This window comes from Pteronotus mesoamericanus, unplaced genomic scaffold (assembly GCF_021234165.1).
Source record: "Pteronotus mesoamericanus isolate MK-2021 breed Mesoamerican mustached bat unplaced genomic scaffold, CSHL_Meso_final scaffold_85, whole genome shotgun sequence".
Taxonomy (NCBI): Eukaryota; Metazoa; Chordata; class Mammalia; order Chiroptera; family Mormoopidae; genus Pteronotus; species Pteronotus mesoamericanus.
The window spans coordinates 65434210-65666893 of NW_026555329.1; the positions used below are offsets into that span (position 1 = coordinate 65434210).

The window sequence follows — 232684 nt, forward strand, 5'->3', positions numbered from 1 at the left end:
CCAAGAGCCAGGGAGAAATTAGTCCTAATACTCAGGATCAGAGCTCCCTGAGGAGAGCTTGGACCCCTGGACATTACAGTTGACAGCGTCCTCCCTGTCCTTCCCTCCATCAGCCAAGAGGCCGGCAGTGAAGATCAACTGCTCGCTGACCCTGCTGGCTGAGCCAGAACCAGAAGGAGCTGTGCTCCGGCAGAACAAATAGTCACTGGGCTTCCAGCATTAGGCTGTCAGTGAGCAGAGCCCTATGCGCCCCACGCTCCCAATGCCAGCCCCTCTCCACCATCCCTGACAACTGCTCTTCTCTCTTGAGGTGGGCCGTGCTCCCCAGGTCTGGACAGGCCTGATATCTGCAGCAGACCCTCTGGAGAGGGTTCGGGTGGCCTCATTCAACCACCTTTCCCTGCGACAGGATCACCTTGACCACAGGATTTGGAATGGAATCCTGACCTCTGGGGAACATATGAAACTTCTGTCATCTCTTGGGACACAAGGCTAGGGGAACGAGTGGGAGAAGAGAAGAGAAGACAAGAGGAGAGAAGAGGAGAGGAGGGGACTCTTATACAGCAACATTATTATTATTGGGCAACATTTAACTTGGGAAGTGTGAAATCATATTTTAAATGGTAAGAAGGAGCATTAACCGCATCATTGGAAGATTCATTTTTACTTTTTTGTCAGGTATTTTGTCAGATGCTGGAGATTTTTTTTTTTTTTAAATGACTAAGATACTTCCCAACCTTCCATAAATAGGGAAGACAGAAGAGTAAACACCTGACCTTGAACAACCCAGAGTGACTGGTGTAACCCCAGAGGGAAGGAGAATAGGGTGAAGCACAGCAGGAGCAGGGGCCTCTGGTAGGGATGGGGTAAGGTGCCAGGGAAGGCTGCCTGCAGGTGACTCCCACCTAGGGATGGAGGGTAAGTAGGGGATAGAGAGGCAGAGGACTTCTCTCTTGAGGTGGGCCGTGAACTTCGCAGCCTGTGGGAGTGAACAAAAACAATATACTCTTGACCTTGTGAGTGAGTATGCAAGAGACGGTATGTGTCCCTGGCTTAGGAATCTCCTAGTACTTTTCTGGGTGTGCTGGGACGCCCCAGTTCCAAAGTGTTTATCCACTCTCCCTGCTGAGAGACCTGCAGAGAGGTGAGAACAACTGCCTTGGGCACTTGGTAAAAAGACTCGAACGAATGACTGATAAGTGTTGTAAGTCCTTCAGGCTTCCACATCTCCCTTCCACAAGAGTGAAGATCAGCAGCTCCCACTCTGAGCCGGCTACACGGGCGGGGTGCGTGGAGCGGAGGGGCGGGGGGTGTCCACGACTCGCAGAGCGTGGGATTTGGGGCCAAGTGGGAAGGCTGGGCAGTGGAGAGACTAAGTCGTCGGACAGCTAAGGCTGCCTGGGGCCACGGAGCGGGCCCTCCTGAGTGTCCCTGGTTTGATTCGGCGGGGGCTCCGGGAAAGCAGACAACGCCAGGCATTGCGCGTGTGCTGGCCTTGGCTTCCTTCCTCCAGCCCTCACGCAACGCTGGGGCGCCAAAGGGCACCGCGCGGAACTGGGCCGGACAGCCCGGAGTCCGCGCCGAGAGCAGCGGTGGCGGCGCCAGCCCTGTGTGGTGTCAGTATGAGTGTCTGAGCGTTCGGAGGGAACAGGCAGAGAGCATTTGTCCATCCTTGTCCCTTTCCTCCCCCATCACTGAGTGCCCTGAGAGGGAGGGGCCCTTCCAAAGGGTGCAGAGGGATCCACGCGCCCACGCCGGGCTCCGGGCCCGACCCACTGCCTGCCCGGGGGATCTAGTCACTTTCCCTTGGAACAGACTCAATCGCCGATTTGCTCCGGTCCGCTCGCTCCTCTCCCTCTACGCGGCCAGGGGCGTGTCCGGGAACACGCTCCCCAGCCCTCCCCGCGCCCGCGAACCGACGCCGGGTCCCGAAGCCTAGGTGCCTGCAGGCTTCCGGGCGGCGGCGGACCGCGGACGGCGGGAGGGGGCGGTGTCAGGTGGCCGGGCAGGCCCCGCCCCCTCGGCCCGCCCCCGCCTTCCCCCTCGCCAGGCTCCGGGTCCTGGCCTCGCCGCTGCGGCGTCTGCCTCTGGCGGCGACGGTGGAGCGAGCGGCCATGGAGGCGGGCGCCGGGGCCGGCGCGGGCGCGGCGAGCTGGAGCTGCCCCGGCCCAGGTCAGAGCCGCCCCTTCCTCACTTTACCGCCGCTCCTTCCTTTTCCCCATCTCTCCTCCCTGCGGACCCCTCTGTCCTCCCTCCCGCAGGTGCTCCCACCGTTCCCTCCCTCCTAAGTCTTCCTCCCTCGGTCCCACCCCCCCCACCCCCACCCCCACCCCCACCCCCACCCGGGGCCCGGTCTCCATCTTCCCAAGCTGGGTCTTCCGCCACCGGCCGTATCTTCTCCGGCAGCCCCTCTCCTGAGCCCTCCTCATCTCGTCTGTGCAGCCCCGTGGCGCTGCCTGCCCTGGGGGCTCCAGACCCTGCACCCCCTGGCACCGAAGACTCCCGAGCGTGGGGCGAGGGCGGGGCGGGCGAGATCCAGGAAAGCCAGTAGGCGAGGGGAGCGCAGCAGCCCGGGCCTAGACCCCTTCCCACAGCCCCGCCCCCATCACCTGCTCTCCCTCCGCGCACCAGCTCGCCCCTTCAGCCGCTTCCTTCTTGGCCCCTGCCCTCGCTCTCATCCTTGCCTCTCTGCCTGTTCCCCTTGGGCTAAAGAGATACACACTCTTGCTGCCTGTGCAAAGGAGAGGAGCCTGGAACAGGGGGTGCCGAGGAGGGTGCAGGGCGGGGTCCCTGCAGGCCCTGCAGGTCCTGTGGGTCCAGCTCGAGGGGCGGCTGAGCAGGGGGAGAGTCGCAGTTCTGGGCAGAGTAAGCCGAGCACTTCCACCAGGATTAAAAACCTCAGGGCTCCGAAGGGCTAGGAGGCAAGCCCCCTTCTCTCCCCGGCAGCCCAGCCCGCAGCACCGCCTAGCTTCAGACGGCCTCTCCTCTCTCCCCGCTGGCAGGTCCCACAGTGACCACTTTAGGGTCCTACGAGGTGTCTGAGGGATGTGAGAGGAAGAAGGGCCAACGCTGGGCGTCCCTGGAGCGGCGGGGGATGCAAGCTATGGAGGGTGAGTTTTCCCAGAAAGCTTCCTCTCCTTCCCCCTTCCCCAATTTCTCTTCCTTCCTCCTTCCTCCCTCTGACCCTCAGGACACAGCTCTTTGCCCAGTTCACCTGAACCCCCTCCACCCCTCCTCCAGGTCAGGCTTTGAGAGAGGTTCCGGGTGCATCTCTTTGGGGCCCTAAGCGCCACCCAGTCGCGTTGTGTGCCCTGCGGGAGCTGCCAAACAGAGGAAGAGGCCTCAGATGGACAGAGCTTTGAAGCATCTTTTCAGCAGGGGGTTTGTTCTTACTGCCTCCCGACCCAGATCCCAAGCTGCTCTTATTTTGAAAAGCAGAGACGTGAGAATGTGAATTGTCTTTCTGGTGTCACCTCCACTAACTTCATATGAAAGCTTTGTGGCTTTGGTTCTGTAGTAGAGCTTCTGCCTGACAGAGATTGCCTGGGAGGGACAGGTGAGATGGCCAACCTCCCAACACGCATGTGTCCCCACCACACCCATGGAACTCCATTGTTGCTGTCAACAACCCAAGACGCTGGTCCATTTTCCAGGAGTTCTTGTGAGGTGTCCCCAGACCCCTGTGCACACACAGTGTGGGTAACCCAGCTTTTTCTAGGGGAACAAATGATTCAAAGGACCCCAGATGAACCTTAGGCTGCTGATACTGCATAAAGTAAAACCAGGGATTTAGAATTTTAAAACGAAGCAAACAATCACCATCCAGACAAGATTTTTGCTATTTAGAGGAACTGCATTGCAGCAAAGGAGGGGTGCTCATCAACCAGAGGCTGGAGACCAGCACACCCCAGTTTCTTAATGCATTAAAGGCTGTCTTTTACACACAGGCACAACCTCAGACTTCCCCCTGAAAAACTGTCTTGTGGCGTAACACCCCTGCCCTATCCCCACACACATTCAGCAGGAAAAAGGAAGGTGGACTTTGTAGAAAATTTCAGGAAGAGCACATCTTGAAAGGGCCCCCATGTCTCATCAATGAAACATTCAGAATCATTTCATTTAGGCGTTTTCTTTCTCTACCTGCTGACAGGTAATGCCTTTTTATTATGGAAGGACTAATTCCTCATAAGCCACTGGGATGATTTTTTAACTTTCTACCAAAGTCCAAACTAACTCGTGCCCTATTTGGCCTGAGTCATGCCCAGTGTCTGAATCCTTTTTTGGCTGCTTGACCCACTATCCAGAGACCAGGACTGGAAGAAACAGGTGTCCTTATGCAAGTTTCGTATGGCCGAGTCAGCACTGGGTGGCTCAGTTGGCGCAAAGGCAGTAATGGGAGGCCACCAGGGCCAGAAAGGGCCTGGAAGGGGGCGGGCTATCTCTAAACTTGACCCTCACACCTGAGGACTCATGAGTGCAGGTCCTGCCCAGGGGGTCCTTGGGTGACACCAGGTGGCACTGTTATACCATCGCTGCCCTAGGGCAATGAGTTTTAGGGCCAGCCCTCAAAGGACCCTGGAAAGGAAGTTGTCTCTGACTCCCTGGTGGGATGGGTGTCTCTCCTAGGGGAAGTATTACTCCCAGCTCTCTATGAGGAGGAAGAGGAGGAGGAGGAGGAGGAAGAAGAGGTGGAAGAAGAGGAAGAGCAAGTGCAGAAAGGTGGCAGTGTGGGCTCCCTGTCATTGGGCAAGCATCGGGGCCTGAGCCTCACGGAGACAGAGCTGGAGGAGCTGAGGGCTCAGGTGTTACAGCTGGTGGCAGAGCTGGAAGAGACCCGAGAACTGGCAGGGCAGCATGAGGATGACTCCCTGGAGCTGCAGGGTGAGTGTCCGTGACAGGGCAGGAGGGCCTGGGCCCCAAGGCTCTGGGCTCACTGGACCCCCGGCCTGATGCTTGTTCCCCCTCCCACGGCAGGGCTCCTGGAAGATGAGCGGCTGGCCAGCGCCCAGCAGGCAGAGGTGTTCACCAAGCAGATCCAGCAGCTCCAAGGTAATTCCTAGAACTCAGGCTGGAAGGGGGTGGACATCTGGGTCCTTCTGTCCTGGGGGTTTGGCTGAAGCAGAGCCGACAAACATAACCTAATTCAGCACTGTCTCCTCTTTTTTCTCTACTAGTATATCACCCTTTCTCCGCATTTCTCCATTCTCCTCTTTATCTAACTTCCTTTCTTTTTGCATCTCTGCTTGGCTCTTCTATCTTCCCCTTCCCTTTCTTGCCCTCCCATTTCACCTCTTGTCCCTGTGATTGAACTCTCTCCTCTTTCTCTCCTTTGGCTGCCTCCCTTCACACCTGCATACATCTCTTTCTTGGTTCTCCTGGTCAGTGCCTGCGGTAGGTGATCAAGATTGAATTCCAAACCAGATTGCTTTTTCCTGGCCCTCTAAGGGCACCATGGGAAGAGCACTGAGCCAATGAGACATGACTGGAGGGGACTCTGCGCATCTTCTAAGTGAAACAGATGAGAACGCTTCTTTTGTTCCCTGGGACTGAGCTGCGGCCCCAAAATCGCTTTCTTCCAACGCCCACAATTCCCTTTGTCTCTGGGAAACAGCAAGGCAGGTGTTCTACGTCTCACTGCGCCGCCAACTAAAGAGGCAGCTTTTGTTGCTTCTGTGTGCTTCCAGAAGGTTAGGGGAGCTGTCCTAGAAAACAGCAGGGCCTCTCCCAGGAGAAGGGAGATCAAGCAAAAGAAAAGTATAAATGGAGAAAAAAGAAGACCAGGAAACAGGCCTGGAGAGGACAAAGCAAAGGTGGAGAAGCAGGAGGGAAAGAGAAGGAAGATGTAAGCAAAGGTAGATGCAGGAGAAGTGCACAATTAATAGGGGAAGGCAGGGGAGAGAACGGGGACGGGTTGCACAGGGCAGAGTTTGAACATTGGTCTCAGATCACCTAGATTCTTGGGCTGAGTGCTGCCACTAACGAAAGCTTTGTGCTCTTGGGCAAGTCACTTTTCTCTTTCTGAAACTTGGTTCCTTATCTGTAAGATGGGGCTAATTTATTTGTTTAGGAACCATTTATGGAGTGTCTGTATACTTGGAGGAGCAGCTAGGAACAAGACAGACCAGATCCCTGCCCTAATGAATGTACGTCCTAACAGGGAACGGCAGCATATAAACAACATAGGTTCAGGTGGCAATAAATGCTCCGAAGGCAGGATAACAACATGAGAGAGAGATGGGGTGAGATGGGAGTGTGTTTTTGATAGGGTAGATAGGAAAGTCCCATTGAGAAGATGACATTTGAACTAAGACCTCAATAATGAGAAAGACCTGAGGGAAGAGCACATAAGGCTGAAGGAATGACAACTGCAGAAGCTCGGAGACAAGAAGGAGCTTCATCATGATTGAAGGACAGAATGAAGGCCATTGTGGCTGAGGCCAAGTGCACTGGAAGACCCTGGCAGGAGGGAGTTTCGAGAGGCAGGTAGAGGCCAGATTACAAAGGGCCTTGTAGGCCAGCTGAGAGATTTGGCTTTTATCCTAAATATAGAGGAAAGACACGGGAGGGGCTTAGCCTGGGCAGGGGTGATACGATCTACTTTACATTTTTAAAAAGAGCACTTTGGCCACTGTGTGGAAATCGGATGGAGGGAATGGAGTTAAAACAGTGAGTCTGGTCAGCAGGTTATTGCAGTAGTCCAGGCAAGAGGCCGTGTTGCTTGGATTAGAGCGATGGTTCACTGAAGGTGATTCACCAAAGATTTTGAGGGTCCAGCTTTCAGGACTCTGATAAATTGGATGGGGGATAAGAGATGTGAAAGACGACTGCCTGAAACTGGTTGGTGGTGTCATTTATTGGGATGTGAAGACTTGGGAGGCTAGGGGAAGCATTTAAGACATGTTTTGTACATGTTGAGTTTGAAATGGCTGACGAGATCCAAGTAAATATGTTAAATTGGATATATGGATCTAGAACGAGGGGAGAAATGGGAGATATAAATTTGAGAGCATTAGCATATAGATGACATTTGAATCTATGGGAGAGATCCCATAAAATCACATGGAGATACAGGAAGAGAAGAAAAAGGGGTCAAGTCCCAGAGTTACTCCAGTATGTAAAGGTCCAGTATAGAAGGAGAAATGAACAAAAAGTGACGGAGGTAGAAGGAACTACTGAAGCCTTTCATGCCCTGGAAGCCAAGAGCAGAAAATACTTAAAGGAGACAGCAGTCAACTGTGTCAAAAGTTGGTTAGTCAAGTAAGATGGCCATTTGATTTGGCAAGACGGAGGGCTCTGAGGATCTTCCAGAGAAGATAGAAGTCTGATTGGATGGGGATAAAGGGGAAAGGGGCAGGGCAATGGAGAAGGGGCGTGCAGATAATTCCAGCAGTCACGTGTGAAGAGAGGCAGGGAAATAAGGGAATAGGAAATAAAGTCAAGGGAGAGGGGGTTTTTTGTTTTGTTTTTAGATAGGACACACTAGGTCATGTTTTTAGGATGAAGGAAATGATCCAGTATAGCATAAAAAGGCCTTTGCTTGGATAAGAGACGTTCTTCCTTTCAAATAAGAATCAGAATCTAAGTGGAGAGGCAGGGAGGCAACTATGTGAGAAAATAAAGTCCTAGAGCAATTTCGACTCAGTAGGGTTGTTTCTAACATTAGGTCTCATCTAGGTGGGGAAGCGGGTAGGGAATAGTGGCTCTAAGTCTGGTGAAGGTGCCCCAATCCCCACCCCCCTCCCCGGGAATAAACAGACTGTCCTTGCGCACGCGCGCTGCCCGTTTCCGCCGATAGGGGGCGCGCGCGGCCTCAGAGGTAGCTGGTGTTGGGAGGCCGTTCCGGCCGCCACAGCCCCTCCGGGGCCGGGACCGGCCGGTGGAGGAAGGCCCCCCAGGGAGACCGATTCGGGGGGGCCGATAAGATGGAGGCCATAACCAGTAAGTGACAACTGATTTCTCTGAACTGCCGCCCGACTCCCGGATCCTTGGCCTCTCCCAGTACCCCACTGTCAACTGGCGCCCGCTCTTTCGAGCCCAGCCCCGACCCATCCCAACTCCCATTCGGGGCCAACCTAGCCAGGGGCTGCCTTGCCCATCTTCTGGATAAGCCCCTCCCTCGGGCCTGCAAGCCCCGCCCCTCAGACCACCGCAGGTCCTGCCGCTTGTGTTCCTAATGAAGAACTTTCTTGGAGGGAGACAGTCCTCCGTTCCTTCTGGACTTGAACATATCATTTTTCAAGGCTAGACCCCAGAGGAGAGCCTAAGGGAGATGTGAAGCCAAACATCAAGGGCAGAGTAGGGAAGTGACGGTTGGTCAGCCCCCACAGAAGCCCACCCTTTATCCTAATGGCCAGTTGACATGTGTCTCCCCCAGTGGCCTCTAAGTTCCAAGAGCCAGACCACCTCTGTGCTGTTCAGTGGTGGATAGAACAAGGACTTTGTTCCTTTTAAATTGGAAGGAAGTCAGAGAAGCTCAGTGAAGAGATGCTTGGGTTTGACACAGAGGTGATGATCAATTAATGATCGAATAGGCCAAGAAGAGAGAGCTGGGATCATTCTAGAGAAGGAAAGTCTGGCAAAAGATGTAACTGGAGCTGCACATGCGAGCCTGGAAGAAAAGGGTAGGAGACCTTTCCCCCTGCCTCTGAGATACCCTTACTGCTCAGCATTGATATCTGCAGTATGTGTCAAATTTTTCTTCTCATAGTACTAAGAGTTTGTTAAATTAGATGACCCCCTGCCTCATTTATGCATGAATACAGCAAATATTGATCAAGCTGCATTATATCAGTTACTATGACAAATCTTGGAGCTATAATAATAAGCAAACAGAGGTGTTCCCTGCCTTCGTGAAGCTTATAGCCAAGTAAGTGGGAGACCAAGGTTTCACACACACACATTGCAAAACTACAAGGTGTCTTGAGAGCATTTAATAGAGAGCTTAGTTTTTTTTGAGCAGGTGTGGGGAGAGGCTAGGAAAAATTGAAATCTGAATGGTGAGTAGTATGAGTAGGAGTTCAGGGTGAGAAATAAGGACAGTGTGACTTGCAGAGGGTTTGTGGGAAGGTCCTGACCCTCCCAGCCCAATCCTCATTAATTCCCTAATCCTGGTTTCCAAATTTTGAATTCTTTATCCTTTTATTTTCTCTCCACGTTTAGGTTCTAATCCCAGATTACTCATGTCCAAAAACCCTGAGATGTTCCACAGATGCTGAGAACTCTTAACGCATTTCTTTTGTAAATTAAAATTTATTATAAAATAGAGGCTTGTTGAGAAAATTCGAACAGCACCAATTTACATGATGTAGAAAGTAAACAACCCCATCACATTCTATCTTGTTCCTCAGAAGAAACTGCTCTTTATGGTTTGACACACAGATCTTTCTAGACCTTTATTTATGTCTTTGTATATTTGTGTTATGTAGTATACATATAAAATTATTTTGCAAAAATAAGATGATGCAAAATATTTTATAGATGATTTTTCTTTCTAGTGAGTATATTATGGAAGCCTTTTCATATCTTTTCTATAAATCTGCCATTTTCTTTGAAATGGCTGCTGATATGCTATTTAAGCATCATCCATTTAAACAGTCCCTTATCGATCAGCATGTGGGTTATTTCCCCATGTTTGGTTCATCATGTGCTGAACCTGTGTTTGAATTTCAGCTGTGAAATCTAAATATACATTGTTTTAGGGCCAGTACTTACCACAGGCAGTTCATAGGAGCTCCGAAGCTCTAATTTCTAAGATCCCCGACTGAATAGATGAGAATAATCTGTGTACATTTTTTTAGCCAGGGAATTTTTGAAAAGACTCAGGACATCAGTAAAATACTGTAAGTTAGGTTTGGCCTTCCCCTGCTGGGATATTCCTTAGGAGCACTAATAATACTTTTTGTTTTCAGGAGCCTAAGCTGTTACTTTTGGTGCCGCACCTCAAAATCTACTTTTCTACTACCTTACTACATAGATTCACTCTTTATTCCCTTTTTAGGTATTCTCTTTATTCCATGCCACATGCAGCTGTGTTCTCTGATGGGTTAGAGACTAGGCTGTCAGGAGTTTCCAGATACGAAATTAAGTCTGCCTTCACCTTCGTGCGTCTGGAGCAGGGTAGATTGATTAACGTATCCTCTTGACCATCCCAACCTTCGTGCTCTGCAGGTGAGCTGAGGTCTCTACGGGAGGAGATTTCCCTGTTGGAACATGAGAAAGAAAGTGAACTTAAGGAAGTAGAACGGGAGTTGCATTTGGCCCAGATGGAGATCCGGAATCTGCGACAGGCCGCAGAGGATTCTGCGACTGAACATGAGAGTGACATAGCGTCCCTGCAGGAGGACCTCTCCCGGATGCAAAATGAACTTGATGACATGGAGCGCATTCGGGGAGAGTATGAGATGGAGATCACCTCCCTCCGTGCAGAAATGGAAATGAAGGCCTCTGACCCGTCCAATAGTTACAGCGTCTCGGATTTCTCTGAATTGCAAGGTATGAGAGTGCAAGCCCTCCTCCTGGTCTGTCTGTCAAGTCAAGCAGAGGGAGGTAGTGTATGAGGAGATGGTGGAAGGTGGTCTTAGATCATGAGTTGGGAACCTCTAGAAAAAACCTCCAGGTTGAAACAAGACTCTAAGGGAGAAAACACTTACCTAGTGTCCATTGTGGTGTGAGAAATAGCACCATGGAGATGTACGCTGAGAATTCTGGGGGCTAGGCAGAAACAAATGTATTTGAAAAAATAAATTAAAAAAAAAAAAAAAAGAGAGAGAGAATTCTTTCTCAGAGAGCCGTCAGGCATTTGTTGACTCTGCTGAAGTCCTTTCTGGGAAAGACAGTTCTGGGATGGGAGTACAGGGGCCTGTCACCTTGGGAAACTCTTCCTGCTGCTCTGGCATCATGGCGCTTTGCCTGGATTGCTTTCTGGGGGGTCCTCCAGTCCTGCTGCCAGGCCCCAGGATGCTCATTTTTAGGCTCCTTTAGCCCTCCCCAAAGTAGGAGCTTTAGGGGGCAACAAATCACAAGACAGCTGGAGAGGAAGGGAGGTTATTTCTAGTAATACATGAGGTCCTCAAAAGCTCAGAGCTCAAAAGCTTCCCATGAGTCTCCCAGCTAGTTGCTAGGATTCATGACATCAGAGAGTTTGCCTTTATTCTGAGGCTAGATTGATGATCTGGATATAATGGGAGGCCTTACATTAGGCCAGGGCAAGTAGAGGCAAATCAGCAAGGAATCAAAGAAGTGCGAGGTTTCCCGGCTGTACCAAGCATCTCGGAAAGCCTTTGGATTGTTGATGTCAGGAGAGGGTGGCCAGCCCAGTGGAAAGGCTTGGGCTGGACTTACACAGGCCTCAGCTCAGCATCTCAGCTCCACTGATTCGCAGAACGAACTTAGTCTCATTATCATCTCTCTGAACCTCAGCTTCCATATATGCAAACATTGCTTAATAAAACTTTACAGCTAGATGAGATTCTGAAACAGGAAAAGGGCCTCAGGGAAAATGTAGAGAAATATGAATAAAGTGTAGAGTTTAGTTACTAGCAAGGCACCAACCTGATTCCTTAGTTATGACAAATACACCCATTGTCAGATGTGAACAACAGGGAAACTAGGTGAGGACTCTCCCAGGGAATTCTGCACTCTTTGCAACTTTTCTGTAAATCTAAAACTATTCTAAAATTTAAAGTTTATTTAAAAAAGAAAAGAAACTCTTACAGGGCTATTTTGGGAATTCAGTGAAATCTTAGTATGTTGGAAGCACTCACACACTAACTGAATCCGAGGCTGAAGCCATCAAGTTTAATGCTTAGCACGTGGTTGGTTTCCATTAAAGATTAGTTTCCTCCCTTCCTTCTATGGTAATCTGCACTATTCCAAGGACTTATGATTGGAATAAACATTCAAAATGAACTTCAGGATGTAGAAGCTGACAGATAGGCCTTGTCCTCTAATTAGAGCAAGTAAGTGTCCTTTCAGTATCAGTAGAATTTGAAGAGAAATAATTCTTAATCATGAAGAAACAAAACAGATATGGGCATTTCTATTGTTACAGCATTAAAAAGTGTTGGGCCCTGGTCGGGTGTCTTAGTTGGTTGGAGCATCGTCCCATGCACCAAAAGGTTATGGGTTTGATGCCCAGTCAGGGCGGGTATGGGAGGCAACCGATCGATGCTCTCTCCTCGCCTGTCCCCCTCTTCTCTCTCTCCCTTTCTTTCTCCCTCCCTCCCTTCCTCCCTCTCTAAAATAATAAACGTATCCTTGGGTGAGGATTAAAACACACACACACACACACACACACACACACACACGTATGTGTATACACGCACATTCACCAGGTACTTGGGGACGTGTGCTGGGGCTTCTCAGCTAGATTTCTGTGGATACCTGAGGGCGATGTATGGGTCTGGTTGAGATGGGCCCTTCTGTCAGCAGATGAAAAATCAGAATTCTTGACCACATGCAGGCCAGTGTATTTGGTGTGGTGATAAAGGAAGGTAAAGGGCCTTCAGGATGCCTGGGTGGTCTCCAAAAGGCCAGGATTGGCAGGGTGACACCTGGCAGTTCACATCTCTCAGCATTTTGTCCCAAAAGTATAATAGGAAGGTAGTCAAAACAGTTCAATGGAAACTTTAAATACAATAAACCAAATGAACCATGACAAGCTCCTAAAATCCCAAGATTCTGTGGGGGTTTTGAAGATGGCCACAAGGCAAATCTTCTGGGAGGATGAAAAGGGCAGCCTCTCGAAAGAGAACAAAGACCCATTGCGTGGAATTTTCTGGGCACTGTCTTCTAAGCCTCTGTATGTGGTATTTCTCCTGCCTCTAGAAAAAGAGGAGCTATTCAGCCTTTTGCTATCAGATTTCTAGGCAGGAAAACCGGGGGCTGGTCATCAGTGCTTCCTCCCTAGGACCTCCTCTCTCGCACCTTGTTCTCTGCAGAAGAATTGCAGCAACTGCGGGAACGCTACCGCTTCCTGAACGAGGAGTACCGGGCCCTGCAGGAGAGCAACAGCAGCCTCACAGGGCAGCTTGCAGATCTGGAGAGCGAGAGGTACAGCCAGGAGGCTAGCGGGGCTCCAAAGCACTGGGCTGTTCCCTGAGTAGAACTGGTAAAGGCAGGTGCCAGGCTAACGCGCATTCCTCTCTTCCTGGAGACCCAGTCTCTCCCACGGTGTCCGAAGGACACGGATACCGCCTAGAAGCCAGCTTGGGGATCCAACCCAGTTGTCTAGGTCTAGAGCTGAGTGAGTTCAAAAATTAGTTTTCTTCCATTCCAAGCATTGGAGGCTGGTTTGCACTGCCCTAGAGTAACTCAGAAGTGATTCCTTTGTTGTCCACATGGACTGGTGCCAGTCTAATGGCCTCCAGATTGGCGCTGGCTTGACACTGGGCCTAGCCTAAGCCCAACTGGACTGGCACTCTTACGGTCTCCGAGAGGCAAACAGAGCTTTGCCTATTGAGGTGCTGGGGACTTTGTACCATTCTAAGTGTCTTTATTTGAGAGAGAAATCACAGTAAAAGGCTCCTTCCTTTTTTTTTTTTTTTTTTTTTTTTTTGGCTAAAACGAAGGCCTCAGGACCAAGCACACTTGGCAGGGGATGCTAGGCAGAGCTCTCTCCCAAACATGGCTCTGGGGTTCTGGATTACAGGACACGAAGAGCAACAGAAAAGTGGCTGGAGTCCCAAACACTGCGGAGTATGGTATCAGTAGAGTCTCAGACTACAGAAACGGATTTCCTAGAGTCTGACTCGGAAACCCAGTTGTTGCGACAGCAGCTGCTGGGAGCGGAGGAGGAGATGCATGACATGCGAAACAAGGTAGGGGAATGCAGGCCCTTCTCGTTGTCTCTCTTACCTTCTCCTGGACTGTGCGAGAAATGTCTCCTTAGACACAGGACCAGGGCCGACAGGAGGCATGCACTATGGCAGCTGATGGTACTCTGGGATCTTGCTTGTTTGCCTGATGTAAATATTCTTCCAAGCCTGTTCTTGGAGTGCATGTGGTATTCGTAGTAAGTCATCTTCCTGTTTCATTTCCCACGCAGTGCAAGGAAATGTGTTGTGAGTTGCAAGAGCTACGGCATCATCGCCAGGCCAGTGAGGAGGAGCAGAGGCGGCTGCAGAGGGAGCTCAAGTGCGCACAGAATGAGGTGCTTCGGTTTCAGACTTCCCACCATGCCACCCAGGTAAACACGGACGGGAAGGGAGTTTGGGGAGGGCGGTAGGACCTCCGTGGAGTTGCCACTTCCACGGAGGATGAACGCAGAGTAAGGCTGTGCACTGCTGACTCCTGCCCTGCAACCAGGGTTACAACCGAAGACCAATTGGAGAAGTCACATAGCATTGCGTTCTAGGAATGGTAGTCATTATTGAGTGTCTGGTTCAGAGAAGAAACCAGACCAGAGACCTGTGGGAGCTCCTCAAGGTGTCTGCTTCTGGGAAAAGAACCCAACTGGTCTGGAGAGGGGTCGCCGTTTCTTGGGAGTAACAGTTCTATCCACAATCCTCCCCACCACAGAACGAGGAGCTGAAGACCAGACTCTGCGCCCTGCAGCAAAAGTACGATACTAGCCAGGATGAGCAGACTGAGCTCCTGAAGGTGCAGCTCCAACTTCAGGCTGAGCTCCGGCAGCTCAAAGTCATGAAATGCACAGTTGTAGAAAGCCAAAGTGAGAAGGTAACAGCAGCCAGAGGTGAGGGGCCACTTAGGTGCTAAGAGGTTTGGGGAAGGTGGTTAAGAGTAGAGAGTTAAACTAACCCAGGCGCCACCTGAGCAGCACCACGGGTGAAGAACTCCAGCCACCCTCTCGCACTGTGTTTGGTGAGAGGGCGACCTTGCGTGCAGGGCAGGGAGAAGCCCATTCTTAGACCTCAGAAGTTGATTCTGTGTCTGAGAGTGACTCAGGCAGAAGAGTGAGTGGGCTGAGGACCCCAGGAGTACTGCCCGCAGCCCCCTCCACTGTAGGAGTTACTGTGCCGGCTCCATAAGCTGCAGCTGCAGTATGAGAATGTCACGGGTTGTAAGGATAAGCTGCTGGAGGAGCAGCTACAGCTGCAGGAGGACCTGCAGTACCACAAGGCAGAGGTGCAGCGCCTCAAGGACATCTCGGACTGCTTCCAAGAGAGCAGCGAGAAGGTAAAAGAAGCTTCAGGTGAGGGAGCAGGGGCAAGGCCGAGCTGCTGTGCGTGCAAGGAGTGGTGCGCAGGAGGAGTGGGCGTGGTCGGAGGCCTGCGGAGGAGGAGCTGCCCAGTAGGAAGGTGACCTCAGAGAGTTGTGAGGCTCTCGGCTTCCTCTGATTTTAAATCAGAAAAGCGGCCTATACAATGGAAGCCCCAGAAGGTGTCCGTGTAGAGTCTGGTAGGGACTCGTCCACCTCAGGGAGCCCACGGTGGGATGAAATTGAGACTGGAAGGGCAGGGTAGGACCCTCTTAGTCTCTGCTGGGGAGCAGAGAGTGTAGCCACCAGGGTTCCAGGGATGATGGTGGGCCTGCCTCCCCCGCCCCAGAACGCAGAGATGCAGGCCCGGCTTCAGGATATGAAGCAGCTGTACCAGACCAGCCAGGATGAGCTGGAGCGGCAGAAGCACATGTATGATCAGCTGGAGCAGGACTTCCTGCTCTGCCAGCAGGAGCTGCAGCAGCTCAAGACCACCCAGCCCATCCCAGAGGATGAAGGAAAGTGTGCTAATAAGGTAACGGTAATTAAGTGAGCAGAGATCTCCTGGGCACTTCCTCTGGAGAAAGGAGGCAAGGGCAGAAGGGGAAGTCATCCATCCACCCAAGGGGCTTGACGGGCTCTTGTCCAATCACAGCCAAGTGCGGCAAGGCAGGGAACCGAGCCAGCGCCCTGTGCTGTTAACTGTAAAACAGTTTGCCTTGACCTTGAGCTGAGCCACAGCTTAGTAGGATCAGCACGTCTGGATCCAGTCTGAACACTGGAAGGCTTGCACGTAATTCCATGAGTAGTGATATCTTGTCATTTTCATGGAGAACATACACACAGGCCCATGTGTATAACTTTAATTGTTAGAACCAGAAAGAGAAGATCTAATTTTCTAGGGCAGATTGCAAATGTGTGTCAGATGGCATGGTCTTGTGCCCAGAACACCAATTGGGTATTAGAAGGACGTAGGCTCTTCCAGGATTCATTTGGTGACTTCAGAGTAGATGAGTCCTCTACACTTCATTCTTACCCTCTTTAAATGAAACAGAATACTACTCTTATCTCACTTCCTTTTAGTATTAAACCCTGGCAGTGATAAATGAAGCCTTCCTTACTCATTCTCTTTTTTTTTTCCCATAGTGTGTAAAATGCAAGTCATTATCAGGTACCCTGTGTTGAGCACTTTCAGGACTGCTGATAGGAAATGGAAAGGTGTTGAAGCATGATAGAGAACAGGCCCAAGATTCTCAAAAAAATCAAGGGACAAGTCACATTCTGCCAGAACACTCAGTAGCTCCTGCCACAGCCCACAGCAGGCTGTGTCCCCAGGGCAAGGCCTCCAGGAGACACAGAGTCGGGGAGGTTATTTTGGCCACCCCAACAGTCCCCCTGCGTTTCTACGCCCAGGCTTACATGTCCCCTCTCCCCCCATTCCCGCTGAACTCAGGAGTGCGGGCGTCCGTGCCTTGCTCGTCACCTCCTCCCCTCGGGGGACAGTCACAGCATGCAGCTTACAGAGCCAGATTTCTCTCTGGTCATAAAACAGCACCGCGATTAGTCTGATATTAGAAAGATTTAGATTTTTGGAATCATAGGATGATGTAGTCTTCTTAACCCAAATTTAGCAATAGCACATACTTTTCTAAAGATTTTAAAAGATGATTATGAGGACAAAAATGAAGAAACAATTAGGGTGAAATTAATACCTTATTGGCAAGAAGCATACTGAGGAGTAAAAACAAATTGAGGAAAATGAGAGTAACAGGAAGTAGAAATCCCACAGGGTAAGAAAACAGGGGGGGAAATGGGGACAACTATAATTGAACAATTTTAAAAAATTAAAATTAAAAAAAAAAAGATGTACACCAAAGGAAAGGGCCAGAGAAAAGGGAGACAGGGAAATGAAATGGGAGGGGCCTTGATAATAACATTGGCACTCAAAGTGCTCTCAGAAGGGACTAAGAGAAGAAATTTCAAGCACAGCCAAACGGCCGTCCCAAGCAGCCTGCTGGGTTCCCTACCCAGCATCTAAACCTGTGTGGGCGCAGTGCGACTCCAGACGATCAGCACAGGGAGGGCGGCCCTGGTAAATCTCAAGAGGCAGGAGGGCACAGAAGTATTCTGTGAGCCGCGCAGGCAGAGGACTGCCTTACGGAGTACCCTCTCTCCATGCCCCGCCCCGTCCACAGTGCGACGCCTTGCTCTCCAGACTGACAGAATTGCAGGAAAGGTACAAGGCCAGCCAGAAGGAGATGGGGCAGCTGCAGACGGAGCAGTGCGAGCTCCTGGAGGATCAGAGGAGGTTGCAGGAGGAGCAGGGCCAGCTGCAAGAAGAGCTGCACAGGCTCACGTTCCCGCTACCCAAGTGTGGTCTTCTCCAGAAGGTAACGGCGGCCAGCACGTGGCTGCTAACTGCGGAGAAGTGGCCGTGAGGAGCTTCCCAGGTGCTGTGACCGTCTTTGGGAAAAAGGAGAGGAAGAGGGGAGACAGGGACTTTTCTTTTCTTAACCAGCCACTCCTTCCTTTCTCACCAATCTCAAACCAAAAAAATTCAACATAGCCAATGAGGGTTTTACATCTTAAAATACATTTTATGCCCTGGAATCTGTCTAGCATTTTATATTTATTTAGTGCACCTGGAGAAAATATACTTGAAAGCACTTTGTAAACTACAGAATACAGCCATACGTGAGGGATCAGTACTATTCTGTTAGCAGATCTCCGCAGGAGGACTGCCCCTGTCCCCAGAGCCAACCCAGAGATTCCTACGGGGAGGGTCCCCAGCAGGAAGGAGGCAGAGGGCTTTCCATGTGACCACCAGTTCCTGCCGCCTTCCTTCCACTCTACCTCACAGAGTCAGGAGCTACTTTCAAAGTTACAAGACCTGGGCGAGCTCCAGCTGCTCTACCAAGGCATGCAGGAGGAGCAGAAGCAGCTGATACAGAATCAAGAAAATGTGTTAAAAGAAGAGCTAGAGCTGCACAAAGAGCTGCTTCATTTCAAAGAGTCTCATTTCCAGGAAGTGTTGGAGAATCCAGAAGGTTCCAAATCACTTAAGTCCTCACAATGTGGTCAAGACAAGGTAACCATAGTGAGAGGAAGGGAGACGGTATTGGGGACAGCGGGAACGGGACTGCGCAGAAGGGTCTGAGACAGGAAGGCCTGTGCAGCCGGGAATAAGGATGAGACTGGATCCCTGACCTGCCCCAGTCATGACCGCCCTGCGCTCATTAAGGTGTGGCTTTCGATACTGCTGGAGGGCCTGACCCACGTGCACGCCCCGCGGAAGCCCTGTGGACACCTAGAACAGGGATGGCCCGGAAGTCTGTAGTCGCCTGATAATTTGTCTGAATCCCTTCAACATCTCATTTTCCAGATGTGTTATATCATTTTAGGGTTTGTTTGAATCGCATGGGACTGACTCAGAAAGTATCATCCTTTTCTCAGGAGCTGGTTGATAATCGAGAAGGACACTTTTCAGTGATAAATTCTGTAACCTTTTAGTGTTCTACATGAGCCCCGTAGGGGGCCATTCGTTTCCAAGGGAAGAGTTCCTAGCATGTGGGTTTCTTGGAACTGACTCCACTGTCTTCATTGCAACGTTGAAAAGAATAACAGCCAGGTCAGAAAGGATAACAGCCAGGTCAGAAAGGATAACAGCCAGGTCAGGGGTTAGACACCAGCAGGGGGTCGTGTCTCTGAGCCTTACTGGTAGAGATTTCCATGTAAGTCTTTCAGGTTTGGGTGGTGAATTTGGCCTGAGGTCTCAGTAGGGGCAAGGAAGAGCAGGTAGACTCTTTCAATTTAGGCAAAATCAATTCATTCACATATTAGCCTGGACAGAACAGCAGGAATCTGAACTGTGAGATTTGGTGAGATTCCAGGGGCATCAGATTTCATCCTGGATAACACAGACACCAGGAGCCAGGTATAAAATAATTTCCTTAACTGATCAGATCTCATCCTGGGCATCAACAAGCAGCCAAGAAGTCAGGCTTAATGGGCCCGGGAAACATGCCCAGAGTCCAGATTCAGAATCGGGGCAGGAGGTACAGGGACTCATAGAGAGACCTTGATTCCAAGTCCTCATCTTCTGAGGAAGGAATTCTTCGTATGCTGACATTCAAGGCCAAGACTGATTTTAGAACTGGGGGTAGAGGAGGAGACTGAGTCCAAAGGTCAGGATAATGGGTACACCTGACTGAGAAAAGGGGAGGGGAGGGAGCCAGAGTGTTCTCGAGACCAACTCAGTGCAGCTCCAAGGAGAGAGGGATGTATTGAAGTGCAGAAATGGGAGCCCCGAAACATGGAGTCCCTGCCCTGGGCCGATTTTCCCCAATGAGCAAGAAACTGACCCGTGCCAGTTACCTGTAGGCTAAGCTGACAACCTAGGCTATCATGAGACTGGAGTGAAGGTGTGTGGCTGTCTCAAGTGCGCTCTCAAGACGTCTGCACCAGGAGGGGCGCAGCTAGGACTACAGCGTTAGAGTAATGATCACATCTCCCACCCACCCCCGGCAGTCCAGGATGATCGCCGTGCAGATGCAGACTCTGCAGGACCTGTACGAGACCAGCCAGACCGAGCAGGAGCGACTGCAGCGGGAGCAGGGGAGGCTCCTAGAAGAGCGGAAGAGGCTGCAGGCTGATTTGCAGCTCTGCCTGGAAGAAATGAAGTTGCTCCAAGCCCAGTCCCCTTGTATAAAAATGAGCCTTGAGTCCTACAAGAAGAGCTATGGTAGCAGCATTGATAACAGTGAGAGCTGTCACAAGAATTACGGGAGCATCCAGGCCAGCGATGAGAACTTTCTCAGGAGCTATGGCAGCAGCAGCAGTACCACTGAAACCTACATGAAGAGTTACCGCAGCAGCAGCAGCAGCAGCAGCATCGCTGATAAGGCTTGTGAGAGCAGCAGTAGCTCTGACACCTGTTACAAGAGTTACGTTAGCAGCACAGACGATGAACCTGCCGAGCCTGAAGATTTAGAGGTAAAAGCAGCCAGATGACCTGTCAGGCAGGGAAAGAAGGTTCCTGCCTTATTAAGGAAGGGTCTAGCAAGGAGAGTGGGGCGGAGGGCAGATGCTTCCCAGGGAGCTATCGTTCCTCCCTCACCCTCCACAGCACTTTGCGGATGTGGTTGCCAAGGTGCTGGTCAAGCTGCAGGGAGTGCAGGCCCTGTACCAGCTCAGCCAGGAGGATCACGACCTGCTGCAAGAGCGGATGAGGGTGCTCCTGGACCAGCAGAAGCAGCTGAAGGAAGAGCTGGATGCCTGTGAAAAGGAATTCAAGGAGTGCTGCACCGAGGGCCTTGAGAAGCCTGTTACCTCCCAAAATGACAAGAATGAGGTAACTGCCATCAGCGAGGCAGGGTTTCTTGTAGGAGTCCCGAGGGCATTTTCAGAGGCTGAGGAGAGAGGGACAGGAGCTCACTGCCTGCTCGGCGTAGCTGCCCTCTTCCTGCTCGGACAGACACAGCGCAGACCGAATCCCGGGTGGCGGGGCCGCCTGGTACCTCACTGGTGGACATGTCTCAGGTACCCACTGGGCTGGGATTTACTGCTCTTCAAGGTTCTTTGAGTAATTTCCGCTTTTCCCTTTGCCACGTCTGTTCTCTTTTGCTTTGTGCCCTAGAGCACTTCTGTAGGGTTGTATTTTTTCACTTGCCAATTTTCTGTAGTTATTTTATGTGTACTTATCTTGTCTCTTCAACTAGACTGTAAGCTCCTCAAGGACAAGGTCCCAACCCCTCTTAGATCTGTCCTAGTGCCAAGAAGAGTATCCCGCATCCACCAGCAATGGGACAGAAGGCATTGTCTGACCAAGAGGAGCCCACAGTGCAGTGGGGGTCGCTGTGTATGCAGGGGAGAGGTTCAGAGAGCCTCATGGGCCCAGGTCGCTTGGTGTCGGTACATACCAAGGACACCCTGATGTGCTGCCAGAAGTCAGGAAAGACAGAACCAGGGCTAGAGAGCAGGGTGGGGCTTGCCTCTGTTTCCAGGGTGAGGTTCAGGCGCTAGGTACACTCTCAGGAGCGTGTGACACAGTTTCCCGAGATGATTGTACCTAATAGAGAAATAGTTTGGGTGAGGTAGGAGTTACCATCAAAAATCATGATAGAAAAAAGCCCAAGATTCAGAAGGGGTAGCTCTATAGTTTTTTCCTGACAGATCTCAGTAAAAATATAATCTAAATCATCCTTTTTTGGTCATGTTAGATGTAAACCATCAGGTTCCTGAAGTGAGGAAGGAGCTCTTTGTAAAGCTGCTTTAGAGGTTCATTTCCTGCAATTTCATGTTTCCTTCCTCCCTCCCGCCCTCCCTCCCTGTTAGTTGTCCAGTGTCATTCATTTAGTCAGTGCTGGGGCTGAGATTTGAACCCAGGTAGCCTTGTTCAAGAGTCCACACTCTCAATCGTTATGTTCTACTGCTAACTCCAGCTCCCTCGTGTTTTCTTTATTGTCTGCTTGCCCACGCGCTTCAGACAGGAAATTTCTGAGGCAGGGACCCCAGGCAGGGCCAAGGTGGACCGCATAGGCCAGGCTATGGGTAACTGGCCTCCACTGCCCACAGATCAAAGAGCTGCAGAGCAAGCTGCGGGAGCTGCAGCTGCAGTACCAGGCCAGCATGGACGAGCAGGGGCGGCTTTTAGCAGAGCAGGAGCAGTTGGAGGGGCAGCTGCAGTGCTGCCAGGAGGAGCTTCGCCAGCTCAAAGAGAAGAGGTCCTCTGTTACCAAGGGGAAAAATGCCCATAAGAACACCAACAAGAATGCCAATGGGGTTAAAAATAAAAGGGTGGCCAAGCCAAGCCTGGAGAGTTCTGAGACCAACTGTGAGACCAGGCAGGTGAGTAGTGACCTCTGTAGCCAGAAGCAGAAAGGTAAGGTAGATGAGGTCCTGGGAAGAAAAGCCATCTCTACCACCATTCTCACCAGGTGAGGTATTTGTAGAGAAGCTTCTGGGGTCTCTGAAGTGTCGTGTGGTTCCGCCTTGGTAGCAATTTGGTGTATTCCCTGTTCCTGTGAAGTTCCAGGGAAAGTAGAGTATAGACCATGCATACATGGAGGTACAGCCCCAAAGGCCCACGGCTGCGAGGTTGGACGGCTGCTTTAGTTAACCCATCTCAGTTTTCTGGGCACCCCCTTCCTGGGTCACATGCTCAAGAGAAGGACCAACTGGATGAAAAGAGGAATTTATTCAAAGTAGTCGTGTATACGTGAGAGGACCGGGTGAAAGTGGAGTCACTGTGCAGGGGTAGGAAGAGCAGGTGAGGCGCAGAGCTCAAGAACCTTTAGCTCTGGCAGCTGTCTGGGATGGTTAATGGCCAGACAGACGTATTGGTCCAGAGAGCCTGGGTGTGACTACCCTCCACGCTGTGTGCGGGGAGATTGACTCGCTCCCAGACCACAGTGCTGCTCAGGCACCGTGACTAAATGGGTAGCAGAGTTTTCCTGAGATAGTTCAGCATTGTGTTGAGGGTAGGCATCTCCACAGGTGACAGCATCCCCTGCCCTGCCCTGCCTCCGCCCACAGAGCCTGGAGGTAGTGCTGTACTACAGGGCCGGCCACACAGATTCAGATGACCCACCGAAAGAGGAGAAAGAGGAATTGGAGGAGGAAAAGAGGGAGGAAACTGAAAAGGAACCGAAGGAGGAGACCTGGAATGAACTAGTTTCTGAGCCCCCAGATTCCATAGCAGTGAAGTCCACAGAAGATAAAGAGGAGGGATTTGAAGAGTCCCAAGACCAAGAGGGAAAGGAAGAAGACAACCAAGATGAAGAAGACAGCGACTCTTGCACTGAAGCTACAGAGGAAAACCCCCTCAAAATTTCTGAGAGCAGAAAGGTAATTGCAGCCAAAGGTTGGATCAAGCGGGAAATGGGCCCTTGGGCTCATGAGGTGCCCCAGCATTCGGGGTGACCGGCCGTAGGAAGGACATCTGCAGGAGTGGAGGCCAGGTTTCTGAGGTGGCCCGCTTGGGGAAGGTGGGAATGGAGACGGAATTGGAGGAAGTGGCCTCTCTGTGGGAGATGGCAGGCTTAACCCAACTTGCTGGGGACTGTAGCGCAAAGGCCACCTTTGCTGGGTGGTCGTGGGAGTCCTGCCTCATTCATTTACATGGTAGCACCTGTTACTCAAGCCAAGAGGGCGCTCGCCCGCCTCAGTGTGGTAGTTCTCTGGGGAAGCTGACAATGCAAGGCCATCGTCAGCCTGGGCTGGTCACTCGGGCCGCCTTTCCCATGGGGCCCTGTCAAGTTCGGCCTTTGTTGCTGTTAGGAGTGGGTGGAGGGCCGGTGTCACCCACTGGGCTCTGTGTATTACAAGACATGAGGGTGGGGGCCTGTAGTAATCAGAAGTGAGGAATATTTCAGTCTCTATAGCGGGCCAGTGACCAGTCTGGGGAGACTAGCCAGAATCCTAACTAACCCTTTACTTGCTGGATCTTGAGAGGTTGAGGTGGGCATATCCCAGGTCACTTACCAACAAAAATACAAAAGTATTTCTGTATTTTAACAAGCAGTGCTTCTGTACAGGTACGTACCAGCTGAGTTCCTGCCCTGGCCGAGGTTAACTGGGGGCTCTGGTTCCCCCAAAGCCTTTGAGTACTTCCTGACTAAGTCCTCAGTTTACAGTCCAGGTTCTTTCTGTCCCTCTAAACATAGGGGAAGAAAATAAGTCTTTTGTGATGGGAAGTCCCCGTCAACTTTAAGGCTGTCCTATTTTCTGGCAGTTCAGTCTGCAGCCCCGGCCGAGGAGCCGACACGCAGTCCTTGTGAACCTGTGGCAGACTGTTACTTAGGATGTGATGTGGGAGAACCGCGGCCTCTTCCCTAGTGTCATATTTCTTTGAATTCCTGGTATTCCACCACATGCTGGTTCAGAGCCTCAGAGATTTCAGAGCCTCTTTCTATATGCCAGACCTGATTTGTCCAAAGTCAAGCTCATCGCTTGCGTCTATCTATGGAGGTGGCCCTTTGGCCCAGCGGGTCCTGTATGTTCCGCAGGCAGCTCTGCTGGCCTGTGTGTTACCTCCTGCGAACGATTTTTCTCTGGAAGATTGGTGCAGGCAAAGAACTGGCCCTTCTCCATCGTTGGCTTGTTGTGCATTTTGTCTCACAATCACAGCGTTACAGTTCTAGGGGATTGTAGGGACCAGAGCCCAGAATGTTTAGAGACTTGGTGGAAAGCAGCCAGGACAGGCGCTCACAAAGGGACAGGTGGTCTGGCAAGAGATGGGCTCTTCCCAGGGTGACAAAGGATACATCCTCATCTAGAGAGCCCAGCTTTACTCTCCAAAGCTTCACCTTTCCACAGTTCCCTACAGGAAGGGTCTGGGCGCAGATCACTCCTGCTTGGCAAGACATGAGAGGGATGTGACAAGCTGAAAAGCTGGACCCACCACCCGACTTAAACCCGTTCCATTTTGCGTCTTCTGGAAGCTACCAGTGGGAACAACCAGGCCCAGGTAGCAGGGAAGAAGCCCTGCGGCTCTCGCTGACCAGTTTAACCTCTTGATCTCTCTCTCTCTCTTTTTCCCCTCTGTTTTCTCATCTTCATTATCTGTTGGATTCATGTGTTTATGTCGTTTTACGCCACCTTTCATCTCCTGGTCTGTCCTCATGCTTCTTTCTCATTTGATATGTTGCAGCCATCCCCTGCCCCCAGTCCCCCCATCTTCTCCTTGCCTCTCGTAGGCCTGGTGGTCATATCGGCTTTGCTCTGGTGCTGGTGGGCTGAGACGTCGTCCTAATGCAGGTACTGGTACTGGGTCGTCTTCGGAGGGATCGAGGGAGGGTGCAGGTTGCCCTTGCCTCCCCTCTTTCCCTCTTCTCTCAGCTACTTGCTTCTCGCTTTTGCCATTTTATGACAGGCGATACTGGGGTCTGAGTTTTAGCTCTGGCTTTTCCGTGGGCTACCGCAAAGCCCGTGACATCTCGGAGCGTGTCTTCATAACGCATAGGGAGGTGGAATGATTACTGTTGACATGGTTTGAGTCTCTTTCTTCTGGCTGGGGAATATTTGGATGGTCCCAGCACTGTTGCTGCTCTCAAAGCTGCCCAGCCACTTGGGGTGAGCTGATGTCTGTCTGCAAGGCTGGCCTGGGTGCTCTTTTTTTCAGTCCCGAGCCAAGCTCTCAGTGCTGTAAGTACCCAGGATGGCCAACTAAGGAACCGCTGCCTCCCCTGTTGAGTGAGGGAGGGGGTCTGGAGAGCTGTGACTCCCCCAGGCTCGTGTGTATGAGGGTATCCCACTCATCCTTCAACCTTCGGGAAAGTGGAAGTGAAACCCCTACCACGTTACGTACTTTCTACTGAGAAAGTTCTCTGATTTGGGGCTCTGAGCTCCAGAAAAATCAGAACAAGAATGCCAGGAAATATTTTCTAGTTCTCCGTTTATTCCTTTTGGGGGCCAGGTTCTGTTGTAATTGCTTCCCACGCTGGGCTTTCTGGAGAGAAGGTATCGGTGAAAAGTTCCCATCACCCAGAGATGCACGTGTTCTTGGGGGATGGACGCAGGTGTTTTCCCGCCACCCTCCAGCTGGCCAGTCGGTGTAATCTGGTCGGTCCGCCGGCACCAAATCCAGGAGGCGGAATGTGAAGTTGTGAGCCCCTAGGGCTCCACCTGCCTTCCAGAGCCCGTAAGCTCTTCTCTCAGCCTGTTTGGGCACCTTTCCCAGCTCCCCGCGCCACTGCCGCTCTCCCACCCTGCTCCTCGCGTCCCGGTGAGTGGGCGCGGTTTGCCTAATGGGCAGGGTCGGAGTGGCAGCTGATAGCTGGTAGCTCTCATCACTGCTTCCATTTCTCTCCTTCCTCCTCTCCCCTCACTGTGAGGCATTCCACTCACGCCCCATGGACGGTCTTCACCTCCTTTAGTGGGGGAGTCTCTCCCTGTGCTTGTTCTTCCCCTGTGCACCCCGACTTCTGAGTCCCAGGGGGTGAGACCCAGAGCGTTCATCCATAACCTTTCTCCAGCTCAAACGCAGCCAGGCCCAAGCAGTGGGAGAGGAAGGAGCCCTTGGGTAGGGTCCTCCTAGGGGAGCTTGCTATGCCCAGGACCTGGCTGCACGCCAATATGCAGCTCCCCAGCCAGGAACGGAGGCAGTTAAGGCAGGAACTGGCTGGTAGAGGGGCCAGAGAAATTGGTTGAGTCTGTCTCTGCTGCTTGTAGCTTAGTTCCAAGGAGCAAAATGCATAACCTGAATGTTTGTTTCTTCAGATGTAAGCAGAGGGTTGGTTATACAGTCTCTGCCTTCCTCGTTGAGCATCAGATGAGTACATGTGTATAAAAGTACTTTACAAATGATAAAACACTACATGAAAAGAAGAGCATGCACTTACATAATGCACACGATGTGCCATGACTGTTCTAATCACTTATCTATAATAACACATTTAAATCTTCCAACAACCCTGTGAGGTTGCTATTATTATTATTTGATGTAACAAAACTAAGGCGCAGAGAGGGTAAGTAAGACAGCCAGGAAGTTGTAAATCAGATTCTAAGCATTTAACATTAGCAACAGGTTAAAGTTCAATCCTGTTTTCCCTTATATGCCTCCTCATTTTGAGCAATTTTCCTTGGTTGCTTCCAGGTAATTAGGAAGACACCGTTCTTCTCTTGATAACTAATAACATATTATTAACTTGCTTCATGTATTGTTCATAAAACCCCTTTGCGCATCATATATGCTAAGTGATCCCTCCCCGTTCTCTACCTGCAGCTGATTTTTTGGATCCGAGACAGAATTTTTCACGCATCCCTATTAGAGATAAGCCATCGACCTAACCTGTGAAGTTTTTTTAATCTTCCTCTGGTTTCAAAATATTCCCATGCCCTCCCACCTTCCATCAGCCTCAGGGTGACAAGCCCACCCTCATATCCTCATCCATGTTACAGGTGGCGGCTGAGCCTCTCAAGTGCCGTCTCTCCAGGCTCGGAACCGGCTCATCGGTCCCTTAACAGACGATCATACAGCAAACTGTGCTGTCATCCTACTCACTTCCTCATACTCTCTCCAAGGACATGGAGAACCTTGTCAAACACCTTGATTAAGTCCAAAACATGACTTTCTCGATCTGTGTATTTGTTTATTTTACTTTTTTCAAAAATTGAATTTATTGGAGGTGACATCAGCTAATAAAATTATACCGGTGTCAGGGGTAATAGTCCTGTAACTCATCACCTGTTGACGTGTCAATTGTGTGACCCAGCTTGAAAGGAAAGCCTGACATGACTTACCCCTTTGTGATGCCCAGATCAGCCCTTTACTCAGCCAGCCTGGAATCTTGCCTCTGCCTGGTATAAAGGGCGCCAGGTCACGTTTATGGGTTTCAGCTCCTTCCTCCTTTAAGAACATCAGACTGACATTTTTAGCAATGCACATTAGGATGTACGCACCTGAGCATGTAAATATTTTTTCCTAGCTCCCTTACAGTTTTTTTCTTACATAAATTACATACCCACCTCCAACATTGTTTTGCTTCTCATTCATATGTTCTTTTTAGTAACTAATTTTACAAGTGTAGGTTTTCTTTGCTCTTTAGAGTTGGCTTAAACTCCTCTTTTCAGATGTTTTCCTCTTAAGTAAACGCATTCTTAGCATTAATGAGCTATATTCACCCTTCCCTAAAACTGTCTCTGTTACGCCTTGGCTTATGACTTATAACCCAAATTTTGTGTTTCAAGTAATGCAGTAAAAAATAATAATAAAAGTAGGAACTGTTTTCCCAAGTAAGTATTTCCTTGTCCAAGATTTCATGTTCCCTAAATGATGCTTATTGTCCCATGAATCAGCAGGACTTGCTAAGGTCAGCAGGGTCTGGCAGCCTCCGCACATGCTCAGGAAGTCAGTCAACACACCCAGTAACTGGGGGTGTTTAATGACACTGGCATTTGCCTCCCAGGGCCAGCGATCGGCTTCCTTGAATTTCTTTGAGCCAACATTCTCCATAAAGATTCTGGGCTGCCTGCACTCCGCGGTGTACTTTCCTCACTTCCCCCTCAGCCTTAACATCCTCTTGACTCTGAGTTCCTTCTCCACGAAGCGAATGAGCTGCTGCTGCTTTTCCCAAAGCCTCCCGTTGACCCTCATATTTTTGCCGTGGTATCCAATCCTTTCTCGTTGCAACCATTTGGATGCTCCGGGGTCTGGCCCCTGAGCTTGCTTCTACACACAGGAAGCGGTGTTCCTCTCACTCACGGGGCACACATACAGGCCGTGGCCTCGGGTGACACATGTAGGGTCGTTCCAGGACTCAGACCACACTGTTTCCCGCATTTACCCGGCAGGTAAGAGGGACTGGAACGTGGTGCCCCTGAGGTGTCTGTTTGCAGCACCGGTAGGCAGGGGATGTGGCTTAGGGCAGGGGTCAGAAGGCAGGGCACTCACCATTTGTCTTTGGTCCCCACAGAACATGTTTGGGATGTGGAAGCCTATGGTGTTCTTGGCTCTTGCAGCTGTGGCTCTTTATGTATTACCCAACATGCGACAGCAGGAGACAGAGTTCTGCCTCATGGAGTGATGGCAGAGCTGGGCCCGCCAAGGGGGCAGATCCCCAGTGGCTGCTACCCTCGGCTTTGGGTGCGACACCCTGTGCCAGAGCCCCCACCCACCCATGCGTCTCATGTGTCCCCATCTTCTCAGCCTCAGTCACCCAGGCTGGACAGGCTCACAAGGAGCTGCTGGCTCCCGTCTCCTGTGTTGGATAAGAACCTGGGTTCCTTGTAATTAAATATCAGCCTAACTGCATGAGACTCTGTGGCTCTTTATTCGTTAAATACTTCACAACACAACCAGAACAGAGCGGTTTCCCTTAAACCGGGTCCCTCACATAGGGGTCTGACTCCTAAAGATGATTCGTCACCCGACAGATGACCGCAGAAACGCAGCTGGCCCCTTTGCTGCCGGCCTCCTTACAGATGGATTGGTCTGCGCATATTAACACTATCTCAAGGAGCTCACCTGAGCCCAGAGAAATGGAACAAACTGGGGGCCCGTGACCTGCCGTGGTTCTGTGCCCACACCTACGTCCTCGAGAAGGGAGCCCTGACACCTGGGAGTGAGCATTCGGAGCTCGCTCAGTCCTATGACTCCTCAAGGGACTCACTCACAGTGATAACTTTATTAGTCACTCAGCATCCTGGCAGTGAACAGGTCACACATCCAGAAGCTTTAACTGAAGGGTTTACTGAAGGGCAGAGTTGGAGAACCAACAAGGAAAAGCAACAAGGAACACCAACAAGTCCCCAGGCACCAGCAAAAGTGGAAAGTGGCTGCCACTCCAGGCCTGTAAAGGGGCCCCCGACACATGTGGAGGCCACAGGGGGGAGCAGCCCTTGTCAGAGCCACATATGAAGTGGGGCGTTTATGTACTCACCGCCCTCTTCCCACCCCCTGGGTTCCTCTTGGTACCTCTCGCTGGCCCTCTGAAGGCAGCACTGATTTAGGGTGGCCCACGGATCAGCATCAGCATTGCAAGCGTGTTAGGAAGGAAGAACCTCAGGCCCCACTGCAGACCCATGACACAGAATCTGCATCGAACGAGATCCCCAGCTGATTAGTATGCACAGTAAAACCTTAGAAGCACTGTCCTCGCTTATATTAGACTGTGAGTCCTCAGCTGTAACCTAACTGAAGAAATTCCTTCATAGCCCCTGGTGCCACTGGCCCCTGGCCCCTGGGTGTTAGGTATAGCGAAGCCCTGCTTTTTATTGACTTCGCTCTGGCCACCACCAGTTGGCTGGGGAGCATAAGTGGTGGAGAGGACTGCCGAAGATCACTGGTTTAACTCGGAACTCATTAGCAGCCAAGATGGAAGTCATGGTCTGGTAGGCATGACTTCCAGACCATGTATCAGATTCTAAGCATTTAACATTAGCAACAGGTAAAAGTTTAATCCTGTTTTCCCTTATAATGCCTCCTCATTTCGAGCAATTTTCCTTGGTTGCTTCCAGGTAATTAGGAAGACACCGTACTTCTCTTGATAACTAATAACACATTATTAACTTGCTGATGAACTTGCAGTCGGCCCCCAGTCAGGACTTTAGCTGGTCCTTCCCAGGCCCAAATCTAGAGCCTGGGCAATGACAGGAAAGTGGCCTGCTCTCCCCAGCCTTTTCGCTTAGAACACGGAGCCCTTCCTTCAGGACGCTGCCCCGTTGGCTTGTTTTAGAATGCCATTCCCTTCAGCCTTCTGGGCTCTGCCTCCTGGCCGGTCCTGTGGCTACACTTCACCAGAGGAGATTAAAGAGGTCTCTGTGTTGAATGTGACAGTCACTTGTGCTAGCTTTAGCTCTACAGGGTGGTCTCAGAAGCTAGAGGGACATGCACCCAGGCAGCGGTACAGATGGAACCAAGGACCTGAAACCCCTTCAGGGGCCTGCCACCCCCCCCCCCCACCCTGCATAACCGCTTCCTTTATGCTCTCTGGGCGCAACAGCCCCTCCGCTTTCCCTTGCCAGGTCACGTGGTACAGGGCACCACCTGCTACTCCTGTCAAGGACCAGCTGCGATTGGGGGGCAGGGTGGGTCGTTCTAAAGATCAGGAGTACTCTGGTTCGGGTTTTGGCAGGTGGGGTGTTAGGATACAGCGACGGGAAGAGGGGAGCCGGGGCCGTGGGCTCTACAGGGGACAGAGGCCGAGCTGGGAGGAAGACCTAGCTCGCCAGAACCTACATGGTTCCCAAGATACCAGCAGACGAAGCAAACTGACTTGCACCATGTTCATCATTTTACGTTACCTCCTTTAATCTTCGCACATAAGAAAATCCCTGTGAGAGCACTGTGAACTCCATTCTAAAGATGAGAAAACGGAGGCCCCAAAAACATCATCTGCCCAAGGTTACAGAGCCTGTGGATCTCTCCATCCTACCCCACTGTCTCTGGCACCTGGGTCCGGACCCCGGTCAGTATCACTGACTGGTCAGAGTGCCCGCTGTGAGCCTGGCCAGCCCGCCACCATCACAGGTGACTGCGGACACGTCCCTGGCTCTGGAAAAAACGAGATTCTCAGACATGGCCCATTGGACCCGCTCACTCAGACTCCGCTCAGAGCAAGTTAAATGTGGCTGCTGACGGCGGCTGGTGAGCAGTGCGCCTCGATGGGAGCAGTAGAGCCAGGTGGAAAGCAAGCAACCTGTTCCCCCGAGACAGGTCAGCAGGTGGTGAGTCAGGGGGCTATAAATGGCCTGTGGCCCCAGCCAGCGCAGCCCCAAATACTCAGCTGATGAAACCCCCTGTAAGCCCCTCTATGTGCCCCTGCCTGGCTTGGGAGGGAACACACTGGCCTTCAGGGAGGCCACCCCAACTTGGCAGACCCCAGGACCAGCATTGCGCACGGTCTGTTCCAGCCTCCTGGCCGGCCCGGGGCCTGGGTTCATGGGCTATATTGAGGGCTGAGTCACCAGCCTGCCCCTGGGTCAGGCTGCTGTGACTGGCTGGCTGGGGCCTGAGTCAGGCCCCGATTTATCCTGGAGAGCAACAGGCTCAGGTTTCAGGGGGATGAGAAGGGTTCTGGGAACCATCCTTGGCACCAGGCACCTTGCTCTGCTGAGGCCATTCAGTCACTTCAGGGCCTCACAAGGACCTCTCCTGGACAGAGGGACTGAGAAGCCGGAGAGAGAGGCGGCTTCTTTTCTCCCTTTGTCGGCTTCCCTCTGAACACACCCACCCTAACAGAGGCCCTCAACTGACTGAGGGACCTCGGGTAATGCCCACAAAGCAGGACTGTGAGCCCCTGGGATTTGTAAAGGGACCGTTGGCTCCAAGCAAACCCCCTTTACCCCTTTCTCTCCCCCACCAGCAGCTCAGGGGGAGGAATCCATCCTTTCTCAGATCTGTTCCTCAGTTCCTTCTTCAGGGCTTCAGGGACAACATCACTGGACCCTCAGCTGGCACCTCCGGTTGGGTGTCAGAAGTCCACCTTTTCACACACACGCACACACATACAGTCCACTGTGAGACCCAGCTCTGTGCCATGTGTCCCCAGGAGCTGGGCATCTCTCCACGGGAGAGCTCCGCCTCTCAAACAGTCGGATGGCACTGATGTCTGGTGGTTGGTTTTGGCTGTGGGACAAAGGTGCTATGGGGGAATGAGAGTTCTGCAGATAGGGAGGGGGTGCCAATAGGAGAGTGGAATTCCTGAGCACCTCGTCACAGGCAGCCGACAGAACATGAGCCGCAGGGCCCAAGCTATTTATACTTCATCTGTCACTATCAGGGCCCCCAGAGCTCCCCCTCCCAAGCCACACACAGCAGGCCCCTTTTCTGTTTCTGGTCCCTTCTGTACTCCTCCCCCTCCCTACCTAATGAGAAGGGAAATCAATCATTCATGGACCGCTTTCACAATAAGCACTGTGCCCCCAAACCCCTGCACTTCTTTCTAAGCTCCCTAATGGGGAGTGCCCTCATTATGCCCTTCAAAGGGGAGACAGCCTTCAAAGATGCCCATATCCTCTTCCCTTTCACGGGGTCTTGGAGAAGAAGAGAAATAAAGTAGACTGGTTCACCTCCAAGGTCCCAGAGTCGTCCCGAACTTCAGTCCTCACACAGCTTGAGCTGGGGGGCCTGTCTGAAGAATGAGAAGTTGAGGCAGTGGGGCCTAAAGGGGTACCAGGAGTTATGGGAACACATGTAACAGAATTACAGAAGATATTCTCTTTTTAAATTTTTTATTAATTTTTGGAGAGGAAGGACGGGAGCAAGAGAGAAATCAATTTTTGTTGTTTCACTTATTTGTGCATTCATTGGGTGATTCTAGCGTGTGCCTTGACCCAGAACTAAACCTGCAACCTTGGCACATTGGGGCACCCTCCAACCAGCTGTGCTACCCGGCCAGGACCATATGTTCTCTTTATATAAGTGTACTCTATAGCTCTGTCATCCCAGGACAGCTCTGCTGTTCTAGTGCCTCAGTTTCCCTACTGTTGCCATTCCCCAGCCTCCAGCTGCCCTTCGCTTATCCTGAGCCCAGTCATGCCTGGGCTTCCTGGCCAGCTCCCTTGGGCTCTCCCTGCCCACCAGCCTCTGTCACGTTTCCCCTTGGCTTCTCTGGACAGGGCTCTCCCTGTTCCTGTCTGGCTAACTCGCCCTTTCACTGGAAGGATCTGCCCTGTGGCCCAAATGGGCATATTGCCCAGGGGGCTCCCTGGTACCATGGGGCAGAGTCTCTCCCTTCCCTCTCATCACCTTGGTTGAGTCAGACTTGTGGGGGGGGGGGGGGGGGCGCACAGTGTGACTCACTGGGTTCTCTTTCCCTGAGCTCAGCTTCATTCTGAGGGGATGAGGCCAAACAGGCTGGTGACAGGGACACTGAGTCAGGGGCAGCCCCAATCTTTCTCCTGGGACCCTGGATTTGGGCTTTAAACTAAGCTTTTCTGCCTGTAAAGTGGAGCACCCCCCCAAAAAAGCTTTCTTCCTAATTTCTTCCTAATTGGCCTGAGCAGTGTCCCTACTTCCTCTCAGTCCATCTCCGCACAGCACACACATTACCCTTCCCTGTCCCTGTCCGCAGGTGGACAATACCCTGGGCTAGGAGCCAGGGTTCCCAGGCCCTGTCAACGTCCCTGCCACCAACTCATCCAGAAAATTCTGTCAACACAAGATTAGTGTGTTTTGCCCTAACCACTGGCCTCAGTTTCCCCATTGATCTCTTTAGTCCCGCCTACATCTACGAAGATGTAGAGGGGGCCTATTTCACATGTGACTGGCAATGCTTAGTTTTGGGGTGTTGGGTGCCCTCTCCCCCATTCCAGCTCCACTCTCTCCACCTCTCCAGCACTGCGCCCCAGTAACCAGCCCCCCTGGGCAGGAGGCGGGAGTCCCCCCCGCCCCAGGCTGCTGGGGCCGCGTGGGGGAGGGGAGGAGGGAGGCGGGGCGGCCCGCCTCTGTGCGGCTCCCACCCGCGGGCCGGGCGGCATTCCTGGGAGGCCGGCGCTCTGACGTGGACCCGGGGGCCGCGAGCGCGGCGGGGGGAACGCGACCCGGGGGCTTCTTAAACCCCCCGCCCAGGTCCGGCCGGCACTTCCCGAGCACCGCTCCGCCCCTGGAGGGAAAGGGAGAGAGAGAGAGAGAGAGAGGGAGAGAGCGAGCGCGCGGCCAAGGAGCGAAGAGTCCCGCCGAGTCCCGCCAGCCAAGGGCGCGAGAGAAGTTGAGAGCCGCTCAGCGACTGTCTGCGAGCCCCGCGGTCGCCCCGACAGCGCCCCCACAGCGCCCCCAGCCCCAGCCCCTGCCCGGCAGGCAGCGCAGCCCCCGGCCCAGCCCCCGCCAGCATGATGAACAACAGCGGCTACTCCGAGGCCGCGGGCCTCGGCCTGGGCGACGAGGCGGACGACATGCCGTCCACGGAGAAGGACCTGGCGGAGGACGCGCCGTGGAAGAAGATCCAGCAGAACACTTTCACTCGCTGGTGCAACGAACACCTCAAGTGCGTGGGCAAGCGCCTCAACGACCTGCAGCGCGACCTCAGCGACGGGCTGCGCCTCATCGCGCTGCTCGAAGTGCTCAGCCAGAAACGCATGTACCGCAAGTTCCACCCGCGCCCCAATTTCCGCCAGATGAAGCTAGAGAACGTGTCCGTGGCCCTCGAGTTCCTCGAGCGCGAACACATCAAGCTCGTGTCCATCGGTCAGTGTGGGCGGGGAGTGCCCCGAGGACGGGCTGGCTGGTGGGGGACGGGGGACACAGGTGCCGGTGGGCGCGGGGAGACGAGAGGGCGGAGGGCGGCTCCCAGCACAAGGAGGGGACCCCGGCTCGCCTGCCACCGACGCCGGGCACTCGGGCACCGCCTTCACGCCCCTCTCTGCACAGCGGCATGGGAGGCATGCAGGCGGTGACGGGGCCCAGAGCTACTCTACGCTCCCGCTACCCTCCTCTATTCGTTGTCCCCCTTCCTGCTATCGGGCAACGCCTGCCATGCTTAAGAGGTCAGGACCAGTACACATTACTGATCACTGGGAGCATCTCCCCCCAAACAAAGCCGCGGCTTCCCAACCTCCCAGCAGCTCCACTGGGAGGAGCGGGCTGAAGGCTAATCCCAGCCACTGCGGATCCTGGGGCTCTGGCGCCGAGCGAGAGCCGGTGGCCCGCATGTGCTCAGCAGCTGGGTTCATGCCCGGGGTCCGGGGCAGGCAGGGCCCTGCCTCAGAAACCTAAAAAGGCACTGAGCGAGCGCGGGAGCCTTAACCCCCGCCTGTCCTCCTCCGGCTCAGCCTGCCGGGGAGGGGGCTCCGCAAGTCCACGCCGGTCGGGCCCCAGCCCCGGCCCCTGAGCCGGGATTGGCTGCCGCTAACGGTCTGCGCCGAAGGGAAGGAGGGGAAGGCCTGTAGAAGGAAGTCATTGAGTGTAACCAGATTTGGAAGGTGTGTCTGTGCTGAGTGGGGGTGGGGAGACACTCTAGGCTTGGGAGCCCGGAGGCCAAGGTTGGATCCTGAGTGGCCAAAAATCGCCCCTCCCCTCCCAACCGCGATCTTGCGGGCTTGCTGGGGCCTGGGGAAGAGCCCTACCCCTGTGGTAGACCCCTGCCCGCGGTGAGCTCTTCAGAGTCCTGCTGTGATTTGCAGGGAAGAGCCCCTTGGAGCTTGCACCCCAGAACCCCAGGAGAGGAGTTTCACTTGGGGTCAGGTGCCTCCCCCGCCAGCCTGTCCCAGACACTACTCCAGATAACTGAGTGTCCGTCTACCCCTACTCTCCCTCAGGGCATCTCTAGGCCTCCTGAATTAGCAGCTGAGGTCAAACCGGGGCCCTTTGCCCTGTCCGGTCCCTTCTCTAGGCCTTACTCCCTCCTGCCCCAACACTGCCCCCCCACCCCACCCGCTCTGGCCTGGAAATAGCCCTGCCTTCGTGACACAGCAGATGTCTCTGAGCTTTCCAGAAGGACAAGCCTGAGGACAGGGGTGGGGGAGGGGCCCAGTGTGTGTGTTGTGAGGCTGAGGGCTGAGTGAGAGTGTGTTGGTGGCGGTGGGGGCGGTCAGAGAGGAGTCAGCCCTGGGGCCAGCACCCGGGCGCGCGCTGGGATTTGACAGACAAGCTCTCCCAGGTGGGGTCTCCAGAGGAGAGCTTGGAGTCTCACCACAACTTTATAGGAAACTGCGGCCTTCCCCTCCCCTCCCCGCTGCGGGGCAGCCAGCCCCACTCCAGGCCTCATCCTTCCTGAGCGCACCTCTCCCCTCCCCCATGGCGGTGCCTGGCTCGGGCCCCTTGGCTCAACTGTGGAGGGGCCGGCTCAGAGTAGAGGGGGAAGAAGCAAAAGCTGCCTTGGGGGCGGGAGGGAAGCGCCTTGGTTCCCGCTGAGAGGAAGGGAACCGCTCCCCATTTGGGCCAAGTGGCTCACTCGCTCTGATGAGATAAGCTGTCAGCAGTTCAGCTGCTGGGCCTGAGGCTGAGGGTGGAAAGGGGGGGCGCAGGCGGCAGGGGCTGCCCGAACCTGAGAGGGAAAGGGGTTTCCCACCAGGGGCAGCATCCTGCTTCCTCTAGTTCCCTCTGTTCTCTCGGTAGTGGTGGGAAGGCGCTGTCCTGGGGCCTCCTTTGGGCATTGTCTCAAGGCTGAAATTGAGCAGCATCTGCGCACCTGGGAGGAGGGTCAAAAGACTCCCCACTTTCCTTTCCAGGAGTGGGGTGGGCACTGAGAAGTCCGCCTCAAGGAGGGTTTATTCAGCCTGGGTTGAAGGAGCTGTGTGCCCTTCTTACCCCCCTCTCCCCTTCCCCCCTCCCCTTATTCCAGCCCCCCCCCAACTCCCTCAGCCCCTCCGAACAAAGAGACCTATGAGGCAGCTCTGTCCCGCAGCTGTTCCCCAGTTGCTATTCCTTTTCCTTGAGCCAACAGCCAAGGGAGGGGCTGGAGGGGACAGCAGCTGTCCCGGCACCTCCCTCGCCCGGCCTTCTCTCCTCTCCCTCCATTTGGGGCCTGGGGCTGCTTCAGGGGCTGGCTAGGGGGCTCCTCCCACCTCTTTGGGGTGTCCCTAGGCAGGCAAAGATGCGGCGGCTCGGAGGAAGCCCGGCTGGCTGGCTCGAGCTGAGCTCCTGTCCTCTGCCTGGCCTCAGAGGAGGGGAGGGAGAGGAAGGTCATTGATCCCAGAGCAGGACTGTAGACCCACCCCTCTCCTGCTCCAAGGCACAGTGGACCACTTGCTGTCTGGCCCACAGCCAGTTACTGGGGAGAAACCTCTTCCTGCAGCAAATATGAATGACCTCCCCCAAGCACCCCTCCCCCCACCTCCAGCCCTCCAGCCCTCCCACCCGGCAGCCCCCAGGCCTCCCCGCCCTGGGATCTGGCTCCAGTTTGCCAGAAGCGCTTCTGTAAGCACCAGCTTTGGAGGCTGTCGGGGCAGTGGGAGGCTGTGGGGCACTGGGTGTCAAGTCTGTGAAAGGGCAGTGGACCTGTGCGTTTGAGAGGGAGTGCGCTGGAGTACCGGGAGGCCGGGAGTGTGTGTCATGGAATCTGAGAGCTGCCAAACCATTGTGCTGCAGTGGAGCCAGGGGACAGGGGGCGGGCTGCGGAGCTGCTGGGGAAGGAAGGATGAATCAGTGAAAGGGTGGGGGAGCCAAGGGGGGCAGAGCCCTCAGCCAGAAGGACAGAGAGGCTGAGATTCTCTCACTGGGGGGCAGGTGGGGTTGGGGTGGGGATGCTGGGTTCCCCAGGCCGTTGGTCTCTGAAAGCAGTCCCCCAAGATCTAGAGAGGGGCAGGAAAAGATGTAGAAGGGGCGCCTCCAGCCCCACCCTTTCCCATCTGTCGGGCAACACCAGTAAACAAGGCTGAGTCTTCTGCCCCCTCCCAACCTCCTAAAAGCCGAGCTCGGGAAAGCTGATGGATTTCAGGCCTGCATCATGTTTTACAAATAAGTAAGTTTCCAGAGATCTATATTCTAGGCCACCCCCTGCTCCTGAATACTTCTTTCTGGCTGTTAAAGAGAAAGTAGGCCCCCCCAAATATTGGGGAACCAGTTCTGGTCCATCTTTTTTCTCAAAGGAGGGGCTGGGCGGAGAGTCTCAGCTTCTGAGTGACATTTCCCATGGCTCTTGTGAGACCTCACTGGCCCCCAGCATTTGATAACGGGATTTCCAGCCTTAACAGACCATGCACTGCACCCCTTCCCTCCTCTTAGAACTTGGTTCCAAAAGCCTTTTATGGCCTTCAGAGTACAATCTGGTCAGAACCAGGTTTTTAAAATATTCATTCATCCAGCATTTATTCAGACCCTACTAAGTTCTAGGCTCCAAGTATGGACAGACAAAACACACTGTCCAGAGTGAAAGAAGCCAGACAAAAGAGAGTGTGTAAAATGCAAACTAATCTATAGTGATCAATAGCAGATCAGATGTCGCCTGAGAAAGGGGGACAAGGAAGGGCTGGAGGAGGGATCACAGAGGGGTATGTGTAAAGGGGTCACGAAGGGAACTTTGTGGGAAGGTATGTTTCTTATGGCGATGGCTTTATGGGTATATACATATTGTCAAAGCTTAGCCAGTTGTACTCTCTAATGTGTGTGATTTGTGGTATGTCCAGCATACCTCTAAAAAACTGTTAAAAAATGAAACAAAACAAAGCAGTGTCTGCCCCCAAAAGACTTATATACCAGAAAATTGCATGGATCTCTGCAGCCTGATGGGAGGCCCACTCAAGTGCTGTGACAGAGGCAAGAGTGCCTGCTGTGGGGACACACTGGGAAGCAGCTGCAAAGGGAGGGACAGTAAAGGATAAAGGGGTTGGCCCCTGGGCTGGGTCTTACAGGAGGGTGAGAAATGGGCAGGCGGAGAAGGGAGTAGGTTCCAGAAACAGGAGGCAGGGGAGAGGATGCCCTGTGGAAGCAGAGGGGTCAGGGCAGTGGACGGCGGGGCCCTCCTGAGCTCAGCTTGTCCCTCTCCGCTCTGCAGACAGCAAGGCCATCGTGGATGGGAACCTGAAGCTGATCCTGGGCCTGATCTGGACCCTGATCCTGCACTACTCCATCTCCATGCCCATGTGGGAAGATGAGGATGACGAGGATGCCCGAAAGCAGACACCCAAACAGCGTCTGCTCGGCTGGATCCAGAACAAGGTGCCCCAGCTGCCCATCACCAACTTCAACCGCGACTGGCAGGACGGCAAAGCTCTGGGCGCCCTGGTGGACAACTGTGCCCCCGGTGAGTGGGCCGGCCTGCGCAGCGGGTCCCTTAGCCTGGAAGGGGAGCCGGGGGACGAGCTGGCGGTGCGGAGGCCTGCGGCAGTCAGATCAGAGGGCGTATCCGTGGGGGTCGCCCCCTTGTCGGCCGAGGCTCACTGCTGGAGTCAGCGCTTCCTGATTGGGTGTGCCAGATTCCGCGGTGGCAGGAAAAGGTTTAAACCCCTTGTTTTACAGACAAGGACACTGAGGGCCAGCGAGGGCCAGGGCCTTGTCCAGGATCACACAGCTCATCCGTGGCAGAAATGATCTAGAGCCCAGAGCCTTGACTCCCCGCTCCGTGAACTTCCTGCTTTGCCCCACGGCTGAGCTGAGCTGAGCTGAGAGAAAGGAAATGTGTTGGGACTTGTAGCAGCAAGCCCAGGAGTTAGACCTAGAGAAGGCTCTCCTTTGTGAGACCCTGGGACAGCTTTGAGAAGGGGCTGAGGCGCAGATAATGTGGGCTGAGGCTGGCATGGGACTGCCTGGTGGCAGGTGACTCAACCCTGGCCCGGTCAGGTCGGAGCAGTGAGGGGCCCATGAGAAGACCGAGGCTCCGCAGCCGGGGCCCTGCCCCACGTGCAGCCCCCTTTCTGCCCTTCATCTCCTGAGAAGACAGGTCTTCTCCCGCTCTAGAAGCCATGGTCCCTGGGGAGAATCCTCTCCCTGCTTGGGGTCAGCTGGGGAGCAGGGGGTGGGAGGCGGGGACACTAGCAGCCTGGGAGGCGTTCCCAGCTGCTGAGCCATTGCCCACAGCTGGTGTGCCTGCCAGCAGTGAGCTCAACTGTTCCGGCCAGTCGTGGATTCCAGCCTTTGAGCTGGCCCCTCCCCGCTAGCGAGCATCACCTCCCTGCCTCCAGGTCTAGCCTAGACCAAGCACCCCCTCACCCCTGCACCCCTTCTCAGGAGCGATCTGGGGCTGCCTTAGCACTCCTTTTGTTAGAAGAGCTAAGTTCTGGACAACGATAGAGAAATACTCATCCTCTCCCAACAGGCTCTTCAATGCCTCAGTTTCCCCAACTCGGCAGTTAGGAAGGAGAAGGAGTCTTATGCCCTAAGGCTGATATGGGAAGTGCTTGGAGACCTAGGACTTCAGGGCAGCTGTGAGGGGACCTTCTAAGGGATGGGGCAGAGGCACATGTGGGACAGAGACTCTGATCCCCTCTGTCCACCCCTGAGGCAGAATGAGTGGAGGGGCCTGGGAGAGGAACCCTCACAGGAGTCTGGGGTTCAGGGTCTGCACCGGAGCCGGGGCAGGCAGCGAGCTGGCCAGTAGCGCCAGTGCCAGGCTGCGGCAGTCGGAACAGAAAGGTCTCATTGTTGGCGCTAGGAAAGCCCGCCCGTCCCTAAACGGTGATGGGCATCCCAGCTGATAAGCCATAGCGTGTGTGAGCCATAGCGTCATAGCGTCGGGGGCTCAGCAGGAACCTGGCTGGTGGGAGGGGGTGCGAGCCTGAAGCCCGTGAGGGTGTTGGATGAGCACGTGCCGTGCCTCTGGCTGACTGTTTCCCCCTAACCATTGTCTCCCTCCACCGTCTCTGCAGGCCTCTGTCCTGACTGGGAGGCCTGGGACCCCAACCAACCTGTGGAGAACGCCCGGGAGGCCATGCAGCAGGCGGACGACTGGCTGGGGGTGCCCCAGGTACACTCGCAGTTGGGGTCCGGGAAAGCACAGGGACGGGAGGGCCGAGGGTGGAGGTTGGGTGTGTAGGACACGTGGTCAGGATGTGGGAAGAACCAAGCTGCCAGGTAAGGCGGGCACTCTGCAATTCCATTCCTTCCTGTGGCAGGTGATTGCCCCTGAGGAGATTGTGGACCCCAACGTGGACGAGCATTCTGTCATGACCTACTTGTCCCAGTTCCCCAAGGCCAAGCTCAAACCTGGCGCCCCGGTTCGCTCCAAACAGCTGAACCCCAAGAAGGCCATCGCCTATGGGCCTGGTATGTGTGGAGCGCCCACCAGCCCTCCCTGGCCAGCTGGGCACCTGCTGGCCTGGCTCTCCTTAAGTCACCTGCCTCTGCTTTCTGCCCCGCAGGCATCGAGCCCCACGGCAACACGGTGCTGCAGCCGGCCCACTTCACCGTGCAGACGGTGGATGCCGGCGTGGGCGAGGTGCTGGTCTACATTGAGGATCCCGAGGGCCACACTGAAGAGGTATGGAGCGGCCACTGGGGGTAAAAGGAATTAGTGTGACATTGGAACCAGAGGCCACAGGCCAACAACAGGAAAGGCCTGGAGGTAGCTGCCAGAGCCGGCTGCTCTGCTGGCGTGTGGGGGCAGCTGCACCATGGGGCCACCAGACAGCCACTGTGACTTCCAATCCATTCCCTTCCCAATAGGCCAAGGTGGTTCCCAACAATGACAAGGACCGCACCTACGCTGTCTCCTACGTGCCCAAGGTCGCTGGGTTGCACAAGGTATCGCCCCACAGGCCCTCCCCTGTGCTCCACTTTCTGTTCACATCCTAGGCTCTGGCTGGGGCGACCCCTCTCTCAGCTCACAGCCCACGGCCCACTTCCCACCAGCCGCCCACGTCCCACCCTCCTTGGCTCCGCTCTTCCCCTTCACAACCCACTCTCAGAACTGCTTTCCCCAGGAAGCTAACCTCTGAACCCCGACCCCTAGGTGACTGTGCTCTTCGCTGGCCAGAACATCGAACGAAGCCCCTTCGAAGTGAATGTGGGCATGGCCCTGGGGGATGCCAATAAGGTGTCCGCCCGTGGCCCTGGTCTGGAGCCCGTGGGCAACGTGGCCAACAAACCCACCTACTTCGACATCTACACTGCAGGTAAGGGCGGGCCTCGGGGCTGTCATGGCTGTGGGTGTCGGGGGGGCTGGGGTTAGGGATCCTCAAGCAGCTCTGTGTGTCCAGTGTTGGGGCTGATGGCCTTTGTCTGTGGCAGGGGCTGGCACTGGTGATGTTGCTGTGGTGATCGTGGACCCGCAGGGCCGGCGAGACACAGTGGAGGTGGCCCTGGAGGACAAGGGCGACAGCACGTTCCGCTGCACATACAGGCCTGTGATGGAGGGGCCTCACACGGTGCACGTGGCCTTCGCCGGTGCCCCCATCACCCGCAGTCCTTTCCCCGTCCATGTGGCAGAAGGTAATGGTCCTTCACCCGCCCCCACAGTCACCCTTGCTGAGGCCAGGACACAGGGAATTGCCACTAAATTCCCGGTCTGAGGATTTATGGGAAACAAAGCACTAAATCCAGGGCTGGGTGGGGAGCCAGCTGAAGCCTTCAAAAGGGCAGAAGGAACAGCCGGGGTGGGACTCTGGAGAGATCGCGCCCTCCTCATCTTTCCAATCCCTATCCCTGAGGAGGATCAGGAGAACACAGTGAACGATACCAAACAGGTGCCACCTGAAGGACTGACGGGGAAGCGATAGGGCCATGTGGTAGGGGCACGGATGGTGAGCAGCGCATGCCAGGCCCTCCGGGGGTGACTCCCTTATGTGGCTCTCTCCCTGCTGCTCAGGGAGGCCTTGCCACTGCTCACCCGCTCCATACCCATCGTCCACCAGCAGGCCAAGGGAGTGGCGCTGCGTTAGTGCTCCAGCAGAAGCGGGCCCAGGCTGGGCCGCAGCTGACTGGCCTCGCCTGTGCTATGTGGCATGGCCTAGGCCGTGTGGCATGGCCCCCTCTTCCGTGGCATTCTGTGACAGGCCCCAGGTCCCATGCTATTGCTGCGTTCTGCGGCAGATCTAGTGTCTTCGCCACTTGCCTGATGATTTCTGTGGTAAGACCTATCTTATCACAGGGTCTGTGTTATTGCCTGGGTTCCGCGGTGGGCCCCGGGTTCCGTGCCGTTGCCCGTGTTCCGCAGCGGGCCTGGATCATGTCATTGACCATTTTGCGGCACTCTATGGGCTCCATGGCATTTTATGTGTTCCGGGGCAGGCTGAGGTCGCCGTCCTTTAGCTCCTGTGTTCAGTAGCAAGGCCTGGTTCATTGCCCCCACAGCGTTCTGCGGCAGGCTGATTTCCACGCGTTGCTGTGGCCCGTGGCAGGCTTCGTGTTACATGGGATCCCTCTTGTTCCATGGTGTTGCTGAGTGTTTTGAGGCATGACTTAGTTTCTAGAGCTGCTCTGGTGGCTCTGAGAAGGCTCTAGGTGCATGGCCTTGGGGTAGGTGAAGGGCCCTTCCCTGTCTCTCTTCGCGCCATGGCTCTGCCATGCCTCTGTCCCAAGCAGCATTGACTCGGAGCACCCAGCAGGAAGGGTTTCTTATAACGAGCCTGATGGGGGTCTGTGGCCGCTCCTTGCCCAGCGTGGCTCCCAGCAGCCCCGGTTGTGCTGGGCACCAGGGAGCACGGGGGAGGCTTGCATGAGGCAAGGGCTTGCTGAGGGGATCAGGAGGACCGTGAGGCGGGGGATGAGTGGGGAGGGGCTGAGTCTCTGTCCAGGAGCCCTCAGCACCGCAACCTCCTCTCACCTCTCCTCCCCAGCCTGTAACCCGAATGCCTGTCGTGCCTCTGGCCGGGGTCTGCAGCCCAAGGGCGTGCGTGTGAAAGAGGTGGCTGACTTCAAGGTGTTCACCAAGGGTGCTGGCAGCGGAGAGCTCAAAGTCACAGTCAAGGGACCAAGTAAGTGCCAGGGCCCAGGGCCGGAGACGGGGGTGGGGGTGACAGGGGTGGCGGTGGGGGGGCGGGGCAGCAAGGAGGAACGTGGCCAGTGGTTTCACTTCCTGAGAGCCTTGACGGTCAGCCCCACACGACCCTGAGAGACTCCAAAGAGACCCTGACCAGAGGCAGTGCGAGACCTGAAGCACGCAGTCTCCTCTGCCTCAGTTTCCCAGTGTGCCAGCTGGGAATGGTCCTCTCTGCTGTAGGTGCTACACTGGGCTGTGAGGTACAGGGATGGCATGTGGGCCCTGCCCGACATGCAGCTCTGTCCGTGGAGAACTCACACACCATTGATTCCTGCTTCCCTCCTCTCCTCAGAGGGCACAGAGGAGCCCGTGAAGGTGCGGGAGGCTGGCGACGGTGTGTTCGAGTGCGAGTACTACCCTGTGGTGCCTGGGAAGTATGTGGTGACCATCACGTGGGGCGGCTATGCCATCCCCCGCAGGTAAGCACCGTGCGCCCGCTGCCTCCCTGTCCGGGTCCTCACAGAGTGAAGGGAGCCGGCTGCCCCGGCCTCTGCGGGAACAGGGTCAGGGGGCTCTGGCGGGGTGCTTCCCAGCGCCAACACTGGCTCCTTCTCCGCCCAGCCCCTTTGAGGTACAGGTCAGCCCAGAAGCAGGAGCGCAGAAAGTACGGGCCTGGGGTCCCGGTTTGGAAACAGGCCAGGTGGGCAAGTCAGCCGACTTTGTCGTGGAGGCCATTGGCACAGAAGTGGGGACATTGGGTAAGTGACTGAGTGGCAGCAGGTGGGAATGCTGGGGAGTGTTGGCATGAGACAAGGAGATGGGACATGGGAACAACTGGCGAGGGGGTGCTGGGGGAGCGACAGGGTGTCCAAGCTGCCTTGGGTGCCCTCTGACCCTCCCCATCTTGCACCCAGGCTTCTCCATCGAGGGACCCTCGCAGGCCAAGATTGAGTGTGACGACAAGGGGGATGGCTCCTGTGACGTGCGGTACTGGCCCACGGAGCCTGGGGAGTACGCTGTGCATGTCATCTGTGATGACGAGGACATCCGAGACTCGCCGTTCATTGCCCACATCCAGCCAGCCCCACCTGACTGCTTCCCAGACAAGGTTTGGTCTCACCTCCTGTATACCGGCCCGGGATGGGGCGACCGGGCCCGGGATGGGGCGATTGGGCCCTCCGCCAGCCCCCAACCCGACCTCCCTCTCTTGCCCCCGCTCAGGTGAAGGCCTTTGGACCTGGCCTGGAGCCCACTGGCTGCATCGTGGACAAGCCGGCGGAGTTCACCATTGATGCCCGTGCAGCCGGCAAGGGGGACCTGAAGCTCTATGCCCAGGTGGGAGATTGCCCAATCTCACTGCCCCTCACTGTCCTGGGCAGGGACCCTGGGAGGGTGGAGACGGGGGAGAGGCCTCCAGCCGTCACAAGATTGATTCTCACTGGTCCATAAGAACTATGAAAAAATTTTAAATAATTGTGTTTTCTTACCGATAATCTTAAAAACACACTTTATCAAAAGCATTTTATACTAATAATTTAATTAGAAGATATGATTTGACAGAGATTTGGCAGTTTGCCACGTCAGTTTCTCGTACTGGTGTGCGTTGACCCCTAGAGGTTAAGAAACGTCTTCTTGGGTCCAGGAGGATGATTCTTCTTTAGAAAGTTCAGTGTTCAATTTTAGGAACATTGATTTAGCCCAGTCTCTGTCCTGCCAACACATTGCAGAGACTTAAGCTGGGAGACCAGGCTACGCAGATGGCCGAGAACCTGGTCTCTGGGCTCCCAGGGCACTAGCCATAAGAGCATGCGCTGCTAGGTCCTGTGGCCTGAGGACTGGGTGGGGGAAGGAGGCTGAGTGTGTGAGCTGTGGGTAAGGACAGCCTGAAACCAGCAGAGGGCGCCAGTGCTCTGAGGAGGACTGAGCCCTCTAAGCACCTTGCTTGATAATGCCCACAGGACGCCGATGGCTGCCCCATTGACATCAAGGTCATCCCCAATGGCGATGGCACCTTCCGCTGCTCCTATGTGCCCACCAAGCCCATTAAGCACACCATCATCATTTCCTGGGGAGGCGTCAACGTGCCCAAGAGCCCCTTCCGGGTACGTCCTCCTTGACCTGTCCTGCCCACCTCCAGGGGCCTCAGAAGGAGGGTGGGGCCCCAGGAAGATGCTGTTTGTCCCTGGATCCTCGTCACCGCTCCTCATCTCAAAGCCCCCTCGAAGAAGCTAAGATGGTCCCACTAAGGCTGGGGCAGTTAGTGCTGGGGAAGGGGATGGGCTTGAGGAAGGGCACCGTGCTGAGCACTGACTCCTCCCCATAGGTTAACGTGGGAGAGGGCAGTCACCCCGAGCGGGTGAAGGTGTACGGCCCTGGTGTGGAAAAGACAGGTCTCAAGGCCAACGAGCCCACCTACTTCACCGTGGACTGCAGCGAGGCGGGGCAAGGTTCGCCCAGACTGGGAGTGGGGGAGGGGTTGGGGGTGGGGGTGGGCAGTGTCTCGGCCCATGAAGCCAGTACTCTGGCCGGAGCTGTAGGGGACCTGAAGGTGGGAAAGATCGTTGAGCCCCCCTCATGGCTTTGTGCCTGCCTTCCCTAGGCGACGTGAGCATTGGCATCAAGTGCGCCCCTGGCGTGGTGGGCCCTGCAGAGGCTGACATCGACTTTGACATCATCAAGAATGACAATGACACCTTCACAGTCAAGTACACACCCCCAGGGGCTGGCCGCTACACCATCATGGTGCTGTTTGCCAACCAGGTGTGCCACCCTCAGTTTTTGGCAGTCACCCGTGGCCTGCGCCCCACCCCCGGGTATAGCAGGCAGCTGGACATGCCGCCGTTGAGGGTGGTGGAGGACAATTCTGCAGCCACTGATTGTGCACTTCTTACGCCTCAGGAAACAGGGGGCTCTTTCCGAGGCTGCTTTTTCCGCCCTGACCAAGTTTTTTCCTCACCCAGGAGATCCCTGCCAGTCCCTTCCATATCAAGGTGGATCCATCCCATGATGCCAGCAAGGTCAAGGCTGAGGGCCCTGGGCTGAACCGCACAGGTGGGTGTCTGGGCAGGGACTGAGCATGGCTGGCTGGAGTTGGGGCTGGATGGCCTCCAGGCCCTCACCGTCATGTCGGGGTGGTCCCCCCAGGCGTGGAAGTTGGGAAGCCCACCCACTTCACGGTGCTGACCAAGGGAGCGGGCAAGGCCAAGCTGGACGTGCACTTCGCCGGCGCTGCCAAGGGTGAGGCCGTGCGGGACTTTGAGATCATCGACAACCATGACTACTCCTACACCGTCAAGTACACGGCCATCCAGCAGGTGAGCTGTGGCTTCTCCCATGCCCCCGCCTCCTGGCTCACAGGCCCTGGGTTCCCTTCCTCCAATCTCACAGATCAGTCCTGGATCTTGGCCCCTTTCCGGCCTCCTGTCCCCTCTCACTATGGATCTCTGAGCCTTAAGACCGTATCGGCCAAGGGCATGTTGCCAGGCTGTGTCTAAGCCACCCAGCTCTGACCCCCTATTGTACCCAATAGGGCAACATGGCAGTGACGGTGACCTATGGCGGGGACCCTGTGCCCAAGAGTCCCTTTGTGGTGAATGTGGCACCCCCATTGGACCTCAGCAAAGTCAAAGTTCAAGGCCTTAACAGCAGTAAGTGGGGCAAGACGTGCCCTGGGAGTGAGGGATGCTGGGAGGATGGGCAGGAGTCTCTGCTCACGGCATCTCTTGTCCTCTGTGCAGAGGTGGCTGTTGGGCAAGAACAGGCCTTCTCCGTGAACACACGAGGGGCTGGCGGTCAGGGCCAGCTGGACGTGCGGATGACCTCACCCTCCCGACGCCCCATCCCCTGCAAGCTGGAGCCCGGGGGTGGAGCTGAAGCCCAGGCTGTGCGCTACATGCCCCCCGAGGAGGGGCCCTACAAGGTGGACATCACCTATGATGGTCACCCGGTGCCTGGCAGCCCCTTTGCTGTGGAGGGTGTCCTGCCCCCTGACCCCTCGAAGGTGAGGAGCTAAAGGCTGATTGGAGCTGGGAGTTAGGTGCTTGTAGGGAAGACAGATGAGTCACGGAGCAGAGGCTGGGGGGCCATATGTCCTGGAATGGCACAGCCAAGGACCCAGGGTCAAGGCAGTCCGCCACCCCCAGGACCTGCCTCTGAGGCAGCTCAGTTATTTAGAGCCTGGCCTGGGACTAGACCTGGGCTTGAGTCCCAGATCCACTAACTGGGACAAATGATTTAATCTCTCTGCCTCTGTTTCCTCACTTGGAACTGTTGTAAGCACTCAGTCTGTAGTAGCTGCTGCAGTTGAAGGCACTTGGCTGGGTGGGGAGCCATGCAAGGGAGAGACCAGGTGTAGGGAACCCACGTACTTGCTTCTCTCCTTAGGTTTGTGCTTATGGCCCTGGTCTCAAAGGCGGTCTGGTGGGCACCCCAGCACCATTCTCCATCGACACCAAGGGGGCTGGCACCGGTGGCCTGGGGCTGACCGTGGAGGGCCCCTGCGAGGCCAAGATCGAGTGCCAGGACAATGGTGATGGCTCATGTGCTGTCAGCTACCTGCCCACAGAGCCGGGCGAGTACACCATCAACATCTTGTTTGCCGAAGCCCACATCCCCGGCTCACCCTTTAAGGCCACCATCCGGCCCGTGTTTGACCCAAGCAAGGTGCGGGCCAGTGGGCCAGGCCTGGAGCGCGGCAAGGCTGGCGAGGCAGCCACCTTCACGGTGGACTGCTCGGAGGCGGGCGAGGCTGAGCTGACCATCGAGATCCTGTCGGACGCTGGCGTCAAGGCCGAGGTGCTGATCCACAACAATGCCGACGGCACCTACCACATCACCTACAGCCCCGCCTTCCCCGGCACCTACACTATTACCATCAAGTATGGCGGGCACCCTGTACCCAAATTCCCCACCCGCGTCCACGTGCAGCCTGCTGTTGACACAAGTGGCATCAAGGTCTCAGGTCCTGGGGTGGAGCCGCATGGTGAGTAAGACAAAAGGAGCCAGGAGCTGGTTACGTCACCAGACAGGGAGCCTGGGGAATCAACGGGAGGGAGAGAAGCAGGGCTGGGGGCTTAAGGGGCCAATGTGGGGTGGAGGGAGGGCTTGGGGCAGCCCTGGAGTCCTTAGGGCTCAGACACCCCAGAGAAAGAGCCAAGGGCAGGGGCAGGGCATGGAGCTTCGCCTCTGCTCTTGCGATACAATTGCATCTGCCTGTGGGCAGTTTTCTGGGGGAGATTCTCAACTTTCACCAGTGTAAGGGGACCGTGATCTGAAAAAGCTAAGAACCGTGCTCTGGAGGGTGCAAAGGACACTTTGGGGTAGAGATGACGAGAGTCAGGAGACAGTTCAGCTCACTGCAGTGACAATGTTATCACCTGCCGGGGCTACATCTTGGGCTGGGTGCGAGTGTGGGAGCGCAGAGAGCTGTAAGACTGAAACCTGTTCTTAAGGGGCCCACAGCCTGGGCTGCTGACGGGTGTGAACAGAATGTCACTGTATGGTAAAAGGAGTGAAGGCAGGGGCCATGGGAAATGCCGGGAGCTACAGGGGCAGGGGTGGCTGAGCTCCAGCTGGGAAGGAGCAGCCTTGAGGTTGGGGACGGATGGGGGCTGGCTACTCTGTGAAGGCTGCCCCCAGCCTACACTGAGCTCTTTTCTCCTGGGACCCAGGTGTCCTGCGTGAAGTGACCACTGAGTTCACTGTGGACGCAAGATCCCTAACAGCCACGGGTGGGAACCACGTGACAGCTCGAGTGCTCAACCCCTCGGGTGCCAAGACGGACACCTATGTGACGGACAACGGGGATGGCACCTACCGAGTGCAGTACACAGCCTATGAAGAGGGTGAGGGGCCAGGCTGAGGGGGATGGCGGGGCCTGATCCCAGCCTTCTCTGGACGGTGCGGGGGGAGGGGGTGGTCCTGCACACCCTGACCCACTCCGTGTGGCCGCTTTCAGGTGTGCACTTGGTGGAGGTGCTGTATGATGAGGTAGCTGTGCCCAAGAGCCCTTTCCGAGTGGGCGTGACCGAGGGCTGTGACCCAACCCGAGTCCGGGCCTTTGGACCAGGCTTGGAGGGTGGCTTGGTCAACAAAGCCAACCGTTTCACCGTGGAGACCAGGTATCCTCCCCATTTCCTAACTTTGACCCTGATGCTGTGACCGCCCTGATCCCAGCCACCTGTGTACCCCTTTGTCCTCTGTGGGTGCCTCAGCATCCCTGTCCCCCGCGAAGGGCGACCTGGGAACAGACCTCCCCCAAGTGTCAGCTGGACCCCCAGCGGCCTGCTGTCCCCCACCTACCCCGCTCTTCCATCCCCACTCACTGGTCCCAGCGGAGCTGATCGGGGTATCATCTTGCAGGGGAGCTGGCACTGGGGGCCTTGGCCTAGCCATTGAGGGCCCCTCAGAAGCCAAAATGTCCTGCAAGGACAACAAAGATGGTAGCTGCACAGTGGAGTACATCCCCTTCACCCCCGGAGACTACGATGTCAACATCACCTTCGGGGGACGGCCCATCCCAGGTGTGCAGAGAGGGCGGGGGTGCTCCTGGAGGGCAGAAGGGTGCCTGCACATTGGGCAGGGAACTGGAAGGAAGTCAGACGTGCAGATTCATTCCTAGAGCGGGACGGCCGTGAGCCCAGCTCGCACGGAGTGGGCCGGCGTGGCCGCCGAGGCCATTACCAAGAGGCAGGGCGGTGGGTGCTTTGATGGAACCACCCCTCCAGTTCATTCCCAGAGGCCCAACGCTGGCATCCTGGCCCTTTGCCTGGGGCACCAGACCTCACGGGTTCAGTCACTCAAACGCAGTCCGGGCCACTCTCGCCGGCTCAGGGAGGACAGCCTTGTGCCCTCTCGCTCGGTCGGTAAAGCCCAGAACTCCTGCTCTCCTGTGGGCTGAGTCGCTTAAGAGGGTCGTGTCTTCAGTTATTGCAGAACTTGGGCTTGCTGAGATTGGACATACATTCTCCCTTATCTAATTTCACCCTGTTAGATATGCATTATCCTTTTAAAATATTCCACTTGTAACATTTTATTATTTTAGGAAGGCCTTCTTTCAGGCCTGTGGCCCAAGTGAGTGAGGTTTGCCCAGCCTCAATCTGCAGCCCAGTTTATGTAGCCTTGTTTACATCTTCTTAGCAAGTTCTGAAGCATTTGCATATGTCACTCTGGCCAGGTGGAGCATTTCAAAAGCAGGGAGGGCCTCATCCAGGTTCCTCAGTGTAAGAGACCCTCCCGGCAGGTAGGTAGGGGCTGATGGCCTTCCCCTTACAGGGAGCCCGTTCCGGGTGCCGGTGAAGGATGTGGTAGACCCCGGGAAGGTGAAGTGCTCGGGACCAGGGCTGGGGGCCGGCGTCAGGGCCCGGGTACCCCAGGCCTTCACAGTGGACTGCAGCCAGGCTGGCCGAGCGCCCCTGCAGGTGGCCGTGCTGGGCCCCACAGGTATGGAGTGCCTACGGCGGGGTGGAGGGAGGTGGGACAGGGTGTTAGAGGCTCTGCTGACCCTGCTTCCCTTGGCCAGGAGTGGCTGAGCCTGTGGAAGTGCGTGACAATGGAGATGGCACCCACACCGTCCACTACACCCCTGCCACCGACGGGCCGTACACAGTAGCCGTCAAGTACGCGGACCAGGAGGTGCCGCGCAGGTGAGGACCAGCTTTGGGCTCCCCTGTGGTAGGGAGTTCCTGCCAGGGCCTTACGTGCTGAGCCCTGGGAGCGCCCCTCCCACTGTCTCTCCGCATCCTGCTCTTCCTCAGGGGTCCCTCCCTATCTTCTCCACCTGCCCCGCCCCCACACCGGGAGCCAGCCCCAGGGCCTCTCCTCGGCTGGGCCTGCCCAGCGTGTAGCCACAAAATTGGAGCCTTGGGAAAAGGCAGGCGGCATGAGAGGGCAGCCTCTGCACCTCTTTAAACAAACTGCAGCATCTTTCCTGGGTGGAGAAGTGCTCAGGGCCTGTCAAGGGCATCCCCAAGTGACCCTCCCACAAGACTCAGGATACAATCTGGCTCCTGGCAACGGGTCCCTCCTCCCTGCCTCCTGCTTATGTCTGTGGGGAGGACTCCAGGCCCAAAGTGAGATGCTCTCCCAACCCCTAGCCAACTTGTCCACCCCTTCTACCCCTCAAGCCCCTTCAAGATCAAGGTGCTTCCAGCCCATGATGCCAGCAAGGTGCGGGCCAGCGGCCCCGGCCTCAACGCCTCCGGCATCCCTGCCAGCCTGCCCGTGGAGTTCACCATCGATGCCAGGGACGCTGGGGAGGGCTTGCTCACCGTCCAGATTCTGGTGAGTCCGTGCCCACCCACGTCCCAGGTCAGGCTCTGGGCACAGGCGGGCCCTGACCTCTGCCTCTGCCCCAGGACCCCGAGGGTAAGCCCAAGAAGGCCAACATCCGAGACAACGGGGATGGCACGTACACCGTGTCCTACCTGCCAGACATGAGTGGCCGCTACACCATCACCATCAAGTATGGTGGTGACGAGATCCCCTACTCGCCCTTCCGCATCCACGCCCTTCCCACTGGGGACGCCAGCAAATGCCTCGTCACAGGTGGGCATGCACCCGCTTCCCTTGCCCCTGCTCACCGTCCAGCACCCCAACAGCTCTCCCAAGTCCCTGGCCCCGTCCCCTGAGGACTGTTGGTGTAAGAGCCCACCCCTCCCACATCCTCGCCCCCACCCCAGCCCACCCGGGTGCTTTACAGCCTCATGCTCTTCTCTCTTTCCAGTGTCCATTGGAGGCCATGGCCTGGGTGAGTGCCCCGTCTCTTCTTTTCCTGCTGTGGGCCGAGGTGGTGGGGCAGCTGGGAACGGAGTGGGGCTGGGCACGATCCCCTCAGGCCCCTGACAGGGTCTTCTGTGTGGCAGGTGCCTGCCTGGGCCCCCGCATTCAGATTGGGGAGGAGACGGTGATCACGGTGGATGCCAAGGCAGCAGGCAAGGGGAAGGTGACATGCACGGTGTCCACGCCGGACGGGGCGGAGCTCGACGTGGACGTGGTTGAGAACCACGATGGTACTTTCGATATCTACTACACGGCGCCCGAGCCGGGCAAGTACGTCATCACCATCCGCTTTGGAGGCGAGCACATCCCCAACAGCCCCTTCCATGTGCTGGTGAGTGCCACGCGGGGGCTGGGGAGGCGGGTCGGGCCCTCTCAGCCACAGCAAGGTATCCCAGGACCTGTCCCCACGTCTGAAGGATTCTGGGCCCAGAGTGCTCCAGAGCCCAGCCTTTGGTTTCCCTGCAGCCTCCCAACCTGGGAGGTGACCACAGCCCGGCCTTGGGCCCCCTGGCATCGGTCAGCTCTCTTTGGAGGAACTTACCGTGTTCTTCTCTGATCCTTGGGCCTACTACTGTCCCCACACATCTCCCCAAGGTGGCCCTACAAGATGATAGAGCCCTCCAGAGGTTAAAGCACCCTAGATAGATATCCATCCTGATCCATGGCCAACCCAGGATTTCAGGTCCCAGGGTCAGTCTCTGAGTCAGCGCCCAGTCACTCGAGCTGGTGGGTTGGCTTGCCACATCCTGAGCTCTCTGTGCCTTGCCTCCCAGGCGTGTGACCCCATGCCCCATGTGGAGGAGCCCTCCGACGTGCCGCAGCTGCACCGGCCCAGCGCCTACCCCACACGCTGGGTACTGCTGCCTCCCACTGGGCAAGCCCTCGCCCTCCTCCTCCTCCTCCTCCTCCTCCTCTGCCTTCATTTCTTTCTTCTATTCCTCAGTAGCCAGGGCTGGGCACGGTTTGGGGACATCTGGAGGAGCAGGCGGGGGTCAGGCTGGGCAGAGGGCTCCCCGAGCTGGGCACGCCGCCTCTTCCCTTGCAGCTCACACACCTCTTTTGCCTCTGGTTTCACCATTAACCATTTCGTTCCTGCCTCACTTTCTCTGACATCAGTCACGGCTCAGGCCAAGCTCCCCAGGCCTTCCGCAGCCGATGACTGTCCCTTCTCACCTGCCACAGGCCACAGAGGAGCCCGTGGTGCCCGTGGAGCCAATGGAGTCCATGCTGAGGCCCTTCAACCTGGTCATCCCCTTCACCGTGCAGAAGGGGGAGCTCACAGGTACTGCCCTCAGACCCCGAGGCGTGAGGGCTCAGGGGGTGGACAGCTTCGTCCCTTGTCTTCACAATGAAAACTGGGGCCCAGAGAGCGGAAGGGAACTCCTCAAGATCATGTAGCAAGTTGGGTAGAGCTGAAACTCAGACCGAAGCCTTCCGTCTCCCAGTTCAGGGTTCATCCTGCTGCTCCAGGCTGGTGCCTAACGTCTAGGGGGAAGCGGAATCACGCAGGAGCCGGGGGTGGGGGATACAGCAGAGGGGTGTGGTAGGAGAAACCAAGGTCCCCCACGTAACTGCGTCTGCGTGGCAGGGGAGGTGCGGATGCCCTCTGGGAAGACTGCCCGGCCCAACATCACCGACAACAAGGACGGCACCATCACGGTGAGATACGCGCCCACGGAGAAAGGCCTGCACCAGATGGGGATCAAGTATGACGGCAACCACATCCCCGGTGAGTCAGGGGCCGGGTTGAGCCAGGCTGAGAGCAACCCATAGCAACCTCATTCTTCCTTGCCTTCTTTCAACAAACATTTTTTGAGCTCCTACTGCGTGCAGATACCCTGGGAGGCCCTGGGGAGGCTGATGGCCTGGTGGGAGGCAATCAGGCCCCTATAGGTAGAGATGTGGGGCTCAGCAGGGAGGCCATGGGTTGGTTCTGGAGGCTGAGGTGGGCTCAGGCAGCCCCTGTCCTCCCTACTAACACAGCCCCCTCCTCTGTCCACCCCAGGGAGCCCTCTGCAGTTCTACGTGGATGCCATCAATAGCCGCCACGTCAGTGCCTACGGGCCGGGCCTGAGCCATGGCATGGTCAACAAGCCGGCCACCTTCACCATCGTCACCAAGGATGCTGGGGAAGGTGAGGGAAGCTGCGGGCAGGGGGCTGGGGTGGGGGGCCAGCCGGCTGCAGGGGTGAGGGCAGGACCTCTGATCTCAGCCCCACCTCCTCCTACAGGGGGTCTGTCCCTGGCCGTGGAGGGCCCATCCAAGGCAGAGATCACCTGCAAGGACAACAAGGATGGCACCTGCACTGTGTCCTACCTCCCCACAGCACCGGGGGACTACAGCATCATTGTGCGCTTTGACGACAAGCACATCCCAGGGAGTCCCTTCACGGCCAAGATCACAGGTGGGGGACCTGTGGGCACATACAGCCTATGACACCTGCCACACGCCTGCCACACAACTTGTGCATGTTCAAGTCACTGGGCCCTTAGGGTAGGGCCCTTCGAGGTGGAAAAGGTCATTTTTGGACAAATGTAAAGAACTCTATTCTCTACAGCAGCTGAGAAACAGTCAACCTCCCCCATGCTCTGACACACATCATCTCAATTAGTCTTAGAATTCTTGTGAGGTTAGGGTATTGATAATCCCTTTTGATAGATGAGGAAACCAAGTAGAGTCAGAGAGGCTAAGCAATTCTCTGTGTTGTCTCGTCCATGTAGTGTTTTGTTCCCACGAAACCATGAGGCTCAGGATAAAAATACACAAGTTAGGGATTTAACCCATTCAGGACTGACGCTTTAATGTGTGAATGGAGACTGAGCTCTTCCGGGCCTTGGGCGTCTCCCTGTGTGTGAGGAATCCCATCTGGTGAGCCAGTGGGACCTGCCAGGTCTCCTGAGCCCCACGCGGGCAGGGCCCACCTGGAGTCCCAGCTGCCTGACGCCCCTACTCCACCACCAGGCGATGATTCTATGAGGACATCACAGCTCAACGTGGGCACCTCCACGGATGTGTCACTGAAGATCACCGAGAGCGACCTGAGCCAGCTGACCGCCAGCATCCGCGCCCCCTCAGGCAACGAGGAGCCCTGCCTGCTGAAGCGCCTGCCCAACCGGCACATCGGTGGGTGGGCAGCCTTGGGAAGGGGGGGAAGCCCCGAGGGGTCAGGAAGGGTCACTATGCCAGACCAAAGGCTACATGTCTGACCCCCGCCTTCCCACAGGCATCTCCTTCACCCCCAAGGAGGTTGGGGAACACGTGGTGAGCGTGCGCAAGAGTGGCAAGCACGTCACCAACAGCCCCTTCAAGATCTTGGTGGGACCATCTGAGATCGGGGACGCTAGCAAGGTGCGGGTCTGGGGCAAGGGCCTCTCCGAGGGACAGACCTTCCAGGTGGCAGAGTTCATCGTGGACACTCGTAATGCAGGTGCGTCTTGCCCCCAGAGACCCCTTACTTCAGCTGGTACCTCCACTGGGGGGCCCCCCTGGCCCCACCCTCCTCCCTGAACTTCCCGGCCAGTGTCTGTTCTGGGACCTTCCTCTTGTCAGCTCTGTCACGTTTAAGAGAAAGCTCAGCTGTCATGAGTTTGTCTCCTCCTTGCTTACTGGAGCCCAAGCGGCCTTACCTTCGGGAATTTTCCAGACTGCCAATCCCTGGCCCTCTGGGTCAGTGCCTGGCTCTCCCCTCCTCCCACTGAGCCACCTTTCCTTAGTGGTTACTACACAGCTTGGGTGCCCATTCCAGGAAGAGCCTGCAGTTTGGGGAGGAGAGAGTAGAGGGGCAGTGAGTGGTAGGGACCGAGGGAGACATGTCTCGTTTCCCACCAGGTTATGGGGGCTTGGGGCTGAGTATTGAAGGCCCTAGCAAGGTAGACATCAACTGTGAAGACATGGAGGATGGCACATGCAAAGTCACCTACTGCCCCACCGAACCCGGCACCTACATCATCAACATCAAGTTTGCAGACAAGCATGTGCCCGGTAAGGCTCTCGGTTGCAGGTGGGCGGTGAGAGGCCGGGAGGCCGGAGGCAGGTGGTCTGACCCGCCATATCTCCCTCTGCAGGAAGCCCCTTCACAGTGAAGGTCACCGGTGAGGGCCGCATGAAGGAAAGCATCACCCGGCGCAGGCAGGCGCCTTCCATCGCCACCATCGGCAGCACCTGTGACCTCAACCTCAAGATCCCAGGTGAGGGGTGAGCCAGGAAGAGCCCTGGCAGGGCAGGGCGGGGCGGGGCGGCGGGGCGGGCCTCCAGGCCTAGAGCCTGCCCCATGGGCTCTCTGTCCTGCTTGCTTACTCCTCACTGCCCCCATCCCCCACCTCCCACTCACACCGTGTGTCCCACAGGGAACTGGTTCCAGATGGTGTCTGCCCAGGAGCGCCTGACACGCACCTTCACACGCAGCAGCCACACGTATACCCGCACAGAACGCACAGAGATCAGCAAGACGCGGGGTGGGGAAACTAAGCGTGAGGTGCGGGTGGAGGAATCCACCCAGGTTGGCGGAGACCCCTTCCCTGCCGTCTTCGGGGACTTCCTGGGCCGGGAGCGCCTGGGCTCCTTTGGCAGCATCACCAGGCAGCAGGAGGGTGAGCAAGTCTGGGCCGGGGACCTCACAGGGAGGCTAGGCCTTTTGTCCTTCGGGACAAGACGGGGTGCAGCCAGCCAGCCAGCCAGGGCTGGCCTCGGTGAAGGAGGGGGTTTTCCTGAGGAGGGAGGGTGGGCCAGGGCCAGGGGCAGCCTCAGCGTCACTCTGACAACCCCCATCTGCTGCAGGCGAGGCCAGCTCTCAGGACATGACTGCACAGGTGACCAGCCCGTCTGGGAAGACGGAAGCTGCAGAGATTGTCGAGGGGGAGGACAGCGCGTACAGTGTGCGCTTTGTGCCCCAGGAGATGGGGCCGCACACGGTCACTGTCAAGTACCGCGGCCAGCACGTGCCCGGCAGCCCCTTTCAGTTCACCGTGGGGCCGCTGGGTGAAGGCGGCGCCCATAAGGTGCGAGCTGGAGGCACCGGGCTGGAGCGAGGTGTGGCTGGCGTGCCAGGTAAGAGGCAGGGGGCCAGGAGGGGAGAGGGGCACAGGGCAGCCGGCAGCGTGGGCGATGGTGCTAAAGAGCCACCCCTGCCCTGCTCCCCTGTCTCCAGCTGAGTTCAGCATCTGGACCCGAGAAGCAGGCGCCGGGGGCCTGTCTATTGCCGTGGAAGGTCCCAGCAAGGCAGAGATTGCATTTGAGGACCGCAAAGATGGCTCCTGCGGGGTCTCCTATGTTGTCCAGGAACCAGGTGGGTGTCCACGATGGGGTTGGGGCTGGGCCTGCCTGACCTCTCAGGCTGGGTTTCTGCTCACTAACCGGGCAGAAGGTGGTTGGGGCTACAGAACAGACTCTTCCCCTGCGCCCCGCTCTCTGCTGCATCTACTCCCCCACCCCACACCTCTGGGAATGTGAGTCTGTTTCCAGAGCCGAGCCCTGACCTAAAGAGCCTGTCCTGGGATGAGACTGGGGTGGGGGTGTTTCCTCTCCTGTGCCCACCCTGGGGCCTGTGCTGACTGGCGTCCCTTCCTCAGGTGACTATGAGGTCTCCATCAAGTTCAATGATGAGCACATCCCAGACAGCCCCTTTGTGGTGCCCGTGGCCTCCCTGTCGGATGACGCTCGACGCCTTACCGTCACCAGCCTTCAGGTGTGTGTCTGGGGGCGGGGCCCCTCTACCACCCCGAGAGATGGGCAGGAGTCACGGAGGGCAGGCGCATGTGGCCAGGGGCTTAGCACCGGCCTTGGATGGGCCAGACAGACATTCCGTCTCTTCCAGCGTCTGTACAGTAAGGAGGCTCCATGCCTGCTTCCAGCTGCCTGCCCCTAAGCATAGTCTTAGCAGCCTCAGAGCCCTGTGCCTCTCCTCCTTGCCCCCTCTGGAGCTGAACCCCCAGGCGCATCTTCACTTCCACGTTGGCCCACCTCCTCCGGGAGGGCCACCAGGCCAGCCCAGGCTACACTCCGTCTCCTCATCTGAGCTGCCTGTTGTTCGCTGTCCACACGACACTGGCTTCCCTGCCATTAGGCCCACTTTACAGTGTCTCGGTCTTACCCCCTCAGCAAGGACAGGAGACATCATCTCTCATCCTCCACTGTGCCCAGCACAGCCAGATGGCCCCAGCTTCCAGCAGGTGGATGCTGAGGCCATAGACCCGGCCCCCACCTCCCACCTCAGTCAGGCTTGTTGAGAGCCTCCTTGAGCTGGGCCAGCAGCAGGGGCCACGCTGGGGTGGGAGAGGGGAGCCTCCAGGCTGGTGTACAGTGAGAGCGGTGTCAGGCTGAGAGCAGGGCACTCCAGAGCCTCCCAGGAGCCTGAGCATCTTCTGGGTTCATCTGCAGGAGACAGGGCTCAAGGTGAACCAGCCGGCGTCCTTTGCGGTGCAGCTGAACGGTGCGCGGGGCGTGATTGATGCCAGGGTGCACACGCCCTCGGGGGCGGTGGAGGAGTGCTACGTCTCGGAGCTGGACAGCGGTGAGCCAGCCCTGCCCTTGCCGCTCCTGCCAGGCTGGGGCCTTCTGGGAAGGAGAAGGGAAGGACAAAGGCTCACCCACCACCCCTCTGCCCCACAGACAAACACACCATCCGCTTCATCCCCCACGAGAATGGCGTTCACTCCATTGATGTCAAGTTCAATGGCGCACACATCCCTGGCAGTCCCTTCAAGATCCGTGTTGGAGAGCAGAGCCAGGCAGGGGACCCAGGCTTGGTGTCAGCCTATGGTCCTGGGCTCGAGGGAGGGACTACAGGTGAGTGCCTGGGGCTGGGAAGGATGGGTGAATAGCAGGGTGCTCAGCCTCCAGTCCCGCACTGTCCTGCCCCAGAGGTGGGGGCCATGCGGACGAGCCCTGAGTCCTCGCACAGGCCTGCTCTGGGGAGCCTGGGGGCGAGCCCATCCCCGCTCCGGGCCTCCAGCCCTTCCTGCCGACAACCTTGCTACCTCTGGCCCCAGGTGTTTCATCAGAGTTCATCGTCAACACCCTGAATGCGGGCTCGGGGGCTTTGTCGGTCACCATTGACGGCCCCTCCAAGGTGCAGCTGGACTGTCGGGAGTGTCCTGAGGGCCACGTGGTCACTTACACTCCCATGGCCCCTGGCAACTACCTCATTGCCATCAAGTACGGTGGTCCCCAGCACATCGTGGGCAGCCCCTTCAAGGCCAAAGTCACAGGTGAGTGCCTTGGGTGGGGGAGGTCCCTCCAGCGGCCATTCACATCAGGGTCACAGTTGGCCCCAGACATCACAGTCAAGTTACCGGGAATAAGATGGACCTGACTCTATAGCACACCATTCTCCATAGTCTACCTGAGAATCAATCTTAAAAATCAAATCCTTCCCTTTGTGGTTGTCCGTATCTTGTTTAAACTTTTCCCTGGGGCGGCTCCCCATGCTAGCGTAACTTTCTGTCCTTCTGGCGTCCACATAGAACTCAGTAAATATTTAGCGAGCTTTCCTTTTGGAAGCTACGTGTTCCTTCTTACTCTGTGTCTTGAGTCCCTAGGCAAAGCCCAGAAGGGCGAGGCACAGAGCCACCAGAGGCCCAGACCTCGGGCTACACTTGCCATGGCGGCTGTAGGCCAGGCTCATCGGCAATGGGCTGTTGGCTGCCAGGGTGCCCCAGCTGAGGACGGGGACGTGGCCCACGACCCTGAGTCCCACGGCTGTCAGCGCCAGCCAAGGGCCCGCTGCCTGGAGAGGAGCAGGCCCCTGACCCGCTCACGCTATCCCACTCTGCCCCCCAGGTCCCCGGCTGTCTGGAGGCCACAGCCTTCATGAAACATCCACGGTGCTGGTGGAAACGGTGACCAAGTCGTCCTCCAGCCGGGGCTCCAGCTACAGCTCCATCCCCAAGTTCTCCTCCGATGCCAGCAAGGTGGTGACGCGGGGCCCTGGGCTGTCCCAGGCCTTCGTGGGCCAGAAGAACTCCTTCACCGTGGACTGCAGCAAAGCAGGCATGCTGAGCGGGAGACGGGCAGTCTCCTGGGGTGGGCGGGGGCGCAGGAACGGGGGGCGCGAGGGATGCTGTGGGCAAGGGTCCCTGATGTGAGCCCACCCTCCCTGCTTCCCTCTCCAGGCACCAACATGATGATGGTGGGTGTGCATGGGCCCAAGACCCCCTGTGAGGAGGTATACGTGAAGCACATGGGCAACCGGGTATACAACGTCACCTACACCGTCAAGGAGAAAGGGGACTACATTCTCATCGTCAAGTGGGGCGACGAAAGTGTCCCCGGAAGCCCCTTCAAAGTCAACGTGCCCTGAATCCCAGAAGTGCCTCCCCCAGCCTCAGCCCCCACCTTTGGCCAAACACACACTCATGTAAACACACACAAATGGGTCACACCCAGATGCACACATGCACAATCAGACACCACAAACACCTGCCTTGAGGTGTGAGATGAATGGCACCGCCTCTTCAGCCCACCGAGCCCCCAGGGGTTGGAGGCCTTGTCTGCCTCAGGGCAGTGTCCCTCCCTCCAAATGTGATGTAAGGGCGGACTGGGGTTCAGGGGGGTCAGGGAAGCCCTGAGTGTTTCGGTGGGCTGAGGCCAGCGGGGGAGCACATACTGGGGGTGTCTTTGTGTGTGAGAGAGGGCGCCCTGGACCTCACTGCTGGCCGGGCCTCCTTGCACCACGGACTGCATCTGGCCCCTCTGGTGGCTACAACGCCGGAGCGTTAAGGACTCGGGAAAGAAGCACAATCGTTGGAGAAAAAGGACCCAGAACCAGCAGCAGCGTTGGCACATGGCCTGGCTCCGGGCGATTTCTATCCCAGCCAGGCTTCCTGGGGGACAGATTTCTCTCTCTCTCTCTTTTTTTATGGTTGCACAGCTCTGCCCCATGGGGGCCTTTTTTACACACTGCGAGGCCCAGCTTTCTGGGGGAACTTTTGCACATGTCATGTGGCTCAGCTGGGAGCCACTTTGGTGGAAAACTCCAAATAAAGTGCGGCCTGTCGCAGAGGCTCGGTTGTTCCTTGCATGAGTGCTCTCCGCCGCGGGCCCTCTCCTGACCCACTGACACCAAGTGAGGCCCTGGGGAGGCAGAGACTGGCTGGCTGTCCCCTGGAGGCCTGGGGCAGGGGGTCACGCTTCTTTCTGGGCCATCTATTGGGTGAAGTCTGGGATGTTGGCGGACTGTTTGCAGGAAAAAAAAAAAAAACAGGGATTGGCCAGGGCGTAGGGGGCGGGGACAAGATAGGGATGTGGGATTGGTCCTCAGATTCCTGGAGAGCTGGCGGGTGGAAAAGGGAGATGGACACTATGTTCTAGGACCAGTGGGAGGCCAGTTTCTATTCAGCCTGATCTCAAAATGTTCTCCAAATTAGAAACTTAACACACAGCACTGACGCAGACAGGGATGCTCCCGACCCGGCAGGCAGCCAGACCACATGCAAGCGCAGGAACCTTTACTCCAGCCGGATCCCTCGTCAAATCAGGGCCTCCCTCCTGAGCCAGCCTCTTAAGTAGCCTCCCTGGCTCCCTGGCCAGTTCCCTCCAATCCACCCGCCACGCTGCAGCCACTGCGGGTCACATTAAAGGCGTTAGGCCCCTCTCCAATTGAGGGCCCTTTGGTGACTCCTTCCTGCTGCAGGCTAATGTGTATTCTTCCTAACGAGGCCTCCACGGCCTCCAGGTTCATGTCCAGCCTCCCCACGCGTCATTTCGGAAGACCCCTGAGCCGGGCAGTGAGCTCATTCCCCACTGCGCCCTCCAGCTGCAACTCCTCTTCACAGCCCCTAGCTTCCTAGACACCCGCGCTGCAGTTAGGGCCTCTGCCACGCAACCCCCTTGCCTCCTCATCTTCCTATCCAACAGGAAGCTTCCCCGACCCCTTCCGGACCAGCACCCCCCCATACCCCCTTGGACATGTCTCTGGCTGCATTCACTGCCCTGGTCTGTGACCATGCATCCGTGGGTTGGCCTTCCCCACTAGACTGAGCTCCCTGGCCCAGGCAGGTCTGACACAGACAGGTGTGGTGAATGAGTAAAGAAAGGAGCAACTGGGTAGCCAGAGCAGGGCAAAGAAGCATTTCACTCCTTTGAGTCCCCAGCTCCTAGACCCGCCCCTGGCCATTTCAGCACGGGGTGGTGGGTCACCTCCAAGGCCCACGCCTCACCTCTTCACTCACTAGCCTACCTGTCTCCTTGCTCTTCAAGTTTCTTCTTCCCCTTCCCCCTCCCTCATTTGCTCTGAATCCTGCTCAAGGATTTGCTCAAGACTCCTCTTCCCATGTGTCTGCCCCCATCCCTGGGATATTTTTCACTCTGCGCACAGGCCTGAGAGAGCTCCTTGTGGACAGAAATCGTATGTTATCAATCTCGTGTCCTCAGCACCTTCACGGCCACATTTGATAAACGCCAGCTGAGTGAAGGAGTGTGCGATGAACGCGATGGGCGCAGCTCCCTACTTCATCCGACAGACCCACTGAGGCAGGATCTGTTCTCAAGTACCCAACCGCTCACAGCCATTAAAGGCCAGGTCTGCGCCAAACACTGAGCCAGGAGCTTCCCCCCACACCACTTCCCACTTTTTCTCACCCTCCCTCTGCCTCACCCCCAGATACAAGAGTTTTCCTGCACGGTCTGCTGCCCTCCACTTGGAGATCCATCGATGCATTTATGGATATCCAGCCCAGATGCTCCCCCCATCCCAACGACAGTATGGCCCTGGGTGCTGAGCACTTATTATGGGCTCCATCTCACTTAATCCTCACAGCCTATGAGGTGGGCATACTGTTACCTGAAGGAAAGAGGCCCTGAGAACGGTGGGAGTGGGTCCAAAATCATACCTCTAGGTAACAGTGCACCCAAATCTCAAGCCCATCATACAAATAACCAGTGGACCAGACCACCTGGATGTTAAGTGTTCTAAACTCCAAAGGCTGTGCCACGCACCATGTCAGACTCCAGGGTGCCTGTTTGTTAAAAGGGAGGAGGATGTCCTGGCTGGTGTGGCTGAGTGGATTGAGCGCCAGCCTGCCAACCGAAAGGCTGCAGGTTCTGTTCCCAGTCAGGGCACACGCCGGGGTTGCAGGCCAGGTCCCCAGTTGGGGCTGTGTGAGAGGCAACTGATTGATGTTTCTCTAGTACATCAATGTTTCTCTTTCTCCCTCCCTTACCTCTCTTTCTAAAACAATAAAAATCTTCGGGGGAAAAAAAAAGAGAAGGCAGCCTGGCCAGTGTGGCTCAGTTGGTGGGATCATCATCCCATACATCAAAATGTTGGATGTTCGATTCCCAGTCAGAGCACATACCTTGGTGGTGGGTTTCATTCCCAGTCAGGGTATGAATGGAAGGTAACCAATAAATGTTTCTCTCTCACATCAATGTTCTCTCCTCTCTCTCTAAAATCAATAAACACATTTCTAAAAAGGGGAGGGAGGAAGAAAGAGTGGACCTTTCTTCAGCATGTACATCTCACAGAGTTCACTTAGGAATACGAGATCTGTTCAGAAAAAGTCTAGCCATTGTTGATATAATAAGAACAGCTGCACAACATCAATGTAACCTGGTAGCCAAGGAGAGTGGACTGGAATGCACATGCATGAACAATGATGACTTCCCTGTACTAGTCAGTGGGGGTGGTAGACGCTGTTGAGTGAACATGTGTACTGTGTGGCCATTGCATTCAAAATGACTGAGTAGAGCAACGAATCTGCATCAAAGTTTGCATTAAGCTTGAACATTCCTCTGTGGAAACCATTCAGCTGATTCAGAAGCTATGGGCAACTGGTGATTGGCAGCTTCATCACAATGCGCCTGCTCACACATCATGTCTCATGTAGAGTTTTTTATATGAAACATCAAATCACCCAGGTGACTCAACCCCTCTACAACCCATGTTTGGCGCCCTGCAACTTCTAGCTTTTCCCAAAACTAAAATCACCTTTGGAAGGGAAGAGATTTCAGACCATTGATGAGATTCAGGAAAATACGATGGGGCAGCTGACAGCAATTGGGAGAACTGTGCAAGGTCCCAGAGGTGCCTACTTTGAAGGGGACTGAAACATCATTTTCCTATGTACAAAGTTTCTTGTACCTTGTTCAAGAAATGTCTCTATTTTTCACATTACATGGCTGGATACCTTCTGGACAGACTTCGTTATTATTCCCACCTACCTAGCTGCACAGGCCAGGAGCCTGGGAGTCCCTGAGTCTCTCTTACTCCCCAAAAACATCCAATCCAAAAACAAGTTTTGTCCATTCTATCTCGAACTATCTCCACTCCATCTGCTTCTCCACAATTCCCCATGACCACTACCTGAGTTCCGGCCAGCGTCAGCTCGTAACCACAGTCGGTCTCCTCCTTGCCTCCACACAGCACCATCACAATGCTATCTTGAAAACATAAGTCTGGTGATACAATTTTCTCACTTGAAATGCTTCAATGGCTTCAGGATAACTTCCAGATTCTTTATCTTTTAATAAAGGCACTTATGCTCTCTGGCCACTAGGCTTTGCACAGGCTGTTTCTTTTTCCTAGAACACCCTCTTGTTCCCATTTCTACTCCCTTGACTCTGCTGGCAACCTTTCTGAGGGCCCCTTCTACCTCGGCTTAGACACCTCAGACATGTGCTTCCACGAACTTCTCCCATTTTAGCAATTGCCATACTGCTTTGCAACTGCACGTTCACTTGACTCTACCTCACTAGACAGTAACATCATTAACTTACTCACCCATTTATTTAGTTAATTTATTTTGAGAGAGAAACATCGATTTGTTGTTCCACATTTACTTATGCGTTCATTGGTTGGTTGGTGCATGTGCGTTGACCAGGGGTGACACGCAACCTTACTGTACGGGGAGGACACTCTAACCAACTGTATACCCGGCCAGGGCCTGTTCACCCTTTTGTTAAACAAAATATACTAATTGGTTACTACGTGTCATACACACACGGCAGAGACCGAGACCTTGCCTCGGAGAACACGACCTGTCCCCTCCTTCGGAGATTTCGGCATCTAAAAGCAGTAGGCTCAACACCAGTGAACCGAACAATCGAAAGGTCTCCCCGAACCCGTGATGCCGCGCGGACTCCTGGGAATCGTAGTCTCCGGCTTCCAGCCACTCTATAGCGCAGGCCGGAACGATTAAGACAGTTTTGCTATCAATGCGCATGTCCCGGGAGGCGGAGTGGCAGCAGTGCGCATGCCTAAAGGGTGGGGGTGCGACCGAAAGGCGGTGCGCTGTGGAGGCGGGGATTCCGGTACTTCAGGCTTGGGTGGCTGAGCTCTGTCTGCAGGGATGGCGGGGAGAGGGAAGCTAATTGCGGTGATCGGAGACGAGGACACGGTGACTGGCTTCCTACTGGGCGGCATAGGGGAGCTTAACAAGAACCGGCACCCTAATTTCCTGGTGGTGGAGAAGGATACAACCATCAATGAGATCGAAGACACTTTCCGGTAGGGTTGCCAGCGAGGCCTGAACGGGACCCTGTGCTGCCTGGTGGGAGCACAGGGTGAAGGCGGGGGCGGCGCGGGGACCGGCCTCTTGGGGCTTCTAGACTCTGGCCCAAGTGTTTGTTCCCTCCGCGAGGGTCTGGGAAATCGGTCCACTGGCCCTGCCAGAGCGAAGCCCTTCGTGCCCCAAATTCCCTTTTGGGGCCTTGTTGGGGTCACCAGCTCTCATCTCACATGACCGTGTGTCAGGAAAGAAGGGGAACCAGCTCGTGGCGGGCGCCGCCCCTCAGCCCTACCTGCCCCTCCCAGGTTTGGCGTCCAGAGCGCCCAGGCCCCGGGTGCGGGCAGTCTTAGCTCCTCTGCAGGCCTCTCCCAGTTCACCCGTAGAGCAGGCTTCGGGTATTGTAAGCACTCGGCTCTCCTGCGAGTTGAACCCCTAAATGAACCACATCCCCAGCGAACACCTAGGCAGCCCTGAACTCGGGCTTTCTTGTATTTCCGTCTGCCTTAGAGGCTCACAGTTGTCTTGTAAGGTCGAGGTTATTATTCCCACCTAATACGTGAGAAAACTAAAGCTCGCAGAGGTTAAGGCACATACCAAAGTCACATGATTTGGAAGAGATGGAGTAGGAATTTGAACCCAGTCCCAAACCTTTCTGCCTCTCCTAAACCACACCGGCAATCTTGTGCCGCTCTTGTCTTGAAATTTTCCACTGTCCTGAGCACAGTGGGCAGAATATCAGCACTGTGTCCTGCCTTCTGCAGGCATGTCCCTAAATTCAGGCAGTGTCCTGGTGGCCAGAATGGAGGATGCCAGCCCCCCAACCCCCTTTCCCTCACCCCTTCTCCGGGGCCCCAGCTGCCAAGTCTCAGGAACCAAGCACTCTCGCCTGTTTTACCCTAAACAGCCCGGCTCTGAGCTGCCAGTTGAGACTGGTTCTTGTTGCCAGCGATATGGTAGGGCCTGCCCTGGGAGGCTGATCTCTAAGGTGATGTCCGAGCAGTCTGGTCAAGTGACCCAAGTTGTCATGGGAGAAGGACAAACTTTACCTCAAGAACTTGCCATGTTTCCAAACAAAAGGGACCTCAGAGCTCAAGTCTAACCTACCCTAGTGTCTGGCACAGAGTAAGTGCTCAGTAAATAGTTGTTTTAAATTATTAATATTAAATTTACTGGGGTAACATTGGTTAATAACAAATTTCAGGTGTACAGTTTTCTAATACAAAGTAAATAGTATTGATGGATAAATGAATGAATGAATGAGTGGGTGGTCACAAGAAAGGAAAATCCCAGTGCCAAGTTCCCTCTGTGCGGAAAGTGTGATTCCTTTGTTACTGATTTTCCTCTTACCATGTTATGTTCTTGGCTCATGCCAGACTTCCCCAATGACACGTCCCTGTCCTCATCACCATAGACCTTGAGGCCTTTAGTGATCTCATCAACCCCCTCTTTTAAAAAAATTTAATTTGCTTGCCTTTGAAAAGCTAATGTATTCCTGTGGTTTGCACATTAATACTTAAAAAGTATACACATTGTCTCACTCCTATCCCTGTCCTCTTCTACCTTATTACCTCCGTGGAGGAGGGAGGTAATACCCACTTCTTTCCGCTTTTTCTTTATGCAAACACAAAGGAACGGACATGTTTATTTTCCTCCCCTTCCTTACACAAAGGCTGCATGTGGAATACACTTGTATGCACCTGCCAGTGTACTATTACCAGTGTACTATTACCAGTGTACTTGGGAGCTTTTAAGCAGGGGATGTAGAAGCCACCCCTGATCACTGTAGCCCTTAGCTTGTGTATGAAATTGATTCTGGAGAGAGAGAGAGAGAGAGAGAGAGTTTAAGATTTTATTTATTTATTTTTAGAAAGGGGAAGGGAAGAAAAAAGAGAAACGGCCATGTGTGGTTGCCTCTCGCCCACCCCCTACTGGAGACCTGGCCTGCAACCCAGGCATGTACCCTGACTGGGAATCGATTTGGTTCGCAGGCTGGCACTCAGTCCAGTGAGCCATACCAGCCAGGGCAGGATGGAGAGTTTTGTGTAGCAACCTTTACCCTTGTCTTCTGTGCTCTCTGGGTGAAGCCCATTCCTGCCTGCAGCCCAACCCGCTAACTTGGGGTGGGCTGCCATGGGCTCCCTTCTCATGTCTCCAACAGGCAGTTTCTAAACCGGGACGACATCGGCATCATCCTCATCAACCAGTACATCGCGGAGATGGTACGGCATGCACTTGACGCCCACCAGCGCTCCATCCCGGCTGTTCTTGAGATCCCGTCCAAGGAGCACCCCTATGATGCTGCCAAGGACTCCATCCTGCGCAGGGCCAGGGGCATGTTCACGGCTGAAGACCTGCGCTAAGGGACCACCCATGGCCCCGCCACCTCTCCCACGCTTGGCATCGGCCCCTTTCTAAGTTTTGAGCTCCTGATTTCCAATTCCGTGCCCCTTCCCACTCCGTCGAGAGACTAGACGAGGTGCTTCCATGTTGCTGGGGCTCTGCCATTAAAATCAAGACTGGTGAGGGAACAGGAAGCATGATTGTCTTTGCTCTCCACTACCTCTTTCCTGTACTGTTACACAGTGTCATTGTTGATGTTAAATTAAAATAACGTTCTTGCTTCTCTCCAGACCGAGCCTGGGTGCTAGAAAGGACACGTGTGCAATGAGGCTATGGGAGGGATTCGACAGGCAGGGGTGGAAAGGGTTCTGTCAGAGATCCAGGCAGAGAGGAGGTGGACAAGGAAGACTGTGCCTGGAGGCCGTAACTCAGGAACTGGTCCTCTGAATCAAAGACCATCAGCTCTGGCAGGGAGGAATGGGAAGAGGCTTGTGCCCAGACCCCTGGCTCCCCCACTTCAGTCTGTATTGGCTGGGTTCGGGGGGGGACCTGACCCCAAGGGATGGAAGCAGAAAGCATAGGAAACCTGTGATACTAGACCGGGTCCGGGTCCTGCAAAAGGTTTGGAGGTCAGAGCTCTTAGCCAGTGGGCTGGGCCTGAGGCTGCCTCGGGAAGCGATGCAGGTAGGGTCTGCCGAGGGCATGGCAAATAGAACCCTGGCCCTGTGTGAGGTGAGGCTCGGTTGCCTGGTGACTGTCCCTGGGCAGCGTCTGCTGTCAGAAGGACTCTTCTTGCCGTGCTCACCCCTCCGCTGTAGCCACCCTGGTGCCTCTCCTCTCACCACCATGCTGCGGCAGCTCAGCATGGATACGGTGCGGCAGAACTTCTGGAAGGAGGAATTTCTGAGGGAGAAGATGTTGCGCTGTGAATGGCACCGCAAGTTTGGATCGATGGTGAAGGCCAAGCAGAAGGCTAAGGCTGCAGCCCGCCTACCCCTCAAACTGCCCACCCTGCATCCCAAAGCCCCACTCTCACCCCCACCGGCCCCCAAAGTGGTCCCTTCCAGGGGCCCCGGCCCTGCCCTGGAGGCTCCTCTGCAGTCAGAAATGTACCCGGTACTGCCTGCCACGCGGGCCCTGCTGTATGAAGGCATCTCCCACGACTGCCAGGGGCGCTACCGCTACCTCAACGCCCGCAAACGGGACATGCCAGAGATGCGCTACCGCTTCCCCATCACCACCAGCTTCATGTATGGCTGGCAGCTGGGTAAGCCCCGACCTGGAAATTACCTCACAAACAGGCACCTGCCATGAGCCAGGCAGGGTGCTGGGCACTAGGCACACGAGACACATGGACACTCCATTCTGGGGCATCCACAAGAGCAAGGAAGTGCCTGAGAGGCAGGAGTTCCAGGATGAGATTGGATAGGGATGGGCGGGAGCCGGGTGTGTGCGCTGCTTCAGGTGGGATTGTTGGGAAACACCCGGGGACCTAAGGCTGAGAGCTAAATGACAGGGAGGAGGAGTTTGGGACGTATTCTAAGTGTGAGGGGAAGCCAGTGGAAGGCTTTAAGCAGGTGAGTACACTGATTTACTTTCTGAAAAACCATCTTGACTGCTCTGTAGGTAACGGCTTTTCCAGGCAGATGAGTAGGCAGCTGCTTTTGAGTTTCCCTGATAAGACATGGTAGCTTGGCCGGGGTGATTAGCAGAGCTGGAGGGGATTCAGCGTGTGTTCTGGGGGGAGACTCAGTGGAACTTCCTGATGGATTGAGTGAGAGAAAGGGGAGGAGGCACTGATGACGCCCAAGCGTTTGGCGGAAGCAGCTGTGTCAGGGAAGACCAGGAGAGGAGCAGGGCTGAAGGGTGTGTGCAGACAGGTCAGCGCTGGTCCTGTGTCAGCGAGGCAGCCGTGCATGGAAGTGACCCCTGGGGCTAGGCCAGAGCTGAAGGCGCAGATTGGGGGTCATCAGAAAGTAGGAGGTCTTCAACGCCCCGAGACTGGGCAAGCTCATCAGGGAGCGCTAGCCACTGAAGTCCGGCAGGAGGACAGGCAGGGGGCACAGAGGGCAGGGAGTTGGTGCTGGTGTCCATCGGGGCGCGGGACGCTTCCTCAGGCTGTGTCACGGTCATCACGGGGAGACGGGCAGAAGCAGTGGCGTAGTCCGAAAAGGAGAGGGGGTGGGAGAAGGAGCACGCCGAGGGGCGGCGCGGGACTGCGGGTGGTGCCGGGTGTCCCTCCATTCTCGGTGGCCATGAGTTTCAAGTGAACTACTCAGTCATGTGTCTCTCTCCAGCTGCAGTGCCTGCACAGAACTGGTGGATGGTTGGTGGTACATAGTTCAAAGTTTGCCTAAAAAGTCCCCACCCTGGCGCCGCTTCCCCTGGGTCCTAAAAGGGAAGTAGAGGGAACAATTTCCAGCCAAAGCAGGAGGTAGAAGAAAGCTCCAGTTGTCCCAGGGATGTCTAGCTTTGTCCCTGCGCAGCAGCGCCGGGTGTCCTGCCACCCCTCTCGTGGAGGATCCCGAGGCTGGGGCAGTGACGGCCCTGCTGCTCTGGGCACCCAGCCTGCTCCCTGTTTGCCCACAGCCTGCACACGCCTCAGAAGCGCTTTTTATGTCTTCACACTTACAAAGTGGATACGATATTGTCAGATACCTCGGGCTGGGCAAACGGGGCTGCCATGTTCTGCGAGCTCCTTTCCCAGGAACCCATGTCTGGCCTCTGACGTTTTTTTGCCAGGCCCACCAGCGAAGCAAGAACTGGTCTCCTGCAAGACGTGTCGCATTGAATCGTTCTTCCGCAAGAACGGGGCCTTCTCGCCCCTTGACCCCCGCGACCTGGCCCTCTGACCTTGGGCCGGGCAGTGTGTGAGGGCTGGGAATAAACCGCAGGCCACCTGGTGGACCGAAACTGCTGTGGGTCTGTGAGTCTCTGGCTCTCCCAGACCCTGAGGTTGCACTCTGCCTTTTTTAAAAACATTTTATTTTATTTATTTTTAGAGAGAGGGGAAAGGAAGGAGGAATACAGGGAAACATTGATGTGTGAGAGATACATGGATGGAGAAACATGGGTCGGTTGCCTCTCGCACATCCGAACTGGGGCCCTGGCCTGCAACCCAGGAATGAAACGGGCCTCAGCCTTTCAGTCTACAGGCAGGCGGGCGCTCAGTCCACTGAGCCACAGCAGCCAGGGCATGAGCCTTTTTGAAACTACCGCTGATCCGCAGGTTGCCCTCTTGTTTTCCCTTAACCCCCACCTCTTCAATCACCCTTTTGAAGATTTAGCAGTGGTTAGAGGGGCTGGGAAGGGTGAGCACTACTTTCCAGGCGCAGGCTCCTCAGCGCCAGGGCGGCACAGTAGCTGCTGGAAGTTCTGGGTGTTCCTGGGGAGAGAGTGGCCAATTATCCCAGATGCCAAGGAAAGGGGACAGCCACCATTCCGTAAGCCTCTCCCCCGCCCTCCCTCACCTGGCTCCGAGGGCCCGCAGCCGTCCAGTCCTCTCCCGGTGCACCTGTTCCAGCAGCTCCCGCAGGGCGCGCCGCTGCCCGGCCGTGTCCTGGGCGGTGCAGAGCGCTGAGCGCCCTTGCATCTCAGCCCAGGGCTCGACGTAGCCAGCAGGGGGCAGCACCCAGACAGGCTCCCCCTACCCCGCCCCTCTGTGGGTGTCAGCGCAAGTGCAGGGCGCGTGCCCGTCAACGGGACCCAGGTGGCACCCAGCTGGACCCCTGCCCCTCGCCACCTTCTCCCGGGGGTCTTGCCTGTGGCAGGCGCTGAGCTGGGCTGGGTGGGGGCCCCAGGGGATGCACCCGGCAGAGGCGGTTCCTGGCGATGCGGAGGCGGTCCAGGACCTGGGGTTGAGAGCTGTCAGCGGCCAGCAGCCGCCTTTCTGTGCCCAACCTGCCCACGGTCCCACCCAGTGCAGGAACGCACCCGGAGCCGCTGCTGCTCTCGGTCCTGCCACCGCCGGCGCCTGGCCGCGACCTGCAGCTCCAGCAGCCGCTGCAGGGCCGTCTCCCACTGCGCCGCACTCACGCCCGCCGAGGCCTTTTCCCTGCCCAGGGGCCTGGGCCACGCGGCCTTCGAGGCCTTGGGGCCCTCGGCAGCGTCCGTCCGCTCTTCAAGGGGGCCCGGGAACCTCACGGAGCCGTCCGCCCTTGGCCCCGGTGCCTCGCCCACCTGCTGCTCCGCCGGACCGGGACCCCCTCCCGGGTCCTGCAACCCGTGCCGATTGCTCACCAGCTCTGGGTGCCCCGAGAGAGCTGTAGGGCGCTCCTGCTGCTCAGAGCCCCCAGTACTCAGGGCCATTAGCATCACGGCTCCTGGGCTGGGGAGCTGCAGCTGGGCCAGGGGCCCCCTTGGCGCAAGGGGAGCCAGCGCGCTGCCTGGGCCGGCCTGCTGCTCTCCCGTGGCCAGGGGCGTCTCTTGTGTCCGGCCGCAGGTCTTCTCCTGTGTCAGCTGGATGTCCCTTCCTCTGGGACCTGGGCTGTCCTGTCTCCCAGGCTGTGATATCTGTTCTCCTGGAGACTTGCAGAAATTCCCTGAAATTCCCTGGGAGTCCCCTTCCTCCCTGGGCTGTATACCAGCCTCTCCCTGAGCCACCTCCCAGGCTTGGGAGATCAGGCGGCTGCCTTCAGATGACAGAGGGCCCTTCACTTCCCGCTTCTGGGGGGTCTCCTTTCTTGGGCACTCAGGGCGATTTCCTTTTGGATCTTGAAGAGCATCTTTGTTCTCACCCTGAGGGGCCTCCCACTCCAGAGCCCCAGAGACCTCACGTCCCAGAGCCTGAGTCACCTCCGCACTCTGACCCTGGTTTGCCTTCTCGCTCTGACTCTGAGGAGCTTCTTTGTACCCTCCCTGGGGGGCTTCCCCTCCCTGGCCCTGAGGTGTCTCCTCTTTCTCCTCCTGAGAGTTCTCCTCTCTCTGACTCTGAGGAATCTCAATCCCCAGCAGTTTCTGAAGTTCTTCTCTGTCCTGTCTCAAGCTCCAGCCCAGCCCCTCGGCAGGATCTTGGGATTCTGGCAGGCCGGCGCCCCCCCTGGCTTCCTGGGTGATCGTTCTGCCCCCTCGGCTTCCGGAGGACGGCAGAAGGGGCCTCTGGGTCATGGGCTCTGCCTGGCCCCTCTCTTCGGTCAGGACCGGGTGCTGGGAAGGAAGAACACTTCGTTCCGGACTTGCGAGGGAATCCCTGTGCTAGGGCCGCCTCCCCCTGCAGACCCCAGTGGCTGCTCCGCCCCCCACCCCCTGCCGACCCCGTCCCCGGACTTCACTTCCATTAGGGCCCTGGCCTGATTCTTGAGTTTGTTGCACCCACGTTATGTAGTGTAAAAGGTGCTTCAGTGATGGTCCCTTCTTCCACCTGGCTATAGGAGGTGGCCCTGCCTCAACGCAACAGCCTCCTCCAAGGCAGACCCCACCCACCCCTGCTGTCCCCAGACTGAGAGGGCCCTGGCCCAGGACCCGCTGACCCCTTCACCTTGAACTCTGAGTTTCCTGGTTCCGCAAAGCTACTGCTGGCGGCAGGGTCCAGCCCTTGGAAGCAACCTGAGGGAGAAAGATTGATGTAAGGAGCCCTCTGCTCAGGTCCCAGCCCCTCACACACATTCCACCTGAACTAGAACCGAGAAGCCTAGGGCATCCCTGGCAGTTAAGAGGAAGGGGGTATCCAGGGGGCTGATGTTTGAACTTTGAGGCTCTCATAGTTCATCGTTCCACCTTTGTTTGCACAGCCTAATATGTACCTGCCTGCCAGGCTTGTGGGCCTGCAGCCAACGGTCTTCCTTATCCTCCCAGCTAAGGCGACCGCCTCTCGCTCGGGACCTGCACACGCTTCCTCCACCACGGGATGCTTTGGGGCAGGAAGGGCCTCAGAAGGATACCCTCACTGTGTCCTGATGGGCCTGCCCAGGCCCATAAAGAAACCCACTGCATGTACCTTTACTATTATTAAGGAAAGTTCCCTTAGCTCTTTCTTGGTTTCTGACAACTAAATCAAACGAGATTCAAGAAGTAAAATTTTAGGCCACAGCTGTGCCTCAAAACTGCAACGTCTTATAATTAACAAAAGGAATCTGAAACAGGAGACTAGATGTTGCTGCTCCCTTGCAGCTGTGGGGGGAGCAAAGTCACTCAGCATCCAGGAAATGAGTTCAAAGAGCTTGATTTCGTAAGGTCTTAGATGGAGACCTTTCACAAGAACAGTCCATCTTTATGCAATATGGGTGTGGGAATATTCATAACAGTAACCAAAAGAGAATGTTTTCTGAAAATATCTGTCTTTTGAAGAGTTTCTGAACAAAGGGGTCTGATAAGATTCCCAAGCCTTTAGAGATTACGGCCATGAACTGAGAAAACCTCCAACCCCCTTCCCCTGTAATTTGGTCTGTATTCTTCCTAGATCATTTATTTCTCTGGTAATCATGTAATTGATATCTCCATATTCCCAAGAGAAAACATAGTAAAAATTTCTCTATCAATCAGAAATAATCATTGGCACGTTATTCTTCTCACTCACACACGATGGAATAATTAAAAGCTTATGGCTTTGCTGGGTTTATTATTTAACAGATCCTTTGAGAGTCGGTTTCTTTTAAATTAGCAGGTCCAGGGCTCACAGCATCTATCCCACTGGATTCTAATCACCGTTTATGGTCACGCTCTCTCACTAGGCTGTGGTCTCAGAGGCAAGGACCAAGTGACAGGGCCAAGACTCTCTTGTGCTTGATGTGCCCCCAGTGCCTGGCCTAAGTGTGGCCAATGGGCTCCTCCATCCCCTCCTTTCTGAGCAGCCGTGGACAGACATTCCCCATCTCTACCCCCTGAGTCCCAACTTAGCTTCAGAATCCTCCTGGATACAGTGCCTGAGACCAGCGCTGCCAATCAAGGGGAACTGGCACGTAAAATAAAACCTACTTGTCGTCCTTGGGTGCCCCGACGCCCAACAGAAAGGTGTGAGACGAAGAATGAGAGAGGAGTGGACTGGTATCCTGGGACTCAGGGTGAGGACTTCCCTGCCTCCTCCCAGTCTAGTCCGGCCACCCCAGCCCAGGGGCTCCCGCTGTGCTGGCTGCTGACCCCTCCCGTCGCCATACCAGGTGTGGGCTCTGCAGACATGCCCGGGCTCTTCCTTCTTGGGGCTGCATCACCCCGTGCTCCCCCTGGGTCTGGGGCTGATGACCCGTCTGCGGCCTGCCACCTGCAGGAGCGCAGCCTCAGATGCACCGTCTGCATCTGGGCTCCGGAAGGGCGAACAGCCCGTCTGCCAGTCTCCCTGCCCCCAGCAGGCAGCTGAGCCTTCCCACCCCAACATCCAAACTCAATCCAGGGCAGCCTGCCGCCACCCCTGCCCCCGCCACTGGATCCTGGGAGCTGGACCAGGGGCTGTGGGGCCACCATGTGGCTGCCCCTGAGTGAGAGCCCCAGGAGGAGCCAGGGCCGTGGAAGGAGACCAGGAAAGGGGCCCGGATTTGGCCACTTTGTGTGGCAACATGCAGTGCACAAGTTCCCTGGGAGAAAGACTCACCCCTCCAGGAAGTGCGGGCACTGGCTCAGGGTGTCCCCAGCCTGGGGCGACAAGCATGGCCTAGAATCCTGGAAAGGTTTGGAGGTGGCCTAGTCCCCGGGGCACCACTGTGGTAGGCAGCCTCAAAAATGGCCCCCAGAGATGCTTCTCCTGGCATCCATGCCCTTGGGTGACCCTCTCCATGTCCCCTCCCGGGGAAGGAGCTTGGAAAGGGGGCCCTCCTGGCCAGCCGAGCCTTCAGATGAGCCTGGCCGACAAGGCTGGCTGGACACCTCGCTTGACACACCCTCCTGCCACAGCAGAGGATGCCTTGGCCCGGAGACGGCTGCTGACGGCCCACGGCGCCTCAGCAGCTGGTGGCTGAGCTGGACTGGAGGCACCGTCAGAGCTCCCAGTCACCACCGCACCCTTCTTCCTAGGGGGTCGGCCCAGCCACCGGCCCTGCAGGGAGGGGCTCGTGGCTGGGGCTGCTCAGGGCCGCCTGTCAGAGGCACCCTGGGCATCGGCGCCTCCACCCCGGGGCTCTGCCAGGCCAGCCTCCCTCCTGCGCTGTGGCCGTGTCTAGGCATCGTCACACCGTAGATTTGACCGCGGTGGTTGTTAACCGTGGGATGGTAACAACCCGCACGGAACAAGCAGGCCCTGCGCTCCAAGCTGGCGCCAAACCCTTTGCACGGACAAGCTCAAAGCTCCTCCCAGCTGCCCTCTGAGAAAGTTGTTCTCTCCACCATTTTGTATATAGAGGCTTACAGTCCACGCAGAGCGTCAGAGCAGAGACCTGAACCAGATCCATTTGTCCCCAAAGCCCAGACTCCATCCACTTGCCTCACCCCTATGATTGTCCCCCAGCGTCACACTGACCCCCTGCTCACCCCACTTCGCAGCTGCCTGGAGCCCACGCCCATCTGACCACAGAGCTCTCTGTGCTGGCTCCACGCACATGGGGCCTGGTCCCGCAGACCATGGAACTGGGCCCGGGGAGGCCAGAAGAGGCTCAGTCGCACCCCAGTCAGCAGCTCCAAGTCCCACAGGAGCTGCAGGAAGATGGGAATGTGGGGACGTGAGGGGGTGCCCACCCTGCCCTCTGCCGACCCCCAGCCAGCCCCTCCCTACCTGCTCCTGGGCCCGCCGGCTCCGCTCCACCTCCAGCAGCACGGTGGGCAGCTCCAGGCCTGGGAGACACACCCGGCCCTCTTGCACCTGGGGAGGCAATGCTGGGTCAGGCCCCCCGGAAAGCCTATCCCCTCGGAGTCAGTGCCTGCCTCCCTCACCTGCCGAAGTGCAGTCCGGAGCTGGCCCAGGTCTGCGGGGCACCGGAAGAGGTGCTGGTACAGAGCCAAGGCCTCCTTGGGGCTACAGGGGAGCCCTCGGTCCCCAGGTGTGGCTGCCTGAGCCATGGGGCAGGGGGCCAGGACAGACGACCCCTCTCTTCCCCTCTCCCTGTGCCACTGGAGCCTGGAGAGAGCAGGACCAGGAGAGGCACACAGGAGCAAGGAGACAAAGCTCCTGAGCTCAATAATGCAGGGCCCTGACATCTGAGCCACGGCCTGGACCCCAGCCAAGGCTCAGAGACACGGGCCTGACTCGGAAAAGGGTTTCTTGGTCGTGGAGGTGGCAGCGTAGGGTAAGGAGTGGGATCCTGCCAGGGAGAGGCGTGTGCATGTGCTTGTTTGCAATCGCAAATGAGTATCTGTTTTTCATCCACATACGTATGTATACATATGAAGCTGTGTTATTTTATAGGCATCTGACGTGCTCAACATGGGCAGCAGCTACCAAGAGCTGACTCTAAGCCAGGGCACAAGCGCTCCAAACATGTGTTTCTTCCTCGCAGCAACGTGATGAAACAGGTGCTATAGTTCGCATTCCCATTTTACAGCTCAGAACACTGGACCCCAGAGAGTAAGCTGACATGTGGCATGGGGCGCTGTCTCCCTCACCTGGAGATGGAAGGCCAGGATGAACAGGCCCTGGAAAAACATGGCCCCTGAGCATGCGCTGTGACAGGCAGGACAATGGCAACAGGCAGGACAATGGCAAGTGCTTCCCTAGTGCCAGCTGCAAGCGGCCCCCATGCAGAGCACTGTTCAAGGGTCGTTCTGGTTATCCCTTGCAATACATCAGATGAAGACAGTTTGCATGGTATGACTAGGGAAGGGAACGAATACACGACGTGGCCTGTCATCTCCGCAGTCTCTGCTGTCATGAGCAGACTTGCCTGCCTGCCGACTCCTAATCGCTGCACCAGACAAGGGAGCCCCAGAGAGCAGCCTTGGCAGAGCAAGCAGTGAGATGCTCTCAATTCACCCAACATGCTCCCTTCACTCCTGTGGAAATGTTAGGGACCTAGTAATGAGAATAGGGTCCCTCTTGGTCTTTTAGCCAAGGTCCTAATACATCAAGGTTACATAGCCGGTAGGTGGCAAAGAGAGCTCAAAATAGAGGTCACTTTAAAAATATACTTGTGCCCTGGCCAGGTAGCTCAGTTGAGTAGAACATCATCCCAATCCCCTGTCTGGGCACATACAAGAAGTAACTGATGAATGCGTAAATAGGTGGAACAAATTAATGTTGCCTTCTCTTCCTCCCTCTCTCTCAAATCAATTAAAAAAAGAAAAAGATATTTTTTTAAGGAAATCTTTTTTTAAATATTTATTTTTAGAGACAGGAGAAGGGAGGGAGAAAAAGAGGTAGACAAACATTGATGTGAAAGAGAAACATCAATCAGTTGCCTCCCTCATGCACCCCGACTGGTGACCGAACCTGCAACCCAAGCATGTGCCCTGACCAGGAATCGAACCGGTGACCCTTCACTTTGCTGGACAACACCCAACCAACTGAGCCACACCAGTCAGGGAAGAAATAGTTTTTAATTTCAAAACTTATGTTCTTTCCCCTACAAGGGTGTCTTTGAAAGTGGCACGTGTGTGCGCTGCCCACACTGCCATCAGGGGTGTGTGGCAATTAATGCACACAGGTGTACATGCATGTGGGGTGTGTGTACGTCTGCACATGTGTCTGTACTTCAGCACAGCCCTGTCCCCACCCCAGGCACAGTGTATCCTTCATTCGCCAGCTCTCACACTGCCCCAGGAGACACCTGAATACCTGGTATCCCCAAACCAAGAGAAGAGGGAGTGCCATGTGGGGACTGGGCCTTTTCTCTGTGTACTTCAGGCCCTGCAGGACTCCACATGGATCCTCAGAGGGTCCCACCCAGCTCCAGGGTGTGGTAGGTGGGGGCAGCCCAGGAAAGTAGGTACAAGAGTGAGCACGGTGCAGAGCGGCTCCCCACAGCTGCCAGCACTCTGGCTCTGGGGACACTGACTTCCAGCCCCCATGTTCCAAGAAGCCTGTGCCAACACCCCAGTGCCAGGAGGAAGTACACGCACACACAAGGCACCCTTAGGACAGGCCCTGAGTTTACTGCTTCTGACTCAACACGGCTGGGGTCTTTGCAGGACACAGGCCTAGGCTCCTGGTGCCTGGCAGGGCGCCCTCTCTGAAGCTCTGGCCAGCGTGGGAGCTGCTCTCCAAGGAAGGGCCTCTGGTCTGACGAGTCCTGGTTGGTGTCATCCTGGCTCAGGGTGCCCCTCAGGGCTCCTGGCTGGGGCTGAGCAGATCGCTGGGACGCTGGTCCCCAGTGAGGAGGACTGGGGGGCAGGCCTCAGGCGGGATACAGTGGGCCTCGTGCTCTACCAGGCCTGCGGGGCACTGGCAGCCAGGGACACAGGGCCTCACACAGTGCGCGGCCAGTTCTCCCAGGGGGACATGCTGGTTGAAGCAGGTGCGTGGACAGGGCGGGCCGCACTCGTCGAACACGAAGCCACGATCCAGGGGACAGCCCACCACTGCAAGTGGAGTGGAAGGCAGGGTCACAGAGCTCCAGCTGCCCTGCTCGCCCCTGCAGCCCTCCCTCTACCTCCCCCTTCCGGACCTGAGCCCTCGGTACCACCCCTTCCCCATCCCGCGCCGGGCGTGGCTGGCTCACCACAGAGCGTGGGGCCCCGCCAGGCAGGTGTCACCCCTGCCTGGCGACAGTGGCTGGCATAGGCTTCCAGGACATCACAGAGGCAGGCGTCAGCCGAGGAGCCAGGGCCACAGGCACATAGGTCGTAAACACAGGCAGCAAAGAAGGGCTCCGGTGGCACCACAGCATGACAGCGACTGAACGGGGAGGACTTCAGCACCCCACACCGGGCGTTGGCCTCGCGCCTGGCACGATAACCTGCTGCTCGGCAAGGATCCACCTCGCGGCCCTTGGAACACGGCCGACCAGGTCCCGGCTCCTCTGGGACCTAGGTGGGGAAAGTGGCCCCGCTATGACAGCGTCCTTGGACAGCTGACCTTTGTCTGCTGCTTTTCAAAGCGCTTTCCACCTAATATTTTGTTTTATACTAAAAAACCTCCCTACAAGAATAGGAAAGGAAGTTCAACTACTTTCCCTTAGTCTACATTTTGGGAACAAACCAAGACCCTGAGCAGGCAAGTAACTTGAAAGTCACACAGCTCATAAGCAGCAAAGCTGGGCTCGAGTAGTCATTTGATGCAGCCTCTTTCAACAGGCCATCCTGCCTCCTCCAGCTCCATGACAGGCAAGAAGCTCCCAAACCACCCTAAAAGTGCAAAAGCCTGTGTCCACCCCACCCGCCACACCAGAAGGCTGCTCTGAGACGCAGACTCAACGGCGCCATCTCTAGCCTGTGCCCCTAGGCCTCCCAGCTCCCCAGGCTCCTGTACCACTCACCTGCCAGCTATTCCCAAATGCAGCCTCGGTGGGTAGGAGCAGCCCCTCAGGGCCCTGCAGATCATCCTGGGCAAAGCCATTGAAGTTCCCACAGAGCCCACAGATTTGGCCCCGGTAGGAGCCAGGCACGCTCACTTCCACCTGGGACTGCCCGTCCCACAGCACCTGTGCGGAGAGGCCGGGACTGGGGAGCAGGGCAAAACAGGGACCTCAAGAAGCCCAAGGTCCACCCAGGCTGGAGCACTGTGTCAGCACGCCCCCTGCTGCAGGACGAAGGCTCTCCGTGGAAGGGAGGCTGCTCTGGCCAGGGCGGAGTTTGCACATGCTGTGGCATCTGTGAAGGGCCACCCACAGCTCCCAGGGAGGCACCTGCTGTCTGCCTCCCTGAACTGGGCCCCCAGGTGAAATGCAACCCACTTCCAGAGGTACACTGTCTCGTGGGTATTCAGGCCGTACAGAGAACAAAGCACAATTACGGTCTGGATCATAAGTATAGACAAGTCTTATTTTATGATTTTACAAATTATGCTTCTTGCAGGAGGTGGGGGAGTGAATTACTCTTTGACATGGGAGTGGGAAGGAATCCTGAAACCACCTAGGAGACCTTCATTGACCCCCTCAGCTAAGCCTTCCCCCGTATTGCCAAGGAGGAAACTGGGGCCCAAAGAGGACGGGCACAGGCCTAAGCGCCCCAGAGTGCGGGTGGCTGAGCCGAGATTAGAAACCAGGCTCGGAGCTCCTTTCCTTGCACTTGGAGGTCTCCGACGCTGATACCTCTTCTGGTCTCCGAAGCCAGCAGAACACTCTCCCCTTCGTGGCCAAGTGTGGCCCATAAAGTAGCTGGTGACCCCCACTCCCTCCACAGATACCGAAGCCCGAGCAGGCTCCCGGCTCCCCGCCCCCACTCGCCCTGGCCGCACCTGGAGCCCGGGCTGGGCGTGCAGGATCACGGTGCGCCCCCTCAGCTCCAAGTACAACAGCGGCTCCTGCAGGTAGGGCAAGGCCACGCGGCGCCCGTCCACCTGGAGGAAAAGGGAGGTGGGAGGAGGGGCGACATCAGGACTGAGGAATGGACAGCGCGGCCCTGACCTTCCCCTGGGTCCTCTGCTCGCCTCACCGTGACCTCCCCGCCCTGCAGCAGCCTCACGGCCACCTCTCCCAGCAGCACCGCCACCTCCTGGGTCCAGGCCACACCGCTCCGACCCCGGTCATTGTTGGTCACGTGCACACTGCGGTGTGAGACGCCCGAGTGCAATGGTCAGCAGGAGAGGGTGCAGGGAGTTAAGGAGAGAAAAGACACAGGAGGCTGCGCACCTGAAGTCCCCTCCACGGCAGTCCTTGGCCAGCACGTAGCGGCAGCTGCCCTGAAAGTGCAGCAGGCGGCCGTCGAAGGTGCGGTAATGGGGGTCTCCGAAGGCCATGCAGGAAGCCGGCCGCGGCAGGCAGCGGGGGCAGCAGCTGCCGGGATTCAGGGCGGGGGCCTCGTTCTGGCCTCCGCCCCAGACCCGGTCACACACGGCAGTCCCGGCGGAGCCCCACGCAGAGACTCCCTGAGGGTCAAGGAGCTCTCGGGCTCCTAGACTCACCGGGAGGGCTCAGGGCTCCGCCTCGTGGTCGCCGCGGGAACTGCAGGCCCCTGGTGCCCCACCGCTCCGCGGCCATAGCCCAAGCCCAGGTCCCTCCTCCCCTCCGGATTGCGTGGGGTGGCGGTGCCACGTGCCCACTCACACCACCGCGGTAGACCGCGGCACTCACAGGGCCACAGGAGAGCGGCGAGCAGCGCTGCCTCTGGCAGTGCACGGTGCCGGCCACGCAGGAGCAAATGGTGCAGGCGTCCACGGTCCAGCGTTCCCCGGAGGCCACCTGTCGGCCCTGGTGCGCGCACGACTGGGCGGGGACTGAGGGGACTTGAGGGTGGGGGGCAAGGGTCAGCTGCCCGTCCCTCTCACTGAGCCTTGGTCTTTCTTCCCCCATTATCCTGGCCCGCACCTTGGCATCGTTCACAGCACCTGCCAGCGTCTCGAACCTTCACCCAGCCATGGGGACAGGACAGGGCCTGGCATTCCTCAAGGTGGCACTCCACGTGGCCCCGCTGAGGACAGAGGTCATTGCTCTTAGGGACTTCCGGTAGGACCTGGGGTCCCTGCCTCGTACTTCTGAGGGCCCTCCGGGTCAGGGTCTGAGGCAGCAGCCCCTTCTCTCTTTGGCCCTGCTCCACAAGACCACCCACTTCCTGTTCAAGTTGGGGATGAAGTTCAGCCCCTAAATCTGTGCCCCAGCACAGGGCTGTCTCTGCGCCCTCTCACCCAGAGGGGGCGCTCTTTCCTAATTACCTCAAAGACCCCAGATTCGTTGGCCCAGTGTTCTGAGGCTCCTCTCTTCTACAAGATCCTCCACCCCCAACCCTCCCACCGCCAGCTCACATGGCAGGTGCAAGTAATGCAGGCATTGCTGGGGTCCCGCCAGCTCTCTCCATCTGCCACTCTCCGGCCCTCAGCCTCCACCATACATTCTGATGAGAAGAAATGGGGCTGGGGGAGCCCTGCCCTCCCAGCTGCATCCCTCCTCCCTGGAGCTCACCCTGAAGGTCCACAGCAGGGGGGCCCACCCCATCCACTGAGCACCCCGATGGTTTTGATTTCTTCCGCCAGCATGCAGAGGATCGAGTGCATGGCAGGCTGGGCGGGCTGCCGGTCAGCCGTGCAATACCCTACCCGTTGGCCTGGGGTTCCTGAGCCCACTGACAAGCCTCAGGCCAGGCCTTGAGGATCCAGCCTTCATTCCCTGCCTCCCTCTGCCTCATGGGTCTCTCCTTCATCCCCAATGAATAGCCCTCCATTTCTACAAAACAGCGAAGCAGCATTCGGAGCGCAGAACTGGGCTGCCCATTTGGGCCCATGGATACCACCCCTCCTGGCTTCTTCCTATGCTCATGCTCTGAGGACGCAGGCCAAGGCTGGGCACTTACCCCGGCACGTGGGGCAGCAGCTCCCCAGGCGGGTATGGCGCTCTGATGGGGGACAGCTGAGCTCAGGACAGGCTTGGTGAATGCAGAGCCAAGTCAGGTCCTACGGAAGGGCATGTGAACACCACAGATAGAGAATGGCAGGGACGGAGCAGGGCCTTAGCAGAATGCGACAGTCAGGACAAGTGGGCAAATGCCAGGGTGAGTGGGAAGCCGGGAGCTGCTGCAGGAGAGCACGCAGCCACAGCCCACAGAGGAGCAAGAAGGCAGGGCTTTGGGAATCCCCAAGGCACGAGGGCTCACCTGGCACTGGCAGGTGTAGCAGGGGTCCAGCGGGGCCAGCTCGGACCCCAGAAGGCCCTCTGTGCAGTTACTCAAGGCCTCTGTGTAGACAAGAGTGCGATGTGGAGTGTAGAAGGGGCGCAGGGGATGTAAGCCCATTTGATCTCACTTACCCACCCCACCCCCAGGCCCCCATGGGCCCAGGGCATACCCATATGCCCATCACCTTGGCTCAGGAAGGATAAATCCCCTTTCCCTTGGGTTCACCAAAGAAAAGCTTGGACTTCTCAAAAGGAAATTTGCTAGTTTACTGGGGCGGGGAGGGGGGGGTGCCTGGAACTGACAAAGAGTGGCTTCCTAAGCCTGAAGTCCCTAAGGACCACAGGCTGCCCCGCCTGCTCCCCGTCCCGCCTCCTTCATATTGCCTGGCTGAAACAGCATGAGCACGCACAGAGAGCCAGGCACCCCAGGTTCCAGTCCTCAGTGTCTGCGTCGTTTTAGGCAGAACAATCAACCTCGCAGAACCTCAGTTTCTTCACTCGTAAAAAGGGAATAATAATGCCTAACTCACAGGGTAGCTCAAAATTAAGTGAGATACTGCTTACTAAAATAACCAAGTACAATGCATGGCATGCAAGAGGTGCTTAACAAGTGTTAGTCTTTTCCCTCTCCCTGAAGCACATGGATAAGAAGAGAGCTCCCCACTTCTGTGGCTGGGCCACTCACTGCCCCTCTGGTCCTGACATCATCACCCTCAAGAAGCCAGCAGCTGGCACAGCTGCCACCCTGCAGCGCCACCTGTTGGGCAAGGTGCGCCTGGCTTGAGTCAAGAGGTCCCTGCCAGCTTCTCCAGTTCCAGTTGGGACAGTGCAAGCCTCACGGGCCAGGGCATGGGCTTCCGGAACAGTCCACTGGACTCAGGCAAGGGCTGGGGCTGGAACTGTGGAGAGCTGCTGGCACTTCCAGCGTCAGCCTGGGGGGTGGCAGCCCTACCCTCTTATCTACCCCTATATCGAGGACTCACGGGCACAGGTCGGGCAGCAGTGCTGGGGCCCCGGGGGCAGGAGCTGGCTGGCAGGGCAGCCCACCAGGCTGGGGCACTGCCGACGGTGACAGCGCAGGCTGGGAAGGCCCTCAGGCTGCAGCTGCAACAGGAACGAGTAAGCAAGCGGGGAGGGTCCCGGCCTTGAGGCTGAGCCACCCTCTTCCCCTGGAGACCAGACCCCTTCATCGTCCTGCTGCACCTCCTCTGGCGGGCAGACTCCAGTCCTCAGAGACTCGGCATCTCCGCAGACTTGCTCTTCACCTTGTGCCCTAATCCTCAGGGATGACTTCCCTTTCTCTTTCTACTTATTTGGGCCTGAACCTTCATGTGGCCTTTGGTCCTCCTACACCTTCCTCCCAACCCCTCTGCCTAATCTTTGGACCTATGATGTGGCTGCCTGCTCAGAACCTCCCCCTGGCTCCCCCTCACCTTTCAAACGCAGATTCCCCGATGACCCCAACCGCTTCCCAGGTGTCTCCTCCATCTCCTTCTCACGCCCACTTTCCCTCTGCCAGGCAGGCATGCCCACCGCCTCCCCACACTCAGCGCGGGCACCCTGGCTGACTCCAAGCTTCCTGGCGCTGCTGGCTCTTTGCCCCAAGCCTCAGCTCAGCTCCTGGCCGCAGGGCCACGCTCCTGTCTCTGGCCCCCACGGTGCCGGCTCCCCACAGTGCCCCACCCCTCAGCGTGGCCCTCACCCACCTCACAGATGCACACTTCACAGGGGTCTTCCCCAGGCTGGAAGCTCTCTCCTGGCTTGTACTTCCGGCCCTCATGCTCACAGTCTTGGGGGTGAGGTAAGAGCAGAATAGGACTCGCGAGCCTTCAGCCTGGCTACAATGCCAGGGGTACGGTTCTCTGTCTTCCAGGGACCCCCCAGCCCCCAGGATTTGGGTGTGCACAAGAATGGGGGCCACTTCTGGGAAAGCCCGGCTGTGCCACCCAGTGCCAAGGCAGGGAGACGCTGACCAGGCACGGCCTCCCTGCCGACCCAGCCCACCCCAGGCTCCCAGTACCAGAGCATCGAGGGCAGCAGTCACTGGGCCCCTGGTGGGGATGGGCACAGGAGCTGACACACTGGACTCGGGCACAGGTGACGACACCCTCGTGACACATGCAGGAGGAGCAGGGGCTGTCCGGAGGCTCCCAGCTACTGCCTTCAGGGTGCTCCTCCCCATGGGCCAGGCAGCCTGCGTCCCAGGTGGGCAGGGGTGAGCTCGGAGTCTGGGTCCAGTATGTCTGCCCCTGGTCACCCACCCTGGGTGGTCAGAGGGGCATGTGGGTCTGGCATGCGAGGGGGATCTGCAGGGATGAGGTGGGAGAGTGGCCCCGGGCAGAACTCCTCTGTGGCGGAGGGGAAAGACACGAGGTTGGGGTCAGAGCTCCTGGGCTTATTCTCTTTCATGCCTGCTTGCTTGCTAAACCAAATGCCAGGCAGCAGGCACTGCGTGTTGTAGACCAGCATCAGCCCAGTACCAGGCATGCAACAGGCATCTAATGAGTGCCTGTAGAATGAATGGAAGTCTCCACCCCTTACCATGTGCCCAAGGTAACTGAATTTCTACAAGCCTTAGTCTCCTCAGCTATTAAATAGGGATTTCACCTGTCTTGCCCACCTCATAGGCAAGTGAGATGCTGTTATGGTTCTGGAATCATAACATGCTGGGTAGCAGGCAGGCAAAGAAAGGCTCTTATTCTAGCCCCGGCTGGTGTGACTTAGCGGACTGAGTGCCGGTCTGCGAACCAAAGTGTTGCTGGTTCGATTCCCAGTCAGGGCACAGGCCTGCGTTGTGGGCCAGGTCCCCAGTAGGGGGCACTCAAGAGGCAACTGCACGTTGATGTTTCTCTCTCTTTCTCCCTCCCTTCCCCCCTCTAAAAATAAATAAAAATCTTTTTTTAAAAAAGAAAAAAAAAACCTGTAAAAAAAAGAAAGAAAGGCTTTTATTCTAGAATCAGGCAGCCTACTTGCAAATCCTCTCTCTGCCACCTGTCAGTTGAGTAACCACAGGTAAGTTATGTTACCTCTCTGGGCCTCAGTTCTCTCATCTGTGAAATAAGAATAATAATAGTACCTACCTGATAAGATCATTGTGTGGATTAAATGAGGTATATGTAAAGCACTTAGCTCAGGGTTTGACTCATGGTATGTGCTCAATAAATGTTTTCATTACTATTATTATGACTGGGGTGTGGTTGGGAGGGGCCAGCTCTGAGAGGGAGATGGTCTGGGCGGGCCAGTGGTGGGGACAGGTAGGAAGACTGAAGGAGGTCGAGGTAAAGGCTCAAGGCCCGAGGTGTGGGAGGGCCAGGGATGAACAGGGAGGTGGGAAGACTGGAGGGGAACTGAGGGGAGGGAAGTGGGGTGGACAGCAGTGCACAGGGTCAAGGGGCCAAAGCAAGGAGGCAGCCGCACAGGCCAGCCATACCTCTGCAGCGAGGGCAGCAGCTCCCGCGCTCTGTGACCTGGAGCGCGCAGGGCAGGGGCGGGCACTGCAGCCGCTCACAGCTGACCTGGCCGGCCTGCAGGAGGTGCTGGTCAGTGACCTGCTCCCTGAGTCAGGTGCCTTAGAGGCACCATGCCCAGCCCCCTCAGCCACCTCCCTGCCATACCTGACAGCGACACCTCTCACAGCTGCCGGCGGGCCCCTCAAACTCCTCCCCATCCTGGTGCTCTTGGCCCTGAGAGAAGCAGCCTGTGGGAAACATGCTTCCTGGGTGGGGTCTGCGCCACCTTGTCCTGTCCAACCTCGGGCCTGGCAGGAAGGGAGGGGCGAGGGGAGGGGAGGGCATGGGGGTCTGGATGTGTGGAAGGCAGCTCACTGTGGCACACGGGGCAGAAGCAAGGTCCCGGAGAGGGGCGGGGGCAGAGGGCCGGCGGACATGGCTTCTTCTGGCAGCGCATGGAACCGTCCTGGGGGGAGAGACCACACTGCCACTCCCCGTTCCCGCGCCATCACACCCTCCGACCAGGCCACACACTGCCCACGATGGGGCGCCCCTACCGAGCCTGCTAGGTGCACCCCCCTCGCTTGGCCCAGGAGACCTGATTCCAATCCTGTCCCACTAGTTGTCCCAGGCAGACTGGACCCTGTGAGACCTGGGTGCAGGGAAGAACACCTGGCCAGAAAGGAGGATCAGGGATGAAAGGTTACCAGGTTCCCAAAGGGCCACCTCACCTGGCAGGTGCAGAGGGAGCAGGTGGGGTCAAGCGGGTCAGGAAGGGTCTCTCCAGGGGCAGCAGTGACCCCATGATAGACGCATCCTGGCAGAGCAGAGGGTGCGAGGGAAGAGCCGCAGTCAGTGAAGCTGTCTACCGCCGCATGCCCACATACGCACACGCGCACACACATGGCCAGGCCCCGGGACTTCTTCAAAGCTTAGGGAGCTTGAGGAGAGAGAATTGGCTGGGAAGGTTCAGCCAGGCTAAGTGGTGAGGTTTGCATACGGGAAAGCCGTGGAGGACTGGAGGTGGGATCACAGGCTGCTGAGAAGGTTCTGTCCTTGTGGACAGGTGTGGGAAGGGGACGTGGGGGGATGGGCACACCTGGAAAGGCAGGTGGGAGCTAAGGAAGCTGCCCCTCCTGATGCACCCAAGGGCAGTGGGAACCATTGAATGTTTGTTTTTTATCTTCACCTGAGGATAGGTTTATTGATTTTAGAGAAAGAGGAAGGGGGAGAGAGAGAAAGAGAAATATCGATGTGAGAAACATCAGTCTGTTGCCTCCTCTATGTACCCCAACTGGGGCTTGAACCTACAGCCCTCTGGTGTAGGGGATGATGCTCCAACCAACTGAGCCACGCAGCCAGGGGTGAGTGGTTTTGAGTTTCATGATGTGATATTTTAGAAAGACAGCAAGACCATTTAAGAGCAGGATGGTCTGGAAGCGCAGGGACCAATTATTTGGTGAATCCAACAGTCAGTGCGAGGTGAATGCAGGGAGAGAGGAGGGTATGGCGTCTAATGTCAGGCATCTAATGAAAATGCAGCATGTGGATTTGCTGTGTGGCTGTCTCAGGGGAGGGGTGACGGTGGCCAGACCACGTGACTCCGGGCTGCTGGGAGTCCAGGAGGGGCGGCGGGAGGGCAGGTGCTGCCCTACCCTGGCAGGTGGGGCAGCAGTGCCCAGGTGGGGTGAGCGGCTGGCTGCAGCTCAGAGTATCACAGGGCCGGCGGCTGCAGGTCACGGAGCCGTGGAGGCAGGTACACAGGTTGCAGGGCTCTCGGGGATCTGGGAACTCCTGGCCACTCAGGTAGGACTCCCCGAGATACTCACAGCCTTGGAAACAGGACAAAGAGAGGCGGGCAGGGGGCAGAGAGGGGTGAGAGGACAGCAGTCAGCAGCCCTGGGCTTGCACCTGGCCTGAGTCCAAGGCCCCAGAGACCTGACCATGGGGGTAGGGAGGACTCAGTCCAGGCTGGCAGGCAAAGGAGTAGACAGTGGCGGGGACAGTCAGACTGGCCAAAGGGCAAACTTTTCCCCCATCAGCCTGCAAAAATACCTCCCTGTCCCATCTATAGGGAAAACCCACATGGAATCCATCCCCAGGGCCAAATACCCAGCAGGCCACTGCCTGACCAGAAGGCACCAACGTTTCCAACCTGCGGAGAGCCGGAATTGCCTGAGGTGACTCAGGTGGCCTGGACCCAATGCTCTTTCTAAGGCTCTATAGAGCCCTCCGATCAATCCAGGAAGGGGAGGGGCCCCCAGGGTATAGCAGCCTGCCCTTAGCACCACACACTTTCTGACTTTTTTGACAAAGAGGGAATTTGGGGAGATAAGGATGTGTCAGTGCAGGCCCATCAGCTGTATCGGATGCACCGCCAGTGGGGCGCACTGAGAGTGAGCGAGGCTGCCTCTGTGTGGGGCCAGCGGACCGGTGGGGGCAGTCTGCACTTTTCTCTCAAAGTTGCCGGGAACCTAAAACTTCTCTTTTTAAAAAAAGTCAATAATAAAAGAAAAAAAGAGGGCGAGTCTCAGGCTCAAAGCATTGGCAGGGAAAACTATCTGTCTTGAATTTAATATTTGATTTTTAATTGTATTTATTTTTATGGTAATATTCTATTCCTAGCGAATCTAATTTTCTACTTAATGTATGATATAAAGGCTCCTTTTAATTTAAATTTAAAAGTGAGTTAATTTGAAGGAAAATAGTAAATAAACAAAGTCGCAGGGAGTAGAGGGTACGTAGAAACAACTGTGGCCAAACGTGAGATCGACCAGACTGAGGAGCTGGTCTTGTTCAACCCTCTCGTTTTTACAGGAGTTAAAATTAGGCCAGAGTTACACTTAAAAATGATTAAGATGGTAAATTTTATGTTATGTGCATTTTACAAAAATTCGCATTTATAAAATGCATGTGTACGTTTTATAAAAAATTTAAAAAAGTTATGTAACCTGTCCAAAACAAATAGCGTCAGAGGCAGGAGTAAGGCCAGTGCGTTTTCTTACCGTCGCATCTTGGACACTCTAGTCAGTAAGGATGCCGCTAACCCAGTCCTCCCTCCCACCCCCACTGTCCCCTGCCCCTCACCGTCACAGGCCGGGCAGCAGTCACCCCTGGCAGGGAAGGGGCACTGAGCAGGGGCGCAGGCCCTGGGCTCGCAGCTGACGCTGCCCTCCCAGCAGAGGCAGACGTGGCACGGGAGGGTGGGCGAAGGGAAGCGCTCCCCGTTGGCCGCCTCCTTCCCCTGGAACAGGCAGCCTAGTGGGCAGGAGACAGGGCCGGGCTAGGGGCCACGGTGGCTGTCCCCCAGGCCCCGCGAAATGGGCACTGCCTCCCCAAATTCTTTGCGAGAACTCTGTCGAGGGAGGACCAGGTCAGGGGGAGGGGGTATAGCGGGACGGCGCCCCGTCTGGGGCTGGAGAAAGGGGCCCGAGGAGCGAGTAACACGGCGGGCGACTGCGAGGGCCAGACTCCGCGCCAAGGCGGAAAGCGCGGGTGGCGGGGGCGCTGGAAGCCGCGAGGGGGCGCCGCCAGGGCGTTACCGTCGCAGGAGCGGCAGCAGGGCCCCTGGCGTGGGTGGGCGCAGGGTGCGGGCGGGCAAGGCAACCGCTGGCAGGACACGGAGCCGTCCAGGCAGAGGCAGCGGTGGCAGGGGTCCCCGGGCAGGAAGAAATGCTCCTGGTGGCTCGCTGCGACTAAGTCCCCAGGCCCCGGACAGCTGGAAGGGGAGGCTGAGGCCAGAAAGCGCGAGTCATGGGGTGCCCAGGGAGAGGGTGCAGAGGGGGCCTCCGGGGAGCAGCGGCTAAGGGAGGCAGCTCTTACCTGGGCACTGCGGGCAGCACTCGCCCGGCAGCAGGACCGGCACTGCACAGGGCAGTGGGGGGCAGCGGCGGGCCAGGCACTGCACATTGCCACTCTGCGTGGACAGAGGGACCGTGGCAGCGGGCACGGGTTAGCGGTGGGAGGCAGAGGTGGCCCCCGCCCTTCCCACCTCACCGCGGTGGACTTCTCCTGGCCTCCCCAAGTCCCACCCTGACTCCACGGACTCTTCCTCCCGTGGAGGGGTGGGGGGGGGGCAGACTCACCAGACAGTGACAGAGACGGCAGGGGTCAGAGGGGTGGGGGAAGTCTGCTCCATTGGGGTACTCTTTCCCGCTGAAGGCACAGCCTGGGGGAGGGAGCAGCTATAGGTCTGGGAGACACCCTAGTTGTCCCAGGTCCTGCCCTCCCAGCCCTAAATGTCCACAGATCGGGCCCAGCCATCCCAGGAGACCCCCTCAGCTTGTCCACCTTACCATCGCAGTTATTCAGACAGCAGGGGCCGGGCAGCGGGTGGGCACAGGGGGCCCTGGGGCAGGCCCGGGGCTGGCAGCGGGCATGGCCCTCCTGGCACTGGCACTCCTGGCAGGGGTCTCGGGGGTGGGAGAAGCTCTCACCATGCACAAACACCTGTTTCTCCAGGGTGCAGTCTGGGCAGGGGGAGGGGGAGGGGGGCAAAGGCAGATGGTGCAAGGAGTGGGCCAGTGGACAGCCCCTCTGCCAGGGGAGTCCAGGGCCGCTGCAGCAGTGCCACTTGGAAGCTGTCCTCATTGATGGAGAAGAGGGGGCCGTGATGCAGGCATGAGTATCTCTCTGAGCACACACGTGTGTCTGTGCGCACACATGCATTTGGCCCCTTCACTGCAGGCAGGAGTGTGTGCCTATAACGGTGAAAGCCCAAGGGCCCCTGCGTGTGCGTGCCTGTGCTTGTGACACACCCCAGCACACTCGTCACGCGGGCAGGGGTCAGCGCACACTGCATTACGGCACCCAGTCTCCCTCGTGGTGCACCAAACGGCTGCTGCACGAACGTGTGTTATACAGGTAGACATACCAATGTATCTGAGTGGTGGGTTATTGGAAGAGGAAATGTAGGAGGGGAAAGAAGGGTGATATGGTGACATGAAAATAAATAATCTCTCCTCTCCCTCCCACCCATGCCCTGTGAGTTCCAAGCTTCGTCAGACTGAGAACAACATGGAAGACGGTTGCTTTCTAAGGCAACTGCTGCACTCACGGGGCAGTTGGGGGGCAGGGCCTGGGGGGCAGGGCCTAGGGACCCGGGCCAGACAGGTTCAGTGAGCGCCTACCTGGGCACCGGGGGCAGCACTGGCCGGGTCCACTCTTGGGCCTGGCGCACGTTGTGGGTGGACAGTCAGCCAAGGAGCACCTCACGGTCCCGTCCTGGGAGCAGCGGAGAGGGCGCGATGTGGGTGAGCCCAGGGAAGGGCTCCGCGGGGCGGCTGCGAGCCTGGGGAGGTACCTCGCAGCGGCAGGTGTGGCAAGGGCTGTCCGTGTCCGTGAAGTTCTGCCCGTTGGCAAACACGTGGCCGTGGTAGGTGCAGCTCTCGCAGCTGGGGCAGCAGGCACCTGCGTGGGTGGGGCGGTCAGAGCCCAGTGACCAGTGCGAGCGGGGCAAAGCAGGGGATGAACGCTCGATCACGACGGGCACTCACCAGGCGTCTGGGTGGGGTGCTGGCAGGGGGCCGGGGAGCAGAGCACAGCCCCGCACACAGGCACCCCATCTTCACAAGAGCAGGCCATGCAGGGCTGACCATCAGGCTCCCACTGGACCCCCTGGGCAAACTCCTCTCCGTCAAGCACACAGGCTACAGCAAGGGGGCTGTCACCATGGCAACCCAGGCACCTCTACCCATCTCTCCCCTTCTCAGACCACAGGACCCTTCCCAGGTCCTAGCTTTGCCATCCCCACAGCAGCCTCTGGATATATTCTGAAAGGGTTGGTGGATTTAGCAATGCCCCCCCTTACTGTGAAGGAGCACCCCTCCATCTCCAGCCACTGGAAGCAGCGCTCCTTCGCAGCTGTTCCTCCCCTCCCCCACACACACCTGGGCACAGCTGGGGGCCAGAGTCTGACAGGGCGCAGGGGGCGACCGGGCACTCCTGCTCCTCACAAGAGACCTCGCCGGCCTAGGAGGGACGCTGGGTGAGAGGCCCTCAAGGACGAGACAGATCTGGGGCTCAAGATGGGCACTGCCTACCTGGCAGGAGCAGTGGATGCAGCGGCCGCCCTCTTGGAGTCTGAAGGTCTCCTGGCTCTGATAGTAGTGTCCCTGGTACTCGCAGCCTAGACAAGGGGACGAGGGGATGGGGGGGACGTGGCTGGAGGCTGACAGGGAAGCCTCTCTCCATTCTGACATCCACCTCCCACGCTGATGAGGACAGCCACCTTCAGGGGTCTCTGCCAGCCCTCCGCGCCCCCCAGGGCCGGAGCCCCGCCTCAGTGCTTGGCTGGCCATGAGGTGAGGTAAGAACTTGTCCCTCCCTGGCGATGACAGGGGCTCAGGTTTGTAAAGGGTTTCTTCTGTAGTTTAGTTCAAAGGGGCTTCCTGTAGGTCCAAGTCAGCGCACCTCCCCCCTGCCCCGACCCCGCGGACACACACCAGGGGCTCTTTGGCTAGTGGCTACCCCTTCCCCCGTGCCGCGAGCGCACCCACTCACCGGCACAGACTGGGCAGCACTGCCCAGGGATCCTGCCTGGGTGTCGGCAGGGCGCAAGCGGGCAGGGCAGAGGCTCACACTGGACACTCCCGTTCTGCCAACAGGGCCTGGTCAGCTTCTGAGAGGCAGGCCCGGAAGCCAGGCCCTCCCTGCCGGGCAGCCACACTCACGGCACAGCGGCAGTTTGAGCAGGGGTCCCCAGAGCCCACGGGCTCCCCGCTGTGGTACTCTCGCCCGTTCAGGAAACAGCCTGTTGGGAAGAAGTTGCCTTAGACCCTCCTCAAGAGCCTCCCACTGGCCCATGGCCTGGCCTTTGTGGGATGCCCCACCTGGGCTGTCAATCAGCTTTCGGAGCCCCTCCAAGCTCCACCCACTGACTCACCATCGCACACAGGGCAGCAGGTGCCCGGGAGGGGCCGGGCAGGGTATGGGCACAGGCTGGAGCATTCTCGCTGGCGGCACCGGATGTGGCCTTCCTGAGAGGGGGCAGAAGGGGCAGGAGAAGGGGCCCTCAGAGCTCAGCCAAGTGGCAGAAGTAGCATTTGGGTCCCAGCTTAGCCACTTATTAGAGAATGTTGTGAGTGGCATTGTGTCCCTCCCACAAACACAAATTCATATGTTGAAGCACTAACCTCCCGTTACCTCAGAATGTGACCTTATTTGGAAATAGGGTTGTTGTAGATGTAAGGAGTTAAGGTCGTACTGGAGTGGGGTGGCCCCCAATCCAGTGACTGGTGTCCTTGTAAAAACAGGAAATTTGGACACACGCACACACAGAGCAACGTGTGGAGATGAAGGCAGAAGCCAACGGACACAGAAGCTTGCCAGCCAACCCCGGAAGCTGGGGAAGGGGCCCGGAACAGGCCCCCTCGCAGCCCTCAGAAGGAACTAACGCTGCTGACAGCTTGACCTCAGACTTCTGGCCTCCAGAACCGCCAGACAACACATTTCCGTTGGTTAAGCCACTCCGTTTGTGGTACTTTGTTACAACCGTCCTAGGAAACAAATACAGATGTGAAACCTAGCTGGCTACTGAAGTTCAGTGTCCTATGTGGCATTAACCTCTGGAAGCTGGCAGTTAACAAACAGGAGCTCCTGCTGTGCACCGTGGCCTTTCCCACACAGACTCCATCCCTGCCATTCATGTCTACACCTGGGCTCACTGCCTCAGCCCCATCAGCATCTGGGCAGCCAGTGACTCAGTGACTTCTCACAGGTGTGTGAGGGAGGGTCAGTGTGAACGGGAGAAGCACATGGTCGCAAAAGCGTCCACAACCTTCATAATGGAGTCCTTAGTCCTTGGCAGGCCGTTGTTCTGGGATGGCTTCAAACCCCGATGAAACAGCCTTTCCCAGCGTGTACCCTGCCTGAACATCAGGCCTCCATGTCCCCACCTTCCTCCCCCAGGCTCTGTCCTGACTGTTCCCTATACCTGGTGTCTTAATACATTCGGGCTGCTGTAATAAAATTCCATAAACCGGGTGGCTTAACAACAGACATTTACTTCCCACAGTTCTGGAGGTTGGGAAGTCCAAGATCAAGGTACCCACAGTTGCTGAGAACAGCTTCCTGGGTCATAGATGGCTGTCTCCTTGTTTCGTCCTCACAATGCAGAAGGGGGACCACGACGCTGGACGCTGGAAGGGGACTGATCCCATTCAGGAGGGCTCCACCCTTGTGACCTCAGCCCTTCCCCAAGGCCCCACCTCCTAATACCATCACTTTGGAGGTTAGGATTTCAACACATGAATCAGGGGTGAGGATGTCACAAATCCTCAGCCTATAACTCCTGGAGTGTCTTTCCCTCTTTCTCTACTTAGATCCTGCTTGCCCTCGAAGGCCCAGGTAAACACCACCCCTCCAGGAAGATTTTCTAGAGCTGTGCAGCCCAAATAGCAATATAACACAAGCCATGTATGTCATTTTAAATTCTCTAGTAGTAGAAAAAGAAAGTCTCTCGCAGTCAAATTAAAAAAAAATAAAAACAGATGAAACTGAATTTTAATAATATGTTTCACTGAGCCCAATATGTCCAAAATATTATTTCAACATGTAATCAACACAAAGTGTGAGTGAGGTATCTTACATTCCTTTCTTTCATATTAAATCTTTAAAAGCTGGTGTGCATTTTCTAATTAAAGCCCATCTCAAACTGGACGGCCACATTTCAAGGGCTCAGCGATCACATGCAGCTGTGGCTACTGATCAGAGCACAGAGTTCTAGACACCTCAAGTCAGCCCGCGTTTCTCCGCCCCTGGAGCTTGCGCTGTCTGTCACAGTCTTCCCTGCCTCACTCCTGTTGCCCGTAAGCTTCTTGAGTGCAGTTCACAAACCTGTGCTGTACACCTGCTGAGCTCAGAGCCCGGCACACAGATGGGCAGGACCCCACCCCTGCCCTCACCGCACCCGGGATCAGGTCCTCCCCTTCTCTGTCCCCTCACAGTGCCTTTGGGATGCGCTCAGTGGAATGAAGGAATGAATATGGTGGCCCTGGGGGCCCAGGAGCAGCGTCGGGGCTCACCAAGCACTGGCAGATCTGGCAGGGGTCCCCTGGTGCAGTCCACTCTTGGCCGTGCTCCCAGCGAGAGCCACCCTCTGCGCAGCCTGGGGTTGGGGGTCAGAGGGGCAGAGAGGAAGTTTGATGGGAGCCAGCCCGGGCCACAGCTTCAGCCTGCTCCCCTCCTCCTCCACACGCCCTCTGAGGGCTCTCCTCTGAGCCCAGGCCAGACGAGGTCCTGCCTCTGCCTAGATTCCCTTGGTGGCGGCCCGGAGGCCCAAGCTGGGTAAAGCCACGCTCCAAGCCAGCCCTTCCAAGTTCCCCAGGACCCAGCATGACCACGCTCATCTCCCGCCCCTCTCTGGCCCCTCCCCATCTCTCATTGTAAGATTTGTTTGCTTGCACCTTCCCACCTAACATCTACCAAACACTCTTAAGTGTCCATCCCAAGCCTCTCTGCTCTGGCTGCCCTCTCTTCCTGGGATGCCCTCTGCCTGATACCACCCTTCACCTAGCTAACAGCATTATCCTTAAGGTTCACTCAGGGCGCATGGACTCCAGGACGCTTTCCCTCCTGTGCCCAGGCTGGATTAGGTCTCCTTCCTCTGAGTTTCTCTAGTACCTGGCACCTGCTTCTATTCCTGCCTTTAGGGCAGTACTGGTGTGGGACTCCGTATCACCCTCTAGGGCTTTGCTTCTAGGGCCCACCTCGGATCATAGATACACAAAGCGGAAAACAGCATTATCAAGGTAGGATATCTTTATCCACACCTTACAAATGGGGAACTGAGGCACACAGTAACCCACTCAGATGCCCACAACTGTAATGGGGCACATCCAGGGCCCCCCAAAGGGTATTTGTTATGGGGTCCAGAGATTGGAGTGTCCAAGAGAAATATATTCTCCCCACCCCAGGGCGGGCCGCCATGGGGGATGGGAGCCTTGAGCAGGGCCATTGAGAGTCATTTTGCATGTCAATAACAGAATAGCTTCATTCCTCATATGCAAAGAGGATTATTTTGCATATCACCAAGGCTCATCAGGAAAGTTTAAAAGACTTCACGCAGAACACAACTGGAAAAGGAAGGAGAGACAGGGGCCTGCGTAAACAAAGAGAGACAGACTCTAAGGAACAGTGTGAAGACCACGCGGGAAGCAAGAGGGGAGAAAGGACTCTTGTTAGTGGGCCATGAAAATGTGCCGCATGGTTATGGATTAAGAGCTGGAGATCGTGGTGACGCAGCAGATGGTGCTGAGACCCGCGAGAGGCCTGCCTAGCCAAACCCTGGACTTCTGTTCTTTTTCTTCTGAAGGACAGTACCCTTGACAGGCTTGACCAGTCTAACTGGGCAAAGTGGGGAAGGCAGGACAGTGTGTGTGCTGGTGAGTGTTTTAAAGGGATTTTGAGATTTAAGAGAGACACTTAGTCGTTAATCAAACTTGTATAACTTTTGAATAAATAGTTCCTTTCCTTTGCACCAAACTCTGCCATTCAGAGCCATAATTCCAAGGGCGGTGGGCAAAGGACCAACAACCGAGGGACCCCAGGGAGAGGGGGGTCAGGGTTTTTTCGGTACTAGCATCTGGGCACTCCACCCCACCACGGGACCATTTGTTCGGTAACAACCACAGCGTGGCAAGGACAGAATCCAAGCTCGGGCACCCCAGCTCCAGAGCAGGGTCGGGGCTTACCTTGGCATGTTGGGCAGCAGTTGCCAGGCCTCAGGACTGGCTCAGGGCAGGGGCTGGGCGGGCACTTCACGGGCACACAGTGAACCAGGCTCCTCTGCAATGTACCAACAGCGGGAAGGCCTCTGGGCCTGGCTCCCAGATGGAGTATGGCAGGCGGGGGTCGGGCACCCTCGCAGAGGTGGGGCACAGGGTTAGGACAGAGAGTGAAGCTCACTGGCACCAGGCCTTGGAAGGCATGCGAGGGGCTGAAAGAGTGTCCCCAGGGTGGGGAGGGGGACATCCAAGGAGGAGCATGGCCTGGGCAGAGGTGTGGAGGGACTCACCAGGCAGGAGCATTGGAGGCAAGGGTCGGAGATAGACAGGAAGCTGGCCCCCTCCTCATAAAGCTGCCCCTCGTGCTCACAGCCTGGGGAGGGTTGCCAGGACGACAGGCTGGTCAGATGAGAGCAGGGTGGGGGGATACCACCCGAGGGTAGGCGGGACCCCCAGTTAGGTGCTGGACGCCCCGGGGCTAAGGCAGGGTAGGCAGGTCACCTGGCCGGCAGACGGGGCAGCACTCCCCAGGTGGGGTGTAGCTTTCCAGGCAGTTGAGCACCGGGCATGAGGGTCCCTGGCACCGCACGGTCCCTGCCTGTGGGGCAGACACTGAGCCCTCCTGCCCTCTGCGCTGCAGGTTACTGAGTCACTCTGCTGGCCTCGCAGGCTCCTGGCCTCAGTGCCTGGGTGGCCGCGGCAGCCCTGCCTGGCCCCCAGATTGGGCTTGGCACTGCCAGGCCTGGGGTACACTGAGTAGCAGGGACATGGGTGGTTGGGGCCAGGCTCTTGTTCCCTTACCTGGCAGGTACAGGTGACACAGGGCTCAGGTTGCCACATTTCCCCAGCCCTGTGACCTTCAGGGCAGCCTGCAAAATCAAGGCCAGGCCCCCAAGTAAGAGACCCATAGAACTGGGGCAAAAGCACACCGGAGAGCGCCACAACAAGGGGGCGCCATTCAGGTGAGAGACAGCAGAGATTTCAGGGTTTACTACAACCTTCCAGCAGATGGCAGTAAGGTGTCTGAGTCTAAATCCGTAGATTTCCATTTTTCATCTGTTGAGGAACCGGTGCTTTTTTTTTTCTTTTTTTAATTTCTCCAAAGACATATGGGCTAGGAGTAGCCCCTAGGCATCACTCCTCCTACCAGCTGTGTGTGTGTGTCCCGTTTTTTTTTTGAGATCCATCAACTCCAACCATCTCCCCCTAAGACTCTCAGGCTGCATTTCCAGACCTCACTGTTTCCTGAGCCCCTGTCTCAGCTTTCCCACTACCAGCTGAGATTCTTCCTGGAATAGAGTAGATAAAATACAGGATTCTCTGTTAAATTTGAATTCCAGCTTGTGGGCCAAAAGAAAAAAAGAAGGACTTCTATGGAAAGTAACCTCACAGGGTGATCTGATCATAAATTCCTGACTGGGCAGGTCATGGTGGGTACTCATGACCCTTTTTAGTAAAAGGTTTATCTGCCTTAAGTAAGCCCCGCGCGTTGTGCATCTAGGTTAACACACCTTTGAAATAAGCCAAAACCACACTGCCACCCTCAAGAGAGCACTTAATCTTGTTAACTATCCTGTACCAGGGGTGTCCAAAATTTGGCATTTCTGGGCCACACAATAAATACACTGCAACACATAGTCACAAAAAAATCAAATACGGTTTTAAGTAAATTGACGATTTTGTGTTGGGCTGCGTTCATAGCCATCCTGGGTGGCCTGCGGGCCACCGATTGGACACCCCTGCCTCCAATTCCCGCCTTGCTTTCTCCTTAGGTTCCCTCCTTAATTTTCAAGTGTATTAAAAAAGCTGTCAAACTTATTCTCTGGAACATTTGAGATCTTGCTCCCTGGCTTATGTTGTCAGTTTGGCTCAAATAAACTCATAAAAATTCTCTCTGGGTGTGGATGTTTCTTACATCAACATGGTAGACAACCTATACTGTTTTAGTGTACGTATGTCCCAAATTGCATACTTACACTAAAACAGTCTGGGCTGTTGCTCTGAAATTCAAGTTTAACAGGGCATCCTGCACTTTTATTTGCTGAGTCTGGCCACTCTCTCCCGGACCACGACACTCCCTGGCAGAGCACCGTTTCCACTCCTCCCAGCTCCCTCATGTCCCTGACACCACTGCCCTCATTGTTCCCCCCTCCCCGTACAAGGGGATCCAGCCGGTCACCAGCCCCTGCTCATTCTTTAGAGATACCCCTCCTTCTGTAGCCACTGCCATCCTTGGCTCCATGACTAAACGACTACTCTAACAGCCCCCTAACCGATCACTCTGCATCTAGCATCCTACCCAATGAATATTCCTTAAACACCTCTTTGAACATGCCACGCTCTGACTCTTTAACTTTCAATGGCTCCCTATGGCCCACAGAAAAAGTTCAAATTGCAAGGCTTACGGTGCTCTGTTCCCTCAGGCCTTTCCAAAGTGATTTCCTGCAACACACCTCTCAAGACCTTGTTCTTGTGCCCTGAGGGAGCTTAAGTGCTGTCTCTTCCTGGCCAAGTCCCACTTGCCCTCAAAGATCCAGCTCAGACAAACCACTGTCTGTAAAGCCCGCCCTGACACCTGGTCTGGGTGGGCTTCCCAGCCCTCCTGCTCTCTCCTCCGGCAACTAACCATCTGCTGCCTTTCTACACCTCCGCTTGACCTGTTCATGGATCCTGTATTATACTAACTGTAATTTTATCTTCTCAAGGAGATCAGAGGCTCCCAAGGGCAGGTAAAGGATCATACAGAGCCTCTGGTTTAGTCCCAGGCCACAGTCAGCGCTTCAGTTCTGAACTCCAGCCACTGCCAGAATGAGTGGGCAGGTAGCCTCGGAGCACGCAGAGGGCGGCCGGTGGCAGGTCATGGCTTGGGGCCCCAAAATAAGTACAGGAGGTGGGGCCGGGGCCGGCAGGAGGCTGACCTGGTTCACAGTGCGGGCAGCATGCTCCTGGCTCTAGGCAGGGTCCCCTTGGGCATGGCTTCTGGGTACAGGTTACGGCTCCTTCCTGTGGGGAGGGAGGCTGGTGGCTGTGCAGGCATCAGAGCCCTGGAGGGGAGGGTCTCCAGAACCAAAGCCTCACCCCAAGCTGGGACAAGCCAGAGGAGCAAGAGGCTGAGTTGGCTCAGGGGACACGGGCAACACTTGGTCCGAGGGCAGAAAAGAGGCCTCCTATCCCACTCCCATCATCTCCCACCACTCTTGACCCTAGAAATCATCTCTTCCAGGTGCCAGCAAATTCCTACAGAGTAGGGGGACCCCAGGAAGGAGATCAAGGTTTTCCTCAGTGAAAGAGTGAGGAACGAAAGGCCAGAAGAATGTGCATGTGGAGCCAGACAAGGGAAAACAACAGGTGGGTAGATGACGGGAGCAGATGAATGAGAGGGGACAGCGAGAGGACATCCACAGGTAAGAGGGTCATGTCGGAAGACAAGCAACACCATCTCCTTTGCCCTCCATGCCGCTGTTTGCCAGGCGCAAATCAGATGGCTCAGGGGCCCCCACCATGTGCTTGGGGGCTGAGCTCCAGGAAGTAGAACTACTCAGAATCAGCTGAGGACCACCAGGGGCAAGGCTTCAGGCAGCAACAGGCAGACCCTACTACTTGACATTCGGCACACCCAGCTGCAGCAACAGCGACTAAAGAGAGGCAGGTAGGTGAGGGGGACGGGTACAGGGTATTCAGGTGGGTCATGGAACTCACCAGGCAGTGGCAGGTGGTGCAGGCGTCTGGGGAGAAGGTCTCCCCGTTGCCATAGACCTGGTCATTGTGGCTACAGCCTGAGAAGGAGACAGTGTTGTCACCCAGGCCGTTGTGTCCAGCTCTAGGCCCCGAGGTCCCAGCAGGCAGAAGCGATGGCACTCACCGCGGCACTGGGGCAGGCTGGGCTTGGGGTCACAGAGCGCAGCCCCACCCTGGCAGACGCACGTGGTGCAGGCGTCGGGCTCCCAGCGAGCCCCCGCAGGCCAGGCCCGCCCCAGCCCCCAGCACCGGGGAGATGCTGGGCGGCACTCACAGGACTCCAGCTGCCTCACCCTCTGCTGCAGGTCCTTGTTCTGGAGCAGAGAGTAGGGGTGGGGGGGAGTGCTGGCTTGGCTTCCCCTACCATCCCCCTCAGGGCAGGATGAGAAGGAGATTTGATGTTCCAGCAGCCATGGGAGCCCCTCCAGTCAACGCGCAGCTCAGTCACAGTTCCCAGGACCTGGGGTCTGGACAGGCTCCCAGAGGAGCAGGGGGTCCCCAGCCTCTCCTTTGGACAGGAGACCTAATCCTTTCGTCCAATAGTTAAAGACCTTTATCCATCCAAAATCTTTCCTGACGACACCTTGTACACAGTAGGCGCTCTATAATGTTTGCAAATACATGAAAGAATATGAAAGTCTGAGTTGACAAAACAGATACCCTGGAGGTTCTTCACTTTTATGAAAGAAACGGTATTAAGACCTGTCCAGAAAAGAAAGGCTCCATGGCCCTGGCTGGTGTGGGTCGGTGGATTGAGCACCAGCTTGCAGACCAAAAGGTCGTGGTTTGGTCTCTGGTTCAGTGGCTGGTTTGATTTCTGGTCAGGGTACATGCTTGGGTTGCGGGCCAGGTCCCAGCTGGGGGCGTACAAGAATCAACCAATAGATCTTTCGCACATCTTTCTTTTGCACATCAGTGTTTCTCTCCCCCTCTTTCTGTCTTCCCCTCTCTCTAAAAAGAAATAAAAATAAACTCTTAAAAAAAAAAACGGCCCTGGCTGGTGTGGGTCAGTGGATTGAGCACCAGCCTGCGAACCAAAGGGTCACTGGTTCGATTCCCAGTCAGGGCACATGCCTGGGTTGCGGGTCAGGTTCCCAGTAGGGAGTACGCAAGAGGCAGCCAATCGATGTTTCTCTTGCACATTGATGTTTCTCTCCCTCTCTTTCCCCCTCTCTAAAAATAAATAAATACTTTTTAAAAAAGAAGAGCCACTCCCTGTACATTTACAGCCAGACTCTATTTTAGGGTCACTCAGCGCCCCTTCACCCAAGCCCAGCTTTTCTCTCCCTCCTACTCCGCAGGCCTGCCCTGCCCCATGCAGGCAGCACACAGGCCCAGCCTCCAGCGGTACCTGCTCCTTGAGCTGCGTCACCTCAGCCTCCAACCTTTCCAGCAACTCCTGCAGGGGGCGCCACTGCTCCTGGGGGGCACCAGCAGGAGCTGAGGGGTGGGCTGGGGCCTGCTGCTGGTAGTCCCGGATGTCGGCAAGTCCTGGGGAATTCCTGGAGATGGCCCCACCTGAAGTCAAAAGAATCCAGGGTGGGCCCATGGGCGAGGGGCTAGCAAGCTTTCCTGGGCTCTGTCTTCCCAAAGATGTCACTCTGTGCCCCACCCCTGTCCCCCTGCCCACCCATCGTCCATGGAAGGAGATAGGGCCAGTGAGGGTGCTAGAGTGAAAATATGAAGGAGGAGGAGGAGAGAGACCTGAGTGAACAAAAGTGACCCAGACCAGCTTTCCCAAGTAGCAGAAGCCTCATAGTCAGATAGCAGCCCCAGGAGCCCTGGCCCTCTCGGGGCACACGGAGTATCTAGACCAGAGCCTCTCTGCATGTCAGGGCCATTCATCCTCACTTGGGCCAGGGACCTGGCCAGGGGCAGCCTGGGGAGCTGGCATGTCAGGCTGGGAGTCCCCTGAAGCCAGCACTTCAGCCTAGAAGTGCAGAGAGGCAGACAGGCGCGTGGAAGGCGGGGCTGCCTTCGGGTGCCTGGGCCCGGGTGTGAGCAAAGCCTGCCAGCCACCCGCTGTCTTCACCTGTCAGAAGGACACAGCTTCTGGAGAATGCGGGGGTAGTTGCGGGGGTGTGACTGCTCTCTCTGTTGCCAACCAAAGCCTAGTCATTGTGTCCAGACATGTGGCTGAGGCATCTGAGACCCCACATTGGGCAGGGCTCTGGGTGACACTATATTGAGGGAAAGGAGGGCTTCTGAGTCCAGAACTGGGGTTAGGGACAGCCATTCTCACTTTGATCCCTCTCCTGCAGTCAGATAGGCAAAGACCGCGGCAGGCCGTGCGGGGGCAGCCGACACCACAGACCTCCTGCAGACCTCCAGGCAGTAGGGGTGGGGGCGGGGGCACGGCAGGCAGCGGAGGTGCAGGAGGAGGAGGGAGAGAGGAGGGTCTTTCCCACAGACACAGCTCATTAGTGGCTAGAAGGGCTTTTCTCACAGTCACTAGTCCTGTGAGGAAGGGGACCACTGCCCGCCCCCCCAGCCATCACCAAGGACAGACTGGAGATTCTAGTCCAAAACCTAAGTTGCCTTCTTTCAAACCTGCCTGGCTGAGCTCCTTGCCTTGGTTAATGCTGACCCCACCTACTGAGAAACCTGAGGCTCGGCTTCCACTTCCCACCTCCCCGACACCCCATCGGTCTCCTGCCTCACCCAGCTGCCCCCCCGAATCTGTTCTCACCCCTGCCCCGGCCTCTACTAAGAGAAATGAAGGCTGAGTCGTCCTCCAGCCCCCACCTGCTCCTCTTCCCTCAGCACAGCCTTTCTAAGTGGCACATCTGAAGCAGCAGGTGCACACACGACCTTTCACAAGTGCCACCCGTCTTTTCAGTCTGCCCCGCTATCCCCCACATCCAGGGCTCTAACACCTCAACAAATGCGGGCACCCAAACTGCCTATGCATGTTGCCGTCCCCCTCCTTTGTGCTGGGTCACCTGGAATGGCACTGTGTCTCGGCAGGGCCCCTGGACCCAGCTTCCTTCCTAGCCAGCCCCGCGAAGGGCGTCCAAGGATGGATGAGGTCTCAGCATCTTAAACCCTCCGACCAGCTTGACCCCTACTCCCCATGACGTCCCTCCAGACCTGCTCAAGCAGGAACAGTTAGGGGATCAGGGAGAAGCTGGGGGTCCTCTGGGACCCTCAGAGAATGCAGGGCGGGTCCCTCGCCTGGAGAGACCTGCAGACAGGGCTCCTGAGCGTTGCACAGAAACCTAATTGCTCCCCCTGGAACTGTCCTCAGTTCCCCTCTCCGATCCCTCTGTTCCCGCCTGCCCCTCTGGGTAAGGGCCAGACACAGAGACTCAAAGTCAGCTCCCATAGCGGGCCTCCTTTTTTCCCCCTTTCAAAAGACAAATAATTAACTTCAGACTCCCGGATTCCAGAGCAGCCTCTCCCCCACCGCTGCCTGCAGGAATTCCTCCCGAGGCCAAAGCAGGAAGCCCCCTCCCGCGCCCGGACCCCATGCCTCAGCCTCTGAGCTCGCCCACCGAGCTGTCTCCTCAGCCCACGGAGGACGGAGGTGGGCCACGCACCCCCAGGCAGGGCCAGGAGTCGCAGCCGCGGCCCCAGCCCCTTCCTCAGACTGGTCTGAGCCAGAGCGGGATGCCCCCCGCCCGGCCGCCGACCCTAAGCCCTTGGCTCCCCGACTCACCTCTGCCCATTTCCCGGGCCGGCGCCCGGCCCAGGAGGTGCAGGACGAGGGCGAGCAGAGCGGCCCCCCACCCCGCCATGCTCGCTCTGCCTGACCGCTGTCTGTGGTCTCGGCTCAGCAGGCGCTGGGGGAGGCGGGGTGGGGACACGCCAGGCCTCCTCCCACCCAGTCTTTGTTCAGGGAGGGCTTCTGGAGTCTGTCATCCTGCCGGCTGGCCTACCTCCCAGCCGGGCACCTCGACCCCGGGTCCCAGCCCCATCTTGACCCAGCCCTGGCTCCGGGCTACAGCAGCCCCAGGCCCACAGGCAGCTGGGAGGGTGTGGGGGCCACGTCTCCTGCATGTGATGCCAGAGGAGACCCTGAAAATAAACACAAATTTGTCCCTCTGGGGACCCAAGACAGCTGATCTCCCTGCCCCCTTGGTTTACTCCCCCTCCCTGGGGTCCCCAGCTCAGCTTTGTCACTCTTTTTCACCCGGGTACAGGAAACGCGGACTGAGTGAGGTTCAAATCCCTGTTCAGCCACTTCCATATGCCTTTACACAGAACCCCTAATTTCTCCATCCCTCAGTTTCCCTGTTTGTAAACTGAGGGTCGTAATATCTACTTTATAGACTTGTAGTGTGGATTCGCTGAGATTATGCAGATTAAGAATTTAGGGTAGTGGTCGGCACATGCCAAACGCTCAGTAAGCACCAAATAACAATAGACACTACCCCCTCTCTGAAATCAGGGGCTCCCAGTCACCTCTTCCTATCTCCACCTACGCAGTTTTTCCTGGACTTGCTCACAACCCCTGCTCACCCCAGCAGTCCCAGGCTCTGCCCCAAATGTCGAGGCCTCTCTTTGCTGTCTGATCCCAGCCCATTTTCCAGCTCCTGAGCTCAGGCCTGGCCTGTGGGTGAGCAGGGGGCAAAGCAGGGGACAGGGCTGGGCCCTGGGCGCAGCAGGCGGATGGGGCTCCAGGGAGGAAGTGAGGAAGCTGGCCACGTCGGCCCGCAAGTCTGGGAAACTCCTTAGCACAGCTGGGAAGCAGGGGGAAGTGGGGATGGGCCCCAAGCTCACAGGCAAAGGAACCTTGAGGGTGGAGCCATGAGTCCAGCAGAAGCCGTCTCCTTTCTGCCACAAAGGCCAGCAAATCTGAGGCCACCCCTCCCCCCAGCCCAGGCTGGGACAAAGGTCCCTCAGCCCACTCAACATGCACCTTAAGAGAGGGTGGCTTCCCCCCGCAGGCGTGCGGCCCCGTGAAGGGCCTGAGCAGTCGGCAGCCGAAGCGGGGAGGCTGTGAGGCAGGGCTGAGACCTGGCCTCAGCCCGTCCGGAGCGAGGCCAGCAGGGGCCGGGGAAAGCCAGGGGCAGCTGGTGGAAAAGGAGCAAGGAAGCAAAGCTCTGTTCCCTCTGCTGTTAAGGAGAATGACGCCTGTTGTAAGGCAGGTCCCTTGGGAGGCCGGGTGGAGGAGAGGTGAAGAGCACACTCCACTGAGAGCTGCCAAGCCAGATCCTCCTGGGCTGATGTTTTCTGCTGGTGACCGCAGGCAAGTCGTTTACCTTTCAGTGGTTAACTTGTCTTAGTTGTGACATGTCGCTCTAATAACCTTTGTGAAGGTTAAATAAATTAACGGCTGGGAAGAACGCTTAGCCTGGCACTTGGCACATGGCCATTAGCGCCTATTGCATCTCTTATGTGACCTCTAATTGTCACCCCAACCATGCAAGGGGGGAGTCTATGGGGAAGCAGAGTTTGCCACTCCAAAAATGTGTCTTTTGGGATTTGTTTATTTTAAGCCTGTTCTTTTTTAGAAAAAAATAAAAACAACAACTCAGAAAGAATATCTGAATCTCCCTGTTTACATGCCTAAAGGAATTCAGATAGAAAAACCTGCTTTAAGGAAGGAAGCTATTGCCTTAGCATCATAATATGATCTGAGTGTTGCAAACAGAGAGGAACCTAGATAATTCAGTTTGTTAGACTCCCCTCTGAGTCCCATTGTTTTTGGGTGGTCTTGCAAGAATTTGTTTACCAAATGTTGTGCCTTCTCATCTACCTGTGAACTGCTGCTTTTCCTTTGAAGTCAGAGACCCTTGCCTCTCTCTCAGTCCAGAATAGTATAGTATAAGCCTCAACTACTCTATTTGTCCTCAGTTCCATATTGTTAGGGAACACTCTTATGTACATATGTAATACATTTGGTTATTTTCTCCTGTTAATCTGTCTCATGGCATTTTGGTTATCAGACCAGCCAGAAGAACTCAGGGGGTAGAAGGAAGACTGTTTTTCCAACCCCAGTGCCTCCCCTCCCATTTGACAGGTGCAGAATTTGAAAGAAGCCAGAGAAGTAGCTCATAGTCACGCTGGGAATAAACCACAGAGTGCAGATTCAGTGTCCGTTTCTTGGGACCCCAGGACCTGGCCAGGCCTCTTGACATGGACCCCTGACCACGCAACCTGGCCTCGCCCTTGGCACGACCTCGCCGGCCTCCGAGAGAGGGGGCTCCTGCTTCCAGCATCTCTCCTAGAGTCAAAGATGGAGCGCGGGCAAGCCTTGCACCCTCATACCACTCCCTGTAAACGTCATGATTTTCACGGGCCCCAGCCCCCGAGCCATCCCCGGTCACCCTGACTCCCAGCTACTTACTGCTCAGTGTGTCTCCTATTCTGCCCGCGCCCCGCCCCCGCCCCCGCCCCGCCTTCCCTGAGCGCCTGCCCCCGCCCCCACCCGCCTTCTCTGGGTCTCTGCACCTGAGTATTGTCAGAGGCATCCCATCACTTGGCTGATCAGTTTCACTTCAAATTTATGGCCACAGACCTCAGCAGACAGACAACATTGCCAGTGGCCTGGTGATTCCAATCCCCTACTCCCTGCAGGGAGCACCACATGCCCCTCCTTCCTTCCTAACCGTCTCAGTGGCTCCACCCTCACCTGCAGGATCCGAGCAACCTACTGAACCTTCCCAAGCCCCGGGGTTCCCCCCTGTGGACCAGGGATAATAATAGCACCCATGCCATGGGTGTTATAAGATTGTCTTAGCCTGGGTTCGCTGAAAGCAGAGGCTTGCCCTGGCTGGGTAGTTCAGTTGATTAGAGCGTCGTCCCAATGCACCAAGGTTGTGGGTTTGGTGCCCTGTCAGGGCACATGCAAGAATCAACCAGTGAATGCACAGATAAGTGGAACAACAAATCAATGTTTTTTCCACTTCCTCTCTCTCTAAAATTAAAAAAAAAAAAAAAAAAGCAGAGCCTGAGACAAAGGCTTAATGCAAGCTTATTTTGGAACGTGATCCCAGGGAGCAGGAATGACAGGCGAGGAAAGCAAAGCAGGGAGGCATGGAGGGCCATCCTTGGAAGGTGGGCTTGGAGGGGCTGGCCCCTGCTCTGAGCATCTGCATGTCCAATCCGGCAGGACCTTCTGAGCTATTTGAAAGCAGCTCAAGGTAGAAAATGGAAGCCCTTATTCACAGATACCAGTGCCCCACTGGCCAAGGGTGGCCCCTTGGAGCATAAGCCACTCCCAAGTCTGCATGAATGAGAGTCTACGTGGGTTTCCCAGGGTGTCCGATGCCAGGTGCCAGAGACATTCCAAAGCAAGACGGGAGCGACTTGCAGCCAGGGCCCGAGGCAAGACCCGGCTGCCGCCGCCTGCCTGCAACCAGAGTAAGTGCGGCTGAGAAGATTTGCATAAAAGGGGTCCAATGAGTGGGAAAATGCACACAAAAACCTTTTTACAGTGCCCGGCACATTTTAAGGATCCAAATATATTATTATTTTTATTAATGGAATCATCATCTCTTGCTCTGGCCCAACCCAAAAAGCCAAACTTAATGTTTTTTACGTGCAACAGGAGTTGGAGAAGCTTCTGGAAAACTCACTCTATGAAATAAAAACCCAGGAGGGGAAGGTGTTACTTAGAGAGGCATTTGAACTCTACTGTGAGTGATCACTGTGAGCCTGTTTTGCGCCAGGCATCGAGCCAGGTAACAGCGACACAGCAGGGAACGAAACCCTGGCCAGAATGCCCCATGCAGGCCAAGGAAAGGAGGTCTGGGGGTCCTGGGAGAGGGCAGGGCACGAGCACAGGACCGTAAGCGCACGTTAATGTCAGGCTCAGAACAAAGAGCTTGCATTTCTCTGCTAGGCTGGTGGAACCAGACACAGCCATCCTGACAAAAACCCAGGCTTTCTTCAGAAGAGGAACGTTTTGGCCAGAGAAAGAAGGAACGGCTCGGGCCCAGGCTTGAGTCCTTACTTGGCAGGATGGCCCCACATGTGAAGTGATGTGTAGGATCCGGAGGCGTTGAGGGTGCAGTGGCTCGTCATGCTATGCGGGGCAGCAGAAAGGCTGCAGGGTTTAGAGTCAGTGAATTCCAAGTTCAACTCCTTGCTCCACCATTTACTGCCTGTGCTGGTGGTTCTCCATTTCTGCCCCCTCCCATTCATTCTCCTACTTCTCAGCCCCCTACAGACTGCATCACTCTGGCTTTTGGGTCCTCTACCTTCCTGTTGGGTCAGCCAATGAGAAGCACTGGCAGGGCTGGAGGGCAGGGGAAGAGATTGGTGGGGGCATTTCTTCTCTGGCCTCTTCCTGTTCTCCATGGGCTCCTGTGGTCACTATTAATGCCCCTCAGCCCCTTCACCCAGGGGGTGACTGTGGCTTCTTGCTATTGTTAGTCCCTGATCCCCAACATCTCTTTTTGATTTTCTTAACTGTCTGCAGATCTGTAAATGGCCCCACCCTTTAAGTTCTCTTTAGCTAAACCCTTTCTTAGAAAACATTCTTTCTTCATTTTTTGGCAAGAGGGGAAGGGAAGGAGAAAGACAGGGAGAGAAACATCACTGTGCAAGAGAAACATCGATCGGTTGCCGCCTGCCCCCAATCAGCATGTGCTCTGAACAGGAATGGGAGAGGCGACCTTTCAGCTCCTGGGACAGTGCCTGACCCATGAGCCACAACCAGTGAGAGCTTTAGCTAAACCCTTTTGAGGGGAAGTCTATTTTCCCTTTGATTCTCAGCCAATATGCTATCCTTGCCACATATTCCATTAAGTTGCTCTACTTCCTAAGCCAGACTCTCCCCTCTGGCACACCGAAGACCTGACATGACTTCCTGCCTGTTCCTTACCTTCTTCAAGTTCTACCGCCAGTGGCAGCAAAATGGTTTTCTTTCTGGCTTTGGAGGCTGAAACAAAAGTTCACTGTGAAAGAGAAGGAGAGAAAGGGTTAGTAAATGATTACATTTTTGTATTGCATTTGATAGCTTTCGGGTCTCACCAGTTGTGACAAATGAAATAAGGCACTACAAAGGGATAAAGACAAAGCCCACCACCGCACCTGCTCCAACCCCTTTTCTTGTTCACCCAGTCCCACCCTGATAGGACCGATGGTAACAAGGGTATGTTCTTCTACACATGTCACCTGGCTCACACAACCATACACAGACATGTGTACACCATGTGATTTCCTTTGCAGGTGGTATTTTGGCACAGGCTGTGCAGGATCCCATCCCCAACCCCAGCCCACCCCCCACAACCCGCCCAGCTTGCCCCAGAGTCATCTTTCTCAGTGGCTCCATCTCAGCATCCCAATTCCCCCACTCAAACACCACGCCTACCCAGGCAAAGATCATTCCAGATGAGCCCCTGAGCAGCCAAGATGGTGGAGGATGTGCTGTTTATCACAGAGCTGAGATTTTAACTCCACAACCGCATCCCATAGCCTGGCTAACCCTCCCCCAAAGTCAGAGCAGGCAGCCCACCAGTCCCATTCCAGGAAGGACCTTCTTTGTCCACCCTCAGTACGCGTGCAGGGACCCGCCTCACGATGTTCCAGGCGCTGCTCCAAACTACAGCATGCCCCTTGAGTACTGGTGTCAACCACACACTTGACTATCACTGCTCACAGGTTAACGCTCACAGCTGGAACCAAATACTTCCTTGTTGGACTGAACCTGCTGGGATTTTCAGAGTGTGTGTGCATTTTTTTTGTTTTTGCATAAAGAGACCAATGCAATCACACTGCCTATCGAAGCCGCACAGCAGAGCCGGCCGGGACTTGGGGGAAGGCAAAAGGTCTCCAGGCATCCGCCCAGGGATCTTCACCCTGGAGGCTCTCCGGCCTGGAGGGGAGCTTGCCAATCACCCTTGTGCCTATTTCTGCCCCGGCTTCTCCAATGTCTTTTCTCACTTTCTTTTGTCAAAGGCTGACCCCTGGGGATCCCATTTGGGTTTAAAGAAACTGAGAGGGCGGGGGTGGGGGGTGGGGGGAAGAGCGGAAGGGTTATGTGATTTCCCGCCCATTTCTCTTCTTCCTGCACCTCCTGGCTCTGCTCCCAGGCTTGCTCACAGGCTTCCCCTGGCGGTTCCAGGCAGCACTGAGGCCAGCACGGTCCAATGGAACTTTCTGCGATGATGGAAATGTTCTGTAACTGCACCATCCAGTACAGTGGCCCCGTGAGGCTACGGAGCAATTGTAACATGGCTAGTGTGATTGAGGATCTGAATTTTTAAAATTTATTTAATTTGAATTGATTTTTTAAAAAACTTATTTTTAGAAAGAGGGGAAGGGAGGAAATAAAAGAGGGAGAGAAACATCAGTGTGTGAGAGATACATCCATCGGCTGCCCTCTCGCATGCCCCCAACCAAGGACCTGGCCTGCAACTCAGGCATGTGCCTCGACTGGGAACTGAACCAGCCATCCTTCAGTTCACAGGCCTGCATTCAATCCACTGAGCCACACCATCCAGGGCTAATTCTAGAAATTGATTTTAATAGAAATAGCCACATGCATCTGGTGGCTACTGTACTGGACATTGCATATTTGGACTATGTCAACTTGGTGCAAATTAGTAAAAACTGCAGCTTCTCACGACAGCTTTCTTTTTTCCATTGGCTCGGAGAGTTTTGTAATAGATCCCCAATGGTTGCCATGTGAGCAACGGCCCTCAGAGCCTTGCAGGGCACAGCCCTGGCTCCTGGCCCCGCTCCCTGATGGCAGTGATGGTGACTACTGCCTGGGAGTGCTCAGTGGGAGCCAGGCACAGGCCCAGGCCCGATGGGCCACAGGGGTTATTGGAATGCACGCTGACAACTCTAGGAAGTAGGTGCTAACTGGGGTCTGGAGAGTTTAAGCAGCTCAGCCAAGGTCAGTCACTCATCTGGGGAATAGAGGAAGTGGTGGGGGTCGTTCGGCAGGTGCTAGTAGATGGGCAGACTCAGGCTCTTTCTTCCCTCTGCAAAATTGAAGGATTGGGCAGGAGGCCCTGTGTCTCAGAGGTTTCTTGGGCCCCTGTTTTGTGATCCTGCTTTGGACCCCAGGATTCAGACTCCAAAGGCAAGGCCTGTCGCGAGCCAGCTCTGGGGTTCTGAGGGGCTGGATGGAGGCCGGTCAGCAGCGGGTATTGCCTGCACGTGCCCAGGGCCCTCTGCTTTGGGTTGGTCCGGCACCCGTAGACCATTTTCTTGACTCCTGTGGCAGTCAGGCCCTGAGCTGCCAACACTTGCCTTCCCACAGAGGCTGGCCAGAGGGGACGCTGCGTCGCTGGAGGCTGGGGCCTCTGAACAAGCGCCTGTCTCACCCAGCGCTGTGGCCCCACCCTGCAGTTGAGAGACAGATAAAATCTTAGACGGGCGCTAAGGGAGGGGAATAGCAGCTGTTCCTTCCAGGAAATATAAAGAGTGGAGGTCAGATGGCAAGGGGGCAGAGGGCAGCGGATCAAAACCGCAGCTCAGGTCATCCAGACGTCCAGGCACCCGGTAGTGATCTCAGGTTCCTGCTGTGTGTGTGTGTGTGTGTGTGTGTGTGTGTGTGTGTGTGTGTTATAACAGCTTTATTGGGATATAATTCCCACACCATAAACTCACCCGTTTAAAACATACTGTTGAATACTTTACTATATTCACAGAGTTGGGTAACCATCACCACAATTTTAGAATATTTCATTCACCCCAAAAAGAACCCCTGTACCCTTTAATGTTCACCACCATTTCCTACCACCACCTATTCCCAGCCCTAGGCAACCATGCACCTCCACATTTTCTCTATGGATTTGCCTATTTTGGACATTTCATGTAAGCGAATCATACAACAGATTGTCTTTTGTGTCTGACTTCTTTCCCTGAGCATGCTTTTAATGGTCATCTATCTTATACCATTCATTAGTAAGTACTTCAATCCTTTTATTGTCAAATAATAGTCCACTGTATGTACTTACTGTGTTTTATTTATCTCTTCATCCATTGATGGGAATTTGGGTTGTTTCCACTTTTTGGCTGTTATAAACACTCACGTAGAAGTTTTTGTGTGGACATACGCTATAATGTCTCTTGGGCACATCACCAGAAGCGGAGTTGCTGGGTCGTATGGTAACTCTATCTTTAACCCTTTTTTTTTTAATTTTTAGAGAGAGGGGAAGGAAGGGAGAAAGGGAGAGAAACATCAATGTGTGAGAGATACATTTATTGGTTGCCTCTTGTACACCCCCAACTGGGGGCCTGGCCCACAACCCAGGCATGTGCCCTGACCGGGAATCAAACTGGTGACCTTTTGGTTTGTAGACTATCACTCAATTCATTGAGCCACACCAGCCAGGGCAATCTTTAACCTTTTGAGGAAATGCCAGATTGTTTTTCCAAAGTGACTACACCATTATACATTCTCACCAGCAATGAATGAGAGTTCCAATTTCTCCATATCCTCAGCGACACTTATCATCTGACATTTTTATGATAGGCATTCTAGTGAATGTAAAGTGGTATCTCCTTGTGGTTTTGGTTTCTAGTTCCCTAATGACTCATGATGTTGAACATCTTTCCATGTGCTTATTAATCATTTATATATTTTCTCTGGAAAAATGTCTATTTTAATCCTTGGTCTATTTTTAAGAGGTTATTTGTTTTGAGTTATATGTCTTCTTATCATTTAGTTGTAAGAGTTCTTTATATATTCTACATACAAGTCACTTACCACGGATATGGCTAGCCAATATTTTCTCCCACTCAATGGGTCATCTTTTCACTTTTTTGATGATGTCTTTTGTAGTACAAAAGTTTAAAATTTTTAAATTTGATGAAGTCCAGTTTATCTTTTTTCTTCTTTTGTTGCTTGTAGTTGGTGTCATATTTAAGGAATCGTTGTCTGATCTAAGATTAGGAAGATTTATCTTTATCTTAATTTTTTTTTTAATTTACTGATTTAAGAGAGGAGGAGGAAGGGAGAGAGAGAAACATCAAATTGTTGTTCCACTACTGTTGCATTGCATTGGTTGAATCCTGTATGTGCTCTGGCTGGGGACAAAACCCACAACCTTGGTGCATTGGGACAACACTCTAACGGACTGAGCCACCCGCCCAGGGCTGTCTCTGTGCTTTTTGATAAGAGTATTAGCTCTTACATCTAGGTCTTTGATCCGCTTTGAGCTAATTTTTGTATATGGTGTGAGGTACAGCTCTGTTGTTAGATGCATATGTTTATAATTGTCCCCTTTCTGATAGATTGCCCTTTTTTCATTTTAAAATGTCTCTCTTTATCTTTAGTACTTTTTTGTTTTAAAATCTATTTTGTCTGATAATAGTCTAGTCCCTCCAGTTTTCTTATGTTTGCTGTCTGCATGATATATCCTTTTCTGTCCTTTTTCTTTAAATCTATTTGTATCTTTAAATCCTAAATGTATTCCCTGTGTACATTGTTGGATCTTGTTTTTTAATCCAGTCTGATGACCTCTGCCTTTTGATGGGAATGTTTAATCTATTCACATTGTTGATGAAGTTGCATTTGCATTTGCCATTTTATTAATACTTTTTTCTAAATCTCTCATCTTTTTGTTCCTCTGTTTCTCCTATGCTGCTTTCTTTTGCATTAAGTGAATATTTTCTAGTATAACATTTAAATTATTCCATTAGTGATTTTTTTTTTTTTACTACATTTTTGGTTATTTCCTTAGTGGCTGCTCTAGGGCTGCTCTACCTGTGGAGAGGTGAGCTGTGCTCAGGAAAGGGCCTGAGTAGAGCGCCTGGGCAGGAAAGGTGCCTGAGGCGGGACATCGTTGGATGAGGGGCCACGGGCGGGCGGGCGGAGGTGCCGAGCTGGCCACACGGTGGCCCCAGCGAGCGGTACAGTGGCTGCCGCTGGTGGAGCTTTGAGGGCTGCACGCCCTCAGGATCACTTCAGATTTTATGAGTTGGGACAGATGTCCAGGTCCATGAAAACATGCGTCTGAAAATCTGGGCACAATGTCTTGGAGGCCCCGTGGTTAGACTCCCCTGGCACCTGACCCTGTGGCTCCATCCTGCACCTTGAACACCTCTCAGTGTGGAGCCCAGAGCTGGGCCTCTGCCCCCAGGGACCAAGAGACTGTGGGAGCAGGGCTCACTGGGAATGGGGGCTTTCCCCCTCTCCTTCCCTAGAGCTCCCTAATGTGGAACTGGCTGGAGGGCAGGTAACGTGGGAAGGGCGGAGTGAGAGGGTGAGGAGGTGAGGAAGCTTTGGAGTGGAGGGGTGCTGAAGGCTTCTGCCTTCTTGGTTCAGTCAGAGGCCCCGCTGAGAAAGCAGAGGGTCTCTGTTGGGATCCCGCTGTGAGGGCATCTGGAAATCTTTAGGAATAAACCTGAGGGCAGGAAGCAGGCAGAGCATGGGACAAGGTGGAGACCCAGGGTCCCCCACACCCCAGGGATCAGTTGATACACTGCACACAGGGCCTCACACTGCTCATTATGACTTCCGTGGGGCCCAGGCTGGGGTCTTTGGGGCTCAGAGTTCAGCCTCTGGTTGGTGGGGGTGAAGCCGAAGCATAATGAGGGGTCCTCTGCCCTTTCACCCTCACCCCAGGCCCCAGCTGGTGCCCAGTAGCAGGTGTTGCTGCCCACCAAGCTTTGGTTCAAGATGGAGGTGGGGGTGCGGTGTCCGAGGACCACCGGGGAGGCCTCTCAGGAGGGGACCTGCCCTAAGCCTCCTGGACTCCCACCCTGACCCACGTCCCAATCCCGGTGCTGATTCTTGGATGCCAGGGACTCTGGGCCCCTCATGAGCTCTTCCCTATGATGTTTGGGCCTTCCCACCTGTCTGTCTCTCACCCTTGGACCCACAACAGCGTCCACCAAAACCCAGCCCCACTGGGGTGTGTGCAGGGTGCAAGAGGGGTGGTTTACAGCCAGGCCAGGACCCTCGGGGAGAAGCACACAGGACAGAAGTTGCACACACGGTGGCGGGGCCCAGCATGGGGGCAGGCCCCTTCAGCCCTGCCAGTGCCTGAGGGGAAAGCCCCCGCCCCCACCATCAGCTGCCACCAGCCCGACCTCCCAGGGTGCTCTGAGAGCTCCTGGGCCCCAGGCGAGGCACTGCTCCTCCCACCAGGAGGCCCGCACTGGGGAGCACGCAGCTGCTCGGCAGATGCGCACACTACGCTCATCAGGCCGACAGACCCTTCGGTCTCCGCCCTGCCGTGCCTCTGCCTTCCCGGCTGCACCAGCAACTGACTGGACCCTGTGAAGCCAGCCTACGTTCCCCAGGTGGAGAAGGTGGGTCCTGGGGGGTGGGGAGCAGCCCCTGTATAGGTTTCTAGAGAGAAGAGGGAAGAGGAGCAAGGCCCCTTGTCCTGCAGGACGACATAACCTCCCCAGAGCCTGCCCCCACCCTACCCGGCCCATAGCCTCTGCTTCTCTAGCTCAGGGTCTTACGTAGGACCCGGAAGTGGGTGGGTACTCAGGAAGCAGTCTTGAAAGGCCCAGAGTTGGGCAGGGGGGTGGGGGGAATCTTGGGGAAAATGACCCACCTTGTTCTTAGCATCAGTAGGAACTGGCCCCTTCCCAATTATGCTGTTACTCTTCCATTTCCAAATTTATCATTCATCCATTCATTTATTCAGTTTTCCCCGGCTTGAAAGAGGAGCTGGGACACTTGGCTGCCCCTGGGGAGAAGACTGAGGTGACCACGGGTGCAGGGTTGTCCCCCGTCCCCACATGAGATCCCTCCCTTCCCAGGGGCTCAGGTTTCTTGCTACCCCCTCCCCATCCAACCTCTGCTTTTTTCTCCAGGCCCCGAAGCAGCGGGCGTCCTTGGCCTGCAGGACCCGGGCTCCTCGTCCTCTCGATTCTGGGTGGATTTGGCTAATGGGGGGCACTGGCAAAAGATAGGAGGGTAGGAGAGTGAAACAGACGGTGCCCCCAGCGTTGCCATGGCCACAGGTCCTTCCGCGGGTGGTCGTGGTTCCTGCCTGATGCTCGGCCCAGACCCCAGACGCCCGAAAGTTCCCCAGGGGCTTTTGTACCTGTTCACACCTCTGCAAGGGTCCTAAACTTGCCTCCGTTTACTCTCAGTCACATGCCTCTCACCGGAAACCGCCCACACTGAGGGAGGGCCTTTCGTCCGGGTCCCTGGGGCAGCTGGGAGCCTGTGAGAAGCCACCAAACTCTCCTCGACTAAGCTCAGCGCTGGGGGCCGGGGTAAGTTAGAGGAGGGGCCAGTAGGACAACGGGGAGAGCCAGGAAAGCTGGGAGAAGGTGGGGGGACGAAGGGCGCAAGGGCCGCGGACCTGCCTCCTTGTGAAGGGCCCTTTTTCTCTCTCTCCCTTTTCTCTTTTTCTAATTACTTAGAAGTTTTATTTTAGACTTACATAAAGAGTTCTTTAAGACATATCAAATACAGTGTCAGTCTTCTGCTTGCATTAAAAAAGCTAAATTTGTTAAGCTGTTCCTAAAACCTATTTAAATTTTTTTTATTGATTGACTTTAGAAAGAGAGAAGGGAGAGAAAGAGAGAAACATCGATTTGTTGTTCCACTTATTAATGCATTCATTGGCTGAATCGTGTATGTTCCCTGACCAGGAATCGAACCCACAACCTCGGCATGTGGGGATGACACACTAACCAACTGAGCTACCTGGCCAGGGCTAAAACTTCTTGACATTTAAAATTTGAGTCTCCTAAGTCACTTTAAAAAAAATTTTTTTTAAAGATTTAATTTTTACAGAGAGGGGGAGGGAGGAAGAGAGAGAGAGAGAAACATCAGTGTGAGAGAGATACATCAATTGGTTGCCTCTCACACGCCCCCAACTGGGGACCTGGCTTGCAGCCCAGGCATGTGTCCTGATGTGGAATTGAACTGGTGACCTTTTGGTTCGCAGGGTGGGACTCAAACCACTGAACCACACCAGCCAGGCCTAAAATTTCTAATTATTTTTCATTTACATACCACAGAAGTCACTGTCTTCAATATGCAGTTGTGAGTCTTGGCAAACGCAGAATGTGGTGTGACCACCACAGTTAAGACAGGAAACGCTTCTCCTAACCTCCCTCTGCTCCCTGTGCCCAACCCCTCACCTGTGCTCTTCTGCGGTCCCATAGCTTCTCATGGGTCTGTCTCTAAGCCTGAGGTGGCTGAAGACGGGGCAGCCTGTCTCAGGGGCCGTGATCATTCCCTGGGCACAAGGGCCACCTTTTCTACACAGACAACACCCCCGGGCCTGAGCACAAGGAAGGAGGCCCCAGCAGGCAACTCCCTCTACCCTCCCAGTGGAGGGAAACAGTGGGGGCATGTCAAGGCAGAGGGTGCCTGGGCGGGGCACAGCCCCAGGGAGTCTGGGCTGCCAGAGGTGGTGGGTCTGTGTTCCTCCTGGCTCTGCTTGCCCCAGGGTCTCAGAGAGGACAGCTGGTCATAGCGATGCAGCCACGCAGAACCCACAGAGGACAGGGTGTGCTCCTTGGGGCAGCGCCCGCTGCGTTATGTTATTATCACTTCTCCTGCATGCCCAGCGCTGGGCTGGACCCCATGCTCCCTGCTGCACAGCGGTTCCATGCTGTTGCCAGCGCAGTATCAACCACACTATTTATAAACGAGCACACTGTGACTCCGAAATGCCTTGCCCGAGTTCCGCATCTAGGACCTGAACGCGGGTCCGTCTGGCTCTGGAGCGGTCACATGTCACTCCTGGGTTAGTCTGGATCAAATACAGTGCTTCATTGTCCTAGTTTGCTGAGTGCCTTTGGGTGAACTGCCTAATCTTTTTGAACTTCCATGTCTTCATCTATAAAATGAAGGTAATACATACTCCTGTCTCTGCAGCTGTTGTGAGGGTCAAATGTGACCCCAGTGTTTGGTGACCAGTAGGTTACCTGCTATAGTGTTACGGGTTGAATTGGGTTCCTTCAAATTTATATGCTGAAGTCCTAATCCCTAGTACCTCAGAATGTCACCTTTTCGGAAATAAAGTCATTGCATATGTAATGGATTAAGATGACATCATTAGGGTGGGCCCTAATCCACTATGACAGATGCCCTTATGAAAAAGAGGAAATTTGAATACAAATATGACACAGGGAAAACCCCATGTGAAATTGAAGACAGAGATCAGGGTGATGCTCCTGTAAGCCAAAGAACACCAAAGCTAGCACTAAGATCACAAAGATGTAAGCTGACTGACTTGTTCAAGTTCAAGAGGTTAGCAAGTCACTCAACTTGCTTCTTTGTAAATGGAGATTCTAATAATGTCCACCTCATAGTGGCTGGTTGTAGCAATGAATGCAAAAATGTATGGAAAGTGCTCAGTGGTATCTAGAGATATTAAGGCCTCATTAGCGTGTTCTAGTTGAGTTTGCATCTTCAGCCAGCACAGCAGGTGGTCTGCCCCCCCCCCCCCCGAGAACACCACGTCCATTCCCAGCGGGGCCTTCGCCAGCATGTCCCCTCGGCCTTGAGCTGTAGCCTGGCGGTGACCGCCCCTGGCTCTTCACAGCTTGGATGGGCGGCCCCTCTGCCTAGGACCCCTGCCCTGCCCCGCCCCCTCTTCTGTGAGCCTCAAACTGCAGACACAACACAGGAGTGAGCACACTTGCTCTCAGAACAGTTGAGTTCCAGGTGGGACCCAGAACCCCTGGGCTCACCGCCCCCTTGCCTCGTCCTTTTGGGCACTCCTGTGACCTGCTACTGCAAAGCAGATCCCTCTCAGTGAGTTGGGGAGCCAGCGAGAAAGCCCCTGTAAACTCTTTCCCGCATGAGCAGGAACCCCTTTCTTTGTCCTGTCTAGCCCCCGCCTCCCACCCCATGTTGTCCCCAGACTAGCTGTCAGGCCAGGTGGGCCTCCCTATGGCTTTAGAAGTGCTGCCTCAGGAGAGAAGAAGGATAGGTTGAGAGAAGGAGAGGAGACCTGGCCCTCAGACTGACACAGGCCAATAGAGAGCCCCGAGTCCCACACGCCCACCAGCACCTGCGCGGCCCGGTCTGCCCCGCACGGGGCCTGGGAGGGCATCAGCGTCCCAGCCGGCTCCTGGCTTGGAGACGTGGGGACACTGGGCCTCCAGGACACCGGCCTGGTCAGAAGACCCCCCAGACCCCCCTCAGCTGAGGTCTGACACGCCTTCTTCCCCAAGAAGCCCCAATAGAGCAGAGTGGGCAGGCCAGGGCCTGCCAGGGTCCCCTAGTCCCCAGGGACCTCTGCTTTCTTGACCTTCTCCCTCTTCCCCCACCAACCAGAGGCTACTGGAGCAGCAGAGCAGCCTGAGGGGTGCCCCGCCCAGGGCTCCCAGGCCTGACCCCAACAGGGGGGTAATGTTGACCCTGGGGTGACTGGCTGACAGGAACACCTATCCCCACAGCTCTGTTTGGCTGCTGGCCTCCAAGAGCCCCCCACCCCCCGCCCCACGGAATGCCATCCGAGGACCCTGACCCAGCCTACCCCGTAGGAGGTCAGAGAGGGACAGCTGGGACATCCTCCTCCCACAGTGAAGTGTTGAGAAGCCACATGGGACAAATGTCACGCCCCCTTGCCCCCTCCTGTGACCTCATGCCACAGCCACTCCCGCCAGCCCCCTCCGGAATCCTCCGGAGCACTCCTGGAGTTCCCTGCATTCAAGGTGACTCTGTCATCTTTCTATCACCCTGAGGTCCAGGTGTGACCTGAGAAGGGTCCCTTATGCCCTTGGGCTGACCCTGACATCCTGGACAGAATTCAGTCGCCCCTCTTTCCCCACTCAGAGTGACAACAATCCTATCCCAAGATGGATCCTGAGCCCTGGTTCTTAGCTGCAGGGGCTTAAGCTAGATCCGGCTGATAAGCACACCGGAGCCTGTGCCCTGCTTCACCCCACGCAGTGATGGATGGGCCTCATGCACCAGGATGGGGCCCCTCCGCCTGGTGGCAATGCCTGTGGACCCTGGGCTTCAACCAGATCTGCCTGGGACAGGAGAAGACACTGAGGCCCACAGCAGGACTTCATGGGGACAGAGTGGCTTGTACCCACAAAGCAGGGGCTAATCTATTCTGACTGCAGGAGTCCCCAGAAGGCTGGGGTTCCCAGGTCAGGATTCTTCCCTTTTTTTTTTCCCTCCTTGTTCAAGTGTCTCGTGTTCTATAGGGAGTCCCCTGGATAAGCAAGAAGGACACAGGTCCTAATGCCTTCAGTGACAGGGCCCCGGAGTGGGGAGGGAAGTGGTCTGAGTGAAATGCTGAGCTAAGCAGATTTCAGGAGCGTTTGAATCAGCCAAGTGCAGCTGTTGTGCGGGAGATGAGGATGTCTCAACAGAGGATGTGGTGTGGGAAGGGTCAGCAGGACCAACCACGACTGCACTGAGAAGCAGGGCGGGGGTGAGGCGCGGGGGTGAGGCACGGGGGTGGAGGGTGGCGGTAAGGAAGGGTGCTGAGGGGCTAAGCTAATCCAAGAGCAAAATCCAGGGCAAAATGGGAAGCCCCCACCAGAGCTGTTTAAAGGCAACCATGAAATTCCAGGATCTGAGAGTTTAAATGAGAAAAGGACACAGAGACTGGAGTTTCTGAGCAGTTCTGAGAGGTTCAGGGCCTGTGCGAGTGGTGAGTCCAAGGCCAGAGCGGAATCTACGGAAAAGGGGCGGGAGCCTAGTTGCAAAGAATCAGGGAGAGGGAAGGTGCTGACCAGGGAGGAAAGGGAAGAAGTGTTTGTTCTCAGCAGGGCCAGACGAACAGAGGGCCAGGGCCTGGGACGCAGAGGAGGATCTCTGCACAGCTCCCTGGGCCTCAGGCCACGGAAGGAGGTAGAGCTGAGCATTGGGAGAGGTGGGGACGTGAGACTAGAGACCGTGTGACAGTACTGGTCAAGTCGGGGACTTCCAGGTTGTGCCCTAAAAAGCTCTGAGGAGGCAGCAGTTAGTAAGAAAGGAGGAGGAAGCCCCAGCTGTGGTGTGCTGGGCACTGATAATAATAAAGCTGCCACTTGTGTGTGTCAGAAAGAGTGCGCACTTTGCAGAAGCGGGAATGGCCGAGACAAACCTACCTCAGACCCTGACATGCCCCTGCGCAGCCTGCACAACGACCCAGGAGGCACTCACCCGTTTTGATACTTAAGCACTCACTGTCTACCTCACTCCACAGGATGGAAGCTCCAGGAGGACAGGGGGTTGAGACAAAGTAGACTTTTTGTTTGCCACCTTATTCTGGCAGAAGAGGCACTTTCCCTCTGAGCATGTGTTGAATTTAGGCCGCACAGCCAATCCGTGAGAGCGATGTTGTCATTCTCACTTTACAGGTGGAAATGGGGTTCTGAGAGCATCTCTGGTTTGTTCAAGGTCATCTGATGCCAGAGTGGTGGAGCCAGGGCGTGACCCAGTCTGGTTGGACTCCAGAGCGCAGAGTCCAGCTGACAAGTTCCCAGGAATGGCGCGGGGTCGGGGGGAGAGGGGTATGTGAGGAACAGGAATCTAGAGAGCCAGGCCTGAGCGGGTGGGCGCCCTGCAAGGGAGGCTTCGGGCAAAGGCAGCGGTCATCTGCCCAGGCCTGCACTAAAGGCCCCGAGTTGGGGGGTGGTCTTGTCCAGCTGCCCTGTGGACCTCTGTTTCCTCTTCCTAACACTCACACTGGGCTTCTTTCAGTTCCTTTTGGGTGCCACAGCTTCCCCCAACCTCCGTACACACACGCGCACACACACTCACACACTCCAGCTCCAACCGGAACCAGGCCTCTCACCACACCCTGGACCTGAAGCCCCAGCCCGCGGAAGTCAAAGCAGGGGCCACCTCACCACTGGGAGTGAGGGACCCGGACACATGTCTCTGCGGAGTTGCCTGGGGCGGTGGAGGCCGCATTTCCCCATTCCCCCTGTGCCCCAGGGGAGACTGGGAGTGACCTTATGGCGTTCGGTGTGGCCTCACTTCCCCTTTGCTATGCTTCACCATAACGCAGCATCTGTAGGCAAGGGGACCATTCAATGCAGGGAGAGCCTGAGTGATGCTCTCTGTCCCTGCCTCTCCCTGCCTATTCCTTGTCTCTGGCCTGGAGTGGTTCTTGGCTCACATTCCCCTGGGCCTGGCAAAAGTGCCAAGCTGAGTGAAGCCCCTGCCTAGCCCTCATCCCTGGAGCCTCGCACCGGAGCTGTGAGCTCGGTCACATCATCCCCCCTTTACAGACAGACAACGAGATTCATAGGACCTGCTGGAGGTTGCTCAGCTTGGATTCAACAGAGCTGTGCAGAAGCTCAAGTGTGATACCCCCTCCTCTCTGCGTAGCCCCTGCACGGTTCCTGATGAGGTGCAGAGTCTCTCAGGGTGAAGACCTCACCTGAACAAGGGGGAGGTGTGCAGGGCAGAGCGCAGAGTCCTAGTCTCATGGTCTCTCAGGCTGTGCAGGTGGCATTTGACAATAAAAGAAGGCTCTTCTTGACTATTGCTCCAGCTATATTTTCTAGTCCAACAAACAATATTTTCTACAAAACATTACTAGCCTCCAGTGAAAAAGGTTCTCATTTTGTGGGGGACCACTTTCAATGAAATAGCCGTTTTTAAAGAAAAAAAATATATAAAACAATCTACCTATCTACTTTTTCTCCATCCACACATTAAATTTAAAAAAATATGAGTGAAAGACTCAGCAGATGCTAAATAATAGCATCTAATAATAATAAATTAATATTTATTTATTAAATATTCAGTAAATAATTGTCAGTAAATAATAAAATACTTATGTGTAATTATGGGTCATTTTATATTAGGGCTACAAGGAGTGGGGGATAGAGATGGAGAGATGGAAGAGAAGCAAAAACAACCCATAATGAGTGATGATGCAGATTAAAGATCAACAACCCAGGTTTTCCTAGAGGGAAGGAGAGGGGAGGGGAAGGTCAAGTTCTGATTCATCGACTGACTAATATCCTATTTGTTAAAAATGCAGGCACTAAACGTTAAAGGGCAAATAGTACTTTCTGGAACGTATATATTTTATTTGCTGTCTAAAATTTAGTCAGTCACCTTGAAAATATTCTTTTTAAAATATTTTTTTAATGAAAATTACTGTAGAAAACAATGGAAACGGGAGTGGTTCCTGAGTAAGCTGATTTCAGTGGGAATCAGACCTTCCAACCACAAATGAAACCAGCCTGGACCAGCTTTGGGGCTCGGGAACCGACCCAGGAGGAGACACTTTCCAGAGGAGGTGATGCCAATACAAAACTTGAAGCGAAGAATGTCCCAAGAGAACGAACAGGCCACGTGAAGGCTGAGGCCGGCGAGCCAGGCCCATTTGTGGAACCGAAAAGTACTCAGAACGGCAGATGGATGGTCAAAGTAGAGGTGAGCGAAGAGGAGGTCAGGAGACTCTGGCTCTGGCGCCTAGAGGCCCCGAAGGGGACCGGGAAGGGGCTGCTCGGGCAGGCAGGTGTGCGGTTGAGAACGAGGAAGGGGCAGAATAGCCTGAGGATCCCTGCCTGAAGGCACGTCTAGGAGTGTCGGGGTCCCAGTGCCACCTGCTGGAGACTGGGGCGACCCCCGAAAGAGATGCCAGCTGGTGGGGCGAGGGCCAGGGACTATCTATCCGTCGCCCCACCGCACCCTCCTACGTGGTTCGGTCGATGGCCTGTGTCTGCAGAGATTTGGAGCTCCCGGAGGACGCGACCTGGGGCAGCTTCAGGCCCAACAGAGCACTGCATCAGGGTGGGGAAGGGGCCAGGGCTGGCCGAAGGACTACTTTGCGGTTCCAGATTGCCGAGGGAGCCCAGTCGTCGCGGCAGTCTCTCCGCGACGCGGGGAGACGCTGCCCGGCGTCTCCCTGGAGGCTCTGGACTGCAGGAGGACCCGGCCTGGCCCGATGCTCGGGCCCGGGCCGCGGTCGCCCGGTCAGTGCGGGGGCCCAGGGTGGCTCGGTGGGGCAGGGCGGGGCGCTGCCCGCGCACCGAGGCTCGACAGTCCCGGCCCAAGGGCGGGGGCGGGCGATGCGGAAGTGCCCGGTCGGCGGGCGGGCGGGAGGCGCAACTTCAGGAGAGCGCAGTCGGCCCCGCCGCCCGGCCCGTGCTCCCGGGCGCAGCCACGCGGGCGCACCGCTGACAGGTAGGTCCGGGCCGGCCCGCGCTTCTCTCCGCGCCCTCAGGGCACCTGCTGGGGCGGGAAGGGGACTGGAGCGGTCGCGGGAAGGGTTTCGCCTCCGGCTCGCTCGGCGTCCGAGCTCAGGTCGGAGCCCAGTGCAGGGCGCGCCCCGCGGGCCGGCGGCCTCCAGGGTGTCTCCGGCGTCCCAGTCAGCGCAGCAGGGTGTCCGCACCGGCAGTCTTCGTCCGGCAGGCGTCGGGGAGCCCCGCGGCCCGGCGGCGGAGTCGGCACCGCTGCCAAAGGCTCCAGCTCTGCTACTCCTCTCCCTCCGCCTCCCTTCGCCAGGGATGGATGGGGAGCCCCCAAGCGTCCGGCAGGAGCCTGGCCCTGGCCATGGAGGGGCGAGCCCCGATTCCCCGTTTCTGTGCTCTCCCCGGGTACCCCTCACCCTTTCGGGTAAGAGGATGAGGTTTAAAGACTTCATTCTCCCTGGGTGTTAAGGCCGGTGGCCGGAACTACAGCCAAGAGCGTGTAGGGAGATGGTGGCGGGGAGCAGCACTGTCTCTCGACTCGCGGCGGAGAAAAGGAGGCGCTGACCCTCCTGGCAGAGGAGAGCCACGGGGCGCAGTATTTCTTGGACTAGTTTCCATACTTCCTTCCCCCGAACTTAAACACGAAACATTTAAGATTCTCAAAGTGGAGGAAAGAGATTAGTGTGACAGCGATACCGTTTAGGAGACGGCGAGTACCTGCGCCGGCCCCCCGCGCAATGGTTTCCGGGACCCCGGAGCCCTGTCGGGCAGGAGGGATTTTCCTGGCTTCGCCGGCACCCTGGATACGGGAGGGCGGAGACAGGACGGGTAGCCCCCGCCGCAGGAGCGGTCCGACAGACGGGCCCCGAGCCAGCTCCCCGGGGGCGGGACCGGGGGGGCGGTCCCGAACGCGGGGTCTAGGCTGCACTGCGGCTCGCGCGGAGCAGGGATGAGGACCAGGAGCTGCAGGGAAGGGCGCGGGCGGGGCCGATGGAGAAAGCCAGAGGTCCTTCGGAGGGGCGGTGGGGCCGAGGCTGAGTGCTGGACTTCCCCTGAACTATCGGCCCGGGGCGCTGAGGCTCCCAGCAAGTCTGAGGAGGCACTGGGAAAACACCCTTCCTTCTATAAAGGCCCAGCTTTGGGGTCCCTGCTCCTCGGCCTTCCCCCGCCGTGCCCTTGGGAGGAGGCCCAGAGAGGCTTCTTCCTGCTGCATTTGCTGCCCCCAGTCGCCGCTTGTCTCAGAGTGAGGTCAATTCACCTGCAGGGGGGCAGGATTTAGGGTCTCGCTCGTGCAGGGACCGCACCCTCTCCCTGTCCCCCCTCCCCACCCCGCTGCTCCCTGAGCTTGGTGCAGCGTTTGCAGAGAGACAATGTGGAGGCGGCAAGGGGCTTGCTGCTCAGCCTCCTAGAGAGGGGCTGAGGTGCTTCCTCCTCCAAGGGTCCCTGATGCCCACAATGTTCCAGGAACCTAGGTCGCTTCCTCCTGGGCCTTCAGGGCCCTGCTGTGAGTTTTGGAGCACCCCCCCCACCCCGCCCCCAGAGGGCTCCTGGCTGCTCTGCCAGATGCTTCACTTATGGGGCTTTCTCAGGTCCTGAGCAGCCCACATCTCTTTTGGCGTTTCCTTGGAAGCCGATGCAGATACTGCTGTCTTCCCCCGCTTTGCAGGGCTCGAATTCCCAAGCCTAGGTCTAGGGGAGGCTGCAGCAATTTCACTCCTGAGCAGGCCCCTGGCCAGCGCTGCCCGCTGACAGAAGGTCAGGTCCTCCTCCCACCGTGGGGCTGGGAGCGTTCTGAGGGCTGCTCCACAGCTCCTGGGGAGCCTGGGAAATCGGAGCAACTGCTTCTACCTGGAGGGAAAGTGCGGATGGAGCAGTAAGACACTGAAATTCAGAACCGCTGGCACGAAGATGGTGTGAATCAGATACCCAAATCTGCCTTCTCTCAGGAGTGTGGTCCTGATGCACCTGGCTGTAGGCGAGGTTCCCTGAGGCTGAAGATCCTTCTGCCCTGTGCTGGGCAGACTCTTCCTTGGTTCTGCTAAACTTATTGTGGGAGCCCCATTCAATAGCCCCTGCCTAGGCTGCCTGAAAGGGCTCTCCCTTTCTGACATGAGGCCAGAGTTTTAACTTCCAAACCTTTGTACTGAACAGCAGTGCTGGGCAGGGCCAGGCGGGGAGACCCACCCCAGCTTCCTCCTTGCCCTTTCTGCTCCCCCAGCTGCACCACCCAAGGCGCAGCGGCAGGCTGCCGGGGTGGGGTCACCAGGGAAGGCTGCCTTCCGTCTGTGCCCACGGAGCTTTCTTCTGTCCACCTTCACTTGGCCAGAATTGCCTGCCACTGGTGACTTACGCCCCCTATTCTGGGACCAAGGCCTTTTGGGGGAGGCAACCCAGTGTTGTGAATCACACTAAATGTACAAGGACCACCAGCAGGCTTAGGGGTTGGGGGATGGGTTAGGGGGTGAGAGACTGAGAATTTGGTCTGGGGGACCCACATGTGAATTTCTCTCCACATCCTTCCCTCCCCCAGCTCACAGTGAGTCAGGTTTCTAAGTTGTCTGGTCTGGCCACTTTCATTTCCCCTGGTGCTGGGTGGAGGCTGGTACAGAAAGGGGAACTGAGCCACCCGTCTGCTGAGGCTGGGGGCAGGGGTGGGAGCTCTCCCACCCTCCCCGGCCCAGCCTGGAGCTGGGCACTGCTCAGAGGAGAGGCCCGCACACGGGGACACCTTAGCAGGAGGTGACACTTAGCAGCTACAACCCAAAAAGATACTAGGCAGGGAATTTCAGGGAACACTGAGGCTCAGTGCTCCAAGGCCAAAACAGACCTGGACCAGCAGAGGGGAGTCAGCCTCCCACCCAAGCAGGCCGGGAAGCCCAGCTGGGCTTGAGTACACCAGGCAGCAGCCCGGCCTCGGTTGGTCCTGGTGTTGCTCTGGTGTTGCCTCAAACCCTAGTCCCTCTGAGCACGGCGTCCGCTCAGATATTAAGGATAGCTCTCATCCTCACCCCGCGGAGCATCCACCTCACCACCCGGATACCCCAGTTCCTCCCGCCATTCCCCCGCTGCAGCCCGGCCCTGCGTCTCAGCCCCGCAGGCCTCCCCGCGGGCCTGGCCTCACTCTCAGTTGATCAGCGGAGGGTCCTGGAGAAGGCCTGGTGGGGGCAGGCAGCCGGAGGACAGGAGGCTTCCAACATCTGCCGTGTGTCAATTGGCTGGTGTTCTTAAGTCCTACTTTGGTCCAGTGAGTGGCAGGGTTCCAGACTGCGGGCAGTGTGTGGGGGAAGGAAAAAGCAAAAGCGGAAGACTGTCCTGCCCTTGAGGAGGTTGCCCACCCACCTGGAAGGTAAATAAGATGGTGGGGGGTTGTCAGTGCAAGGCTGAGTAAGAGCCCCAAACCACTCACCTCAGCAAGCAGAGTTCAGGGCCCCCCACAGTGCCATGGAGAGTGGAGTGTGAGAGCTGGCAAGCCCCACCACAAGAGCAAGTGTTGGCACCTGTCTGCCCATCACCCTTATTCTAGGCAGAATGGCCTCTGGGAATGTCCCCCCACCCCCACCTAACCGCGTGCCGCCCTCATCGCCACCACCGCACTCCCTCACTAATGGAGGATCTTCTGAGGAGACGGAGGCTCTGTGGACGAGGGAGAGAAGCTCGGTCCGGGGGCAGCGTGTGCCCTGTGACACCCCCCTGCTCGCATGTGCCCAGAAGCCAAAGCCCCCGTTGGGGGCAGGCTGCTTTCTCGCCCTGCTCAGCCCTCTGTTCCTTATTTGCTGAGTGACAGAGTTTCTTTTGAGTTCCAGAAGCGGCTCAGTCCTTTCTACCTCTGATTCTGGGCTCATGGGTCAAGGAGCAAGGGCGGGAGAGACACCACCCAGGGTGAAGCGGGGCAGGCGGGGGCTCAGGTCAGGGAAGGGAAGTTTCAGGTCCTGGGTCTGGAGAGGGGCTGGCAGGGGGAGGGGAGGAGGCACAGGTTCCACGTGGCCAGCTGTCCTCTGACTAAGGAGGCAGAGACTGGCCCAGGCAGGTGGCTCTGGCTCCCCTTGGGCAGCCACTAGACCTCACCTCTGTAGTTCCCCAAGCTCTGGGCAGCACGGGGCCTGGCAAACGTTAGGTGCTTACTAATTGCTGAATGAGTGCACGGTCTGGAGGAGCCAGTCTAGGAAGTCGATGGCTTTGAAAGGATGGCATCTAAGTCCGGTGGCAGCTGTCCCGGTGATGCAGGGGTAGACTGAGTAGGCTGATGGGATTTCTCTCAAGATGTCCAGGCGAGGGGACGCTCGATCCCTGAGGGAAACTGAGGAAGAAAGGAAGCTCTGAGGACTGGGTGTGGAACCCTCCCTCCACGGGCAGGTCTGCCTTGTTCTTGGGCCAGGGTTCCTAGAAGGCAGTTTAGTGAAGGAGGGGGGCAGGGAGGGGGCAGGGTGGGGCAGGGAGGACGCTAAGCAAGGATGTGGAATCGGCTGGAGGCTGGCTTCAGCCTGACACCTCGGGAGCTCTGGAGCACAGGGGACCAGCCTTTTTGTCCCCGTGTGTCTGTGTCGGTCGCTCACTGGCTGTGGGCTGTCTCCCGAGGGGAGGGGTGGGACTAGCCTGCAGTGAGGCAACAAGGAGGGGCAGGTTTGGAGCTGGGCAGCTCTGTGCCTCTGTGCCGTGCCAGCCTCAGGCAGCTGGGGAAGTGATGCTCCGTCCGGTAAAGGGCATCTGGGGCGCCCACTACAGTGTAAACCCTCCCTCCCTTCTCCCCAGACACAGCACAGATGCAAGGACCCTTTGACAAGAAAGCTGCTGGTTGCAAAGGGAATTGGCTTTGAGCACCTGGATGGACTGGAGAGGCTCTGGCCCCCAGTACTAGGAGGAAGGGAAAGCGCTAAGGGCCACGGCGGGGTTCCCTGAGCGCCCCCACCCCCTCTGCCAAAGGAGCGGTTAGTGGCAAACCTGCTGAGGCTCCCCTTCTGGCTTCCTCCTGCAGACCCCTTTGCCATGAACCAGCCTGCCCCCGGGGCCCCCCCTCCACCCCGCCGAGTGCGGCTGAAGCCCTGGCTGGTGGCCCAGGTGAACAGCTGCCAGTACCCAGGGCTTCGGTGGGTCAACGGCGAAAGGAAATTGTTCTACATCCCCTGGCGCCATGCCACAAGGCACGGCCCCAGCCAGGACGGAGACAACACCATCTTCAAGGTAAGCCCTGGTAGGGGGACAGCTTGGGCTTCTGAGGCACCAGCCCCCAGAAGAGCCCCCACCCCCCGCCGCTATATCTCAAGTTGGCCATTCACCCAGCTGCCTTGCTGCAGGTGATCCCAGGCCTGGACTAAGGGGACACAGTCATTGCCATAGGGTGTACCTTTTCTAACCTGATCCCCAGAGCAAGGCGGGGACAGGCAGGCCCCTAGGACTTGTCCTGTAACTCCTCCTCGTCCTGCTTGTTCTTGTCTTGTTCTCATTACGCACGAGCACACGTGATCAGCGTGCATGGTTGGTGTTTGCATACGCTAAGGCAACAGACAGCAGCGTGACTGTAACACCAGGAGGTAACCCTGAGTCTTTTTTTTTTTTTTTTGCATATATTTTCAGGTTTCTGCACAAGTGCATATATGAAATGTAAATGTAGAATCAAACTACATATTCTGTTTTGTAACCTGCATTTTTCACCCAAAAATCAGGACCAGTTTTTCCCTCCCACATGTGCCTCATCACTCTTAGTGACTGCTGAAGATTCCATTGGAGGGGTTTAGCACAGTTAAGTCACCCAGTCCCTTTTTGGACACGTTAGGTCGCTTTTAGTGTTTCAGCGGTGAAGACCACACTGCCAGGCACATCCTCTACACTTGTATCCATTGTGCATCTTCAGTGATTTCCTTTGGAGTTAGTTCCTAGACTTAAACATTTCTGGGTCAAAGAGAATGCTTATTTTTAAAGCTTTGAATATGTGTTTCTTAGTCTTTGCACTTGATATTTACCTTTTCAAGGTTCTTTTCAAACCTGTACCATATTTTTGAATAGCCTAAAAAAGTGTAAAATGGTTTATAGCAAAAAGTCTCCCCGCTCCGTCCCCAGCCACCCACTCCTTCCCTAAAGGCAATTAGTAGCATCAGATTCTTGTTTATCCTTCCTGAGAGATTTTTGTGCATATATGAGGTCTGTGCAGAGGGTATCCAGCCATATAATATGAAAAATAGAGACATTTATTGAAGAAGATACAAGAAATATTGTACGTAGGACAATGGCACCTCAGTCCCCTTCAAAGTAGTCACCTTTGTGACCTCACACAGTTCTCCCAGTCACCATCGGCTGCCCCATTGTATTTTCCTGAATCTCATTACCGGTCTGAAATCTTTTCCCTTCGAAAGGTGATTTTAGTTTTGGGAAAAGCCAGGCATTGCAGGGCATCAAATCTGGGCTGTCAGGGGACTGAGTCACCTGGGTGATTTGATGTTTCACCAGAAAACTCTGCATGAGATGTGACGCATGAGTGGGCACATTGTCGTGATGAAGCTGCCAATCACCACTTGCGCATAGCTGTGGCCTTCCAAATCATCCGAATAGTTTCTGCAGGGGAATGTTCAAGCTTAATGCAAAATTTGATGCAGATTTGTTGCTATATTCACTCAGTCATTTTGAGTGCGATGGCCGCATGGTACACATGCTCACTCACCAGCGTCTCCTGCCCCCATTGACTAGTACAGTGAAGCTGCCATTGTTCACGCATGCACATTCCAGTCGACTCTCCTTCACTGCCAGGTTACATAGATGTCATGCAAACTGTTCTTGTTATATTAACAGTGGCTGGACTTTTTCTGGAGAGACCTTGTATAAGCAAATATGTACTTATCCTTTCCCCAACTTTTCACAAAACGATAGATGTCTGTGTACGCCAAACATGCATATTCTCCTGCACCTTATGATCTTGATGACCACAACATGTCAGCATATCAAAACCTTCCTCCTTTTTTTCCCCCTGCAGCCCAATATTCCCTAGTTAAGATTGGCCATAATGTAACCAGACCCCACTGATGGACATTCAGATTATTTTGGGTCTTTCACTTTTACAAAGAGTACTGCAATGAGAATTTTTGTGTGGATGTGTTTGTATTTGTAGGATAAGTTCCCCATAGTCGAAAGACTGGGTTAAAAGGTAGAAACATTTGCAATCCGCCAAATTGCTCTCCCAAATAATGATACCAACAATTAAAGTATAGAGAGCCCATCCGAGGCACAGGCACAGTTAGTTTGGAGAGCTTTATAGGCTCTCAAGTCTTCACGGCCACCCTAAGAGGGTGGGTACTGTGATGAGACCAAAACAAAAAGACAAAGTGACATGCCCCGGCACACAACTGGTGGGTGGCAGTTTCTGGATTCAAACCCAGTCCCGCACCAGAACCCATGATCCTATCCACCGTGTCACATTGTCCGCCTTAGAGACGGGGCCTGTTTACCCTCCCGAAGCAGCAAGTACAATGCCTTTCAAAATACCTCGATTTCCTTTTGCTTGTTGGGGCCCTGGAGGCCGGGAAGGACTGGCGTCATACCTCCCACCTTGCAGAGGGGCACTCAGTGTGTCACTGAAGGTGTCCCCGCACAACCACAACTCCCATTCGCCAGGAGGGGCTGGGCTTCAGTGAGCGGCGAGGTTCTCTCCGATTGCCTGTCTTCTCTTCCTGCCCCAGGCCTGGGCCAAGGAGACCGGGAAGTACACGGAGGGGGTGGACGAGGCCGATCCAGCCAAGTGGAAGGCCAACCTGCGCTGTGCCCTTAACAAGAGCCGTGACTTCCGCCTCATCTATGATGGGCCCCGGGACATGCCGCCTCAGCCCTACAAGATCTACGAGGTCTGCTCCAACGGCCCCGCTCCTGCAGGTATCGTGCCCGGCCCTGTGCAGGCCACCTAGGAGGCTGAGCGGGAAGGCCCAGGGCCCTTGGCGGTGCAGTGGTCAGGCACATGCTGCTGGGCTGTAACACCCGGGGCTTCCAGGGGTTGCCTGGGATGGGCCATTCATGGGGCCAGGCGTGGCTTCAGCATGGACCGGGGCCCCAGTGTGTCTTCCTCAGCCAGCCCTTGCTCGTGGCTCTTGATGGCCCAGGGGGCTGAGTGTCATGTGGTCAGGGAGGTACCTACTGATCCCTGATGGCTGTGCAGCCCTTCCCCTGACTGTGGGCAGCTCTGGGCAGGGGAGAAGCCACAGCAGGAGCTGCCACATGGGGCCCCGTGGCCTTCCTTCTCCTCTCCCACTGACTCCCTCGCTGCCTCTCTTTTCTCTCCCTCCACCTGCAGAGTCACAGCCCACTGAAGATTACACTTGTGGTGCAGGAGAGGAGGAAGAGGAGGAAGAGGATGAGGTGAGCGGCCGGCCATTCTCCCAGCGTCAGCCCGCCCTGCCGCGGTGGGCCTGGCGGGGGCGCTCTGCTGTCCTCCTGCTTTACCCCCCAGCAGCCCCATTCCTCTGGAGCCTGCTGCTCTTCCTGCAGCTCCACTCTATGAGTTTCTTCTCTGGGATTCAGTGAGCATGGAAACAAAGTCACCACCTTGAACCCCCTGGGGCTTTGTTTGTACAAAACGGTCCTCACACGCCTGACTGACCCTCACAGCAGTTGCTTAGTAGGTGCTATACCTATTCAAAGGCAGATGTGGAGACTGAGGCACTGAGGGCCCACTGGCCTGCCTGGGGCAGCAGAGCTGGGGGCTGGAGGCAGGGTCTGGCCTCGGCTAAGCTGAAGCCCAGGGCATTGCCTCGTGGTTCTCGTGTTATTTCTTTAGCATCAGATCAATTTAATAACCTGTCCTCCCTTCTCTCTGGCCTCTTCCCTCCTCCTTTTCCTGTGTCTTCACTTCAGCTCCAGAGGATGTTACCAAGCCTGCGCCTCACAGGTGGGGCCGGGAGGTGGTGTGGTTGGGGGCCTAATATAAGGAGAAGCCGCAGGTACTTTAGGTACCTGGGCGGGGACTGAAAGGGGGTAGGGGGCAGGCCCAGGGCTGGGGGTAGGTGGGCCTGGGAGGCAGTTCTTAGAAGTGGCATTGGAGCTCTGTCCACCCCCACCCTCTGTAGAAGCAGTGCAGCCTGGCCCCTCCATGGCACCCTATTCTCTACCCAAAGAGGATGTCAAGTGGCCACCTCCTCTCCAGCCGCCTGTGGGGCTGGGCCCCCCTGCTCCGGACCCCAGCCTCCTGGGCTCTGCCCCTGGGGACCCTACTGCCTTCGGGGAGCTTCTCCCTGAGGTCCTGCCGAGCCTGCAGCCTGGGCCCCTGGCTGCCAGCCTGCCCCCCGAAGGTGAACAACTCCTGCCCGACCTGCTGATCAGCCCCCACATGCTGCCCCGTAAGTAAGGAACCACGGGTGGGCGCACTGGGCCAGGTGAAGCGGGGCTGGGGGTTGGTTTGCCAAGAGGTTGGAGGATGGCGAAGGAAAGAACAAAGATGCCCGTGTCAGTCCCTCCTTGGGTGGGTGGAAGTGGGAGAGATGACAAGATGACCTAGCCGCCGGCAGAGAAAGTTGTGGGCTGCAGAATGCAGAATGGGGAGGGGCGGGGCGGGGCTCACAGCCCGGGCGGTCTTGCCCCTCTGCCCCACAGTTACCGACCTGGAGATCAAGTTCCAGTACCGGGGGCGGCCACCCCGCGCCCTCACCATCAGCAACCCTCATGGCTGCCGGCTTTTCTACAGTCAGCTGGAGGCCACCCAGGAGCAGGTGGAGCTCTTCGGCCCAGTGAGCCTGGAGCAAGTGCGCTTCCCTAGCCCTGAGGACATCCCCAGCGACAAGCAGCGCTTCTACACCAACCAGCTGCTGGACGTCCTGGACCGCGGGCTCATCCTCCAGCTACAAGGCCAGGACCTGTATGCCATCCGCCTGTGCCAGTGCAAGGTGTTCTGGAGCGGGCCATGCGCCTCACTTCATGGCTCGCACCCCAACCCCATCCAGCGGGAGGTCAGGACCAAGCTCTTCAGCCTGGAGCATTTTCTCAATGGTGAGGGCTCCGCGTCGTGTTCCTCCTGGTGCGCGCTTGTCCAGGCACACGGTTCTCGCCTCTAAGGACCTTGTTCTCGCTGCAGAGCTCATCCTGTTCCAGAAAGGCCAGACCAACACCCCACCGCCATTTGAAATATTCTTCTGCTTTGGGGAGGAGTGGCCTGACCGCAAACCTAGAGAGAAGAAGCTCATCACCGTACAGGTATCGCCCCAGCCCCTGCTCTGCTTTGGCTTGACTGTTGGGGAATCCTGAGACAAGCCTTTGTCCCACAGTGGAGGCTCCAGGCCCTCTGGGCAGTGTGAACTCGGCCACCAGAGGTAATCAAGGCCTGGGGCTGCCCACGCATTAGTAACCTTCTTAGGACATATAGATTGGTGCCCCTTCTTCCTGGTGGATGCAGTCCATCACCTGCCCCCTGGTGGATGGCCTCGGGCACAACTGGACTTGACAGCCCCGTCAAGGTTCTTGCTCTTCTGTCCCTCTGCTCCCCAGGTGGTGCCTGTCGCCGCTCGATTGCTGCTGGAGATGTTCTCAGGGGAGCTCTCCTGGTCGGCTGATAGTATCCGGCTACAGATCTCAAACCCAGACCTCAAAGATCACATGGTGGAACAGTTCAAGGAGCTCCATCACATCTGGCAGTCCCAGCAGCAGCTGCAGCCTGTGGCCCAGGCCCCTCCTCCTGGCCAGGGGCCCTGGCCAGTGCACCCCGCTGGCATGCAATGAGGCTGCAGATAGTGACTGAAACAGGCTTCCTGGGAGGCTTTGTGGACTTCCTGTGATGGCCCCACCGGGTGCCTGCCTGGCTGCAGGGTCCTATCTCTGGGTCTCGTGGGAGTGGATTTGGGCCAAGAAGGAGAGGAAAGAGAGGCCCGAGTTCCAGGTTCTCCCTGTAGGAGCTGAGGGAAGCTGGGGGCCAGGTTTGCTTTGGGGGCTCTTTCTTCTGGACGTGCCTCTGCAAGCTCTGGTTTGCTGGCCCTGGTGGAACTCAGCCATCAACGCCAGTGAGCAGGGAAGGACTTCCCCTGACGCTGGGGCCTAACTGTGCAGCGGAAATGGCCCCCCGAGTGCCCCCATCTCCTCTGGCAGAAAGCCTCCTGTTCCACATCAGGGGCCCCTGGCAGGGCCTCCGCAGGGCATGGGCCCGATTTGGGGGTTCCCTAGTCTGAGCCTCACTTCCTCATCTTTCTCCTTTCTGAGATAGATTTGAGCACTTGGGTATTATACCAGATACTTAAGACTGGCAGCTACCTCCTTTCTTGAGAGTCCAAGAACCTGGGGTAGAAAGTGGAATTTTATGTATTTTTGGATTAATAAAAGTTAAAAACACACTCAGCTGTTTCTTTACTTTTTCCAGTACCACTTGTTTCCATGCTGTTCTAAAAGATCCTATTTCTGATGCCAGCTGGCCCTCTGTCCCCAGCGCCGGCCCTCCATCGCTGGGGTTGTTCATACAGGGGCACCTGCCTTCCAGACCGGTGAGTCAGAGGGGCCGTCATAAGCGCGCCCCTGGCTGGCTGCTCCCCGGGGGGAAGCTGGCTAAAGCAAGGGTGTGGATTTTTGAATGGGTGCAGAATCTAAAACCCTGTCCAAATCAATTTCCTATTAGAAATGGTGAAAAAGGCTGGTATTTCAACTCTGTGTAAGGCCATTATGATGTCATCCTCATGTATAAATCATATGCTATTAAATATAGTAGGACAGTGCATGCAAATTGGTAGTTCCTTGTTTGAATATGGCTCATAGATGTACTTTTCTGGCCTGAACAATTTTGTTGTTTATCTTTTTGTTACGGAAGATTTTACACATTTGTCAAAGTAGGGAGAATGGTATATCCTCAAGTAGTAGCTTCAACAATTATCAATTTATAGTCTTTTTCACCTAAACTCCATCCACATCCCCATCCTGAAGTTATTTTGAGGCAAATCCTACATGTAACACTTCACGCGTAAATGGTCTGAATAGATCTCTAAAGGACAAGGACATTCTAAAAAAAAACAAGTATCACCTGACCTAATGTGACAAATTAATTTCTATCAAATATCGATAGTTTAAGAAGTTAGAGAAATTTTATCCCCCTGCAATTTATCTGTGAAAGAAACTGCATTGTTTGTTCTGCATTTTGCTTTTGCCTAGATGCTGCTCACTGCACCTCTGTTGTGGTGTTAACATATTTTGTCTTCCATATTTCCTGTGATTTGGTACTTTGACCTAGACTCTGGATTCTGGAGGCTCAACTGTACGCAGGTTTTCTTTTGACCACCTATTAGTGAGCTTTTGAGTTGTTTCCACCTTTAGTTACTATGCATCATGCTGCAGAGAATAGGTTCATACATATTTAGATCCTTTTATATTTTTGTCATTGTATCTTTGGGATGGAGGCCCAGAAATGGAACTTCTGGGCCAAAGCATAAATGTGTGTGTGGTTTTGCCAGGCATTGGCAAAATCCTGATGAAGCTGTCAGTGTGCCTGTCTCCCAGTCTCGCCCGCAGACTCTTAACTTTTCGGGTTTCTGCCAACCTGACGAGCGAGAAATGGTATCTCGGTGCCACTTCTCCTTATGAGCGAGGCTGAGTGTCTTCATAAAGTTAAGTGGCTTGTGCAGATTTTTGCTTTTAATAAACAATTTTAAGTTTTAGACGTAGACTTATAGAAAGTTGCTAAGAGTTCTTATACACCCCACACCTAGTTTCCCGAGTTGTTGATGCCTTACATTACTATGGTATATATATCACAACTAATCAAACAATATGAATACACTATTATTAACTACATTCCATTCTCTAGTCAGATTTAATTAGTTTTTATCTAGTTCTGTTCCATGATCTCATGCAAGTTATCAAATTACATTTATTCATTGTTAGCCTCCACTGATCAGTTTCTCAGACTTCCCTCGTTTTTCAGGGTATATTTTACTCATCTTTTTTTCTCACCTGAGGACATTTTTTCATTGTTTCTTTTTAAATAAAGATTTTATTTATTCATTTCTAAAGAGTGGGGAAGGGATGGAGAAAGGGAGAGAAACATTAGTCGGTTGTGGGACCTCGCCTGCAACCCAGGTATGTGCCCTGACTGGGAATCCAACTGGCAACCTTTTAGTTCACAGGATGTTACTCAACCCACTGAGCAACACCAGCCAGAGCTTTTCATTGCTTTTAGAGAGGAAGAGAGAGACAGAAACATTGATTGGTTGCCTCTGACAGGTGCCAAGACCAGGGATCAAACCTGCAACTTAGGCATGTGCCCTGACTGGGAATCAAACCCTCAACTTTTCCATTACAGAGTGGTGCTCCAACCAACCAAGCCACACTGGCCAGGGCTTGAGGGTGTATTTTCGAATGTCCCTCACTTGGGTCTATCTGATGTTTATCATGGTCATTTGTAAGAAAGACTGCAGAGGTGAAGTATTGTCCTCACCATATCATATTGAGGGTACACACTATCACCATGACTTATCACTGATGTTGATCTTGATCACCTGGCTAAGGTTGCATTTGTCAGGTTCCTCCACTATAAAGTGACTTCTTTTACAACCCTTTTCCATACTGCACGTTGTGTACAGAGGCTTCAGAACTGTTAACCCAAACTCCTTTAAGGAACTTTACCAACTAGATGGAGTACACTGTTTACCTACAGTTCTGCCTTTAGTCTTATTTTTCAGCCATTTACCAAGGTTAGCACCTTTCTCCCCACTGGCCTGTGCAGCTCTATTTCCTCTTTAGATTGAAATTAGTTGTCAACACTTTAAAATTAGATGTCGTTTATCTGATTTCCAGCTTCTCTCAGAAAGTTGGCAAATTTAGAAACATTGTCTCACATTCCCCAAGACCAAGAATCAGCTGGAACTTTAGATGGGAATGTCCCCCAGTTCAATAGCCGAGCCTGTTTCTCTCCTTTCACTGCCTTGACCCTGAAGGCCTTGGAGTTTGCAACCCCTGACAAGCAGTGGAGCAGAGAGGACGAGCATCGTGAGTTACGGAAGCCTCGAAGGAAGAACTGCACTAGGACCATTTGTGGACAGACTTCTCCCATACTGCAGGCAGCTCTTCCTTGGCTTCCGCATACTTTTTGACTTCTTAAAAAATAAAAACAAAAACAGAGACAGCACACCGGGCTATCATTTTTTAAAAAATTTATTTTTTTAGAGAGAGGGGAAGAGAGGGAGAAAGAGAGGGAAACATCCATGTACGAGAGACAATCAGTTGCCTCTCACATGCCCCCACCTGGGGACCTGGCCTGCAACCCAGGCATGTGCCCTGACTGGGAATCGAGCCAACGACCTTTTGGTTCACAGGCCGGTGCTCAATTCAGTGAGCCACACCAGCCAAGGCTGTCATTTTATGTAGACGTGTGTTGAGTAACTAGTTGTGGGTGAACACTGCCCAAAAGAAGTGGCAGACATAACCCATTCCAGGGGTTAAAGGCAGGACAATGCGTGTTGGAATTCACCGCTCCCTAGCTATGCTAGAGTCCTCCTGGGCAGTGGCCTTTGATTGTGCTGGTGGCCTCTGCTAGTGCTGAAGCTGGAATCCACAGAACACTGATGTTCACGGCCCTGGGTAGGAACCCTTTCCTCAAGCACCCAGTGTCTCCCTCACTTTCTCCAAGCCCTTCTTCACAAAGTTCATCCTTGTATCTAACTAAATATTCCCTTTTAACTCAAGACTACTTCCTCTAATACAGCTTTTCATTGACATAAAGAACTTTGCAGTATTCATAGAGTAGATTACATTGATGGCTTTTCCCATTTTTGTCACAGGATTCTTCTTGGAAAGCAACTTTTCTCATTTGCTGATAATGTATGTCAAAAAATCAGGCACACCCTTGTTGCATAATCTTGGGTTTTTAACTTCTTTAGATTTTGGCTTTCATTTTTGTAAAATGATTCCATTAAACCAGGGCCACGCAAGGTGGACAAGCATGTTGCATTCAAGCGGTGTTGATGCCGTTCGAAAGCTTAAGTTCCTTTATGTCTTATTTACCCTATATTCTCAGTTAACTTCATAGAACAGTTACATAAAAATTACAAGTTACTTTTCTTTAGGATAATCCTGCTGAGAATAGCCCCAATGGATAATCTGTGTTTCACATAATCATGACTAAAATCTCCTGGCTAAGGCAATCATGGAAATGAGGAAAAAAATTCTGCGGGGACTTTGTGACTTAAGTAGTTCAGGTGCAAGACTCTTGTTCTTATTCCAGTAGACAATGTTATACAGGAACACAGTTATCTACATTAAGGTACATGATCCCAAACAGTTCATTTTTAAAAATTAATCCTCAACCGAACACAGTTTTTTCATTGTTTTTCGAGAGGAGGGAGGGAAGGAAGGGGGGAAAGAGAAACATCAACGTGAGAGCAAAACACTGAGTGGTTCACCGTTGATGAGCCCAACCAGGGACTGGACCCACAATCTAGGTGTATGGTGTATGCCCTACAGGAGAACGACCTGGTAGCCTTTCAGTTATGCTATCAACTGAGCTACACCAGCCAGGGCCAAACAGTTCCTTTTTAAATTAAAACTTAGGTGGGTATCCTTGCCATGCCAAAAAGTAACACTACGTGTAAGGACTAGTTTGAAATAATCTGTAAGAGAGTGTGCAGTGAGGCCTCGACCCCATTAATGAGAGGAGAGCCCCGGTTTCCACAGCTGTGGCTGTGGAGATGGTTGTATTGAGCCTTCCACATGTTCTTTCAGCCCCTGATAGAACTTGGTCATAAAAGCCACATTCCTTAAACAAAAAAGTCAACCAGCTGCTGTAAGGACCTAGGATTGGATCAGGCTTCCAAGTTTTATTGCGTACCCAGAACATGGGAGGAATGGCTGGGGTAGTGTACTGATCCCCAGAAACTCAGGACCTCTCTCCAAATACTTTTTCACATTTAAGTTTCTTCCTCCCCTTCCAATAATTTCTCTTTAGAGAATAAACCTCTTTAGGTCCCACTGGCATTACGCAAAAAAATTTGTTTCACTGATTTAAAACATTAGATGCAGCTCTATCGTCATCATTAGCTCAAAGCCCGTATGATCACATTTCTATAAAACTCAGGAAAATGTAAACCAATCTACAATGTCAGAAAGCAGATCAGTGGCTACTGGGGTATGTGGGAGGAAGGGGAGATGCATGAGGAGACTTTTGAGAGTAAAGAATAGGTTCACTACCTTGGCGGTTAATGATTTCGTAGGTGTATCCTAGGTCAAAGCTTATAAACTGTACACATTAAACGTGCAGATTTCTGCATGTCAATGAATACAGGTTTCATTTTGTTTTAAAGACCAAATACTCAGTGGGTTAGAAAACAATCTACTTGGCGGCCTCTGTGGGAAGAATATACCACATTTCAGATCAACATGCCGAGTGTCCCACTCTCTTTTCCACGGAGGCCATATGAAAAGGTAAAATGTGGCGTGGAGTTTCAGGGTGAGCTAGAAGAGTAACAGATGCAGGATGCACCGCTCCCGTACAAATGGGAAGGGTCTGTGGCACTGAGCACAGGCAGCTGCCTTTTCAGCTCCACCCCCAGACTATCAGGTAACAACTAAGCGGTCCAGCTGCACCATTTCAGAACTATGAAGCAGTGAAAGGAATGAAAAACAAACAATGAGGAAATTTTAAAATTTATTTTTTCCTTTCTTCCCCTTGCTAATCTGTTCTTGAGATGGCTACACCACCAGAGAGAACAGTGCCTCCTATGCAACACCTGTGCAGGGCTGCAGCTTCCTTAAACATCAGGATCTGCTTTGGGCTTTGCACTCTCACCTCATCCCCATAAAGTCAAATAATTTTCACATTTTTAAGTAAAATACAATTTAGCCCTGTGAACACCTTCAATATTCCTACCCTCTTCTGTTCTCTCATGTCTATGGGTGAAACATTAAAAAAACCTCTTAAACTAAAACACTTAGACTACACATTTATATCCCACTCACCCCTCCTGGCTCTTCCCTTCAAGGCTGACCCAGTGTGGACTGGCAGTGGGTTCCGAGATTGAATAGGGTAGTCGGAGCTGGGACATACATGAATTTTGGCCCTGGCAGGTCTCAGTATCACTGATGCAGCCATGATATAAAACAGAAAAGGCTCCTTGTTTACTCCTTGCTGTCCAAACAACTCTAAAGGTGGTAAGAAACGGCCGGGGAGGACAGGAGGAATCTCTACTCCCTTTGAAGAACGGAAGATTGGGGGAAGGGTGGGGGGAGAGGATGAAACATAATAAAAAACTGTAAGAGGTGATCCTGACCCTTTTCTTCCAACTGCAGCTATTTAATTCATTTGAATTCCCATTTTCCCTAAGTGTTTTTGTGTCTGTGTATGCACACACATGTTCGCATGTGTGTGTAGGTACTCCTATGTATGTGTGCATGTCATTTGCTACCAGGCGGATGTTTCAGTTCTGGTTTCAGTTTAGTTTTCCTTTTTTATTTCCTTAAAATTATTTTTTCTTTTAGAAACAAGTTCACCAGGAAACCAGCTCCCCTCCCACCATGCCGAACAGGCTGCAGCCATCTTTTTAAAAACTGCTGATTTTCCCTTGCACTCCGAACAGGAACTCCTCAGGATGGCCTCGAAGGCTGGAGTCTCTCCCTGTCTGGTGGGATGTCCTGGTGGCGGTGAAGGCTCCTCTGCCACAATGGAGGTTTCTGATTGTGGGACACAATCTGGTTTTTGTTTTCTTCCCGTCTTCTAATTAAAAAAGACATTCCTGACAAAAGAGGGAAGACAGTCAACACCTGTGGTCCAGGAGACAGTGCGCATTTTGTAAAATCAAGGCAGAAGTTTCTGTACTGGCTCGGGCACCTCATTCTGGCCTGTCTTAAGGACTCAGTAAAAAAAGGAGTTGGATTTTTTACTTGTGATGCCAGGGGACCTACTGCTTGAACAAAAGCTGCCTTCAGAGATTTGCTAACCCTCAGGGTGCTGTGGCAACTGGGGGTGACATGTGGGGGGCAAGGATCACTCCCAGTTTCCACTCAGCCAGGTCTAGGATGCCCGCTCCAAACCAACCAGAAAATCTTCACTTCATTCTATTTAAATATTGGGGTTTCATGTAAGATTTTATTTTATTTTATTTTAAAGATTTTATTTATTTATTTTTAGAGACAGGGGAAGGGAAGGAGAAAGAAAGGGAGAGAAACATTGATGTATCAGTGAAACATTGATTGGTTGCCTCTTGAATGCTCCCAACAGGGGACCTGGCCCGCAACCCAGGCATGCGCCCTGACTGGGAATTGAACCAGCAAACTTTTGGTTCACAGGCCAGTGCTCAACCCAGTGAGCCACACCAACAAGGGCAGATTTTATTTTAAAAGAAGGCTTTCACGCGCACGCACACACACACACACACACACACACGCACGCACGCACCCACGCACACGTTTAAAAAGCAATGATTCAATGATTCAGGCTGTCTCGAAAGGACACTACTGTAAAAATATTAAGTAGAATGGTTGAAAGTATTAAGTAGAGGACTCTGGCACCAGAATGCCTATCAATTACTGACTGACGTCAGGTAAATCTTTTTAACATCTTGCAACCTAAATTTCCTCATTTGTAAAATGGGAATAATAGTAGCCGCTGACCCAGGGAAATTGGATGAGGGTTATCTTAGTTAATACATACAGAGCACTTAGAACAGTACCCGATACATAGTCAGGGCTCCACGAATGTTAGCTATGAACATTCAGAGCTGTCCACCCAAAGTGTATCAATGTTAGCTTTTACAGACACTGCAAAACCTCAAAATCCAGATGATATCACTCCTCATTAAAGAACCGCAGTGTAGAAAAAATTCTCGGTGCGGTGAGGCATTGTGGGGCAGCATCTTCACCTACCACTGCATTTAACCAGGGAAGCCACCAGTGAGATGCTGTACATGCACAAAGGACTGACTCCTGGCAAAATCAATTCTGCCTAAGACATCAAAGGGTGGGCTTGGTGGCACCCAAATCCTTCTACCCAGTCCTTTCTCCAGCTCAACTTCTTGCTTTGCATCAGAATCAGGAACAGGATGTGCATGGAGAAAACTGACGATCAGGAGCTAGACAGAGATGCCAGCTCCTGTCCCCGGCCTCTGCCTCGATCAAAACCTGACATTTCGGTGTTCAAATAGTGGAAGTGATAAGAATAAGTGTGTTTACTTATTAAATCTGACAGGTCAGTTTTAGGAGAGTGGTACTACGTATCATGGTAAACTTTAGGACAGCACAGTTTTCCCCAAAGTAGCCCGGTTAAAAAAATACTTGTTTGTTAACCATACACACAATCCTAGAAGTCATCTGTAAGAGGAAGAGGGAAGGAACTTCTTTTGAGATATTCTGCAACAGTAACTTTCTTATGGCGGTGAAGCAGCATCCAAAAGAAGCTGACAGTTCTCCGGCTCGAGAGCGTTGGCTCAAGGAAACCAGGACCCTGCACTTCCCAGCTGTTCAGCAGTGTTCAATTGCTAGGTCTGTCCCTGACTCTAGCTATTCTACTAGTCCCATGATGGGCATAAAACCTATGTCCACCAAGCAGTCCCGACAGCCAGAGGAGACCTGGGAACTGTATACCACTCACCTGGATGACAGGCACAGTGCAGGAGTGTGAGCTATCGAAACAACCTGGTGAAGTCTCGCAAGGCCCAGCAAACTTGTTTACATTCCTCAGCACTAGGACAAAAAAAAAAAAAAAAAAAAAAGGAGGTTGGTCCCTAAATGATGACAAAGATGTAATACTCTGAAAAACAACCGCGACACTGACTCTGCTTCCAGTCTTTCTGTCACTCAAGGGTAAATGTTAACTATTGAATATGAGAAGAATTATAAGCTGTGTGGTCCTTAAACGGGCTTTGGAGAAATATTGCCTAGGTTTGAATCCTGGCTCTACTGTATCCTTGAGCAAGTTACCAATCTGCCTCAGTTTCTTCACCTATTATCTACCTCATAATGTTCTGAGAATTAAATCAGTTCATGAATGTAAAGTGCTTAGGATAATAGAGCAATGAAAAAAATTGGTATTCAACAATTGTAGGCTGCCTACAGCACTTTAACCAAATCCTTGACATAAAGACAAGAAAGCCAGAAACCCCTAAGTGAAAAAAGCAAGTATATTCACCTAAGGTCAATTATTTTAATACTATGAGCTGAGCTCACTTAGGTACCCTGGTTCCTCATTCTCTTCAAAAGGCAGATTTTGTTTACAAAGCCCAGTCCAGCAACTAAGATTCTATCAGTCATCGATTTTCTAGTTGAACAGGCTGCTCAGGGCTTCCTTCTGTGGAAGAGGAAGCAGGTCCTTAGTAAAAGGCACTGAGATGCTGAAGTGGTATGAACAGCCTGATATCACCTGAACCTGATTTTTCAAAAGGCCTCCTTTGTCCAAACAGCAGAAAAGGAAGTACTTTGTAATATGCTCACCCTTCTGTAGCCCTCTGTTTGGTTTGGAAAAACTCAGGGACCACAGCCTACAGCCTAAGATTTAATGTGAGAAGAAAGCTTCCTCTCCTTTTCATAGTGATTAAACACCAGGGGAGGAAGCTGCTAACAGTGACCCAAAAGAAAAGGAGGAATGAGAGCTACCCCTTTAAGTGCCCACATGTGGGTTTCCTCACCTACAACAAAGTCTGAAACACCATTAAGAACCTTGATTTAGACTACAGGACTTGATTCAACAGAATATCCCAAGAACTTTCTTTTAGCCTCTCTCTACCATAAAAATATAAAGAAAAAGAGGAAGGTATTCTGGTTTTATCAGAATTCTGCTGTTTGCTCTTTTTGAGTTTAATATGTTTCAAAAAGGGCATTACATGTCTCAGTCTATTTCCAAATCAACAGACCGTAAAGGAGGCAGCTGTGGTGAGCAAATGCCCATACCACTTACGTTCCCAATGTCATGAGTGAAGGAGGAGGAAACATTAACCCAAGAGAAGCTGCTGTGTGGTGTGTTGTAGGGATTAAGACAATGGGAAAGTTAAACTAGCTGGAGATTCAAGAATTCTTTACTATCCTGATGCCTTACATGTTTTATATTCTATCCTTCTTTAACCAGAGATCTTGATTTAATCTGGAATGAGAACTCCATCCTTAGCCTCTTTTGTGACACATGCAGAAAGTACCAAAATGCACGTACAGGAGAGCTGGGTGAGACAGGGTGAAACGAGGGCTGGGTCTCAGTGCAGCTCACCTCCTGCTCCCATCCTGCCGGCAGCTGTGTTGGTGTCAGAGCTTCAGCCAAATGTTTAACTTAAGTGACCTTCATGATTAAGCCCAAAGAAATGGATTTTAAAATACCTCCTAAAAGCTAGAACTATTTTCTGCTTTCTGCATTATTGCTATCTATCTATCTATCTATCTATCTATCTATCTATCTATCTATCCATCCATCTATCTAAAGTTACCATTATTCTTCTACATTCTATTTTCTGGCTTCTACTTGCACAATCCCAACCTGTCCACCATACTTGGATGAGAGTCAGAATAAACACCAAGACAGAGAAATGGGAACTGATGGCAGGAGTTCTTTTAGCCATAATCAGCGGTGTTTGGGAAGCAAAAATGGTATTTTAGAATGAAAAATCCAGCTTTCTCCAAGCTGACTAACTAAAAATGCTAAGGAATTAATTAATTACCAGTACCATTTGAAAAACAGGCTTGGACTTGCCAAAAGGAAACTGAACCAGTTCACCCTCCCTGCTAGGATGGCAAACAAAGCAGCGTGTCGAGGCAGGAGTGACAGGACCTTAAAACCAAAAGGGAGGCTGAGTCATGCATGGAATAAGAAGGTTCAAGGGCAACACACATACTAAAGAAAAAGAATTATTAAGGAGGTGAGCAATCTCCAACCCTTTCTCTAGCACCTCAACATTACCTCTTACTTCTCCTCACGTCCCACCATTATGTCACAGCCTGCTATACGCGGAGCTGCAGAACTTGTTTAGCAATGGCAGATCAAGTAGGCCAGGCTGGTAGTGCACCTTATTTCCTCATATCACAGGGCAAAGATCACAGATATTTTTGTTCACAGTACTGCATTATTTGGGTCCTTTTTCCTTGCCTCAAGATTTTAATTAAATTAGGGAATGTCTATAGCTTTTATTTCAGACTCACTCTACTGTTCTACCTGTCATCTATTAGCCCAGGTGAAGGAATATGGGTTTGGTGGAGACTTACTCCACAGTAAGTGGGTGGCTGCCATAAAGCTGGCAGGAAACATGCCCCAGCTAGTTCTGTAAGTACATAATGACGTTCTGGCAGATTCTTTTCCAAGGAGAAAGTGAACATTCGCTGATCACCTACTATATGCCAGATCTCTAGATTTTCACTTGCTATCACATAATAACCCTATGAGAGAGGTATTAATAACCCAATTTTACAGATGAATAAGTTCAAAGTAATAGCCAGTAAGTGGCAAGACTCAAACCAACAAACTTGGCTCTAAGCCCAGTCCTTTATGGGTTCTCCCCAGGCTCCCAGTTGCTCTGCAGAAATCAGTCAATAGGACCTTGCCACTCTACTGACCAACACTAGGTGGAACAGAGCAAAATAAAAGCAGAGAAAAGTAACCGTTACACTTCTTTCCTCTGAAATACCTTGTAGGTGGAATATTACTTCTGGGAAGATGCATAGTAAAAATAAATAAAATTAATTTTCTAAGGTTATCCCAGTCAACAGATGCCTCCTCAGTAGATGGGAAATCCCCTCTTCTGGCAAAATGTGTAGCGAAGGCAGGCAGTCACATGCTATTTTCCAGCCATGCATGTCACTTGATCTATGGCCAAAAGTCAGTTCCTTCTGAAACATGAAATTAAGCCACTTAGTAAACTACAAAACAGTACTCAAAGGTCTGGGATTTTAACCTTAACAAAATTACTGGAGACATTCTGGGAGATGAGAAAGTAAACTAATTTGAAAAATGACATTAATACTTCCTATCAAGATGGTCACAGAGGTAAATGCAGTACTCAAAGCCTCCCACAACCACATCGGAATTACAACTAACCTACAGAAACATTCAGAATTGCCTGAAATGCAGCTCAATGGAAGTCCTACAACTAGAGATTTAAGGAAGCCACATCGAAGCTGGTAGGAGGGATAGAGACAGACTGGACTGGTCCCACACCCATGTGTGGCAGATAAAAATTGGGAGTGGAATCTCACCTTCAAAGATCCTTGCCTCTCTTGAGGAGCCCCAGTCCTACACTAGCCCTCCCAACCCAGGGTTCCAGGGCAAGGAGGCAAAGTCCCCATAACTCCTGATAGTAAAAACCAGCAGGGATTGAGACTGAGAGAGAGAGAGGGCTCCTGGAGTCCCAGGCAGTTCCTCTTAAAGGGCCTGAGCATGGACTTAATCTGACTCACTCCCTCTGAGCTCCAGCATTGGGGAAGGAGCTTAAAAGGAACCAGGGGCATATGAGGAGGAACTGAATTATCTGGCATCAGGGCAAGAGCTGGGCAGCCAGCTTTCTGCCAGACAAAAGTGCTGGTAGAAGCCATTGTTCCTTTTCTGAGGCCTTCCCCCATATAGCCAGCAGGCAGGCACCATACCTGAGTCTCCATCAACCTGGTTCCCACTGTTCATGCCTTGGTGATTCCTTGAGACCCTGCTGCTCCCAACTTGTGGGCTCACCCAAGCTATTTCCAGTGGCTTTTCCACACAAATGGCCTCTCTTGCCTCATGCTTCAAAGTTTCCTAAAATCTCTCAAATAAGCAATATCTCGCCTCTGCGTCCCCCGTACCTCTTGCTAAGTGGCCACAGGCCCAGCACTAACGGGAGCTAGCCTTGGTTCGCACCTTGGCCTCTCCTGGTCACCTCTAAGCCTAGCACAACTAGCAGCCATCTACAGATCACTCTGGAGCTCATGTCAGGCAGCCCCGGGGAAGGCATAGGTGGTGGCTGACCTTGTACCTGCCAGGAGGGCTCAGAGCCAGTGCACCTGGTGGACAGCTTCAGACCACACTAGCTTAAAACCTTACCACCTCCACGAGTGGCACACTCAAGGGGTGGACTCAGTAAGCACCAAAGCCGCACTGAAGCAAGTCCTGCTCTGTAGAGTCGACTCCTGCACAGCAGCTCCTCTGCCAGAGTTGCAGCCAGTCCTCACAGCGGATCAGCTTAGGAGTCAATCCCTCCCAGTGATGCCAACAGCAATCATGGCTCAACTACAACAGGACACTGCATACAGCTCACACGGGAGCACACCTGGAGCAGCCAGCTTGGGTGACTGGGAAGGCTGCAGCAGTGCCCCTTCTACCAAGTCCAGAAGATGCAAAAGCTCTACCTAATATATTGAAACAAACCTAGGGAAAGAGCCAAAAATGTGGAGACAAACAGGTCTCAAATGGAAGAACAGGAAAAAATCTCCAGAAAAAGAATTCAATGAAATGGAGGCAAGCAAACCACCAGATACAGAGTTCATACGATGGTTATAAGGATGCTCAAGGACTTGGAGAAAACTTCAAGGAACTTATTGAGAACTTCAACAGCATGAAAAAAAAAAAATCATAACAAGAAACCATAAAAAAGAACCAGCAGAAACAAAGGATACACTAACTAAAGTAAAAAATCAATTTACATGGAATCAACAGGAGAAGAGATGAGAATCAAATCAGTGATTTTGAATGTACGGAAGCAAAAAACACCTAATCAGAAGAGCAAAAAGATGAAAGTCCAAAAAAATGAAGATACTGTAAGGAGCCTTTGGGACAACTTCAAGCATAGCAACATTTGCATCTTGGGGGTGCCAGAAGGAGAAGAGAGAGTGAGCAAGAAATTGAAAACCTATTTGAAAAAATAATGACTGAAAACTTCCCTAACCTGGTGAAGAAAATAGACATACAAGTCCAGGAAGCACAGAGTCCTAAACAAGATGAACCCCAAGAAGTTCACAGCAAGACACATCATAATTAAAATGCAAAAGGTTAAAGACAAAGAGAGAATCTTGAAAGTGGCCAGAGAAAAGCAGTTACCTACAAGGGAGCTCCCATAAGACTGTCAGCTGCTTTCTCAATGGAAACTTTGCAGGTCAGAAGGGAGTGGCAAGAAATATTCAAAGTGATGAAAAGCAAGGATCTACAACCAAGATTACTATACCCATCAAAGCTATCATTCAGAATCAAAGGACATAAAAAGAGCTTCCCAGACAAGAAAAAGCCAAAGGAGTTCACCACCAAACAAGTATTACATGACATGTTAAACGGTCTTCTTTAAGAAAGGGAAAAATAAAATAAAAAAATATGAACTATAAAATGGCAATAAATACACATCTATCAACAATAGAACCTAAAAAACAAAATAAATGAACAAGCAGAACAGAAACAAATTCATACATACAGAGAACATTGTGATGGTTGCTGGAAGAGAGAGGAGGTGGGGGAATGGATGAAAAAGGTGAAGGAATTAAGACGTACAAATTGGTTGATACAGACTGGTCATGGGGATGTAAAGTACAGCATAGGAAATACAGTCGATAATATTCTAATAACTATGCATGGTGTCAGATGGGTATAGATTTATTGTGATGATCACTTAATACTTAATAAGTTACATAACATCTAATCACTGCAGTGTACACCTGAAACCAATATAATATTCTATGTCAAGTATAATCGAAAAATAAAAAATGATTAAAAAAATTAAAAAATAAATAAAAAGAGAAGGAAAAAAAAGACATTAAGAAATCAATTCTTAGAAAAGAAGATTAGCTCTTGTACCATTACCTGAAATTTATTTTTTCTCACTTTTAAAAACTGGGTCTTGTTTTAATTATAAAACTCTTCGAAGAAAACATAGGGGAAAAGCTTCATGACACAGGACTTCATAGTGATTTCTTGCATATGACACCAAAAGCAAAAGCAATAAAAACACAAATAGATAATGGAGAAATGAGAACCTTGTGCACTGTTGGTGGGAATATAAAATGGCCACTATGGAAAACAGTATGGAGGTTCCTCAAATAATTAAATAAAATTTCCACATAATGAAGCAATTCCATGTCCAGATACATTTCCCAAAGAACTGAAAGCAGAGTCTTGAGATATTTGCCTACCCAGGTTTACAGCATTACTCACAATAGCCAAGAGGTGGAAGCAATCCAAATATGTATCAGCAGATGAATGAATAAATTAGGGTATGTACATACAATGGAATGTTATTCAGTCTTCAAAAATTTTGACACATGCGTCAACACAGATGAACCTTGAGGCCATTATGCTAAGCAAGCCATAAGAAGACACATAAATACTGTATGATTTCACTTAAATGAAGTATCTAGAGTCGTCAAATTTTTAAAGAAACAAATTAGGACAACGGTTTGCTGGGACAGTGGAGAGCAGAGAATGTATATGGTTTTAGTTTTGCAAGATGGAAAAAGTTCTAGATTCACAACAATGTGAATGTATTTAACACTACTGAACAGTACACTTAAAATGGCTAAGATGATAAATTCAATGTGTATTTCATCACAATTAAAAAAAATTTAAGTGCAAGTTGGGCTATATGATACTGTTATTTCCCCCCCTTATATCTTATTTTTCTGTGTCATATGCATTCTTTTCCTTTTTTTTTTTAAGTGCCTACTTATTAGTATAAAGATACTGTTGATTATATAACTGTCCTCTACTGTTGGGCAATTGGATTATTTCCATTTTTTTTCACTCTTATCAACCTTGCTGCAACACTTATTCTTGGACCTATACATCACTTCACACTGTATGACTATACGCTATGGCCTATAATTTAGTCAAAATTCTAAAGACTCTAGACACAAAAAGATATATCAGGACAAGGCAACAGACAAAATCCAATTTAATTTGCTGTCATTAATATTATCAAGGACCAGAAAAGTCTCATAATTGATTCAGTGATTTTAATGAAAATGGTCAAAAGAAGGAAAAGGCTAGACTTTTCTTATTATCTATATAATACTGAAAAAAAAAAATAAACAAACAAAACCAAACCAAATGTTTACTACTAATAGAGGTACTGTAAGGAAATCAAGCAATACCTTTATAGCTCAGTAATTAGAAAGCTATATAAAATGTTTATTTTGTTAACAGTAAAACTCTTATGTATTCTTAACACTTTTTTTTTTTAGAGTTATGTATGTATATATTGACAGAGGGGAAGGGATATTAAAGAGAGGCACCATCAATGAGAGGCACCATCAATGTGTGGTGCCTCTCATGCACCCCCTACTGGGGACTGGCCTGCAGTCCAAGCACAGGCCCTGACTGGGAACAGAACTGGCGACCCTTTGATTCGCAGGCCAGTGCTCAATCCATTGAGCCACACACCAGCCAGGCTACACTTAACATTTTAACTGAGTTGTAAGCAAGTGGTTCATAGTTCATAGGCCTAAGGCATCCCAGAGAAATGTTATATTTGGTCTGCATGAAATTAGAATTTGAGTATCTTTAGGTATGACAAAAACCTTCCAATTTACTGCAGTCTACATTGCTCCATGTTTTACAACCAATGCTTCGCCTATTCAGGCACCTGCATTCTTGATTCCTAAATACAAATGAGAATTGAGAAGGACTTCAAAATATAAAAACCAGACCTCGAGGGTAGTGTGCTACTCAGTGCATTTTTCCTTTGGAAGAAATACTGCTTCCACTTACTCATTAAGATCTTGTAACAGTTAATGCAGATGTACAATAAAAATGACACACATATATACTGCATGGTGGTATTTTTCCCAAGACTTGTTTCCAATGACAATTTGTGCAATTCAAGGCTGCACAGACATTAAATTGTGAATACACAAAGGCACACAAGAAACATACTCCTGGGCAGATCTGTAACTAAGGTGGTAATAAGAAACAGAGATATATTTTTTCTACATACCCCAACTGCTATTCATATTCCTTAAAAAGAAAAACCAAAAAAACCCATCACTCACCTAGTGACTTGTTTGTGGAAATCTGTTAGTTGTTTGTGTGTCACTGTGACAGCTCCCACAGTTGTTTCTTTTGGCAAACCTTTCAAGGAATTCTCTAACCATCGACAGAAAGTCTGTACCAAGAAGAGGAATACGAGTTTTTAAAGGAGGCAGGGCTTATTCAACTGTGACTCTATAGGTAATACCAAAACCCCGCAGGTTTCCCTTGAGCATTAGTTCCCCCAGACTTAGAAGCAAGTACAAAGATTTAAGAAGTACTGCCTTGAGGCCTTCCAACCCTCCAGGGGTTGGAATTGGCTACAAAGGCACGCCTTGCCTTCCTTTCAAAGAGGCCACAGGCATCGTTTCAGAAAGGGCCTTGTATCTTGGAAAGGAAGTCTCTTCTGGATGAGACTATTGTTCTGTTCCTGTCATTAAACTCATGTAATACTTAAAAAAATTAAATAGCTGCCAGAAAACTCTTGAGCATAAAGATCAAAGGCAATTCAAAGCAGAGGTTCAGGTACCAGAGAGAGTAGGGACAAAAAGTATAGTAAATAAACATGTCAAAAAAAGTATGTATGTAATATGAATCCAGAAATTTAAGGATTTTAAGGTCATCCTTCTCAGCAGAGGTCATATCAGTAAGCTCCTTTGTGTTACTGCCAGTTCTTTGGGTTAGAAAGTTTTTCTGTTCACTCTTGTTGCTATTGAAATTATTTATATTCAAACAAGATCTCTTTATACCTTTCATATGCACAAAAACTGCTTGCCCTCACTCTCCTTCCTTCCTTGTCAAACTAAAAATCAAAATTCTGGAGACTTCTGGTTTCTTATCTTCAGTTGAATTGTTCTTTGAGCCAGTTCTACTTTTTCTTCATGTCTTTCTAAGATTTTATTTTTATTTCTTTTTTGAGAGAGGAGAAGGGAGGTAGAAAGATGGGGAGAGAAACATTGCCGTGCGATAGAAAGATCCATCAGTCGCCTCTCGCACGCCCCCAACTGGGGACCTGGCCCACAACCCAGGCATGTGCCCTGACAGGGAATCAAGCTGGAGACCAAAGCAGGACCTTTCAGTTTGTAGGCCAGTGCTCAATCCACTGAGCCACACCAGCCAGGGCTTCATGCCTTTCTTAAGTAGAATCTATACTTTGGTTATAGTTTTGAGGTAATTTTTTTACATTATGTTTTCCCATTGTTAATTTATGAAAACAGTCCAGAGCAAATGTAAGTATTCTATTAGAAATGCTTAAAAAATACTGCATGATGGTGCACGCTCCCTCCTGGGAGGACGTCTGTGCCTTTATCCTAACCCGTTTCTCCCTCTAGGCACGTTACCTTTACCTTTTTTCCTCCTAAGCTCCAAGGGCCCTTCTTTTGCTTTGTCTCTCTAACTTGCTTTCTGGAGCCCATTTCTTCTACAGCTCATTTCTTTTACCTCTGTGACTTTCTACATAAACTTTCTCTTATAGTATGCGTCTTGGATCTGAATCCTTTCTTAGCCAAAACTCAAGTACTAAGGTTATGTTTGAACCCAAGGTCTGCTCCGACTACCAGTCTAACACCTGGTGCTGGTTTTCCTGCCAACAGTGTTATCATCAATAAGGATGTGATGAGACCACTAGAATCTGTGCCATTGGACTAGATTATACAGAAAACATGTGCAATAAACCCTCATGTACAGGAAATTCAAAACTATTTGTAAGAAGCTTGTGATAGGACTCCCATCAACTAGAGTTAATAGACCAAGAACAAAAAAGTGTTTACAATCTTCCTTGGACCCCTGCTGGAGCCCAGGTGCCTGTGGTCCACAATACCCTCTTGCCGCCTCCTCCCCATTTCTCCTTCACTTGACATCCAAGAAGCCTGAACTCTGCACGTTCTTAAGATGGATTTGAGACAGCACTAAGTCTCCCATCTTCTTGGTTAGCACCTTCTCCATCAGTAAACCTTTCCTTACTCAAAAAAAAAAAAAAAAAAAAAAAAAGAAAGAAAGAAAGAAAAAGAAAAAGTGCTGCGTAATCTTCCAAATGTTTCCCTCAAGGAAGACAACACTCAAACAAAAAACACAAGCAGGGGCAAAAGATTCAGGAAGAATCCTTAAATGACAAAGTTTTGGTATCCAAAAACCACTTAAAAGTTAACTATAGTATCTCCTCCTCCCAATAAAAACATTAAGAAACTAAACTAGAAAGTAGAAATTAATTAGCTAGCATATAATGAGCCCTGCCATCTTTTAGTAAAGGAAGTCTGAGAAGTTAGGTTGAAAATACTGAATAAATTTGTCACAGGGTGGGGAGGGTATCCAAGGAGGAAAGGGGGAACAGAGGAAAGAGCTTTAATAGCTCACTCAAGAGACAAAGCTGGTATGTCATCCTCTATTGAAAATTTTGTGAACTTTGAAAACTGCATGATTAAGAAAGTACTCAAGAATGTAAAGTTTCCTTGGACTTAAATCCTTCATTAAAGTTTCAATCAGTTTATTTATAGGATATAGACAACCCAAATTTATGTAAGAATTTACATAAACTCAGCAACAGTTGATGTTTATAGAAAACCATCACTTTATTGCTTTTTTCTTTTTTAAAATTTATTGATTTTTAGAGAGTGGGGAAGGGAGGGACAAAGAGGAGAAAAACACTGATCTGTTGTCTCTCGTATGTACCCAACCAGGAACCTGCCCACATACCAAGGCATGTGACCTGACTGGGAATCAAACCAGAGACCTTTCAGTTCACAGGTTGATGCTCAATCCACTGAGCCACACCAGCCAGGACAAAAATCATCACTTTAAACTGCTTAACATCTTGTGGGTAATAAGCAAACTGTTAAGAGCACATGGCTACCTGGTTTCTGTTCCTGTCCAAACCTGCTGTTCTCATTTCCTTCTTGTTAGCACTTAACTATATGTTTACAATTCAAGAATGTTTTTTGTAAAATCAAATTTATATAATGCCTTCTGTTACCTGGGAACCAAGTATATTTGTAAAAATGTGAAAAAGTATGGAAATTTTATTTATGTCAAAGACTTTTGCAATTAAAGTTGTTGATCCCCAGGCTCACAGAGTACCTTCTTTAGGAAAACACAAAAATCCTTCTGTACTAGACTGAAAGAGAACATATGTACTGAAAAACCAGCAATGGGTACCCATTGGTACAACTTATTCCTGTATCACCTGAGCTCCTATGGAAGAACTGCAGAGCTATTTGATAAAACAAGTCACAAATGAGCCTCACAGAGTTTGATATGTAAGAATTAAAGTACATGTGGTTGTTTCTGAAGTATAAACCTAATTAAAGTATAAGAAATCTATTAAGCATCTGTCCTACATTTGACTGTTTTTTGTTTGAGCCAAAGATCAAGTAAAGTATATGCTACTAAGACAATCACTGAATTCTGGAGATGAATACACCACAGAAGACACTAATTACTGAGTTTTGGAGATGAACAGGCAGAAATTCTGGCTCAATCATATTAGAGTCTAATTGTAAGAGTGAACTATCTTTTGTGAAACTGGTGAAATTGAGGCTAAGAACTGCCATCAATGCTACACGGCAGGACATAATGTTAAGATATACATGGACTTCAAAACTGTAAGATACTTGTATATCTGGATTATTCTATTCTGGAAGACAGCTCACTTTAGATCCAACTGTGTACTTTTGGGACCTGTTTTTATATTAACATTAAAAATTATAAATCCTATTTTAAAAATAATTTACAGGCTATGTAATACTTTATCACTATGCTCAAAACTTTCATGCAGTATACATAACCTGATTTATGATCACGTGGGCCCAGTACTGAAATTTTTTGGACATTACTGGATAGCCTAAAAAAATTCTTCATGCTTAGGTAACAAAGAACTTGGCTTAAGAATAAAGATAGGAAGCAAATAAATCCAATGAGGAAAGAAAGTCCAGTATATATTTTGGACGAGTTTTCTATCTATCTGCCTCCAAATGCTCTGACTAGATTGATTACCAGGGAACCATACGCTATTATCTAAGGAGCATGAAATGAATTAACACTTCCTGAATAACCTGTAATACTATACAAGTGATATTTGGGCATTCCCACAAGTGAACCAATCTCTCACTGGATGGCCACCAAAGAGCTGAATTCAAAGCTTAGTATTCACTTCTGGTAATATGTAAGCCCTATGACATGACAAATATATGTCCTTAAGAACCCAGTGATAAATTAATGGCCTCATACAGGCCCCTTCTTCTAACAATTAAACTTAACAATATGCCTAAAATAGGTTTCATGGATGTAAAACAGGGCTAGTTTCAAAGTTATAGTTGGTTGAAGGAAACCAACTATAGTTTAGGACTGGGAGAAATAGGTTCCTTATGAAAAAAATCTTACCGGTCTGTCAACCTGCATGATCTCCCAGAGCACTTCAGCCACATCTGGTAGGGTGTATGGGGGGAGACAAAAGCAGCACGTGTGGAGCAGCTGGCTCACAAGTTGCTGTCCAAGCTGGTTCATCACCTGTCCAATCAGTTCTTTCCGTAATTCAAAGTCGTCTTCATGCTATAAGAAAACAGGAGCAATGGATAAGCTCTAATTTCAACATCCCAAATACCAAATACTCTTTTCCCTTTAATCTAGTGCAGCACTTCTTAACCAGTGTGCCACAAGAATTTTTAAAACACTCATTACCTGACTATTTAGTCAGGCACTGACTTCTTTTCCCTTAGGTTGTGAAATAAAAAATGAGAACTTCAAGTCAAGATGGAGGCATAAGTAAATGCAGCTCACCTCCTTGCACAACCACAGCAAAATTACAGCTAAACTACAGAACAAATATCACTCAGGATCGTCAGAAAATCGAGCTGTATGGAAGTGTGACAGCTTAGAAATTAAAGAAACCACATTCATCCAGTTGTGTAGGGGGGATTGGGGGACAGAGCAGGAGACACAGAACTGGGGAATTGGCTGGTCCCAAACCCTCATACGGTGGATATAAAATGGAGGGATATCTTGGGAGTGACGGATCCCAGGCCCACACCAGACCACCCAGCCCAGAATTCCAGTGCCAGAAAGATAAGTTCCCATAACTTTTGGCTGTAAAAGCAAGTGGGGGGTTGGACTGGTGGAGGAAACTGCAGGATTCTAAGGCCTCTTTTCTTAAAGGGCCTCACATTGCACGTGGCCTTCCATGGACTCACTCCCTCTGGGCTCCAGCACCAGGGCAGCACCTTGAAGGGCACCAGTGACATACAGGGAGGAAATGAAGCATCTGGCAACAGGGTAAGAGCTGAGGGACAGCTTCCTCCCAGACAGAACTGCAGGCAGTGGTCATTGTACCTTTTCTGAGCCACACACAGAGCCATAGTACAGAGGCACCATATCTGAATCTCCATCAACCTAGCTCATATGGTAAACCCCGCCCTGACCATTACCTTAGGATCTGCCCCATCCAGCTACGGGCCCATTCAAGCAATCCTCCTACCCTGGTAACAGTGGTTTCGCCATATGTAGGCCTGAGCTAGGCACAGGCTTCAGACCTCCCTAAATCCACTCAAACAAGCAACAGCCGAGCCCAGCCCCTGTACCTTTCATTGACTGGCCCCAGGCCCTGCACTAGCAGCAGTCATGTACAGATGGCTTTACAGCTTATACCAAGGGGCCCCAGACAGAACACATGTGGAGGCTGACCTTGGCCTGTACCACCACGGAAACCCCAGAGCCTGCACACACAGTGGACAGTTATAGACCATGTCAGAGCACCACCCAACCACCTACACAAGCAACAGAGGGAGGTGGTTGCTGGCCAGGGGTCACAGCCAGTCCTACCAGGTGGTTGGACTGGATAAATCCCTCCCATTGACCTGCTGACAGCTATCAAAATTCATCTACAAGAGGAGAGTGTTCTCCAGCCACATGGAAGGCGCACCTTTAGTAAGAGTACCCAGCCTGGATGATAGAGGAGGGCTGTGCCACTGGACCCTGAAGGACAACTACTACATTAAGCCACACTACCAAGACATAGAGTCAAAGAAGCTCTACCTAACACATAGAAACAAACACAGGGAGGCTGCCAAAATGAGGGGACAAAGAAACGTGGCCCAAATGAAAGAATAGAGCAAAACTCCAGAAAGAGAAATAAACAAAATGGAGATAAACAATCTATCAGATGCAGAATTCAAAACACTGGTTAAAAGGATGCTCAAGGAACTCAGTGGGCACTTCAACAGCATAAAAAGACCCAGGCAGGAATGAAGGATATATTAACTGAAATAAAGAAGAATTTACAGGGAATCAACAGCAGAGTGGATGAAGCCAAGAATCAAATCAATGATTTCGAACATAAGGAAGAAAAATAACATAAGGAAGACATCCAATCAGTACAGCATGAAAAAAAGAATACAAAAAATCGAGGATAGTGTAAGGAGCCTCCGGGACAATTTCAAACATTCCACATTCGCAACATGGGGGTGACAGAAGAAGAAGAGGAAGGGCAAGACATTGAAAACTTATTTGAAGAGATAATGAAAAAAAACTTATGTAATTTGGCGAAGGAAATAGACATAAAAGTCCAGGAAGCACAGAGGGTCCCAAACAAGTTCGATCCAAAGAGGACCACGCCAAGACACATCATAATTAAAACGCCAAAGGTCAAAGAGACTCTTAAAAGCCGCAAGGGAAAAGCAGATTTTTACCTACGGAGGGGTTCCCATTATACTGCCACCTGATTTCTCGAAAGAAACTTCGCAGGCTAGAAGGGACTGCACGAAGTATTCAAGTGATGAAAAGCAACGACCTACAAACCTAAACTATTTTATCCAGCAAAGCTATATAGAATGGAAGGGCAGATAAAGTGCTTCCCAGAGAAGGTGAAGCTAAAGGATTTTATCATCACCAATTCATTATTATGTGAAATGTTAAAGGGACTTACTTAAGAACAAGAAGATCAAAACTATGAATGTTGAAATGGCAATAGATTGACAACTATCAAAAACTGAATCTAAAAAACAAACTAAACAAGCAGAACGGAGAACACTGGGATGGTGGCAAGTGGGGAGGGCGGTCTGGGGCAACGAGGGAAAAGGTATAGGAATTAAGAAGTACAAACTGGTAGTTACAGAATAGGCAGGGGGATTTTAAGAGCAAGTATAGTAAATGGAGTTGTCAAAGAACTAGTATGCATGACCCATGGACGTGAACAAAGGATGGGGGAATCACTGCAGGGAGCGGGAGGTGCTGGGTAGAAGGGGGAAAAGGAGAAAGATTGAGACAACTGTAATAGCATAATCAATGAAATAAAATAACAAAATAAAATAAAAAAAAATGACAACGGCCAATACAACAATAGCCATATGGTGTGAATGAATCAAAATTATACTTATTTTTGTCAGACTGGCGAAAAACATATATTTTTTGTGTGCAGCAAAATTTTAGGAATTAGTTTAAGTGTGCCATGAAATGAAAAAGGTTGAAAATCTCTGGTCTAGCAATTTTTTTCTCCCAGGGAAGAAAGTATATATATTATAAAGAAGGTGGAATCGCAAAGTATACTAAATGTTTAGTCATTAGGAAGAAAATACTGAGTTTATTATCAAGAAAATAGGCATGAGTTTCAGCTGAGATTAACTCTTAGATTTTTCATGAATAAAAGGAAGAAGAGACACAATGGTTAAAGATTAAGGATAGCATTCTGGCTGGTATGAATCAGTTGGCTGGGTGTTGCCCTGCATATTGAAAGATCAGGTGCAGGTTTAATTCCCCATCAGGGCACATGGCTAGGATGTGGGTTTGGCCCCCAGCTGGGGTGCATGCAAGAGGCAACCCGTCAATCTTTCTCTCCCTCTCTTTTTCCCTCCCTTCCCTTCTCTCTGGAATGTAAAAAAAAAAATTTTTTTTAATAAAAATTAATAAAGATTAAGTACAGCAATTTTTTAAATCTTTTTTTCTGTGAAAAATAACAAAGTATCCTTATTTCCTTTTTAAAACCAACTGAAATTCTTTAGGACATCTATCAGATAATTTTGGTATCAAAAAATATTTTCTTTCTTCTTACAGTCTTTGAATATAAATATATTTCGAACATCTTGAAAAAAATAACTTTAAAAAACTGCCATTCACTTCTAAATGGCTTTATCTTCTAGTTTTCCTTTTTCCCTCTCCTTTTACTACCAAACTTCGTAATAATAATCAGCCTATTCACATACTTGCTTACTTCTTCACTGCTGTCCCTCACCTTCAATTCTACTCTACATCTAGGCAAATCTACCTTTGAAATCTTTATGAACCACTTTAGGTTAGTGACTGGTCCAATTTGGTATAGACCTAACCAATACAGATCAAAAAAGACAGAAACAGCCAAGGAAATGAGGAAGCGATCTGAAAAGAGAATGAGGTGCAAAGTACAAAAGTACAATGTTTATACTTACATCGTTGGCTACCCCTGTATGGATAAGGTCTCGCAGGAACCTCATGACACTACAGTTGGCATCCCGGTGGTCCAGGGTAGTGGAGGCAATGGCCCACTGTAAGATAGGGATAACTACCTGGCTCCTCAGCAAGGTAACTGGGCTACGCTGAATGAACCTGGATGGAAAGACAGGCTAGGTATAAATGGCAGGAAAAGGCTCTAAAAAAGCAGCCATGGTAAAAGGCAAAACTATGGAGAAAGTAGAAAACGTCAGTGGTTGCTAGGGTTTGAGGGGGAGGAAGAGATGAATAGGTGGAGCACAGGGAATTTTTAGGGTAGTGAAACTACTCCGTACAATGCTATAATGGTGGAGATATGTCATTATACATTTGTCCAAACCCGTAGAAAGTACACCACCAAGAATAAAACCTAATGTAAACTATGGGCTTTGGGTGATAATGTGTCAAGGTAGGTTCATCAATTCTTAACAAATAAACCTCTCTGGTTTATAGTGGGGAAGCAGGAGGTATATGAAAACTCTATTACTTTCCACTCAATTTTCCACAGGTTTTTCAGATCCTTTAATATACACGGAGAATTTCTAAGAAAAAGATACAATATATTTTCAAATTTATTTCACCAGTGAATCATTTGTACAAAGAACATCTATAGGGTCTAGTTTTCCAAGGAACATATCTTGGGAAAACAGAGGTTGATAACTCACCCGTATCATCTGGGGGAAAAAATTGGTTTTTCTAACTTGTCCAAAAACTAACAAAAAGTGTTCAATTCTGAGATGAAATAGTCAAGTCAGTACTACTTTACATTTGTGAATGATAAAATATATTACCTGTATAATTATACATATTTAATAACAGGGTTTTTTTTTTAATGCTTTTATGTTCTCTACCTGGTTTGATTCAAATTCCTTAGCCAGGGACTAGGAAGGAATTGAAAGGTATGGCGGTAATGTCAGTGTACTGGTAAATGGAATTTAAGCACTAGGTAAGGTTGCAGCGTAGGGGCAGAGCTCGGGAAGTTTAGCACCAGATAACTTCTAAGGCACCTTTTAATCCTAAAATTTTTGAGATATAGTTGTATCTAAAGGATGCCAAGCTACTCAGGGAAAAAGGTGGAGCATGACATCATAGCATCACACAGAGTTAAAACTACAGGGGACTTCAGCGATTATCTAGTCAAATGTTTTTACCACGCTCGTTTTTATTGTTATGTGCATGTTTCCTCCTTCATGATAGAACTGAGCTACTTTCTCCTGTTCCCGTCCAATTCCTCCTCCTCACTTATAAAAATATTCTGGCTCAGTTTAACTTCAGAGGTATGTACTCCACTCACTTCATTTCAAATAGAAGAAAACGGTCAGGTGTTAGGTGACAAAACTAAGCAGTGGTGGGGATGAACAATAAAAGAAAGGATTGCTCTTTGAAAGAACTGACCTGGTGGCTAGTCTGAACAGGTCATCCACAGTGTCGGGGTGATTCTGGAGCCCGTTCTGCTGTTCTAGGAGCTGAAAGGTGGGGAAGCACAGTGCCTAAAAACAAAAGTGAAATTAAAACAAATGCTTGTATATAAATGCCAGAGCACTCAGACTTGCTAAATATCACAACATATACAAAGGGAACAAAGAGGGGAAGCATAGACAAGAAAAGAGAAAGACCATGACAAGAATAAGATCAAGAAAAGGAAGACAGAAATCTTTCTCAGTTGGCATTAACAGTTTTCACATATGCAATTCACATTTCAGAAAGGGTTGAAGGTACATATTTTAGCTGATGAAAGTGGAAAGATGTCATTTCAACAGCTTTGGAAGTTTCTGAGAGTAAAGACTGCTTAGATATGGTCAGTCCACTAGGGGAAAAGATGAAGTTTTAATAGTAATACATGAAATAATAGATGAAGTTTAAAAGGGAAGAGACATTTGGGGAAAAAGCAGCATCATAATTTAGCTCCCTAATATGTCCCCTCTCACCCCACCATGACTACGTCAGGAAGCTTTTCCACTGCCTGCTATTTGCCCTAAGCCCATCCCTGCTAAGTAAGCTAGTTCAAATGGCTGTTCCAGGCAAGAATTTAGAAATAGAACCATGCTTGTGCTTAGAGATCCTCTACTTTAAATACATTTGCCCACCTCCCCACCCCTCACAAAACCCTATTTCCGGAGAGCATAAATAAGGGAGTAATTGTAGCATTTGTGTGGTCAATCTCTCTTTCTCCTAAGCAGGCCTGTCCAGAGAGCTATGAAGTTTCTATCTCCCTGTTATTAGGAAATCAGCATGCCTGGGGTAGAAAGATAAAGAAGCAACAGAATTAAAAACATGGTAAAGAACACACTGCTACTCCTTTGGGCCCTCCAAGCCCAACACATCTATACTTCCTGAAGAAAACATACCTGGAGCATGTCTAGTAATCCTTGCCGACAGCCCTCTTCCATGCCATACTCATCCACAAGGATACTGCCAAGGTATAGGAAACAGGAATGCTGATGTATGTGGTACACATTCACCATCTGCCAAGGGAAGTAATTAGTTCATCTCTTTACCCCTCAGTAAGTATCAACTTAGAAAGCTGTCTGGAGGAAGAAATTTAGAGACAAACTGGTCTATTTCAGATAACATAAAAAAGCTTGTTGTTAACGCTTTTCAAAACAGGGCTCAATTTCTCAATAATTTTCAAGTACTTTACTTAGACTTACTTCAAGCCTTTGACCTTTTATCTTCCCAAAACAATGCTGTAAGAGAGCTGTATAATATTTAATTGGAAGCCATTAAAGAATTATTTTATCCATGGCTTGTGTATGTGTAATATTTATAAAACCACAGCATAGTATACTCAAGTCTTCTAACATCTAATGGTTGCTCTCATTTTTAAATTACTATAGCCATAGCAGGAACAAAAATACCAAATGATCTCATCTTGAAGATTATGAAAGCATTGTTTTAATTTTGAGTTGCTCCTAAAACCCTGTATTTAATCTTTTAGTAAAAAAAAAAAAGTGTTTCCAATCAAGGTACCAGTCTCAAAAGAATAGAAATTTTTAACATAATATACATATTTAAATTATTTGTTTGGGATTTTTACCCTACTATCCTCCAAAAATGTTCCCGATTGTGGCCAGAGGTAACCTCTGAAACTGCTTCACTATTCACGTGACCCAGAAAACCCCAGAAAATCATGCAAATCAAGAGGTTCAAATCTTTGTGTTTGACTTTAAGAACACTCATGAAACTGTCCAGGCAATCAAGGGCATGCATATTCAAAAAGCCACCAAGTACATGAAGGATGTCACTTTAAAGAAGCCATGTGTGCCATTCTGTCATTACAATGGTGGAGCTGGTAGGTGTGACCAGGCCAAACAGTAGGGCTGGACACAGGATTGGTGGCCCAAAAAGAGTGCTAAATTTTTGTTGTACATGCTTAAAAATGCACAGTAATGCTGAGCTCAAGGGTTTAGATGTATATTCTCTAGTCATTGAGCACATCCAGGTGAACACAGCTCCCAAGATGCAGCACAGAACTTACAGAGCTCATGGGCAGGTTAACCCATACACGAGCTCTCCCTGCCAGACTGAGATGATCCTAACTGAAAAAGAGCAGATTGTTCCTAAACCAGAAGAAGTTGCAGAGAAGAGAAAGCTATCCAAGAAGAAACAGAAGAAACAAAAGTATATGAGTTGGGAGTAAATTCAGCATAAAATGAATACTAATAAAGGTTAAAAAAAAAAGCCATCACAACACACATGCACTAATCCTATATAAAGTCAACTCTATAAACTTAGGGGGGGCTGAAGGATAGAGTGACTCTTATTATTAGCATACACCATGGCACGAGAATGAGATGAGAACTACGAACTTATTTGGTGTCGTATCCTCAAAAAATACGAATTTCTACTTAATGAATAATGATTTAAGTCACTGGTTGGCACACTTTTTCTTAAAGGGCCAGATAGTAAGTATTTTAGGCTTTGCTGGCCATACAATCCTCTGACTATTCAACTTTACCATTGTAGCACAAAAATGGCCAAAAGATAATACTTAAATAAATAAGCATGGCAATCATTCATTAAAATTTATTTACAAACTACAGATCCATTGGTTCTATTTATTTATGGGATAATAATTTTTACTTTCGCCACATGGGCTTTAATTTTTTCAGAATTTTATTTATTTTTAAATATACTTTATTATGATTTATAATTGTCCCAATTTTTTGCCCCTTTGTCCCCCTCCACTCGGTACCCCCATTCCCTCCAGTAATCCCCTCCCTTAGCTCATGAGTAATGCATGTAAGTTGTTTGGCTATTCCATTTCCTATACTGTTCTTAATATCTCCCTATTTTGTACCTATCAATTTGTACTTCTTAATTTGGGCACCTTTCCCCCATCCCCCTCCATCCCCTTCCCAGCTGATAACCCACCAAATGACCTCCATATCTATGATTCTGTTTCTGTTCTACTTGTTTGCTTAGTTTGTTTTTTAGATTCAGTTTTTGATAGTTGTGCTTTGTCACCATTTTAATGTTGATAGTTTTGATCTTTTTCTTATAAGTCCTTTTAACATTTCATATAATAATGGCTTGGTGATGATGAACTCCTTTTGTTTTACCTTGTCTGGGAAGCACTTTATCTACCCTTCCATTCTAAATGATAGCTTTGCTGGATACAGTTATCTTGGTTGTAGGTCCTTGCTTTTCATCACTTTGAATACTTCTTGTCAGTCTCTTCTAGGCTGCAAAGTTCCTTTTGGGAAATCAGCTGACAGTCTTATGGAAACTCCTTGGTAGGTAACCATCTGTTTTTTTTCTTGCTGCTTTTAAGATTCTCTCTTTATCTTTAACCTTTGGTGTATTAATTATTATGTGTCCTGGTGTGGTCCTCTTTGGGTCCAACTTGTTTGGGACTCGCTTGTGCTTCCTGGACTTGTATGTCTATTTCCTTCACCGAATTAGGAAAGTTTTCTTTCATTATTTTTTCAAATAAGTTTTCAAATTTTTGCTTTTCCTCTTCTTCTAGCATCTCTATGATTCAGATGTTAGCACATTTGGAGATGTCCCAAAGAAACCGTATAATATTCCTTTTATTTTTAATTCTTTTTTCTTCTTGCTATTCTGGTTCAATGCTTATTTCTTTCTTATGTTCCAAATCGTTGATTTGAATCCCGGCTTCATCTGCCCCACTGCTGGCTCCCTGTGGATTTTTCTTTATTTCACTTAATGCAACCTTCATTTCTGCATGGGTCTTTTTTATGCTGTTGCAGTGCTCAATGATTTCTTTGAGCAACCAGTATTTTGAACTGTGCATCTGATATGTTGCTTATCTCTGTTTCATTTAGTTCTTTTTCTGGAGTTTTGTTCTGTTCTTTCACTTGGGCCATATTTCCTTGTCTCCTCAATTTGGCAGGCTCCCTGCATTTGTTTCAGTGTATTACGTGGAGCTGCTTTGATACCCTTAGTAACATGGCCTAAGGCACCTGTAAATTGCATGGGCAGAGCCTTAGGTAGTTGCCAGGGCCAGACAACCTGTTCCACTGCTTTGTGGCTCTGTGTGGGGGAAGGCTCAGAGAGGGGTCAATGCCGCTGCCTGGCCTCTGGAGGTTGCCCAAGAAGCTGTCTCCCCATCACTCATCCCCTTGCCAGTCACTTCACTTTCTCCCTTTCTCCCCATATGCCACTTGTGCCTTTCCAGCTGTTGCCCTGGTGCTGAATCTCGGGGGGAGGGGGTTTGGTTGAGTCCTAAGTCCATTGCAGGCCCTTTAAGAGAATTCTCTTGAGAATTCCACAGTTCCTTCTGCCCCCTCCACACTGGTTTCTGCAGCCAGAAATTATGAGGACTTCATAACTGGACCTGGGTTGGGTGGTCCAGTCTAGGGCTGGAACTGCTTGCTCCCAAGGTACCCCTCCTGATTTTTTTTTAAAGAAGATTTTATTTATTTATTTTTAGACAGAGGGGAAGGGAGGGAGAAAAAGAGGGAGAGAAACATCAATGTGTGGTTGCCTTTCATGTGCCCCCTACTAGAGACTTGGCCTACAACCCAAGCATGTGCACTGACTGGGAATTGAACCAGCAACCCTTTGGTTCACAGACTGGGACTTAATCCACTGAGTCATACCAGCCAGGGCTCCCTCCCAGTTTTTGCCTACCACATGTAAATGTGGGACCACCCATTCTGCTGCCTTTCTGTGTCTCTCTGCACCTCTGCCTCTGCCCCTCCTACCCACCTGGATCAATGTGGCTTCTTTAAATCCCTGGTTGTCGGACTTGCATACAGCTCAATTTTCTGACAAATCTAGGTGTTATCTTTTTTGTACTTGCAAATCTTTTCTGCAGTTGTGAGCAGAGGTGAAGTACGTTTACCTATGTCTCCATTTTGGCTGGAAATCCTTATCGATGGACTGACTTTAGAATATACTTCCCATGTAAGGTGCTTCTCTACTTTATTGAGCTGGTCACATACTTAATTAGCAGGAATAAATAAAAACCATATCAAAGTCATGAGATACCCTCCAACAACAAAGGGGCATTAAATCAAGTTGTATTGTACCCAGAACATACTGCAGTGAAGGGGACCCTTAACCAGAGGTGGACAGAGCCAAAATGCAAACATATGCTGTTGTACTCAGAGTATAGAAAATCACTAATAATTAAAATTCTGTTAAAATATATACCTAAACTTTAATCAAATCTACAATTTAAGGAGGCAAGGTCATGCAAGTGTCAACGGATACTGCACTATCATGACCCTGCCTGAAGGCTCCCTTAAGAGTGGAAGTACCAGCAGACAGACTTTAAGATGGCACTTACCGTCAGGGAGAACGTGTGCCTACTTAAAATCTCTACCCTGTCAGGTAAAAAGTCACTTCAGGTTGGGTGGGTGTAGTCTAGCAGTTTTCCTCACAGCAGGAGTGCGAAATTTAAGAAGGCATTTGTTCAGAGGCCTGCAAATGTAGGATTGGCTGCTCTCAATTTTGCACGGAAGGCACCTCACTTGCCTCAATCTACTTCTGCCCTGTGACGAGGTTAACATCAACACAAATTACTTAGTGAACTAAGTTACTACTGATAGGTGTCTCATGGAGAGCAGTTCTAGATATAATCTTAAAGCACTTCATACAGCAAGTTATATCATCTTACTTACATATCAATCTTGATGATTAAAAGACTCAAATTTACATCTTGACAACTAATACACTTACGTGAACAACTAACTGTAGTCAAGATAGAAAAAAATCCCTTTGGGCTAAGAAATAGTGAAGTCTGACCCACCACATTTTTAAAAAGGAAATTAATGTAAAAATCTTAGCATTAGTATATAGAGCTGAGCATTAAAGTCATTCTCTTTTCCTAATGACACACTGGGTGTATCACTATTTAGACTACCATTATACAGAATAGGTTATATAGGCTGTTTCCCTTGTACAACAATATACCTACCGCAGGCACCATATATTACTTGCAAATTATTTTTTCATTTGTATTTGATAAATACAAAAGTGCTTCATCAGCAGAGTTTTTGTTCCAAAGGCTCCTATTTCAGATCCTGTAAACTTCGCATTTTTCCTCTCATGGAGAACTTACCTGTGTGACTAGTGGCTGCAGCAGGGCTGCAGATCCTTTGCCTACACAGCGAACAGCAAAGCGGAGGCATCTGCAACAACGCTCTACAATCCGATTATCAGCCCGGTGCTTATTTAGAGTTTCAGATAAAACTGGCCATATCTGGGTTAAAAGTGAAAGAGCACAAGAAAGAAAATAATGAACAAAAGCTGAAAAAAAAAAGTTCCCAAGTTGGTAACATATGATTTGACCTTCAAATAACTTGGAAAAGCTTTATTTATAGGAACACATGGGGCTTGCTTCTGGCCAGTGTGTGTATATATACGAGCAGAGATTCAAAACACTAATCACCAAAACACAACCACTTCTTAATAGAAGCATGACAACTCTTTAGAACTCGATGGGGAGAATGTTTGACTTTTATAAAAGACAAAGACAGACATTTTCCTAAACTTTGAACTTCCTGATTTAGGATGGAAAGAATTAGTATGCGTTATAGAAGAAGTATTTAAAGGCAGTTTCAAGAAGGTGGAAGACCTTGAACACAAGGACTAGAACAAAGAAAATAGCATTACTCGATACCATTGAATACTTAAAAATAAATGGTGTGCCCCCTGCCCTGTAGTCTGAAAAGGACTTCTCCCATCCAGTACTAACCAGGCCTGACCCTGCTTATTAGCTCCCCAGATCAGACGAGATTGGGTAAATTGAGGGTGGTACAGCTGTAGACTGTAAAGTATGCTTCAAAACATGTACTTTGATCCTCACATTACCTTCAGTGAAAAAAACATAGGCATGTATGTTATCAATGGGGAAACTAAAGTCATGAAGGTTAACTAGCTTTGTTTAAAAAAAAAAACACAACAAAAAACAAACAAAAAAAACCCCTGCTAGTATTAATCAGGTCTCCTAGCACCTCTAGGTTTCACACAGTTAATCTCTCCCTACATCTTTGGCCTTTCAAAATTTCCCTACAGACTGTTTTCTTTAAACAAACTAAGCCCTGGCTGGTGTGGCTCAGTGGACTAAGTGCCAGCCTACAAACTGAAAGGTCACTGGTTCAATTCCCAGTCAGGGCCTGGGTTGCAGGCCAGGTACCCAGTTAGGGGCATGTGAGAGGCAACCAATTGATATATCTCTCACACGTCAATGTTTCTCTCTCCCTCTTTCTCCCTCCCTTCTCCTCTTTCTAAAAATAAATAAAATCTTCAAAAAAAATTCAAATTTATTTGGATGGATCCATTCCTCTTTTCACTGGTATTTAAACCATATCAACAAATTAAATCTTCCTATGAATCTAGAAGAAAGCACCTTCCACTCTAGTTACAACATTGTAAAGAAAAAGGAAGGAAATCTTGTTCCATAGGCACCTCTTAACACTTACTTCCTGTATGACTTTTTGGCACGGATGAGTCTGTCCATTTTCCACAATGGGATTGGTGTGTCTGTGGAAAGACAATGGCCCAAATTAGTGGAAGGAGAGCAATTTCACTGAGGACCCACAGCCCTGTCCCTGTTAACTTACTTAGTGTCAGTCTCATCAAATTTAAAAAACCAGACAGTAATTTTTAATATTCAATACCTTTTTCCTCCTATTTCATTTAAACAAACACAAGCAAATAGTTTTTAAACCATCCTATCATTTATCGCCACCTTTAAGCCACATCCACTAGAACACATAATCTCTACCTAACTCTGGATACATGGGCTATGGATGTGGGGCACTACGACTATCCTTTTTATTATTTTCCCTTTATAAACCTAAATATGTAATCTCTTCCAAATTGATAAAAAATTACATAGATTGTCCGAATCCACCATGAGAAACACAGTACTGCTCCATTCTCGGCATTAAAAGTCAAAAGTTTCAGGAACTCTAGTCTACTGTAGATGTTGCCCATGATTCTGGTCTGAACCCAGTGAGACACACAACGCACGTACCTATGCACAATAGGTCAAATCCAACTATTTGTCTAGTTATAGAATACACTAATTTAAAGCAGGAAAAAACAACTGTATAATTAACTACCAACCTCTTTAAAGAAAAAAAAATTATTTAATTAGAAAATGTTTAACAGCAATTTGATTAAAATCTACTTTTCTTTAAATTTGGGCAATTCCGTCTATTGCAGATTGTCTTTCATTTATTGTGAAATAAGGGTTATTGTTAACAGGTCGTCAGAACATATGCAACAGGGCTCCCTCATTATACAAGGAAAGCATCATGCCAACTCATAAAAAGATAGCTATTGACAAAAACTAATAAGCTGCCCTGGCCAGTGTGGCTCAGCCAGTTGGAGAACTGTCCCAAAACCAAAAAGTTACAGGTTTAATTCCCGGTCAGGGCACATGCCTATGTTGCAGGTTTGTTCCCAGTCCAGGTGTAGGCACATATGGCCCCAGGTCCGGACACATACAATCCCTGGTCTGGGCATATGTGGGAGGCAATCGATTGATGCTACTCTCTCGCATCGATGTTCCTCTCCCTTCTTCTCTCTCTAAATCAATGGGAAAAAAATGTCCTTTGGTGGGTATTAAAAAAACCTGATTAGCTAAAAACAATGCCTATTTTAAGCTATTCCACAAAGCTTTTATGCAACTATTACTCTGATATTCCAGTTATACCTATGGGTCTCACAACTTACAAATTATGTAACTCAGTAAGGATCCCTCTTTGAATATTGTTACTCAAATGCATTTATTTTTTTTCCGTTATTCTCTTTTCTTAATCTATTTTAAAAATATTTCATTATGTAATTACAGTTGTCCCTGTTTTCCCCCATTTGTACCCTCTACACAGCATTTCCCCGCCTAGTTCATGTCCATGGGTCATGCATACAAGCTCTTTGGCTACTCAATTTTCTATACTGTTCTTAACCCCCATCTCTTTTGTACCTACCAATTTGTACTTCTTAATCTCTTCACCTTTCCCCTCTCATTCTCCCATATACCCTTCCCAAATGGCCACCACCCTAATGTTCTTCAAATCTGTGATTCTGTTTCTGTTCTACTTGTTTTAGTTTGTTTTTTAGATTCAGTTTTTGATAGTTGTCAATCTCTTGCCATTTCAACATTCATAGTTTTGATCTTCTTGTTCTTAAGTAAGTCCCTTTAACATTTCACATAATAATGAATTGGTGATGATAAAATCCTTTAGCTTCACCTTCTCTGGGAAGCACTTTATCTGCCCTTCCATTCTATATAGCTTTGCTGGATAAAATAGTTTAGGTTTGTAGGTCGTTGCTTTTCATCACTTGAATACTTCGTGCAGTCCCTTCTAGCCTGCGAAGTTTCTTTCGAGAAATCAGGTGGCAGTATAATGGGAACCCCTCCGTAGGTAAAAATCTGCTTTTCCCTTGCGGCTTTTAAGAGTCTCTTTGACCTTTGGCGTTTTAATTATGATGTGTCTTGGCGTGGTCCTCTTTGGATCGAACTTGTTTGGGACCCTCTGTGCTTCCTGGACTTTTATGTCTATTTCCTTCGCCAAATTACATAAGTTTTTTTTCATTATCTCTTCAAATAAGTTTTCAATGTCTTGCCCTTCCTCTTCTTCTTCTGTCACCCCCATGTTGCGAATGTGGAATGTTTGAAATTGTCCCGGAGGCTCCTTACACTATCCTCGATTTTTTGTATTCTTTTTTTCATGCGGTACTGATTGGATGTCTTCCTTATGTTATTTTTCTTCCTTATGTTCGAAATCATTGATTTGATTCTTGGCTTCATCCACTCTGCTGTTGATTCCCTGTAAATTCTTCTTTATTTCAGTTAATATATCCTTCATTCCTGCCTGGGTCTTTTTATGCTGTTGAAGTGCCCACTGAGTTCCCTGAGCATCCTTTTAACCAGTGTTTTGAATTCTGCATCTGATAGATTGTTTATCTCCATTTTGTTTATTTCTCTTTCTGGAGTTTTGCTCTATTCTTTCATTTGGGCCACGTTTCTTTGTCCCCTCATTTTGGCAACCTCCCTGTGTTTGTTTCTATGTGTTAGGTAGAGCTTCTTTGACTCCGTATCTTAGTAACATGGCCTAATGTAGAAAAGCCACTGTTAACTGCTTGGGTGGGCCTGTAAATTGGCTGGGGTGGACCCTTAGGTAATTGTCTGGGTGGGGCTTACTTTGTGAACCAGGTTGATGGAGTCTCAGATATGGTGCCACTACACTGCGGCTCTGTGTGGAGGAGGGCTCAGAAAAGGAACAATGGCCCCTGCCTGGCCTCTGGAGTTTTGTCCAGGAGGAAGCCTGATGCAAGACACTTCGGTCCTCTCCATATGTCACTGGTGCCCTTTAAGCTGCTGCCCCAGTGCTGGAGCCCAGAGGGACTGAGTGTGTGTAATTCCATTGTGGGCCCTTTATGAGGAGACACCTGAGAGTCCCACAGTTTCCTCTGCCACCCCCACCCCCACTGGCTTTACAGCCAGAAATTATGGGAACTTATCCTCCTGGCACCCTGGAACCCTGGGCTGGGATTCCTCCCTCCCGAGATGTCCCTCTTGATTTTTATCCATCACATGTGACTACAGGACTAGCCCATTCTTCATATCCAGCCCTCTATCTGTTTGAATCAATGTGATCTCTTGAATTCCTTGGTTGTGGGACTTCCATACAGCTTGACTGCTGACGTTTTTGAGTGATAACTGTTTTGTAGTTTAGTTATAATTTTTGTTGTGGTGTGAGGAAGTGAGCTGTTTACCTATGCCTCCATTTCAATTGAAAGTCCTCTGCTTTCTTTTTTTACAAAAGGTTTTATTTATTTTTAGAGAGAGAAGGGAGGGAGACACCAATTGGTTGCCTTTCGTACACATCCTGACCAGGGACCGAAACTGCAACCCGGGGTGTGCTCTAACCAGAAATTTACCCCATAACCTTTTGCTTTGTGGTACGATACCCAACTAAACCACATAGGAGCATGTTTAAAATCCCTTTTTAATCATTAGGTTCCTCTTGATTTCAAAGGATTAATTTCGCCTGGTCACTGAAGAGATTTCATTATTGTTTTGTACCCATATGCTACACATGCTACACAATGTGCCTGAAAGTGTGTGTCGTCCTTGAATAGCAAGCAGCAGCAGCAGCATCACCACCAGACAACTTACTAAAAATGTAAATTCTTGGGTTCTACCCAAGATCCAATTAATCAGACAATCTGGGGGTGGGGTCTCAGCAATCTGTGTTTTTAATACAGGCGATTCAGATGCAGGTTAAAGTTTGAGAATCACTGATCTAAAGACCAGAAAAATTAATCACATTTTAAAGAGTCTTTTGACAAAGGTCTACCAAGAATAAGTTCTTAGACCTTGCCTTTGCCCTAAGATTTCATGCAATGGCCTTAATTAAGTCTCTTGACAAAGGAGACTACAGGAGATAGCTGGAAGTTTGAGGGAACAAAATACTTGCTTACTTTAATACATAAGGGTCTCACTTGTGCTTTTAACCCAAGTCAGGCATCTGGAGCCTCTCCTCTTACCTAAATATCACTGCAAGACGATCTAAGAACACAGTGGGATCTGAGGATATGCCATTGCTGGGCTCCTGAGACAAGAGCTGAAGAGACAGACATTAACACCCAGTCATTACAGATACAAACCTACAGCAAACACTGCAACATAGAACCTTATACATCAGCCTGTCTCAACTCTTGTTTATTTCTTGTAAATTACTCAAATGGTGCACACTTTTAATTCATATTGTCAAACTGCTTTAATCCTTCTCATTGCATTCTGGCCAAGACTACATATTACTAACGTTTTAATATATAATCATGGTGGAGTGGAAAACATCATTTAATTTTTTTCCATTTACTTTTATTACGATTGAGACATTATATAATTTAACATAAATTATATATTAAAATAAATATTACATATATTATGATCGAGACATAAATTATGTATTAAAAAAGATTACATATATTATGTATTACATAATCTATATTATATTCACATTCCATTAGAGCTTTATAATATATTTTAAGAGGTAAGGCAGGTTGTCCCTTATTCTTTCCTAAAGTTTCTTACATATTTCCACCAGCATGTCATTAGAGATAAACTTTAGAATCATTGTGTCATGTTCTAAAAATACTACTGGTATGTTCACTATTATTGCACTATAGATGTAATTTGAGAAGAACTGCCATCCTTACATATTCTTCAAGGAAACCTGTTAACCTGAATGGTATTTTTCCCATTATATCTTCTAAATGATATTACGGATATAGTGAAATCTACTGGTTTTTATATACTTATTCTGTGTATGTAGCTACTTCGACAGACATTAATTTTAATAACTTATCAGTTCATTCTCTTAGCTTTTATAGATAGATAAAAGATCAAATGTCAATGGATTTTGTCCTTCCCTTTCTAACATGTAAACATCTTAATTTGTTTCACCCTCTTACTTAACTGAACTCACCTTTTTCAATGCCAGAACCTGAACAGAACAGAGTTCACTAAGACATTCAGTAATCTTATCCAATGGTAACCTGGCCAGGACAAGTGCTGTTCCTAAAAGACAAAGGAAGGTACAGATGAAGAAAATAAAATCTGAATTGAGGTAATTCATTGGTCTATATCATATGGATAACCAAAAAGGCTGACAGTCCCATCCTTTCAAAAAGATCAGCACTATTTTTTAAATTGCAATATTTTGTTATTGATTGTTTGCTTTTCTTTACAGCAGCCTACTGGTTTAAAGATGTTTAAATGTAGCTCACCTTCCAATACTCCAAAGACTTAAAATCTCCTCCACAAAGCCAATGCCAAAGCTATTTTTATACAGCATAGTATAATGGTTCCTGAACTTCCCAGAGACTCTGATTTAATGTGTCAGGGAGAGACTTTATTTTTGATAAGTATTGTAGGCAATTCTTATCATCAGAAATTGGAGAAATAGGAATGTTAATTTGGTTTTGAAAGAATGGGCTGAAATTAGAGATTTAATTCTAGTTCTACCATAACAGAATCTATGAACTGGGTTTAAAGCATTCTCTCTAGGCATCAGTTTATTTATAAAATGAGTGCTTTGAACAGAAAAGTAATAGCTAAGGTTGCCATTTAAAAAAACTTTTAAATAGCTACAAAAGCCTCCCTCCTTACTTTTTCCCCCAAGTAAAATCTTAACTTTGAACTCTAACTAAAGATAGGGTAAAAAAGAGAGATAGTGAGGTGAAAGTGGGGCTAGATGGCCACGGCCCTTCCCACTCGGCCTTCCTCTTTTCACAATCCCCACCAATTGCTGAAGCAACTCCTCCAAGCCCAAAGGATGACGTATTGGACGGGGTCTCCTCCGGGCCCCAAATCCCCCTCTTTTTATTCCCTCTTTTATAATAATCTTCCAAATATTTAAAAATAGCTATCATGCTTAAGGTCTCTTCTAAGTCTTCTTTCCCTAGCCTCATGCCACTAAGAGACCAGGACCCTTGGCTTCTACTTGTAGGACTGACACAGGCACCACACCACCTTTAAATTTCCATTCACCTCACTGTGGAATGGCAATGCTTAGCTGGTCTCCCTTTTTATTCTTCCCCCAACTACAAAAGGAACTGTTTAGTTCGAATGTGTTGCCTCCACCCAAAATCTAGGTCAGTATTATACATACCGTAAGCAATTTGAAAATATTCTAAGAATGCATGTATACATAATCAGCACCCTCCCCTGTGACAGGAAAAGCTACCTTCCCCATCACTAAGTAAATTGCAACTGAAACACTGGGATATGCCTGATGTAAGACAACTCCCAGAAGTGGCTTTAGAGAGACTATTCCTGGTTAGTATCTTAAGTAAATACCTTTTAGCAAGCCCACAGCAGCTTCTGGAGACAACATGAAGGAATCAAGGGAACGGGCAATCTCCAGGAGTCCATTAAAGTGCTGAGCCATGTGGTCTCGGCAAACAGAGCAAATGTTATGAATGGCTTTGGCTGCAGCAGAAGCCAGAGGTTTTTCACACAGGCCTTTCATCAAATAGCCCAATACAGGGTCTAGGGAAAAAAGCCATATAAAGAGATTACACACTTGAAACTCAAGGAAAACGTCTAGTTAGTTAGAACAGATGTTTATATTCTCTTTAAAAAAATTTTTAAATCAATTTTAGAGACAGAGAAGGAGGAGGAGGGGGGAGAGAAAGAGGAAGTCGGGGGGGGAGGTGGCAGGATGGAAAGAGAGATTAATTCATTGTTCTGCTTATTTATGCATTAATTGGTTGAGTCTTGTCTGTGCCCTGACCAAAGATCTAACCTGCAACCATGGCATATCAGGATGATGATCTAACCAAGAGAGCAACCCAGCCAGGTTCCCTTTCTTTTTAAAGCAAAAGAACCATTAAAAAAAAAAAAAATGTGTTCCAACCCCAATAGATATAAAACAAAAATGGAGCTGATCTCACTGATATAGTGTCGGGGAGGCCTGGATCCTATTCATCTTCCATCTCTCCCCTCATGGGCATTCAACTGCTGCTTGTTGCTAGGGCTACACAATGCACAGTTTGAAAGCCACTGATGGATAGGACCATTCAAGTATTAAGAATAGGGCAATATAAGAAAGAATGTAAAGCCCAGAGAACCATCATTATACTCACAGATGAATCACTGTGTAAAAATAGCCTACATTAATCAGAACAATGATAGTTATCTAAAGCTGACACTTTTATACTTCTTCTTTATAGTTATCAAGGGCCTTAAAAACATGCAGATGTATCTGTAGCACTTCCAGAAGAATCATGTTTTATTTCTTACCAAATATAAGTGTTCCAATAAAACTTATTATAAAGGTTTCCTATAAAGCAAACCAACTAAGCAATAACTCATAATATATTTATTTTCAGTGTCCAGAAACATTCTACCTAGCAATGAAAGAGAAATCAGGAAAACAAGAGAATAAGTAAGAGAAAGGAGGGGCAAAAACCCAGAAAAATCTGAAGCAGGAGTGGCTGAAGGGAGAGGTCATACATACCAAGGAACTGAGGATTTCGATCAACCACTTCACTCATCTCTCCAACCAATTCAATGCTGGTGTACCGCACAGCCATATGTACAGACTCTGGGAGACGGACCACTCCTTCTAGGACCTCCACAAGTGTTGGATTGTTCTCCCTGAGTACAGAAGGCAAGTACTCAGAGTTACTTGAAGATTTCAGAGATTAGGTTTTGGCCAAGTAACACGCTGCAATGACACAAATCATTGCTAAAGGGCTTCTTTCTAAATAAATAACGATTTGGATAAAGTACTTAACACTTGATATGAAAGATTTTTAAATCTTAAAAAAAAGGGGAAAAAGAAAGAAATGGAAGATATCACTGTTTCAGGTGAAGCATACTGCTCCCTTAATCTTTTGAATGTCAGTGAAGTATCCAAAGATATGTCTTGCTATAGAATAAAGCTTTTCATATTGGAGAGGCAGGCATTTACTACGGGGTGAATTTCTTTTAAAGAATCCATTTTATTTATTCCTGCATCTGCAGCACCTAGAACAGTGCCTGGCACATAGTGGGCACTTAATAAATATTGCTGAATAGCTAAGAAAATGAGCGAATATTTCTCATAGGTCACTTTTTATTAGTTGTTATTCTCCAGAGTATTTCTTGTAGCTGGATACTAGAAACTTTAAGAACAGTTAGGCATGGGTAGGCCAGTTTACTAACGAAAAAAACAACACAAGCGGCAGGTATAGGTAAAGGTACCTTGATTTAGAACATGAGGGAAAATTAAAGTTGACCAAATACTTTCCACAGCTCTATGAATTTATTTTTTCCTTTTCCTTCTCTCTTTTTTTTCGCCGCCCAAGAATGCTAAAGTTATTTAAGCAAAGGATGCCCCCGAAGTGGTAGAACATAATCCAGAAATGAAAGATGTTTAAAATGTAAATAATATCCTGAATTAAAACAAGAGCACTCCCTGCTGATACTATGTCTATTAAATCCTTTATATACACTAAAAAATTACAATCATGCAGATGGCTTGAGATGTGGATAAATAAAATCTTGTCTCATTTATGCCTATGTTTCCCCGGGACACTAAGCTAATTACTGACACTCTTTACCTATCCTTTTTCACACCAACACATATCAGTTAGAATACTAGTGATTTTAATAATCTTCAGGCTGTCACTGAAGGTTCCGAAAAACACCAAAATAGGTTTAAGAGCAAATAGGATAGTATGTAATTCAGGACCAGAACTTAATAGAGAAAAATCAAACCTATTCTGTGTCCTTGAATATTTTCTGAATTAGAAACAATATAAGATTTCATTGACTATGCCCTGTAAGGTGGATAAGAAAGCAGCACTGTACTTTTTTTACAAATACATGCCTTAACCATCTCTCCAATGAAGGCCCTGGATAGAGAACTCAACTATAAATATCTGATCTTAATACAAGAAAACCCGACAGATATTAGCATCAATTTATAAACTCAGAGCACAAAGCAAACTCTGTTTTTAGGAATTCACGTTAAAATCATAAATAGAATTTCTATGCTAAGCAATTAGAAATCAAATTCTAATAATTTAAAAATTTCCAATGGCAGTTGCACTTTAAATTTTGCTACCCTTTTGGGTAAAATGGTGCTTATGCCTTGCCTTTCTGAAACTCACAGATGACTCTCTAAGACAGAAAAAAAGGAGAACAATGTTTTTGATTATACTAACTTCCACAAAGGATCCTCAGTTAGATAAATAAATCAGCATCAAGAACAAAATAATTTTAACTCTAGGAAATGTGGTTACAACATGGATATCAGCAATGCATGCTACTCTGGACTAGATTCTAGAAGTTAGAAGACTAGACAACAATTACAGAAGACGTTCTGAGAGTTCCCAAACATATACCACATGAGAAAAACGGTGTAATTTTCCTTCCTTTGATATTTAGAGTTCCCAGCAAAAGACTTATTAGACACTCACGGATCAACACTCTTTGCTATAGCAGCCATGATAAAGAGAACCGCTTCTGTCACCTCCCAGGGTGGGTTGCCTTCTTTCAGAGTAGAATATAACTAGAGAAGAAGAGGTGGATTACGGATCCATTAAAAAGAAAACAGAACAGAATTCCAAAACAAACAAAACAAAAAATCCTGTTAGTTTAAAAAAACAAAACAAAACAAAACCTGCCCCTTGTTCCTAAATCTAATTAACTGTCTCTCAGAGCCAGGGGAAATTATTATTTTCATTTTCACAGCTTTCACTAATTATAAACCTATAAGTAACTACTAATTTAATATTTGAAATAAACCCATTCAGGTCCCTAAGGGTATATACCAAGATTATTATCTGCCCCCACAAAATCACTATTATGGAAAAAACAAAACATATTACATAAGTATCTTTTCCTGGTCCTGATAATAACTGATAAATATATAAACACACTTAAAATTGAGGTAAATGCAAATTCTCTATATATGCATTGGCTTTATATTTCTATTGTCTGCATTGAACTAGTAGTATAGATTAAATTCCTAAAAAGTAGCTGTCCAAAAGCACCTATCATAATACCATGTTGAAGAAAGGGGGGATAGGAGGTGAGAGGGGAAAGGAAGGAGACCAAGCAGAACATCCAGAGATGCCCAGGAATATCCCAGGGTATATCTATCTGTGGAATGTGACTGTGTGTTAGTCCAAATAAGATTTCTGTTGTAAAATAATAGACACTGCTAGGTAAAACAAAGTTAAATAACTCTTGTTATAGGACTTCACAGAGCCTTTAATGTATTATTTAAGTCATTTCCCCATTTTAATTGATGCTAGAACCTTTTTTTGCCAAAGAATATCTCATGGGACTGGCATCCTGGACAACACTGATGATTTAAGTAAACTTGTAAACTGTGGTCTGGAGAAGAACAAGTAACCTGCTTAAAGCCACAGAGCCAGTAAGAGAAGAACTGATATCTGAACACAGGTCATCTGCCTGTGACCTGGGGATCTTACTCTTTTCCAAGATTCCCCAGCCCTTTGTAGCTAGGCCAATAAATCATACTCTGCTTAATATAAAGAAAAATAGTTAATAGTTTTATTAACAATTTCTATGTCAGATTATGTCCCAAAATACACAGAATGGCTGGATTACAAAAATATTGTGTTAGTTCAGTATTGCCAACAAAGCATCAAAACTAGTATTTCCGAGCTTAAAGTATGATCAAGCAATATGAAAACCACCTGAAATCATGCTAATGTTAAGTGATGTGAAATGGTGATGATTGCAACCTCACGAGGTAAAGTGTTACTCACTGATTGTTAGAAAACCACAGGACTATGAATCTTCTACTCTAGTATAGTCACCTCTGGGATGAAACTACACAGGGATCCAAACAGAAGTGTGGGCAGAGGAAATGCCAAATAACTAAACGAGTTGCCAGGAGTTATTAAATTATTAAAGCAGACAAACTTGCTATTTTTCCTGGCTAGGTCCAAATTCCCTGTAAGTATTTTGGGGGCTTTAGGTTTATCTATTATCTTCCACTCCCGCTGGACAAGTGGAACAGCTCTCATTAGCAAGAGTCATAGAGCAAACTATAACTGAACCATTTACAGACTGCAATTGGCTTGTAAGATAGTAAATAAACATAGCTACTATATGCCAGGCAGTGTGCTAGGCACCTGCATATCTATTTAGCCACTGAGATTGAAGGAAAAAATGGAACATTTACAGAAGACACAGAAGTGAACACAATTAGTGATCATTGAAACTGGTAAGAATCTCTAAATGGGCTTACCTGAGCAAAACACTCCATAGACCCAATCAAGAAAATCAAGTCTTTCACCAGGTCTGATACCCTCATTCGAAATTCCCCAAAGTCATCAGTCTCCTCAGGAACCCCCTCCTGAAATACCAAAATCAGACAATATTTGTTTTAAACTCACTAAGGCTTTCACTGACCAAAAGGCCAATAAGTAGTCTAGTCCCAATGCACAAAAGATACATCACCTAAAAAAACCAAGGACATTTTACTTTAGAGTGTCTCCCAAACTTTTAGGTATTTCCAGTCAATAAAACCCATCCTCTACCACCTTTACTATGAAAAACTCTTCTTCTCCTACTTCATTTTTTTCCCATTTCCAAGCTACACCTTGCTCTATTTTTAGAAAAATTTGGAGTAGTGAAGGTGGGAAGTGACCTGGCAGGCGTGGTGATTTAGGAGTGTGTAAGCTCATTTAGATAAGGTCTGACTTCTTGGGACTGAATAAGTTTCTGAAGCTTAATGGTTCAAGATCTACTAAAATCAACCATTATCACAATAACTAGATACAATAAAATTCTTTATATAAAAAAGATTTATTTATTTTTAAAGAGAAGGGCAGGGAGAAAGATGGGGAGATAAAAATTGATGAAGAGAGAAACACTGATCCATCAGTTGACTCCTGCACGTTCCCCAATAGGGGACCGAACCCACAACCCAGGAGTGTGCCCTGACCAGGAATCAAACCAGTGACCTTCAACTTTGTGGAACAATGCCCAAACAAGTCACACCAGTCAGGGCAAAATAAAAATTTTTTAAAGCATTTTATATAGGTGAACAGACATATTAAAACAAGTTATAGTAAATAATCATGATAGAATTTAAGTAGCAGGTATACAGGTATTCACAAATAAAATCTTTTTACCTTTGCTGCATATTTGAAAGTTCTCATTAAAAAAAGAGATCATTTACATTTCAGTATTTCTTAAATATTTCTTATTCCAAAACACTCTTAAAAGTAAACAAAAGCTTACCAATTGTGAGATGATTAAGGGCATGTAAAAGAATCTTGGACCATGAAATCTGAAAAAAGCCCTTAGTACTATTGAGAATTGCTGATCTAGTTCAGCCTCCTTGCTGTAAGATGAAGAAATTAAAGTGAAGAAGTAAGGAGGAAAGGAAATGATGGCTTTCTCAGACGAGATAATGAATTATAAAGCATTACACACCTACAAGTGTAGGGGATTACCTGCAGGGGAAATGGTGCCACAGAATTAGCAAAGGGAAGAAAGGGATCAAGCAAGTGGAGACATTTAAACCAGAGTGGCCTGCTTTTATTTACATTATCAGTCTTCCAAGTAAGATGCGTAAAGATAGGATTCATCAGTTTAAAAAAAGTATTGAAAACCACTAGACTAGATCATCACTAAGGTTCTGCAGAGACATAAAATATCATGACTCAAACAAAGTTAATGTTAAAATGAACAGACAGTTTTCATGTCAGATTTTATTGTAAGCAATGGAAAAAAAACTTACTCCAGGTCCTAAATTGAAGGACAAGGATTAAACCATCCAAAAGGATGAAACAAATGCTATAAAATTTGAAGAGACTAAGCTAAGCAAAGAGTGGGGAACTAACAAGCAGAACAGAGTCAGACTCATAGAGAGCAGGCTGACAGCTGTGGGGAGGGGAGGGAGCTGGGTGGATGGGTGGAGGAACTGAGCAAAAAAGAAAAAAAAGAGAAAGAACTCACATACGTGGACATCATCGCATTGATTGTGGTGGGGGGATAAATGCTGAATGACAGAGACTTGACTTTGGGATGTGAACACACAATACAGTGTACAGATGATGTGTTGTAGAACTGTGCACCTCTATCATTTTGTTAATATAATAATTCAAGAAGAGTTTTCAAACAGACTATAATATTTCTAGTCCATTTTCTTCCAAGCAAATAAATTATTTCTGTATTTTCTTTTAAATTACAAAGTCAGTATAAGAAAAAACATGTATGCTTGTGGGAGGGAAATCATGTTATTTTCCACATTCTCAAATATTTCATTTTTGTGTTAGTTTTAATCCAAACGTACATTTTACACTATTAAAAATAGAGTATAAAATTTATATTCTGATTTTTTGTTTAGCATACCAACCATGAAACAATAGTCATTATTTTTAACTGCTGCACACCAAGTTGCTACATCATTAACTGATATAACTCTTCTTACACTGTCATAAATGGGTTTACCATTTTTTACTTTTAAATTTAAGATAATGACTCTTTAATTTTTTTATTATTTTAATTTACTTATTTTTGAGAGAGGGGAAGAGAAGGAGAAAGAGAGGGAGAGAAACATCCATCAGCTGCCTCTCACATGCACCTGACCAGGGACTGAACCCACAACCTAGGCATATGCACTGACCGGGAATCAAACCAGTGACCTTCCACCTTGCAGGCCAATGCTCAACCAACTGAGTCACACCAGTCAGGGCGTACCATTTTTTAGTTTTACAAATAATGCTTCCTACATAAAGTAGGTATTTTTTTCTTCTTCTGCAGAATCACTTAAAGTAAATTCCCAGGAGAATTACTGGCTCAGCAGAATGAATTTCTTTGTACGTGGGAGTAGTACTCTTCGTTGTGCTGCCATTGGCTTCTTCAGTTTAAGCTACTGAGTGACAGAAGACCTGCAGATTCCATTAGCTTAATTCTCAAAAGTCCCTCTTCAAAATAGAAAAGAGGAGGAAATTAAGACTTAAAGAAGTAGAGAAGAGAACTTACATGGTCTGGTTCCAGCTGGCAGTGTCGAGCCAAGGCATGAAGCAGCCTCTGAATGTAAGCTTTGAAGATGCCATGAATAACTTCATCATTGGTTTTGTACAAATGCTCCCCTAGGCGGTACCAAAAGTTAAAGGAAATTTCTACTACCTGTTAAATTAGAGAAAGAAAGAGAAAAAGGAATGGAATGAGTTTTATTTTTACTAGGGCCATATATAGGTAAACAAGGTAAACTTTTAAGTGATATGTGTGGAATCAATTAAGAAGCCACCTTTTCTCTAGTAGATTTAATATCCTCCTCCCAAATTACTTTCTTACGTTAGAATCAAAATTTCATTTAGGATGACTGGCTTTATGTTCTGTTTAGTCCTGGGATAACTTTTCCAACAGTGTATTAGATTCTGAATTTAGAGAAACAGACAGAAAAATGGAAGTCTCTTCAAATGTTTTTTCCCAAATGCTGAAATAATTTCATTTTATATCTGAGATTAGAGCAACTCCAACCAAACCATCTGCAAATCCCTGAACATACCGACCTTATGTCACTTTTATTAACTCAATTTCTTAAATGGGAAAGAAAGGGAAAAAAGATTATCCACAGCTTATTTTACGGCATTGTTTAAAGGAGTGGTGATTATTATGTAGTGCTGTATTTCCTCCCAAAAGTATTTTGAGTTTTATCACAACCTAGATATCCTCAGGAGATTACACCAAAGAAAGATATCTTTTTTTTAATCCTCACCCAAGAACATTTTTTTTCACGCTTTTAGAGAGAGAAACATCGATGTGAGGGAGAAACATTCATTGGCTGCCTCCTGTACACGCCCGGACTTGGAATCGAACCCACAACCTTTCAGTTACCAGATGACGATCCAACCAACTGAGCCACACCGGCCAGGGCAACATTATCTTTTATATGATAATAAAAAAAAGGGTTGAGAATCACAGGACTATTGTGCCCTCCCTAAGAAGGGCCCTGTATCATCCTTTTCCCATCAAGGATCCAAAATAGAGCTACCTAAAACAATACCCAGCCCAGACCAGCTGGCTTAGTTGGTTGGAATGTCATCCCACACACCAGAAAGGCTGCAGGTCAGGGAACTGATTGACGTTTTTCTCTCACATCTCCCTCCCTCTCCCTCTCCCTCTCAAATTAGTAAACATATCTTCGGGTAAGGATTAAAAAAAAAAGAAAACAACACCAACCTTGGAAGTTCTTTCTCATTTCTTATACTACCAAGAGAATGTAAAACTACTTGAATAAATGAAGAGATTAAAAAAAAAATCCAGCACACTTTAGAGAATGGAAAGGTGTCTTCCACCAATTTTGTAATAAAGGAGACTCTCTAAATCCTTTTAATCTCTTTCTCATTTCCATCCATAATTTGGAGACAAATTATAGATGGTAAGATTTATCCCTATAAGATAAATTAAGATTTTAAGATGCTTAAATAATAGCTAAAGATGCTATTAAGATTTGGCGTGGGGTTTTTTTTATTTGTTTGTTTGGTTTTTAGCTGTAAAGCTCTAAGAATAACTGGAGATAGAGGTAGGGGGCTCAGTAGAGATAGACAGCTTTCTAACTGGCTCCCTGAGATGCCTATACCAGTGAGCCCAGCGAATCAGATGAAAAACAGAAAAGGATTCAAACCAGAAGCCCAAATATAATGATTTTTAAAAAATCCAATACAGAAGCAATTCCCAAATCACATCAATGAAAAATAGGACTATAATTTCCCACAAATATAAAGCTGGAGATGAAACAATGGAATATAAATAGTATGCAACATAAAACTTAGAGAATAGTGGCTTTAGCACAGTATAAACACTACCTCATACTGAGGATGTCCTGCACAGATAAGTAGCAGTTCCAGAGTTCGTAGGTCCCCAAGCCCTTGGCCTGGAGTACAAACAATTTTTTCAAGAAAAGTTTCACATAGCTCAGTGAAAATACGGCAGTAATTCAGAACTCTGTAGATTAAAGAGGAATGAGAGCACCAATCAGAAATCTTGGTATTATATACATATATACTCACCAACAGTTAATCAAATAAAGAAAAAAATCCTCAGCCAAGGGACACAGAGTGATTATTTGCTGTGTTGTACTCATATCTCCACGACACCCACCATTCCTTACATATACTTTTATATATATACATATAAGCAAATGACTCATAAGTCAGTTCAAATCCTCAATTACTAAACATCTGAATAAAATTCCCACCAAATCACACTTGATACTTCAAGGTTCATCCCTAATTCTTAGAGGCTTACCCCTTCCTTTTAAGTGTAAAAATATTACTACTTTCCATGATTACAACCTTTTCTTCTGCATCCAATTTGCCATTCTAGGTTCAGATGAGAAAGCAGAGCATCTTTAGGATGCAGTGTAGATATTTACAGTCAAAAAGAATCACAAAAAATAGATAAATAATGAAAAGTGACTTAAAAAAATAAAGCCAGACTGTACGTGAACCCAGGGTCACAGCCTTCATTACTCACTTGTCTAAATCTTCACGTGCCACAGCCATATGATAGGCAGTCTCCAACGTCAGGACTCCTTGAAACAGTTGCATGGCTAAGGACAAGTTAGTCTCCACATTCTCAATGGCATAGAGAGCTGAGCACACACAGTCTGAAGCAGCTTCATGTAGATTGGATGAGGTCTTATCTTGTTGCTAAGAAACAGCAGGAATAGGGAAGTATGATCATTAAACTGAAATCCAAGTAAAACATTCACAGTCTGTTTCTGAACATGTAATTTAAATGTCTAAAGACTGATAGCCGTGACCTTTGATGAGGCAATATCCATTGATCTTCCCAGTGCTATTTCTATTTCCCTATACGCCAAGCAAATCAGTCTTTCTGTACCCCAATCATGATCATATGACATTTAAAATCCATGTTTTTTCATATCAGTCTCTCCAAACGGAATGTCATTTGTGTTCCCTACCCGATTTTTTAAAAAATTTTCAACGTTGATTTTTTTTAGAGAGAGGAAGGAAGAGACAGAGAAAGAGAAACTTCGATTTGTCGTCCCACTTACTTACGCATTCATTGGTTGATTCTTGTATGTGCCCTGACCAGGATCGAACCCACAACCTTGGAGTATCGTGACGATGCTCTAACCAACTAAGCTAGCCAGCCAGGACTCCTTGCCCTATTTTAGTCTCAGGAAATTTTTTCCATCCTTTTTCTGACATTCAAGTGCTATCTAAAATGAAAGGGTCCAACAGGTATTAAGGACCCATACATAACACATCAATGTGACATTTCATAGTATCAAAGTGAAAGAGAGGTTCTCAAAGCTTCTGGGGAGGAGAGAAGGTAACTCAGAAAGCAACAAAAATCAGAGTTATCCAGCTTCTCATTAGCAATGATGGCTTCCAGGATATAAGAAGTCCTGAAAATTTTGGAGGGAAAAAATACTGACCTCTCTGCCTAGCTTAGCCAAATTAAGAATGAAAGTAAATAAAAATATTTCTCAGGCATGTGAAAAAAGGTTTACTTCCAACATATTCTTCGGAGGAAGGTATTTGAGGAGGTTCAAAAACTAGTTAATCCAATTCACAAGCATAGTAAAAATAAATAAATCTTTCTAAAAAATATAAATAGCCCTGGCTGGTGTGGCTCAGTGGGTTGACTGCCAGTTTGGGAACCAAAGGGTCGCCGGTTCAATTCCCTGTAGGGCACATGCCTGGGTTGCAGGCCAGGTCCCCAGTAGGGGGTGCGTGAGAGGCAACCACACATTGATGTTCCTCTCCCTCTCCTTCTCCTTCCCTTCCCCCTCTCTAAAAATAAATAAATAAAATTTTCTAAATTTTTAATAAATAAATAAAAAAAAATAAAGACCCAATGAACATTATCAGAAATACAACTTTATACTTCTAAAAGAGACCAATTTTTTTGTTAATTGAATTTTTATACGTAATTCATTGATCTACACCTAAGACTGTTTTCCTATTAAACCTAACTCATTCCACACTGAATATTAAAACTAACACCTTAATTTGGTACCTGGCAACAAAGGAGAACTGCTGCTTTCCTACCATACAGCTGCCAATCACTGTACAGAAATATGAAAACACTGTTATGTCCCTGAAAGTTAGTTACTGTGACTATGTGGCAGAAATACTTTCATAAAAAAAGCCATTACTTACCAAAACCTCAAAAAGTAGTGCTAATAATTTATTGTTAGCCATGAAGTTACTATCCAGAACACCTAAGTTAAACCAACTTCCCAAACAGCGAAAGACCTTCATAAGCATTTTCTCATCAGTTCCTACTTTTTCTACACAGGTCATCTGAAATGAAGAAAAAAAAATAATGTCAGTCTTTATATTTAAACCATTACTACAATTTTCATTATTACAGATGTAATAACGAAAAGGATGAAAATAGTAGCAGCTAACATAAGTGCTTTGTAAGTACCAGACTTTGTTTTCAATACTCTTTAATTCATTTGATCCCCACTAAATCTCTACAGGTAGGTACTATTATTTTTACTTTCTTAATTGGGGAGATGAGATAAAGAGGTTATACCCTTACCAAAGACAGGTATATTTTGGAAATAACTATGTTTCTTAGATCCCACTCTGCATTAATTTGATCAGTAGAACTGTCTTTAAAGTAATACCCATCTATGGTTGATTTTATAGAATTAAAATAAGCTAGTTGTACTACTGTATATTCCCACATGAAAAGTGGATGTTTTAGCTTCAGCACTCAAGCAAATATGCTACTCCACAGAAAATGACACTACTATAAATGTGATATTTATTATAAGAGATAAAAAAAGTTAGACTAAAACTCAAAATTGTTTCTCCTGAAAATTCATTTTGTGAGATATATTTTTCAAAAGAAAAGTGTAATATAACTTTTTCTGGATAAAAAGTGTTTAAATCACAATTGTGGAATTACAGGAATACTGGTGATGATAATAAGGTGAAATAACCAAAACAAATAGAAGGCCTCATTTTAACAACTGACATGAAATTCAGAACTTTTTAGTAGGAGAGCCTATAACTTGACTTGGAACTGTTTCTCATGAAATAAGAGCTTTCCCTGTTATTTAAGGAGCTCGATGATTTAGAAGCTGAAGAAAGAGCCAGCTGTAGAATTTGATCTTCCAAGTACCCCATGTACCTTTATTCAACTTAACCACAACACTGTCAAACTACCATGATCTCACTAAAGAATTTCTCTTTGCTGACAATTAAAAATAAAACCCCAAATACCTTTTTATTCTTTCTACTGGATGCACTGTCTATTTTCTTCATAAATGCCACATAATAAACAGTTTAATAACCTAAAAAAGTGCTTAAAAATAACTTTTATAGGCCCATGTCAGTGGAAGGGATCTCCCTCCAGGCCTCTTGGCTGCCGAGGACTCACCCTGACTACAGCAAAGGAGCTGTTCTGCCGGGACCAACCGCATGGAACAGGACTACTACTAGAAACATCAGAATTGCTATGGGGTTTGGAAGGGATGGGGGTATGGAACTTGGCCTTTATGCTTTCTAAATGACACCTCATTTTTACTAAGCCATAATGTTTACAAATGAAAGGACTTGATTGCATATTCTAACTACAGGCTCAAAGTTAAGGATATAATTTTGGAAAAATCTTATATCTAAAACTAGCTGCTTTGGAGAAATTCTGCTAATTAAACCAAGTGCACACCATAAAGCTTTGGAACTGAGTTACCTTCAGTTCCTCTTGAGAACTATATTATAAAAACTCCATCTCTTGGAGTTAGGCCTCAAAGCTGAAGGTAAATGCCAAGAGTTCATGAGTGAAAAGACAGCAAAGGAAAATAATACTTCTGATCTTGGATTAACAAAATGGAGAATAAGTGGAGGGAGAAAATTATATGGAGGCCAGGCTCAGTTCAGCTATAAGAGCAAGAAGAATAATATTAAAAACTTTTAAAAGTTCAATATAACATTTAAGAATGGGTCCACTGGAGAGCTTCAGATGCCAGAATATCACCCTACCACCTTCACTGGTGACACACTCAAGGGGCAGACTCATCAAGCACCAGAGCGCTGCTGAAGCAAAGTCCTGTTCCATGGGGTTGGTCCCGGCAGAACAGCTACTTTGTAGTCAGGGCCAGTCCTAGGCAGCCAAGAGGCCTGGAGGGAAATCCCTCCCACTGACATGTCAACAGCAATCATGGCTCAACTACAACAGAAGGAGGCACACAGCCCACACGGGGGTGTACCTGGAATGCTCAACTAGGGTGACTGGGGAAGCTGTCATGCTGGGCCCTACAGGACATCCGACTACATAAGGTCACTCTACCAATACTGGGAGATGTAGCAGCTCTACCTAATACATAGCAACAAACACAGGGAGGCACCCAAAATGAGCAGAGAAAGAAACATGTCCTAAATGAAAAAACAGAACAAAACTTCATAAAAAGAACTAAATAAAACGGAGACAAGCAATATACCAGATGCAGAGATCAAAACACTGGTTATAAAGATGCTCAATGAATGTAGGGGAAGCGTAGATTAACTTATTGAGAACTTCAACAGAGATAGGGCACATGAAAATGGAGATAGAAAACAAAAAAAAAAAGTCAGAAGTGAAGAATACATTATGGGGAACCAACAGTAGAGCAGAGGAAACAGAGGATCAAAGCAGTAATTCAGAAGATAAAGAAGCAGAAAATACCTGATCAGAACAGCAAAAAGAAAAAGAATTAAAAATATGAAGATAGTTTAAGGAGTCACTGTGACAACTTAAACAGTACCAACATCTGTATCATCGGAGTGCTTGAAAGAGAAGACAGCAACAAATTAAAAACCTATTTGAATTGTACTTAATTGAACTGGAATAAAAAATGACAACGGAAAACTTCCCTGACCTCATGAAGGAAGTAGATGTACAAATCCAAGAAGCACAGAGAGTCCCAAGAAGATGAATCCCAAAGAGGTTCACACCAAGACACATAATTAAAATGCCAAAGAAGAAAGACAAAAAGATAATTTTAAAAGCAGCAAGAGAAAAGCAGTTAGTTACTTACAGTGGAGCTCCCATTAGACTGTCAGCTGACTTCTCAATAGAAATTTTGCAGGCCAGAGGGATTGGCACAAAATATTCAAATGGATGAAAAGCAAGGATATACAACCAAGATTACTCTACCCAGCAAAGCTCTCATTTAGAATCAAAGGACAGCCCTGGCCGGATAACTCAGTTGGTTAGAACATCATCCCATTATGTCAAGGTTGCAGGTTTGATCCCAGGCCAGGGCACATATAAGAATCAACTGTAAGTGCATACATAGAGGACAACAAATCGATGTTTCTCTCTCTTGCCAATATTAATTAGAGGAAAAAAAATTCAAAGGACAGATAAAGAGCTTCCCAGACAAGAAAAAGCTAAAGGAGTTCATCACCACCAAACAAGTATTACAAGAAATGTTAAAGGATCTTCTTTGGGGGGTAAGGAGGAAGGGATAAAAAAGATGAATACCAAAATGGCAATAAATACATGTCTATCAACAATTACTTTAAATGAAAATGAAGTAAATGAAGATACACGATGGCTGAATGGGTAACAAAATAAGACCCTTACAATATGCTATCTTGTACAAGAGACTCACTTTAGATTTAAAGACACATATGGACTAAAAGCAAAGGAATACAGAAAGATATTTCATGAAAATGGAAACAGAAAAAAAAACTGGGTAGCAATATTTATACTAGACAAAATAGACTTTAAAACAAAGGCTGTAACAAGAGACAATGAAGGACCCAGTAATTCCACTTCTGGGTATTTTTCTGAAGAAACCCAAAACATTAAATTGAAAAGACATATGCATCCATATGTTAACTGCAGCATTATTTACAAGAGCCAAGATATGGAAACAACCTAAGTGTCCATCAACAGATAAATAAATAAATACGAAAAGGTGCACATATACAATAGAACACTCAGTCACCAAAAAAAAAAAAAGAGAGAAGAAGAAGAATGAAGGGAGTATAAGGGGACTAAATGGTAATGGAAAAATAATACAATAAAGATTAAATTAAATAAATAAATAAAATGCCTCCAAAACTTTTTTTAAAAAAAAAGAATGAAATCTTGCTGTCTGCAAAACATGGGTGGACCTAGAGGGTATTGTGCTGAGTCAAATAGGTCAGAGAAAGATAAATAAATGCCTTTTGATTTTACTTATATGTGAAATCTATAAAACAAAATAAACAGGCAGACCAGAAACAGACTCATAGATACAGAGAATATTTTGAAGGTTGCCAAATGGGAGAGGGGTTGGGAGATAAGTGGAAAAGGTAAAGGGATTAAGAAGTACAGATTGGTAGTTATAAAATAGTCATGAGGATGTAAAATACAACATAGGAAATATAGTCAATAATATTGTATGTCAGATGGGTATAGATTTATCAAGGTGATCACTTTTTAAGTTATATAAATTTCTAACCACTGGGTTGTACACCTGAAACTAATATAATTTTATACATCAACCGCGGTTGGAAAAAAAAAAAAAAGAAGAATGGATCCCATTTGAATAGATTGTAAAAGTAAAATACTAGTAAGAAAATGGGATGGAACAGGACCATTAAAGAGAACATAGGGGAAACCAAATGAAAAGGCTTTAAGAGGACTTTGGTACCTGATATTATAGCCAAAAAACTATTTTTCTTGGCAATTCTGTACTATTTTTGTCCTCTAGTTCTGTAACATGACAAGCTACATGACAAAATTATAGACCTTATTAGACACCACAGGGATCTATTTTTCAGATTCCATCACAACAAATCAAGCAATCACCCGTGCCAATTATGAGGGAGTGCTAAGTCAAGCACATGCTTTGAGAGCCCAAATGGCTGCTGCACTTGACCACTGTGGCAGTAATTACGGCTTTACGGACAGCAGTGTTGACTGGATTCTTTTGACTTCACCTGAGCACTTACAAAAAGAAAAGGACAAATTTAGGATCACTGACCTTCGGCTCGTCATAGTCTGAGAACCAGAGAGCTTCTATGACAGCTCTAAATGAAGCTCTTATTTTTTGTAGTGATAGGGCTGAAACTCACACACAAAATTTAATTGTATGGCTTGCTGGTTACAAACAACAGCTAAATTTACAATCCCACCAAGTTTCTCATGTGAAAGTGAGGGAACTGAGTGCTAAAGAATGAATTCTGAAGCGTGGAAAGTAGACATCTGGTTGGACCCTAATGGAACTGATCACCTTACAGTCCCAGGTCACTCTGACTCTCTTACCGGGGGAAGATGCCTGCCTTCCAGTGTCTGAGATTAGCCTTCCTTAGCTTGAAAGGCCTATAATAACAGATACACTATAAAGGGATTCCCATTATCTTTAGGACCTACCACAGCCATCCCCCCTGCTCCCCATAACTAGAGTCAAAGAGGACAGGAACACACAGAAGGAAATAACTCACATACCAAGAGAATTGTAAAACTTTGCTAATATGCTTCTGAAGAAACCTGGGGAACATATGTGGGAGTGAATTCTAAGGGTGTTAAACCAAGGGAGGCTGGAACCAGACTAAATCAAAGCCATGCATATGAGTGTACTTCCTAAGATTCTAGATTTAATGAGTATATGGGGCCTCTGGGAAACACCAATAGGAAAATCACTGTGCAAATATCTAGGATTTGGAAGCAAATTTATGCCCTCTTCTGCAGGTAACTATTTTTCTTTTAGAAGCAGTTTCTGGCTTTGCTACTGACCCCTGGTAGAGACTGAACATCTAATGATGGGACATCAGGTGATCATGTGGTCTGAGCTTCTCATAATGAACTGAGTACTATCTGAACTACTTAGCCATTACGTTGGGCATGAGTAGCAGCAATCTGTCGTCAAACGGACATGGTTTATAAGACACTAAGTTCAGAAAGGTCTGGAAGGTAGCCCTGGCCAGTGTGGCTCAGTTAGTTGGAGTGTTGTCCTGTAAACTGAAAGGTGGTGGACTCGATTTCCCAGTCAGGGCACATGCCTAGGTTGACAAGGCAACCAATCAATGTTTCTCTCTTGCACCTGTATTTCCCCCCATCTCTCTCTCCCTCCCTTCCCCACTTTCTAAAATCAGTGAGCATACCCTCAGGTGAGGATTTAAAAAAAAAAAAAGAAAGAAAGAAAGAAAGAAAAGGAAAAAAGAAAGGTCTGGAAGATACTAACTGTACTAGCAGGTGGCTCAGATTCTCTCAACACCAGCTCTTCCTGCATTGTTTTATCCCCCTCAATCCATGTCTATGGCCACCTGGGATGTTCCTTACAGCCAGATAACTGAGGAAGAAAACTCAAGCCTGGATCACAGAAGGGTCTGCACAGTACACTTTTACCACCTGAAGATGGACAGCAGCAGCATTACAGGCCCACTGAAGTGCCTTAGTGAAGGACAGCTGTTGAAAACAAACCCTCCTAGATGGCAGAACTTCAAGCAGTATGTTTGGTTGTTCACCATCTCTGGAGTGAGAAACGATCAGAAATATGAACCTACACTTATTCATGAACAATTGCCAATGGTTGGAATGAATAATCAGGGATTTGGAAGAAACAGTGTTGAAAGTCAGTGACAAGGAAGCTTGAGGTTGAGATGTATGAATGGCATATGAATGGGCACAGACCATGGAGATATTTCTGTCCTGTGGGAACACCCACCACAGGGCATCCACTATAAAGGATTCTCTCAATGACGGACAAAATGATAAACTCTGTGATGTCAGCCTCTTTCACCAGCCATTAGAGTGCTTGCTCAATGGGCTCACAAAATGGACACGACATCAGGGGTGAAGGCTACACATGGAGTTAACATGGACTTCCAATTACCAAGGCTTAACTGATTAATACTACTGATGAATGTCAAATCTGCCAACAGCAGAAAACAACTCGGAGTCTCTATTATGGCACTATTCCCCCGTGGAAACTTGGTTGACTGAGTACGTTGGACTTCTATCACAGAGGAAGCAGAGATCTGTGTTCACAGGAAGACATGTATATTCTGGGTATGAATTCGCCTTCCCTACCTGCAGTGCTTCTTATCAGCACTATCATTCATGGATTCACAGAATGCCATATCCAACTATCATGGCACCATATCTAATCAAGGACCTTGTATCAGAATAAAGGAAGTATAGAAATGGGCAATTTTGAGCCCTGTTGGTTTGGAGATCTTGATCCTCGAGGAAGCAGTGCTTATATCAGGAAACACAAAAATAATTACAATGAATTGGAAGATAAGACTATCACCTGGACAATTTGGGCTTCTTATACCACCAAACCAAGAGGAGAAAAAAGGGGTTAATCTATAGGCTGGACTGACTGACCCTAATTACTAAGGAAAAATTTGGTACCTCCTACACAATGGAACCAAGGAGTTCTCAATCTGGAATCCAGAGGATTCTCTAGGAATTCTCTTGGTACTTTCATACCCAAAAGTAAATGTTAATAGAAAACTACAGGAGCAACAACCAAAAACAGTAGGCTGATTGTGGGCTCACTCTTTGGGAATGAAGGTCTGGGTTACTTCACAGAGCAAAGAACCCCAACTAACTGGGTTGGTGTCGCACCCACTCAGGCTGCTATAATAGAATACCAAAGAATGGGTGGCTCACAACCGAAATTCACTTCTCACAGATTTGGACTGGGAAGTCCAAGATTAAGATACTCACAGATCTGCTGTTTGATTAAGTACCTGCTTCCTGGTTCAAAAACAATTTTCTTTTTGTTGTGTTTTCACATGGCATAAGGAGGAAATAAGCCTTCTGGGGTCTCTTTAATAATAGTACACTAATCCCATTCGCAAAGGCTCTACCCTCATGACCTAATCACCTCCCAAATACCCTACCTCCAAATACCATCACATTGGAGATTGGTTTCCAACATATGAATTTTGGGGGATACAAATATTCAGTCTACAGCAGCAAGATAAAGATAAAATGAGCTGTGAAAGAAGTCATAGATATTAATTATAGCTTTGTGACCAATATATAAATGAGGGCTATAATAAAATTGCATATTTTCTACTTGCTGTTATACCACTGCACAGGAGTTTAAATGTATGTAGAAGAGTGTGTATGGAAGCTGTCAGTCAAATGAGAAGACCGGGGCTGGTTATAGGTTTAGTGTCTGTAACAATGGATCTAGGCTCTTTCAATGTCTTTTTCCCTGAGCCAGGTAGCAGTAACTTCTTTTCAAAAGGATACTGGGGAGAAACTCCCAAATGAAACAGGTTCTGCTTCCTGGTTCGTGTGGTCACTTGGCAGCCTTCTGCAGAATGTGCATCTCCTCCAGCCCCAGTCTCCTAGCTTCCCTGGTGCCGGGCTCTTGCGGTGCACTGGCCAGCAGTTTCCTTCACAGTCGCCCCCTCAACCCCCTCCCCATTCCCTAGCAATGGTTTTGTAGCAAAGTGCTTCTGGCTTCTAAGAAATGTACAGTAAAGTCTTCATTTAATGCTGTTGATGGGTTCTTGGAACTACAGCAGAACAATGTATTAATAAAAACAATGTTAACATTGGCTCATTTATATAAACAAGAGTTAAGTTCCTAGGGCATCTGATCAGTTTCATAGGAAAATGATGTTGAACGAAACACCATTCAAGGACCTGCTATACAACGTCTCTATCCCTAGATTTAGAGCACTCAGCTTCTCCAGTGTCTACAGTACACAGCAGCCAGCAGCGTCCCCGGTATTCCCACGGCCATGTGATTTTGTGGCAGAGTGCCTCTGGTGATGTGCTTTTCCTGAACATTTTTTGGGCTTCCTGGAAAGGTCTCCAGCAAGTTTAGGAGGACAAATTTTCAGCAGCATGCAGCACAATAACTTCTATACCATGGCCATGGCCTCTCCAACAAGGTCTGGATCTCAGCCCTGAAGAGGGGTGACCCCTTCCTTCCTTGGAAACTCTATCTCAGCCTTGGGATTAATGACTGCTCCTTGTATTTTTTTTCTCTACTTGTTTTATTGTATCTGTTTATATTCTTTAGAACACTCTTTATTTCTTATTAGACAATCCCTCAATACTGTAACCTCCTGTTAGAATTAATAATTCTTTACATTAAACATTCCCACATATCACTATGTAGTTTCTTTCTAATGACTGGACTCATATTGATATTAAATAGAACCAAAGACTAGCTCTGACACAAGGAGGTAACAAGATGAGCACAAAATCTTTTTTTTAAATTTAATTTATTTTTAGAGAGGGGGGAAGTGAGGAAGAAAGAGAAACATCGATGTGAGAAATGTTGATTGGTTGCTCCTTGCATGCCCCCAACAGGGGACCTGGCCCAAAACCCAGGTAAGTACCTTGACCGGGAATCAAACAGCAACCTTTCGGTCTGTGGGACAACGTCTAATCCAATGAGCCATACCAGTCAGGACAGTAGGCCATCTTTTTGTATTAGGAAGCAAAAAAATTCTTCAGTGGCCAAAATTATGACATTTTTAGCATCAAAAGAATGATTTTAGTGGAAACCCTGAATCAATGAAAAAATCCATGAATCTAGACTTCTGGTCAAGATGGAAGCGTAGGTAAAAATGCTTCACCTCCTCACGCAACCAAAGAAAGAATTACAACTAGACCTCAAAACAAATAACACCTAGAACCCTCAGAAAAGTCAGCTGTATGGAATACGACAATCAAGGACTTAGAGAAGTCACATACATCCAGACAGGTAGTGGGGTGGACACCTGGTGTGGTGCAGATAGGAAGCCGTAGTGGAAGGGGCAGTCCCACATTCACATGTGGATAAAAATCGGGAGGGATACCCTGAGAGCAACCAAGCACAGCCCAGGGTTCCAACACCAGGAAGATAAATCTCCATAACTTCTGGCTGTAAAAACTAATTGGGGCTGGGATGGCAGAAGAAACTGCCAGACTTTCAGGAGACTCAGCTTAAAGGGCCCGCACAGACTTAAAACATATGCAGACCAACTCCCTTTGGGATTCAGCACCAGGGCAAGAGCTGGAAGGGCGCCAGTTGAACAGGGCAAGTGCTGGGCAAATCTCCATAGAGCAGGCAGTGGCCCCTCTTTGAGCCTCCCCCCAACACAGAGCCACAAAGCAGTGAAATGGGTTGCCCCACCCTGGCAATTACCGAAGGCTCCACCCCGCACAATTTGCAGTTGCCTTTTCTACAATAGGCCATGCTACTAAGACAGGTAGTCAAAGCAGCTCTACCTAATACACAGAATCAAAGACAGGGAGGCTGCCAAATTGAGGAGACAAGGAAATATGGCCCAAATGAAAGAACAGAACAAAATTCCAGAAAAAGAACTAAACAAAATGGAGACAACCAACCTATCAAATGTAGAGTTCAAAACACTGGTTATTCAGATGCTCAAGGAACTCAGTGGGTATTTCAACAGCATAAAAACAATCCAATCAGAAACAGAAGTTACACTGACTGAAATAAGAAAAAAGTTTACAGGGAACCAACAAAGGAGGGGATGAAGCCGGGATTCAAATCAATGATTTGGAACATAAGGAAGAAATAAGCATTCAACCAGAAGAGCAAGAAGAAAAAAGAATTAAAAATAAAAGGAATATTATACGGTTTTTCTGGGACATCTCCAAATGTGCTAACATCCGAAGCATAGGGAGGCCAGAAGAAGAGAAAGAGCAAGAAATTGAAAATTTATTGGAAAAAATAATGAAAGAAAACTTCCCTAATCTGGCAAAGGAAATAGACATACAAGTCCAAGAAGCACAGAGTCCCAAACAAGTTGGACCCAAAGAGGACCACACCAAGACATATTATAATTAACATACTAAAGGTTGAAGATAAAGAGAGAATCTTAAAGGAGCAAGAGAAAAGCAGATGATTACCTACAAAGCGGTTTCCATAAGAATGTCAGCTGATTTCTCAAAAGAAACTTTGCAGGCTAGAAGGGACTGACAAGAAGTATTCAAAGTGATGAAAAGCAAGGACCTACAACCAAGATTACTGTATATAGCAAAGCTATCATTTAAAATGGAAGGGTAGATAAAGTGCTTCCCAGACAAGGTAAAGCTAAAGGAGTTCATCATCACCAAGCTATTATTACATGAAATGTTAAAAGGACTTATAAGAAAAAGATGATGATCAAAACTATGAACATTAAAATGGCAACGAAGCACAATTATCAACAACTGAATATAAAAAAAACAAACTAAGCAAACAACCAGAACAGGTACAGAATCATAGATATGGATATCATTTGGAGGGTTATTTGCTGGGAAGGGAAAACGGGAGAATGGGAGAAAAGGTCAGGGATTAAGAAGCATAATTGGTAGGTACAAAATAGGGGAAATGTCAAGAATAGAATAGGAAATGGAGAAGCCGAAGAACTTACATGCACAATCCATGGACATGAACTACGGGGATGGGGTGGTACCAGGCAGAATGGGGCAAAGGGAATAAATCCGGACAACTGTAATAGCATAATCAATAAAATGTATTTTAAAAAACAAAGAAAAAAGAAAATCCATGAGTCCATAATACTTCATAAAGAGGAAGCCAGGGGAAAAAAACCAAAACAGTAATATTTGAGATGGCTTTAAAACAAATCCTTATTTTGAAAACATAAAATTAAAAAAGAATTAAGACATCTTGACTTTCTCATAGAAACTCAGAAGACTGCCAACCAATACATAGTCGAATGAATTATACAATTAATAAAATACTATTTGCAAGCTACAATTAAACTAGCAAGGCAAAGAAATTTTGCAAAGAAAGCTAATTCACAATCATGAAACTAAGTTACAAAATAAACACCATGGTTTTTGTCCACAGGCAGTTAGTATTCCAAACCTACTCACCAACAGAGATACCACTGTACTAGAGTAGAAGGCCAAATCTTCTATAATTTCTGTGCGCCGGTTAGCTCCAATTCGTAAGGAACGACTGTGCACTTCTTCAGGTAACACTGTAAGGATCTCCAGCAGAAAAGGCAGAGAAGTTACATCATTGCTATACCTAGAAAAGAAAAGGAGAGACATAAGTTACTGCTTAAGTCAGAAAAAACACAATCATATAACAACAGCCGTACGAATAACCTATGACAACAAAAGTAGCATTCTCACTATTAAAGAGAAAAAAAATAGATAAATTTTTAAAGGGTAGCTAAAAATCAAAAATTTAACTTGCATAATCTTTGACCAAGCAACTCCACTTCCAGAAATTTATTTCTTAGAAAAATCTCATAGGTACATACAAAGATATGCACTACAGTACGTTTTTATAATAGCAAAAATATTGGGAAAATATAAAGATCCTTCAAAATTAAACAGGAATAAAAAGGTTACAGATAGCCCTGGCTGGTGTGGCACAGTGGAGCATCAGCCCATGAACCAAAGTGTAGGCTGGTTCAATTTTTAGTCAGGGTACATGCCTGGGTTGTGGGCCAGGTCCCCAGCAGTGGGCACATGAGAGACAACCACACACTGATGTTTCTCTCCCTCTCCTTCTCCCTCCCTCCCCTCTCCCTTCCCCTCTGTATAAAAATAAATAAAATCTTAAAAAAAAAAAAAAGTTTACACATGCACAGCCATTATGAGATACCTATCTATGTCTAACAGGAAAAGATCCACAATGCATTAAGTATAAAAAGTATATGAAACATATTACATATGAGTGAATAAATACATATATAAGCATATATATATTTAACCATGTATGCACACTCTGGCCAGGCTGCTCAGTTGGTTGGCGGGTTAGGGGTTTAATCCCTGGTCAGGGTGCGTGCGGGAGACAATCAATCAATGTCTCTCTCTCCCCTTCCCTTCCTCCCTCTCTAAAATCAATGAACATATTCTCAGGTGAGTATTAAAATTAAAATATGTATGCACTTATTTTAAAATGCTTAAAGGAAAGTCCAGAGGGATATATAGCCAATCATTAGTAGTGGTTATTATGAAGCATAGGAATAAGTAGAAAGAAAGGTGTTTACTTTTTACTTTGAAATAAAAAAATAAATTATCCATATAAGGTCTTCAATGACATACTACGGTTGGAGGTAAAAAAGACATCCACTTTGTTAAAAAATAATTTCCTGACAAAGTATGAAAATGCAAACAAGTATCAAGATTATCTTGCCGAGGCCATAAGGAAATGCTTTATTTACAGTAGCAGGTTCCAAGTGTCTAAAAATAATATTGCCCCTTTGACAGACATGATACACATCTCAGTTAGTAAGAACGTACACTCATAATAATTTACAATTTAATATCATGTTAAACATTCTCAAATTTTTTATAGAATTGCTTGATACATCAGTGGGGGTGATTCACAAGGCAATCAAAGACTTTGTTGCAGTTAAGTGATACATGCATACATGTAAATTATGAGTCTTTTTTCTTTTCTTTTTAAAGATTTTATTTACTTTTAGAGAGAGGACAAGGGAGGGAGAAAGAGAGAGAGAGAGAAATGTCAATGTGCGAAAGATGATTGCCTCTCACATGCCACCAACCAGGGACCCAGCTGGCAACTGAGGCACGTGCCCTGACTGGAAGCAAACAGTCAACCATTCCGTTCCCAGGCCAGTGCTCAATCCACAAAGCCACAGCAGCCAGGGCTATGAGGGTCTTTTATGTTCCAAATGACATAATTCTGTAGTATTTAAATTTTAAATGGTTTTCTTTTACCTGACAAAGGTTAATAATGAATTCCACGTTAAGAGTTTGGGGAAATGGTTCAAATGTCTAGCTACTGCTAACAAACTTCTCTGTGTAGGTTAACAGTAATACCAAATGCCAGCATACAGTCAATGCAAATTACTTACTTTTCTACCAATGTTTGTACACACCCCTTCCAGGAAGGCATCTGTAGGGCAAGGTCTGCTATTGCTAAAGCCAGCTAAATAAGAAGAGAAATTAAATAAATGAATAGGACAGGTGAGCAGAATAGGGTTATCATCAATATTAATTGAAAAGCAAATAAACTACGTTTCTTCCAAACAATATGACAAGACTGACACACCCCGATCTCCCCTGACCCCTTCAACTATCTGTATCATATAAACTCTTACAGGCTAGCTACACATTTCTGGGATTTAAAAGCTAACCTTTAAAAATGAAAACCAAGAAAACAAAAAAAAGAAGAAAAAAAACAGACTATAGATTTTCCTCAGAATATATCAATACTTACTTTTATTTGGCAATACCATAAAACTTCATGGACAGATAAATTACACTTTGCCAGAAGGCCAAAGCTATGGACAAAGTCAGCCCATTGACTCACTCCTCAAGTAATGGATTGCCATGAACCTTCTCTTTCCTTGAAGCCTTATGCAAAAGCCTCCTTCCTCTTCAAGGGCACTTCTATGCCAGGCAGAGAACACATGTGACTACGTATTCACTGATGCTTCCAGTTTCCCTTTCTAACATTATTTCCCTGTCTAAGGGGGGAAAGGCCAGATGCTCTAGTTCACCGTTTCATTCATGATATTTTTATTAGCCAATCAGTCCAGAAAAGATTTTTTTTAAAGGCAATTATGTAGACCTCTGGCCCATAAGAGTACAGTGTTTTTATCATCTGCAATTTTAACAGAGGGGGCAGGGGGGTATGTGTTGTATATACGGTTGCCTGTGAAAACCTATATTCACCTTCCCCACTTCCAGTATGTAAGTTAGTTTGAAATCAAATGAACTCTAGGATTAATACAAAAGATTTAAATTTTCACTTTCTATTCACTTAGAGGAATATAACAATTAGTGCATAATAAAATTGTTAATATTACTTCACATGGCCCAGCAATGTCAATCAAAATTAACTTGATATCCAAGTGGTCTTAACAAATTTCCCTAGTGAGAAGCATAGGATTTACCTGCGTTACAATGACAGGTGACAAGTCTTTCAAGTTCTGGATATGGGTTAGTAATGAGTCCCGTAACGAGGCATGAGAGTCTGTGGGGAGCTCATAAAATGAGGTCTGAATCTTCATTTTCATGGTCTGGGCAGCAAAATAGCATGATTCTACATCCTGTCGAATCTGTAACAATTGGTCTGAAATCTCCCATGCATGAACCTGAAAGCAGATCAAACAAAATGTATTAAAAGACTTCTTTTCTAAATTTTAGTTATCAGTCAACCTCAATACATATAAACCATATTCAGACAAAAGTATAATGAAAGAAAAATTTGACAAGCAAAATTACCCAATAATTCAGCCACTACTTCAAATTCTGTATTTATAGGCCCTGTTCAACAAAATATTACTTGAAATCTTCTGACTTATTCTAGGAAGCATGAGAGTTATCAATTGAATCAATAAAGCTGATTAGAATCACTCTTTGTATGGGGGAAGAGTATGAAGAAAAATGTCCGGAAAGTCTACTAAAACTAAAACGTCACTGTATAACTTTCCAACACTAATCTACAGGTTGGATGTTTCTCCTCTTTTCCACTTAAAAATAAATAAGCTTTGTTCACTCTGAGAATTGAGTATGGAAACTATTTTAATATATCAATAAGCAGGAGACTATATTTCATATTGGTCTCAATAGGCATACATTTCAATCTTTAGTTCCTGAATAAAACCTCAGAAAAAAAACTATCTCACCCCAAGTGAATACCTCACATAATTGAATTTTTTTTTATGTATTTCTATTTGGCAAAGTGCCATACGTGCTACTAAAATCATTTTCACAAGAGAAAATTTATCTATAGAAATAATAAATAGAACAAAAGCAAAGAATTTGGTCTCTAACAGCTAATCATAGTTATAAAAGGGAGTCAGTCTATTTTGAAAGATAACTTTGAAAATAAATTGAGCAATACACAACAGGCAACTAAGTAACAACTGATAAATTCTAAAGCAATTCTACACCAAACTGCCTCTTCATCGGAGAGGGCTAAAATGGACTAGCAATGATGGATTGAAAAAAATTTTCAATCTCAGTTGAGGAATAGAGCCAACTGTGAAGAGAGATCACGTAGATTTACCTAGTCAATTTTTTATCAAGATAGAGCACTGCACAGAGTAATGCATTAGTGAATCTTCAAGATCTTTCCAAAGGTAAACAGGAAATCAAGGAAGAGAAAAAGGTAGAATAAATGGCCTGTACAAGTTCCCAAAGTAAACTGAAAATAGAGACCTTGAAATTCACCACAGGTTTACTGAAATAAAACTTAGCTTTAAATCAGTAAGTTGGTGGAATATACTGTAAGCATGAAACATTAATTTTTTTCTAAATATGTTTTATTACCTTTTTTTGGAATTTGTGCCCCAGTATGTTACATAAATCTTCCAGCCCATGGTTTTTAACTTTCCCCCCAAGACTTTATTTATTTTTTAGAGAGAGGAGAAGGGAGGGAGAAAGAAAGGGAGAGAAATATCAATCGGTTGCCTCTCTAGGCACCTGGACCAGGGACCAAACCCGCAACCCAGGCATGTGCTCCGACCAGGAACGGATCTGGAGACCTTCCACGTTGTGGGACAATGCTCCCAACTGAGCCACACTGGTCAGCGTCCAGCCACAGTTTGTCGTTATTCACTGTTCAACCAGTAATCTAATCACATCTGTTACTTAACAGGCCATCAAAACATATTTTGCTCAAACGGATTTTTTTTTTAATTTTATTTATTTATTTTTAGGGAGAGAGGGAAGGTAGAAAAGAGAGGAAGCAAAACATAGATCAGTTGCCTCTCACACGCCTCCAACTGGGACAGCCTGCAAACCAGGCATGTGCCCTGACCGGGAACTGGTGACCTTGTGCTTTGCAGGATGACCCCAACCAACTGAGCCACACTGGTCAGGGCTCAAACTGATATTTTAAAAAATAATAGCACAAAGATTCTACGAAGCCTTGGAATCCTATAAATTCCCTCATAAAAAAGAGCCGACTTCCAGTCAAGATGGCAGCATAGGCAGACATGGCTTGCCTCTTCGCACAACCACATCAAAATTACAACTAAAATATAGAACAGCCATCACTCAGAACTGTCAGAAATCAAGCTGAATGACAGTCTGATAACTACGGAATTAAAGAAACCACATTCATCCAGGCTGAGCCTTGGACCCAGCAATCTGGTGCCGTATCTGTGACTCCATCAACCTGGCTAACACTGACTGACCCACACTGGAGGTCCCCAGAGGATTGGAGGTCCCCAGAGACTCCACCCCTCCCAGCTTAGGAGCCCACTGAAGTTGCTTTTCCATATGAATGGCTGTTCTTAGCTCATGCTTCACAACTTCCTAAATCCCATGAAACAAGCAACAGCTGGCCTCAGTGAGTCCCAGCCCTGGCACTAGCAGTATCCAGCCTAGATTCACAGCTTGACTTCGCCTGGGAAACTCCAAACCCAGCACAAATAGCAGCCCTCTTAGATTCCTTTATAACTCAGGCAAGGCGGCCCTGGGCAAAACACCGGTGGGGGCTGACCTTGGCCTGCACCACTTGGGAAACCCCAGGGCCAGTACACCCAGTGGAGAGCTACAGACCATGTCAGAGCACCACCACCCTGCCCCTGCACAGCTGGTCCTCCATGGAGGGCGGACGTTGGTCATCAGTGGTCACAGCCAATCCTTGCAGCTGATTGGCCTGGATAAATCCCTCCCATTTATCTGCCCAAAGCAACCAAGGCTCAACTACAAGAGGAGAGTGTACTCAGACCATATGAAGAGCACATCTCAAGTACCCAGCTTGGGTGATAGGGTAGGCTGTGCCCCTGGACTCTGCAGGACACCTACTATATTAGGCAATATTACCAAGACACAGAGTCAAAGCACCTCCACCTAATACATAGAAACAAACACAGGGAGGCTGCCAAAACAAGGAGACAAAGAAACATGGCCCAAATGAAAGGACAGATCAAAATTCCAGGGAAAGAACTAAATGAAATGGAGACAAGCGATCTATCAGATGCACAGTTCAAAACAATGGTTATGAGGATGCTCAAGAAACTTAGTGAGGACCTCAACAGCATAAAAAAGATCCAGTCAGAAATTAAGGAGACGCTAATTGAAATAAGAACAATTTACAGGGAAACAACAGCAGAGTGGGTGAAGCGGAGAATTAAATCAATGGTTTGGAACATAAGGAAGAAACAAGAAGAAGAAAAAATAACCCCAAAATATGAGGATAATATAAGCAGCCCTGGGACAATTTCGAGAGGTCCAACATTCATAGCATGGGGGTGCCAGAGGAGAAGACGAAGAGCAAGAAATTGGACATCTATTTGAAAAAATAATGAAAGAAAACTTCCCTAATTTGGTAAGGAAACAGACATGCAAGTCCAGGAAGTAGAGTGTCCCAAACAAGATGGATGCAAAAAGGCCCACTCCAAGACACATGATAATTAAAATGCCAAAGGTTAAAGATAAAGAGAGAATCTTAAAAAGCAGCAAGAGAAAAGGAGATAATTACCTACAAAGGAGTGCTCAAAAGACTATCAGCTGATTTCTTAAAAGAAACTTTGCAGGATACTAGGGATTGGCAAGACATATTCAAAGTCATGAAAAGCAGAGACCCGCAGCCAAGGTTGCTCTATCCAGCAAAGCTATCATTTAGAATTGAAGAGCAGATAAAGAGCTTCTGAGGGAAGAAAGGAGTTTATCATCACCAAACAATTATTATATGAAATGTTAAAAGAACTTATTTAAGAAAAAGGTCAAAAAGAAAAAGAGAAGATCAAAACTATGAAAAATAAAATGGCAAAAATACGTATCTATCAACAATTGAATCTAAAAAACAGACTAAGCAAACAAGAAAAACAGACAGAAGCATGGATACAGAGAGTACTGTGATGGTTGCCAGATGGGAGGCAGGGGTAGGGGAAAAAGTGAAGAGGTGCAGGGATTAAGAAGTTCAGATAGGTAGTTACAGAATAGCCATGGGGGTGTAAAGTACAGCACAGGAAATGGAGTAGCCAAAGAACTTATACACATGACCCATGGGCAAGGACAATGGTGTGGGAACTGCTTGAGGGAGTGGGGGTGCTGGGTGAAGGGGGGCATAGGAGGAAAAACAAGGACAACTGTAATAGCATAACCAATAAAATATAACTTTTTTTAAAAAGTGCAATTAAAAAGGAAAACCAAAGTACTATGGACATTTATAACAAAACTTGGCATAATTTAGTTATCTCCAAGAACTCTAACTTCTAAGTGGCTGGGGACAAACCAGTAACATCTGTAAGATTTCTATAGTTTCAGCTTCAGTAAAAGCCTAAGTAGAAGGAACAGGCTAGCTAATGGATCTAAGAGCAGACAAACAACAAAAGAGCCAACAGGTGTTCACTAGAAAACACAGGGAAACAATCCAAGGACTGTATTTGAAAACAGATGAGGTTTTAGTGAGCAGAAAAGGTGAGTGGAAGAGGCCTACCTAAGGTCTATGGAGAAGGAATTCAAGCCTCTATGGACTCTTGAAACCAAACAGCTAGGACAGGACTCCCAACTGAGGAGAAAGTGGTGTGAACAAAATCAAAAGTTTACAAGACAAGTACAATAGAGACGAAGAGGAAAAAAGGAGAAGATAACAAAGCCAGGAAATCTTAACAATAAACTACCATATTTGTAAATACTACCTGAAAACAACAGATAAGGAAGCTCTCTGTTGGAAATACTATGCTTAACCATGCCTTCTAAATGTTCAGAAAAACTAATTTCACACACAAAAAAATGCTATATATATGGGGAAAACAAGAAAATAGCGAACAGAAAACATCCTACAGGAAAAGTAGGCCAGAAAAACATTTTAAAAACTAGCCTGAAGTCCAAAGGACATAAGAGCCAACCTGAAAGAGCTCCCAATGGCCACAGCTAAAAAATCTGGAGTAACAAATTATGATAGTGTTAGATTATAACTCAAAAAATGTTTAAAACATCCATGAGTTCATACTGATGTGACTGACAACTGAATAAATAACTCTTGAGAACTTATTTATAGGATATAAGACACCCTTTTTATAGAAAAATGCTAGTTAAAGTAGAAAGAACGAGAAAAACAGAAAATTCCCATTAGAACACTTCAGGTAATAACTGCTACTGGCAAGATTAACATATAAATGATAAAACTGTTGAGTGAAACTTTAAAGAGAAACATGATATTCAAAGTATCTCCACCCAAAATTTACTAGTTATTGTGATGGTTTTGCTCTATGTCCATGAAGTGCTTGGCACTTACCATGCAAGAACTCAGACTACTCTGCTGGAGAGACAGTGTCAAGAGACCAGGAGCCCTGATGGGTGTGGCTTGGTTGGTTGTGTGTCATCCCGCCAAAGGAAAGGTTGGCAGTTTGGTTCCAAGTCAGGCACAAGCCTGGGTTACAGGCCAGTCCCCAACTGAGGGTATGCAAAGGCAATAAAATAGATGGATGTTTTATCTCATGCATCGATGTTTCTCTTTTTTCTCTGTCCCTCTCTTTCTCCCTCCCTTCTCCTCTCTCTAAAAGAAAAGAATAATAATAGATAAATAAAATCTTTAAAAAACAGAGAGAGAGCAGGGAATCTCTGGCAAGTCATAGAAAGCAAGAGGAGCCCAGCTAAGTCCAGCCTTTCAGTCATTCCTACCAGAGTGGCAAACCTGCAATTAAAGCCATCTTAGAAACTCCTGACCAGAGTCCATCCACCAAATGTATGCCTCACGGCATAGAATTATCTTCCACAGAGCCCTCCTTGAAGTCGTGACCTACAAAGTTATGAGATACAATGGAATGGTTCTGGTTTTAAGTCACTATGTTTTGAGGTAATTGGGTTCACAGTAGTAGATCATGGGAACAGAGAAAGACAATCAGATAGTACATGCATCCTGATGAGAACAGGATACCACAATGACAATAGGTCGAAATCAATCTGTGTCTCAAACCTCTGGATCCAGCTAACAATTTGCAGGAAATACAGTGAAAAATAGAACCATATCATTAACTATACAATCACCAAAATCCAGAATTGTAGGGACTCTCAACATGTCAAATGGCCCAGATTCCTCAACAGGTTAATAATCTATACAGAGAGAAAAACCTGCAGATTAAAAGGCACTCGAACACATTTTAAAGTCAAACAGCAAGACCAAAGTACAATGTGGAAGGATACCCACTTGGGTGATAAAACCACAAAGATAAAGAAGGGACTAACATGAAAGGAAAGGGTTCTTTTAGGGAGACACAGCAGTTATGTGAAACCAGACACAAGGGAAACTTTTGGAGTGGCCAGTGAAGTTCTATTTCTTGACTTGGGTGGTGGCTTCAAGGACACTGTATACAGTAATTCACCAAGTTCAACATTTGTTTTGTATGGTTTTCTATATCTGTTTAAAAACAGAAGAGCACAAAACAAACAAAACCCCCCAATACTGCCTATTGAATTGAACTAGTATTGGAGTCTTTCTCCCTTGTAAAATACTTCATTAATTGTGCCATGCTATGTGTACTTCAGTCTGAATGGCAGAAACTAGCAAAAAATACCAACTGTATCATTCTGGGTTATATATATTTCTGACTTAAACATTTCTATGTCCTTAGAAGGAGAGATCTCAAAAATGAAGGGCAAAACCAAAAGTCAAAACAAAACAAAAACACTATTTCCTTCTGGAGAACTGAGAGTATGAAACCAAAAATTTATTTTTCAAGCACCTCTGATATATTTGTGTATTTTTTAACATATCCTTCAGAATTGCCTTTAAAAATAAAGATGCATTTATAGTCCTAATATGAAAAGTTCTCCAAAATACAGGGTCCAGCCAAAGTAACACCTGTTTGAGTATGGTTGGTAGGGTAATAATATGGATGCATTAATTTATTGTTTTAATTTGATCATTTCACCTAAAATGTCATATGGTTGTGCTTGAGTATGATATTGTTATGTTAGAGAATTACATGCTTACGTACTATGATTTGATTTTGTAATAAAAGAGGGGCGTTATTTGTGCTGGACCCAGTATACAATTAAAAAACAAAGATACAAATCTTTTAAGATCCTTTTTGTAAAAAGTTAAATTACATTACTTTTTTTTTTTTTTTAGAGAATGTAGAAGTTTTTTAACACACAGGAGTTAGTTTTATGCTCTATATACTCCCTAAACAACCTGAAACTATCACTCTCATAGCACTTACGGGGTGTTTCAACTTTGGTTATAAGACACTAACTGGCATTACACCAGTTTTCCAGCCTAAAACAAGTACAAAAGAATAAAAAAGAACCTGTTTGAAGACATCAAAACTATCAAGACAGCTAGGGTATGAGGCCACAGATTCCAGAGACAGGGAATAGAGAGCAGAGTTCAGCCCAACATTTGACTCCACTTCTCCTTTCAAGGCATTTACCTATTTGAAAGTAGAAGACAAAAGGTTAAGAAGGTAAAGATCCGTGGGAAGTCTCATAAAATTGGGGTGATGAAAACAAATTTAGGGCTCACCAAGGAAGAGAAGCCCAGATAAACACACTCCACACTTTTAGTTGGAACTCAGCAAAGGAAATAGGAACTGTATCTCAAAAAGACTGAAACATCTCCAGGATAGACCAGATGCCAGGCCACGAAACAAGTCTTAATAAACACAAAAGGACTGCAATCACAGAACGTATCTTTTTTGAATCACAATGAAATTAATAGAAGAAAATCTGGAAAATTCACAAATATGTAAAAATTAAATATATCCTAAAGCATCCATTGGGTTAGAAAAGAAATTAGAAAATAGCTTAAGACAAATGAAAATGGAAACACAGTATAGTAAAACTTATGAAATGCAGTGAAACAGTTCTAAGAATTTAACAGCTTTTTACACTTACATTAAAAAAAGAAGCACATCTCGCCCTAGCCGGTGTAGCTCAGTTGGTTGGAGCATCGTCCCGTAGCCGAAAGGTTGCGGGTTCGATTCCCGGTCAGGGCACATACCTAGGTTGCAGGTTCCATCCCCAGTCCGGGTGCGTATGATCCCCGGTCCAGGCGCGTACGGGAGGCAACCAATCGATGTTTCTCTCCCTCCCTTCCTCTCTCCCTTCCTCTCTGTCTAAAAGCAATGAAAAAAAAAAATGTCCTTGGGTGAGAATTTTTTTAAAAAAAAGCAGCAGCACATCTCAAACCAACAATCTAACTTTATACCTTAAGGATCTTAGAAAAAGAACACACTAAACCCAAAGCTAGCATAAGGAAGGACATAATAAAGATTAGCGCAAAGATATATAAAACAGAGAATAGAAAAACCAGTATGTGATTCTTTAAAAAGATCAACCAAATTAACAAACCTTTAGTCTAGATTAAGAAAAAAGAAATGAAATGACAGCAGGAACATTACCATCAATTTTACAGAAATAAAAAAGATTATAAGAAATACTATGAACAACTATACACCAACAAATTATATAATCTAGATGAAATGCACAAATTCTAGACACATACCAAGTCTGAATCAAGAAGAAATAGAAAATCTGAATATTACTATAACTAGTAAAGAGATTAAATTAGTATCTAAAACCTCCCAACAAAGAAAACCCAGGACAAGATGGATTTATTGGTGAATTCTACCAAACATTTAAAGAAGACTTAATACCAATCCTTCTCGAACTCTTCCAAGAAAATTAATAAAAAGGAGGAAACACTTCCTAATTCATTTTATGAAGCCAACGTCACTCTGATACAAGAGCCAGACAAAAGATACCATAAGAAAACCACAAACCAATCAATACCTCTTGTGAATACTAATGCCAAAACAAACAAACAAAAAAAAAAAACTTTCAACAAAATACCAGTAAACCAAATTCAGTCTTATATTAACGTATTATACACCATGACCAAGTGGAATTTATTCATGAAATGCATGGGTGGTTTAACATATAAAAATCAAACAATGTAATAAACCACATTAATAGAAGGAACAAAAACATAAACATCTCGATTGATGCAAAAAAGGCATTTGACAAAACTTAAAACTCATGATAAAGAACTCAACAAACTAAAACAGGAAGTTATCGTAACCATATAGTCATGCACTGACTGCATAATAATGTTTCAGCAATGGACAGCATATACATGGTGGGCCCTTAGATTACAGTGAAGCCGAAAAACTTCTATCACCTAGTGACACTGTAGCTGTCATAATGCTGTATGTATATCAATCATGTAGTTGCGACAGTGGAAACAAAACCACTGCATTGTCAGCAGTATATGTACAGTACATACAATTATGTACAGTACATAATACTTGATTTTAATAACAACTGTTACTGGTTTATGTATTTACTATACCATTTATCATTTAGAATGTACTCTTTCAACACATAAAAAAATGTTTGCTGTAAAACAGTATGCTGTGTTATGCAGGGAACAGCCTCATACATCTTGTGTTTACCATGCCTCTTAATTACATCATTTTCTCTTGTGCTTACTTTAATACCACATTGTTTTACATATTTAATGTAGCCTAACTCTACAGTGTCTATAAAGCCCAGAGTGGAGTACAGTAATGTCCTAGCCTTCATATTAATTCACCACTCACTCACTCACTGACTCACCCACAGCAACTTTTAGTTCTGCAAGCTCCATTCATGGTAAGTGCCCTAGACAGGTGTACCACTGTTTAAAAATCTTTTTTTTATCCTCACCAAAGGATGTTTACTGATTTGGGAGGAGGGGAAAAAAACACATCAATGTGAAAGAGAAACACAAATCAGTTGCCTCCCATACGTGCCCCGACCAGGACCAAATCTGCAACCTCTTGGTGCATGGGACAACGCTCCAAACAACTGAGCTACCTGGCCGGGGCTTTTTAATCTTTTATACAGTATTTTTATGGTAGCTTTTCCATATTTGTTTTTATCATTATAATATTTTATTAAAGTATAATTGGCATATACTATTATATTAGTTTCAGGTATATAACATAGTGACTTTTTATATTTTTAGATACACAAATACCACATGTTATAACTGCTTGCAGTATTCAGCGTAGTAACAGGCTGTACAGATTAGTAGCCTAGCAACAATAGGCTATCCTGTATTGTCTATGTGCAATAGTCTATACCATCGAGGTGTATGTAGATACACACTATGATGTCTGCACAATGAAATCACCTAATGATGAATTTCACAGAACATACTGTCATCATTAAGTGTTACATGACTTTATATGAAAACCCACAATGAACATCATACTCAATAGTCAAAGACTGACAGCTTTTCAAAACTGTAAGGTGAGGAACAAAAGGGATGCCCAATTTTGCCACTTCTATTCGACATAGTATTAGAAGTTCTACCCAAACTAATTAGGCAAGAAAAAGAAATACAAGGCATCCAAACTGGATAGGAAGTGGTAAATGATGTCTGCTCACATATAACATGACTGCATATGTAGGAAGCCCTAAAGATACCCCCAAAACCTGACAGAACTGATAAATGATGAATTCAGCAAAGTTGCAAACTACAAAATCAACACCCAAAAAACTGGATGTTTTTATACACTAACAATGAACGATCTGAGAAGGAAATTAAGAAAACAATTGCATTTATAATAGCATCAAAAAGAAAAATACCCAGGAATGAAGCAAGGAGGCAAAAACACTTGTACCACACTGAAAACCACAAAACACTGCTGAAAGAAATTAAAGACACCAATGAATGGAAAGATCCTGTGTTCAAGGACTAGAAGACTTACTGTTGCTGTCAATACTACCCAAAGTAATCTACAGAATCAATGCAATCCCTAACAAACTCCCAATTACTTTTTTTTTTTTTTTGCAGAAATAGAAAAATCCATCAAAAAATCCATATGGAATCTCAAGAACCCCTACATAGCCAAAACAACCCTGAAAAAGAACAAATTTGAAGGTCTCACATTCTCGATTTCAAAATGCATTACAAAACCACAGTAATCAAAACATTCTGGTACTGCCACACAGATAAGACACACAGACCAATGGAACTAACTCTCACAAATATAGTCAAATGACCTTTGACAAGAGTGCCAAAGCTTCACAATGGGGAGAGTGTCTTTAACAAACAGTGTTGGAAAAACTGCACAGCCATATGCAAAATAAAGAAGTTGGGCCCATATACAAAAATTAACTCAAAATGGATTAAAGGCCTAAATATAATAAGACCTGAAACTATAACTCCCAAAAGAACACATGAGGAGGGAAACTTCATGACATTAGATTTGATAATAATTTCATAAATATGACACCAAAAGCACAGGAAACAAAAGTAATAAGACAAATGGGACTACATCAAACCTTAAAACTTTTATGCAGCAAAGGACACAATCAATAGAGTGAAAAGCAACCTAAAGAAGAGGAGAATCATCTATCTGATAAGGGGTTAGTATATATGAACTGGGTTAATATAGTCAATGAATTAGAAGGCAAGTGGAGACTTTCCATGAAGAAATGTAATCTATAAAAAAGAATCAAATGAAAATCTACAACTGGAAAATATAGTAACTTAAATTAAGAACCAAACGGAAGGTTTAAGGAGCAAATCAGACACCTGAAGAAAAGATTACTACATGAGAAAATAGAGCAATAGAAAATAACAAGACCAAAGCACAAAGTCAAAAATGATAGGAGATAAAGATGAGAAGGATCCAAGTAACATGCGAAACATAGTGTCTAACATAATAAAAAAGTCTACCATACATATAATTGAAATCCCAGAAGGAACAGAAAAAATGGGTCAGAAACACTATTTAAAGAAAATGACAGAGAAATTTCCAAATGGAGAAAAGACACCACACCACAAATTTAAGCAGCTCTACGAACCTTAAGGACAAAAAAACCCAAAAAACAAAACCAGACCTGGGCACATCATACTACACTACTGGGGAAAAAAAGAAAGAAAGAAAACGAAAACCTTAAAGGCCAGAAGAAAAAAGATACATTATCTTTAAAGAAACAGCAATTAAATTGATAGCAGACTTGTTGAAATAAAAAATGGGAACAAAGCATCTTCAAAGAACTGAAAGAAAGTAACTGCCAATCAGTTATTTTAAACCCAGCAAAAAATCCTTCTGAAAGTCAACAAAATTAAGACATTTTTAAGATGAAAAAGAAAAGAAAATAATAGAAGAGGAGGGCCCTGGCCAGGTAGCTTGGTTGGTTAGAGCATCATTCTGACAAGCCAATGTTGTGGGTTTGATCCCCAATCAGGGCATATACAAGAATCAACTAATAAACGTATAGTAAGTGGAACAAATTGGTGTGTGTGTGTCTCTCTCTCTCAAACAATTAAAGAGAGAGAGAGACAAGAGTTTATTAACAATAGATCCACAAAGAAAAAAAATACTAAAGGATGTTCTTCATGGAGAAGGAAAATAATTTTGGATGGAAACATGGAAATCAGGAAGAAATAAAGAGTAATAAAAATAAAATAAAAAATAAAAAATAAAAAGCTAAGTATATAAGTAAATATCTTATGAACATTGACTATATAAAACAATAAGATACTGTGGGGTTTAAAATATACAAATAAATATACCTGAGAGGCGTGCTATATCTACCTCAGATGTAGAAAGTTGAAAAGAATACTGGTTTTGAGTTACCAAAAGCAAACCAACTACAAAATAATTTTTCTTAAATTCATCATCAGAAAGCAGAGGTTCCAGGACAACCAAGTGGACTGAAATCTAAAAACTGCCCAAGAACAGCAGGTAAGCACTGGCTGATCTGGAGTAGAACAAAAGAGGAAAAGATGTAGGGCACCACACAACTACGTAATAAAAATCCAGCTAAAATTATTAACAAATTGATAAAGGCTGAATTTGGGCTAACGTGAGTGTATCTTCACAACCATCTACAGGGCTCTTCTCCACAGACCTCAGCCAGACACTCAGGGGAAAGACTGGGAACGGGGCAGGAGGTCAGAGACAACCTCCTCTGGTGGGGCAGTCCTGGAGGGGAGGAGCAGCCTCAACTGCAGAAAAGGCACAAAAGGCACTAGACCCTTCTCCCCTACTGAACAAAAGTCTTAAGTTGTGTGGGGAGCAGCAGTAAACCACACCACCCGAGGCACACGTTAAGACCCACTGCTGCTGTAGCAAGGGTAAAAGGAAAAACCTCTTTCCCTACAGGGAAGAGTATAAACAGTCTCGAGCCCATGAGGCCATTTATACCAGTGCCACCAGAGGTCTCCTACCACTGGGGATATGGCAAAATATTTTTATCCTGCCCAAGACCTGCCAGATGCAAGGCAAAGAGCGTGGATGCAACAGGGGAGAGGGCAGGATCACTGACAAAGTCCCCCCAGTGAGAACGGGTCACTGCAACTGCTAAAGACTATGGCAGACCAGGGCAACAGAACTGTGGCCAGAAGAGGCACTTACATATACATATTTTTTAAAATAAAAATGAAAAATAAAGTCTATATTAAATTATTAAATATGAAGATGACAAGATACCATCATCTCCAAAGTCTGTAACACATCTCTGTTTTCCCAAATGGGAAGCCCAGCCTTTTACTAGACAGCTCAGATACTTAATGGATTGGGAGTCTGCTGTAAGAACAGAATCCAAAATATTTAGAGAGAGAAAAGGGCAACAGAGAACTTGTGGCAACAGATAAGTTTGCAGTTGGCTGGAGGAGTTACTAAAGGGTTGTGCTACATTCTAATGCATGTATTTAGGTTAGGGAAGTGGAAGGAATGCTCAGAAAGGAATATATTTTGGGCTGGACTCTGTACCATCTTCAGCTATTTACATGCACCTTAGGGGAAAAAAAAAAGAAAAAAGAAAAGAAAAGAAAAAAGAGCAGGGCAACAGAAAAAGCAAATCAGTTCTTTACAGATAAAGAAAACAAAGGCCCCGAGAGGAGGAGACACTTTCCATCCAGAATCCTCACTGGTAGAACTTCACTTGCCTTGCCCAGATGAAGACTTGGTTTCGTTTTGTTTTAAATACATACATTCTGTTTTAGCAATGAGAAGAAGCTCATTATTTTCCTAGATAAAAATCTGAAGATTGAAAAATTTTAGGGTCAGTGAAAGGGACCTTAAAATCTCCCCAAAATGAGTCTTTCCTGGAATGAGCTTACTTTAAATTATTACCAGTATTTCTGAAAAAGAAAAAAATAGCACTTAGCCCTAGGCAACTAAATCAAATATAAAACTTGCATTTTCTAATGCTCCTTATACTAGTGTCTAATTTTTTAATTTTGTAATAAATTAAAATATAGATGGCAACTACATGAATTTGCTAGGGCAATTCTAAGGGGAACTGGTCTTTAAAAAAAAAAAAATCCCCAACTGCTCCCTGTATTAGGTAAAACCAAAATGACAGAAGAGCTGTCTTCTCATTTCAAGCATCCCCATTTGTCTTGATGCTGCCTCACACACTAGTCAAATGTACCTCTCTTTTCAAGTATTTGTCTTCTGGAAACAAGAGATAAGAGTGACCACTAAAGAAACCTGGCAAATGTGAATTTTCACAAGCTACTAAGTAAACTGTCAATGAAAAAGTTACCTGGGATGATACTGCCAGCACTATATATTAAGGGGACATAATTGATTACTTTAGTTTAAATTCCAGGAGGGTTTAACAATTGTTGGCACCCCAAAACAAGTAACCTTGTCTTGGTCATTGAATCATAAAGAATATGCAACAAAATCTTGATACCCCAGGCACTACAGTTTAGTGCTCACTGTTCTTCCTTCCGCTAAGCTGCAGAAAGAAGGAAGAGAAGGAAGGAAAAGGGTTTCTTTAGGAGAGAATAAAGCACTTACACTTCATAGGACTTTCTAGCCACAGATGCCAGGTGCTACCCACTGAAATCCAGGCTTGGACTAAGCTCCACATTTCTGAAAGGACCATTTCAATCGAAGCCTGGGGCTCAGAGTCAGCAGGAGGAAGCTGCAGCTCCCACTAACAGCACATTTCAAAGAGGCTGCAACAAGAGAACATTTTCCATTTAAGTATCTAATACCAATCTTCCATTTCACAAAGCAGTAGCAGAACACGCCTTTATATCAATTTTATCAAAAGATATTTCCATGACTATGCAATGAATGCGAAGCAGGCTATGGCCCAGTAATCCTTTCACCAACATATTCTAAGTCTTTTATTAGACTTCACAGCAAATCCTAAAAGTTGTTGCCCCCTTCTTCCTTTAATGGTGCACTGTTGCTTCAAGACTCACTTTTATACCAACAGTTCTAAAACTGCCCAATCAACCAAAATCATTAAGCAAGCCCTCAACAATGCAAGCAAACGTCCAGATAGGAGCCCCTAACGATTCATTAGCTGCCAAGAATTAGAAGTGGATTAGGGCTGCTACTTAATCTTACACAAAAACTCCTCAAATTAAGCAGATACTTAAAATACTTCACTGAGGACAGAAGCACTCTGGCGAACAAAAAATGAGGTTCTGAAAATAGAAATATTTCAATAAGACTTGAAAAGTAAGCTTAAAGTGCCAGGTTACTATATTTTTAAAGCATTTCAATTGGTAAATAATATGTTTATTAGGTAAAGACTTTCAAAGATTTATAGTATACTGTGTGGGGAGAGGGAACCAGGTCAGAGCACAGAGTGAAAGAACTCCTAAAAAAAAGAAAAAGCTATCAAGAGCCCTGCCTAGGCTCTCTCGTTATTTCTAACCTAAGTCCTTCCTTTGTTTTACTGTGCTCAACTTTAATAATTGTACTCTCAAAATCAGCCCAGACAGCTGTGGCTCAGCTGGCTGGGTGTCATCCCACGAAGCAAAGCAGGAGTAGCGCAGTCGGGGCACATGCCTGGGTTGGGGGTTGGTTCCCTAGAGAGTCGCATATGAGAGAGAACCAATCAAGGTTTCTCCCACGCCTCAATCTTTCTCTCTCTCTTCCATTCTCTCTAAAACTATCAGTAGAACAGCACATCCTATTCCTATGCCCTGAAACAATGTGGTATAGACCTAGACAATCAAAATTTCCCAAATCAAAAAATATATATATCATTTTCGTGATACAGGTGAAGATAGAACAAGCTAATTTACCTAAAATAGAGAAATGATTATTTTAAGTCAGTCAACTATCTTAAGTTTTTGCATCTAATCCTTTATGAGAATTTTACAAATTGCTAGGTATGTCACAAGTTACTCTCTCATGGTTTTCTTGAGCAGGAAGAGAAAGGGGCTTGAAGAAATAAAGAAAAATGTAAGTTATGGTACTCAAAAGATAACCATCACTACTTAAAAATTCTATTTTTCAAAATAACTTGTTTTGCAAGATGGCCTGAAACACAGAACCATGATGAAATGAAGCTTAGCTAATATCCTCAACCACAGCAGTGATGAGTAAACAATTCCCACCTCCAAAAGCAGAGTGTAAAGTAAAATAATCATAAAGCCACTAGCAAGCTCCAAGACCCACAGAATATCCCTGTGTATACATAAATAACTTTTTTAGAAGGAAAAAAAAAGGGGCTCATTTATAGAGACAAGTTCAGCCAATTTACAAATTTCACAGCCATCTCTATAACTGAAAAATTAAAAGGTATATATTATTCCCCTTATGAGAGGGAAGAGATTCCTGGCCTAAAATAAGTCTTTAAAACACCATAAGCTACTGAAATTCCAAGAGAAACACTCAAACACTCTTCAAGCCAACTTTGGAAGACCATAGTGCCCATATTCATTGTTCTATCGTTGTTCTTTCTTGAGCTCAAAGAAAGGAAATCAAGACCAAATGACAGCACTGCACACTGTGCCTTCCTCAGTGTCGGATGAAATCCCAGTGTTTCTGACACAAGCGTTTTCAATCCCATGCCATAATGACTTCTGTCAAATGAATTTTGGCTCAGTCTGTGCCTGTCGGTCACACATAATACGGTACTGACAAATCCTGCCAAAATATTTTCATGACAAGTGTAAAGATTTTGTATCGAAACTTACCTTTGTATGAAAATATTAACCTCATGAATGGCCCTGAAAAAAGATGAATAAATTTGTGTCCATAAAATTAACTTGGGTTGGGAATGACTGAAGCCTGCACTCCTTGGTAATAGCCAATATACTAGGCTTATCCTAGGCAGCCCTGCCTTAAAAGCACAAAATGCCAAGCTTGAAGGCATTTCATTTAAAGCAAATGAGTAGCTGATGTGAGGGCTTCCTGAAAGCCAATATACAAATGTATTTTCTTTAATCACTGGTCTCTACTGTTGCCTATCAGAGTAAGTTTTATATATAAACCAGAGGAATGAGAATAGTAAGACCTATTTAGCATATGTTAACACCATGCTTTTTTTTTTTTTTTAAAGACTTTATTTTTAGAGAGGGTGAGAGAAGAGAAACATCAATGTGAGAGAGAAACATCAATCAGGTGCCTCCCACAAACCCCAGCTGGGGACCTGGCCTGAAACCCAGGCATGTGTCTCAACTGGGAATCGAACCAGCAACCTTTCGGTTTGCAGAAAGACGCCCAACCCACTGAGCCACACCAGTCACAGCTCAAGTTTTTCAGTCTTACAGGATGTGAGATGTGTAGCTTTATGTATTGTAAAAAATGCACTGAAGTGTTAGAAAACTCTGGATGCTTATGTATAAACACGTATATTTTCATGTGTAGCTTTAGGTATGTATATTCTGTTTTGGGGGTATTTAAATTATACTGAATTATGGCTGAGACAGAAAACAAGTAAACAGTGAACACAAAAACTGAAAAGAATTGTGGTATGGGCTTGAAAAAAAAAATAAAAACCATACTGTGAAATTTGTTATAAAATTTTTTACCACAAGAAAAAAAAATACATGTTTCATAGTATTTTTATTTTGGGAACTCTCAGAAAGAAGAAAATTAAGTCAGTACTTTTAAGAGGTTTTGCATACCAAACATTACAAAATTATCCCCTTTAGCAAGACTGTGAACATTTTTTAAGTTGATTTAAGAGAGAGAGAAAAAGAGAAACATCAATTTGTTGTTCCACTTATTTATGCACTCATCGGTTGGTTCTTATATGGGCCCTGACTGAGGATCGAAGCCACAACATTGGCACATCGGGATGACACTCTATCCGACTAAGTTACCAGGCCAGGGCCGGGGCTGTGAACTTCAAATGAAGAAATTAAGCGTCTCTCCGGGGTTTCACCTATACAGCACTGAAAGAGTCGCTGGTAATATTTTTAGCACCAGGGCACCAGCTGGGGAAATACAGGGGAGGTAATCAGCAATATCAGCTTCCTATGAATTAAATTTGTTTTTAAGTTCAAAAGAACTTAAAATCCTATAAAATCTAAAAACAGTGTGGCAGTTCCTCATAAAACAACAACAACAATAACAACACAGAACTACCACATGATTCAGCAATGCCCCTCTAGATATATCCTCAAAAGAACTGAAAGCAGGGACTCCAACATATATTTATGAACCCATGTTCACACCAGCATTATTCAAAACAGCCTAAAGATGGAAGCAACTCAAGTGTTCATCGGCAGATAAACGTATAAACAAAATGTGGTACACACAGCACTATTCTGACACATGATACACCATGGATGAACCCTGAGGGTATTATGCTAAGTGAAATAAGCCAGTCACAAAAGAACAAACAATGTATGATTCCACTTATATGAGGTACCTATTCAAGTTCATAAAGACAGAAAAAGGAATGGTGGTTGCTAGGGGCTGTGTGTAGGGAAAAATAACTGTGTAAAGGGCGCACAGTTTCAGTTTTACAAGACGAAAGACGTTCTGGAGATAGATGGTATGGCTGCACAACAATGTGAACATACTGAAAGACACCGAGCTGTACACTTAAAAATGGTTTAAAATAATGAAGTTTATGTTCTATTTTACTGCAATTTTTAAAAAGAATGAATTCTCACACATGTTACCATGTGGATGAACCCTGAAAACATTATACTATGTGAAATAAGCCAGGTACAAACAGGCAAATAGTATATTACTAAATCTACTTATATACAGGACCTGGAGTAGTCAAATTCATGGAAACAAAACATAGAACAGAAGCTGAAGTGACAGGGAATGAAGTTATTGTTTAATAGGCAGAGTTTTAGGGAAGATAATGTTCTAGAGATGGATGGTGGTGATGGTTGCACAACACTATGAATGTACTTAATGCCACTGAACTGTATACGTAAAAAAGGTTAAAATGGTAAAGTTTGCTATGAATATTGTACCGCAGTAAAAATCTATAAAACCTATTTTCCATTTCCATAATGAACATCAGTGCAATTAACAGAAAAGAATATTAAAGAAACATCTGGGAGGCTTTGGAAGAAAGCTGTGCTGTAATTTGTGTGCAAAATGTAGCAGTGCTCTGATAATTTTCTATCCTGAGTCAAAAAATCAACTCTGGTCCAAGGCCTGGAAAGGCAAGAAATAAACTAATCCAAATATGAATGTATGCCACCAGATACCACATTACCATGACAATAGAAGTACCACCACAAATTCTCTCTTTTTTTTAAATGATGGTTTTTCCCTTTTATGGGTCTTTTTAAAAAAATTATTTTACTTTTACTGATTAGACAGAGAGAGAGAGAGACATTGATTTGTTGCTCTACATATATATGCGTTCATTGGTTTCTTCCTGTATGTGTCCTGCCTGGGATAGAACCTGAAACCTTGGTGCACTGGGATGATGCTCCAACCAACTGGCTACAAATTCTTATTCACAGGATCCAATACAACAAAAACATAAAATGTTTCCATTTGTGCTGACCAAGACCTGATTTTAACTTTTAATTTTAATCAATTTAAACTTAAGTAGCCACAATATCCATCTGGCTGCCCTATTAGATGACACAGCCAGGCTGGTAAATCTTTGGGAAAAGGTGTTTGGTTTTTATCTCTTACTTATTATATACTCCTACTTTCTAGCAACACAAGGCATACAGAACATAGTTGACCCTCAAACAATATGGATTTAAACTGCACAGGTTCACTTATACACAATTTTTTTCAGTAAATACGTTACCTATATTTTCTCTTCCTTATGATTTTCTTAATTCATTTTCTTCTCTCGCTTATTTTTTTATTTATTGAGCTGAGAGAGAGAGAGAGTGAAAAGGAGAGAGAGAAACACTGCTTGTTGTTCCACTTAGTTATGCATTCATTGGTTGATTCTTGTACGTGCCCTGACCGGGGACCAAACCTGCAACTTTGGTGAATCGGGACAATGCTCTAACCAACTGAGCTACCCAACCAGCTTACTTTATTATAAGAACACGTATATTAGACATATAACCAACAAAATATGAGTAAACTGACTTTATGTTATGGGTAAGGCTTCTGATCAACAGTAGGCTATTAATAGTTAAGTTTTGAAGGAATCATGTTTATATGCAGATTTTCAACTACCCCCAACACCTGTGTTGTTCAAGGGTCAACTGTATTCCTATGTTCAATGAACTAACTGAACCAGAGAAGTTGTTTAGGAAAATTTTCTATTTTTTTTAGAAGGCTTTCCTTTCAAAATAAGTTATGTTTTAAGGGTCACTTGACTAGAGGATGACAGCAAAAGAAAAAAAAAATGCTTAGATTTTCAAATAAATCAAATCAATGACTGCAATTGCTAGAGAAAAAAAAAATCAAAGACTAAATGTTACAGAACTAGGCTAAAGAATCAAGATTTTCTGAAGAAGGAAATTACCATGAACGAAGTTTGAATCTGATATTCCATGACCCATCACCTTCCTGGTATTTACTGAATAGAGGCAAATTCTCAAGGATGTACTTAACTACACAATGCCAACGGAGTCTATGACAGCATATATGATTCCTTCTGATTTATGCTTTTCATTATTCCTTTTCTGTTTCCAGACTGAACTATAAAACTTTTGAGGTAACCTCTAACCCAGAGATTTATCTCTGTGAAAGTAGTCTCATAGCCTTCTTCTTATAATCTAAATTACAAACTCAGAACAAATGAGTAGCGTAACGATTAGCCTTCAAAAAGATGTTTTTTCTTTCCATGGCTTCCTACATTGTCCACTCATTTTGGTTACTGGAGGGCGGCAAAGGAAACTAATAGATGTTCATAATAGTCCACTGTTAGACAGGTTTCCTTTCTGACCAGTGTCAAAATAATCTATTTCTTTTAAAATACTTTGAAGATATCAATGATACTTGCCTGTCACATAAAATGAAATCATGGCTATAGGTAGTTTCCAAAAATTTTGTTGGAAAAGGTTTAGAGTAATGAATATATGATAGATTCTTTAGAAAATGGCTGTTTTATATAAATATTAAAGAGAAAAGATGGTAAGTCACAGCACAGACTAACACTAACCCATATCCAAATTACACATTTATATCAAATCTATTGTCACCAGGTCATTAAAACTATATTAAATGACACCCTGGTTGGCGTGGCTCAGTTGGTTGAACACTGTCCCACAAAGTGAAAGGTCGCTGGTTCAGTTCCCAGTCATGGCACATGCCTGGGTTGCAGGCCTGATTCCCCCAGTCTGGGCACGTGTGAGAGGCAACCAATCAATTTTTCTCTCTCACGTCAATGTTTCTCTCCCTCTCTTTCATCCTCCCTCCCCCTCTCTGAAAAATAAAATCAATAAATAAAATAATTAAGTACTAAATGAGTAAGATTAGTAAAGTGCAGGGTGGAGGGAAGAAAGGATAATAGTTTTTCAAAATGTGTATCCTTCAAAGTGGTTTTGAAATAAACCAGGCAAAATATGTTCTTTACCAATTTCAAATTAAAAATTAAAACACTATTCTACTTACTACACTATAATAGGGTTCTGGTTAAAAATGTCACTTAGTGACTACATCAAGAAAGCCTTATTAAGTCAAAAAATTCCTCTCCTTTTCTATACCCAAGTCTTTCAAAGTATAAAAAAAAAAGGGCAATATAAACTTATCTCATGAAGGCTGTTAAAAAAAAAAAAGGATGGAAAGACTCCAAACATCAACGTAAGAGGCTGAATATTATTTTCAATCCCCCAGGAATAAGGCAGAAAATAGTAGCAAAATTAAATGAAATCATAAAGACAAATTTGAGTTACCCAATTGTCCCTTTGGAGGGACAGCTATTCATTCAACAAATGGGGTTGGCAAAAGTAGGTTTACAGTTGTGGTATGTTAAAGTTTATTCTTGTATTATAACTATAAGCTGCATGTCTTTGTCCATACAAACAATCCTACTTTTGCCCACCCCAATCTTGATCATTTGTTTATTTCTTAGTAACCATGGTTTATTCCTTCAATTATGGCTATTAGATTATATAAACAAATAAAAGGATACTACAATCTACTAGGAGAATTATGGCTATTAGATTATATAAACAAAAAAATACTACAATCTACTAGGAGAGATAAAACAAATTTTCAAAAAAGTAAAAAAATGCAATTAAATAAAGTTCTCTAGATGTTCAGCGTGAGCAGAAATGACTTTCACTTGAAAAGAATCAGTTAAGACTTCAAGGAGAAAGTGGAATTTAGGCTGAGTTTTGAAAAGATGTTTTAGTTTCTTCATTTGATGAAAGCACTGGGAAAGAATAATAGTAAAAGCACAGAGATGAAAAAAAAGAGTCAAAGCAATTACAATAATACACAAAGGTGGCATTCGCCCAGCCCCTAAAACCATTTGCTTATTTTGGAGATAACACAGCTATGTGAATGCAGGAGGGGAAGGACCCTGTAAAGTAAGAGGAAGTCTGAAAATGCACTGTGAGACACAGGGTAAGCAAAAGATCAAGGTTCCTGAGAATTCAGAAACTGAGATGCAGAGCACCTATATCAGACAGGAGGAAAAGGGGGACGCAGTTGAATATACCCAGGCTGAAGTTTTACCAAATCAGAGGTGAAGGGTTGATGGTATATTTAAGAAAGTGACTAGCAATGACAAATCCTAGAAGGTACTGGATAAAGTAAAGACAAGACTGAGTAAAGAAAAAGTAGGGGCTTTGTTAGTGGAATAAGGTTTTGATGAAATTCAGTAACTAATGCAGGGACTTCTGTTCAACATGACTGAACTGATTGAACACATTGGTTTGCCCTCAGGTCACTTTCAAAATCCCAGGGTGCAGGGCAGGGAGGGTGGAAATAAGAATGCCAAAGGGCAACACACTGCTTCATTTGCAAAATCCCACTTAGGCTCAGAAATTAGAAGTACTAGGTACAACAGGTGTTTTATGGTAGACCAGAAAACAAAGGAGTGAGTGGATCCAGAATCTGTATAAGCAGTTAGGTTCCTAGATTTTCTTCCTGACTCTGAGAAGCCAGGCTACTACTATCTCTGACCATTACAGAAGACTCAAGGTTTCCTTTGGGAACACTTAAGTAATGGGACTCTGGAGCTTTGTACAACAGACTCACATAAAGGACACAACTATCATACTGAAAATGGGAGATTACATTAAAGCCTACATACTTAATGATGAGATCCATCCCCTGGGTCATTATCCCACCTGCCACTGGCAGCCTAGTTTACAGTCCCCAGGCAGAAGACTAGAGGACTCCTCTCAGGATTAAAGTGGCCTAAGAGAAAGACAATGAGAGAGAAGGGGTGAAGGTCCCCTTCTCAACTGCCTATTAAACAAGGAACTAGTTCAAGAAAAGACCACAGGAACAATAATTCAGTGCATCCAACACAAGAAGTGAAGGGAATATCCTAGGATAGCCTTAAATAGAGATCCCCAGAGAATAATTATGCAACACACCTGGAGAACAACCAGACCAGATTTGAACAAGGGCATGGAAGTTCTCAGACGTTTCCTTCCACCAGAAAAGGAAAGTTACTAGTTTGAACATACTAAGATGATATTTACACTTACTGACAAAGTTTGTGATGAATTACTATAGATATTTATAGCAAAGGAAGCAGATGTGGGAAAAAAAGGTAATGTTTACCAAGAGGAAAAAAAAGTTGCACAAAATGGGAAATATTACTATGGTACATATGCTGCACAGTTAACGATGTGCATTAATTTAACAAAAAAAAAAATGATATAATTATGTTGGAGAGATTGGATGAGAGGAAGTGCAGGGAGCCTAAATCCTCATCTTTCATGGGAAGAAATCTATACATAGCTGCTCTTCTTCATCCTAGGCAGTTTTCTTGTAAAATTTCCATTTTTTGATTTTTTTTAAGGTTTTTAAAGTTGAGTTCTGAATTCCAGTTTTTAAAAAATAAAACTTTTTTATCAAAATTAAAATTATATAAGATTCTTGAGCCAACAAAATGGAAGAAGAGTGGGTTGTGATCAGAGCAGAATGTCTGAGTTAGTGATTTGGGGAGTTGATGAATTTTTAATGACAAGATCCAGGCAGAAACTGTGTGACCAGGTTGCTGAGAAAGAGAAGTAAAGGAATTAAGAGGCCCAAGTGTTAGTTGAATTGTGAGTCCAGGTGCAGCAGCCGCCTAAAAATGATGATGTATAGCTGTGCTAGGTGTTTTCCATGTCCTTTCCCACCCTTTCTACCATGTTTTCTGCCCCAGTATGTAGACCTATATGGGCTCTATCAACAGGTTCCCAAGTGCCCTAGCTTCTGGTTGGGTTTGTCCAATAGGGAATCCCAAGGGGAAGTAGGAGAATAAGGTCAAGACATTTACTCCTCCCGCTTCCTCCCTGCAAAGTCACCTCACGCTGGCTATGTCCCTTCAACTGAAATTACTCCTGTTCCAGCAGCCAACTCCACACTCTTCTTCAGAGTTCAAGTAACCACTCTCTCCCCTACCCCTTCCAGTCTACGGATGTTAACTATTTGGCTACAGGTTACACTACCTCTCTAGGTACCACCTCTTTATAAACAGTACATCTTTACAAGTGGTACTTTTGTAAAATAAACCCTCCTCACATTATCCTATTTCAAGTGTGCCAACCGTTCCTGTTGGGACCCTGCATGATGAGGTAATAAGAATGATGATGATGTTGACACAAGGTTTTAACAAAGACTAGTGTAAATACAAGAAAAGTGACTACTATTTAAATAACAATTACTGCCCCAGCCAGTGAGGCTTGGTTGGGCGTCATCCTGCAAACCAAAAGGTCAACAGGTGAGGGCACAGGCCTGAGTTGCAGGGTTTGATCCCCAGTGGGGGCGCACGCAAGAGGCAACTGAGGGATGTTTCAATGCTGCTCCTTCACACTGATGTTTCTCTCCCTCTCTTCCCCTCTGTCTAGAACCAATAAAAGAAACTAAATAAAAACAAATAAATAAATAAATAACTATTATTACCACATTTTGAGCTCCACGTTCCAAGAACTTCTCTTAGCTGTTCATAGGTATTAATTCATTTAATCACAGGAAGCACCCTATGTAGCACGCAGAGATTTTTGTCTGGTTCATTTCCATATACCAACACCTAGCGCAGTTGCTGGTACATGGTAAGCACCCAAACACTGATTTAAAATACACATAACAATAAGTTTAGTAGGGAAGGGCTGACTTGTGGTATAGTGTAGCACATCTCCAATTTACTTTGAAAACTATATAAAAATCAGGGACCTGTCATTCCCCAGATCACAAAAACTAATTAAACACTAAGACCATATGGAAATGACTTTCTTGTGTAGCCTGCAGTGAGTCCTATTCTTTTATCTTCCCATGAGGTTATCCAGGACTTGGGTTCTCAATTGCTTTTTTTTTTAAGTGTAATAATAAAAGTTGTAAGTTTTTAAATATTATGCACTTGCAGCCTCGACTGATTTAAAAGAGCAGAGCACTTTTAAGTACCAGTTATTAGTTTAAAAAAAAGGAGGGGACCAATTTTTTTTTTTTTTTATAAAATGCAAAAATAGGCATGGTAAAGTCAGCAAGATCAAGCATACACACTCACACACAAAAAAGAGCACGGCAAAGGTGAGTATGAAAACAAGAAAAGGAAACATGAGACACGTGAATCAAAGAACGCAGAAAATACAAAAGGTATAAAAGATCGTGATTAAACCCCTCACTGGATGCTCACAGATACGTGGCATAATCAAGAAGGCTATGATATCCATATCTTATAAAGAACCGAAAAGACAAGGTAAGAGAACCAATATGCAGCAAAATAAGAACTGCAAAGATTTTTTGAAATCAGAATTGATGTTCTTTATCTTTACATTACATTACACTCCAAAGCACAGGCAAATTTTACGGGTACAAGAATCCAGAAACCTGAGAAGTTTCGAGAATAATGAACTCAAACTAGAGTGAAACATCAGCAGGAACAGTGAGGTGAAAGGCTTCGATGGAAAGGAACTGCCAAGCGCAACACTTGGACACTGAAGGGAGACCGATAAAACACCCTTAAGTGAAGATGGAGAATGACTGGGGCTAGATTTGGTTGAAGGAAGACAAAACGGAAAAGCAGGGCCTAAGAAGCAAGTAGCAAAGATAAAACTTAAAAAGGACTACATCTATGCCACAGTAAAGAGTAGGAACTACACATCAGAATCTATGGGGTGGGGAAAGGGCCAGTTCGCGACCCGCTTTCTGTGACTTTTTTCCAAAAAGCCGCGTAGCTAGCTTTAGCTTCTCAGCCCCACCCCGCGGGAAGCGGCTCCTCCCCGAGGAGGACCCCACGAGGCCAACCACCGGCTTCGGGCTCCGGCTCCAGCTCCAGCTCAGTTCCCACCCCGCCCTTTCCCCGCGGGGCAAAACGGCCTCCCTGGGCCCCTCACCGAACGCTGCAGCTCCCCAAGCCAAAACGAGGCGCGCTCCTTTCCGCTGGGATCTGGGTCGTGGTAAAGCGCCTGCACTGCCTGGTACACGAGCTGTAATGTTGGCTTTGCCCCTTCCATGGTGGGGGCGGTGGTGGCGGCAGTGACGGCTCTGGCTCTTCTCCGTGGCTTCTCCGGTTGCTCCGCCTTCGTGCTTCCTTACTGTGTCTGCGTCGGCCGCTCCCCGACTGGCGCCATCTCCTCTTTGGCCGTTACCAGGGCAGAGGGGTTCCCGGTGGAAGTTGCCCCCTCGGAAACAGGGGTTAGATCGCAATCAGGTTCCTGGCCCTTTTCCAGATCTTCCCACTAGACTCCAGACTAATAAGTCCAGACGCCGGTTCTCGCCTCCACACCCGCTGACTGGCCCTCAGATATCTGTCCCAGGAACACACAAACCACGCAACGCATCTAAACCGCGCTAACCCGGACCGGAAACGGTAGCACGGATACCTTTAGCACACTTCCGCCTGGTGCAGTGCAAACGGCCTCCTTCCTGGCACGCCTCCTCGTGTCTACCCGCCCTCTCCCGGAAGTGACTCTCCAGGGCGAGGAGCTGGAGAGAAGTGCTCCTAGGTGGTTCTCTTGGTTCCTTGCTTCCGACTGGATCATTAGGACCCACTTGTGTCCCTTACCTGAGCCTCTCTCCTCCTCTTGGCAATGGATCCGAGGTGTTCCCTCTGCATTCTGACTTCTCCATCCCTCTTCAGAGGATTCTTCCTGACCCTAGTGGCCCAAACACGCCAGTTCAACTATCCAAGGCGTGCCCACTGTACTGGAAATTCAATGACTGAAAGTCAGGTTTTCTGTATTGCCTCTAGTGGAGGAGGCAGACACGTAATCAAATAGCTGTTGTACAAACCTGGAATATGTGCCACATTGAAATAAATTCAAAATGCGTACAATCCCTATTCAGCTACCTTTCCACTAAGTTCTTATACCCAAAAGGTTATGTATTTCTATTGCTCAGGACACTCTGAACTCCAGAGTATTTGCATACATCTTTAAAGTCATTCCCACACCGAATTGTATTTTTGTGTATGCCTTTCTTTTGGAATCCAAAATAAATGGTCTGACAATTCTCAATGGTAGTATGTTAAAGGATTTCCCAACATTGTTGTTACTCTTTGGCAATAATAAATGCTACTCTTTGATGAATGCTTACAATGTGTGTAAAGCTCTTTAGTTACAACATCTCAATTATTCCTGCTATACCAGTTAAATCCCCGTTTTAAGGAATAGGCGTGGGTACTGTAATTTGCCCAAGGTGACACAGTTCTTAAATGAAAGTCAACATTTGACTCCAAATCAGCTTTACTCCAAAGCCTATTACATAGTTCAGTCTTTATCATTCTGTGATTTAGTTTGTTTCTAATTTGTTATTCTTAAGGGATTTTCGCTGCCAATATCACAATGAAAACAGTGTTACTATGCAGAGTTGATATAATTCTGAAAAGAAAAGAAACTTGATATTTTGGTTACTAATTCACCTATTCACTAAAAAGAGATTTAGTAAGACTATCTTGGTCTTTGCCCTCATGGAGTTTACAGTCTAATTGCAAAGAAAGATAAGCAATTCAATACAGTTAAAAAGTTCTATGAATATCCACAAAAGAACAATGTTGAACATGCTTTGTACCATATACAAAAACAAATTCCTAGGAGACAAATGTAAGGGATAAAACTACAAAACTCTGGAAAGATCCCCAACTGGTATAACTTAGTTGGTTGGGCGTCATCCCACAAAGTGAAAGGTCACTGGTTCAATTCTCTGTCAGGGTACATGCCTGGGTTGCTGTCCGGTCCCAGCTGAGGCATGTACAAAAGGCAACAGATGAATGTTTTTCTTCCTCTCTTTCTCTCTCTCTTCTCTCTAAATATTAAGTAAATAAAAATCTTAAACAATAACACTCTTGGAAGAAAACAGGAATATATGACCTTCACGACCTTGAATTAGGCAATAGTTTTCTTAGATATGGCACCAAAAGCACAACAATAAAAGAAAAAAATGGATATATTGGACTTCATCAAAACTAAAAACTTTTGTGTCAAAGAACACTTAAGAAAGTGAAATGACAGCCCACAAAAAGAGAAAATATTTGCAAATCATGTCTGATAAGGAATTAGTATCC

The 232684-nt window shown here is 49.1% G+C and overlaps 7 protein-coding genes across 12 annotated transcripts; 5 read left to right on the forward strand and 2 right to left on the reverse strand.

Moving 5' to 3' along the window:
* The first annotated feature begins 2054 nt into the window (after positions 1 to 2054).
* On the forward strand, positions 2055 to 28891 carry CCDC136 (coiled-coil domain containing 136). Of its 5 annotated transcripts, none has more exons than XM_054564664.1 (19): positions 2055 to 2172; positions 3003 to 3110; positions 4627 to 4881; positions 4975 to 5049; positions 10168 to 10491; positions 12939 to 13050; positions 13649 to 13817; positions 14045 to 14185; positions 14518 to 14676; positions 14965 to 15135; positions 15507 to 15692; positions 17353 to 17547; positions 18018 to 18245; positions 19685 to 20149; positions 20283 to 20507; positions 21731 to 22003; positions 22691 to 23002; positions 24807 to 24913; positions 28570 to 28891. In XM_054564664.1, exons 1-18 carry the CDS (start codon positions 2115 to 2117, stop codon positions 24906 to 24908), a joined length of 3558 nt encoding a protein of 1185 aa, XP_054420639.1. In that variant the 5' UTR covers positions 2055 to 2114; the 3' UTR covers positions 24909 to 24913; positions 28570 to 28891. The 5 variants fall into 5 exon arrangements, with proteins under 5 accessions (XP_054420639.1, XP_054420640.1, XP_054420638.1 ...); XM_054564665.1 differs by lacking the exon at positions 28570 to 28891 and adding an exon at positions 27056 to 27539; XM_054564663.1 differs by lacking the exon at positions 24807 to 24913.
* A 5143-nt stretch (positions 28892 to 34034) lies between these two features.
* On the forward strand, positions 34035 to 145475 carry FLNC (filamin C). The gene is made up of 48 exons (XM_054563822.1): positions 34035 to 34781; positions 39028 to 39276; positions 40838 to 40935; positions 41084 to 41234; positions 41330 to 41448; positions 41634 to 41711; positions 41920 to 42082; positions 42198 to 42398; positions 43745 to 43882; positions 44240 to 44366; positions 44509 to 44645; positions 44802 to 44995; positions 45109 to 45222; positions 45846 to 45989; positions 46211 to 46334; positions 46487 to 46647; positions 46848 to 46938; positions 47032 to 47201; positions 47417 to 47534; positions 47625 to 47887; positions 48271 to 48868; positions 49557 to 49730; positions 49844 to 50006; positions 50248 to 50408; positions 51160 to 51327; positions 51407 to 51530; positions 52011 to 52167; positions 52242 to 52431; positions 52610 to 52633; positions 52749 to 52996; positions 53848 to 53947; positions 54254 to 54394; positions 54671 to 54799; positions 54896 to 55069; positions 55627 to 55788; positions 55889 to 56092; positions 56494 to 56646; positions 56730 to 56852; positions 57012 to 57254; positions 57442 to 57711; positions 57812 to 57949; positions 58233 to 58348; positions 59041 to 59173; positions 59272 to 59448; positions 59652 to 59870; positions 60442 to 60651; positions 60774 to 61654; positions 145459 to 145475. Exons 1-47 carry the CDS (start codon positions 34427 to 34429, stop codon positions 60959 to 60961), a joined length of 8082 nt encoding a protein of 2693 aa, XP_054419797.1. The 5' UTR covers positions 34035 to 34426; the 3' UTR covers positions 60962 to 61654; positions 145459 to 145475.
* ATP6V1F (ATPase H+ transporting V1 subunit F) lies at positions 65873 to 68747 on the forward strand. Its single transcript, XM_054563826.1, has 2 exons — positions 65873 to 66106; positions 68266 to 68747. The coding sequence occupies exons 1-2, from the start codon at positions 65949 to 65951 to the stop codon at positions 68465 to 68467; spliced, it is 360 nt and encodes a 119-aa protein (XP_054419801.1). The 5' UTR covers positions 65873 to 65948; the 3' UTR covers positions 68468 to 68747.
* Positions 69294 to 71299, forward strand: SPMIP1 (sperm microtubule inner protein 1). Its single transcript, XM_054563825.1, has 2 exons — positions 69294 to 69714; positions 71190 to 71299. The coding sequence occupies exons 1-2, from the start codon at positions 69294 to 69296 to the stop codon at positions 71297 to 71299; spliced, it is 531 nt and encodes a 176-aa protein (XP_054419800.1).
* KCP (kielin cysteine rich BMP regulator) lies at positions 79507 to 105652 on the reverse strand. Its single transcript, XM_054564217.1, has 40 exons — positions 105574 to 105652; positions 103267 to 103433; positions 102040 to 102229; positions 101877 to 101953; positions 101096 to 101180; positions 98468 to 98550; positions 98145 to 98238; positions 96477 to 96559; positions 94337 to 94430; positions 94125 to 94204; positions 93955 to 94048; positions 93495 to 93580; positions 93342 to 93423; positions 92949 to 93101; positions 92756 to 92862; positions 92583 to 92676; positions 91749 to 91922; positions 91539 to 91621; positions 91270 to 91369; positions 90996 to 91184; positions 90541 to 90711; positions 89109 to 89285; positions 88185 to 88270; positions 87829 to 87919; positions 87619 to 87701; positions 87435 to 87528; positions 86025 to 86198; positions 85711 to 85793; positions 84988 to 85108; positions 83985 to 84064; positions 83685 to 83784; positions 83140 to 83228; positions 82706 to 82808; positions 82472 to 82614; positions 82031 to 82203; positions 81834 to 81945; positions 81637 to 81738; positions 80710 to 80881; positions 79961 to 80260; positions 79507 to 79820 (listed from the first exon to the last, which is right to left on the reverse strand). Exons 1-40 carry the CDS (start codon positions 105650 to 105652, stop codon positions 79564 to 79566), a joined length of 4905 nt encoding a protein of 1634 aa, XP_054420192.1. The 3' UTR covers positions 79507 to 79563.
* IRF5 (interferon regulatory factor 5) lies at positions 125793 to 137010 on the forward strand. Its single transcript, XM_054563827.1, has 9 exons — positions 125793 to 125838; positions 130819 to 131024; positions 133511 to 133700; positions 134116 to 134180; positions 134676 to 134709; positions 134888 to 135157; positions 135411 to 135803; positions 135889 to 136007; positions 136299 to 137010. Exons 2-9 carry the CDS (start codon positions 130830 to 130832, stop codon positions 136527 to 136529), a joined length of 1497 nt encoding a protein of 498 aa, XP_054419802.1. The 5' UTR covers positions 125793 to 125838; positions 130819 to 130829; the 3' UTR covers positions 136530 to 137010.
* On the reverse strand, positions 139926 to 230988 carry TNPO3 (transportin 3). 2 transcript variants are annotated; one of them, XM_054563823.1, is made up of 23 exons: positions 230517 to 230988; positions 203857 to 204057; positions 202813 to 202886; positions 200852 to 201008; positions 189217 to 189360; positions 187559 to 187734; positions 186889 to 187027; positions 185060 to 185206; positions 182313 to 182420; positions 180508 to 180599; positions 178560 to 178699; positions 177398 to 177589; positions 176025 to 176116; positions 175081 to 175157; positions 171000 to 171060; positions 169637 to 169777; positions 164454 to 164570; positions 163501 to 163595; positions 162066 to 162222; positions 158035 to 158202; positions 153684 to 153796; positions 145363 to 145454; positions 139926 to 143509 (listed from the first exon to the last, which is right to left on the reverse strand). In XM_054563823.1, exons 1-22 carry the CDS (start codon positions 230634 to 230636, stop codon positions 145394 to 145396), a joined length of 2772 nt encoding a protein of 923 aa, XP_054419798.1. In that variant the 5' UTR covers positions 230637 to 230988; the 3' UTR covers positions 139926 to 143509; positions 145363 to 145393. The 2 variants fall into 2 exon arrangements, with proteins under 2 accessions (XP_054419798.1, XP_054419799.1); XM_054563824.1 differs by lacking the exon at positions 230517 to 230988 and adding an exon at positions 211760 to 211892.
* Between the last annotated feature and the right edge of the window lie 1696 nt (positions 230989 to 232684).

Coding starts and splice junctions, on each gene's coding strand:
- TNPO3 (XM_054563823.1), bottom strand. CDS start 230,636: ATGGAAGGGGCAAAGCCAACATTACAGCTCGTGTACCAGGCAGTGCAG. Junction 189,361..200,851: donor GTACAGTGGTATCTCTGTTG/GTGAGTAGGTTT, acceptor TCTTCATTTCAG/ATGACCTGTGTAGAAAAAGT. Junction 153,797..158,034: donor TCATGCAGGTTGACAGACCG/GTAAGATTTTTT, acceptor TTCTTGGTACAG/ACTTTCTGTCGATGGTTAGA.
- KCP (XM_054564217.1), bottom strand. CDS start 105,652: ATGGCGGGGTGGGGGGCCGCTCTGCTCGCCCTCGTCCTGCACCTCCTG. Junction 93,581..93,954: donor GTGCTGCCCAGTCTGTGCCG/GTGAGTGGGTGC, acceptor CCCCTTGTCTAG/GCTGCGAGTACCAGGGACAC. Junction 81,946..82,030: donor TGCCGTGGAGGGGACTTCAG/GTGCGCAGCCTC, acceptor CTCACACCGCAG/TGTGCACGTGACCAACAATG.
- CCDC136 (XM_054564663.1), top strand. CDS start 2,115: ATGGAGGCGGGCGCCGGGGCCGGCGCGGGCGCGGCGAGCTGGAGCTGC. Junction 5,050..10,167: donor GCAGATCCAGCAGCTCCAAG/GTAATTCCTAGA, acceptor CGTGCTCTGCAG/GTGAGCTGAGGTCTCTACGG. Junction 15,136..15,506: donor TCCAAGAGAGCAGCGAGAAG/GTAAAAGAAGCT, acceptor CCCCCGCCCCAG/AACGCAGAGATGCAGGCCCG.
- ATP6V1F (XM_054563826.1), top strand. CDS start 65,949: ATGGCGGGGAGAGGGAAGCTAATTGCGGTGATCGGAGACGAGGACACG. Junction 66,107..68,265: donor GAGATCGAAGACACTTTCCG/GTAGGGTTGCCA, acceptor TGTCTCCAACAG/GCAGTTTCTAAACCGGGACG.
- SPMIP1 (XM_054563825.1), top strand. CDS start 69,294: ATGCTGCGGCAGCTCAGCATGGATACGGTGCGGCAGAACTTCTGGAAG. Junction 69,715..71,189: donor CATGTATGGCTGGCAGCTGG/GTAAGCCCCGAC, acceptor TTTTTTTGCCAG/GCCCACCAGCGAAGCAAGAA.
- FLNC (XM_054563822.1), top strand. CDS start 34,427: ATGATGAACAACAGCGGCTACTCCGAGGCCGCGGGCCTCGGCCTGGGC. Junction 41,449..41,633: donor CCGAGGGCCACACTGAAGAG/GTATGGAGCGGC, acceptor CCTTCCCAATAG/GCCAAGGTGGTTCCCAACAA. Junction 47,888..48,270: donor TGCCCCCTGACCCCTCGAAG/GTGAGGAGCTAA, acceptor TTCTCTCCTTAG/GTTTGTGCTTATGGCCCTGG.
- IRF5 (XM_054563827.1), top strand. CDS start 130,830: ATGAACCAGCCTGCCCCCGGGGCCCCCCCTCCACCCCGCCGAGTGCGG. Junction 133,701..134,115: donor CAACGGCCCCGCTCCTGCAG/GTATCGTGCCCG, acceptor CTCCACCTGCAG/AGTCACAGCCCACTGAAGAT. Junction 134,710..134,887: donor ACCAAGCCTGCGCCTCACAG/GTGGGGCCGGGA, acceptor CACCCTCTGTAG/AAGCAGTGCAGCCTGGCCCC.